Raw genomic sequence first — 288,358 nt, 5'->3', positions numbered from 1 at the left:
GTATGTATTATTGTATGTAATCTCATTCCAGTACAAAAAGATTTAGGTTACAGGTTTTTGGCCAAGCTTAGACCTCTTCCTGAGCAACATAAACCAAACCAATAAGGTGAGTTTTTGCTGTGCCCAGAATAAGCGTGTCCAGATATGGTGTTAGACCAATGTAACTATTTTATTTTAAATTCATGCTTTGGCCTTTATGTAGAGCAGGCATCAGCAGCCACCACAGCCACAATTTACCAGTGTGGACTTGTCAATATGAGCTAATCAGTACAGCATGGAATTGGAGTGGAGAATGGAGAAATCATGTTTCCTCTGTCAAATAGTATACTAGAAGATTCCTCTATTTATAAATGTTTGTTCAGCATGTGTTTCTCAGCAGGATGTGTGCCTTCAGAGAGCTCATCATGGTACCTTCTTGCAGTAAATGTAACTAAAATGAAAACTAGAAAAAATAATCAATTATTGATGCTGGTTTATTTCTACAGTGTCCATCAACGTGTTGTTACAACAATTCTTTCTTCTAGAATATTTTCCACTGTTGAACATTTAGCAAGACAACTCCTCCAATTTTGGGAGTGCAGGGGTGGAGAGTATACTGTTATTATATAGCCTAACCTTAGTCAGGGACGTTTCTATGACATTGGGGTAGAACTTGAGGCTACATGCTGCTGACAGACTCTGCTAATAATGGATAGCAGGATGAGGAGCATTTTATCCAAAAGAGTCAGCTGTACAGAAGGCTTTTTAGAGTAGGAAAACTTGATTCTGGTAGAGACAAAAATGAAAAAATATATTCTATTGTAGTATTATCCCTTTCCTTTGGTTAGTGCCTTTTTATCTTGAAGAATGACAAAGAAAATTGTAAACTTAACCACAAAATGCACAGAGAGATTACTTCACACATCACTGAAGTATATCCTGTCTCTGGGGCAAAAACTAGCAGTGGTTTAAGAGCATACAATGATGCTGCACAGGAGTTTCTTTTTGATACAGTTCCAGCTTCTAGATGTAATTTCCCACTATCAACTTCAGTGATGGTGATGAAGCTAAAGTTACTATTCTTATTTTAAATGTGTCAGAAAGATCTTTGGTAATCCAAAATATTCTGGGGATCTTGACTGTATCCTGAAAATGTCTCTTCATGGAGAGTCATTTGTGTGGGAGTCAATGGAGCTAGATGGATTTAGATAAACTGAGGGCCTTCCCATGACATCTATGCCAATACTGCAGGCGATTACTTTGCCTCTCTATAGTTATCCAGGAGAAATTTTTCCAGTAATAATTCAAAGGGGTGAAGGCTTAATTGCTGATGGGTTGTTTTGCAGCAAGAGGGTGTTCCTAATATGGCCCCTTTCTAAGTATTGATTCACTTGAGTGGTGAGATAAAGAAATCAGCACAAAGTAATATAGCTATTCTTTTGGTGGCGTTACGGATTTTGAACTGGAGAAGGATGTGCTGTTTGATGGGTTGTGTGTTAGAATGATGGGTTGGAATTCTCCAGTACCCAGGCTGCATGTGGTGTACAGGGTTATGGGTAGTAAAAGACAAAAAGCTGTAAGAGAGAAACTAAGAAAACTGCCATGGCCTATAATAAAAAATGAATCCCACAAGAATTTTGGAATATTTATTTAATACATTCCATATGTTTTAACTGTCACAGAACTTTTTGAGCCATAAGCTAGCATTCCAAAGTAATTCCCCAAATTGGTCTAACTGGCAGGGATAATTTTTTTTAAGTCAACATAACTATATTTATTATGTTTGACAGACTAACTGTAGTTTACTTCAAGCTGTTGTATCTGGTTTCTTATGGTATGTTTCACCAGTTCACTTGATAGCTCTTTTGCACAGACCTAGCCAAATCTAATTTACATACTGGGGGCTCTGTGGTCAACTGGAATTATGTCTTTGCCTTGTAATTCTGTGAACCTGGATTCACATGTGATGGGAGTTCAATAGAATAATGTATTTGGTGGTCTCAATTACCAGCATGTCACCAGAAGAAATTTGTCCATATTAGACAAACTACTTTGATTTGATGAAGTCCAGGCCAATTTGCATCCTCTGATCCAGAGAAGTCAAGTAGTGGAAGAAAATGGCACGAGTCCAAACTAGATTAGCTCTGCTTTAGGTATCTGGTGTTCACAACTGGTACTTGTATAGTGGACACTGCAAGCTTCATTGACCTTGACAACACTGAGGGTAATAGTTTCATAAGAATGGACAGTTGTTGAAATGGTTTAAAATACATATCACATGGATTCTTTTTTCATCTTCTACATTTACTGAATGTCAATCTGTGTTGCTGCATTTCCTTGAGTTTTCTAACATATTTACAGAGCAATATCCTGTCCCAGGCCAATGTAGATTTTTCTGAGTTTTGCATCAAGACATGATTGCTGTACCCCAGATGGTAGAAATAATTTGCTTTCTTGAAGGTCTGTCATTTGGCCTTTTTGACTGATTTTCTTCAATTTGCTTAGACAATAGAGCTTGTACCATGTTGTATATTCCTCTGAGAGCATATAGACATAGAATCACAAAATCGTAGAAAAATTTAGATTGGAAGAAACCTGTGTAAGTCATCTGGTCCTGTTTCCTGCTCAAGGTTGATCGGGTTGCCCAGTTCAAAGCTGGATAAGGATATTCAGGCACTTACCTAGGTAAATTTTGAAAATTCCTGATGATGGGGATTCCTCAGTCTCTCTAGTACCTGTTCCAGTGCTCAACTCTGCTTACTGTGAGGAATTTTTTCTTATGTCCAATTGCAATTTCCCCTGTTGCAACTTGTAACTCTTGCTTTTTGTCCTTTCACTGTGTACCTCTGAAGGAATTTGCTTTTGTCTTCTCTACAACTTCCCCGTAGGTAGTGGAGGACTGCAATTACATCCCCATTTAGCCTTCTCCTTTCCAGGCTAAACAAACTGAGTTCATTCAGCTTCTCCTTATATGTCATGTGCTCCAGCCACAGACCATCTTAGAGACTTTAAGTTGGCTGATACCCCTCTTGCAGTATGGTGACTTAAAACTGGGCATAACACTCCAGATATAGCCTCAAAAATGCAGATTAGAACAGGATAATTGCTTCCCTTGACCTGCTGCCTGCACTCTTGCTAATGCAGCCCAGCATGTGGCTAATCTGCATAGCTGCAAGGGTGCTCTTCTGACTTATGTAGCAGAACTTAGACACACAAGACAGCATGAAAATATGACATGACATTTTGGAAGAGTCACTCAGGACTCCTCTGAAAAGTCACAACTGACCTGCCTCTGCTCCTTCTCTTTTCCTCCCTGCTCCTCCATTCTTTTGGGAACAGGGATGTTTAGCAGTCTTTTAGGTTTGCCCTGAGATTTCCCTATTATCAATTTTTCTTCTGCACAAACATGGTCTTTATGGAAGGAAAAATAGCAGACTCAAAATTGTCTTGATCTTTCACACTCATCAGTGGATTTCTTTAGCTAAAGGAAGCAAAATTCCCTATTTTGTGCCTGTCCCTCATCAAATTTATTCACAAGATTGAGGAGTGGGTTATACAAGTGCTTTTAGGAAATCTGGGAAAGTAAAATTGAGTCATACCTCATCTGCTGGGCAGCTCAAGGTAAAGAAGAAAGCTACATAGTATTTGGGGTGAGAGGGAATCTGGAGCTAGTATCTCTTGGGTACATTTGCAAATCTTTTGCTAAAGACTCTGAAAGTCCTCCACCTAAGAAAATTTGTCAAAGCAACACAAAGACTGAAAGGACATTCTTTTGTATGTTCAGGGTACATCTTAGTTTGTAATGCACTTAAAATACTTTTTGTTATTTAAGTGTAGTCATAACAAAACTGTAGAAAGTGAAGAGATATATTTTTTAATACTCCTATGTAAGCTGAAAGAGAGTCTTTTCATCTGCATGACTGCTTATATGATCGAACACACAATCATATTATGAGATCAGCAGCAGATTGTCATGTGAAGAGTTTCCATGAAATAGTCTGGAAGGAGTGCTCTCTTCTGCCACAGTGTTGCAATTTAAGACCAAATGACAGTGTGGAGGCTAAATGGATTTGAATACCAAAATACTTTAATCATAGATATATGCAGTTTTATGACTTGGATGACCTCCCTGTTTTTTGGGGAGAGACAATGCAGTCCAGGAGAGAAGCTGGGGTGGTTCAGCATTGTGGTTCTTTACATGACCTTCTGTCCTGCGGGGAAGAGGCTGTGGTTTGGGAGGAAGGTGGGGAGCGTCAGCATAGAGATGCCAGCCAGGCTGCATGCAGTCCTGGTGCATGGTTGTGGGGACCTCTGGGTTCATCTCTGCTCCTTGAGCTCCCTGGAGGTTGGAGAAGTGGTCCTGGATCCTGGTGCAGGGTTGTAGGGTTCCTTCTGTGAAGTCATTCTCTGGGTTGCCCCAATATTCTTAAGTGTCCTTAGTGATAGGATTGGGTAGAGACTACCTAGTTGATGGTTAGTCCATTCAAATTTCATTTTCTGTTCTGCTGTCATGATTGTTGGTGCTCACAATCTGCTTGTACTGAACATATCTGGACACTTTTGCACTTCTTCATGATCAAGAGGTTGTTTGCGTAGTTTGGCTATCTGTTGCCTTGAGCACACCAAAACCATTCTGTTGTTTGGAACAGGTGGTTGATCATATTTGGTCCACTTCTACTACACCAAAAAGTTGGTTAAAATTCACAGACTTAGCTTTATGCTAACTTGGCACAACTCATGCTAACTGCTAAACAAAGTCACCATAGTCATTAGCCGAAACAATCTGTGCAGTCTGAGAACTCTGACATGGTTGATCTTTTTTTATAGAAGGATGAGGCTACTTGTCATTGTAGTATTTCTCATATTAGTATTTCTAGATGCAATCCAGTGCAGTTGGCAAATATTTCTGACTCATATTATGCAAAACTGATTCCTATTCTTTGAGGAGTGGACCACACCTGTTCACAAACAAAAGGCATGTTGTCCAGACCAGCTGTCATCTTAAAAAAATACCAAGAGGGAAAGAATGCAAATAATAACTGAAGTTGTATGAAAAATAATATAGTTTAAAAAGCAAAGAAAAAAACCCAGCAAACAACCCAAAAAACCAAAGCCATTCCCAGGCCCAACTGGGAACATTAAAAATTGCAGAAGAGTCCCAAAACAGAAACTGGAGCCCTGCAGTAGTGGCCTCACTATGGTAAACTAAATCATCTGTACAAGCTGGTTCCAATAAGCCATTCAACGTGATAAAGGGGTGCTGTTATATTACAAAGCGCAGAAGGCTCTGGCCCTTCCACTATCATGAAGTGAATAGGTTAAAAGTATTTTAATGCAACTGGCATAGCTTTCTACAGTGAAAACAGAGCTACAGGCAGAAAATATCCCTTTATTAACGTGTACAGTAGGTCATTAGGACAAATTAGAAGGAAGTAATCTGGTTTGTTCTGATCATTCAATACTGTGAAAAGAGTTTAAGAAACTATGTAAAAGCAGCTGGCAAGCAAATAAGTTTTATGAGAAGTCTTGTTATAAAAAGTTGCTGTTGAAAAATGAGCTGCATGTTGTTGTTGAAGGGAGCCTCTGAAGATCCAGTCATGTTTTCTACTCTCCCTCTTCATACCAGAGGGTAAGTTAACCCAGAATTAGCCTCTGAAGGGGAGACTCCTTGCCACCTTGCACGTCATAGTTTTATTCTTTCTTTCCTGGCTTGAGTACTAGCGGTGTGACAGAAGAGAGAGACAGTTGCATGTGAATAATCCATTTTGAAACAGCCGCTGTTCTTGGAGTTTTGTATTGCCTCTGTGGTCATTTGACATTCAGTAAAATAGGATAAAGACAAAACGGTCTATGAGCCACGTGTCAGAATCCTTACTCACATTCCATTCCCTGCCTGTTGTTGAAAAACATGTGAGAACAGGCTGAAAGGAGAGGAAATCACTGTGAATTTCATCTTCTCACAGTTTCCTCTGAATTCTCTGGTCAGGATGGTTTTTGAATCCCAGGAGCTTCAGGCCTCAAAATTTTCAGTGAATATTTTAGGGGATCTGAAGGCATCAAACAGTCAAATATTCATGATAATAGCATATGATATCTCTGTGGCAACATAGTTTTACGGAACTTGCCTGATAGTTTTTGTGTATGGTGTACTTCTTAGGACTTACTGCTGGGTAGGGCAGGTTTCTTCCAAGTGTCAGTGCAGCTCTATATATAGGGTAACAGGTTCTCTGAGTAAGGATCAGCAGGGCATGATTTGATCCTCAGTCTACTTAGGCAAAAATCACAGTGGACCAAAAACCTTGAATCCTTCCATTATTTTCTCTTGACATTTATTTATGGTTTGGGCGCATCCCCAGAAGGACTGGGAGAAAGATGGGGTTTCATAGACAGAGGGTCTTAGCCACATTATGTGATGTGGGGAGACATGCTCCCCTGGCCAGTAAAGCCTTATGAATTTTCTGTGTCAGCTGTTGAAGCCACTGGATGCTTAATCTAAGGGAAGATTATGAGCAAAATTGATGGAGAACCTCTTCTGAATCAGTCCTTTCTGTGCAAGGTGGGGGGGCCCTGTGTTTTTGCAACTCTGCTGCTTGTGCAGTCTTCTTAGCTTGACGTCTAGATTCTCAGCAGGTGTAAACAGACACAGCTCCTACAAAAGTCAGCTTTGTCTGGCTATCTCAATTGAGGATGTAGCTAGTAGGTACCATGAGGTTTGAAGGAGTACCTGTGATTTGGATCAGGTCCTCAAGAGGTTAAAATCATTATGGATCAACCCATCTCTTGAGGACTTGCTCCAGCAGACATAGGCTTTGCATTTACCGCTGATTTCACTCTGATTCATGGTACCAGAGCTCAGAGCCTCAAATTAGCGAGAGCCGCAAAGAGAGCCCTAAGTGCACCAGTGTCAGTTGTGTATGCCCACATTCTGATATCACCTGCCTCCATTACAGATCTCCCATCATTGTCATGGCAATTAGTTATTCCATGATTAACATGAGCAAATCTGACCCGTTGAGAACTATCTCCCCCATCCCTCCTTCCTCACAAACCCTTGATCCTGCAGTATTTGAGAAAGAAAAATGAATTCAAATATTAAGTAAAACTTCTTGTCACAACAAATACGGGATAAAAAAATGATTTGAAATACTCAGTATCATTTATGATGTAATCTCCTGGCAATAGAAAGCTGGCAATGTGCTACAGTCATGCTTTCAATTACATTACTTAGTAATCACACATTAAAGTCTAATGGCAAATGATTCTTTATTCCCAGGGTGCCCTGTCCAATTGTTTTCTAAATTGGTTTCAGGAATAAGGATGCAAGCATGACTGCAAAAATATTATTTATGGTTTGGAAGTCATCTTTTGTATCCTTTTTTTTGTATGTGCTTTCTGGCAGATATTTCAAAATGTAGTTTATTATTTCTAGGTTCATGTTTTAGTTTGACAGTTAAGAAATGCTTAGACCTCATGATAAACTTGCTTGGATTGATGGATAGAGTTGTCAAATTTCCATTGCCACCAAATACATTGCTTGTCCTGTAGGAAATTAATAATCTCTGAGGAAAGACCTCTGCTGGAATTCAGTATTTTTGCCTTTCTATGTGCACTTGCATCTCCCCTTCTCAGTGCCTGCAGCAACTGGTATATAGTGAAAAGAATATACAGGCTTTGTGTCTTGACAATATTGGATTCTTCAAATGTGACAAAATGTAGGACTTACAGTCCTTCCCTTTTTAAAACAAAAAAGAATATAAAGAAAATAAACTCCCTGAAGAATGGAGAACCTCAAAATTCAGGATAATTCTTGAAGCTTTAGGAAGGTAAGAATTCAAATTGTGGGGGAAAATTGATGCTAAATGTCTAAAGTTTGCTTTTATATTGCACTTTGCATGTTGAAAAACTGTATTTTTAAAGTTGAATTTTCCTTTTTTCAGCGTCACTGCTTTTAAACATCTTTGATGCCTTTTACTCTCATACAAGTGCTTAGTGAGGAGGGTTTATACATTCAACTTCATTCTCACATAATGCAGAGAAATAAAACACTTCAAGCCAATAAAGTCTAATTTAATTGATCCACTGCATTTTAAGTTCATCAAAGGGTTACTATGCCTCTTGAGTGTCTTGGGTGCTATTCAGGGACAAAGAAGGAAGAGATGCAAAACAGACTTGTGTGGAGAGTATATGCTATGAAAAAATCATGAAAAAAATGAGGGTATAGTTGTATGGATCTGCTCCAGACCTAGCTGAAACATCCAAAACCATAAGCAGCAGCCATCTGACTTCTTTTGTGCTAAGCATGGAACTCAGTTCCTGAAAAATGTGGGTAATCTGGATGGGCCAAAGCTAAGCCTCTGTGGTCCCCTACTGCTGCCTTTTCTAGTTATGGGAAACTTTTCCATGTTCTCTAGTGTCTTCAGAGAAACACAGCTTTATTATTATTATGATTATCATCATCATTATTATTATCATTATTGTATCTGCATATGTGTATATATATAGAAAGATAGAGTCAGAACTTATTTGTTTTAGACAGATAGATATTTTTAAAAGACACAATTGTCGTTGAGTTAGAATTTGTGGACCAAATGTACAAGTGACAGGTACAATTCTGCTGCCTTCTATCCCTCCTAGGATTTCTGCCTCCTGTCGTCCGCGTGCTCCCCATGCTGCAAGGTGTCGTGTGTGATATGGAGATACTGTGAAACTGATCTTTTCAGTTTCATTCTTCCTTTCCTTTCACACCAAGTGTGTCATCTGGTGGAATAACACTGCTACGGGATACATAGACCCAGTGGGAGCCCAGTGTGAACACTGCCAAGCTGCCCCAGAGCCCAGTATGAGCCCTGCAAGGTTTGATGAATTCTGAATGTTAATTAAGTCAGATGGCTAGTTTTAGTTAAGACCATAAGTGGGTCTGATCCCTGAGAGATTTTGATATAGTGAAAATGCAGGTACTAGAAATTACATTATTGTAATGACTTTTACATGGATCTATATGCTGAGACTGGTAACAGCTAGTAAAAGGGTTTGCTTGCTGTGTAGGAAATGTATCATGGAAACAGCATTAGACTGTAGTAAAGGGAATATTTAATATAGAAGTGGACTTCAAATTAGCGGTATTGGCCTAGATGGAGCAGGACCTGGTTATCTGATTTGATAACCTCTGCCAGAGTTCTATTGCAGCACTTTATATTGTGGATGTCAGTAAAGAACCACCTCTGATTTTTTATGGTAGGAAGCTGTTACAAGTTATTCTGGGAGGGGCAGGCATAAAGAAAGATATGGCTCTGGCACTTTCATTTCCCATCTTTTCTGGAATTTCAAGACATACAGCCAGGTCCCTGTATTTGTTTATGCTGACCCATCTGAAAAGAGCAGCAGAGGAAGATGAGGAGTTTATTTTGGTGGTGTTTTTCTTAATGATGTTACCTGAAGATTTGATGAGGACATTTTTCAGAGGTGGCCCCGCACTGCCTCTTAGGTCCCATGTGTGTGAAAAGAATGAATCATTTGAGAAAACTGTCATGCCTGGGACCCACACCAGGACAACATTAGCCCTACTCCTTGCAGCCCTGTGTTGCTGTGATGAGATGTCTTGCTTCTCCGCTGTGGGCTGCACAACGTGGGCTTCGGATGAGGCTCTTACTCAGACCTCTGACCTCAATCCTTGATTACTGGCAAACCTCACTAGGCTTTTGTTGTGATTCAGCATGAGTAAATGTTCTGAAATAGTCCTACATTAATTATTTGATTGGTTGGTTTTTGATATAAAATTTATAGGCACTATGGATTTTTTTATGTGATGAAGTGCTCAGAATTTTAAGGGTGATGCTGTAATTACTAAAGTAAAGAAGTATATGAATTATTTCTTTAAGTGTTCCCCTCTCCCTAGCTCGTAAGTGCTCTTGAGAGAATTTAACATTAAAACATGTTGTATTCAACCATAATTTGGAAGAAATTCCAGACTATGTTTCTTGTGTTTATCAGGTCACTTCTCGAGCTGAAACAAGAACTAAGGACAAGCCCTAAGCATAAAAGAATCAAGTTAATAAAAATGACAATTGTTACAAATGATTTTTAAAGAAATATTTGTGTTGTAAGATTTTAACTGTATCTGCCTCTTCTAGTAAAAGGTGAGGGAGCCAGAGAAGAAAATGAGGTTGGAAGAGTTCCAAATACTCTGAGCATAATTTGCTGATGTTTGGTTTGTGCTACAAATGTTCAGAAATTAATTAGAAAACTGTCCAAATTCCCTGAGAGTACACTGACATGTTGCCTTTTACCAAAGGTTGTTGCTAACAGTCAGAAAGGCTTCTGATATAGAAGGTATATCATATGTGCTAAGTAGTTGTTATTATTTCACTTTATTATAAGGCCTGAAGACCTTTGAATACTCTAGCCTTTTTGTGCTAGGTGATGTACAAGGAAAGTGGGGGAAAAGAGTATGAAGAAGACTCCTTGCTCCTAAATTTAGACAATCTAAAGACAAAAAGGCATACACAGGATGCCTTTACTCCCATTTTGTCTTGTAGGAATGGAGACATAGAGTAAGATTTGCCTTGACTGAGTAAGGTGCTTTAAGCATCTTCTTAAGTTAAACATGTAACTCATCTCTTACAGATATGTATGTTAGTACCTAACTGAACCAGGATCTTAATGGGTCATCTAAAATCACATTTCGTGTCTATGACACAGGCAGCAATTAATCCCAAATCTCCTCAATCCCAATCCTGTGTTCAAACAACACTGTCAGTTTAACTTTAAATATGAAGCCAGTACCATTTATTGAACATTATAGAGCTCTTACTTTTTTTTGCTTTTTTTATTTTCTTTTTTAATTAAGTTCTGTACAACAAGTTTTAAAGAACTTACAGTTAGTATGAGATTTTTTTAGACCTTTCTATTTTCAATTATTGTCTGAAGTGTTGTGAGCAAGGTGTGATCCAGTTTCCATCCGAAAGCTGTGTGTCTGCATGAGGATCACTCTGCCCAGCTGACTGTATCTTGCAACTCAGTTCAAGTTACTAATTTAACTTCTTTGCTCTGGGAATGCTTTTGGTCACAGAGCTTTGGGTCAGTTTGGAATACAGGAATTTTTTCATGTATTTTTTGGAGTTACGAGTTTAGGGATTACAGATTAAAATACCGACCAATATTTTAGTCAATGTTTGTGTTTACAGCTAAAGCAAAGCCGAATTCCTCCTGTTAATATTTTTTGAAGCATCCAGATTTCATTCTTTGGACTGCATTCAGAAAATTTAAGACTTTAATTTGGCTTCATTATCTGTAGTTTTATTTTATCAAGTTTTGCTCTATTATGGCTTCTGATGAATGATGAGAGGGTCAAGAGCTTATGGGTAAGGATTAAAGGGTGGACTAACATGGGTGACACTGTTGTAGAGGATGTAGACGAGGCTTTCTACAGACAGCTGGAAGTAGCCTCACAATCACAGGTCCTGGTTCTCGTGGGAGACTTTGACCACCCCAATATCTGCTGGAGGAACAACACAGCAAGGCACAATCAATTCAGGAGGTTCCTGGAGAGCGTTGATGATAACTTCCTGACACAGGGGATGGAGGGGCCAACGAGGAGGGGTGCAGTGCTGGACCTTGTACTAACATACAAAGAAGGGCTAATTGGAGATGTGAAGGCTGGGGGCAGCCTTGGCTGCAGTGACCATGAGATGGTGGAGTTCAGGATCCTATGAGGAGGAAGCAGGGCAAAAAGTATGATCACAACACTGGACTTCAGGAGAGCAAACTTTGACCTCTTCAGGGACCTTCTTGGAAGAATCCCATGGGATAGGTCCTAGAAGGAGGAGGAGTGCAAGAGAGCTGGTTAGTATTCAAGGATCGCTTCCTCCAAGTTCAACAGCAGTGCATCCCAATGAACTCAAAAACAGTCTGTCCCAACCAGCAGGAAATTGAGCAAAGGGGGCAGGAGACCTGCATGGATGAACAAGGAGCTCCTGGCAAAACAGAAGAAGGAAGTGTACGGAAGGTGGAAAAAAGGACAGGCCGCTTGGGAAGAATATAGGGACATCATCCAAGTATGCAGGGATGAGACTAGGAAGACCAAGGCCCATTTGGAATTGAATCTGGCAAGAGATGTCAAGGACAGCAAGCAGGGCTTTTTTAAATACATCAGTAACAAAAGGAAGATGGGAGAGGATGTGGGGCAGGGGCCCTGATGATGAATGGTGCAGAGAAGGCAGAGATATTGAATGCCTTCTTTGCTTCAGTCTTTACTCTTAAGACCAGCCCTCAGGAATTCCAGACCCTAGAGACCACAGAGAAAGTGTGGAGAAAGGAAGACTTTCCCTTGGTTAGGACAACTGTGTTAGAGATCATTTAGGCAAACTGGACATCCACAAGTCCATGTGCCCTGATGGGATGCACTCACGAGTGAGGGAGCTGGCAGATGTCATTGCTAGGCCACTCTCAATCATCTTTGAAAGGACAGGGAGAACAGGAGAATAGTCATGAGGACTGGAAGAAGGCTAAGGTCACTCCAGTCTTCAAAAAGGGCAAGGAGGAGCAGCCAGGGAACTACAGGCCAGTCAGCCTCACCTTGATCCCTGGAAAAATGATGGAACAGTTCATCCTGGATGCCATCTCTAAGCATGTGAAGGATAAGCAGGTGATCAGGAGTAGTCAGCATGGATTCACAAAGGGAAAATCATGCTTAGCGAACCTGATAGCCTTCTATGATGGGATAACTGGCTGGGTAGATGAGGGGAGGGCAATGGATGTTGTCTGCCTTGACTTCAGGAAGGCTTTTGACACTGTCTCCCAGAACATCCTCATAGGCAAGCTCAGGAAGTGCGGGACAGATGAGCAGACAGTGAAGTGAATTGAGAACTGGCTGAAAGGCAGAGCTCAGAGCGTTATGCTCAGTGGTGCAAAGTCTAATTGGAGGCCTGTAGCTAGCAGTGTTCCCCAGGGGTCAGTCCTGGGTCCAGTATTGTTATTGTTCAGCCTCTTCATCAATGACCTGGATGAAGGGACAGAGTGCACCCTCAGCAAGTTTGCTGATGATCCAAAACTGGGAGGAGTGGCTCATATACCAGAGGACTGTGCTGCCATTCAGAGGGACCTTGACAGGCTGGAGAGATGGGCAGAGAGGAACCTTTTGAAGTTCAACAAAGGGAAGTGCAAAGTCCTTCACCTAGGGAGAATAACCCCATGCACCAGGACAGGCTGGGGGCTGACCTGCTGGAAAGCAGCTCTGCAGAGAAAGACCTGGGGGTCCTGGTGGACACCAAGTTGAACATAAGCCATCAATGTGCCCTTGTGGCTAAGAAGGCCAATGATATCCTGGGCTGAATTAGGAAGAGCGTTGCCAGCAGGTTGAGAGAGGTGATCCTCCCCCTCTACTCAGCCCTGGTGAGGCCACATCTGGAGTGCTGTGTCCAGTTCTGGGCTCACCAGTACAAGAGAGACATGGAGCTACTGGAGTGAGTCCAGTGGAGGGCTACTAAGATGATTAAGGGACTGGAGCATCTCTCTTATGAGGAAAGGCTGAGAGAGCTGTGTCTGTTCAGCCTGGAGAAGAGAAGGCTGAGGGGAGATCTTGTCAATGCATGTAAGTATCTGAAAGGAGGGTATAGAGAGGATGGGACCAGACTCTTTTCAGTGCTGCCCAGCAATTGGACGAGAGGCAACAGGCACAAACTGAAATACAAGAAGTTCCATCTGAACATGAGAAAAAACTTCTTTACTGTGAGGGTAAGAGAGCAGTGTAACAGGTTACCCAGAGAGGTTGTGGAGTCTCCTTCGTTGGAGATATTCAAAAGCCATCTGGACAAAATCCTTGGAAATGTGCTCTAGGTGACCCTGCCTGAGCAGAGGGGTTGGACTAGATAATCTCCAGAGAACCCTTTGAAGCTCAACCCTTCTGTGATTCTGTGATTCTGAAGTCATTTAATGAAATATCAGTACAACACATTAGGATGGGAACATGTTTGAGATCTAAAATGCTTTATATTATTTTCCTGTTATGTTTTGCTGTTATTTTTCTTTCCAAGAAGGAGTTTTAGAGGAAAGTCATGGCAAGTGATTGAATTTGTGATTGTAGAATAATATAACTTTATGATGTGCCTTGACTTCAGTAGACTATAGACTAATCCCTGTATCTCTTATATTTTGGATTGTAGGCTTCTTATAATTATTGTTTACTGCACTTGAGGTAAGTGAGATACTGTATGTTCAGTAATTTTGGATTTCAGCTCCATAAAGATTAACATCTATGACACTGAGAAATGGCAAAAGCCTCCAGGGATATTTCAGATACAAGAAAGTGCAGTGAGCCCGTCTGTATAACTGATCACACCTTGACTTAGCAGCTTATTCTGAAATCAATGCCACACAACTACACACACATCAGGGGAAGTTTTCAGATGAAAATGTAAAGTCTAAGCAATGTTCAAAATCATAAATGCATGATCCTTTCTTCAACTGAAAACCCAATGATGGAATAATAAATTTTTTTTCATTTAATTTATAGAACATGGCCAAAGATAGCTAAAAATTGATTCAGTTTAATTGTTTCCAAGGAATCAAATAACTTAGTTCCATGGAATTGCAACTTAAGTCGAAGGATGGGGGAGCTAGCTGGTAAACATACGCTTTCACCTAATGCCTAAGCTAGTATCAAACTTAGGATTTTTGTGGACTCAGAATTCCTGAGGACAACTTTTGCTCTTTTCTAAATTTCAGTTCTGTTTATCTTCTTCTATATTTCATTTTTTCCAGTTTGTAAGTTGAAGCATAAAAAGATTAGAGAAGAAAAGAAAAAGACTATTTAGTCCTGTTTTGAATACAGGAAACTGAAGTCTTGAAAGGAGACTGGTGTTTATAGATGTCCATTCAAGTCTGAGAGTTCAGAGACTGAGGATATGCATTCAAACTTTTGAACTGAACTAAACTATCTTGAAGTCTACCTTTTACAACTGTAGACAACAATACATTTATTTATATAACATGCATGTATGTATGTACAAACATTCCGATGAAGCTGTAACTCAGAATTTTGTACTGAAAGTGTGAAGGATAGCAGGGAGAGTAATAAATGAAATAGTTCTTCAGAGGATCTGAAAGTGCTTTCCTAATAGCAGTTAAGCTAATTATTTCTGAAATGCCCTTTATGATAAGGCTTTTCATTAAAAAGTGTATTAAAGCTGAAGAGTGTTTCTGACCATTTTAACTTATTCCTAAATGCAGCAGAATTTGTTTCTTATTCCCAAATGCATTCAAGCTAATGGTTAGCGGTAAACATATACTAAAGTTATATGGGCATGAGTACATAGTTAATTTTTAAGGGCCCTTGCTGAATAGGTTTGCTTTTCTGATTCACGCTCTGACTTTGGAAACCCATGATGCATTTTTATTCCACAATGAATATCAAACTCTCTTTAAGTTCACCAGAAACATTCCCTTTGTTTTCTTTAACGTAGAAAGCTCTTTTATTTAGGTCCTGATTCTTCTCTGTGCTTAAATACTGCTCTAAATCTGGAGTAACTTGAGCGAGTTATAGCATTAGATCATTCATGAAAATATAAAAAAGGATTATGCTGACTTCATCATATATGTGGTATCTTTCCCTTCTTTTTCTTGATGTATGTGAGCTACATTATTTGATTAATTAATGTGTATTTTTACCTAGGGATTGAAGTAGTTATTATGCTTTTGTACTAATCAGTTCCTCTGCTTGTTGATTTTTTTTACTCTATACACTAAAAGAAATTCAAAGTAAAATCCAATGACTGTATATCCTGTGCATTAAAGTTGTCATTTGGTGCTCTAATTAAAAAATCCTGCCAATTAGTAACATAATTTCAACCAAAGTTTGCATGGAGACCGCTAAAAAGGCATTGTCTTAAAGCCTGAAGGCAGAGATCATGTTCAGAAACAATTTCTTTTGTCTGTGAATGAGTATTTTGTTTGTTCTTTGGAAAGCTGACAAAGATGCTTGTTGCTGATGTTTACATTTCTTTTGAGCTGTATGAAAATATTCAGCATAACTGTATGCAACACGGGCAGAGCTCTCAATGTCCGAGAGTCCCAATGCGCACAATGGCCTGTCTTGGATCACATGAAGGGAGGAAAGTGGGTGCAGCGACTCATCACGCAGGGACCACGTACTTGCGTGATGGTATCACAGGAGGGGGGCCCTCATCTTGGACATAGCAGGTGATCTGACACAGAGTAGGAGCTGAGCTGGCGCTGGTGCCGGCTGGAAATCTCCCAGGGGTTCAAGGATATTCTTGAGGGCAGGGCTCTGCTATAAGGAATAGGCGACATAGCTGCATGGCCCTTCCTTGTCTCTTGCACCCAGGACTCCAAACAGCCATCGAAGGTGATTGACAGATGTCAGATCATCAGTGACTGGCACATGGTGTCTGGGGAGAAACTGGAATGCTGCTTGGCCAGCATATGAAGTACTGTCATCAGGGTGAGGCCAGATGAGTGAGAGTATCTAAGACGTGATACTTTATGCACAGTGTTTTAAGTTGGGAGCACTCTTCACTCATTTAAGTGTTTCTTCAAAAGCATGATGTTCTGCTCTTCTGTAAAAATATCCCAGGACCTATTTGTACTGTGTCAGGATCCTGAGTGCACCAATAGGCTTTAATGGTCCTGACCAGCCTCACCTGAGGTCTGCGTGCACGCACACACACACACACGCACCCCGCCCATGGGCCCAGGAGCTCCATTTAAGCTCAGCGCTGGGCCTTCAGTTCCTGCTTGAGGTATGTTGTAGGTGTGCCTGTCTCCAGCTCAGCCTCAGCTTTGCCTATGCCTGACTATGGATCATGTTGATCTGGACCCTGACCAGTGGACTGACTTCCTGACTTGACTTGGACCTGCCTTGTCACTGTGGACCTGACTGGCAATCACTGGGCTGTGTCAGACTGTGATTATCATCACTGGACCTGATCCTGACCTGTGGATTGTCTTCCTGGCTCAACCTCAGGCCTGCCTCATCACCACAACTTGCCTGATGATCTGTGCTCTTGGTTGAACCTGGCTGCCCTCTGTGGGCCTGCCTTATTCAGGGGTGACAGGAGGGGACCTTGGCTGGTGAGACGTCTGCCCTGCCAGGCATGTTACTGCCCTTGTCTCCTGGCTCTTCATCCATTACGGATCAGCTCATCCTTGCTGCTCTCTGACATACTGATTGCTTCTGCTGTTCATCAGCTCTCCTTCCAGTTCATCAGGTCTCTTCTATGTAGATGAGAACATCTGAAAAGATGGTGTATAACACTAAGCTGAAGCTTACTTGCTTTCTTGTTGAGTTTTTGTCAGGCTGTAGGCTTTGAAGCAAAAATAGAAAAAGCAGTACTATCAGGAGGAAAAAAAAAGTGAAGGAGCAGACATTCTGACTGGTGCAGTCATACTCCTTCTTGAAGTAAAATTGCCTCTCTACTTGGGTATGGAATATGTAGCTATTATTCACTTCTATCACAGCTAGAGTGTCTGCCATTTTTTTTTTCATATGCAGTCCCTAAATCGGCATGTGAAGGTGCATGCGTTTCTTCAATGACCATTGAGGAAGTGGTGGTGCCTCACTTAAGTGCCTCAAGTTAAGCAAGCTGAGTTGGAGGTTTGAGCACTTTGTTCCATCACCCAATGTTAGTTTGAAACATCACATAAAATGGATAGGCAGATTTTGAAAATCTGTTTCTTAATCATTTCATTTGTGCCCATATGTTTTTGGGCACAAAAAAAAAAAAAAAAAAAAAGCTGTATTTAAGAGGTTGCTGAAAACCTTGCATAAATGGCTTGGCTTACAGTGACTGCTGCTCCCGTTTTGTATTTCAGGAGGGTGTTTGGAACACAGGAAAATCAGGCTACAGATGTCTGAGTTCCTGTGAATGCCCAGAACAATGAAACTAGATGCTTAACGTGTTTCCAGTAGAATGAAATGTCACTGCAAGATGTAGACATAAAAGGTTTTTTAACAGTGGTTTTTAACCACTTGCCTAGAGTTATCTGTAGTTGTGGAATAGTGACTATTAGAGCCTTTTGTCTATGCATTGTGTAAAATACTGTAATACCATTTTATGTAATTGAACTTGAAGGTTATTTAAAATCCAGCTACACAATGTTGCCACTAAACTATTAAAATTAGTTGCTGGGATGAGAAAACTTATGTATCTTCAGAGTGTTCAGATTGCATGGGATTTAGAATTTTTTTCCTCCATCATATATATTTTTTCCTCTGTATGTTGTAACTTATCTGCAAATTCCTTTTAAAAAACAAAAGTCTATCAAAGTCATACCTTTAGATATTCAGTCATTAGTGAAACTTTGTGTTAGATCCTAAAAGTGCAATATGAAAAATAACCATGCTCTTTGTAGTGGCTGTTTTATTAGATGTCTGCAGAAAAGAAGTAGAACAATGTATTGGACACTGCATTTAACAGAGTTAATTAGTGTACAATGGTTATTTAATATGTTAATCAAGTTTTAATCATGATAAAATGGACTAATCTCACCACTATTCTGCCATTATAAAAGTGTAATTGAAATAGATTAGAAAAAAATACAGTATGTTCTTGTCAGTGCCTTAAAATCTCTGAGCTCAGGAGCACTGCGGTGGCCAGACATACATTTCAAATTAAGTTGTATTTTTGTCAAAGTAGATTTAACTTTGTTGGTGTTTTGTGTTAAAACCAAGAGCAACCCACTTTACAAAAACAAACTCAGGACAAAGTTCTGCAAACACATGCTGTCTCTTTCAGCCTGATTTCCTAGGGAAGAGACACTAATGCAGTCATGGTGTCTGTGTATGCACCTTTGTCTTTCTGGACATCCTAATGAGTCCAAACTCTTGGACAATTTCAGGTGAATTGGTCAGAAGAGTAGCAGTTCCAAAGGTCTGAAGTGTCCACAAACTTCATAAAAGTAAGGTAGAGGAGAGAGTTGTTACTAGTAGACCTGCTGACAAAGTGGCTGCAAGCTGAACTCATTCCTCATTGGACTTTAGGGAATCGACGAGAGAGAGAGAGACATCTTGAATGCCTTATGGCTTTCTTTTGGGTTTTCTTAGACATTAGAGAATCACCATGAGACATATGTTCATAGGAATCCTGGCTCTATTATTTTTACTCAGTTACTTGGAGAAGTGGTTGTCTAAAATTTGTGGCAGAGACAGTAAGTGATGTGGCTTTAGTCCTCATCCCTTGATTATCTGTTACCTTTTAATGAAAATCTGCACAAAGACACCTCAGACCTGAGGCCCAGTTGGTGTACAGCATGGATGCATACCTGGAAATGAAGGCCACTGGGAACACAGGGAGGCTACCTGCAGTTTAAGTACAGCTGCAGGGTGTCATATTTCAAAAGGGAGGGAGAGGGCACCTTCTAACAGGTGAGTGGTAGCCCAATTGCACCAGCAGCCACAGTCAATGAGTAAGACTAACAATTATAAATTTGTGATTAAAATCAATTATTTTCATTTCCCTATAGGCTTTGGAGTAGTCTTCAGAATTCATGATATCAGTCTAGCTTCTGCAGCCAAGGGGTCATCAAGAATTTTACTTTCTTTTGAAAAATAATTAAGTCTGCTGCATTCATGACTCTCTGAGGAGTCTTTAAGAAAAGTACCTGGTCTTGTGATGCTCCAGATAACATTGTTACATTTGGAAGTGTAACACAACTGTACTGATTTCAGATCTTTTGCTCATATAGATAAGAAAATAATATAGAATACAACTATTTAGAGGCTGACTTCATATTTTGTGCATAAGCTAAATTCTTGTTGATTTCAGAAGTGTGCCACACTTTCATTTGTCTGTGAATGTTGTTAGTATACAAGTATCTGTGAAGTCAGTGTCTATTATGTCTGTGGAAATACTGTTCTTCCAAGATCATGAAACTAACTCTTTTTTCCCCATTAGCTGTTTTTCTATAAGATATGGGTTTGATTTTATGAACGACTGCTAAAAATAGCAGTGTAGATAAAATTATATCCTTTAAAATTTTAGTACTGTCAAATAATTTCACAAACAGGTATGTATTACCAAGTTCTCAGAAGGAGTACTTTGTAGGAAAGTTTACAGTGTCATATCTCTTGGCAAAGAAATGCGAGGTTTAGGGAGGCAGTATACACTGTCTGCCTTTGTTTTGTACCTGACTTTTAATATGAGCTGTGGTTTGGATTATTTTTATATTCTGTTTTGGTAAGAATCAGTTAAACAAGTTCTTATTCTACCAGAGCCTTTTTTAATAGGATGATCAGCAAAGAGCAAATGAGCATTTCAAAAGCGGGGTCCAATTTGATCTAATAGTGACCAAAGCAAGCACCTGAGCCACATTAAGTACTGTCACAAGTAATGGTGCAAATGATATGAACACCTTTCTTTTAGTAGTCAAGATGCTTTTCTCAAAAGACTTTTAGTGATAATACTCAAGAACCCCGTATTCTGATTCTTGTTTCCTTCATCTCTACAGTTCTGGCAGTCAGGGAAGGTAAACTGAAGAGCAGAGAAATCTCCAGGTGATCTCCCTTCCCCTGTCATGGTGCTGAGGAGCCAGTAGGAGTTCTGCTCCAAATGGATTGGATCATCCACTGATTAGGCTTGCATTGCGGTGGTGTTTTCTGGGTAAGTTATGGCAGGGTTTGTCCTTAAAAAATAGCTGAGATGAAATGTTCCTGTTATACCAGTCATTTTGAACCTGTTTTCAGCAGTCCATAGAGACTAAGGATTGCTTCTGATGATCACCATTTCCTATACAGGAATTAGTGCTGCCAATGGAATACTTTAGAATTCTGCAACTTGAAAATGTTTAAGACTACTGATTTGTAGAGTACAAAGAACTTGATGAAATGTTAGGTGAAGAGCGTAGAAATAGAACATATTGCCCAAACATTTTCTGGTACTTCAAGTACAAAGGTTTTGTCCGAAGAACAGAAATATGGGGATGTTCTAGATGCCTAGAAAAATTAACAAAATATTGGAATATCCAGTTAAATTGACGGCACAATAATATTCACTTTTTCTGATGTGTAACTTTGCCTCTGCTGAAGCTGTCAGAAGAAAAAAAACCTAATTGGTACTTGTAGCTGATAAGCTCATTCTTCTCTTTTTTGGCAGTTATTTTTTTTCTGCAGGTTTCAAAAATGACCCATATTCTTTTTTTCATTAAAATGTTCACTGATGATTTTCACTTAAAATTTAATTAAAAATGGATGTAAATCAGTTTGTAAATGTTCCATTTTCTAAAACATTACATGCTTGAAAGGGACGGTAAGCTTTGGTAAATTTAAAATGTTGATAACCTTTTTTCCTAAAAACATATAGCATGGAAGTGATTTTTTTTGTTTAAAATACCCTAGGCAGCTTTGTAGAAAGAGGGGGAAAAAATCCAATGCTAAGAACAGCTTGTGAAAATCTTATCTGGATGAAAAGAAAAAAATTCTTCCATGTAGTTGTTGGTTGGCCAGCTGCAGAGGAAGGTAGTAAGTTGTAATATTATGTAACTGAAATTGTTTTGACAATCAGAGCATGCACATGACTGAGTGCAAAGTATTTATGTACTTTTTATTAGGGGATGTCTTACATTATGCTCTTCCTAAGTCCTCTGTATTTATTACATTCCATTTGCACACCCACCCATTCAAGTTGGTGAAACTCTCAGAACGTTGCTATTGGAAGAAACAACTTACCTTTTCATATTTATTTCTTTTCCTATCAGTGGTTCAAAATCATGGGCAATAGCCCCTGAAATTGAAGAGTAGCATGTTAAAGGCTAGTAAGAAATATTGATTACACCATAGGGATTTAACCGGTGGAACTCACTGCAGTATTTCTGAAGTGAGAATTTAGGATCGGACATTTATGTGGGTGGTGATAACTTTGAGTCATATTTTAGCATTTTTGACTGACTTTGAGTGGTTATAAGTTCACATGATGACAGCATGGGCCAATAGGCTGTTGCTGGGTGGAACCCAGTGAATGAGATACTTTTATGTTGCCTGCCCACTTGGCTTTGGAAGATGTGGAACCACTGTGGGGTTCTCTTGGACTTGTCAGAATAATTTGGTGTTACCTTTTTACCAGAAACATAGTATTATGCTATGGGATTCACCCCAAAAGGAAGGTAAAATCTTAAACCTTCCCTTTCCCTGCAAAGAGAATTTAGTTCACTGTGAAATACGTTTCTGTTTCATGATCAGCCAGATAGAGTAGTGGGCCCCCAATTTTTTTCCTGTGAACTTTCATATGCAGGAAACTTTCCTCACACAAACGTTCATGAAAAGCAGGGTCCGTTAACACATTTAAAGCAAAATTCTGTTCAGAAGTTATGGCTAGTTCTTCAGTGCTAATTCAAATGCTCTAAGTTACAGTTCTTCAAATCTATGCAAAAGTCTTGAAAGTGATCATGGCACTGGCAGGATGAAAGAGATTCTGATTTTCATTATGCCTAATGGCTTGATTCATGTATTCTTTTGTTGAGATTGAGAGCTAAGTTACCTTTGCCTCTGAACTTCTGGTGTCTGAGAACACATCGGTGACTTGAGAGGAGTGTTGGGATCAAGCAGATTTTGGAGGAATGTCAGTACATCATGGTGAGGGGAGGGCAATGTGGCAGCGGACAAGTAAAGTAACTCACATGGAATTGGCAGTTGTCCAAATGATCTAATTCCACTAAACCAGGCACTTGTGACAATGTTCTTAGGGGCATAGGGAATAAATTAAAGGGATGACCACTGTGCAGCAGCAGATCAATAATTGTCTTTAAAAAGTAATTAAGGTCTCCAACTATGTTCGACAATAACTGTAAATGATTCTTTGGCAACCACCTATTTACTAAACCCAATGTGAACAGGCAGAGCATATTAGGGTTAAATATAAGGCAGGCTGTTATGCTATCACAATTAGATACAGTCAGCAAGCTTTTGCTATAGTTTCTATGATTAACACCATCCTGCAAAAACTCATGGCCAGCTGTGCAGAGATAATTGTCTCTTTTCTGGATACTGTTATGAGACTTCACTCATTTCAAAACAACAATGGTAACTTTGTTTTCATTTTTTTTTACATGAGGTCAAACAACATGATTTAGTTCTTTATGAGTTGCATATGAAGTTGTAGAGAAAGTATATTCAGCTTGGCTTTGATAAAGCATGCAGCCATCAGTCCTTATTAATAAGAGTGGAGAAAAGCACGAATTTCTTGACCAAAATGTGTCAGCCCAAGTGTCCTGTTTGTCAAAGCTGGCTGAGCTTAGTGTTCTTCCCTTTGTGGAGCTGAAGATGGCTGATTAGCCAGTAGATGGCGGTGTGAGAGTACGGATTAAAACCTCGGACCCACTTTGCATGAAACGAGCCAAATAAAAATGGCTTTTTGACTTAGAAGCATTTATTAAGTGAGCCCAGAGCCATAGAATTGTCAGGCAGCCAGGTTCCAGCTCTTGAAAGATCCAGCAAACCACAGGTGCTGCTCTGCAAGTGCATTCTCTGAAACAAGACTGAAACCCTTTCTGAGAAAAAAAGAACATATGTGTGCTCTTCATTTATTCAGAGCCATGCAATCTGCCAATCATCCTTTACATCACTCGGTGCCTCGGGTAAAGCTGCTCAGAAACAATCTTTGTTACTCAAGAGAACCAGGCTTGTGCTTTTGTGCCACTTGGAGAAAGCATGAAACCTTTTTTCCTCTTACGAAACTCAGCATGCATAAATCAATTAGGAGAAGATGGGAAACCTCTGACCCTTGCAGATTCAGACCAATCCCAGCTAAGCCCTCCCCTTGCATCCCCACGCTTCCCCTCATAAATAGTTTTAAATAAAATAAAATCAAGAAGAGGGAAAGGAAAGAACTTCGAAGTGACAGACCAGCCACTGGAGAAGGGTTTGCCTCTGCTGAATAGTTATGCTGTTTGGCTGTAGAGACACTGTGTGTGTAACATGCCTTGAACAGAATCAGAACAGGAGAAACAAACGTCTGATTCCCCCCCCCCCCTTTTTTTTTTCTAACTAACACCTGAAAATAACAGAAGCTTGGCTTTAGCAGAACTTACATTGTCAGCAGTGACAATAGACAGAGATACAATATCTTCCTTCCCACCTTCCTAGAAGAGATCTACAGCTCTGTATCCTGGGAAGCCAGTGGGAACTTTCATTTGCAAGGAGATCTGCACGCACCCTCTGAGAATTGGACGGTGCACTGAAAGCCACTTCTGCATAGTGAATCATGAACACCAATGAATTCAGACTTCTTTGTAGTAGGGGAGCCGGGTGAGGCCTGTTACAGGGTGATGTAGAGACCCATACAAAGGAAGCTATTTACAACACCACTGTAAGAAGGAGTTATACTGATCCAACAAAATCCAAGAGCTATGCTATGTATTGTTGATTATCATGTATTGACATCTTATATATTAGTTTATTTAAAAACTGCTGTTGCTTATAACTAGGGTGGGGTATATTTTCATCCAATTACTCAAGTAATTAAATTCATAGCTACTCTTATTCTATGCCTTTCATGCTTCAGTGATCTTTATTCTCCAGTTCAATACATATTGAGCTGGGACAGCCTTTCAACTTGGTTTGCCTAAAAGCCACACTAGATTATCTTATCTGGAGAAAAATGTAGGTCTTATTTAATTAGTTGTGATATAGGGTCTTGTCTTTGTGTATTTCTGAGAGCCCAAATCTTATACCTTCGCTAACAGCCTACCGTGTGACACTTTGCACTCCTGTATACCTGAACTGCTCACAGCACGAAACAGTGTTTCTGTTTCTGTGGGCTTCTTGCCACTCTTTGATCAGCCCCCACCCAGAGGTAAAGAATTTGCCCCTTGAGGGAGAATTCTCCTTCATGTTGTGGGGTTGTTATTCGTGCAGCCCTTGATACCTGTCAGTGAGCACATGATAAGGATGGGCAAGGATTTATCCTGTGGTGCTTTGCAGATAGGTCTGTGATAAACTTTTTCTCTCTCTCCCCCTTTTTTTCCTTTTAACAAATCTTTTATAAGTCTTTCCAGAATGTTGTTTTCCAAATTTCATATTTTCATTGAGCAGCTGTTGCAGAAATTGTGAGAATTTAAAAATTCTTTGGCTGGATTCAGAGTCACATGCAGGACCTGGGAAACTTTGAAAATAGCCAGAAAGTCTAGTGGATTGTGGAAAAGTAATCCTGAGCTTGAATCTCAGTATCGCATTCTCCATTTTAAAATGGAAAAGCATATCTGGTGGAGACCATAGAGGAAATTACTTTTAAATGCTGTATAGCCTTAAAATCATTAGTGTTCACTCTCCACATGTACTTAGAGAATCAGAGTCAGAGTTAATAAGTTTTCCATATATGCTTCTTTCTTTTTTTTTTGCCTGAGGTATCTTACTTCTGCCCCTGACAGGAAAAGATTGCACAGGAGGTTCTTAACCAGCAGCCAAAATATGGGTTCATGTTTTTGTAAGGTTAGTTATACATCTATTTTGGGTAAAATTGTTGTAGGAATGGAATTTGACCTGTCATATTAAGCTCTTTATGTGATTTGTTTAGGCTGCACTTATAAATTGTTTGGTTTTGTTTATTTTCATCTGTGTAAATTCTAAAAGGAAAACTCACCTGAATCATATGGTGTACTTGCCTACTTTTCTGTTTACTGGATGAAATCTGAAAATGAGAGAAACAAACAAACAAAAAAGTTATTTGATCATAGATATGAAGGAGACAAAAGCCCTCTGATTCTGGGTATGGAAATTTTTTTTTAATTCCTTCTAGGGATGGGCTAGTCTCCAAAAACGTGTGAAGTGTTCGGTTTGAATAAACAAAGATCTGGATGTTTATCTGAGGCTTTTCTCTACCCCTTTGGGGTGGAAATGAGTTTGGGAGGTTTGAGAGAATGAGCTCTTTGTACTTTTTGCGTTTGGTGTGGTCAGGAGTACTATAAACTAGCCTTTCTTCCAGTCGTTTGGTGTTTTGCCTTCCTGTTGTGGTACCACATCAAGGTATATGATACTGAAACAAAAGAAAGGGTCTTAAAGGGACACTGGGAGAAGAAAAACTCTATTCCCCTCCCCTGCAAAAATCTGTTTCGAAGTTCCTTAAATCACAAAACCTATCCTTGAAATCATGTCTCTGAAGGGGCTTTCTATGCACAAGTAGATTTTCCCTCTGTTGAAATAAGTGGGCAGTCACTGTAGCAAAGAGGACCAGCTAGCCAGGTCAGGACTTCAGTGGTCGAAGCCTCCATGATGCTAATCTTGTTTTCGTTTCTGTTAGTGCAATGTGCTTATGTTTCAGCTCTTACTCAGTCCCATCTTTACTGATGATATCTTTATCATTAAAGGTAAGAGAGTTTTTGAATCTTTAAAAAGCCATTGGGGTGTACGTTTCAAGCTGGATAGGATATATGGGAAGATTCTGCTTTAATCTCAGGTGGTTTGTTGACTTCTGTCTTTTTTTTTTTAGCTTGTTTTAATGTAAAATAAGCATTCTGTGCAAAAAAAAAAAAAAAAAAAAAAATTGTATAAATCCCTCCACCCTGGGTTAGATCGTCCAAGCTGCAGAACATTATAGAGGATCTTTACACCACCTGACTTTAGGTTTAACTATTCAAAATTAGGCCCTTGCTCAGAGCTCTAGCTCTGAGCCAAGAGGTACTCGGTTCAGAGAACTTGTCTGAGTAGCTGTCAAAAGTTGGGTGATGTAGATACCTTCTTCCCTTATAGGTGGGAAACACCTTCCAGGTGTAGTGCAAGGACTCTTGCCTAAGGCACTACTGAAGGATTCTTGAGCTTACTTAGGCAGGGTGAGCACCTTACAGGTCTGGTCAGAACTCCCTAATTGCAGAAAGCTTTAGAAGTAGCAGTGAAGTTCTGTGGACCTCCCCTGTGCATACAAGCCTCTCTGAATTCCTTCTCATTAAATCAGTCCATAGATATTTTTTTTTCGTGAAGGGCAGCTTGTAGGAATTAGTGGATGGTCCATAATTTTAATTTACAGCAGTGAACACCAGTATACACTACTGGCCAGAGTACAGCCAGCCTGTTTCAAATCAGTTTGGAATATCAGTGAAAATCTATTTGGCACTTGTTCATTATCTTTTCCAAGCCAAAGCATATTATTCATTGTTTCCTTTAATGTAGTCCGTTTGCTTTATGAGAAATGACTCAAGGAAGTTTTTCTCTTAATTCAAAACAAACAGTCTGCTTACATACTGGTTGTCCAAGTTTCAGCTGTCCTAAGGAGTCTGCACATGTCAGGTGTTGCAAGAGTGGAAATGATTTTCTGGGTCAAGCAGAAGAAGAAAAAGAAAGAAACATCCTCTGGCAAGGCATGGCTGTTGGTAGCTTTTCACCTGTAACCTGTTGTAAAGGTCCTATAAGAGGATGATTTCTCTCTGCTAAGGACTGATGAAGCCTGGGACACTAGCAAGCTAACCTAGCTGACTAAGGGTACTGCCTAAAGTCAAACAGTGTGAATACTCCCATCATTTCTCCCTGTTGTATACAGTCAACAACAGTCCAGGCATGTTTGTACCGAATTGAGTCTTCACTTCATCACACATTTCAGCTGTAGCTAGACTAAGCTTATAAAATATAACATGTGAATTTTCTGTTTTCTACTGATTTTTTCTGATTTTTACTGTTATTCAAAAATTACAAATAAATGGATAATTAATAAGAAAATGTGTAACTTAAGGATAAGGAGGGTAGGAACAGCCATGATAATAATGATGCCAACCAGTTCAAATTCAGTCTGGCTCAATCATGCCTGGAAGGTGCTTTCTCCCAGGCTGTGTTCATTTGCTTTCATGAAGGGAGTTTATCATAACTGGTAAAGATTGTTTGTTAAGCAGTGATATTACAGTTGATTCTCTATGAGATATAAAATGTACATAATCTTGGTAGACTTCATAAAGGCAGGCACAATGTTCTAGTGGATCCAGAAAAGGAAATAAGTAGGTTACAGAATATTAAAAATACAGTTATTGACAAACCTCAAGTATTTTGAGAAGCACAGAACACCTAACTTCACTGTAATAAACTCCCATAGGACCTAGATAAATATTTGTTTTATCAGGGTGCTTGTTAAAATAAGAGGTCTTAGCAACCTGGGAATAATGAGGACAAATCCATTTGGGAATGAAGATCTGTAGGTAATATTCTTAAGGAGATTACCTCACATGGATCAATATTTAAAGCATATTTTAAAAATAAACTAGGCCAATGAACAATGAAGAAGTGCATACTTACATGCTAAATACAGTGTGGATTGGAAATACCAAGAAAAACATGATCAAATCAAAGGCAAGCTACAATATGGGCTTGCACTGGATAGGTTGGGGAGAGGGCAAGGTTCCTTTTGTGACAAAGTTATCCTGGCAATGTGTTATCCTGATGATGTGATAGTAGGAGCAACAAATACTGTGAATTCTGTCACAGTGTGTAATTAATAATAACCAAATATGAAATTAATAATAACCAAATATAAAAATAACCAAAGAGTTCAAGACACTCTGGCAAGAAGACAAGTCTCAGTACTAAACAGTGCTACAATAGCAGCAAATTCTTGAGATGGTGTTTCAGTCACTTAGGGCAGAGAGGACAAAATTACTCAATTTCTTTAACACATTGACTGTGCCTACATGACAAAATGAATAATGCTGTTATAGTCTGGAAGCTGATGGACAGGTTTAGAACTGTTGAAATATTTTTTAAACTGTTGATCAATGTGTGCCCTTGTCCATGGTCTACAAGAGATCTGCGACACCACTAGTGTTGATGGAGCGATTTGTTGCAGTGTGCGATGTCGTCTTGTGCATCTGCATTCAGATTTAGAGAATTTTCTTTGATTGTCTTTTCTCCATTCCTCTGTCACATCATTCCTCCATGTTTTCTGAAAGAAAAACGTTACCAAGCAGTTGTGACCTCTGTGTTAACTAATACTCCAACTAAAACTCATGAATTATTCTGCTATCATGTTATAACTTGTACCAGTGGAGTTATTCTAGGGTTTGGCAGCTGTAATTGTAATTAGATCACTAAAATACCTGTATAGTTACATTTATCGATGGTACTGGAGTGAAGGATATATGAGGAAAATATCATTGCTGAAGGCACCATAAAAGGTACTTGTTGGGAACCATTGTCTGACCCTCTTAATATTAAAAATGTTTGCCTTTGTATCAGCTCTGTAGTATTAGGATACTGTGATACACCTGTTCCACTACTCAGAGATGAAAGGCTTCCTCACAGGAGTGTTATTTAGTGGAATCAGTGAGAAGGTCACTTCGAGACTTCCGAATTGTGTCTTTTTAGAGGTGGTCAAAAATGTAGAAAAGTAAATTAGTGAAATCCAAACTGTTTTCATTCTGTGTTGAAGTTTTCATATGATATTTTTAAATGTAAAATATAATGCCAGTGATGACTGTAGAAAGTAGTTCATACATGTTTTATAGAAAAGTGGAAAATAAGGCTGCGAAGGACATCAACAAGTCGGATCAACTATATCTGTATTGTTCCTGACAGATATTTTTCCAACATCCCAATGAAAACCTCTAACTAGAGATTCTGCAGTCTCTCTAGGCAATTTGTTTCAAAGCTTAGCTGTTCCTACTGTTAGAAAGTTTTTACTGTTTTCTGAATCTCACTTGCTGAAATTTAAGACTCTTACTACTTATCCTGCCGAAGTGCATGAGTGAAATAATTATTCCCATCCTTTTTGCAAAATCTTTATTTCTTTCTCCCTTAAAAGTAAAAAATGCAATTTTTTAGTAAATTCTAGGCACTTAATATGCATGTTCCTGTTGGATAAAAGCTTGCTACAAGAACTGCAGGGTTCTTGTATCTCAATTTATCTCAACTACTTTATCCCAAATGCTCATAGTATAGTTATGTCTCCTTTATATTTCTTGTTCATTGTTCGTTTTTTCACTCTGTGTGCAGACCACTCCACTGTCAGTTTCTGCAGTGATTTTGCTCATAGTTCTACTGTAAACAACCATAACACCATATTCCCGGGACATCAATAAATCTGATATATTTTGACCATTTAACTTTCAGGCAATAAATATCTGTTTGCAAAGTGTGTTTCATGAATTCACTCAAATTACATTTGGGCTGCTACAGTTCTGGAAAAAGAGGTGCTAAAGGTTTGATGCAGGAGAACATTGTATTTAACTTCAGGGGAAAACTAAACTTGTGATTTTGTCATCAAAGGTGAAACAGCAAAGTCCTACTTCTTGCTAACCATTAAACCATTTATTCTTATTTAGCTGTCATTTTTATTACAGGCATTCAGTCTGATGCTCATGACAAAAAAGTTCAGGCAAGCTTCACAATGAATTGGTTGGATACCTAGTATAGAAAACTGTGCTTTATGGATGATAGCTGGAGTAGTTTATCATTGATTATGAATTATTAAAAGTATATATATATGTATAAGTATATCAATGATATTCAGAGCTGATAGTTTTTATTGGAACATGCTCTTGTCTCTTTGTTTTATCTGTGGTTTAGGCAAACAAAACAGTGCATATGGCACTGTTGGTGGGCTGAACAGCTCTTCACCTACACTTGATCCATCAAACTGTTACTTATACAAGTATTTTTAGAAAAAAATATACTCTTGTAGTTGGAAGTATACTTTTGTGAAAATAGCATAATGAAGAAGTTGTTATTGTCTGTTAATGTAGTAATTCCTCTAAGCAAAAAAGGTAGTTCCTGAAACTGTTCATGTAATTAGGACTTACTCATGTGAATGACACAGATACGTAAAAAGCCAAATTGCTGAACTTGTCTGAAGTCTCTGCATAAATTCCACTCAATCTTGCATTCATCTAAGGTAGGAAAGATCACTGCTACTCACAGGTTTTCCTAAACCTAACCTACTTAAATCCCTTTGAAGTTTTATCTTAGATTCTTTTGACAACTACCAAGCTCAGCTTTTTTTTACCACAGTCCTTCCATTTCCTCAGCTGAGCAACTTACCATCATGTACTTTGTCAAAGCTGTGAAAAGAAAAGATAGTTTTTACCACTTGGGCTTGAGCTTTGGTCCTTATTCACATTATGGAAGGCCACTACAGAAAGTTCCCCCTTACTGTTTCCCCTTGGATTCTGTGGTCATGGCAAGAGAGATTTTTTTTTCCCCCCATTGTACAGATTACAAGGCCAGCTTGTTTCATGACAAATGTTAGATGTCTAACTTCCCTTAGACTTCATGGCAATAAGTGAATGAAATAAAAGCAAGTAATTTTACTCCACAGCAACAAAATGAGTGTCCAGTGGGCTTTCAAACACTATACTCCTACAGAGCTCTCCCAACCAACAGGACTGTGATGTTCAGCTACTTAGCTCAGATGATTTTTAAACTGTAGACTTACACTTTGAGCACCCAGTGGCATTTTATTATTTTAAACTTTGAATTTATAGGCAAAATACATCAGGATCAAAATGGGAAGACGTGCTTTTGCCAAAGTTCAAAATGCTTATGTTAGCTAACAAATATGAGAACAGAGTTGATGTTTGCAGCCTGTAAAAGTTTTTGTGTTTAAAAGTTAAAGCCAATGGTGTTCCATCAAAGACTGTATCACGTTATGAGTGTGGAAATGTTTGTTTAGTTTACAAGTCATCATTCCTTCTGTCTAAATATGAGATCTGAACTTCATGCAGAAATTGAAACAAAACTGGAGAGGTGCTGAATAGTTCATGAAATGTGGTGCATGGTCCAGCTTGTGGACTTCTCTTCTGAGGAGCTAGGAATGGCTATTTGGACAGCAGATGACAACAGACTAGCCAAATACTTCTTCCTCTGCTTGGTGTTTAGGGGCTCTGCTTCCCATGAGTCTGCATGAGAAGACAAAGGAGACAGGAGAGGAAGTGCAGAGGAGGAGAGCTGTGTGAGGAGGGACCTTTCCCTTTTGTTTTTGCCTCACATAATGGTTTTCTTTCTGTCCAAGTTTCCTGTCAGAGTGTCAGGAAGTGCAGCTGAGAAAGGACCTTGTTTGAGGCCCGCTGGAGCAAGTGAGAGGTTTACTGGTGATTTCATGAACCATTCATAACAGTTTATTACTCATTTGCAATGGCAGAGTGGTGGGCATCAACTGAATGTGGGACTCTCATCTGGATACACATGGAAGGTGACTGATCCTTTCAGGTAGTGGCTTGCTACCTGAGTGGATGACACAGACACAGATGAAATTGTGAAGCAGAAATACCAAGAAGTGAAATGAAACACCTTAGGTTGCACAGCAGAATGATAGGGCTGAGAACAGTAGGATCCCCAACACCAACTCGTATATCGTATCATGGATAGCATACTTATGACTGGTCATTGCTCTCTTGTTGCTGCCACAAAATAAACATAAAACATTTTACCTAGGAACCTGATTTATTTAGGTTTCTGGTCAATGTACTAAGCCAAAAAAAAAAACCCAACAAAAAAAAAGTATTGTGGTTTATCCAGTCCCCTTGCTTACACTGCTGATTTTAAGTGCTTTGGTTTTTGGTACACAAAATATTGTGACACACTTATAAATCATGTGGGGTTTTTTATAAGCTGATTATCAGAGTCACTGAAAGTGATTTTCATGAAGAACTAAGTGTTACTAGTCGCTATGGAAAGTTTTGTGAACATATGTACAAAACAGGGATCTAGACATATCAGTTCAGAACAAATTATTTGCAATATCTTAATCTGTGTAAGTATTTGGTCTGAATTAGCAACTGCTTGGTTGGGACTGCAGTTCTGGTGCTGACTTAGGGATATAAACGTAGGATGTAATATAGGATACGTAATATAAATGTAGGGTATAAATTAGTCAACTTTGGTATTTTCCTGGATCCAGCATAATAATGAGAGCCTAATACTCCAGGAATTCTAATGGAATAATGGTAAAAAGTTATCTATACCATAAGGATAATTGCTACCTGAATAAAATATAGAACATCTTTGAATATCTAGATAACCTTTTCGTATGAAGAATTTGGCTACATATTTACTCAAAAAGTAATTATATCTGTTAGAGAAAATATTTGCTTAGAGCTGTTCTGAGTACTGTAATGAGTTAGGTTCAAAACAAGGCCAGAGAACCATGGTACTTCCCAGTACTCAGCACAGTCACATTCTGATATGGCCACATGATGTCTTCTTAGGCATATTTTGTTAGAAGTGTAAATGGGCCCTGGTTAATCATTGCTAACCACCTTCTTGTCAAAATCCCAAGCATTCAGAAATGAGTTTTTAACCCCTTTTCACCAGTTTCAGTCCTTCATACTTTGTCAGGACTAGGTGTATTTGCATGAGATGCAGATGTGATCAGGTAGAGATTCTCGCTCATACGTAATGGATCATACCCTACCCAGACTGAATGACATGTTAGTGTTGCTGAGAATGCTGTGATATGTCATGGCCAGATGTGCGTGTGGTAATGGCAGTGATAACAGCTGGTAGCAGGATCAGTCTCATTTATCACTGTATGTGTGAAAATCTGACAATCAATCAAAACAGTGCCAATATTGCTGTGCCTCATAGTATGTTTTTGTTTTATTTTATTTTTGGATCAAGAGGAAGAAGAGTGAAAGTAATATAAAATTTGAACAGTCTCATGTTATTCGGGTGAAGGAGAAATAAGACAGTGTCAGAGGGTCTCTGTGAGCTGCCTCTGTTTTGGGTCCTTTCACTGAGGGCATATTCAGGAAAAACTGCCTCATAAAACTCTTAGGCAAATCATAGCTATAAATCATAGGCAGCAAAACAATTTTCCCCAAGCCAATGGCAAATCGTTGCCATATCTTGAGTATAAATTACTAACAATCAGCAACACACCTAGGAAATGGAGCCAGTCTACAGTATATTTACAATTTATCAGAGGTGAATACACTTTTGACAGAATTTAAGATCTCCAGAAAAACATAAAGAAATAGGTTAGTTCCTCAGGTCGTACTTACCTTCCTTTCTTGGGGACCTTACAGCTGGTGCAGAAGCTGATCTGCACTACCTTTTTTATTGCCTGTTCCCAAGTCTGAGGTTATCCGGAGGTAGGTTTGTTCCTTCATCAAGGGACATACTCTGTTAGACAAGATAATTAAATGCATATGGGCTAGATTCTGATCTTATTTACAAAGTCTGTGGTAAATCTGAACTCACTCCAGTGACTGCAAGGGAGTCGGTCTAGATTTATGTTATTATAAATGGGATCAGAATTTGACATGTATAAATGAATACTAAAGAGGGAAAAGAATCATGTTCACACTCCTAGCCCCTGGCAAAGGCTAAGTAATTTAACTTCCTTAGCCTTTTTCTTTGAGCATGGAGAGGTTCAGTCACCATTGATCTTTGGGAAGGATTGAACCTGGTTTTAAAGTTTTCAGAGAAGCTAATCATAATTATTAGTTAATAGTAATATTAATTATAAATGCTGGACAAGTTACTGCCAAGGAAGCCCGAGGTCATTCTGATTACACGTCTGTTTGTTTCCAGGTCTGATCACCTTTGGTAAGTCTAAGGACCACTTCTATGCTTCAAATACATTTTTCTCCTTCTTAAATCATACTTTCTTTTCCTGAAGGTGTTCTTGTGAGAGACACACCAACGACCATGTGATGCATGTACACCTCATCATGTAAGAAGACAGTATTTTTTGACAGTAGTGATGAGACGAATATGCTGCTCAAGGTTTCATGCCACTCTGTTGCCTTGGTGTCTCCAAAAAAATTGTCACTTGACTCTTAAATGTAAAGCTTCCAAGTGGGATTGGCCAGTAGCTGGTATACAGCATAGAGGGGAGCTGAATTGTTTCATACATAATGTTACTTCTTTCCCATAGAGAGAGATATTTTTGTTTTCTTTCTTTTAGTATGGTGGAGAGCCAGAAGAGAGATTTTAAGATGCATTTTTGGTAAACATTTTTCTGAAAAGTAATTTTCTTTTAGACTGTGGTAAGTAAGTCTCCACAACTACTCAAGTGTGACCTGAAAATGATTCATCTTGAAGACTGGGGACTGTGGCTGAAGACTTTTTTCCCCATCCTGTAATTGCAGGATCTTAAATCAAAACCATTTTTTTTCCAGAAAACAAAGCCTAGCTGTTAGAAAGCAGAGAAACCAGATTTATCTCAGCTAACATTGAGTTTTGGAGAAAGATGACTGTTTTAAGAGAAGAAGTCAGATCTAAGTGATTTTATCATTTCTGAAGACAATTATTTTTCTTCCCTGACAAAGGAAGGATCCTGAGGTAGCACTATAGGTGGTCCCTCAGTTGTTATGTGGAATATCTCCAAGATTAATTATTCCGTACCTTTCTGATTTGTACATGTAAAATAAAAATTCCAGAACAAGTAGAAAATATTGGGTTTTTTTTGTTTTTGTTTTTTTTTTACTATTTCCCATGCATTTCTGAGAAGACTTCAGTATGGCTCTTCTGTGATGCTGTGAGAAGATATAAAATAGGTGCTTGCTAAGTACTATTTCTCTATTCTAAACAGTGAATTGTTAGCTGGTGGACTCTTCTGTTCAGAGAAATATCTGAGTTGCTGCACTGGCATGGAGAATGCTCTGGTGTTTGATTCTGGCATTGTCTCAGGTAGGGAAGGGTAAGGACTTCACTTCATAAGTGGTACTTTCTCTTCTAGGTCTTCATCCTGTGGTCATACTGTGTGATTTAATCTAATTATGATCCTTTTCTAGCACCTGCCCACTTCCAGGCTTTCTTTTTTTAGCTATAGACTTTTACTATTACAAAACTGTGAACAACCTAAAAATGAAATACTTTATCGGAACTCCCACAAACTTCATCTGCTTTTGAACAAAATGGACTTGGATCTGTAGAAAGCCCTTTTGTTTTGTTTTGTTTTGTTTTAACAAACAATGGACATTTTTCGCCCTTCCTTTTTCTCTCTTGAAAGAGTTTGATTAGTACATTGACAGTATGGAAGATGCTGACTATGGCACAAAACACAATCCAAGCCATGAATAAACTATAGAAAGACAAAAGATCTTATTTTTGTAGAAAACAAATTCTGGTTAACTGCAAGCAGTCTCTAAATTTCCCCTTCCATTTCTGATATGGCATCTTCAGTCCATTCCCATACCAGAAGCACAATTACCTCACATACATCTCTGTGACTGTTTGAAGGGCCCTTCTTCAACAGCCTCTAGAATTTTTATCCTGGATTCTTAAGCGATCTGAGACATGATAAACTATTAAAGAAAATTACACAATTGAAAGTATTAGTGTGGAAAAATGTCCCTAACACTTTGATGATGTCCTTAGTTACAGTCAAACAGATATTCTTTCATATTCCTGCCATGAGAATAAGAACAAGAAATCAATTTTTAAATTAAACCTGTAACAGAAAGAGTAGCACTTTGTTCAGATCTATTAAGTCATTTAGAATATAAATTCACCAATCAAAAAAAACTTTTTAGAGCGCAAATTCTAACATCCATTCTAGTTGTCGCTATTCCTTAGAGTATTTCTATACAGAGGCAGGACAATCAACCTCTGATGTCATGTATGGCAGTAGAATGGCCAATAGCTGTTCTGTAGCTTTAATGTACTTTATGAACATTGGAAGAGGTTTTGTCTATTTCTTTTTCAAATCACTGAATCATCTTCTAGACAAGTGAAAAATATGTTAAGTTTTTACACCAACTAATAAACTAAATAATTAGGAGGATAAAATCAACTGTCAGGTCCAATTTATTTCTAAAATGTAACTTCTAATTTAATTTTAAGTCTTATATTTCTTGGGTTCTTCAAACTCTCCTTGGTATTAGTGTGACTTGTGAGTAACTGGGACTGAAAGTTCATTTTCAGTATGTCAGTGTATGTAATAAGATATTATTAGGTATATAACTTTAGTTCTGAGCATTGTGGTTTGAGTCCATCCTGTGCTGTATTCATGTAATTTTAGGGGGGTTTTTTTGTTTGTTTTTTGTTTTTTGTTGGTCATGCCTTCAAATTGATAAACTTTTTTTTTGTTTTTGAAAAACTTTATGAGGTCTTGTAGCTATGATTCTCTGTCTTCTTAGAGACCATGAAATCAGTGTATCTTGTGTCGGTGATTTTAATCTAGGGTATTTCTCATACTTAATGCTTATGGAAATCTTGTTCCCATAAATGCGGCATATCAGCAAATCTAAGTGCATTTACTAAGCATTTATACTACAGCTTATATTAGATGATGGGAGACGATGTTTAAAGTAATAAATATTTAAGTCTTATACTGCTCCTCAGAAGCCCATGAAGTCCATTTTAAAGAGGGGCATGCTGAATTGGTGAAATTGTTCTATGTTACATACTCGGATGTAGTGTGAAGTAAGCCCGTGTGTCTTATTATCTGAACTCCCACCAAAGCTTTTGGAAGGCCTGGGCTGTTTTTTTCTTTCACAAAATTGCATCTGGAGCTATCATCTGTGAACATCACATACTGTAGAACTATGACTACAAACAAAGCTACCCAGCCTTCTTGGATGTATGGTAGACCTGGATGTTGCAAAAAACATTACATATCCATCTGGGTGTTACTACACTTGCTAAGGAGAATATATAGTGTTAAGGTGTTTCTTGGAATTCATTTGTAGCTAATTTTGGTGTGTTAGCATCTGATTTCTTCCATTACCACTTCTTCTCTCAGGGAATAAGGCTGATGTCCTTGAAGATGGCAGATCATAGGAGACAAGACTTGCCTGTTACAATTTCAGTTCAAGAGGCATTCCAATCAGGTGAGGACAGACTCTGAACAGAATAGCATCTGTGGTAGTTGCTTTCACTATGCAAACTGTTCATCTGTGAAAAGGCAGGCCCAGGTTGCAAAATCAAGCAGCTACACAGTCTCTCAGAAGTTCCCCAAAATCTAGATTGTGAATATCTGTTGCTGAAAATGGCAAGTTGGTCACTCTGCTGGACAACTGGGGCAACACGTGTTAATTTTTAAAGCCAAGATTGGTTGGGAAAACTGTTGGAAAGGATACACAATGTTCTCTAACATAGATTTTGCTATCAAAAGTTCTTATGTCTCTTCTCTTGGATGACCAGATGAGGAGGGAAGGAATGTATGCTGAATTGAATGATTCGCATTATCCATCAACTTTAATGTATTTACTTCAAGGCTATGCAGTTAGCAGGATCTTGTACATGGACTTTGCAAACATTTTTCTACCTTCTTTTATACCAGGTATTGGTAATCAAGGATGAAAGGTGACGATCCCAGATGACAGTTTGAATTGCCAACTTTCAGAAAGAAATCAAATCCAGGACAAAAAATTCCTTACAAAATTTAATTACCTTATTTTTTCCTTGGCATTTTTTTGGGGGTGAGTCTTACTGGGAGTTGCTAGTGGGGTTAATTCCTTGGCTGTTCTGTCAAATGCTAGATTCTAGTACAGATATTTGTATATATATGAACAACTGTTTTTTAATAACCTGCCAAGAAGCTATAATCTTCCATTGCAATCCCCTGGGATTTAATTAGAATGGTTTTCCACAGCCTGACATGTTTATGGGGCATAGGTAAAGAGACAGTTCATAAAGCTGTCAATTTTCTGAGAAATTAAAGAAAAATTGGGCTGCTTAGTGCCTTGGCAATACTATGCTGCTGCTACTAGCATTGCAAACAATGAAATGAAAGGCAATGTAACAAGATACTGATCCATTAGAGATGGGGAGGGTTTAAAATTATATACAAAGGCATTTGTCAATTTGAATTTGAATGCATAACAAGAGAAATACGGAAAACAAAATATGAACTCCAGTAGCTGAACATTAAACTGCTCAGGTTTAAACAGTGCAAAGTTGAACAATAGTCTCTTCATTGCTTTAACAGTAGCTGTAACTTTCTCTCCTAGGGCAAATGGAAAGGTATGAAGACTGTGATGTGAAAGGAAATAAGGCTGGAATATGAAACTAGATGCTAGTGATTTCTGTCTTCCTTGTTGACTAGTATCTCAGGATGCTCATGCATATAACAAATGAAGTAATTGTTTGAGGTGTAGTTCACAGTATTAGAGCTGATACATCCCAGGTCTCTCTGATGTTTTGGCAGTGGCAGGGTACCTTTTTTTTTTTTTTTTTTTTTTGAAACTTTTCAGTCAGACTATATAGGTATATCTGAGTTTGGTTAGCTTCATTAATACAAAATAGCAGCTATTTGATCTTCTTTATGATTCTTACATATGATTTTTTTACAGAGGAATTACAGCTACCACCTCTGACCCCTGTCCAAATCAGCTGTAATTTCACAGAAGAGTTAAATTGATACTAAGGTCAGTGAGAACTGAGAGTTTGGGACTCTGTTTCAATAGCAGGGGGAACCATAGCTGAAGAAACTCTGTAGTGGATTAGACATTCTAATTAGAATTTAGTAGGGCTGGTTCATGCCTGTATTTGGTATCAAACATATATTTATATAACATCTTTTACATGAATATTGCCAAATATAAAATCAAAGGCCTGTATGAATCATGTTATTCAGTTAGACTAACTTTTGTGCAATTCTGGGAATTACAATTTAGGAATAAATATAGACAGGCTGGGGAGAACCTGTGAAAAGATAACACAAATAGAAGAGATCCATGAGGTAGAGTTCACAAGGGAAACCTGACAAAAATTGGGTTTCTCTAGTCTTTAGAAAAAAGAATTTTGCAGAGCTACAAAACAGTATTCTGATATGTCAAAGGCTGATCTCTAGATCAGTAAAGTTTTGCCAGAAAGCAGTTGTCTTAATTATCAACACAAGGGACTGAGATAAGATTTTAGGAAGATCTTTCCTGGAAAGGTAAGAATCGCTGGCAGTGGAGGCTTTTAAGAACAGGTTAGACAAATATTCTGCTCTGACTCAGAGCAGAGGGATGTCGTAGATGACCTCTAGAGGTCATCTTCTAGTTCTACTGTTTTGCACTCTGTTAGGCTGACAGTAGGCGAAATAAAAGGACGTATCCTCAACTTACAAATTGTCATAACTTCAGTTAGTAAAAGGAAAGCCGTATCATGGTGTATATTGCATAACAACAGTGACTATGTATGCTCTGCTACCACAAATGAGGCAGTCGAAAACACAAGTACTATAGGAGTGTGTTTAGGAACAGATTTGGGAAATGTATGTGCTTTATCTGATCTTAGGCTGCATGTTAAGCTGTTCAGATGTAAAGAGTGCAAAGGTGAGCAATAAAAAGTCTGTTTCTGCAAAGGGCTGTCCATGGCTTATGAAGAAGACTCCATATTTCTCCTCAAAGTAAATAAAATAGTTTGACATTTCAAGGCTGATGGTGTCATAGCCTACTGATAGGCCTATCTTTTCTGTTACCTTGTCCTCTCTCTCTCTGCCCCTCTCTCTCTCTGCCCCTCTCTCTCTGCCCCTCTCTCTCTCTGCCTGTCTGTATTCACCTATTACATATTGTCAGAACCTTTGAATGTCTTCCGTGTCTGGTATTTGTCCATACATTGTTTAATGCAATGAGACCCCTCAATTGGAGTGCCTAGGCACTGCTCCAATAGCAATTATAATTAATACTGTCAGCAGTTACTATGGATGTTTTTGTTTATCTTCACTATGCTATTTCTTCCTCTATGTCATTTCCTTTTCCTTTTGCCTTACTCTGTGGCTGTATCTTCACTTGCCTCAGACTCATTTATCTTCATTAAAATTTCTATTCTTTTTTCTTTTGCTGCTCAAGCTTCCTCTCTGCCCAGCTTTTTAACTGATAGTCATTACTGTTATAAAATATACTGTAATAGCCATCAGATAGAGCGTTGTGTGATGTGTCTTTTATAAGCCATAAAACACCTGAGGAAGAATATTTTCTCAGCTCAAAATATCATATTTTTGTTTCTTGCAAGGTTATTTAACTTCCTGTCTTTTTCTCATTTTTTTAAGTTCCTAGCACACTTACTAGTTTTTTTTTTCTTTTTTTTTTTTCATGCAACTGTAAAATAAGACTCAACAAACCATTGGATCTAGATTTTTTTTATATTCCAACACATACATGATATAAAGGGAAAATAAAAGTTTATGGGCAGAGAGACTGAAAAAGAAAGGAGTGGAAGTCAAGAAGAGTCTGTGCTATAGGTCAGCAAAAAACAGAGAGATTGAGGACAGATCAAAGAAAGTTAAAAATTACTTGACAGCTTTTGATTTAGCCATGCTGAGAACTCTCCTGTAATAATTTATCCTACCTTTCACTCATAGATTGCTGAGCTGTCTTGAAAGAATTCAAAGACTGTGGAATGCAGCCACTCTTTCCATTTATGATTTTTAGAAGATGGGATGTGATGTAATGTGTCAATGTGTGATCAAGATGTCATTCTCTATCAGGACTGCTCTAGATGTTCTTTTTTTTCCATGAACCACTGTTATCTCAATATTCATGAAAAAGAAACAGTTTCTTCTATGCTTTATGAGGCTGATGGAAAAACCATAGAGTAGAACTGTGCTTGTAGAACTGTGCTTCCTCCTGAGATTATCTCTTTTTGAAGACAGTGTCTTCCATTATGACCGCTTCTGCTCTGGTAGGGAGGACTTACAAAAACAGAATGCAATAGATTCAGGTTAGTATAATTCAAAATCTGGTGTATCCTGTATCTTAGAGGTTTGTTTCTGATCTCAAGTGTATGTTAGAACAGTGATATTCCATTGAATGCAGTCAGGTTCTTCTGAATTGAACACTGTGATTCATTGAAGAGGTAAAGAATATAAACCGTTAATTAAGTAATGCATAGAATAATATAAGCTAAGATGGCACTTATCAAGATTGATCCGCACTATGTCAACTACAAAAATGTTTTAGGAGAATTTTTTAAGTTTCTAAAAATATCTTACATGGACTTCTCCCTATATTAGTTAGTAAGGACTGGCTTCACACATGTAGCGTGTAATGCAGTTCAACATTCCTGCTAACACTACACATTCTGAATTCACATGTCAACCTGTATCTCCTCCAACAGCATGCAATTGGCCTGTATATGTAATACATACTGAGTAAAGATCATAAACAGTTATTTTGGCACTACTGTGTGCTGGATGCTTATTTTTTACTGTATTGTGTAAGGAGCAGAAATTACAGCAAGCACCATTACAAGATGGGTTTTTCTAAAATTGTGTTACTTCTAGCCAGATGCCCACTGGCTGTAAGAATATCTTTAAATGATGAGCTCAGATGTACTGATCTACATCATCCACATCTACATTTAGTCAGATGAATCTGATCCTTAATCTCTGATTTGTCTTTAGGCCGTCATATGACTTCTTTAGCAAGTCCTTTACATTCCTACTCCATTTCATTTAGAGATCATACATGACTTTATTAATACTATACATTGCTGCCAAATCTGCCTTGCTTTTTATTAGTGTTTTGTCTATTTCCCTCCTCTCCACATCCTGTGTCTGTTACTTTTGGGGCTTCCTGTGCCATAGGTGCCCATCTGTCTATGGTGGTTTTGATGACCTTCCACTACAAAGCTTTAGTAAATTTTGTGGAGCTGAAGTAAAAAAATAAGTCTGAGCTGCTCACTGTTTTACTATTCATATGATCCAGTCTCTTTTATTCTAACTAGGTGTCTACTTCACAAGGGGGATTTGTCTCTTACTTTAGCTAGGTATCTGAAATTATTGGCTAGCCTAATCATCTAGTTTCTCACTAAGGCCAATAACATGGAAAGAACTTTCAAACGGTAGCTGACTGCATGCTAAGGTAAGTGTCTAAAACATGCAGTATGAGTCATTCTTTGAAGGGACTAGCAATCTTCAATGACTTCAGGCCACTAAAACTGAGATTCATGTCAGGAAAATGTAGAATCTAAAACTTAGCTTTTGGTCTAATCCCTGCTGATTTCAATGGGACTTGTCAAAGTGCATTAGTTTAAGCAGATATGTAAGCTTTTAAGTGGCCTTGTGTAAGTCTGTCTGACCAGTTCTCACATTTGCTGCTCTGAATTAAAACTACTTTGATTAAAATGTCCGTATAAGGATCAGCATCCCATTTCTCTGGAATTTTTCCTAGCTTTGTGGAAAAGTCTTGTGGCTTTTAAAATCGGATGTTACTACTATTTCTAATTGAAATCAGAGTATATGCAAAGCATATACTTCCAAGATTATTGAATATTATTACACTACAGCACGAGATCAAAGGATTTACCAGTTACCATGCAGATTTTGCAGTACTTGCTTTAAATGTGACTTCAAATGCAGTATCCATTGGTAAATTTTTTTTCTAAATTGCAGTCTTAAAAGATCTACTTACCGTTTGATATACCAATTATTTGTGTAAAGGTTTGTAACACAGAAACAGAGCCTACCTCTTGGCCTTGCTTTAGCCTGTTAATGCAGAGTTTATTTCAGTTCACTGACTTCTATACGCTTGGTGTTACTTGATGAAAGTTCCTTTGCCCACATTTTGTTTTACTGTGAAGGAGCTTGATACATCTTCCCAGTCTTCAAAGTAACATTGGAGCAGGACTTTAGGAAAGATGCTCTAGTTGCTTGTTGATATGTGTGAGCAAGATTTGTGAGTGAATATTTTGATATGGGGTTGGGCTGTGCATTAAAGACGGAATCCCATGGTTCCCTGTATTTAGTGCAGGTTTTTCAAACATTGCATTTTGATGTGTGATTTATAATCCTTTGTATATGTATTTTTTGCACAGGCTTACTGTCTGTTTCATGCACAAAGTAAAGTGGGAACTCCAGTTTCCCAAATGACCAGAAATCCTACTAAGATTTGTCTATACCCATCTTTATCTATATCTGTATTTAGACACCTGCGTCTAAAATCAAAGTAAGTTTATCCTCTTGGTTGATAGGTATGATTTAACTTGCTACTTATAATCCATATTCTTCAGCCTTCTAGAGCAGCTGATGCTCACAAGTGGATCTCCATATATAAGTAGATGGGATTATCTGAGCTGAGATCTGCTGTGCTTACTACAGAGTATATTCCTAACTGAAAGATTTTGATTTGGTCATGTTATGCTATTTTTTTCACCCAAAATACGGTTTCCTTGACTTCCCTTGGCACTGTTTCTCTATAATGTTGCCTTTCCCCAAACTTCTGTGATGATCAACTGACTGAAGTAACTTGCAAGCCAGTGTTGTTCAGACAGCCAAGTACAAACCACCTGTGTGTTTTCCTGTGTCAGAGGTTGTGTGCAAAGCCCAGTAGACGCCAGATTCAGAACTCAGCTGCAGCCATAAGCACTGTGATGTATTGTGTTGCACATTGACCAGTTCCCATAAATCCCTGTGAGGAGAAGCTGAAGGAGAAGTCACAGTCACCACTACAGTTACCAAAGCACTATGAGTGAGGCCTCTGTCTTGATAGTAAGCCAGCATTATCTGTCATCCTTCTCTTCTATTGCCATCTGTTTCAATTTCGGACTTCTACTATGATGTTCCACAGCACAGGTCTTCACCTTTGCTGTGCACCTTCTAATTCTGGAATTGTATGTTTGAATCATTTTAGCCATAAACTCTTTCTAATAATGCGATTGCTTCAAGCAAGCTACAAATCACCTTAAGCTTATAGGTCATGTTTTGGCTTACATAGTCACTGTGGAGCCTTGGGAGCCTCTAATTATGACCCCATGAGTACTCCTCAGAATGGTTTTTTGATAGATTTAGATCAATACATCTGGCAGTCTTTAATGCAGAAATGCAGACACGTTCCATATCCTTTTTACCTACAGCTTTAGGAATCTTTTCCCATGGTCCCCTGTGCAACACCTTCCTTACATATTCAGCACTTTAGGAAAAGTCAGTGGCTAACTGAATGAAGAAATGAGAGTGTGTCCGTTTTCCTAAAAATTGCATCGTATTTACTGATTTCTATGCAGCAAGATGTGCATGCAGCATCTGGTGCAAGCAGTCACTGTATCTTAGATTAAAGGAAAGGTATTGAGATAATTGTGTGATTTTTAAATGTATCGTTCTGGTAGATGCCGAAGGAAAGTGTGTTTTTTCATCTGCTGTACATGAATGTAGCTATTACTGGCTCAAATGAGATCAAATATGTGCTTAACACTTGACTGTGGCTGGAATAGTAGTGGCATGTCAATGACTACAACAGGTCATGTGACTCTCAGATCAGGAAAGGATTTTAAGATCTAAAGCTGAAGATTAGGTGTATTTGTGAGGTGGAATGCAATAAAAGAATACATTTTTTTCAGTGCATCAGAAGAAGGTGTGCTAAACACCCTCTCTTGAGGAATTCAACTGCATATCAGTGAAGGTAAAGTGGATATAAGAAAAATGCCATGTGTATGGAGAGCATTAGGAAAGGTCATATATTTCAAGAAAGAATATTGTTTACAAGGACTGTTAATAGGTTTCAAGGGAAATGTTAATTTTTTTTTCCTGGCTGATATGGCTACTGTAAGTTTTTAATGGTTAATCATTCATTCTTGAATTTTTATATTAAGCATTTCATATTACTTTATTGACTTAACTTTTATGCTCTTCTTCATTTTGACAGTAAAGAATGACCAGGCAATACTCTTTGAAAATTGGAGACCATTTGCAGCTGCTCTCTGCTGAGGAAAGTGAATAATAGGGTGCCCTCAAGGAATTTCAAAGGTATCACTCAACAGAAACTTTTGTGTCTGAAGAAAACTAGATCATTTTATCATGGTAGGCATACTGATATGTTTGCTTTAATAAAATGCCATATTTCTGCCTTTAATCTCTTGTCAAGCAGCTATTAAAAGCCCAAAGTGTATGCGTGCAGCACATGTAAACACTTGTGGTTTCAAGTTTGCCACGGAACATACAAATAAAGCATGTAATTTTTGTTTTGTGAATCGTGTGTAATACATTTATTGAGTAATGGCAAGAAGTTCCTTTTTCTCCCCCCCCCACCAAGCTAGCAAATCAATTTGATTTAATGCAATAATCTGTGCAATTTTTTTAAGCATTAAAATCCTAAAATCTGAATCTAAGTCCTACAGAGTTCTCTGCAGTGGCCAGATGAGGAAATAACAATGACTGTTTTCTGTGTAAATAGTGATGATCACCTGGAATAATAGCAGTGTTAGAAGACAGTAACTTATAAGAATTGACTTTATGTGCCTCAAGCTCCCAGATTTTTGTACCTGCACTGAAGAGTTCCCCTTGCCTGTCAGCATGGCAATTCTGCACCCTGAACTCACTCATCATTTCTTGCCTGTTAAGTCTAGGCTTGAACTGGTGCCCACTTGCTTTGGAAGTAGTAGTAGTATCATGTTACCCAGCTCTTGTGGTCCTTGCATCATACTCAGAAATTCCTGAAGTATTGGGTGAATAAGGACACCATAATGACTTTGGGAGTTGGCTCAAATAATAATAGAAGACTAGATAATAAATATACTATAAACAACAGTTACACTGATTATGAAATAAATAATAAAATGATGATGTTAACAGATAACTTAATTTTTTCCTATCTATCCCCTTGTGCTCAGGGATTTTACAAGATTTTATAAATGAAAGAAGTCTGTGTGTAAATTGTTGTCCAAAAATTGCAATACTAAATAGGAAAAACTATACATTTAAGATATTCAGGAGTCATAATAGCACATGAATGAACTAGGAATATTTGGCAATGTCTGTGTTTAAGAGGGAAGAACAAAGCTGCACACATTATGGCCTGTTGCAGAGTAGACACAACCACTTTCTGTATGTGAATAAGTTAGGAGCAAAGATTTTCCCTGCAGCCAAAGAAATGGGAAGGGTAAGCTAATAGCTGCACTGTTAATTGCCCATCTGCACCCATTTGTTTCCCTATTATATTAACTCTTTTCATTTTTTCTCTAAATGGGATAAAGGTAAACTTTCTCATTCCTATCTCTGTGGAAATTTTTCAGTACCGCTAATGATTTCTGTGCCCTTCCTGTACCTGCTACGTTCTCCTTCAGATGGAATGTCTTAAAATGAAGTTAGTGTTAGAGGTAAAGAAGCACAATCCCTTTAAATAATTATTATTTCATTGTCAATATTATTACCTAGAGGTGTCAGTTGCATGTGTGCAGCTGGTCAGTAATAAGATGTTTTCACAGAGCTGTCCAGATCGTTTTCCTTATGTGGTTGCAGTGTCCTAAGTTTTATTTTCTTTTCCACTGAATTGGAATAGCTACTTATACATGTATGGCACTAACTCATATTTTTTCCTTTCAGAGAAAGGTAATGTTCATTTTCTGTGTTGAATTTCAAATACATGATGCCATAGGTTTGCTGGGTCTTTTTAAATCTCCTATTAATCTTCTTTAGTTTTGGCTAGCTCACATAATTTAGCACTATCCTCACATTTTTTCCACCCCACTGTTACCTTACTTCCCTCTGTCATATATTTTTTAAAATTAATTGTTGGACCCTCATTCTATTTCTTCCCAAACTGAAGACTGAGGCTAACAAATTTCTAAATCATAGGAAGACATTTCTATAATCTATTACTTTATTTACCTCTTGAGTTTTAGCAGAACTTTTTCTATAAATGTGTTGTATCTCCAAATGTCTTTTCCTTTTTTTAATGAATGTTTGACTCTATTGAGTAATCACAATGCATTGGGAATTCATAAATTTACCTCACAGAATTTATGTTCTACTGCCTGTTTTATAGATCTTCCTTGGATTTTTGTGTCAGATTGTTAACTGAGTTATTCTCATATCCAGGATTGCCAGTAGCACCTTTTCATTCACATTTCATATAAAGGTATATTTATAAAATGATTAGTATAATTTAATCATTGCCCAATAAGGACTAATAAATTATTGAACAGATCAGTACTGTTCAATATACTGCCTATGATCATACCTTGTTACCGTGTGAATACATTTAACTGATTTCCTTATTATTTTCTATAAATGCGCTGCTCATTTTTAGCCATACTTACCTACTAATCATTTGTTAATCTTTTCTCAACTGTTTGTGTCCTCTGACCATATTTTTATTAAAACTCAGGATATCATGGTAAATTTTTCAACATCTTGTCAGTCAGTTAGGAGCCTTTGCTTTGAGTTAGAGCTGGACATGTCGACCCCGGGTGCTTTTAATCCTTCAGATGAAACATCTCTCTAAACTTTTGGTTAAACAATGTTGGATACCTCTAACTTCTGATTTAAATAATTTTTTTTTTTAGTGTTTCATGTTGTGACACCTTTATCTTTGACCGCTTGTCCATATTGCTAAATCATGGATCACCCACTGTTACTATCCTGTGATATATCTGCAAGGGACATGGGTCTGGAAGCCTAACAGGTCTCTTCAATCCCTGATTACTGTGGTCTCCAATGTTAAACATTCTGACTTGAGGCTGCAGCCCTTACTTGGGGAGAACTCCTATGGAAATTTTCCCTACACCATGATTGTAAGTTTTCCATGTTCTTTTTTCCTTTCCACTAATATGGTTGCTGGAAAAGGCTTGTTTACAGTAATTGCATTACTGTAATTGCATACAGTACTTGCATTCTCACAATGAAGAAATGCTTCTAATCATCTATTGGAATAAGATGGGTCAGTGGCCTCTTGTTTTCCTGTGTGTTCCTGTGTGATCTTGTGGTTAGTCTTTATGGCTACATATAACCCTGTAGACCTGGAGGCATTTCTGGGTCCTGAGTCAAGATGTGTGTCTCAGGCAAGCTCTAACTTCGTATGTTTCCAAGGTCTGGCACACAACAGCTTCCTTCCTGTACCCCTGCTCAGCCTGCTCATTTTCATGATAAGTAAACGAAGGCATGTGGGCCAAAAGGAATCCCCATTGTACAGTCCTGCCAGATCTTTGTTCTGGATGACTGAAGGACCAGGATCATGGCTGTGCCATGAAGTGTGCCCACTGCTAAAGGTGGCATTTGTTCATGTTCACTCACATTAAATATGATGCAGCATGTCATTATTAGGATTCTTTTACTGAAGCACAATGTGTATGGATTTACCATAGCGTATATAGAGTTATTGCTTTACATCAAAAAGTGAAAATGGAAAACTGGTATTAAATTATGAATTAATTAGAAATTATTATTTTATTATAACCTTTTAGCACAAGTATTATCTATTACAGCCATTATGTGTTTCTGTTGAATTTATTGATGACAAACTGCTTTGTGTAGTCTCGATTTATTAGTTACAAAGTGTGATTGTGGGAAGAAACTGCTTTTCTTTGCTGGAGTTTGTAATGGGATTTTTTTGTCAATTCATTTTTATTGAGATCTCATTTGAATACAACAGGAGGTCTGACAGACAACTGATGAACCATAAAAGTTCTCAGAAAAAAGTGCAGGATTCTTCCTTTGAAAATTGGCTTTGTGACACCTGGACACCATTTCTCAAATTTCTCAAAACATGCATCAAACATTCCTTGAATTAGGTATACCTTGCTGCTTACAGTCAGACAACAAGTAGGCACACAGTATTTAGGGTGGAGCTGCAACAAACGCTGACCCAGGAGGACAGTCTTGTTTCATTGCTATTCTTAGAGATTAGACATTTTATTACTGGTAAAGAAAATTAAACTGTTTAAGGCATTCATGTGTGTGCATGTCTGCTTTAGAGTAGAGTAGCTCATCCCAGCTCAGGCAAAACAGAAAACTGAAAAATGACTCTGATAAGAGTTTTGGCTACAATAACAGTGCACATTTTGAAAAATATTCTGAGCAGCTCCTCTCACCTTGTGGCATTTCACCCATGCTGTTTTACATCCAGTGCAGTTCTGTGCAGAGGGGCTGCCTCAGGCCAGGGCTGCTCTGCCACTCCCTGACTATTGGCTTCTGTTCTTGAGGTGGCTTCATTAGCAGTACCTTGAGTCTTGATCTTCTCCATGCTCCACGACAATATGCAGGGATACTGTATATCATCTTCCTGACTGTCTCACATGGGTTGTCTTTGGGAAATGGAATAAACACAGGTATCATACACATCTGCTTTCTGTGACATGTGGATGACTGAACTCCTATTTCTGGACAAGAAAGTGCTTACTAAAAAGGAGATTCTGACATAAATGCAGGGTAGTACTTCCAGTACAAGAATTTTATGTGAGTTTTTTTTTTATTTCTCTTCTGTGGTCATCTTTGGCTGGGCAGCTGTTGACGTTTTCTCAAGAGATGCTGTTTCACTGAAAAGAGCAAATTTCCTAGTCTTTGCTCATGTGAGGATTTTGAGTTACCTCAAGGGGACTACTTGACGCAGGAGGAATATTCATCCAAATAAATAGGTATTAAAGATTCTATGCTAATCTATGTGGAGCAGTGGCAGAACAGGATTAGCTCCTGACTTTGCCATCACCTTTTTGCATTATTTTAGGCATATTAGGTGTCTGCTTCCTCTGTGTAGCCTATAAACACTTTAGAACAAAGGGCATCTCTAGCAATCTTTGTCTTCAGGACAGAAGGCAGTTAAGTTCAGGTTTCAGCTTTGTCCTCTGGAAAGTATTTTAAAAATGACTTTGTGGCATCTTTTCAGACCCGCATTTCAGTGCCAAGAGTCACAGATAAAAATAAATGTCGTGGTCTCCTTTCAGTCCTGTTTCTGTCCAGACTTTGCTAAACTAGGCCTGTATTTGGAAAGCAGGGCTTTCTGTGGTCAGGGTAGAACTGGAATGTTTTTGGGAGGTACGTACAGAATTATGAAAGCTGAAATTATTATCTTCCTCTTGCTCAAACTTATAATGTTAAGAATAGATACAAATAAATACAATAAAACTCAAACATAAAACTCAAACTACTCATGAGTCATCATGGATATGCTTTTTGATGGAGAGTAAGAGATACCCTCTTTCTTTTTGATTAGACAAGATAGTCTTGTCTAATTCCTTCTTGCTGAAACTGTAGTGGGATGAGGTGTCCAGGGTGGGACCTGGGTGTCAGGGTGGTAAGTGGTGCACCAGTGTGGAATTAAGACAGAGTTTGTGCCTCTCAGGTGCCTACAATCCTCATATGTGGGCCTAAGTGAGAATAGTGAACAAGGTGTAACGATGACCCTGTGCTGTTTAGCAGCGAAAGCAGTGATCATGGCAAATCAGCTATATAAGCATTGTTTCACCCAATGGTATGATTTCTGTCTTCCTTAGATAGAAGATGAAATAGTTCAGAGGCCTCCTTCTGTCGATATCCTTGAAGTATTCCTCCAGGGCAGAGATTTAACATGCAGAAAGATAAAGCTGTGTGCCATTAGCACACTGAAACTCCGCCCTGCGTGTATCTAGACTCAGCCCCAGGAGTTTTTCATTGATACCATGGTCATCTTACGCTGATGAGCACTATTTTTGCAGGACGTGCTGGGGGCTACCATCAAAGAGTAGGTTTGTTTTCTATGATATTGACAATTTGCATTTCATGTAAACAACTGTAAAATCTCATGTAGGAGGAAGCATTTGTTTTAGACAGAACATGGCTTTGGAAATCTCAGAAGGAAAAATCAAGGCCTAGGTAAAAGGGAGCCTTCCATCTTATGTGAAGTATTGCTGAATATTTTGATATTAGGTCTTGTCTCAGGGCTTTCATAGATTTAAGAAATCAACAGCAACAAAGAAACTACCCTCAGAATGCAAAATTGCAAGCATGATACATGCAAGGTGGCATTGATAGGCTCAGTTCTTCATTTCTTGTTTCACTTGGCTTTTTCTTTTTGTATGCAGAGAATGGTAGGATGAGATGACAGCTTCTTCTGATGACTCTGTTAATAGGGGAAGGGAATAGTTCTCTGCAATAACATTAACTTCATATATGATCTTGAATAAGTCGCTGGACTATTGTGTGCTCAGCTTCCTCAAGAAGAGAACAATATTATATCTGCGCCTTGCACAGGTGTTATGACTGTTGGTGTGAATAAAGGAGTTTTGTTTTTCATGGGCTGAACCAGCACAGAATGTTTTTAGTTCTATTAAAAAAAAAGTCTCCGATCAACCGGTGTGCTTTGCCTAGCATATACTGAGTTATTCCATTTTGCTTTATAAGTTATCTAATTAAAAAAAAATCTTTTTATTTTTAGGCCAATTTTTAAATGAAAACTGCCCTTCTGGGAAGAATAATTTTCATTAGCAAATGTTGAAGCAAATGTTTTGGCCTTTCAGACAGTGAAACTCTTGGCATTTCTGAAATTGCTGCATTAAAAACATCAAACTACTGTTTTGACATTTTCAATTACCTTCTGCTCCACCCCCGTATTTTTTTTCAGCTGAACCTCTGTATAAATTTATTATTATACACAGTAAAATTCTGTGAAAGATATAGTGTCAAACTTACAGGACAAGGTGCGTAAAAGAAGGCTGAGGTGGCTTTAAGTACCTTTAGAGTCTTTAGACTCCAGTCTGATTTATAGGTATTTGTATCCATTTGTCCCCTTTCCTGGAGCTCCTTGAAGAGCTGCAGGAGTGGCCAGATTTCTTCCACATTACATGCCAGAGCTGAGACTTTATTTTCCAGAGTCCTGCCCTTAGTGCATGTTATTATGTCCATGTATAACTAGGGCTTCTCAGAAGGCAAGTGTTGAGCCCTTTACTTTAGTGTTCAGCTCTGGCCTTGCAGACTCTCTGTGCTGTCGCTTAGTGTAGATCTAAACTTGCCACAGCCCCATCCCCCAGTATCACCTGCACCGCAGGCTTTTCTGAAGGCATGTGGATGCCCCGAGCTATGGTTAGGCTGCTACGGTTAGGCTGCAGTCACCTATTCGGACAGAAATACCTATCCTCTTGATAGGGGAATGAAGGCTCAGGTCTACCTGATAAGAATTACTCAATGTTTGCATGATTTTCTGAATGTCTTGAAAACAATGTTTTTCCAAATTCCAAAAACAAATTTTTATGGAGGAACAAGCACACTTACATTGTCAAGTCTTTGAGAAAACTAAACCCAAAATCTCATTCAGAGATTCATCACTTGTGCCTACCCTTTTTCTTCCTGAGAGAGACTGAAAAAATATTTTTTATGTTAATCAGCTACCTGCGGAAACTTGTCATAACAGGACAGAAAGCAAACTTCACTTTTGGTGAGCAGTTCTGTGATTGCACATCTAATACTGAAGTACAGTTTATACCTATGAAGAAAAACAGACACTGCTTAAGACATAATTATTAACTTAACAAAGCAAGGCAAGAACAGCATCCAAAGAATTCATGTTTGAAGTAACAGATAATCCTGTAATTGCTACTTCTTGGTAAAATTCTGAGTGTGCGAGAGGGTGCCTTTATTTAAAAATGGCACACACACATCAAAGATGCTTTCCTTGTCTGTCATACAGTAGCTTTCTTTCAAGTAAAGAAACACCCACACTGAGAAGGAAATTGTACTCCAAAGTCAGTTAATTTCTGTTCAAAAGTAAATGCGGGTTTTTGGCAGTCTACAGATGGAAATAAGTGTAACATTGTGAAGGTGAATTGCTGCTGCAGCAAGGACTGGAAGTGGATGTCAGCACGAGGGAATTACTGTCTTTCCTTTGTGAATGGTTTTTTGCTAAAGGATTTTGGACTAACCATTGCCAGAGCTTAGAGCAACGTTTGTTTCTTTCAGTTGCTGATCTTCATAAAAGCATCATGCAAAGAAAATTAGCCTTGGTGTGGATGTATGCATAGTGCATATACAGGCTTTAGTATTCAAACTGGAATCCTGACTCCTACGTGTATGGAGACTATAGGTGGAACAGTCTGCTTAGCTTTCCCAAGAATGACTTCACTATTTTGGGCTAATCAGAGAGATAGGAGATGTCAAGAAGGAGAAACTGCTATGAGGATTTCCCCACACACACTGTGATATGGCACAGGACTTGAGCATCATCTGTATTGCAACTGCATTGCTTCCTGGGGAAAAGTTCTACAAAATGTCCTAGAAATTAAGCAAGCATGTTTCAATAGAAATCAATCTATCAACACACATAGTGTAACAGAAGATAGCCTATCTATATGTGTTTGAGTTCTCTTCAGCTCTTCAAAATTTTATAAAATGTATATAAGTGCTTTCTTTCTCTGAATGTCCACAGGACTTTTCTATAAGTGATCAGCATGAGCTGGTGAAGATTTGCTGAAGCCCTGATTCAGAACTATGGTTAAGCAACTGCTTGACTTTTAGCATATGCTTAATTGCTGTCTCTGCTAAGGAGCCTTTTTTGAATTCCTGGCAGAGCTGTAACAGTGACCTCCCTTCTTGCAGCTGATGTTAAATCATAAATCTCATGTGCACCAGTGTGTTTCTTTTCTTCCACTGCCCACTTTCTTTTTGTCTTGCACTTTAAGATTGTCAAGGCATGGATGGTGTGTTGTTTAATATTTATCACTACACACTGGGTTGATGCCTCTGCCTGCTACTACAGTATAGATAGTAGTAAATGACATGTTTTATTCTCAATTGTAGGGCCCAATTTACTTTTAAAGGCAGCTGGTTTTCTTGTGCTGGGCATGGATCCCATCACTCCATGGCCTTGATGGAGTTATTTTCTTGTTTTCAAACAGATGCTAAAATGCTAAAAATGATGACACTGGTGTGGAGCACTGGCTTGTGAGGGAAGTATTTGGTCTGACGTCTCTCTGCACTTCACTGACTTGCCAAAAAATATTCCCAGATGATATCATTTCATTAAGCATTTCCAGGAAAGAGGCAACAATGAGCCCCCCTTCTCCTGACGATGAGTGGCACTTCTGCTTTTCTTGTAGCACCAGCAAGTGATTGGAAGGAGATGCTCAGAGGTAGTGGAGTAGAGGGAGCTGAATTCAAGACCTCTTCAAGCAAATCACAGACCACGGTAAGCTGCAAAACCTTGAAGGGCAGTAAGTAACTGAATAAATCGAGTTGACTGTGTATATCTGATCTGTATATAAGTACACTCTGGGAGGAGATTTTTAAAAGCAATCAGTGTAACTGGCATAACTCATCCTGTTAAAATCAAGAGTGAGTTTTATCATGGGTTTATAATGGCAGTGGAGCTCAGCCAGGGCTGGGGGCTATGGAACAGAATCCTGCTAAACAGTGAATCACAAGACCAGTATTTCTTAGTGATGGTTTTCTTGTGGTTATAAACCATGTTACCAACAAGTGTGGCGTTTTCCAAACCAGGATATGTTCTCTGAGCCAGATTTCTGAGACTTTTTTCCCAAGCTGTTCATTCTGCAACCTGTGTTATCAGAGTGCTTCCTTTTGCTTTCTCAAGCAAAAACCTTTCCAAGGAAAGTGTGACCCCATGCTTCAAATGCACAGTCCTGTTCTCGTAGATTTCAGCATGAGGGAAACACAGGGATTTAGAAAGGGAACAGAGAGAAATATTTATTTCACTGTAAAAAGTGACCTTGGAAATGTGCATATCAATTAACCAGCATCTGCCAAGAAGCTATTCTACAAACAGAAAACTAAAGAGCTTGCAGAAATATACTTTTTTCTTTCTGAAAGGGATGGCTGGATGCCCATATGAATACTATATCTCTACGAAAAATGTGTATTTTTTAAAATCTCTTATCAGATTTACGAAGATGAAATTAGTCTTGAGTAAAAATGCTACTGAGAGCCAAGGAGAATTAGGGATAAAAGAAATCCACAGTTGTAAATCCTAGTTTAGTTCATTTCATGTGAATGTGAGACTGCTGAGAAAGAGCAAAACACTTGTCCCCATGAAATGTTTTCATAACCCTTCCTATATCAAGCTCTGACTGAGACAGGAATGGTGACATTCACTACATATCTAGTGAGAGAGAGACGAAAGGTCTGAAGGATCAGAGCTCATCCCAGTACAGCGAGTAACACAGAGCTCTGAGTGATAATAGCACTGCTCCTGTGTGGAATGAGCCTATATGCACTCAATATTTAGGTACGCTTATCCTTGAGATTGGTTCTGCATGTCTTTTCATTACAGCTCCATTGAGCTTTCTGATAGAAGTAAATTTCAGGGATTTGGCACACCAGGGAAAAAAGGACAGGGGAGGGGACAGTCCTCAGAGTGATGGCTGCCCTCAGGAAGCAGAAAAAGGAGAGACATTAAAGTGAATCATGATCTTTCAGTCGGCTTACGTTGATTTTAGTCTATCCATTTTAAGCAAAGCCAACAAATCCTAAAGGCCAAACTATACTGACACTTACTGACACTAAACTATACATGACTGAAAGAACTTAGCTTATTTACATAGCTTATTTTTCCCCTTCAAACATTATACATTGTCCTTAATCTGTTTCTCAGGAAAGGGAGGAGGAAATCTCCAGCATTTATTAAATCACTTAAATAGGATAACGTTGTCTCCATTCTGAGGGATGCTAACTACTTATCCTTGTTTGCAGAGCACAGGTTGATGGCTTATGACCACAGGACAAACTTTAATAGATTGAGCTGTGTCAGTCACCACAGTAACTAGGCCAAGCAGAACTACCACCTTATTTTCACACAGAGTTCTACCTTCATTTCTTTTTATGTGAAGGATCCACAAAACCTGGAAAATATTTTGGACTCTGTCAATTTTATTTGTGTTTCTGATGCAGCCTTAGTGTCCTGCAAAACAGCTATATTTCACCAATTCCAATCCATTCACATTTTTAACTCTGAAGCATCCTTTGTGAAGGGAAATTGCTCAAAGCTGGCTTGGACCAGTTGTTGATAAGTAACTGTGTGTCACGTTCTCCAAATGAATATTAAATCTTTAACCTGATCAGGTTAAAGATTTGGCAAAAAATATTTGTCTGATCAGTTCAAAGGCAAAAACAAATAACATTCTTTATATGAACTGAAGTTCAGCTTGAATCTTCAGCATGAAAAATATGTAAATACATGCTTGGTACAAATCACAATATGTACATGTTTATATATTTGAGGGCTTTGTGTAAAATAGGCTGAGTTGAAAATGTGAAGGTTAATCGTTTTATGGAAACTGCAGCAGAAAATGGTAGGTAGTAGAAACTGTTGTCATAGACATGACATTTTACATGGGACATTTCATCATTTCAGACCAAACCTTACAGCAACTTGCTATCTTTAATGTCTTTTATTTACACAAACCCACTGCTAGACATACAAAATTGTTAGCTGTAATCTTCTGGCAAGGAATCTGAGGCATAGGGAGATGCAGGAAGTCTTCAGCAAAGCCAGGAACTGAGCTTTCAAGGGGTAGGATGGTACCTTCTTTGCTAGACTTTTCTTCTTGTGAAAGCGGCAAAATTTAAAGTTTTTTCTGTAGCCTTGTCTTTATTTTACCCATAATGAGGGTGACTATAATGGCTCGGGTCCCCACACCTCAATGAAGAGCTATTTCATTTGTATGGTGGATGATTATCTTAGGATCAGAGTGTAGCTAGCACTGATAAACTTACTTATGTTGGTTAGTACTTCACACACCATCTTACAGAATTTAGAGGAAGAGCCTAGAAAATATCTGTCAGACTGCCAGACTTTCATCTGTACTGTTTCCTAGCCTGTAATCACTTGGGGAAATTTATACTTCTATTTCAGATATAAATGTGATCAGAGAAAGCGATTTATAGATCACTTACATATAGATTCTGCTTTAGGTCCATCCAGAAAGGCTAACAGCATCACCTTAGAGCCATGGACTTGCATTATTGATATGGTGAATGCCAGTTTTGATTCTCTTTGGGAGTCCACCATTACAGCTATAAGGAATTCCTAGATTCTCTATAATGCAGTTTGCTTTTGCACACTCTGGTCTCTATTTTGCTACAGTCTATGGGACTCTTTGCTGGTATAACTGAACTCAGTGTTTGTAGGACACTCTGTGGGAGCTGGCAGCAATATGGTAGCATTATAAAGTGATGAGCAGCAAAGAAAACCTTTATTTGCCTCCTTTCCCAAAAGGGAAAACCACAGTAAAAGGCTAAAATCCTGCAGTTCCTTTATGACGCCAACATCTGCATCATTTTACAAAGAAATTATTACAGATGGAACAATTATATCTTTGCCATAAAAGAAAAGGAGTGGAATGTGATGGAGATTTCTTTGAAGGCTTCTGAGCCATGGAAGTTAGAGCCGTTGTGCAGGAATGGCTTACACCAAAAGTGCTGTGCTGTTGCTGAGATTAATGCTATTTGGCTTTGCCCGCCACAGTCAGTAACTTCCTGGCCTGCAAATCACACCTGTTGAATTGCTACATTTTCTTTTCTCCTTGCTTAAGTCTTCAAGTGAAACTTTGGACTTACAAACAAACAAAAAACCTTTGCTTTTTTGCACCTTTTTCATGTTTGACAACTTCCTGTCCAGTGTGCTAGCAGGGTGACAAGAAAGGCAGTAAGAATATTATGCATTTAGCTGTTTGCTAGCTAGGCAAAAGAAAGCATGTAGAAAGAGTTTTAGCTGCCTTTTGCATACAATACACAGTTAAATATGGAAGTCATCTTCTCAAAACCAAAGAAAACAATTCAGACCAAGATATTTCTGGCCTTGAATGCCAGTCAGTAGGACATAACTCAGCTTAGCTCAGAACACTAAAATAAGTAGAAAAATTCAGAAGTCATGGAGACTTTTGATGGAAGTCAGTATTCTTTGTAAGGAGTGGGAAGGCTCTCTGGGACCCTGTCCTTTCTCCCTAACTCATATACCTTGTTAGGATTAGAGAAACTATATGTACTCAAGTTATTTAATTGTGGAATTGTTAGTGGTATTCACAGATATGGCCTAAACTTGATTTTCAGAGCCTAAAGTCACTGCAAGGCTGGCAACAAGAATTACTTTTCCTACCCCATTCCTGTTCCCTCAATTTTTTAACCAATTCTGTGCATGTAACTAATTAATTTAGAAAAATGAAATGAAACTAGGAAGACCCTGGATCCTGGTCCTGTGAATAGTCTCATAGAACTCAAAGTTTGTGCTGTACTTTATATTTGGCACAACTATTCCTTTTTTTCAAAATTATGGTTCTTACAAGTTTTAATTCCTCACTATTCAGTTTAGAATTGGATGGAAGTGTCTGCATAGGTAACACTGTAGAGAGTTGTGCCAGAAAACCTGATTGCTAAATCCTTGGCCATTTTGTCTGTTCATCTTCCAGGATGGTGATTTCTTACCTCAAAACACTACTGTATCTTGCTTGTCAGAAAATGACCCATATTGTAATAGGGATAGCCTCATTTTTCTGTATTCTTCCCCCAAAGTCATTCTGGATAGCAGAAATATCTCCAGTCTAGCTCAGCTGAGCTAGTTTAGGTACTAATAAAAATATGGTTGTGTCAACACAAACCACGTGGTCTAAGCAATATATATTTATCCCACTTCCCTGGGATATTTTGCAGCCTGTGCTATCATACCAAGGTCCCTGCTCAGCTGGCTCATTTGAAGCCAATTAGGTGTGTTTCCAACACATTGCTGCAGCCAAAACAGTAACCACAGCATAGACCTGTCCTTGAATCTGTCAGTCTTTCTCGTCTCTCTATTTCCATTTGTTTTAATATGTGAAGTTGAAATAAAAATCTTTCCAGAATAGATGGCAAATAATTGGCTTCAGCTTCTTTCCTCTATTCTTTCCCCACTCAACCCACCTGGGCCTATGTTTATTGAACTCCATACTTTGTCAAGACAGTATTTGTAAATGGAATTTAACTGTAGGTGAGTGGTACAAATGTAATAATATTACACAACTCTTGTTTAATTTTGAAGGCTCCATCCTCAGCAACAGCGCTTATAATGGACGGTTCAAGCCAAATTATCCATTATTGCTCCCAAAGTTTACAATTAAACTATCGATCAAAGCTGGCAGAAAATTCTCAAGCAGGCTGGGTGTGCACTAGGCTTGTTTTAGATGCAGACCAAGGGAGAGAAACCCAGAAGCAGCCTTGAGCTAATCCTCTTAGTGCTAACTGTCCTGGATGCAGCAGTGATTATGTATCATGCTTATACAGTTTTAATAGCTCAGGTCCTATGCAATTTGCGACCTCTATTTCTGCCCAGAAAGATTGGAGCTTAACAGGTTTGGATCCACAGGGAACCAGCTTCGGCTTTTAGGCTTCTTCAGACACTGCAGAATGCATCTTTTCTGGGGAATTCCACAATAAAATGACTGTTATTTATCATTACAAACCTCTTTATCATTTAGTCAATAAAAGGCCTCTCTCTCTCACTTTTTTTTTCCATGGTGTGCTCAGAGTCAGAAATCTGTATTAGTCTCCCCTGGCCTGAAGGCAAGAGATGTCAAATGCTAAATCATGATCTGCCCTGGCTTTCTGGCTAAATTGTGTATGAAGGCCTGAGGCAAAAAGGTGCACATGCTCATTATTTGAAACAGAATGATTTTTTCCCCTTTCTTTCCTTTTTTTAAAAAAATACATATTGAGACATATATGGTAACACACATACAGTAAACCTCTGAAAAGTATCGAACCTGAAACAAACCAGCCAGAGCTAAATATGTCAAATACATATGCTTGCAGATTGGGAAACAGAAAAGCAATTGTCAAGGAAAATCAGATGATCTTCCCCTTTTGAACTTTTTCTTAGCAGTGGGGAAAAAAGTGTTAGGAGCTGACAGCAAGGTGACAGATGTGGTAAATAATGCATCTGGTGAATTCCCCCCAGTTTTTTTGGAGGGGGGAGGAGAGGTTTGAAATGAATCTTAGTTTGAAATTGGTCAGAAAACCCACATAGGAACATATATTAAAGCCTATGGTTGTTTTGCAAACTGTTTTGAGTGTGGCTTCATCTACTTATTTGTTCGCAGTTTGTGATAGATCACCTTGCTCACAGGGCATTGTTGCTTCCTCCAGATTGGCTAAGAGATTTGCAAATGGGTTATAGGACAGTCATCCCTTGGGCAAATTTTTGTGTGAACGTATTTGCATATATATGTCCAAGTCTTTCACTTTTGTGAGTGTTCTTGTGAAGAAGGTGTCACACATACAAAAATATTGATGGGAATCTTATTTAAGGAGTTGTGCTTGCCTTTGAAGGAAATTTACATTCTTTTTATTTATTTTGTCACTAGGGAAATGTTCAAGAATGTTGTTTTATAGTATTTGTACAGCAGAAAGTGACAAGGAGCTTCTATAAAAGCATATTAAACTTCAGTATTTCCACACTGTGGACCAGCGTTTCAAAAGCTGCTGTGAAACCTGGAGAGCTGTTCTGGAGAATCTAAACACTGTTTGCATAATTTTCAGTGCACAGTATTTTCTGTATTCAGCAACAAAACATTCTACATGTATATGCTGAATGTCTGCTCTCTCAGTGTAAGCAAGAAAGGGATCACAGCTAGTAGAAGAAAAAGGGCTCATGTAACTGGAGCTTTATGTTGAGCGGGCCAAGTTTTTGACGTTGCAACTTTGATGACAATTCCATAAAACTGGATTTATTCAAGTGCTTCGTGCTGTTTACAAATGCTTGGAATGAGGTGAGGCTGCCTGAAGTTGGATCTCTGAACTTTTCAGGGAAATAATTTGATCGGGTCAAGCTTTTTAGGAAAGATTCCTTAATGGGATCACATGTCTTTGGCTGATACCTTCAACTAAAAATCAAATTTGACGAACTCGGTGTCCTTTGAGCAGTTAAATTTTTGAGCAGTTCATAATGGAGGACTTTACTTTTAGATTGATGTTAAATCAAAATTTGTTTGATTTAAAATGTCACTGATTCATTGGAGATGCGCAAATATATAATTTTTAGTTACGATTGAAATGCTCTGCATTGTCAGTATGATTTTTCCAAATTTAAAATAATGCACTTCAAGAACCCTTATATCCTGCTCTTTGTAGTCAGATAAAAAATGAGGCTGCTCTGTACACATCACTGGGTCTGTATTTCTTCCACAGAAAATGATGTCCTGTTGAAATTACTTGAGCTTTTTCTCCAGCTGTCACAAATATGAGAGTGAAATTTAGAAAAGAGCTACAGATTTTACAATCTAACTTGGTCCCTACTTGTTTCTAGATTTCATTAAAAAAGTCTTTTGTAATTTAACCTGTAGAAATGGTGCATCAGTTTAATCAGAACACAAGTGAGTGAAATAAGTTGGTGTTTTCATGCTCCTCATATAAATAACAGAATAATATAAAACAAAAATGTCACACATGAACTTTTCTGCAATTTTACTTTTCACATTAGGGTAGAGCTTACTAGAAAAACCAAGTCTTTAGCAGTCTTTCTACTGCTTATGGTTAAATAAATTCTCCTCAGCAAGGAAACTGAATTTACAGGAACACAACTTGATGTATTGCAGTGCTACGGTTTCTTCATAAATGCAGAAGTTGGTGCTATATCCAGATTCACTTGTCTGTGGGTTTCTTTTTGAGTTCAGGTATGTGTGAATGCCCAGCCGTTCCCAAATAAATGCATAAATGGAGTGATGGCCCCTGCCCTGCTCTGTATCGTCCTACTCCCTTTTGATATATGCAGGCAAAACCCTCTGACATGGCTGATGGTAACAGTAGCTTTATTCTCTGAAGCTTCAAGTTAAGTATTCCCACGTTTTTCTTTACTACTTGCTGTCATTCAGGGCTGGAAAACACTTAGGTTCTGGAAGAGAGAAGGGTCACATGTATCACGTGTGGAGCACCACACTATTTGGTTAGGTTTTTGACATCCTACTACTGACAATGAATTTGGAGAACTGAAATCCCAAGGCTAGTATGCTTTTCTCAGTCAAGCCCAGCAGACCATGGTGTGGTGTGAATCTAGAACTGTAAAGGAGTTGCACAAGTGTAACCTGGAACAAGTACAGCCTGTATTGAGTAAAGACTTGTACATATGCCTTCTTACCTTGAAAAGCAAATAAATATTCCACTGAGCTTAAGCACTAAAAAATAAGTCTAGTAAGCCTGTATTATAATATACATTCTTCTGAGACTTGTGCAAAATCAGTTCATAGTATAACAGAACACTGTCAACATAAAGACCATTGCAATTCATAAGTAGTTTAATGTTATTATTACTCCTGCTAAGGAAAAGGAGTGTTATAAAACTTTTTCTAATAAACACAAAACTTCAAAAGTGTTAACTGTAATCATATAAGATGTAACAGAGTCTGCTGAATTCTGTTGTTTTAGCAAGACACGTTGCTATGCTGTTTCTTTCATTCTATATAGAATCTTCCATATTTTGCGAAGTTTGACTTCTCTGCTGCTGTTATGCCTCTAGGATATCACACAGCCCAGCTCATGTATACTCTGAGTTGTTCAGTGGAATCTTTGATGAATATCAAGGAAATGCAGAATTTCAAAGTAACATTTGTTTGCTAAATGTTATTGCAGAACTATCATGCCTGCTCAGTTTTCCTCTTTTTTATTTTGTTTTATTTTTCTTTTTAAGCTGAATCCAGTGTCTATTGTATATTAAGCTTATTTAGTGCAATAGGTCCTTATTCTCCTTTCGCTCTGGCTGTAACTCAAAAGAACTCCACTGAAATCACTGCAGTTTCACTAACATAACGCTGAGAATCAGATCCATAAATTCTTTTCGTTACACAAGAGCAGAAAGCACTTGGGACTGATAAACTTTTAATCATTGCCTCCTTTCCACTTACTCATGGCCTATCTTTCTTTAAAAGTATTTAAAATTTAGAAACACAACAAAAATTATTAGTGTACCTCCAAGATGAGACCTTGTATTGTCAATTTCTATCTATAGTATTGAGAAATTTTATGCTTAGTTAGAAATCATAAAACTAAGAATAAGATTGGTAATGGAAAAGCTAACCAACATGTAACTGTAGCTATAAGAAGTGAGAGTCACATTCATGCACCCTGCATTCCCTAACATGATTCATCAAAAGCTACAATTACAGTCTTTTTCCCCTCTTTTTTTCCTTCTGCATAGCAAAGTGCAGGGGGCTAATACCAATGTCTTTGTCTTCCAAACTCAAGCTGCCTTTCAGCAAAAAAGTGGTACTTTAGCAAAACAGTCATATTGTTTTCATACTTTTAATGCCATGTTTGTTTTAATTTAGTTGTAAGTTCATGCTTCTTTAAGATTCATCTGAATCTTATCCCTCAGCTATGCATGTAATTCAGACTTCCTGTTTTGAGGTTAGTCCTAACTTAGAAAATTGTCGTTATATTGGATATAAATATAAGGAAGGATTTAAAAATGCTCATGAGCTTCTTATTTTAAAAGCCAACTTCTACATAATATCCTTGTGGAATCTCTGAATAAAAATTTGCCTTTTAAATGTGACCCCTGTTGCTGACATTTTATAGATAACTATTTTCTGAATGCTCTCAGCAGCTCTCATTTTGATCATTCTGGAATTTAAGTTGGCAGAGCTAAAAACCCTATTTGTGCATATAGTGTTGATATCTTTATACAACTCATAGTGATAGCCTGAGTCAAACACAATATGCCACCATTCTTTTTATTTATTTCTCATGGATTTGCTTTGTTCATCTGCGTAATATATTTATTTTAACTTCCTAATTTGTAATTCCTGTAGTGTGTTCACATGAAAATGCGGTATATAAGGCTAAAACAGAAACTGCACCCTATAGCTCAGCAAAACCCCACTGATTGCGAGCAAAGGTGGGATTTGGATGGGAGTGTTTTGAGATTTTATTATTTAACTGTAGCGTCTGTGGGATTTGAAACCTCCCAGTAAATTCCACAAGTGGGCTCCTCAGGACCTCAATGTGTCAGGTGCTGAATGTCATTCATTGCTGTTGTGTAACACAACAGCTACATTTACACGGCTAATCACACTCCAGACACATCTACCATCCCCATTCTTGACATGTAGGAGCATGTTGGGGTTTGGACTTATGCTGAGCTTTAGAGCAGTGAGGATGGAAAATACGTGGGCCACAAGGCTTGTTTTGCTTTTGCAGCCTGTTCTTTACTCTGCAGTACAGACATTCAGCGTGCTGAACAAATGACATGCACAGGTGACAGCCTGAGACTATATACCTCAGGTGACATAATGTCTGTAGTCATCTATGGTTAGTTTTTTAGTCATAACTACCATTGAAAGCCACTTTGCTTTCATGTGCTTCTGCTTGCCTTCAGTTGTGCCACATGCTCTGAAATGGAAATCAGCAACGATGAAGGTGTAGCTTGTTGTAAGGATGTCAGCTGACTCTGAGGGTAAGTGTTCAGCTCAGCATCCTCATAAAGGGTGGTGGGGACTTCTTGGTCTCAGCCTGAGAGGAAGAGGAGAGGGCAGCCAGGCAGGGAGAAAGGGTGAGCATAGCTGGCCTTGGCACCAAGACAAAAGTAGCAGGAAGGCAGGTTTTGAAAGCTGATTCCACTGGCACTGTCCAAACCATCTCTGGCAAAGTTTTTCTTTCAGTGAGGGAGCAGTTCGTCCTGTTAATACTTAGCCCTCTGTTTTTACCTTCCGTAATCCTAGGTTACAGATTGTCTGAGACTAGGCCTCTATCTTTCCTTTATTTGTAAAGTGCGTTGTTGATGTGTTACAAATAGACAAGACCAGAAAGAAGAAGAATGGACATTCATTGACACTGTGCTTATAGGGCCACTGGCAGACTTGCTTCCTGGCATTTGTGTAATGAAATCATGATTTCAAAGTCAAATATTATTTTCTTTAAGGAAAAACTTCTTTTCAGAAACCTCAACACAGAGTGGCCTAAATACTGCAGTCTTTATTCTGGCAAAACTCCAACAGACATCAAAGTTATTTTTTATTTGATTCAGGTCTGCAGGTTTTTGCTTTTAAGTACAAACATGTCGTATATATGTGGCCTAATTCCCAAAGGTTGCCAACAGTAGGAGTGGAGAGAACTAGACAGCTTGAAATATGGTAGTTAATGAAATTATTTGTGTTGCTTTCATAATTACATTTATAACTGCATCATCATGATGTGATGTGTTGATTAGTATCCAGAGCAGTTCATATAATTAAACAGAGCATGAGGAATTAGCAGAATTACAGCAATACCACTGTCTACTGTTTTTGGCACATTTCTGTTCGCATCTTTTTGACTGGAAGGTGACCACAGCGTGAGAACTGATGAAGAGGTAGCAGCCTCCTTCCTTTGCATGCTGGAGAGATCCTGTGTCTTTAAAGAGAAGCTGCCACCACTGCATCAGTGGGGTGCCTGGGCCCGGCACTCACTGCAGATCATTGTCAACAGGGTGCGTGATTTTCTTGGTATAATAGCACCCATATGTCTGTTTTTTGTTGCTGTAGATGTCGGCAAAGTTAGCAACAAGTCATTGCCACATATTTGTAGGCAGCAGCAGACCACATCATGGATGCAGTGTAACTCTTGGTCTGTCAAAGTACTAAATGTGAGCAAATGCCCCACATCACTCAGAACTGGGGGATGGTGCCTTTTTTTTCTGAGGCAGACATCAGCTGTCTGGCCACAAGCAAATTGCTCACCTTCTCTAACTGCTTTTGCTACATGCAGAATTATAATGTTAGTATGAAATGTTGGTAGGACTATCTAGCATATGCGAAGTGCTTTGAATGTGGAGCTTAAATATTGCCGTTATTAGAGAGTATTGACAAAGGATGTCTTGTTTTCTTTGGGCAGCACCTGTTTTTAGTGAAGTTCTGTGACAAAGAAAGCCTGAAGAGGCCGGGCATTTTTAGCAACAGTTGTGTAAGTCCTCATTACTTCAGCTAAAAGTCAGAGTTTCTGCTTGGGAAAAGGAATGGCAGCACATTTTTGGCTGAAGATCAGAAGAAGAAATCAGGTTATGGAGATGTCTGGCATGTAAGAACATGGCAGTCTCTTGAGTAGGTCAGACCTTAAGACCATCTACTTACTGTCTGTACTGGTGGCTAGTACCAGATGATTCAGAGGTGTAAGAACTCTAATCCAATAGAATGTAGCTTAGCAAACAAACACACGCAAAAATAAATAGCACAATCCAAAGGCTGACTTTTACCTTTGTGATACTTTCCATTTTACCTTATTATTTATAATCTCCTTTCAGCTGTGTCATAAAATGCATGCCATCTACAAGATGTTCTTAGGGTTTTGGAGAGAGTTCAAAGAATTGTGGCAAACTAATCAAATGTCCAATCTGCATTTTATGTGAGCGCTTAACAAAGGGCTCACAAATACAATAGCTGTCTTGTAGTAATCCTTGCACATTTTGATAAAAACATCTGTTTAAAGCACTTCATATGTGCATATTGTATGTTTTCTGGCTGTATTTTTCTGAACCACATAGAAATATAAAGTTTTGACACTTCTCTGATTTAGGTTCTAGTTTTTAAACTCACAGATATTTGAACTCATATAGCTATTCCAATTTTCTGATATTTTACTTCATGTTAAATTTGCATTCCTTTTCTGGAATATTCTTTACATTCTCACTTATGAAATGTCTGCTATGTAATATTTCTAACACAAACACAGACACTTGTGCTAGTCTCCCAGCTTTATTGAGCTGGCTTGACCCTCTCATTGCTAGGTGTCAGTGTAAAAGTACACTTTTTATTAGACTTTATTGCACCAACAAAGACAAAGGTAATAAATTAATATTTTAGAGTGAATTGTCTCTACCTTTATATGAAGCTCTGCTATGCACTCTGTATACTGCACCTCAAAAACTGCATATATATTAATCTGTGGTAATGGTACAGAGAATGAAATTTATTCTCTGATTTTGAGAAATTATAGTTTAATTAAGACAATCTAGTGAATTCTTGAAGTTACCTTGTATGACATTTTTATACAGAATACATTGTAGGATTCAGTTGTCATCATTAAAAGAATATTCTTGCATTGAGTAAACATGATCCATTTATTTCCTTGATTTCTTCTAGCATCACTAGTTTGAGGGAACCCTTCCCACTGCTTAGCAGATTAATGATGTCTTTCATTTATGACAAGATCAGTTCCACGTGCAATAGATAACATTTGTATAGATTCCTGTGCTAATACTGTTCATCATTGGTGACTGGCAGTGCAATTCATCCACTTAATTTTTTGCAGCCTGATTCACAGATATCATAGCTGACAACATTCTAATTCCTAAGTGCTCATTTTTCATCGAAAGTAGTTTTTTCACACTGTTCTTTGCAAAAGAATGCCAGCAACACAATTCCTTCTACTTACAGGATATGATCGCTGGTATTTTTACTGCTTTTTCCCCGGACTACTTATGACTGGGGCAGTTTGTCACAGTTTGCTGAGATAGATTAACAGAGGATGGTATACAGCTAAGAAAAAACACCATGCTAATCCAAACTTTTGTGACAAGACTGAGGGAAGGTTTTTTGTTTGCTTGTTCTTTTAGGATTTTTTTATTTGATTGGTTTTTTGGGGGGGGGATGAGAGGGGCTTGGAAGCTGGAGCAGCAGTTTCTTAAAAGCTTAAAATTAAGTTGCAATGTAAGGGCTTGTTAGCCTCATTCATTATAGCTTTTTTAAAAAGAAATAAGGTTTAGTGTCACATAAGGCACACAGTGCTCTGCATGATGTGTTATAGCATCTTAAACTGATGTTACGAAATAAAATGCTGTTGAACTTGTGCGAGAGACCTTCAGAGCAAGCCCACATCCTGCACTGAATGCTCCCAGTTGTTGAAGATCTGTCCCTCTTCCTTCAGATGGGTAAAATGGTAGGTCTGTACTAGCCCAGCTCATTGAAATATTTGGGGAGTTTATTTCAGAACCTTCCAGATCCTCAGAAGATTCTTCCTCTTGGATTATTCCAGTTTTTGATGAGGGTGAGAACAGTAAATCCCATCTGGGACCACAGTGTAACAGAGTGGAGTGTGCCTCTTTCTTCATAGTGGATACTGAAACAGTTGTAAAAACACTGTGTTGAGATGAATCAAACAGGCCGTATTCCAAGTAATTAGTTATTAGAAAACATTAAGAAGATTCTGGGGGCTGAATCAATTAACTTGGTTTCTGGCTATTTTCTACAACTTGGAATCATAAAAAAGAATTTATAGTTTGTTTTATTGTGTGTCAGGATGACCCCTGAAGAGAAGGGCAGGGTCTACTTGTCATCTGGCTTCTGCTTCTTCTCTGTGATACTGTCTCTGCATATCCAGATTTCCTCCAACCACGCTTTTAATTTTTGTCCCTAGCATCCCCTCATCATTCACTTCACTAGCATGCTGAATCTCTGCATGTTTTTAAAGTCTTGCTTCCTTTGTAAGCCCACCTATTTGTTCCTGTGCCTTCTAGAGTTATTTCCGTCCTCTTGTCCCCAGTCAGTCCCTTTTTACTTTGCAGTTGCCTGAAGTCTTGATTCTTTGTTTCAGTCTTCCAGCCTCAGTTTAGCTTCCATTTTTTTCTTCAATGTGTCGTTGTTTTGCATGTGTAAAAGTTGGCATGTATTCCAGAATGCGTTGCTAATAAATTCTTAGATATCTTTCTCTTCTCTGACTCAAATCATAAGATCAGTCAGCTTTTACTACTTAAGTCCTGTTTTCCTACATGACTTGCTCATGAGTGCTTCTTACAGAGATTTTTCTTATGTTTTGTCTGCATATCTACTTTGTCTACAGGGTTGACTTTTCTTTTTCCTCAGTTTAAGTAGGCTATTTGAGATAAACGTTGTACCTTATAGTCACAAATGAAGGGGGGTGCGGGGGAGGGAGATACTCCTTATACTCCTTTTCTAGTACCAGAGGTAAATGGAGTCCAATTTTAACTCCTAAGGCTTGTCCTATTTGGCCTGCAGTTTTGTGCATACTGTTAGCATCCACATGCATTCTACATTTTTTCCGTGCCATTTCTCTAATTTATCCAGTGTCCAATAGGCAGTTCCATACTGCACTGCTTGCTAAGTGCTATACTGCACAGGTTTCTTCATGAGTACTATTACAGAATTTGAATTTTGATCCTGTAACTATGGAGATGGTTTGTGACTTTGCCATGGGCTTTTCTTTTCATAGGCAGTGAATCCAAAGTGCCACTTACCTTTTTAACTCTGTGATGTAAAAGATGTGTGATTTGGTGTTGTAAGGGTTCCAGTGTTAAATACATTCAGCTTCAGAGTCATCTTGAACAACTTCACGGAGGTAAAGATTGGGATTATGAGTCATAAAAATGCCATTCTGTTTTCTGTATATATTGTGGTCAAGGAAGAGCCAAAGTAATGTTTATAAAAGAACACCTAGGGAAAAGTCATATTGATTTTATCTAGCCTGTCCCCACTGTTTTCATTTTTAATCTTGGTACTTTTTCTACTAGACATGAATTATCCCTTTTTCAGTGTTTCAGTAGCTTGAATTTACTCACCTTTGGCCACATCGAAGATGGCTGCCACAAATTCCCCTTGAGGTTCTTAAACCTCCATGAAGGTGCTCACTGTCATTTCTGCAAGGGGAAGAATAGAAAAATCAATTTTACTTTGATGGCAAGTGGAAAAAATACATTCTATTTTCAGAATGTTTTATTCAGCTTGCTTTTTTAGACATAGTGCTGTCTGGCCTCTGAGTTTTGTGATTCTCTTTAGAACTTACTTCCTGCTGGTGGTGCTCTCATTTTCTTTTCCTCATGTTTTTGGTCAGATTTTCTTAGAAGAGATTTGAAACCAGTGGTGGGTGTGTGCTATGGCACTAAATGTTCACTTAGGCATGGGTAACGCTCATATTCATTTCAAGAGCTTAATTAGAAAGTTCATTTCAACTTTTACATGATTAAGTCAGATCTGGATCCTGGTGATCCTGAATTTTAATGGCTTGATGTTTTAGGGTTGTTCCAGAATGAAGTGTGAAATGGAGTTAATCCATTCCTTCTTTTTCTCTCCCGTCACCAAACTGGTGCGTTTATAGAACATACATTCAGGAAAAGTAAAGGTGATGATAATGAGTATGTGGACAAAACATATAAAATTAGTCCATCAGTATCTCTAGTATTATCAGTGAGGGCCTTCCCCTGGCCTCAGAGAGCACCTATAGCTGGAAAACAGAATGTGATTCTCCCAGATTTTTTTCTTATACACTCTTCTCTTTACTTATGTGTAATGTGTGAATGAAAGAAAGAGGAAAGGGGAAGAAAATTATTTCTAAATCTCAATTATGAGGAAAGGAAACAAGACCAAAGAAAGTCTCCTATGTGTTTTGGCGGGGAGGAGGGAGGGAGAAAGAATACTGAATATAATAGCAGGTGGTGGTTTCTGCACAGACATACAAGGCAACAGTCTGTGAAAACAGATACAAATGTGGTGACAAATATGGTGATACGAATATGTCTGTGGTAGATAAGCATTTTTTGTGCTCTTGTGAGAAATAGCTGAACTCTTAAAAAGTGAGTTGTTAATGGTAATCAGTGCATACATACAAAACAATTTTTTTAAATGTAAAATCAGTTAGGGTTGAAATTATTGTGCTGCATTTTCTACAGACATAGGTGTTAGCATGGATAAAAAAAATCCGGAATCTGGAGAATTTGATCTTTTTAGAATAAACTCCCAAAATTCCAAGTTATTTTAATTTTTGCCACAACTTTTTAAAATTCTTTTTTCTAGTTTTCGGGAAGGAATGTCTAAGGAAAGCATGTTTCTTATAAACTTTAAAAATGAATCTCAAGCACACTTTTTCAATAGTGGATGGGAATTTTTCAACTACCTTCCTCTTGCAAAGTGAGTGCTAATCTAGTGCACAGGGATTCAGGTTATAGCAGCTCTCCACTTTCAAGTTCCAGCTGCTGGGTTCTCCAGATGTGTACATGTAGCAATGTGTATGGGAGAAGGGGCCAGGGTCTTATCGTTCTAGGTGAACTTTCTGTATAAAGTCACTGCTCTGCTGTAGTATTCAAACATTCTGGTCCACCAGCAGCTTAGGAGTATTTGGTTGTAGCTTAGGTCTGTAATCACTAGAAAGTCACTGTGGCATGAGACATTTTGTAACTTAAATGTGGACTCTCAAGCTTTTCTGGGTGTTACAAGATTCCAGCCCATCAGCACTGTATGACATTACCATGGAACATAAAACATCTTAGCTGGAGCTAACGTGGCTCCTCAGTCTATTGTTGATGTTGTTTTGCTGTTTATACAGAATACCAGGTCTCTGGATAATGAGGATGATGGAGAGATGATAACTTGATTATCCCGCTGCTGTGCTTTTGCTGGCAACTGGTGAATCCTTCACACTTTTTACTATCTCAGGCCAGTGCTGGGGAGGATGAGGAAAAGTCGTAAAGATGACATGTTTGTTGTCCTGTTCCCTGATGGGGCTCCAATGTATTACCTGGATCTAATTACCTCATCTCTAGTTGACAGAGAGGCTTCCATGGCATGCTTTCCATCACTGGGAGCCTCCGCCAAGCTTCCAGTGGGCTGTCTAATAGCTTGATATATTTTTGGACCTCCTGTTCATTGGATGAACAAGCTGAAGTAAATCATGTGTTGACCTCAAAGCATTTATAAACTGTAGAACATTATATTCTCATCAGAGCCATAGGGGCAGTAAACTATAGTTTCTCTGCTGTGAAACATGGTTTTGGTTATGCACTGTGTTACTAGGGTTATACTTAAACAATAATATATCATTTGTGGCACATGTCGCCTTCTTTATTGAAAGGCAAAACAAAGAGTTGAGGACAAAAATCATTACTACTTTAGCAATTTTTCACAAAATGCTTTTGTTTTGTACTTGACACACAGATGGGACATTGTACTGCAGTGCAAATGATGTATAGCAACACGACAAATTTCATTTCCTTTATAACACAAGAATCAGAATAGTGGACGAATTTGGGGAAATGGTGTTAACTTTTCTGTTCATGTTAAAAAAATAAATAGCAGAATAAATACAAAATAAAGGAAAAAAGAGATTGACTCTGAAGGAAAAATTCCTCTGGGAAACTATTTGAGCCCTTTAATTGTCTTGGCAGATATTGATTAAAGTGCTTAAATGAAAATATTGGAAACAATAAACTTGCTTGTGTTACAGCTTTTGTATCACCTTGATAGTGATATTCCATGGCCAAGGAAGAAATTAACCCAAGGTGATACATAGAAGCTGGACTGAGCAAACAATAAAAGATCAATTCTGAGGAGAGTGAATGTATTCTTAGGGCTTCTTTCTATCACACGCTATTCAGTGTTTTAACCATGTTAAAGAAATATAAATGTTACTTCTCAGGCTTTTTGTTTCAGTTTGAGTCTGTTTGTCATTTTAGTATATTACTGTCTGTTACATTGCACTGTGAAAGATGACCAGTTTTGGGGGCATTCAATAGAAATGTTTTGGAGTTAGTTTTGTTTGCATGGCATTACTTAGCTTTTTCCTTTCATGTGGATTTGAAGGAAAGTTACCCAAAGTCTTTACTCTGTATCCAACCACTGAATTTTACATAACTTTATCCTGTTATTAATCTTTGATAGGACAATATGAACTGTATAGCTGTAACATGACAGAGTCCCAGCCCATGCACAAGGATCCCATTATGCAAGGGGCTGAACACACATGGAACAGAACAAAAATCAACCTAAAATTTCATCTCTTTTTCCAATGCCTTGTGTGAACACTTTTCATCTCAGTCCTGTTCCAGGTGCAGCTGATATTCAGTCCTATGGTCCCACAGGACATAAAAATTATTTTTCTTTTTATTTAAGCAGGGGCTGAGTTTTGCATTTTTCACAATAACAAAAGCTAAGAAACTATTTAGCTATTTGGCTTTGCTACTGCAAAGATCCTCAGTCTGGACTACTGCATCTAGATTTTGAGCAATTAAAAATTTGAGGTTGTTCATACCTACTAGTCTGGGGATGGTGCATTAGAAAGATAAGGTCTCTCTGCAAAGTGTAAGTCTGAACATGAGCTGGGCTTTGAAGTACCCTTTTCTCTCTGCCACCAAAATGTTGAAATATTACTAATTTCTGTGAAGCAGGTGAGGAAAAGATATCCATGCTAGATAAGAGGAAAAAAACCTAGGAACTTGTTCTATGAGCAGTGAACTTGTGAAGTCTGTGGTTAGTTCCTGTGTGGATTTTCTGGTATCTAATAATACAATTGGTCAAGGCATTCAGCTGGTCTCCCTCCTCTACCTATTTACCTGTTTCCATGAAATTTGTGTAAAGTTATTACCTTTGGTCCTCTAATACTTTCAAGCTTCTATTCTTTCTGTCAAATTTGGTTGGAATTAGTCAACAGTGTCCAAAGTTTTAGGGGCACAGGCACACACAAACTAAGCAATTGCATATGTATAATTTCCTTAGAAAATCAGGCTGGAAGTATGTGTTTGTACAACTAGAACCAAGGGTTGCGGAGAAGTGTGTTGCAATAGCTAAAAAGCAACTTGTGAAGAAATATTCATTACATGAACTGTGGGTTCCATCAGTGTCCTGCTCCATCTTTTCCCCAGTTTTTTTGTGTTATAAACTGTGGTTAAAAAGCTGGTGTAAAATGATGGGGCTCACTTTCCCTGCAAATTCACAGTATGTTTTTTCAGTTATCCAGTATGATATCATTTAACTTGTCTACAAGCTTAGATATCAACTGTAACAATTTGTAGTATTTTTATTGTTTTGTACTTAAAGGTATTTCCTTCTTTTATCCCCTCCTGTCTGTCTTTGCTTATGTCATAGAGGGCTTGTATCTTACCTTCAGCTGGTATAAGTTGGCATAGCTTTGACATCAACACAGCTACGGTTATTTACACAAACTAAGGATATGGCCATGTATATGCAAATGTGGTGAGTCCAGGAAGTCAAAGTCTACTTGCAAGGAAATATGCCAACTGGTGAACTTACTTAGAAGTTAATCATTTCTGCTTGGCTCTATAACTACAATAAAGAACTTGTTTCTCCAGATGGCTTCCCCCTGTATAGAGCTGCTCAATTCATATTTACCAAGTTCTGTTGAGTAATTTTACCCTCGTATCCTTGTTAGCAGGCTGCATGCTGTCTCCAGGCTCTCACTGGGCAACAAGGCACAGCCTCTCTTTGCGGCTGGGCCTTACACTCTGTTTGCTCTCTGAAAGTCTAGAGAAAGGTGAGATATCTGAAAGAGGAATGTAGGAGTCATCACACATCTGGGATGTTGGCATAGTCTGGGCAAAAATTATTCAACAGTCCAGATCTGAACTGGATCTGACGTTAAAATAGCCCTTGTATTGGATATACATTTGTAAATCCTTCCATATATACTTGGCAATAATAGACTGGATATAGAAGATCTATTCCCTTGGATTGTGGGAAACTATTTTTCAGCTTTTATCCAACTGAACACTATTTAACTTTTCCTATATCAAAACCAACTTCCTGGATGTCTTCTGTGTCTGTCTGAACCATCTTCTCCTCTAGCAAGATGTAAAGTGTCTGACAAAAAGAAACTCTGGGCTGAGAACCCTGGTCCCTATATTGTTACAGGCAGGTGTTATGAAAATACTGTGCCATTAGGACATTCTAAAAATCTGGAGAGACTCCTGGGTTATTGCTTCTTCTATCTTTTGCTAATTTTCTGTGGGTAGCTGCTTTTGTCCTCTGTATACAGACAGCTAAGCTAAATGAGATCAGTCCTTTCATGGACTGGGCTGCAAGATTTGCCCCCCAAACTGTTATTGTCTCCTTGATTTTAAATGTTCACTTTCTTACATATTTGGGGTTTTTTTTGGTATTTTAGTATTTGTAATGAGGTAAACTCTGACTATTACACTGAAGTACCTTGGTGCCATGCTGTGTGTTTTTGGTTTTGGTCATGCTCATTTGTTCCTGTCAGGGGACTTCAGATAACTGAAACCTCAGACAAAGAAAAATTAGATTTCCTATAATTGTATAGTTGACAGCATTTGGAGAGGTTGTAATCACATACATTAGCTGCTAAAATGCCTATCGGGGGTTTCAATTAGAGGAAGAATTCTGACAATAGTGTTGAGGAGGTAAGATTCCAAGGAGCCCAAAGGATACAGAAGAAGCTAGTAGTAATTATATTTTGGATCTGGAAAAAGAGAAGGTGTCAGGCAAACAAATACGCATCACAGAAGCTATATCTGCTTTCTGTAGGAAGACTGAACAAGTCAGAACCAAGCCCCATGATAACCATAAACTGCCAGCTGTGACAAGAAACATATGAATTATAACTTGTTATGGCTCGTTGTACATTGATGCATGGATAATAATTTAATGAGAACCAGTCTTCATTTGTTTTCCTTTTGATATACAGCTGCAAGTCTAAGCCAGACTTGACTGCATAGAATGTGTTAATATCCAGCTATGCTCTAGGAACAACTACAGAGCATCGAACCCCAGGTTGGCTTAGCTTCAAAATGAGCAGCATGTCAACAGTGAGATACATCTTTCCTTTCAGTGACAGGAAAATGTGACTGGAAATTTCATTCTCTGGGCATCTATGCCATGTCCTCCCCCTCTCCCTCACCAGTTAGTCAAAATAAATGTTTATTTGTGTGATGCTGAAACAATGTGAAAGCAGACAACTTGAAAACATGCTTAACACATCAGATAGGGTCAGACTCCTGAAAGTCTTCGAGTTGCTCTCACCCATCTGTATTGGTTCTTGTATTACACTTGGAGTCAGTACATGAAGGATGCATTGTAAAATGTTGCAGAAAGAAGGTTGTAGAGAGCTGTTAAGACTTTAGATGTGTTGACTGCCTTGCACACACTGTAGTCAGGTGTTCAGTGTGTTGTACTTAGTAGTGATGAGTGAATCCTTAGCACGACACTGTCATTGTTTTCACAGATCCTAATGTGTGTGTGATACATGTCTGAATTGACATGCTGTCCCTGCCAAATCTCTGCCTATCTGCCCTGAAGCACTATGACTGCTGTCCCACTAGGGAAGGTCTTTGAGGAAGATCAGTGACACCTGCAGTTACTGTGCTGGAGAGATTTGAAGGCTAGAGCTCTGTGGGAACAGCGTGGCGAAGGAGAATCTTGAAGGTTGATGAAGAGACAAGTTTCTTTGAGCTGTTAGGGTCATCTCCTTTCTGGATAAGGGATGCTGGTGTCAGATACTCTGCTGTTCTTCCTAAAGGCTGCAGTGTGTATGCTGACTGCTTGGGTTTTGCCTTAAAGAAAAAGGAACACTGCAATAGGAAATTACAGCTTTCCTCACAAGTGTGAAGTGAGGTTTATAAACCTGATCCAAATGATTTTTCTCTCTACAACAAGCCTGAAGTTAGCTCTTCCTGTGAACTTCTACCTTCCAGCCCTTGTGGGCATTCTGAGTAAGGTATGGCCCATCAGATCATTCTCTGAAATTGGTTCTCTACCCCAACACAAGTTTCTTGCTACTACTTGAGGTTTTCTGTGTCTTCCTTTTAGGAATGAGTTGGCCCAGAATATGCTATGGAAGGCAGGGTAAGAGGGAAGGGAAAACTTGGCCTCTTGGCTTGTTCGTTGAAGTCAGGTAACAATAACTTTCTACAAATGTACTCTACCAGGCTGTGAATTCTCAAGCCAATTACCTAATATGCTAGCCCAGTATTAATTTCTAGCCAACAGTTATTTACTGTATACCCAGTGGGAAAGTACCTTGCACAGTATTTCACCAAAACAGTTCCGTTCCCTACAGTCAGCCTTCTTCAGTGACATCCTGATGTAGCATGCAATGATGAAGATCAGGTATGAGCAAAAATTCTGTGCAAAGAAAAGACAGTTTAACTGGAGAAATAATTTAGAGGTCAGGTGAAGTGAAATTTGGATTTTACAGGTCATAGGGGTTTTGAATGTTCTTTTATTTTTCTGTATAGTGTTGTAAATGCTCTTGATTTGATGTGCAAATAATATTTAAGGTTGTGGTTGTACTTTCTGTTTTTCAAACAAAAGCAATGGGTACACCTAGAAATTCAGTAACACCCTCTGAATTACTTCATCTGTCTTAGCACATTGCTTTGTGAATGCAGATGTTGTTAAAGATATGGTACTAAGAAAAGAACCCTTTGTCACTACTTGCTGTATGTAGTACAATTTAAATGATATAGTAGGAAAGGTATATCAAGTTTCAGTATAGAACTGTTTGGACAGTGTCACTCCTTCTCAGGTGGGAGGATCAGATCATGGTCATCTCAAATTCAGCAGTAGTTTTACTGAGTTAAATCATTCCAGGATTGGGCCGGAAGTGACCTGTTTCAGTAGTTCCTTTGAAGTTTGTAACAATCAACAGTCTGCCCAACATTGTGCTATATGAGAGCTTATTCCAAAAATTAAGACATAATGAAATATACCCTAATGTCTTCCACCTACACCTCAGGTAATATTAACTGTCTCTTGGCCAAACTACAGAGTGAATTTTAAGCCAAAATAAACAGACATGTTTCACAGTGTCATAAAAATCGTCATATTTTAACATATTTTTTTTACTACTGTATATTTTATCTCATATGTAAGTTCTAAGTTCCTTGACTTTAATTTGTGACATCTGTTCAGGCTACCTGCATTTGGGGCAATGTGTCTCCCATACATATAAAAGATATAAAAGGATTTACAGGCACATGGTAAGCACAGTAGTGTCTATAAATTCCTGCTGAGGTGATGTTTCAAGAATAGAAATTGGAATTAGGGTTCATTTATATGAAAGAGTATAATATATAATATATAAAAAGGTATAATTAGGGTTCATTTATATAAGCCTCTGCCCTATGGAGCTTGTAATAAAGGATTTTGATGAAACTGGGAGAGAAGGATGGGGAGAGGATTCAGAGAACAGAAGAGCAGTATCAGGGAGAGTGTTGCCAAGTAGTAGCAAGCAAAGCAGTTGCTCTAGTCTAGCCATGGTGGTACATGGGAGTGAACGGCCATGTGTGCCCACACCTTATATTTCAGCCCTCAGGGTAGACAGCAGGAATATTCTGGTTGGTTGTAACTGCCTAGTCACAGTCCATCAAGTTAGCTGTAAAAACTTCTGGTTCAATTAAATATAAGCTCATTGTATTTTCACACAACAGTTAATAAATAGAACTCATTAGGAATACAGCGTTTAGACTAGAGCGAGTGATATTTTTTTAAATGTCACACTGAAAACCACATTTTCTTTAATCGGCATCTGCTCTGTGTTAGACTGCCTATAAAATCCTGTGCACTGTTGACAATAGGGGACGATGAACAAACAACCAGGAAAACTACAAAAGACATGGTATTAACATCAAAGCACAATAATCCTGCTCTTTCTTTGGCATTTGAAAAATGTCTGTATTTTGACCCTGAACAGTTTAACTTTCCTTCCACCAATTTTGAATTTGGACAACAGGGGAGGAAAAAGAAAGTAGGGCACCGCATATGAATTGAAACATGAGATTAAGAGACAAAAAAATAGAGGATAATAAACTGGTTTGACAAAATTAAAGAGATTGATGAAGGCAAATCAGCCCCATCTTTTTGGAACACTGGTTGCTGAGAAAAGCTTACAGGGATAGAAGGATTAATGACATCTTCATTCAGTTTGTACTTGTGCAGGTAACATCAGTGTTTCTTTAGGTATTTATAAATAAAGAGAAGTAGTTAATGTATGATAAAATTGTGAGAATACAGTTTGCTTAGAAGTGAAAGAATAAGTCCTACCTGATTTTTCATATTTAAATATATAACATTAGTTTAGTTGGGTAAATATTAAATATTGGGATAAACTTATGTGGTAAGTGAGTGTTACAATGGGCTAAATGCAATGACCTATACAATAGAGTGCTATTGTATTTAGGCAGTAAACTGCTAAATACCTGGGGTGAAAGAGGAGAGGGGACTTGCTTAGTCATTAAATTAGTCCTAGAATACAGAGGATAGTCACATTATCTCTAATCCCATTCATAAACACCTCACAGTCCAGAGTTAAAATCATTGTGGTTTTGTCCCCGCTGTTCCTAGTAGGAAATACTTCACTGCTGTGATTGTTAGAAATCTTCTTTTTCATTTCCAGCGTAATTGTGGCTAGTTTATACCTATTTGTTTTTGTTTCAGTGCTGTCCTTCAATGTGAATAGCTTTTTTCCTCCCTGCTGTTTACCCCCTGATATATTTATAGACAGTAATCATGGCACCTCCTAGCCTTTGTTCTGCTCTGTTAAACATGCAGTGCTCTGTTAGTCTCCTCTAATAAAATAGGTGCTCCTTTTCCAATGTTATTTCTTTTCAGTACCTACTCTTTAAACTAATCTATCTTAAACATGTTTGACCAAAATGGTGCTTGTTGGTCCATATAAGCTCTCACAAATGCTTAAACAAGGGCTGTGTCTTTCTGCTTGTAGCAATACTGAAGCTGATCCACCCTGGGATAACATATACCATTTTCAAGGACTCCTGGTGACTGGTAGTCATCCTCTAATTGGCTACTGCAACCATTTTTTTCTCCTTCTCCATCTCCTCCAACTGATGATCCCATAGTTTGTAGTAAGAATTCTCATCAGTATTTCCTAAGGGATAGCATGAACAGTTCCTCTGATGTAAGTTTAGCATCTAAATTTTATGCACCAAGTCCAGGCCAATTGTCCAGGCCCTGTCTTAGGTTGGGATGACTTGTCCTCTGGGGATGTCCATTCCTCTCTTGGTTGACAGAGATGCTTAACTTTTAGATGTCCATAGGTTAGGTAAGGTGGGATGAATCCTGTGAAGGTGCAAACCACTGTTGCTTGAACTGTTATCACATTTACTCTGGTCATCAGGCTCAAACGGTTGTTTGACAACCACTTGACAACTATTTCTATGACAAACACTACCTCCTGACTATGTCATCACCAAATTTCATTAACATTCCCTATCTTCTGACTTCTTACTGGTGACTAGTGTAATTCTAGCTGGTGAAGGAAGACCTAGAGTGAAATCCAGGCCCTACATAATGAGATGTACACTTTCAACCCTGCGGAAAATGAGAAAAAGCTCCCAGTGGCAAAATACACCAATCCTGGTTTTCCAGGCAGCACTGCAAAACACTAGATTTAATCAAAATGAGGCTTCCTATTGTTAGAGGTTTTCCTTGTGAGGATGTGCCTGTTAATGTTTTAACAAGAAATTCCCACAAAAAACTCATATGTACCATAGGTGAAAAGCCTCTTAGAGAGGAAAAATTAAGAACTAGTGCAGCTATGCATTCATTTTCCATTTTAAACCCAAATGAACTATATCTACTTTTCAGATTATGCCTATTGGGACAGCAAAGGCCACATGACTTAGCAAACAATTATCTTTATTAAGTGCATTTGCTGGAAACGCTTGTGCCAGTTGTCTGTAGAGTAAATGTTGTATATCAATAGTATGATGTTCAAATTGTATAAGCTGAAGTAGGAGACAAGAAGAAGATCTTTCAAATAGAACACAGGAGCAAAAATTTCATTATTTTCCTAATGTTTGACTCTACTGGATTTATTACAAAACCATTAAAATGCTGTTCCTTGGGGAGAAGTCATTGCTAGCGAGTATATATTTACAGTGGATACAAATCAGAGGTGTGGGGATTTTATCAATGACCTCAAAGAAAGCCCGATAAATCCTTCCAAGATGTCATTGCTTTTCTGATGACCAATTATGGCAGTGTATACCAGAGCATTGCGGCTGTGTTAGTAACTTGCTAATACCCACTAAACTGGTCTTCATGTGGTAACACTTTGATCAAACATTTTATGTTATTTACTATACAGAAGATAGAAAAGCGCTTGAGAGCTCTTAAGAGAGCAGTCTTAGAAGCAGCAAATACTGCATGAATCCTCACCTGTATGTTTCGCACTCACATGAGTGCCTTGTGTGTATGAGGAGTGTGGACGTGTGCAGGCCTCCACAAACTATCTGTCTTGGTGCACTTGGTGGCATGCTAAACCATGCACTGGAATACCGGGACATGTAAGGACTTCTGTCCTTCATGATATCTGAGGCCCTGCCTGCATGTTCTCTGTATGGTGAATATGACCTCAGAAAAAGATGCTGTTTTGATGCTGATGATTTTGATGCTGTTTGGGCCAGATGACTTCCAGAAGTTCCTTCCAACTTAATCATTCTATGATTCTATACACCTAATTATTGCTGGATTTGTTTTACCTTCCTTTGAAGCACCTTGATGCTGTTCACGATGGCAGAATATTTGAAATATCATCCATCCTGGCAAGTCCTGCATTTCCATATGAAACAGAATTTATTAGAAACTTAATACATATTGAATGGAGGTCTTTATGGATCTCTTATTTACTTTGGGCAGCTAAATATTGAGTTGTCATGAAAAGTAGTTGACTTAATTTTGGAACATAAAACAGAGAAGGCTATTAGGACAGGGAGAGGAAATCAACACCGGTGGTAAATGGCAACACACATCACTGTTTCACTTCTACCTTTACAAGTGGTCCATGTTTCACATAGTTATGCAAAGAAATTTTTATTGTATCATAAACCTCAAAGGGATGAAGAGGGGTTGGGAGGATGCTTTTGTAATCTTGTCAAACTTGCTTGTGAGTTCTTTCTCATGACAGTTATTCCAGTTAGTTTTCTTTTCTTTATAGGAAAGTTTGCTAGTTTGGTCTCACTTTTTTTCTCAGTTGTGCTCCATGGGTGAAATCTTGGCTGTTGAAAGTAAAAAGACCTTTCATTGCCAATGGCAATAGAATATCACTGGGAAGCTGATGCATTCTTCAGACTTTCCCACAGTACACTCCAAGTAAAGTAATAGGAGGAACAGGACTATAAGGGATGTCATAGAGTACACCCACCCCGTAGCATGGCCGGAGCCAATGGCACCAAGATTTCACCCTGGTGCTGTGGTGTGTCATTTTTGTCCCCCATTAGACACACATTAAGGACATGGAAATACCAATGTTTGCATATGTAAGTGATTGGCTGAAGCAGCATCAGTAGTAAAGCTGGTTTCAAAATGAGATGAGTTCTTGATATCATTTTTACTAAAACCTTATCCCTGGGTTCTGGGTTTTTTTGAGAAAAAAGGAGGTGGATTTTTTTCCCTCAAAGTTTTAGTAAGCATCCCAGTATCCTTTGCCATATAGATCTCTTTCTAAGAATACCCATGCTTGTTGGCAGTCTTTTTAAGGAACTAGAATAAGGCTCACGATCTTTTTTCAATGAATACTCTCATTTTATTTCAAGTTAATGCATGGTGCCATTGCTGAAGGTTTGATTTTTTTATTGCATCTGAAGTGGATAAAGAGAATATGGACATTTTTGGTTACAGTGAGAATTGGTGTAGGGAAAATTCTAGCTCATGCTTTTCTTTCAGGCATTTGAGATTTGCAAGCAGGTTTATACAGTTAGTACTATCTCATATATGTATGACTGCTTTTTAAGGTATATGCTAATGGTGCTATTGCTGGCAAGAGATAAGTAACATCCCATATAGTGCTTATCGGTTGTCCTACAATCTTTGTTTTTTATCTAAACCATTTTTTTATTTTGCTCTTTTTTTAACACTGTTCATTTAAAAATATATATACAGGAAGGAAATAATTGTTTTTACCGATTAAAATTGTAAGCATATCTCTAGCCTCCCTGACACTGTCATTCTTTGCTCTCTCACCACAGCACAAACACTGTTATTTACCCTGGGAAACAGGTGACTGAACTTATAAAAATCACTACAGGACAAGATGTATTGAGGCCTGGCACAGAATGACAAATTCTGGCGGAGTTTGCCAAGAAGAGACATATTGATTTTTAAATGATTAATAAGGAGAATATAATTGTATTTCATTAAGATGGATGGGATTTCATTTAGTCTGTCTTCTCCTTTTCCACTTCAGATGCGAAAGGAAATCAAGTCATCATCAATGGCACCTTGTGTTAGCTTGCCATGGAAACGAGGTCTTTGATTGAGTAAAAGAAGTTTCTGAGAGGCTAGCCTAGTCTTTAATGGAGTAGCTAGATAACATGGCAAGGATAACAGCACTAAATTTCTCTTACTATTTTGAGAACAACCAGGAATAGGAAAATATTGAGGCCATCTTTCTGCTGGACCTTTTTGATGTCTTTCAAGTTGCATATTATCCCAAGTAAATTGAGCTGGACGTATAAATACATATGATAACTCATTTGTTTTTATGAAGCTATTTGAAGCACTCCATTTTCTAAGCCTGAGGGACAGATAGGCTGAAATAAAGAGGAGCTCAAAATCCTATAATCCAGATGTGTTCTTGATATCCTTATCAAGAAAATCACCCCGGTGTATTCTCAATCATAAGCATATAATTAACATTTCTGTGGATTTCCATGGGATTTAGCGATGTAGTTAAATTAAACCTGTACTTCCACAACCTCCTGAAACTGAGGACTTTGTGAAGGAAGATGTTCCATTTTAGATCATCATTTTAAGCACTTCAAGCAACAGCTTAATAAATACAATAAGTAAAGCAAATGACTTTCCTCTCATTTTCCAGCATGTGCTCAGGGTGCTAACTCACATTACTTCTGATGACTCAGCTGCTCACATGGCAGTGGCTAAGCTGCTCAAGTGTGGTGTGTTAAGTAAACTGATTTTCATATGCCAGCTTCTAATTTTCCAGCATTTCAGTAGCTTTTGTGGGATTAATTGCATCGTTCCTGCAGGTGGGGAGTTTTCAGTCAGAGCCTTCAGATAAAGTATTGAAATGATTTCACTGATGGGTGAGACCAAATCAGAGGTATTGGGTATTAATTAGCAAAAGGTGAAAGAATATAGCTGTTAATGAATTAATGGGGAGCAGAAGGAAGATAGGAGGAAGGATGAAGAACTATTAAATAAAGCTGATATTCATGTAAGGCATCCATCATTCTACTTAGTTAACAAATATATTACAGTAGAACCCTAGAATTTTCATATTAATTGGAGTTCAGTTAAAGATGTGAAACTCATCACTCTAACTCTGCAGACAGGGAAAGTTGGGTTTTTCAGTTCAACCAGCGTGGTGATGGACAAAGCTGGAGGGCTACAGCTGTGGGTCATTAATTAAAAATTGATAAAGCAATAAATTGGTTTTGGATTGAACAGAGGGAAAACAGATTTTCAGGTATTACAGGTGAGTGAATTATATTATCTCAGGTCTATGTGATTAGTTATGTGATCCCTACCTAGGGATTACTCATGCATTCAGGCATTGTAAACTGTACTGAGGTCTATGGCTGGAAACATGCAACATGTTATTAAGTCCATTTTTCAGGGAAGGAAACTCAGACAATGAGGCAGAGTGTTTTAAGGCAGGTCAGAAGGGATCTATGAGCATATTTCTTGGACTGGACATTTATTTACTGTAGGACTTTGAACAAATCACTTAGGAGTAATGCTAGAATGGAGATTTGGGTATTCATTTACACACCTCCTGTGAGAATTAAGCAAGTTTGTTTGAATAGTTTCCTGTAAGAATCAGAGTTACTATATCCTCCCTGCAATGTGAAGGCACCAAAATTTGTAATATATGTAGCTGATAATGGAAAGTGAGGAGAAACTCTGTATTGTATACGCTAGGCTTCTTGTATCCACAACACCTCAGGAGAACAAGAGATTCTCAGGACGTGCAAATAGGATGAAGGAAGGGGAAGAATTTGGGGTGCAAAATGCAGGCCACAAGCATTTTCTGTAAGTAAGAACTAATTGGTCTTGAAAGAAAATGAGAACAGTATTAATGAAGCTCTCAGCCTCTTCCGGGGGAGATTGCATAGTGGTCTCATCTTCCTGTTTGAAATATTTACTCTCCCTGAAGCTACTATTTCAAAGGTAGACAAAGTTGCTTTATCTCTCCCTCCTTGTGATGAACTTGGATCCCTTCAGTTTGCCTGGTGGCACTGGCAGGCCAGGCCTTTACAACTGAAACTATCTTCACTGTATGTAGCTGCAAAATGACTCCTGTTGCCTTTTTTAACGCAAAAGGATTCAGTCTCATGCCCCTGCACCATTATATCCATCTGCTTATGTTAAGTGTCCAGGCGATTATTTTGCTGGTACTATCTACCCTACAATCTAGTACAATTCTCTGATGGGGGCATTTCATAACTCATCTTCTATTGGATAAGAGGTGATATATACATTTAAAACATTATTACAGAATATCCTCATTTGTTGAGACATGACTTATCCTGACAGGTGTTTTAATGAAACATCAGAAAAGAAACTAATGATACCAGCTAGAGAAAAGGAATGATAATGTGGTTTTGATCCTGGAGTAAGACACTGGTGACTACAGTAGATTGGAAATTTTCTAATAAAAATGTTTCTCAAAAGAAAAAACGCAGCTTAACAAAAAGCCTAAATTTGGGGGGGAAATATGTTGTTTTGGATGTAACTGTCTCATTTTAAGCAGAAATTCCATTATCAAAAAGAGACATTCATTCTAAGATAATGCATAACCTGTCTATTAAAAGCAGTCTAGGATATGATGAGGTTTGTGTCTCTTCTCTGAATCAAACAGAGAAGAGACTGGAATCTGGGTCTCCTGTCTTCCAGATTAGTAGCTGTGTTGGGGCAGTGAAGGTGATTTCTCACTTGTCTTGCCTGGATTTTTCGTAGACTCCTAGTTTTGTTCCAAAGAAGGATGGAATTGTTTTTGAGATTGGGAAAACTTTTGCTGGATGGGAAAACCATTTGAGAACTCTCTCTACTACAAGCTTGAGTATAATCTCTGATTTTGCCTCAGATTCTTCATGATGTTCAGCAAGTTAACTCTCACTGTCTTCATTCTTTTTCTAATAAAGCTCTAGTAATATTTTCCTACATCACCTTATCTGTACAGCTGCTATTCCTATAATAACTCGTGACTGAAAGTTGAATCCAGACCAGTGTTAAAGGTGATCATCACCTGATATTTGTGTTTGGTTAAAGCATTTATGCTTGCTATTTCCCCTTTTCCTTTCTTTCTGTATGAAGCTTACAAATAAGTATTCTGGTCATCTTTATTTTGTTTAGAGATGTGGGAATGTCTGAGATGATTTCTCATGGGCTCTAAAATCAAAACTGAAGGGATGTAGAAATTAGATATTTAACAAAGGCTTCATTTGTTTTGTAAAGTTAATTAGTCACTCTTGACTGTCAGATTAGATTAAAATTAAATATGGGTCAATTAACACTTGTTACTTTTGTTAGCTCCATTTCTGACCAGTTACACTGAAATTATCACTGAAACTCGCAAGTTTGTTTAAATAGAAATTTAGATGAAGAATTAACTTTCTCATTTTTTTCTAAAATCAGAACAAATTTTCAAAGCTTCAGTCTGTTAACCCTTTCTTATTTTGATAGGGTAACATGGCTAAATAGGATGCTGAAATTTAGTATCACATAAGAATCAAACCTGATCAACTTGATAAATTTGTTTTCCAGGCATTTCTCAACCTAATATTGGTTAATACACTACACTGACCAAACCCTACTGGCTGCTCAAAACACGTAAATCGGCGTTTAGTGTTGTATTATGGATGCTATGATTATGGAATTTTTGCAACTAAATCTTGCACTTGGGTATTAATCAAAAGCAATTCTTGCAAGTAACTCAAATCCTGTATCTTAACAAAAAATACCTTATCTTTGTTTTTTGCTTATAGCCAACAAGTAAGATCCTTACCTTCTTTCTAGGTGACTGGATGCCTTCTATTTATCAGACCATTCACGGTAAAGTTCCTTTACACCAAGCAAATTTCTCAAGCCTAAAATTTTCCTTGCTTATATTTTTGCCAAGCTAAAAATCAGGTTAATGTCTCGTATCACTTTATTAGAAAAACACAGTGCAACATCTAACATTTGCCAACTTGATTGTCAGCTCTGTTTTCACTTTCTGAGCTCATGGGATGTTACCATTATTGCACTGGTTATCATGGAGCCTCTTAACTAAGACATGCCTTCAATTCTGAATGTAGAAACAAACAAACTGACAAACAAACAAAAAAAGACAAATGAAACAAATCCACTGTTTCAGGTTAGAAATTATTTTTAATGTTTATGTTACATTTTTTTCTTTGAATGCTGCTTTGGTTTCCCCATCATTTTTTCCATCCTCTCTTTCAGTCCATAATTTATTTTTATTGGTTACAGTAAGACTGCAGGCTTTTCTACAGCTGAGCACAGCTGCTAATGTTTTGCTATTGATTCCACATGTTAGCTCAAAAGTGTATAATAATCTGTTTTAATCGTTGCCTTTGGCTTTTCCTCTTCCCACTCTGAGAAGTGCCCTCTGCCTCTGGTCTGGCATGGCCATAACCAGAAACTGATCCTAATTACATCAAACCACTCTCTGCCAAAATGCCCGAATATCCGTAACATGTTTGAATAACAACTGCTGGGAGGCAGAACTCCACACAGCTCCCTGGAAAATGATTCAAATTATCAACTGTAGATGTGCTGACAGGAAGAAAATCTTGTGGGCATGGTAGGAGGCTAAGCTACCTCTGGCCCGAAAGGGAATACCTCAGCAATACAAATGTAATGCTATTTAAGTCCCCCCTTCAAATCCCTGCAGCTCTGAGGAAGCTCCAAATTATAACAGGACTCCTAAGGGAATGGCACACAATCAGCCCTGCTGAAAACATGTTGAATAGCGCTACATAAATCCCAGTTCTAATTATGTTACTGAGACTGCACGGGGACTGCACATCTGGAAGTCTCCCCAAAACGTCCTGTGGTAGTGCAGCAAGGAACAGTCAACTGCTCAGAAGTCCTTGGTAGCTCAACAGCCATCTGCAGTCCCCTCACAGCATAGGAGTAGCCCACATTAGATCACAGTTTACTTAATCTGACAAACTCCTCTTCAGTCCAGGGGATACCTGCCTGGGCTGGCATTAGAGCAAAAGCTCTTGAATTGAAGAGGGATGGTTCACCCACTGCTGCTGGGGCAGAGCCTTCAACCACTCTCACAAACAAACTCAATCCTTTCCCAAGCATTGATTATATATAAATGATACAAGCAACTTGGGGTTTTGTCTTTAAATAGAGAGGGTGATGTTTTGACATTGTAAAAGTAAATGAGAGCTTTGCCACTGGCTACCCTGAAGCTGTGTTTCAACTGCAGCACCTCATGACTCATGACCTCATGCAGCAAGCATTGAGAGAATTTACAGAAAATGCTCAGCATCCTGCACAATGTCATCTACAGAAAATTACTGTGTTTACCCTAAGGAAGTGTAGTTCCTTATCCTGACACAAGCGGCACCTTTCTGAGCGGCCCTTTCTGCTACTGTGATGATTTTTAAGGGCTGGTTCTGCAAACACGTACTACCTGGAATAGACCTCGCTATTATGAGCTGTCCCACTGACTCAGACTATTTGGCAGCTCTGAAAAGGAAACTTCTTGTTTAGGTTCCTGAGCTTGTTTATGTTTTTGTGGTTTTCATCAGTGATGCTGAAGAAAAATACCAGTAGAAGCGTATCACCAATAGCTAGAAAAAAGCTATTTAAAACTATTTGAATTCTGCTTTAGTTTTATTATTTTCTGCTTCTGTTATTTGATTAGTTGGCTGTCAGAAAAGAAGATGACATACTAATTACTTTTGTAATCGTTATACCAGTATACTGCTGATAGTCAATATTGCTGTGGTCTACAGTCAGATTTTTGTACTATTATATATTACCATGCATCACCAATTCTTGATGATATATGAAATGAATATTACCGTTTTTTTTTTTTTTTTTTTTTTTTTTAGCATCCCAAAGCAGCCTGGAAGTTTCCAGAGAATGTAAATGCTAATTATGCAGATCACAGAGACACATTCTTTCCTTTTTCCTGAAATGTATCCAGTAGAAAACAGAAACTTTTGGATGGTCCATAGTAACTTTGTTTAGGGTTTAGAACAGCTTATAGAGAGTACTATGTATTGCTGAAGCTTTTGGAGAAAAGACATTTAAATTTCTCTGTTCTGTGGGATACACATAGCTATTCCTGGATAAAACGCTCCTTTAATGTTGTGACTAAGAAATCAGGTCTTTGCATTGAAGTAGTATTAAAAAAAAAAAAAAAAAAAAAAAAGGAATTAAATTTTATGTTATCTGATTCCCCCCATATTTTAGATAACGTATCTTAAAGTTTATTAACAAGAAAATTTTATTTTTAGAGTCTCACACTTTCTTTTTCCATGTCCTTTTTTTTCATGGCTTCTTAAATCTAAATATATTTCTGTTCCCTTTCCCTAGTATCGCATTCTAATCCTGATATTAAGATTGTTTTAACTTTTGTTTTAAAACATCACAACTTAGTAAGACTATGAAAAATAACCTGGAAGTCTTCCCTACTTCTCCTGTTACCACTTTAACTGAATGTTATATTAGTAAACATTTGACAACAAAGAAGTGGAAATTCTGTTTGTTGAACTATGCTGAGAAAACATCCAAATATGATCAATGCCCTTCATTAATTTTGTCTAACTGCATGTTCCATAGCATTAGTAAAAACCACAAGTCTCATGAATGACCAAAAGCTGGTTCATTTATATTATGTATTCTCCAAAAAAAATTGCATTGCACAAAATCTATCTTTTCTTTCATCTATTGCATGCTGATACCCCATGATGATCTTCTCATTCTTGCAGCAATTCCTGGACAGCAAGAGGCAAAGGCAAGTTAGATGGCCTGAGTCCCATCTTCCCCAAACATTACTCCAGTCTAGTGAGTCCTGGTACATTTTTGCCATTGATATTTTATGTAGTTCTGTTTGAATTGTGTCTGATTAAACTTGAAAACTGCTGAGTGCCTCTCAAAACTGGTTTCCAAGTAGAAACCTGAGGCCTTCTGATGTTCCCTTGTGACTGGTTTTACTGATAAAAGCTGTGATTATAACTGTGGTACAGTAATATAGCGAGGCCCCAGCTGAGTTCAGAGTCATGCTGTACTAGTTATTGCTCAAATACACAGTGTGAGAGAGGGCCCAAAATGGATGAAACTGGTGGTGCACAGTGATATGCAAATCTTTGACAGTGCTGCTAACAAAAAAAAGCATTACAGTATGACCACGAGTTGCAATGATGTTAAACCTATTCAGTGAGGGATCAGCAGGGTTTGGGGGTTGTAATTGTAGGCCTTTCTTTATTCTCCCTTGTTGATGCTCTGTTTCACAGCTGAGCTGAACTGATGGAAAGCTGAGGCCCTGCCCTTGCAGGTCAACCCCTTGGAGGGGCAGACAAGGACTCTGTCCCCCTCCTTCAGCTTGCCAGGGCATGGGTTTCTTTCTGCCCTAGATTCCTGCAGAGATCCCACTTGCCCTGAGGCAGAGGGAGAACCAGGTGCGGGGAGCTGGCATCAAGGGGCACGGTGCCTCCTGAGCCACTCCCCCTCTCCTGCCACAAGAGCCTTGCAGGGTGGCTCCTGCAGGAGCTGTGGCAAGAGCAGTGCCGTGTTGAACATCAGGGCACCATGGGGTGCTAGTGTTGAGACTGTGTGGTGGTGAGACTGAGAGTGACAGGCTGCCCCAGCACCTCCCTGGAATGCCAAAGCAGGTTGGCAGTCACTTCTTTGGTCTCAGGGCCAGCACAGAGCCCTCTGTACACAGCCTCTAGTTTCATTCAGGTTTGTTTTGCAGTTAACTACCTGTAAATGTCAGTAATGAGCTGACCATTACCATTCAGGAGCAAGACCTCGGTCATATGTCACATAGTTATACCAGTTTGACACTAAATGGCATTAAAAAAACAAACTGAGTGGTTGAAAATGCTAGAAAATGAATAGAAACTAACAAGCGACCATCACACAGAGAATACTTTTTTGCTTCTGTGCAAATTCCTGCTGAACCTTTGTGCACCGTTCTTGTCCCAGCATCTTGGAAAACTGGAAAAAAATTAGAGAAAGGTGATAGGGACCTTAGAGGTATGGAACAGCTTCTGTCTGAGAAATGCGTAAGTAAACTAGGTCACCTCAGCCTAGAAAAGAGAGAGTAGAGGGGAGAGGTGCTCCCTAGAGTGGATGAACATGGATCTACCATTCACTATAGAAGAATTAGGGATATCAGTGGAAGATGGCATGGTAGGTTCAAAACAAAAGAAAGGTGGTGGTTCTTCACCAAACAGGCAGCAAAGCACTGAAACTTTCTGTCACAGGATGTTGTGAATACTAAAAGGTTGCCTGGGTTCAAGAATTGGGAAAGTTTGTAGATGAAATCCATGATGATTTTGAAAGACACACAAATCTCTTGAACTGCGGATTCATAGAGGCTGGGAGAGAATTTGGAGGAAGCATCTCTATATACAGCTTTTCCTGTTAGACACCTCAGAATCCATTTTTGGCCATTGTCAGACATAAGATGCTGGGCTAAATTGACCTTTGGTCTGACACAGTCAGACTGCTCTTAGACCCTTACGTTGCTATGGTTTCATATAAATGTCGTAAATCATAGAAGGTCTACAGGATATTTGTGGAGTTGCTCAGAGAAGAAACCAACAGCATTTCTTTTCAATGCTACTCTGCTCACCAGTGTGCCTTGTGCTATAAACCAGACACTTTCTTATACTGACAGCTTCTCACTGTTTGCACCATTCTTACCAGGGTCCAGGCAATCAGAAAGGGCTTCATGCTGTTACCCACTTTGTTAAATAGAAGTTGATTTTATATTTAGGAGTGCATGGAGTGTACAGATGAAACAAATCACTCCTATAAACTCGGAAAGATGAATAGTTCCTGCTGAAAACTAGCAAGGAAGGCTGAATGCAAGATTAATATGCAGTCTCAAATTACACCTCCCACAACTTTCATTGATTATTTGGAAAGTAAAGAAAAAAGCTCTGATTCTTCATGTAAGTCAGACTGAAATTCTTGTGTAACCATGCTACAGACAATTTCTGAACAGAAGAAAATAATTTGTCTGGGAGGAGAGCTCTTTGACTAGTTTCTGTCTGAGATGGAAGAGGTTATAAGCTTCCCCTCATCAGTTCAATGTTGTTTCCTGAAGAATTCTCAAAATAAGCACAGAATTGATTAATTAACAGAACAGTTGTGCTGCTCAGAGGTTTCTCCATGCTAAAAGATCATCTTGGGCAATAGGAAAGGACTAGAGATCTGGTTTCTTCTGGCTTTGGTTCTGAGACTGACTTGTAGCTTTGAATAGGTGACTCTCCATATGCTTATTGTAAATGTGGGGCAGTAAATGTTTGATGTCCATGTCCTGGTTATTCTTTGTTTTGATAGAGAATTGACATCAAGAAGTGCTTCAAAGTTAAGTGGCTGAGTGAGGGGTAGTCTGTTAGCATAAGTGAGCATGGTGTGTACAGTGCCTTGCTGTTTGAAGATCATCCCGGTGAAGGGTTAGAACTTACCAGTTCCTGTTTCCCCTCTTTTGTACTTAGAGGTAAAGTGACAATTTATCCTACATCATCTCCTCAATCTCCTCCCAGACAAATTATTTTCTTCCTTTCAGAAATTGTGTGTAACATGGTTACACAAGAATTTAAGTCTGACTTAAATGAGGAATCAGGGTTTTTTTTCCCTTACTTTCCACATAATTAATAAAAATTGTGCGAATTGTAACTCGGGACTACATATTAATCATGCTTCTGGAACTAACCCTGTTGAAGACATTTGCTTTCTGAGTTTTGGGAGCTTATTCACCCAAAATCTTGCAACAGAATGTCAATTGTCTCATTTTAAACAGAACAGAGAATGACAATTTCTTCTCTCCATCCCCAACCAAAGAGAAGTACAGTTATCATTCATTTGCTAGTCTTAGTTACGATTTTATTTTATTACTATGAATGCTTTCAACATCATTACTGCCTGGATGCAAAGGGAAAGCTCTGACCAAAATATGAATCTATAGCATGTCATCTAAAGGGTGTGAAAAATTATATCCTATAAGGTCCAATGCTTTGTATTGATCTTATAGAAGAGACAAATCTCATGGGTCAAAGTTGAAGTGATATGGACAAGCAAAATCAATAATAATTTTAAAAATAGACATTTTTTCTTTTCTTTTATTAATTCATGAAAAATAAGAGCATTGTAAGACTTGCACATTGTTAATGTTTCCCAGATTGCTACTGCATTTTTAATTAATTACATTTTGAAAAATATTTTTTGCCAACATCTAATTAGGAAAATCCAGTTCAAAATGTATTTTCAAAGCTGAATTCTTGCATTTTTGTCAGAATAGATCTGGTTTCTGTTGTGGCAGGGCTGTGCAAGGCTTTTTGCTGCCCGAACACACAAAAAGTTACAGCCTTCCTCCTTCAGTAACAGTTATGATTGCCTATGACAGGATACAGAGACCTCTGGTATCCTGCGATGAACCTCACTGGATGGTTACTGCCTTCGTCTGTTTTTGTCTCCTCCCTATCCTTGTGCCCTGTGAAGGAGAGTGCAGAAGGGAACAACTGGCTGTGCCTTAGCTGTCCCATTCTCAGTTTAGTGTAATACCACACTCCCATCTTCATCGTATTAAGTAAAGTTATTTGAGCAAGATGGGCAAATTCATTCTTTTCTGCCAGTGCTCCTGGAACGGTAAGTCCTATTGCAGAAGTCAGGCAGATGTCTGGAGGTGGTAACCCTTTAAGCAGCAACCCCCAGAAGTTTCCTGAGCGAATGCCTACCAGAAAAGACTTTTGCTGCCACAGACCTGCCCATATTGTCTGGACACTTGAGCTGACTCTTATTTGCTAACCCTTAGTCCATTTGGACGTGGAAAGATATAGGTCTTTCTTTGTTCTACTGAAATAGAAATAGGTCTTCTATGCTGGAGTTGCACAGCTTTCCACTATTGAATTAATGGAAGCAGATTTAGAGTAAAGCTGATTGCTTAGAAAACCCTGAAGTTATGAGGCTCTTAATCAGGTGCCTGGCCACTGGGTAGAGGATAGGAGGCATACTGTCATATCTGCCCTTAAACAGAGTCAATATCTAGGGGAAATCTCACTGCTTGAAAACAGTCCAGAACTGCTGTTCTGGATTTGATCTAGCATTGTTTCAGGTTTCAGTATGAAAATTTCATGCAGCTTTACCATTACCCACTTTTCTGCCAGCGCACAGAAATTTAGTTGAGAGCTGCTTAGCTTTTTGTTTTCTCTGTGGAAAAATTAGACTATTGTGGATTTCTGCCATGTACAAATAAACCTCCTCTACAAATTAAAGAAGTCCCTCAGCAGTGATTTCCATGACACCCACTCGTCAGTGTCCACCTTCTTGAATACCTGCATGCTAACATGATCACATTAGTGTCTTTGGTGATGATTAAAATGGAGGGTATCGTTGTATAACATATGCCAGAAATAAATTTCTATTGGCAGGCATCCTGGAGACGGAGATCATTCATTCTGAAAAAAATAATTATATACCAGATTTGCATTATTTTGTTAAACAGTTCAGGAAAATGCTTCATTTCTGTCTTCACTCTTTCAGTAAATACTCCTAATGTTTTGTTTCTTCCTATGTTGTGTGTTGTGGCCTCTCGCTTTAAGAGCAAAAAGAAAAAAAGGGTGTCGACCAAGACGACTGTATTTTCATTGGCAAGATTTTGGCTTTCTGTTAAGTGTTTTAATTTAAAGTGCCAACAATGTGCTCTGTATTGAATAGACCACTGAGGAAAATGTCACCCCTAAGAGTGCTTTTGACTTCTTGTAAGAGGACTGTTGCAAAGAGAATGCCTTGAGCTATATATAGGATAACTTGATAACCAGAGACCGTATGTGTGTGGCTGTCGGTATGGGAGGAGAATCCCACAACCATAAATAGAGCCTTTAGTATTACACAGCATTTAGCAACCATTAAACGAACAATTGTTTTATTTCAAACCTCTTCTAATTAAACATTAGTCACACACTCTCCCTTGCCCTTTATTTGCTGTTAAAAACCACAGCGTTAAAAGAGCTTACTTTAAAGATTCCATAATTAAGCAGCCAGTTGGTCCAGGAATGTGAAAAATCATTCTTTCACAGGGACAGTGGAGGTGACTTCAGGTGAAGGGTTACACCAGTGTAGCCAGAGGCAGAATCAAACCCAAAGTATGTATAAACCTCTGTCTACAAGCATTTAAAAAGTGTGATGGGAAGTGGATGGAAAGAGTGTAACAGAGCAGATTGAAGTAGAGAAAGAAAAACAATAGGTACAAATTTCTACCAGTTTCCTCAGGCATCCATAGCAGCTGCTTAATGATACATGTATCATTATATCTTGGAGTAGTTGGAGGGCAGAAGCAGACTTGATTACACTACAGACAATTGTTTCACAATAATTCTGGACCATTTTTCATTAGCTGTCTCCCCTCACAGCAAAACGAGGGATAATTTTTTAGAAAAAAAATCTTATACCTCTAGAAGGTTGTCTAACAGTTAAAGATTTTTAATAATTCATCATGCGAAACATCTTGAGCTAAATACTGAATTTCCCAGCAATAACAACAAAAGATGAATGGAAGGAGCTGAGGTTAACTTGCTCTGATAGAAACAAAAGGGTAAATAAAAGGAGTGATGCTATCACTTTTCCATGATTTATCAGTACATTTTTATTACACCCTCTGCTTTGACATGTTTTGTCACTCAGTCTGTTGAGCCAAACCAGTTCACTGCAAGCAAGCTGATTAAGTAACTGATTGAAACAAAGCAGCAGATTTGTCTGCCTATAATCATTTACTATCACAGAAGCAATAGGTGGCAGGCTGTATTGGTAAGCGTGGCTGCTGACATTACCTTTAGGAAAGACGGACTTTTGGTTTGACCACTTGGCCTAGCTAATCAAGGTCAAAAGGTGTTACAACTGTGGTGGTGTAAGCAGTGACTTTTATGGCAATTGCTGTATTTTCTTGCTTTTGAACCACCTTTAAAAAGAGATAACTTATTCATGGCAATGCTTAAATGTGGGACTTCTGGCTTCATTAGGTGTTAACATAATGTGTTACGTCCTACTAGCAAGGAACTCTTGGTAGGAGAAGAAGCCTCGTTACTTATTTTAGGTCTCCTTCCCAAGCCACGTTGGGACTGCTCTGAAGGGCAAGTAAAGGTCTGTCTAAGCCTTGGCTCTTAAGCTGCCTGAAATTATAGGGCCTAAAATTACAAGACCGGTTTAAAGACATCTTGTTTAGGGAACTTTTTCATGAAAAAAACAGGAGGTGCAGGAAGATGAAGTGCAAGGAGCCATTTCAGCATGGTAACAACAGTTGCCTGCCACCCCATGGATGGGCAGCACCTTCCACAGTAGTCAAGGCTGGGGTATAAGATCAAGGCGAAAGGCCTACCACTCCAGTCTTGCTGTTCATGCTGCGGAGCGGGAGAAAGTCACTGGTTTGGTGACTGCAGCTTCCCCCTAGAAATAGCTTCTCTGTTGTTCTTTCTGATCCCCCTTTGATCCCAGGTTGGCTCTCCAGCATGGGCAAAGCCTGTGATAGTGGTGGTGGTGGGTCTGCATCCTTTGGCAGGTGTTCCTGAAGCCTAATTTGAGTGCCTGAAGATGCAACTGGATTCCTAGGATTTACCAAAGCAGATTAGAGAGGTGAGATGAATGGTAGTGGGTGTGAGGCACTTCTTAAACCAACATCTGTGGTTTTGAATACTCCATTAGGGATCTACCTGCCTGCCTGCTGTTCTGTGTGCTTAGACCCAACAGGCTCTCCCTGTGAGATGTTTTGAACACTGCTGTGATGAATTAAGGCACTAGCTGTCTGCCTTTTTGAAATGCAGAAAACTCAGAAGCCAAAACAAGAAGCCACAGTTGTTCAGGATCCCAGTGCAGGACATCCTCGTAGACAGTGATGGAACCCAGGAGCTCTATTGTGAAGACCCTAGTCTTATGAGCAGAACGTTCTTCTTGGCTGAATGAAGTAGATATAGCAAACGGCATAAATGCTGAATGCTGATTCTTTATCTGCATGCAGAAAGTGCATTTTTTTTTCTTTCTTGAGAGGTCACAAGTTTTCAGATTACACAAATAGCTTGTAACCCTTAAGTGTTGAATCCTTAAAATGTTGAAATTAAATGATATCCACTAAGTGCAGCCACATTCCCTACTTCAACTACGTTGTTTTTTATTGGTAGAACTAAAAAGTGGCTTCCAAAAATTAGGCCACTGAAAGGTAGGCATGTCTCTTAAAACAGCTGTTTTAGCCAGTGATTCTGCAGTCAAATATGTTTTGAAATACTGGGTCCTGCACTGTTCATTGCATTGCAATCCGGACAGTTCTTTAATCGTACTCAATTCATTATTGTCTTTTTCGAAGATTGTAATTTCAGTAGATTTTCAGAGAAAAGGAATATAGCTGCTAACTGTGGAACACAGCAAACTGTAAAACGTCTTGCCATGTTCACTTTTCCATTGCCCTGGCAATTGATTCTGTTGCTTCTCTTGCCCTGTGTGTTATAGCTTTAGTAGAGCACTGCCAGATTCAAGTAAGCAGGCCTCTGCTGGCGCTGCAGAATGACAATTCTTATCTGTTTTCTGTAGCCTGACATTTTCAGTAAGGCCTGGAAGGTTTGGTTAATAGGTTTGTCAAAAGGGAGCTACAATATAAAACACTGAAATATGGAATGAGAGCAGAGCAGAGAACCTGTGTCACATTAAATGTTACCAAAGCAATTTCTAGGAGACTAATTATTCACAATAGATAACTAAATTGTAAATCTCTATTACAAGTGGGGGATTGAATGTGAAAGTTTCCTTGGAAAGCATTTCTGAAAGTCTGCTACGTTAATAGCTAGTGCATGAGGAAAATAGTAGATATGCCAGAGGCTGTGGAATATGAGAGGTCAAAGGATGAAGGGACAATAACTCCTAGATTCATTCACTCTACAAGTCCCGAAAAGACATATTTGCATTATTAAATGCCTGATTTTTTTTTTTAAGTCTAACATTGAAAGCATTTTGGTAAAATAATTCTTTATGATTTGCTAACTGGAGAGAGGAAGGGACAGACTTCAAAAGACAAGTATCTAGACATGCATAGGAGTGCTTAGCTGGATTTTCGAAGAACAGTGAGAATTAGGCTCTTCCTAAAATTCCATAAGCTACCTTTTGGGTACAATGTCCCTTCTATGCCAATAACACCTTCTACACCAGTACTTGTACCATTGTGAAATCCTGCCTCCTTTTCTTACCTGAAAGAGCACACAGTGGGCAGGCTATGACCTGATGAGGTATTTGGTCCTGTCCTTTCTATTTTGAGGCATTTTGTGAGAGAAGAGGAAAAGTAGTACTGCCTATGAGAAGAGGGTCTCCAAAGTGTCCTTTTGGGATACTTCACACACCATTCCTTGCTCCTGTTTCCTAAATAGGTTCCTGCTCACCATCGTGGATGCCTTTGGATGTTGTTATTATTTATTAGTAGTAGTACTCTGTATTGGATTAAGTTTGCAAATTCCTTTATTCTTTGCCATAACCATTAAAATGCTTTTTTGCTTTTTCTATCAATGGCCACAGAGATCTGTACAAATGGCAAAGAGGAAAAACAGTGTCTTTGGTTAATTAGTAACCATGATGATACTCTAAGGCTTCTGTTTGTAATGGCAGAGCATCCTGATAGCCACAAATACATTTGTATAGTTGATGAGTCACATGGGCTTTAAGCAATAATTGACCGTAGATTCCTGTTGCCTTGGTTTGGGAATAATCTGAACCTCGGTGGGAGAAGCTGATGGTCTGAGCAGATTTTCAGGACTTCACAGGTTTGATGAATTTTCAAGTAATCTGCTGGCTCTAACAGACTGGTTGATTCTGCCTGCACTGCTGTTTATCTTGGATGTGACTATAGCAGGTTAATTAGAGCTAATGTGCATGGGCTCTGTGCAGAATAGCCTATGCAGTAAGTCGCAGGAAGCATTGGACTAACTGCATGTGTCACGCAGTCACTGTGCTTGCGCAACAGAGTTGACATTTTCTGGAGCTCACTGTTGCTTATGTACGCCTCACTAAGACTGATGAATCCTAACACATCAGATTTATTTTGCTGTGCAACCTATGCAGAAATATTTATGTCTACAAGGTCATGAACAGAAATATACCAATTTTTGTTTCAGTAAGGAAGTATTTCTTGTCTGTCCTTTATCTATATCTAGAGCATAACCAGTGGATTGTTATATCAAGGAATGAATTACTGGGAAAATACAGAGAAGAAATGTGGACTCCTTTACTAGTGAAATTTTCTGTATGCTGAACTGTTCAAATTATTAATTTGTTGCACTATCATACTGCTGAGGATTGTTGAGCTTTTCTAGGTAATCACAGTTTCTGAGGGTCTTTAGATCAGTAAGGTGAATATGATAATTCTCTCCTCACAATTTTTGTACGTATTTTCAGAACACTTGCTTCGATTTTATCTGCAGTAAAAGCTACTGTTAGTAAGGCTGATATCTGTCATATATGAGCAGTCCTTACTGGTAACTACACATTTAATTCTTTCTGTATACTCGATTTTCATTCATTTTCATTCAAGACATTGGCAACAAAATAGCAAAGGACAGTACAGTACAAAATAGTGCAGTAAAATGAGTACAAAAGGAGAAACAACTCTCAGGTTATCTGGGTTTGTATATCGCATGATTTCCAATAGAACGCAGCAGTTCTGCCATTTCATAGTCCATCAGATTTGCAGGACCAAACAGTGCTTCATTAATAGTCTATTATAGGTGGTTTTTGCAGTAATAAAATAAGAAGAGATGCATGTGACCAGGAAAGGAAGGGCATGGAGTCTGGCCCTGGGGGAAAAGGGGAGATTAAAGGTCTGATATTCTTGAAACAGCCTCCAGTGCTTTCATCTGAAAGTGTACAGAGATTTCTCTGATACCTATTCCTAGACAAATTCAGATTTGGGGCAAAAGCCTACTTTCCCCTTTTTTTTCTTTTTTTAAATGCACTTCTTGGTGACTGTGAAAACAGCAGAAGCCAAATAATGGCCAGGCTGGGTCAGCCCAGAGATCCAACTAGCCCAGGACCCTTTGTTTGGCTGGGCTGGCAGCCTGTGCTTAGGGAGAAGTACAAGAACAGGCCATGCTTCTTGTGATAGTTCCCTGCAGTAATCTCTCCTCATGGCTCAGGAGTTTTCTGAACTAGAAGAGATGCCACTGAAGTTATTAGCTCTGCCTGGAGTTTCTTCCACAGATTTTTTTATTCCAGTGCCTGGGAGACAAAGTCTTTGTACCAATGTTAACCCATCTTAGGAGACAGGACATCCTAAGGTGTAACTGTCAGCAGAAGTCTTTGGAGGGAAATCAAGCACCTGTTTAAATCTTGAGTTACTAGTTCTTCCTGAGTTACCAGACAGTCCCATTGCATATAAATTTGCTTAAATATATCACAGCTTTAATAAGGTTATGCTCCTATCTTGTGCAAACATCTGATATGCCTAGTACATTTGTAATAAAATCTCTTGTTGTGTCCAGCTACCCTGAGATTCATGGAGCAACCCTTCTCGTTACGGAGTATACTCTCATAAGGAATTAACTACTGAATATGGTGCAGAGATTTTCCTCCATCCTGTTGCGGCTGGTATTTCTAAAGTTGCCAGTGATTCTGGACTCCTGTCATTCTGTACTTTTGTCATTCCTAAAGCATGTGTCAGAATGGTGTATTAGCGAAGGCCTCAATTGTAAGAACTGTCTTTCCAGCAAAACACACAGAGGAGAGGCTCATCACTGACCAGCTGGGAAATCTGTCTGACGCTCTTGCTCAGCCAGCCCTTCATATTGTGAATTGTTTTAGTTTGCATATCTGGGTTGCTCCATTTGGGATTTTAATTCAATTTAATAGATAAAGGATCCAGATATATTATTATATAGTGAGGAACTTGTATTTGGTGGGGAGGACGAAAGTAGGGGTTCTTAGCTAACCCCTTTTGTAGCTATTTTAGAGATAATGAGGCCAGACAAAAGAGAAGTCAAAGTGGTTTGGATGTCCTAATATACAGTGGGTTTCAGCCCATGGAGATGAGTGCTGTAAGCATGCAGTTTGATATCTGTGACAACTAAAAAAAAGAAAAATAATTTTGTAAGTCTGAAAGCTAAACTTTTCCTGGAGTTTGGGGGAGCAGGGGCTTTTTGCTTTTTGTGTGCTTTGTTCTTTTGGTGTTTTTTTCACAATTTTGATATGAATTTATAATTGGGTTTAAATATAGCACTCTTGCAGACATGATAGAGAATTTTTTAGTGAAAGCTGTTCTGTTTGAGATCTTTGGACTGGCTCAGTTTTTATTCTTTGGTATAGAGCTGGTTTCTTTTTATTCACTTACACAACTAGATTCTTTAAGAGCTGCTGCAGTTTGACTGTCATGTAACTGTTCTCAAATTTTAAGAAATAGGTGCACCTTTTGTTTAATGAAGTGTATTTTTTGGAAGATCTTGCAAAAACAAAGGTGCCCAATAGTGTCACTTTATTTTATTTTATTTTTCTGGGTTATTGTGCCAATCTCTGCATTGACTGATGCTTGTCTGAAGCCTACCTCTACTATCCTTATTTCAGGTGAGGAGCCTTTGAGGAACAGAAAGTCCCAGCAGTGAGATGGTGTAAAGTGGGCTGTGAACCAAAATAACATTTCCAGCCACTCTTCTTCCCTTCCTTCTAGGCACTCATTCAAGATCCTGTTAGTAATTTGCTTAACAGTCCACACATATGTGATGATAGAAAAATGAAAGCTTTTCAGCGCTCTTTGCATTAACAATCATTTACTTCGCTGTAGAAAGCGTCATAAAGCAGTGAAATAAGCTTTCTGAGAAAGATGTCCTCTAGTCATACAGGAGTTGTGGGATTGACTCACTCCATAAACATGATGGACTGTGCATTGGGGAGGTGGAGCCACCGGAGTTCTGCTGCGTGACTTCCTTCCGATATTAAATATTGAAATTCATAGAAGCTTTTCCTAAATAGGGGCTGCCAGAACAGGTTGTAAGCGATGGTGATGTCTTTTAAGACTGGCACGTAATAACATGTTCTGGTCATGTCCTTATATTATATGAGGTTGATAAAATCTAGGATTATAAATTGTTCAGCTTGCCATCATTATCCAAACTAAATGATTTTTTGATACTTCAGAAAAGAGAACTAATGTGCAATTAAGAAAATGCCATTGCTATCTCTTGCACAAACCACCTTTTAATACCATCAACTATAGCAAATAAGTCTATTTTACTACAGAATTACATATTTTAATTGATGGTTAAAGTTCAGTCATTTTAATATATTTATTATAAACCTGCAGGATTGGCTGAAATAGAATGAAGAACATACTGAGTTATTTTGTATGTGCCTTTTTCATTGTTTATGTTCATACTCTATTTTTGAATATATTTAGTTGCAGAAACAGTAAAATACCATTTAAATAATTTTTGCCTGGCATTACGAGAAAAGGGGAGAAGGGTTTGAAGAGGCATTCACATTTTTACAAGAAATGACTCAGCAATTTGCATTTGCGAGGAAGCAATCAGTTTTTTGAAATAAACCATCATGTTCAAAGTTGATTTGTTCCAAGGAAAGAGCTGAAATTAGTTACTGACATGCAATAATTCATTTCTTATTTTACCAACAGTAATTAAATTGCCCAGAACTGTTGTCATTTAACAGCCTATTAATTGACTAATGTGCATTACTTGCATTCAGGCTATAGGTAAAATCCAGGGATTAAGGAAGGAGAGGAAAAACCTCACTGAGTCTCATAACCACCATAGAAAAACATTAATTTATTTCAAAATGGAATGTAGTTTGTACAAACACTAATAGTTTAGATTTTATATATGCAATTTCATTAACAGTAGCCCTAAAGAAAGAAATGGTAGTCATCTCTGGAATTTTTAGGAGGGGACAAAATGGCTAATCGATTGTGCTTTCTTTCAACAGTGTGATTATATGATTCTTCCATCCTTAAAATGAGTGATTTCTGTCTGGATCAGTATTTGCATTATAAAATTCCATATTTTAATCATATCATTGGCCAAACATTCTGATATTTTCCTTTTTTTCTTCCCTTGATATCTAATGAAACTTTGTCATGTGCATTGGATAGTCCCAATCTAAACAGCACTACACACAAAAATGGACATAGGCAAGTTTACCAGCTTTGATTTTGTCCAGTCAAATATGATACATTCCTGTGGTGCAGTAGTGGCCTATGTGGGGAAAAAATCAATGAGGTCAACATCTAGATCCCAGCTGAGAATAATCCACTTCATAAAAATAAACCAAAAAAATCTCCATCCTCACAGTAGACTCTGATTTATAGCATTGCAGGCTCTGAATAGAGTCTGCTACTATATGAATAGACAAGGAAAGAAAGGCCAGGGTTTTAAAAGGACAAATGTGAGATGGGATTTTCTAACTCACCTAACCATCAAGGGACTGATAACATGAATTTCTCCAATGAACTGGGAATCATCAGTTAGAAGAAATGAGGAGAGAAATGAATTAGATATATTTAAAGTTGCTAAATGTGATAGCAGCATGGAAAAAGGACATTCAGTCCAATGGATTAGCATTTAAGACATTGATGAAAAGAAGAAAATACTTCAGTCATTATATAAGGCTTCTAGGAGAGTCAAGGGGAGTGCAATACCTCTAGGGCAAGAACTGGAAGGGACTATCCATATTACCCAGTTACACCAAAGCAGGAGGTTGTAGGGCCAAACACAGGTATCAGCAGTGTCAGTGTCCCTGTCTGAGTTAGTTACCTTGGCTTTCTTTTCAAGCAAGTGAAGAAAAGCAGGCGCTTCTTTGGACTGGTTTTCCTCATTTAAAACAGAACAGATGAACTGCACTCTACAAGTGCTTATTTTTTCCACTGACTACAAAAGGAGCCTGCATCAGGAGGGCAGGTGTAGATGCCTACTCTGCAAACCTATAAAGTTAGAGAAGGTGAATTCCATCGCTGAAATGGTGGCCTGTCATCACAAGGGACTGGGTCCAGGCACTTCCTTCAAGTACTCTGTTCTCAAGTGTCACTGAACCTGCACCAGGCCCTAAATATGGCTGAACATTTTGGGTCACCATCATTTTTGTTATTCAAAAGCAGACCATAGGTAAGGTGAGGTCTTATTCCTGGTGCAGTAACATTTCTGTGGTCACAGTGAAGGAAGAGTGTCGAGCGTGCAGTCAGGCTTCCTGGCGTTCACTAGGCTTTCTCGCAAAGTGCAACTTCACATAAGCCCATAACATGCTTGTTTTTATTTTAATAAAACAGTAATTCAAACTATAACTAAGTATGTCTGGAAGAATATATGGGAAGGCTATGAAACTATTAATAACATTTGGACACCTCCTGCACTGTTTTAATGCCTCACAAGTTAGCACAGTATTGATTCAGTATCAAAGTTCTAAGAAACAAGCCTCTTACCAATATCTAGGATCCGATGTTGTAATTGAACTAGAAAATGTTAGATTTCCAGCATAACTGTTGAGAATTCTTCCCAATAAATGTGTGTTTTCCACTGGGGCTAAAATCACTGCAACTGCTAGTTTTAATTTTTTTGCTTTTGCTATTATTCCTATCATACAGGTTCATCTTCTCCCCTCTGTGTAAAATAAACGTAATGGGGCCAACTGTTGCATTTTAGTATCTGGACTTGTGGGAAGATTTGAGACACTTGGTTTAGAGGAGAAAAGATTGATTTTGTGAAAGGATTAAACTTTTGAGGAGGGAAAATGTGTGGACTTGGAAAATACCATGCAGAAAAATAGACCCAGTAGGAACTATGGACAGTAGAAGCCTTTGTCAATGGATGAGGAGAAAGGAGAAAGAATAGAACAGAAAAGGGAGCCAAGGTTATGAAAGTGAAGGACAGGAAAGGGTTCATATTTGAAAGAGAAAGGATAGTGTGAAGGAAGGAAAAGAAGTGGCAAGAAGAAACGTTCTGTTTTTGGCCTCTTAATTTTGAGTTGATGGTGGTATATCCAAGAACACATGACAGCTGTTTCACTTAAACATGTTCCTTTTATTTCAGGGCCTTCCTCAGATTTCCACATTCCTTTTGTGCAGCATCTTCCATCTGTGGCTATTAACCTCTGGAGTACGTCAGTAAACACTGAAGAAATGCAGAATATGCCTAATTTTTTTCCAAAGTTTATTTCATTTTTACTTCTTAGGTCTAGGATCACATAAGCTTTGTTTCCTTCAGAAAGCAAGATTATAAAGGGAAGTCAGATTTTTTTCAATTTCTTTGGCTTTGTTAGATGTTAGTGGTTGTTAATTTGTGCAGTGCATCTGCCTTGTTTCCTGAGAATACTATTCTTTCTCATAGCAACACAACCTCATAAGCGTCAGGCAGTCGGCCTCAGTCACAACATCCTGCCTTGTAAAAGCTCACTGACTTTTCAAAACTCTGTTGTTGGCCCGATTGAGTTCCATGAGAGAAAGAAATTTCAGTGGTCCAATATGGTTTGTCCATAATGACCAATAATGGTTTGTTCTGGACAAAATGTAGTGAGAGGATACAGAAATTGTGAATTGTCTGGATCAGAAGTAATTCCAAAATCTATCTGACATACTGTCAGGCTCTATGGTTCTTCATAAAGTTGTAGAGTTCATCTGCTGTCTCATTTGACTAGCTGAGTCTGACTAACCTCATCCTACAGATCTGCACACCTCTGAGATGTAGGAGCACCATGGCAGGTACACATAAATCTTTCAGGAAGAAACCTTAGAAATTATGCCAATTTTATGAGAAAAATATTAAAATAGGATTTATGTTTTGTTGGCTATGGCTAATGTAACAATACATTAAATTTTAAAAGTAATCTTTCATACTGGTATATGTACTTTTGTACTGTCTGGCCAGTGGGACTGACAGTCTGTTCATTCCCATTCCTGGCGGAAGCAGGAGATTCTAGATAAATGACGAAACATGACCTGAAAAATTCTGCTGATAGATTGGAATGTTTGGCACTTGAAATTGTATAAAAGCTGCTCTAAAATAGTTTTGGAGTTTTAAACTGCATTTGGCCAAATAGCAGCAATTGATCAGCACTCCCAAAGTTTACAATTGGTTTCTTCTCTATTTATAAGGTGTAGCACCATTACGTTTTTTCTGGTGGAAGTACTTCTGCATGAGAATTTACACTTGTAGCTATTGTACTTGTGATGAAACAGTCCCTTGAGTCCACATCAATCCTTCTTTGCTAATTACCATCATCCTGGACCACCACAGATACCTGCATATGCATGTGCCATTGGTTCTAGGACAGGCTCCCTGGCACTGCAGGCACCGTTAGAGGTGTTCCCATTCCCCTCCAAACTGAGGGTTCATGTCTGCTGTGCGGTTATTTAGAAGACAAGTTTCTAGTTGCCAGTTTCTGAAACTCACACGGTCATAAACCAACAAAGGGAAAAAAGAGAACACATAACATGGGATTCAGAAATAATTCATGATGATTTAGTTTAATTTGAGTTACTATAACCCTAAAGCTCCATTAAAACCTAAAATGAATGCTATTTCCTCCTGAGAGCAGAGAACAATCTGCTAACTTTTGCCAAGATGAGAGCTATTATGGTGTACAACATGAAGATATATAAATTACAAGGTTTATATTTGCTGTTTTCCCTAATGTTAACTTTGACTGGCATGTCAAATTAAAAGCAAGAGGGAAAAGAAGAAAAACCTGCATCAGATTAAGAAACAAGCAAGGAAGTATAATTTCTAACTACAAAACACAAGACCTTCACACTTCAAACAATCCAAACAGGTTTTCTTTTAATGATTACGTTTCACTTTTTTTCCCCATTTATACTAGAGATGCATAGAAAACTACCGTAGTATTTGAAAACAATTCAGTAAGCCGAGTATCTCCTTTTTTCACAACGCCAGTAGCACTGGGGATGTTTTAGGTTTCCTACTGTTAATGTTTGGTGCAAGGAATACAGAAAAATGAAAGTAGGTTGAAAATTCCTGATTGAAACCAATGTAGAAAATCAAAGGAATTTTTATTTCTCAGGACATGACACTGAAATTGGCCCGAGCACACTTGTAATGGCACTTGCAGCCTAGTGCAGGTAAACAAATAGGAAGTGGCTTTCCATTAAAGAAGACAGATGCTTCAGAGAGCCTGGGTCTCCCCAGAGCAGCTGCTCTAACTAAGATCCAAATAGGTCATTTAAGCCCTGATCCTACAATGAGAACTATTGGGCCAGAATGTCCCTATCCAGGGATTAAGTCATGACCTGATAAAAGTGAAAAACCCAGATTTATATATATATACCTAAAACATGTTTTCAGAACATAAATATTTCAGAGGGTATTTTTCCTGCCTCGCTTTTTATATTTGATACAAAGAGCTTCAAATTTTGCTCATTTCAATTCAGCTGATTTTTTGCTCCCATTGTTCAGCTCTTTTTTCATTCAGATAGTTTAATTTACCTACTTGTTTATATATACAGCTACTGTGTTTATGGATACTGAAATGTTTTTCTATATGTCAAATGAGCTTTTTAAAAGTATTCTACTCTGCAGGAACGCAGGGGATGATGTTTAAACATAGCTTTTTCCTGCCTAGGCTTGCAGTCAATTGAATTTTGAATCTCCTATGAGCTAAAAAAAGTTGATTATGGAACATTTCGGATAGAGTTTGGGACATAACTGTATAGCTATCTATTGCTGTGTGTTACCAGAAGCATCACAAAGTAACTGGGTCCACGTTGTTCTTTGAAGAAGATTATTAGATAGGAAATGGCTAAACATTTCTAGCTTCCTGTTGAATATTTTGACTGTCAGAGAGTATTGCTCTGGAAGACTATATTAGTTGGAATATGATCTTTTCTCAGTTGTTGAAGCTGAAAAACTCGTTGACTCGTAGTTGGAAAGGCAGCAACTATCCTACAACCAAGGAGAAGTTGAGGAGAGATATGCAGAGAGTGACTCAAGGCTCACCTTTGGTCTTGGCAGGGATGATGCTGGTGGGAGGGAAGGTGCGGTGATGGCTGTGGGAGCTGGCCTTCCACAACCCCCTGCCTCACCTTACCCTACATGCCCTCTCTTTTGGTAGCAGGAGAAGCTAGCTCTGCTTCTCAAGGCTTTTGTATGGTCTGTGGGGTCAGTGCTGATTTTTGCCATCCCCAGCTGCCTGCTGCCTTAGGAAGGATCTACAGTTCCCTTCACTATAGCCTTTCGCTGCGATGGCTCAACCACAATTAAGAACTGCGATGCCAACAGGAGTGTAAATATATTTTATCTGTGCAGCGAGCTTTATAAGATGTCTCAGATTTGTTTAGTGTTGGGGTTAAGAAAAGGCTGGATCAAAGTCATAATTTTGCCTGTTTTCCTTCTCCTGCTCCTTCACTAATACCTTCACCTTTTCCTACTGAAGGAAATAAGAATTTGTATTTCTTGCAGCTTTAGTCCTTTCCTTTTCATAGTTAGAAGGAGAACTAACTTTTAATATTTTTGGTGAGACTCTAAAATATTTTCTAAGTCTTTTAATTTCACAACTGTACTATTTCCAATTGCAAAGTCGTCAATCTCAATTCTGTGACGGCTTTTGGCTCTCTCGTTTTTTCTTTTTTCTTTTGTAGCTTCAAGTTCACTCTTTTATTGCTGAAAAACTCTGGTATTTTTATTCCTGTTCTAAATCTGGCTGCTTCCAAATCCCCAGGGTTCCAAGTCAATATGTTTGGTAATGACTTCATATGCAGGAAAAGCAAAAGAAACCAATCTGTGTTTTCCATTGCTGTGACAAATGCATATCTGAACTTTCAGCTGGTCTTGGCTTCAAAAAATAATCAGCTTTGTTGGGTGACACGGTGGTCTGAGGAGGAAGCCATGTCATGAGGAATACTGTGTCACCCCATTTTGGGGGGTTAATTTTCCGTGCTTAGGTGACTTATCCTCCAGATCTGAAAGCAAAGGTCAGAGATCCAGGCATAAAACTGAAACAGTGGATTGCTTTAAATCTGGAATTAGGATAAGGCCCAGGCACATCGAACCATTAATGCCATCTTATTGGAGGTACTGCATAAAAACCCACAGAGGAAGGCCATATTCCTAAAGTGAGAACACAAGTAGACATGCTGAAAAGCATTTAAAATTAATGAGCAGAAATAATGAAATTGACATTTTCCTTTGGAAAAGACCAGATTTTATCAGGATTTTCTGTCATGAGAATTGTTGTTCATATACAGTTTGTTGCACACCTTCAGTCAGAGCTATTGGTGTCTGAATTTTGCTGTGATGCTCTTGTTTTTGCTTGTTTCTTGATGTGGCTCTTTTCTCCAGGAGGCAAGTGATTATAAAGAGAACAGCCTTTCTCATCTTCCCCTTTACTCTTATCTTCCCTTTTAGTTTAAAAAAATAGGACCAATTTCTGCTTTCTTAGGAGTTTTTGTGGATTTATACCTGTGCAAATGAGAATTAAACAGACCACATGCATGTCCATGAAACTGAAAAAAAACAAGCAAAACTCCTAGCCTTCATCACGACTGCCCTTCCAGAAACTGTCAGCAGCTAAGTTTTCTGTATCAAGATCCTCCTTTCGCTTATGTGTAAAACTGCATAGTTGGACACACTGGTTTTGGGGCAAAGCCCCCAGTGACCTTTCTCAATTCAGTGCAAATTTTGCATTCAGTGCTTGCTGCAGCAGCCAGATCACTAGTGGTTTGACCTGAGCTGGCTGGCATGCAGCAAGCTCATGTATCTCTGCACCGCGATGCAGTCACACAAAAGTGACATTAATGTAGATGTACTTAAGTAATAATATAATTCCAAGTAGTGTCCTCAGAGGATGAATTGTACTGAGAGCCAGTACACTGATGCTAAATTGAGCACTAAATTGAAGGCTTAGAAATGAGGAAGCTAGTAAAAAAGATGTTAAGGTGAAAAGTGAGGAAATTAAAGTGTTGCAGCTCAGCATGGGGGCTACTTAAACATCCCATAAAAAGAGTAATAAATGACTACCCCTAGGAAAAAAAAAAAAAAAAAAGAGCAACTCAAGGAGCAGGACTGCAAATTAATAGGTATAGGTAAAGGCAAAATTCTGGAAAAGCTGAACATGTCTCTTTCAGGAAGGGAAGAAATCACTCTATGATTATAATTAATGCTGGTAAATATAAGATAGAAATGCAGGGATACTAGAAGACATTTTGCAAAACAAATAGCCAAAAGCATATAAATAAATAACAAAGCATTGTTTAAATCTACCAAAAGCAGGAAGCCTGCTAAAGCAGACAGAGCCAGAGTCAGCTAAAGGACAAAACACTACAAGAGGGGACAGGATAGAAAACAGCTGTGTGGTAGCTCTCCTGGCTGCTTCTTCTGACTGTGCTCTTTCCTGGCCTGGTGTCCCCTGCTCTGAATGTTTCTCTTTCTTGCCACAGGCCTTCTCACGATTTTTTTTTTAATCCTATTTTTGATTGGTCTGCAGACTTCCCTCCCTCACAGGACTCAGTCTATGGCTTGTGCTTCCAACTGCCCCCTGGAGAAAGAGGTATTTCCCCAGGATTATTTAAGTCTAACAACATTTTGAAAATGGAATGCCTGTAAAATCCCAGATCCAAAAGATCCTTAGGGAATTTAATCTCTATAAATGTTTTGTCAACATTTTCTTTTACCTCTTTTGTGACTTATATTGCAATGATTGAAATGTGGGAGCATATGGTATAACATAAGATATTAAAATGATAAAGAATACACAAAGCATCCTTGCAACAGCTTTGTGCATCTGCTTCAGCATCTTGGCTAAATTCCAACATGGGTTATTAGATTCCTAAATTCCCTACTCTTTTAATTGTCTCTGTGATAGGGTCGAATTACATCTGTTCTAGTGTCCTGTGCATCTGTGCCTCAGTTTCCCAGCTGTAGCATCCTCTGATTAAAGAGCTGATTTAAGATTAACCCTTGAGCCAAACTGATAAATCTTGCTGTACCAGAATGGTTCTTGAGAACAAATTAGTCTTTTAAGCCCCACTTCTGGGTTGCTGGTATCTCCTGGTGTCTTTGGAGGGCTGAAGTGGGTATTTCTTTCACCTTTTCCAAGTAACCCAAGCCATAAACAGTGGGAGCCCTGCAAAGTTAGAGCCTAGACACTTGAAGAGTAAGGTGCACTGAGACAGTTTGCTGTCTTAAATGATGTGTTCCTAGCAGCTCATTCCTCTCTAAACATGGCTACATCGAAGTAGAAAAGTCCCTGCTGCATGTGTGTAACACTTCACAAAGGGCATGAGTGCTATATATCATCAGGAAAAATACAATGCTATACTGACTAAATGGTGTTCTTGTTTATATTCTCTTTAGCATTGAAGCTGTACTGTAGGGCTGTGGAAATTTCTTATAAAATTAGCAACACCCATGTGGAATTATCCCAGCTGTGCCACCCTATATAGTTCAGGTCTGATAATTTGGAAAGGAAAGGGAAAAGAGGACTGGTTGCTGTTTTAGATGGTTTAGATTTTATATGATGAATGTTCACCAAAATTTTATTATTGCAAAAATATTTGTCAAATTTGGAGGGGAACTGTAAAACAATGTAAGTTTATGGTGTGTAGCCTCATATTTTTCTAGTTTGTTCATTGATAAATTCAGAAGTGTTTGGTATTTAATAATTAGAATGCTGCCTTTAAGTATCTTCTCCTTTGCCTTATGTTTTAAGATATAATTTCGGGCACTGAAAGTAGTGAAGTATCATTAGTTAACAAAGAAAACTGATTTTGTAGGTGAGGTAACTACTCTATTATATAGGTATATGTTCTGTGTTGCATTATATTTAACAGAGATGAATTTGGGGATGAATGAACATAAGTAGTCAGTAAAAATGATGATACATCTCATGTAGATGTGAAAATGACATACAGAATCTTTTCCCTTGTACAAAAGGAAAAATAAGCTGTGGCTTTGAAGTGTAGCTTAAGGGAATGGCTGGTAACAAAACTGCTGAAAAAAGTTAAGGGTGTGTGCCAACAGTAACTGGCTGTGTCTGTTTGGTTTTCTGTTAAAAGTCATTTTAAATTTGAAAAGTAAAAATTAATTTAATGGGGGATTTCGATAGCATATGAAGCTAAACCTTTAGAATTTCCAGAGCCCTTGAGAAAAGTGGAGATTTTTATTACAAAGCATGTGTTTTAATAGCTTGAAATAATAACAAGTCTAACAGTGTGTGTGTATGCATGTGAGAGAGACAGATTCAGGGAAAGCAAGGGTAGGAGGAAGAGAACTTCCAATAACTCAGCAGTCATATAAAAACAAACAATAATCAGAGTAAGTTAAAATTTCACAACAGGAAATGTAGAGAGCCAAATCATAGTCCCTGTGCACCACTCGAGTAACCACACTGTGCTCTGGGGAGTCCTGGGGGCAAAGACTCTTCCCACCCAGATGTTCCACAGCTGTGGCAGTGTAGGCAGAATATGTTGCTTCATTGAAGAAAACGTGGTTATGTGGGGAAGGTGCTCAGGTGAGATTTGCAAAGCCACAGAAGGGAAATGCTCAGGTCCATTAACTGACATTCAAACCAAGGTGACCTGGAAAGGCCCAGGCTTATCTGATATTTTTTGCTCTTCCGTGTGGAAAGAAAATCAAATCTGTATCATGACTGAGGGTGGTCAGGGGGTAATGTGCCAAGCCTGTCTTTCAGCCTGCTTCCTGTCCAGAGTGGTGATAAAATCCCACACATTGAATTTTCCTAAATAAATACAGCTTAATATAAAGCTAGAGGCCAGACACCACATTTTATTTGCATCTGACCTTCTCCTGAATCAGGAGTGTTTGAAAATAGGTTGCTGTTGCAGCTTCATTGGTAAGAAGAAAATATTTAGTTGTGCATGTAGTATGTACACTTAATGGAAATATTTATCTAATGTGTATTATGCTGTAGGACAGTTATGCCTTCCCTCTTCCTTCTACTATTTCCTGTGCTATTGCTAATGTAGACTGGACAGCTCTAAACACCTATGATGGAAGTACATCTTTTCAGTTTATACAAACCACTTTAGTGTGGCATAGCTAAAATAACTGCTATTAAAAAAAAAAAAAAAAAAGGATTTTTAGGAAGCACTTCTGTTTCCTCAGCTCCTTTGTCTCATGCATTGGTGATTATAGCTGTTAACAAATCACTAGAGTATTTCCTCTGTGTATATAGTTTATAGACTTGAAATTCCTCATAGAATTGATCAGTTCTGAGCTCTAGCAAATCTTGAGGGAGGGGAGAGAAAGTGATAGTGCAAATAAAGATCACAAAGGAAATAGGTGGCAGAAGGGTATCCTAGAGAAGAAGGCACAGCGTCAAGAGGCAGGCTACATGAGTTATGTCTATAGCTTGGGCACAGATCTTCTGTTTCATCTTCTGTGCATCTTCTTGGCATGTTTGTCTTATTCACACAGATGCAAATTTGCCGTCTCCTACTCTGTGTGGACCATGTGCTTAGCCTGATGGGAGCATCTCAGCCTGTGGCACTTGGTTCTACTGCAGTAGAAATTATCAAGTTATGCCTGTATGTTTGCAGCCTGGAGACTGCTTACCCTCAGCGATGCCAACCGTGAGCGGTGGAAAAATAGTTCTGTAGTTCTATAACTTGTACCTGAAAGCCTACAAGTCTGTAATGAGTCAGTGCTTGTTTCTCACGCTGAACTTGTAACAGAGCAGTTTGCAGAATTTTTAAACCCTAGTGTGTAAAAGCGAGGCTCCTGAAGCCCTCTGGCATTTAAATGATGAGCTGGGCTCTCCAAGATGCAAAGCATCTGCAGGTTGTGTGCCAGTGAGTGCTTTTCCTTCTCACTTCTAAGGAGCCAGAGGTCATCGGTGTCTCAGTAACTCATGCTACTTCTACTCAAGTAAAAAATGTTGGCTGCAAAGCAAATGAAACACTTCTAAGCACTTCGCATTCTTTGTGTCACATTCTCACTCTCTTCACTAGCTCTTTCACAGGATCAGAGCCAATGAACTTGAGATTTTTGTACCTGCCCCCCCTCCTTCACCATCCCCTTACTTTTACCATGAGATACTGTGGCTAAGAGCAGCCAGACCTTTGAGAGGATGAAGAGCATGGATCAGCCCCTGTAGAATGAGATCTGACAGACTACACACAACATGAGAAACAGAGATGGCTTTTCATGACTTTCTGACTGAGGAGGTGATCCATCTGGAACCCATTGTAAAGTGAATGTTGGTGAGAATTGGCTGCTGTTTGCCTTCCTGGGTGTTTCCTAACTTAGAAGCTATGGGCACTGTAGCTGCAAACATGAGGATACTTGTGGAATCCCAGAGTCATATGGTCAAATGTTCAAAAATAAATGCATTTTTTCAATGCTGCTAATACTTTTCTGCAGATTTCAAAACCATTTTTCAGCCTTATACTGCAAAAAAGTTCTGATAATTTATGTTACCCAGATGTTTTAAAATTCAACAGCTTTCACTACCCATAAATTTAATAGCATTAAACACCTGCTGGCTCAGAGTAGCAGTTCTTGCCAAAAAGAAAAGCAGGAGCAGAGAGATACACTACTAATGTGCTCTCTTCCTTACAGTCAGAGTTAGGGCTCTGAGCTGAAGCCCAGTACAGGATTACCCCATACAGAGCAAATTTTTCTGCCTCTGTGGTTCAGAGTAGGGGACTCGCGACAACTTTCGCCTGCCAAAAAAAAAAAAAAAAAGTCATTTTGGAAAGTGAAGAAGGAGACTTTTCTTAGGCCCTTACTGAAACTCAAAAAGGCAATTACTGAAAACTGTGGAGACATCTATGATGAAACATCAAAGTCTGTGGGCTAGCTCTTGGCTGGGGTGAAGGGGCATTTACACCACTGAGGGCTGGTCCTGGTGTGCCAGAGGAACATGAAGGTTCTGACTGCAACAGATGGGCACCACAGAGGTGATGAGCTTCAAAAGGACAGATCGCAAAAATCTGTGGAGAAACCAGTGAAGAACAGGCTGAAAGGAAAAGTAAAATGCTTGAACAGTTGACTGAGATTGGAAGTCATTTGAGAGTAGTTTTGAAAGTGATACCTATAAACTAAAAAGAGAGCAAATAATAAATAGTAGAAAATAGGCTTGGCTGAATATAGCAAATAAAAGTATTCACTAATGTCCTTGCAAGGAGAATCTTCAGCTTGGCGTCACCAGTTTTACAAGCCCTTTATGTTCTTTTTAATGAGCGTTTGAGTGGATTTTTATTTGTAACAAAGTTGTTGGAAAGAAAGAGCATAAACAGTGATTCAGAAAGAGGTGAGTGCCACCAGATTGTTGTGGGTGAGTTGCTGATGAAGAAATCGAGGATCTTAGGGAGACACACAAATGGAAAGGAGGAGTCTGTGATTGATGGTCCTGTAAACGTGTGTGAGAAAAGACAGCAGCTGCTCTGTGCTTGCTGGTGAACTTTGGACACTGGCAGCCGGGGAGCAGAGCAGGCTTTTGGAGCAATATTTGTAGGCATTGCTGTGCTATTTTGGAGGAATGACATTAGACCTAGCTCTCAGGCTGTGTTTGCAAGATGGCATTAATAAATAAAATGAATAGAAATGTTTAGAACTAAAGCTCTGACAGAACAAGCAGTCTTCTCTGTTCGATGGCTGTGAGCCTCTAACAATCAACAAACTGTAAGGTTCGGTCACTGCAAACAGCTTAGAGCATGGCTTGTGGTCACTTCCTTCTCCCAACAGGGTGTAATATATAGAGCCAGGCGGTTGCACTTTCCTGCTTCTCTCCCTGAAGAAGGACTGAACTGGAACAGTACCACTTGTAGGAACAGCTGACTGACAAATCAGTGGGAACCACACACCTCAAACCAAGCAATTTATGTGAATGATTTTTTTTCAGTATAGCTTATGCTGGTCTTGTGCTTGTATGTCTATAAATATTGTATCTTAGTTTAATTCGCGTACAGGAATAGTTTTGAGGTTTCTGTTTCAAGAAAAATCTCCAGATAGAAGCTATAATAATAATGTTTCACAAAAAAAAGGCAGTTTACTTGGGGTTTCTACTCCAGGAACAAACCAATAATGTACCTCAGACTCCAAAGGGAAATGTATTGTTAATGGAAAAATTGTCTTCATCCTCTCTTTCTATTTAAGGCAACCTTTGCTGCCAGTTTATCATGAACTCATAAAGGCCTAATGCAATATGAATTAGAAATTATAAAAGTAAAACAGCAGCAAGAACTCCAGATGTTCATTAGTGGAGTGGCTATCGTAAAAGGCCACTGAGGAACTTCATCTGTTCTGTTCCTGCAAAGGTTTCCAGTCATTAAATAATTTTCAAGGGACTCATATCAGCAGAATCTATTGCGTTTTGTAAAACCTTTCCTTTTGAACATTGTGGGCTAAGTTTGCCACTGGCATCAGATGAACAGTTCCGCTGCAGTTGTACCCACTTACGCTAGTGGCAAATTTAGCCTTCTGCCGTTGCACACACATACTGCAAAGGCTAGTCAGGTGCCATGACAGACTGGGGCCTTAAAACTTTATTGCCCTATCTCTAGAAAGGTATGTAATAGTCAATTTTGCATTGCTGTAACATTGTTAAAAGTAAATCAGGTTTTTTGGAGTGTATTTCATTCTTACAGTTTTAATAAAGTGTAACAAGTACCAGCCTTAAAGCCACATTTACAGGATTAGATTTTCCACTTTATATAAAGAAAGACAATTTTTTCTCTGAACAAGATGCATTTATGCTTGCATTTGCTGTGAGCTGTAGCCCCAAACCTTCACTTGTTTTCTGTTGTGCCGTATGCTGTGGAGAAGCACCATATCTACAGAGAGAGAAATCCAAGGCTGATTTTGTTCAGAATATCAGGATAGCTTTAGTCACAGTTAAATAGGAGGCGGAACACTTATTTATCTTGTTTGTTGATTTTGTCCATTTGCTTGTGTGTACGTGTGAATATGACTGCGTGGGAGGTTTGGAGGGATTTTCTGCGACCTTACATAGAGGAATGAATGCTCCTCTGGGTCACCTGAAGATACTCATTTGCTTCCTTTCTCCAAGTCTGCTTCTCTTTTTCTCCTCCTGCCCTCACCATCTGTTCTTTAGTTTAGAGTACTAATCTCGTCCTTATTATTCACATAATTTCTTATGCTGTAGGTGTACAAAAAAGAGGGCCTATTTTCTATGTGCAGTTTTTCTTACAGGGAGCCAATATGTGTTTTGTAGTCTTGATTCATCAAAGCAGTTAACTTTAAGGATGTAAGTAGTAGCATAGCCCTTGGTAAGCATACAAAGGAAGACTAGGTACTGTGAAAATTCAGTTACTTTGCTTGTCATTTCCTTTCCATTTCTGAAACTGTCCTGTTCTGTTTAAGGTCAGTGAAGCTATTTCTTGTAAAGCCACATAGACAAAAATGTTTTGGTTGCTACTCCAGTGTATAGTTTTCAAATACAGACTCTTCCAGAAATAGGAAGAATTTGGTAATTATCCTTTTTTCTTAATAGTAGCAAGTTCTAAAAGTAATCTTAAAATATATTCTATGGATATGACTCTCTCTCTCTATGTATATTATATACATATATGTACATATATATAAAATTTTATTCTAGGGACATGTCATTGTATAAGCATTTTCAGTAAGGCATAAGTCCAAATAACATAATGCTAAATATTATTAGAGTTTTTAATGACGAAATGACAAAAATTCTTGGATACTTTTTTTCTAAAGCAAATAATCAGTCACATGAAGATAGAAGAGAAAACTGTCTTTGACTCATAAGCCTTCTTGCTGGCTTACTGTTCACTGAAATAACACAAAACCACCAAGCTTCTCCATTTTAATTATAAGGTACACAGTTTCTTATGGTATCAGCTTTTAAGAACTGTATGTTGAACTCTCTAGCCTTTGCTTCAGATAGGTTTTTAACTCAATTTAAAACATGATCTTCTGTTACAAACAACCCAACTGCTAATTTTTTCTTAATTGTGTTGAAATATGCAGTACAGAAGGCACAATCTTCCCTCAGTCTTTGCTGTCACAGATGACACCACCATTGTTTGAAGCCAAACTCAGTCTTTGATTACGATGACAGGTGGAGGTATATGCCTTTGGGGGAAAAGGCATTTTGGATCGCTCAAAACTTTTTGAATAGGCTTCTCTTCCACTATGTGTATGTATTAAAAAGAGAGACTGTTCAACTAAGAGAGGAAGCTAGAAAAAATACATTGAGTCCTATCCCTAGGTGCTTTCACTCAAAAGAGTTGTACTAGAGCATATTTATGTCAGTAGAAGATCTCAGCCAGAAAGTGTGGTTCCTACCTAGCTCAGTTAGGGTGGATCAGTTCCACACTCCTCTTTGTACTGTAATGAAGTTACAGTCCTAACAAGAAAGCATATACCTTTGAAGGTACAGACATGAAACTTAATCAATAAGTGCATTACTGTAAATTATTTCCTAATTAGGTATATATGTTTATGCTGATAAATAGAATGGGGCTGCATGGAGCAGGCCTCTAGTTTCAAGACTCTTGGCACCCTCACTAATTTAGTCCGAAGTAGAATTCTCAAATTAGTTGTCACTTAATGACTTTTGCTTCACTTATTTTAAAACCTTTAAGACATCAATTATCTGTGCAGAATCCAGTGCTAGGTCCAATTCAGCTGGTAGACTTTTGGGCAGCTGCTGCTCTGTGTGCAGTCTAAATTCCAGGACTATACCTTTGGTCCCTATATAGTTCCTGGGGATGAATGGGTTTCTCAGAAGGGCAGTGCATGAAAGCGGAGGGAGGGAGATGCCTGTGGCTAGCCAGGATAAAATTCTCAATGGAGGCTCATGTTTTAACTCCCATTGCCTTGCTGAGCTGAGCTATCAGTATCACCCCTATGAGACCCCAACACTGAAACCTTTTCCTGAGGGTAGGAACCTAGAAATGTTTCTTTCAAAGGGCTGAGCTGGAATAACTCTCTTCTTAAGACAGAGCCAGCAGGGAAAATGAACCTTTTGTAAATGAGCCTCATGATTAATGTATTCAACCAAATGCCAAGCCTCTGTATCTACCTCTTCCACAAGGAGGTGCATAAGTGTGTCTCCCACATGAATGCTTTAAATCCCATGCTGTGAGGGAAAAGTAGCTCGACCTTTCAGCTGGAGTAGTGGCACTGGGCAGTGAACAGAAGCCGGGCAAAATTCAGGATTTTGCTCCACAGGAAGCAAGTTATGAAAGGGTATGCCTAATTTATCTTGTATGCTTTGGTTACTTAACTGCAGGTGAGTGTCCTGTGTTCTTGATTCCCATTCCCAGAGCTGTTCACATGCATTATATTAAAGTATCTCAAACTAAAAAGCAAAAATAATTCTGAGCGCAACACGTGCTTTGTTTCAATGTCCCCTCTGTCCTGGGACTCAAGAGGCAGGTCTGAGTTTCGGGATGCTTATAATCCTCACTGACTTCACAGGGAACTGTGAGTGCATTGCACTTTCAGAAACAGAAAAAACAGAACTTTTCAAAAACAGAAAATCATCCATTTCATGTTGTGTGTGCCATTGTAAAGGTACAAAACTGGGATATTTGTGAAAACTTGAACTAGGGAGCTGCTGGTACTTGGCGCTTCTTGGTAGATTTGCAATGTCTCCCATTAAAAGGACTTAGAATTGCAGGAGAAAGTCAGAGTGTTTCCAAGACTCACAGGTCTGGTATCCCTAAATAAGGATCTTTGCCATCTGAGCTAAAGCCAACACTCTAATGGAAGAAATCTGGAGAGAACATCGTCACTCTTGTGTAGTACATAGGCTTTGTGAAGCTAAGTGAACATTTAGAAAGGATTATTTTTCCTTTTTTGATCATCTTGTTTGTCTGGTTGATTTATTCCCCTGCCCTCCTTATGCAGTCTACACTTTAATCTCTTTCTGGTTTATGGGAACTATAAAAAGTCTTCTACATTGAGAGATTTACTTTATTTGAATGCAAATTAAAACTATTATCTTTCACTTACAGGCCAAAGATTGCAAAATAATACTTGTTTATAACTTGAAAAACTAATCTTTTTTTCTCCCACAATGCCATGTAAATTGTTCAGCTGAAGTAGAAAAGTACAGTTCACTTTTGCCATGTATTTTACATATTAATTTGCTGAAGAAGATAACAAAATGAAGGGAGAGTTAGATTTGAATGATATGAAACTATAATATCCTTTGCTGATGGTGACTGTATATAAAAATACAATCTTGGGCTCAGCCTCCTTGTGGTAGTTCCATTGAAATCAAAGAATCTAGGTCAGTATGTGTCAACTGGTAGTCTGGCTCATATTTTTAAAGTCAGTGATTATAAGGAGACGAAAACAGTATGAAAACCTCAGAATACATGAAAAATCTACAGAGAGAGGGAGAAAAGGAAGAACATGTTACCTTTACATATATATGATAATATAGATTATATTTTGAAGGGAGAAAAAGAAACAGAGGGCTTCTTCCAGACTGTTGACACTGATCTTACTTGGGTATTCTAGCTATGAGAAATCACTGATGCCGGAATCAGATCCTTTTGTGGGGCTGAAAAATCTAATGACCCAGCAAATGGATATGTGGAATGCTTGTGTGCAGTTATTGAGAAGCATGCAGTAAATTACTCTATGACACACAATATCTACCCCAGAATAACATGACTCAAGTTTTCTTGTGAGGGAAAGGCTTTTTTAGGTTTCCCAAGCTGTATATGGAGTTTTTGGGACTGGGGCTGTAGGAAACGGGAATGGGAAAATGTGCTCAATCTGAAACCAAAAAAAAAAAAAAAAGAAAAAACCCCTCTTCTGTACCTGACTTGTAAATCTTAATGTGGACCCATACTAAACTGTCTTGATGTTCTGAACACCAGCAGGTTTTACTTTTCTTTTCACTTTTGCACTTCTAGTGGGAGGACTCAGATGCAGGAAGAAAGACTTACTACACTAAATAGCAATGTATAAACAGTAACATTACATCTGTTTAGCATTTTTTGATTGTCTTTTATGACGACCAAATTTTTTCTGAATAGTCCCTGGAAGACCTGCCAACATCCATGGAACAGGTCACGATATAACACATAAGGGATTTTGAGAGGACGGGGGACTAGGGCAGAAAAGGGGATCATAGGCATCATAGTCCATTAGAAGGACTCAGGAGTTCTCTAAAAACAGCAATTGCTGCTAGGTGTGTCACTCCCTGAGACTGAAGTTCAACAGCATGTCCTCCGGCTTCTCCGGAGGGTCTGAGCAGCTCTCAGCTCAGCACACTGCTCGTGGTGCATCTGTCCCTGGGCATCTCCGTCTCTGTTCCTGCCGCAAGTGGCCTGCAATCCTACAACAGGATGGTAGGTCCACCAAGGTGGGGCTTGACCTAAGCAAGGAGCCCTAAACCAATGCTGTCACATTTCCCTTCACTGTTCAGTGTCTCTCAGGAAAAAAGCTGACTGTGCTTGTGGCATGAACTCATTGTGCATGTTTATGGATCTGGCCTAAGTGATTTCACAAGTGTCTTATAGCATGTGAGTGGCAGAGCCAACAGTAAAAATTCAACTGCAGAGTCTCATGTCCTGTCTTATTCCTGACAGGACTTGTTCCTTTCTTACACTTGCCATGCCTTTTTGAAAAAAATACATCATTCTCTAAAGTAATTTTCCTCTAGTGCATGCAGCAGGTCACTAAATAGACTGCAAGAGGCCTGTCTTCCAGAGTGGAACCACACTCCCCTTCTGCTGGATATGAAACCATCTCTGTGCTTCAATCTGACTGTGTGGGCTCTTCTCTGTGAGTGCAGTGCTCTTGTGTCTTGTTTTTTCATTACAACATGTACCTGGAATTGCATCCATGGAGAGGTAGCCCCCACACACAGAGTTTGCCTAAATTGGATTAATTTCTACTATTGACTGTCAGAGTTGAGATAGACATCTTATGTCCAAGTGAAGCAAAGCCTGGAATATCTATAAATTCCCAGGCTGACTTGGGAATAAATAAAGAAATTATTGCTACATGACTGGATATGCATGTCGGAAGAGGAAAAGGGAGAAGAAAACATCAATCATCTTTTAATTTCCCTTGGTAAGGTCTTTTAGACTGGTCACACCTTGCGCAGATGCAACAGCACAAAGAAAAAGGCACTAGGATTTCATGTCACCTGAATGGGGGAGCTGTAAGGAGAGTGTCTGTTCACTCACACATTGACAAATTAATGTGTAGTCAAGGCCATACTGATAACTGTGACTTGACCTAATTTTTCAGGGCTGACTGGACCAATCTGTGACAGAAGAGAAGACATTTGTAAAGGTCAGACACCTCCAAATCACATCCTTTTCTTTATTTCCAGTGTTGTAATTAGCTGACATTGAACAATTTTGGAACTGGATATAGAGGGGCTGGAGGGCAAGAGCATCTCTTTCTAATCGATGACAAGTTCCCTTGTTCCAGTGTTCTGGTAGTCAGTTTGGTATTGTCTGCATGTCATGCCAGCAGATAGGTTGGCTAAGGAGAAAAGGTTGTCAGACTGATGACAGACAACCAAAGTCTTACGTCTGAGACGTTTTACTTCATCTGAAAACAATTTTTTTTAATTAAAGACTTAACATATGAAATACTATAATCCTGAATTCCCTCCAGAACTTGGACAAAAAGCACTATATATATATATATATATATATATTTTTAAAGCTCTTAGTGGATTTGCACAATATGAGGCCAGACCCTCAGTTAGCACAGAACATTCCAATTTTTGCTAGGTGAAAACTTGTTGCATGTTATTTGACTGCATTTGGTAACTTCCTTCATGGGTCATTAAGGTCATTGCTGAAGAACACAAATCAGAAACTTCAGAACTAGATAGTGAATACACTGGCTGTTTTCTTGTTGTCCTGGGCCTGTTCTGTCTTCCTTAAGTCAATCAAAAATAATATTTAAACTGAAAGTATGTGGAGTTTTTATTTGCAGAAAAATGTAGTGAAAGCATAATGATGCTGTAGTTTCTCAATGCTTCTTGGAAGACAAAGAAGTCTATTCTAGGAGATTACTTTTTCTTGTGGAAAATTATCTTGCTAAAAAATAAGTTTGCATAACCAAAATTCACAAGAAAAGAAAGGTCAATTTCACTGACAATTTTAAGGTATTCTAACATGAAATTTAGAAGAAAATATGTTGATTCGCCCTTTCACTTGGCAATGAATAAGTCTGGGTAGATTTAAAGTGTCACTTAATGATGTTATTTTAAGTTTAAAATACCTGAAATTGTGTTCAGTGGAAATGTTGATTCAGTGTTAACAGCAAATGTTTCAATTTGTAGGAATCTTCTGTGCACGAGCTGAACTTTTTTCTGAAAAATATCTAAGATTTTTCACATAAAATCTCGTTGAAAGAACTGTGGTTTGCAAATCATTTCTGCAGGAACTTTTCTTGATCACTTATAGAGACTCATGTAGTTCTTAAATAACTTGAGGGGACAGGAGGGGGACTGGGGAACAGAGATACAATCTTAAAATATTGTTCTGCTAGTGCCATAAGAAGTAGCTTGGTTCATTTTGACTAATGCACTTTTATGCTCTGTTTTGAAATACTTTAATTTGGAGCTTGAACTGTGAAATAACAGGACTAAAGGAATTTCCCTTCTGTTTTTTACTGCTTCCTAAATTAAGTCATATGGCTAAAGATCTTAAAATCCGGTGCCAGTGTGTGGCTTTACTAATAGTATCTATGTGATCATGTCATTCCCAAGAATAGCATGTTTCAAATAAAAAGGAAATATCAACCTTGAGTATTTCTTATTAAATCTCTTTTCTTCTTGTCTTCAAGTTCAGCTTTGCTGACCACTTCCTCTGTCTGGTTTATTTTTATTAGAAATGAGCAGATTCATTAACTGTGCAACTTGGTGGTCAGGCAGTGACTGGATATGTCCAATAATGGGTAATAGTTGTACTTTTCATTGGGAGACCAATGTTTGCTTTGGAGATGGCCTGGGGAACAGATGTAATCTGAGACAGCTCTGTGTTTACTTCTTGTTTCACTGATAGGCTGAGCATGTTTGAAACCAGTGAGAAAGAAAAATAAATATTTCAGAAGAAAGTACCTGCATGCACTCACTGTTTCCCCAGACTGCTTCCCTGCACTCCAGCCAGAAACTCCACAAACATGACTCCACACGCACATGCACACACACACGCACACGCACATGCACACACATACATATATATTCCATGATTTACACAGGCTCCCAGCCCGCCTGATTACAAGAATACTTTCCAGCTGATCCTGTGTTTACATAAACCACCTGATGAACCACTTGTTAATTACTGCAACTCAGTGTCAAGGCTATTGATCAATGATTGTCTACTCATCTGAAAGCCTTTTTGATGTACATAGTTTCATGCATTCTTTCTCTTTTCTCTTTGTGCTGTGTGTGCTGTTTCTTCTCTTTCCAGCAGTTGTCACTTCCCACATGGATATTCCTTGGTAGTCAAGGTCATTTGAAGTACTTGCCACATAGGTGACTCAGGTCAAATAAAACAATCATCTGAGGAACAAGAACAGAAGTATTCCAATAGTACACACAATATTTAAATAATATGATTCCTGTCTCCTTGTGTTTCTCTTGGCATTATTTTCCATGTTAAAATGACTGAATTTCAGATTGCAGTTTGCATGGAGGCAATAAGAAGCACTAATCTTTGGTAGAGAAGGAAGAAGTGGGTGTGGAACTGACAGCAATTCATATTGCCAGTTTCCCAAAGCTATTTCATTACTTTTTAATTGTTTCTTTTGCCAAGCCCTCTTACTGTGGCAACAGCATAAAACATTGATCCAAGCTTTGCAGTGTTGCCAGCATATATACTTTAGTTCAATCTTACTTGTTAGAAATTGGTATGAACTTACACTCTAGGAGTCCTTGCCCACTTCTGTTGGCTACTCTATGGCCCTTGATGGCTATTCAGTAAAGCAGTCAGTGTGTTTCTTTTGTGTGGTCATAGCAGGTACTTGTCTTATTATTTAATATGTCATATATGCAAAGGAAAGTAGTGACTTGTCATTAGGGCTGTTCAAAGTCTACAGGGTTAGTTTGTGTAATGGCTTTTGAAATGAAACGCTCAAATGAGTTTGCAGTGGTTGGTAACAAACTACATTTTGCAGGAGGAGAATTCTTCCCAGGAGTATTGTTTTCTACTACTGCAAGGTAGAGTGAGAGGAAAGGAGAAAAGCCAGCTCCAAGGACAGAGTGAATCATCCTCAATTACAGCCAGGTAAATAAAACTGTGAAAGGCCAACCTGTCACCAGATCCCTCTGTGGCACTCCTGAGTTGATTTCAGATCCCAGATTGCAAAGGAGAGGGTTAAGGGGTTTAGTGCAGAAAGAGGCAAAAGATGTTGCTGAGTTTGACCTTGTCATTATAGTTAGCAAACTTTGAGATTACTCTGACATGAAACTAGTGTATACTGTGTTCTGGGCATGACTGCTGGAGAGTAGGTTGCAGACCTGCTCATCTTTGAATCCAGCATTCACTTCAAGTGGGATACATTAGAGAGGGCCTTCTGTGGGGCCAAGTTATGTCAGCTTGAGGTGAAAAGAGTGCATAGCACTGTGATATTGGTTGCTCGTCTTCTTCACTTTTTTCACTCTTCAGGAAGCTCACATGTCTCAGACTCGCAGCACATTGGCACAGGGAGCGTGCTTTTGGCACAATGTGTTGTTTTGGCACAATATAAGTGCTTTTGTGATGAGCTAGTTGTTAAAGGTGCCTTGCTGGAGATGCTGTATGTGTTTGCAATATCAGTATCAAGTTCAATGTGGTGTGCACTGACCATGCAAGCTAAGCACTGTAGAGGTACTTCAGTGCATGGCGTTCCAGCCTGGAGTGTCTTCAGTAGCCTGAGAAGCAAATTAACAGAGTAGATACTATCACTGCCGATGATGTGGAAGAGTGGAGGAGTTTGGAAGCATGTCTGCTAGACTGCCAGTCTACCAGCAAGCAATTCTTAGCCAATGACACATTACACAAATTCTTGTCTTTTCATCCTCTTCTATTGTTGAAATTATCTATGTTTTACAAGAAAAGCACATCTAATTGATCACTTTCATGTGTTACAGTCTCACATATTCAGTTTGGGTGACTGCTGTTTTGTTATGTTAAAATGACTGACAGTGATCTTTGCAAAATAGTAGTGCTTCCAATGGACACAGATTTACTTTTGGAAATAAGCTGACTCTTGAGTAAGAAACTCCTCTTCCCATTTCCTTAAGGTGAAAAATGAACATAAGAATGGGTGACTGCTGTTTTGTTATGTTAAAATGACTGACAGTGATCTTTGCAAAATAGTAGTGCTTCCAATGGACACAGATTTACTTTTGGAAATAAGCTGACTCTTGAGTAAGAAACTCCTCTTCCCATTTCCTTAAGGTGAAAAATGAACATAAGAATGGGTGACTGCTGTTTTGTTATGTTAAAATGACTGACAGTGATCTTTGCAAAATAGTAGTGCTTCCAATGGACACAGATTTACTTTTGGAAATAAGCTGACTCTTGAGTAAGAAACTCCTCTTCCCATTTCCTTAAGGTGAAAAATGAACATAAGAATGGGTGACTGCTGTTTTGTTATGTTAAAATGACTGACAGTGATCTTTGCAAAATAGTAGTGCTTCCAATGGACACAGATTTACTTTTGGAAATAAGCTGACTCTTGAGTAAGAAACTCCTCTTCCCATTTCCTTAAGGTGAAAAATGAACATAAGAAATGATGTTCAGATAAAGGTTTTATTCGGAAGCCACCTGAACGCTTGATTCTTTCTGTCAACTCTGTTGCACTTCAGATTTCATATGGAGCAAAGAGTCATTTCTGGAGGCTTGCTGGTGTTTGGATAATGTTTGATAATTTTATGGCCTGCCTTTCTTTCTAAGGAGACTTCCTAGGCAAAGAATTGCCTCATGTTGAATATGAAATCATTGTCATATTTAGAGTGGGAAACAACAAATGAAACAACTTCAGCAAAAACAAAAAGACTAGGATGAAACAAATTCCAGGTGAAAATTATAATAATTACAATAATTAGATAAATGCACAGTATTAAATAGCACTGTATTAAATAGCAGCTGTACTTCTTTACAGCTAAATTTTTGTCAGTTTCAATTTAAAACCAAGGTCACATTTCTGCACTGACTTACATCCCATGTGATTTCGTTAAATCCAGAATGGTTCCATGGCATGTAACTTGGCACTGAAGTTAGTTTTCAGTACCTGTTTTTATGGTTCAGGTGCAAAACACTGCACTGGCCTGCATGTATGTAAAAGTTACTACATCTTGGACTATACTTCCTTTCTTTGTTTCAAAATTTAGGAGATCAGCTGTTAATTTTCTTAATTCCCCTCTGCTCCTTCCCCTTAAGTCCTCCTTTATTGAAAACAGGTTCATTAAAAAAATACTGATTGTTAGCTTAGAATGAGGACTAAGGTCAGCTGGCAATTTTAGCAAATTAAATCAGACAAATGAATCATATTTGCAAATTGGCTACTTGAGCATTCATGGATATTTGACAACCTTTTTTTTAACGTGCAAGTCAGTAATAACAATGTGATAGCTTCCATTCATGCAATGACAGTAGGAAGGGAAAGGAAATTCTTTTTTTTTTTTCTTTCTCTCTGCAAAATATAGTGGCAAAAATATTTAAAGTAAAACTGATAAATGTTCTGGCTCTGTAGGTCCTTCAATTAAGAACTGTTATCTTCTCAATACATTTCTTAGGTGCCTAACAATGCAACATTAAGTACTCACATATGAGAACATTTTGTCCATGGAGCATCACCCCTGTAGTTCATACACACACAGAATCAAATAATGCCAGACCTGTGATGCACATCAACATAACAGGTTGTTTTATGTGGTTATGTTTTTCAGTACTAATTAAGGTTGTCCTTACCTCTGTTGCTTGAAGTTAAAGGAACTTTTAAAGACTCTTATTATGCTAACAATGATTCTGTATTTGTTCTTTTCTTTTATTTCTCCACAAGGTTGCTGATATATTATTAAAAAAGGTGTACACCTAAATAATTTCTCATGGTGCTTGGATGCTTAGCTGTCAGTTTTGAAATGTGCAGTTAATAGTAATAAAATTGTTTTCTGTTTTCATTTAGTTCTTTAAACATCAAATGACCTCAACCAACATTCTGGTCTAACAACCTGCCAAATATCATTTTAAACTTGTCTAAACATTTGTCTGAAGAAATTTTTATAAGGGCTACATGCAGTATTAATGCCTAATGGGTCATAAAATTCCTTGGACTATAATTCTGTCCAAGGGAAAAAGCTGGACAGTTGAACATGGCCGGACAGATTGCCACCCTGCTGTTGCACTGGCTCCTCAAGAGCAGTACAGCAACACAGAAAAGACACCTGCTAAAAATTTTTAGCCACTTTTCCAAGTAATTATTTCAACACTGCTTCCCAGGGATTGGTCCCTCTCCAGTTGAAGTCATTGGGAATATTGTTCTGTTTTCACTGGGAGCAGAGCTGGATGATGAAGTGGAGCTTTTAGTTAAGCAGCCTTCTGAGGCCTCTTGACTGTCCACTAAGTGTGTGTGATATGGAAAATGAAAGAAAGTTTGGAGGCCCAAGTAGGTCGTTACATAGGCAGACTCATCGAGACCACCTCAAGTTGCAAAACTAAGGTGCAAATACCAAAAATTCCCTTCCTTTGGGGATTTCCAGTGCTTTGTGCTTCTAGTTAAATGAAAAATGTTGAGTACCTGCCCTGCTCTGTGCCTGCCTTTTATTTTCCTTCTGGAACTAAGGAGAGATGGGTTATTTAAAAGGAAGGAAGAAAACCATAAATAGTACATATGAGGCCTGGTTTGCAGTAGCTTTGATGTTTGGTTTATCCTGGCCCTAATAAGGTATAGCCCTGGACTCTTTTTCCACAGCTGAGATGTTCATGACACCTTTCCTCTGTGTGGATGCTTTTTAATATTGTGCACATGCTACAACTGTTTCCTCTCCTTTTTTCATCTCCCTCTTTAACTTATCTCTTGATGTTCATGATATGTGAAGGAAGTAGTTATCTTCACACCTTTAGCCTTCTGCTAACTTTTGGATGAAATTGACCAATGTGTTGAGAAAAGACTGACAGAAGAGTAGGTACAAAGAAAGTGTGATCCCATGAGCTTCATTCCTTAGGAAGCCAGGATAAACTTGTATAACTATTTTAATAACTATAATTAATATAGATATTATTTTTCAGCTGAATTAGTTTATTGTAAGTTGCCATAAGACAAAGCAGTAAGTGAGTCCAACCTCACAGCTGATCCTGTTTTGAGCAGAAGGTTGGACCTTCCAACCTGAACTGACCTATGATCCTAAGGTCTAATGGTTGATTTCTCTCTCTAATCCCTACTGGTCTTCTTCCCATGCACAGGGATATGAACTGGTGAAACAGCAGAATATTTAACAGCATGAACTAAAATGCCTCTCTGACATGTAAAAATGTCTCTATCTCATGTATTTGGAAGTAATTCTCACTATAATGGTAATGCTCCCTTGTCACTTAATTGTATCTGTCTGTCTGCCAGAACTACCTGCTGTGGATGACACCTATCACCCAGCTGCCATCAGCTCATTTCTTATATGACTTGTATTATGAAAATTGCATTTCTGATTGTATTAATGACAACGAACCTGAACTTTGAGATATGATGAGTAATACAGTTGAGGGAACAGCTAAGCAGGAAAAGTAGAAAATTCAGTCACTAGAGATTTTTTTTCTTTTGGCTGAGTTCATTCTGAAGTCCATGTGTTTGTGTTAGCCCTGTTGGGACTGTAGTTCAGCACATTATTTATTCAAAATTACTTCAGTGGCTGATTGTTATTAATTACCATCCTGAATTCTTTGCAAGTCAAGCTGGACTCCAAATGAAGTTTGGTTTCCAAGGTAATTAGCAGTTCATGTTGCAATGTGTGTTGCCCATTGTATTTTGCTCTTGCAATAACACTGAAAAACTCGTTCATTTGTTTGAAAAATCCCGAACCTTTCTGTAAATGATGGGAAATATTTAACAATGTACTAGAAAGAAGAAAGGCCTTCCTCAATCCTATTCATTCTTGACTAGATGAAAAGAACATCGAAGAATAAAAATGGCATTTTCTTTATTCTGCTACTATATTTGCGTAAGAGTCCTAACCAAAAATAGGATGCAATTTTGAACAGAACTTATATTGTATTAGGTAATTTAGACCAGAAAAACACAGTCTACACACCTGCAGCATAGCTTCCTTTCAGAGTGTCTTAAAGAGATGTTATTTAGCTCACCACTGATCTGAAATTTGGTTTTAGGTTCTCAATATGTGACTGCTTAATTACTTTTCTAGCCAGCATCTTTCAATCCTGTTTCTATGTGCAAGAAAAATTGATGAATTGATGAAAGGTGATGTCTTTTTTGGCTATCCAAATGATTACAGCAGGAATAGCTGATAACAGATTTTCATGTTTTTTCTGAAGCTTTATGTTTTTACAGAATTTACTGTTTTTTTAAACTGAAAAATTGTAGCCTTGTGCTCACGTTTGTGGACTACGTATTTGGGTAAAGCATTTTGATGGGAAGGACAAGAATGGAGACAGGGAAACTCTCAAAAGTACTACCATCACTAAAGTCTGGCTATTAGCTTTCTGTGCCTAGTCCATTTTAATCAAGATATCACTTTTTCCAAAGTTGTTCTGTTGTTACACTTTTGCATGCACTCAGGTGCAAGGCTATCATCTGAATATTTTCTATGCAGGTTTTCAGATTAATTAAACTGTTTTCTTCCCACTAAAAGGTACAAAAATTTCTCCTCTAGTCTTTGTTGTGTTTTTATAAATGCTGCTAAAAATTATAACCGGCAGGAGAATTTCAGTGTTCATAACTTATGCTTCCAGCTGGTACTGTTTCTTAAAATGCTGAGCTGTGACTGTGCAATTGAGTGCTGTGTCAAAGGTTGCAGAAAAAAATGCAGTGACCTTCTGGCCTTTCCTTATTCATTTCCTGTAAGAGAGCAACCTTTCAATAAGCCATGAGTCTCTTCAGAAATGTTGTTGTGATACGGTGTCTAAAGCTCCAGTAGGATCTTTCGATGAGAAAATTCTGAGGAGGGAAGTCTGCTTACCCTGTAAGGGTATCACTTGAGATCACAAGATTAAGATCCTACTTTTGCTAAACATTAACTATTTATCAAGTATGACAGTTTTTAGTTTCCCAAGATGTAAGACAACACACACACATTTCTTAGAAAATATAATGGCTATTTTAATAGTTGAAAATGTAGACTTTCTCAGAAATACAAGTTACACGTGGTTATACATTATGGTAAAAACATACAGTGAGCGAATGTGACAACTTCACACACACATTTTAATATCATTAGCTTCACAGGAAGCATTGGTTGAAAAAGGTGCTACAAAATCTTTAAGAAGTGAAATCTGATTTCTTCATTGTTTTCTTTCACTCTGAGAGCTTTGGTGACTACCTGAAGCCAACATCTCTCTCCAGGTTCTGTTCCAAACTGGTTGCCCTGTAACCATCGCTAATAATGTGATGGCTCTTGAGGTTAGCTAGATTAGTGGTACAAGCAGTGCAATGAAGCCCCTGACAGCCATTTAACATGTAATCTATTCCTTACATTATAGGGCTCTGAGCTATGCACACCGGGAGAGCTTATTCCTGGTGTCCCTGTTGTGTTATTTACCTCTGCTCTGAGCAGTTAAGTCCACCACAGCCATTTAGTAAATTATCAGTTTTCTTATTGGCCCTAAATTGTGCCTAATTAAAAATCTGACCTCCGCAAAATAGTCCTCTTCCTAAAGAGACAGAACATAAACAGGAAAAATCAGCTAATTGCTGCAAAAACTGCTTTTGTGGCACTGTAATTGGACCTCAGTGAAATGAATGAACCCACTGGGGATTCCCTAATGAATGTTTAACTGCAAACAGTAGTCGGGCACTTAAGCAGCTAGTCTGATGGTCCCTAATGAAATCAAATAAAATCAAATAAAAGAATCTGGCATTTTACTAACCAGATTTCTTGGCATTGAGATGTAAAATAATATAATTCTGGGTAAATAAAAAGTAAAGAAAAGTTATTATTAAATGCAATGAAAACTTAACCAGTCTTGTCTGGATTCTTCTTTCTTTTTATACTGAAGAAAAACCCTCAGAAAACTCAACATACTGTGTTGAATCTTTTTGCAAAAAGATTTCTCTCATTTCCTTCTTCTCCTAAAAGCACTTAAATAAAACTAAGACCTTTTCTGTTTTCTGTTAATCACATTCTCTGGCTTTATTTTGCAAAAATGTTTTCAAAGGCTAGCCATAGAACTGCATGATGTAGGCAATTAAGATCCTTTTTGTCTTCCAAACTGTATCAAAGAGCCAAATTGTGATGACCTCAGTATTTTGAGCTGTGCTTTGCCTCCAATTGTCCATTCAACTCAATGGCTAAAATTCTGGTCTTACTGGTATCAGATGTGTGACTTGAATTCAAAAAGCATGTCATTACATACACTGGTGTAGGACTTCAAAATTGTACTAATGCATAAAGTAATCATGAAACTGAAAGAACCAGAGACATGACATCATCAGATACCTTTGTTTATTATTTATATGTTAATATTCAGTTGCACAGTGATGGGACCTTATACATGATTTTGAATGTGCATTAGGTAGCTTACTAAATTTCAAAAAAAGTGTTTTTGTTTTAGTTAAATGGCTATTAAAAACACTTCATAATATTCCACTGAACAGCCTATAGCACTGATGACATGAAAACATGACAAACTGCATTTTATTTTTTATCTCACCCTTTTTAAGTCTTTGGTGAAACGTAGTGAGGTTATTGGGTATTTTGTGAGTGCTGCAACTTAACCAAGTAGGAATTAGAGAAATTGAATTTAATCATGCACTTATAATTGTATTTAAGTAGAGAAAAGTATAAATTATCACTGCATTCCTATGCATAGAGTTTATTTAGATACTGGAAATAAAGAGGCCATTGCAATAATTTTTCATGATTATGACTTAGAATATCTGCTGGTTGTTTCTGGATGTATGTGACAAATGGATGTTCAAACTTTTTATTAACAACAGGTGGTGTTATCATTACTTACCATTGCCAGTGAAAATATTTTTCATGAGCAATTAATATGAATAAAATGAAGTTTACAATAAGATTTGATTTCTAAACTTCACAGTCAGAGCATAATAAACCTCCATTCTTGTGTGTTAGATGTAATCTATTAGAGCTATACTGCTGAAAAACTGTGAAATACGAAGACATGAATATGTATATTTGTATATATGTGGCAGAGGGGGAGGTTTGAATAACAGCATTGCAAGCTGAATGATGCATCATAATACAGAAGGGAACCAACAAACGGTAACCATTGCTAAGTAGCTGTCAGTTAACAGTTAACAATAAATTTAGTAAACTGATTATCTACTTTTAGGAACAATCATTGAAACTGAATAGTGAAAATAAAGGAGATTGCAGCTAGAGAGGGACCTGGGCTACTTTGGCTTGAACATAACAGTGTTGTGGATGGGCAAAGCAGTTTGGAATATAAACATCTGAAGGTGTTCATTTTAACGTTCCTCTGTTCCTGCCAGGCATAGAGTATGAGAGTGCAAGAGTTGCTGTAAACATGATCAAATAAGGTTGGGTGGAGAGTTAGTTAACAATTGTTTCATACTCTGGTAAGTAAGGAAAAATAAGATGAATATTGATAGCATCATTTATTACCATCTTCTGGTTGTTACCCATTAGTACAGTAAGCAAATAGTACAGCCCCATCCAAGTTTGTCCTACAGATCCAAAAAAGCTGCTGTATGGACATACCACTTGCAATGGTGAACCTGGAAAAAAAAGATTGTCTCTTAAAAGATCTGTGACTAAAATAGAGTTGTTGATACCAGTTGCAAAAGCATCAAGAACTCACGTTTTCAGAAAGCAGTCAAGAAGATGTTTTAAAATAAACCAAAGATCATCAGCCATTACCCATTTAGGATTTAGTGAAATATAAAAATGAGTTGTTAAGGTAGCCTAAAGGAGGAGTATTCTTAAGAAATTAAGACAGAAGACCATAGGGACATTTATTTCATGATGGAATAAATCACAGCTATGAAACAAATCTCTCATTCTTCAAGGAGAAGGTCTCTTTCGAAGACTATAAAAGCTGAAAAGTGCTATGCTGGAGCCTGCAATGAAGAAAAACAATAGTTCTCATAGATGAAATGTACCCACAGCATTGGCTAATTTGCAATGTAAATACTTTTGAGCATTTGGAAGGAATGTTGGGGAACAAGAATACGTCTGTATCTGCATCTTTGACATTCTTGTTAGTATACTGGTGCTAACCACACAAGACACCATACTTTGGCTTCACACACTGGGACAAGTGTTTGGTCCATTATGGAGATACACAGCTTGACTATATTGGAACTGAGTATAGAAAAACATAAGAACGTTCAATATAGATAATCACCTCTAAAATTGTAGCCATTTGCCACCATTGCAAGAACAAATGTCATTGTCTCTCTATATTTAGCTTTTAGTTTCCAGACCATATATATGCCTTCAAGATGCACTATTTAGTAGTAGTATTGTTGTCAGCATCTACAACATTCCGTGGTACCACATCTGATTTCCCCCAATAGCCCCTTACACATTTGTGTCTTAAGTGAAATAACTTTAAAAATGTTCTCATATTTTTTGAAAGATACTGGGGAGCACTTACTAGCTTTACATGTTTCTTCTAGTTTCTGTATCATGAGTACACAGATACTAGTGAAATATCTAACTCATTGCTTTTTGTTATGCTTTGAGATCTCATGAATAGAGCTCGTTGAGCACTTTTTCATTGGAAGTTAAGCATTTTTCAGCTCCTTTTTCTGGAGCACACCTTTCTAGAAGGAAAGTAATATTGTTATTAGAGAAAACTTGGGGGATATTAGCTGACAAAACTTGCTTCATTTCCTTTGAGGCTAGACGGTAAAGTTGAATAAGACGTAATAAAAACAGTGGTATTATGCGATGAAAGGCCATTTCAGGTCACTTACTGTAGTAATCAATCAATGGTATAGAATAATGACAGTTTAAATATGCACATTCAAATGGTCTCACTGTGTCAAAGACCAATTCAGCATGGAGGTCCATCAGGTAATTGTGCAGAGCAGTCAGTCTTCATAGTAGGGCTGTGTTTAGTCCACATGCCATTGCAGGAGCTAACTTGACCTATGAATCAGAAACTTCAATGGTGAAAACTGAGTGTTTCCAATATCCCAAGGTAAAAAAGTAAAAAATAAATACTGAAAACACTTTAAGAACATTTTGTAAATGAAGAAAACTTTAAATGATTATTAAAGTTCCCTTAGCCAGATTCATCTATTTATTCAATGAGCGTTGTGAAAATAAACAAGTTTTTATGGATAAATGCAAAATTAATTACTTGGTTCAGAGGACAAAATGAAAAATTTGTGCATGTCTCCTCAGTGTACTACACTAATTCTAGATACTTCTCTACACCTCTAAAATTTTCCCATACATTGCAGTTTGCCCAAGTTTTCAGTCCCATTCTCTCATAAGTAGCAGGTCCTTCTTCATATGCAAATTATTTTTTTTTTGGAGAAGACATTGCAATAAGAACTTGTTGCCTCCCCAAGAGTAATTTTATTAATCTGATCTTGTGTCAAAAATGGGCCTGCCCACATTTGCTGTCTAGTGCAGCACCAAAGGGCTGCTGAGGCAGTGGATAGGGTCTTGTACAGAGCAGCCAATGACGCTGGCACAGCTGAGACCTTTGACACTCACAACGCAAGTGGCAGCTTTACAGGACTCAGCCTTCTCAAGAATATTGTATTTCTCGTGAGCAAAGTGGAGGCATTCTCTTTCTATAAAGCAAGTTTAATTTAGTTTAGACTGGCAGCTGCTATTTTTGTAGCTATTTATAATTGATACAGGGTAAATTTCATCATTTTCTACAAACACAGGCAGTGACAAAGGTGAAATTCATTCTTGTGAGCAAATTAATGAATTGGATATGAATGTGCACATAACTGGAAATTTCCATTTTTGTGTATAAGAATGCAGAAACTGCTTATCTAGGAGAAAAAAAAATAGCCATTTCATAATCCTTTTTTCCTTTATCCTCTCCCCCTCCACCTTCTTCCATACTTCAAGCCTTTTGCCAGTTTGATGGCTGATAAGATTTTTTTCCATGTATTTTTTAAAAAGAAACTGCTTTGCATTACTTGCAAAAGAACTGTCTAGGAAATTCAGGAATCCTGGTGAAGCACATTGTGTACAGAATGCTCATGACAAAATTCAAGGCTCTTCATTTGTCTCTGATTTCCACAATAATTAAGACTCCCATGATAAATCACATGCCATTTCATGCCCAACAAATACTTCATGTGTCACCATAAACCACTTTGTATGCTCTTTATTTTTTACTCTGTTCATCATGAATTAGGAATTTTTTTTGAAGATTAACTGGTAAAGCTCAGTGTTCCCTCTTCATAATTATGTCTGCATATGACATAATTAAAAAATAATTGTTTTAAAAAACATGACCTGTTACTACTCTGATCCTGTGCCTGCACCCAAGAAAGTCAAAAGCAAAACTATTGTTTTCACCAGTGGAGCAGGATCAGGTGTTATATGGGCAGTAACTTATGTAAGCACAAATAAGAAAGAGAATTATATGTTATTGGAAAACAGGAGAAACATACAGTAATAGTATTCTGTCTCCTTCTGTCTCACATGTACAACTGTAGTCCTCATTTTTTAACCTCAAGTTCTTCTGCATTTGTAGCCAAGAAAACCAAAATATTTCATTATCTACATCTCCGGTTAAGGAGAAAAAAAAAGATTTTTTTTTTCTTTAAATGTCCTTAATGTCTATAAAGACGTATGTTAAAAATGAAATTTTTTAAAATCATGCCACATCAATAGAAGTAATTTAGCCATCTTGTATTCAACATTATGTATATATCACTATATAAAACATATGTATATATATATATATCTCTGTACTGTGAACTAGCTGCTGGTCTGAGAGCTAGTATGTGGATACCTTTTGGCTTGACTGTGCCCCTCTGAGGTGGGTGAGGCTTGCAGAAACCCATGTGTGATCCGCTTACCATGAAAGCTGATCATTAGGCTCCTCAGCATGTAAGAAGTGAAAGATCTTTGGAAGAATATGTAATTCAGGGGTCTTAGATGCATGAAAGTAGAGCTTGTGGATTTAGTGGGAAGGGAATCTCAAACCGATGCCTTTTATGGGACTGGATGGAGGAGAGTGTGTGTGGGGTTACACCAAGACCAGGGTGTTTAATATGGGCTGTGGGGTAAGTCATGAAATGCGCTCTGCAGTTCAGGCACCTTGCAGTGTTTGTCACCACCTTCTCCCACCTTCAGGGTTGGCGGCGTTCAACCTCAGTGGCTCAAGCATGGCTGTGCCACTTGCATGTCTGCTCTTCTCATCCCTGATCATGAGCAGAGGAGAAAACACAGTTTCACCAAAGGTATGTTACACATTTCATTGACTGAAAAGATGCATTTCTGAGGCAGTCCTTTATTATAATCCCAGCAGTGAATCACTGCTCTAGATTTCCCCCAGCGCAACTGAGATGAGTCCCTTCCATTTGCTGTGTCACTAGCAGAATGCTGAAAAGCAATCAATGTTTACAATTTGTGACTATTTGCATATTTACAGGAGTAACATGTATTGGTTCCCAATCTCTACATTGCCCTTTATTCTGGCAGCCATATTATGAAGAAAAATAATAAGCAAAAAAAAGGAAATAAAATAAAACAACTCCTGTATGGTCTGTGTTGCTCTAACTGAATGCAAACAGCAGTGAGTGTGTAATGAACTCCAGCCTTGCCAATAGTATATTAATTTTATTTAGTGTCAAAAAAGAGAAATAAAGATAAAATATAAAATAATTATGCATCAGTATACCACCTGGAAATAAAAAAAGGAAGTGTCTTGGTCTGATGCCATAATAAATGCAGTGCCAGTGACTTATGCACAGAAAAAAGGAAGCTTACCTACAATTTGGGGAGACTACACTAAGGAACTGCATAGCAAATACACATAAACCACAAAGGAGGAAAATATGTATTTTTCTTCTTCTTCATTTTAAGCTTCTGAGATTAATAAGCAAACGGGAACTTGAGAGCTAATTTTTTTTATGTTAAAAGGCTCATTTGCAAAAAGACAAAGTAAATGGAAGGAAAATAATTTATGCAGTGAACTGCTAATCCAGCTGTTTTGCTTCTGGGCTTAATTGGATTTACCTAGAATTGATATTTGGTGTCAGCATGTGTTATATCATCAGCACAAGCAATAGTTACCAAACGTAAAGAATCCTATCTAAGGCAAAATATTAATTTATTTGACTCATACTTATTGTAATCACTTTTTATTCATGTATGTTACTACTTCATATTTCCACTTGATGCTATCTAATATAAATTATCTAGACTTAGTTATTCTATCTTAATATCTGAAGCAGCTCAGCAACGTGGAAGACTCACAGCCCAATAAAATGGGCTAGGAAATGGTTATTCATCTCTTGTTCTGCCTTCGAGGCAGCTGCGCTGACTATAAAAAGGTGTGCATTGTGCCTAATGGCAAGGGGGTGACATCTGAATTCTCGAGTAAGACATATACTGTAGCTTACAGTACCTTTAGCAATGCGAACTTTACTGGTTCAGTATGGAAATGAAGAGTTATCCTCAGCAACTAAGCAAGATTTGTCAGCTGAGAAACCCCACTTGCATATAAATGCGAAACCAAATCTGTCCAGCAAAACAGGGAAATAGTACTCTTTTTGCAGCACAGGCTGCAAATAGGGTGTACAAAATAATACATTTCATTAGGGGCATGTGTCAAAGGTTCATCAGGATGGCAAGCCAAATGTTCTCACTGAATTAGCTGATATAGTGTTTGTCCCCTTTGCAAGATAACAGTGATTCATTATATGTAGGTATTCAATACATATTTAGATGCTCTCTCCTGGCCTATAGGTTTCTGCTGATGTGTTCACTTTGCCTTATTTGTCGTGATTGGTTTCCTCAGTAACAGTTTGTTCTGGCTGTCTGCTGTGGTGACAGAAAATTTTCAAAAAGCAGCATAATTAATGTATCAAGTGATAAATAGTGCAACGTGAATAGTGTGTGTTCCTGTTCACAACAGGATATCCCTATTTGCCTGCAAGGACCCCCATTCCTCCCCCCGCCACCCCAAATACTTATTTAAACAACTTATTACAGGTGGCGCTGCATTTTGGTGCGGAGGGCTGGGGCAAGGCCTCCACACCTCCACAGCTGCCTCCCTGACCTGTGGAGTGTGTAGGGTCTGTGCCCCTCAGCACGGGGATTACGTTCTTTTAGAAGAGAATAACGAAGGATGCGAGCGTGGCTCAGCATTTGCAAGCACTGCTTCAGCTGCGTTTGGCCAGCTGTGCTTATGAACCTGACTGTGAATTTGAACTGATATTGCATCCCAAAAAAAGAGACTATTGTGTTATTCTCCATCCTCTTCCAGTGTTTCTGGCTCATGCTGTCAGCCTATCTGCTGTCATTTCAGCGTATACAGTAGATCGGAGGGTGATTGGAGAGCGTTCAAATCCCCTAGTGTGGCACGGCCTGAGGTCCGATGGCTGTGAAGCTTCAGGGCCCCCAGCGCTTCCTGGGAACAGGCACAGAAAGCCGGCGCGCTCCCTCTGCTCCTCGTGGCTCAGCTGACACAACACCATCATGCGCGACGGTCGCAGCCTCACACACGAGCATTACCTCAACGTGGGGATACGATGAGAAAGCTGTTCTTTAGCGACGTGCAACAAACTGGGCCTCTTCCAAGCTTTCCGATGAAACATTTACTGCAACGCGGGCAGTATTATCGGAGCCGACGTTGTTGAGATGAGTTTGAATTAAATGCAAACAAGATCATTCCGAAAGCAATAAGGGATTATTGTGCGTGATTATGTTGTGAGCTGGCAAATAGGAAAACCCAGAAGGCCCATCTTTTAAAATTTCTACCACCAAAAGCCAAACAAGTAGAGCTGCCACTCCTTATTAAGCTCTATAGGTAAATCTGGCTGCCTCACCAGCTGTGTAATGAAGGAAGCATTTAGACCCTTGCTGCTGCTGCTGCTAATAGGCCTTTGGCCACTTTCTCCCCCCTAAAGAAAAGGGGGCAGGGTACGTATTTGGGAGATGGAAGTCAAACAGGGGAGGCTGAATATTTAGAAACAACCCTTGCCTCTGGGCGTTCTCCAGAAGTGTTGCAATCTTTGGCCTTCTGTAGAGTTATCTCTAGGAGGTAAATTTGGACTTCATTTAGAGTCTTATTTTGTTTATAATGCAATTGATTTGTAAATGGAGCTCCACTGATGCGAACATCTTCCTGTAGAATGGCCTGCAGAGGGGAGAAATGTTCAGCAACTTGGTCCATTGATGCTCACGCTCACAGGGTGATTTTTTTCTGTCACGGTAAGTGCCACTCTCCATTGTCAATATGGTGCATAGAGATGAGAAACATTGACAAAAGTAAGTGACTGGAGGGAGTCAAAGTGGGAGAGAGCAACCTTTTCCTGTAGGCGGCTTTGCTCGTTGTTAGGATAATAACAGTTTGATAGCATTGAATTCTTTGGATAGAAGAAGAGAGAGTGAAAGCTTTTTTGCGAGGTACCTTGTTGCAGTTTATCAGTGAGGGTGGCACTATGGGGCTGATTTTATTTTGGATTCAACTCATGCACTTCCTTTTGCTATGGCTGAGCCCTGTGTACGAGAGCCAAATTAGCTGCATGTTTCAGAGTAGGCACAAGTGAGGGTTATTTCTACAGTATCTTTCCTGCCGTGGAAAGTACCTCTGCAGATGACATTTCAGTATTGGGAGCTGGTGGCTAAAGGAACTTGTGGTAAGGGAGGGAGAGTTTCTGAAAACAGACCTGAGTAGCTCTCCTCCTTTACTAAAAAAGGCATGTTTCAGAATTTCTACATGCTATTTTTCTCCTGTCTTCACATGCCAGCCTCCAGATACAAGATAGCTTTTGGGATCCAGATTTGTTATTTAGCCCTGGAATCACTGCTGCTTATGTTTATGCTTGTCTTAATAATAAAATATGTCACTTCTTAATTGCAATTTAAATAAGCAGAATGTACCCCCACTTTTCATTTGCATCTAGTCTTCTAATCAACATTATAAAGAGATTTCTGGAACTTTGGGAGGTTGAATGAGGACCATTTCTGAATGGAGGAGTAGAACAACTTCCAAATTAGAATTTTTGAAATAATTGTTATCAAAAATTTTTGCAGGGAGTGACTTCCTGTTTTTGTCACAGATGACAAATATTTTAATACTTCAAATTCTTCAAATTTACCATCTCTTCGTCTGTTTATATGCCCCACTGGTGTAGCTCCTGCCTTTTTGTTAGTCAGAATGTTAAGGAAGAAGCAGTCAGATGTGTGTGTATGCATGTATAATATTTTAAAGTTTGAAACACCTTTTTTTAAGGATAATAGAGCTAAATGAGATAATTGTTATCAGTTACTTATTTATTTGGTTATTTTGATAATACAGACAGTAGTATGTTTGGGGATATGTACATGGGAAATTGCAGGAGAAATTTGTGCTTGTGTGCCCTGAATTCAAGGAGACAGTGCAGATGAAAAAGGGCAATGCCCCCTTCCCCTCTCCCCCCCAAATACCCCCTGACAAAACTAAGCACAAGAAAGTCTGGATCATGTGTTGCAGTAGATAACTGCCAATGCTGCTCATACATCCAAGAAATAGCTGTGGTAGAAACTAGTGCCAACTTCATGTTATAGCTAAAGCTGTAATTTATATTCCTGTTTATTGCCCAAGAACTGCTTCATTTACTGAACTAACCACGTTGTGAGGTAATCAGTCCTTTGGTTTTCCTTGACATCCCCACAGAAAGCAATATCCACCAAACCTCCGTAGATGGCAGCATTTCACAAAGAACTCAATGACTCCATCCCACCTTCCTTCCTTTTGCTTCCTTTTTCTTCATTTCTTTTCCTTTCTCTTTTATCTTCTTTTTCTTCTTTTATCTTCTGTGTCTGTCTCGCTTTCTCTTTCGCTCTCTTTCTTCTCTCTCTCTCTCTGTCCCGTCCCTTCCCTTCCCGTCCCGTCCCGTCCCGTCCCGTCCCTTCCCTTCCCTTCCCTTCCCGTCCCTTCCCTTCCCGTCCCTTCCCTTCCCTTCCCTTCCCTTCCCTTCCCTTCCCTTCCCTTCCCTTCCCTTCCCTTCCCTTCCCTTCCCTTCCCTTCCCTCCCCTTCAAAACAATTCCATAATCTGTTGACAGGATTAAGAATTCCTGTTGTTTTACAGGAAGTAAATAAATCCTTTTCATATTCTGGAAACCTCTGAAGTGTATCAGAGTGGTTAGAAAATGTTTATACTATGGCAGAGGTATCAAATGAATATTTATATCATTTAAAACATTACCTCAGATTGATATGGACTGGCCTCTGAGACCAGACTGTTTGCATTATCCGCTTTCAAAGTATTTTGTTAGATTCTTGTGTGGTGGGGCTAGACTTTAAGAGAGCACTTTGCTCCTCCTGTAGGTTTATTTTCTTGAAGATACAGCAAGTGCCAGAGCTGAGAGTATCTCAAAAATAGATTAGAAAAATATCAAAGGGACAAAGCCTCCACTGAACTGATCCAAGAGAAATATTCAGTTATGCAGTATTTCTGCATAATTAACATATCATACATGACCTTCATTGTTTCATGACACAAATCTTATAATTTTGGTTACATATGAGGACGTACTTTCATTCTGCAAATATTTCTTCTGAGGGTGTTGTAAATTTTCCCCAAAATTAACTTTTAGACTGAAGTGTGTCTTCTTATTCTCAGTATTTTTGCCATTTCTTTAAATTTAAAAAGAGAACAATGGACCTATTTTTGAGTTATCCAAGCATCAAGAAGATGATATGCAAAAAATAAAAATATTGTCAAGTCATAATTGAATATTGGAATTCTAAACTGAACCGTTTTAGCACATAATTAGTTCTCTGAAAGGACAATGTGTTTTGATCAGATGGAAAAAATAGCTGAGAAACAAATTGTAGAAGTGAAGAAAATGGAATATATGCTGCTGGTATCAGATATCTAATTCCTTAGTGACATAAGCATTTGACAAATGCAATTATTCAGTTGTTTTTACAGAGACTTTCAGCTTATGTGAGCAAATGTAGCTGGATATCTGCCCAAGATCCAGTTGGGATTGGAGTCTGGACAGTTACATTTACACTTATCCCTGTGGATTCTGCTGAATTGTTCAAACCATAGGAATTCAATCTAAGGATGTCAGGCAAATATGACCATCTTTCCATTGGGTCTTGGTTTCTCAGTGTAAGATTTTGTGTGCTCTGTTGGCACAAAACCTGAGAAATTTGAGTGGAATATTAAACATATGTGAAGTAGTTCCCTCTGAAGTACTTGGATATTTCTAAGCTTGTTTAATGTGAAAAGGCAGCATATAACTGGGAATATATATATATATATATATATTTTGATCAGGAAGAAGTCAATCCATGTTCAATGTATTTCCTCATGAAAAATTGCTTATCACTGTATTTTCAAGTGTTGACATAGCTATAGAGTCTGTCTCACTCTTTCTATCTTGACAAATGGTCAATTATTCAAACAATATTGCAGTATTCTCAGAAGAGTCTTTGAACTACCTGAGAATAGTTGTGGTTAGGACACTCACTGGGAAGATGGCAGACCACTGGTAAAATCCCCTATTGCCTGTTCTGGATATTTAAACTTGATTTCCCATATACTCAGGTAAGTGGGAGACTGGTGACTAATCTCCAATTTATTAGACCTTTTGGTGTTTGTGCATGCGTCTTGTCCAGTAGCCTATTCGGGACATGCAAAACTTCCCTAATAAAAGTGCTAGATTTGACTAAATCTTTCCCTACTAGCTATATACAGAACGCATGGGTTCAAATCCTAGCTCTGATGCAAATTTCTCATGTAACCTCAGGCAAGACAATTTAGCTGCCTAAAAATTAGGCATCTAATCTCAGCTAGTCATCTAGACTCCCTCTATAGTCAATGGTGAGAGACAGGCACCTCCAGAAGGCAGTTCATCCTTCCTACTTTAGACCCCTGTCTCTGAAGAAGATGAATCACCCCCTGCAGGTGCCTAGCTCTGCAGCCATTGATACTGAGGGAGCCTAGATGTCTGGTCTAAACTAGTTGCTTCATTTTTAAATACTTAAAGATAGGTAAAATGCATTTCATTATGAGTATTTTTTGCCTCATTTTCCTGTGTGCGCTGAGGAGAATTCAGTCATATTTGAAGGTGTGTAATACAGATTCATATGGGTGAGATGGCTGTTTTGGTGGTTTGCAAAACTCGATGATCTGTTAACATCACAAGCTTTTCCTTCCCAATACATAGGAAGCTACTGGATAATTTGGCCTTTAGGTATCGAAGTATATCTCATATTTGTAAGGAGAAGCACTTTCACTTACTGTTAGTCCTATGGGTAAAGATGTAGAGGAGAATGAAACATAGACATTCAGATGTATTTAATCTGAAATATTCTTTCTGGCTTTGAACGAGTTTAAAGAAATTGGTGATCTATGTAGACTTAGTATATTTGGATTGGATGTTAAGTTACCCTAAATGCGAGCACTGACATTTGCGTTCAGCTCTTATGCAAATTCTGAATCTTTTCATTCTTCTTTTGCAAGAAAAAAGTATAAAAAGTATATATATAAAAGGGAATAGTATAAAAAAGGGAATCCTTAGTCTGTGAAGATGTAAAGCTTTTCCTTCATCCTGTAGGTTTATACTTACTGTGAGCGATCTATTACTTGGCACCTTTAAGCTCTTTTATGTCAGCCAGTAGGTACAGTGACAATCTTCTACCTGCCCAACAGCAGCTATAATATGATTATAAACCAAATATTTTCTGTTTAAGTCCTTAACCCTCATTAAGGGAAAAAAAGACATCTATTTGGCAGTGAAGTGAATATGTGAAGACCTCCCTGATGTTCTGAATTAGATCTGATCTCACAGCCCAGTCCTGACTAGACCCACAATAGGCTGAATTGCGGTTTGGAGAGTCCTGCATTTTTAGGCAAAGTATGTGGAGTAAGCATAGAAGATTGCCTGCCGATGGCTCTGAGGGAGTTACATTCAGTGGGAAGGGATATGTTTCTCAATGCAAGAAAGAGAATAAATTATCTAGTCTTGCACTATAGTCTAGTAGCATAAACTGAGGCTGAAGCATATAATGGGCAGAAAGGCAACATTACCCTTAGCTTAGAAGATGATTGCGGGGAGACATAGAGACATTTCTTCTCCGTGTCTGTATGGCTTACACAAGCAGAGTGCCTTGGAAGGGAACTTGGGGAGCAAAACAGAACAACCAAGGGGAACACTTTTCTCTTTTCCACTGCAATCAAATATGTCTCTTATTGTCTAGTTTGGAGGATGGGAAAGTGGGTACTTTTACATGCATATGAAAATACATGCATGTATGCAAAAACAAGAATATATAAATCAAATTGGGATTATGCATGTTTGAAAATTATCCTTTTCATAAACATGGTACCACTTGTATGTATAGTATGATTTTGGAGTATAGTATATAGAGGTATGGAGAACTTTTCCATATCCATCCATCGCACTAATCTGTGAAATGGACAGTTATAAAGGGCATGCAGCAGACTGCAGCAACAGTTCCCTTTTAGATAGGGAACTTTGATCACATGCTTGACAATGAAGATTGTTTTGTGGAAGTAAAGAACAATCTGCTGACTTAAGCGTACTTGCTTTTCTCATGCCATTAAATGAAAGCTTATGTTCATGAAGAGTCGATTTTTAGGTGTCCTTTGTCTGTCTCTGTCTTTCTTTTTCATCTGTGGTAAAATAACATAACAAAATGGAAAAGAAAAAGAAAAGGTGGTGTACAGAAGGAAGTAAAGAAAAACAATTTCTTTATTTCATTAGAAAGCAAGGCTGCTGTTTCAGATGACATTTTTGGTTTTGAAAAAATTGTCAAAAGAGATTTAACTCCTCTTTTTCCAGATCATAAGATTTATATGTAAAAGCAACAGTGCCCAGCAAAGAAATTCCTCTGACTATTATTAAAGGCAGATCTGATTTTGAAAACTCTGTGTTGTTTTGAGATAAGAAAATTGCACAGAAATAAACAACTTGACATTTTACTTCCTCTTTACACTCTGCCTAAGATGGAAACCACATGAGTATAGGCATATTGGTTTGGAAATATGAAACATGACAAATCATTGTTTTGCTTTGTTTTCAAACTTGAAACCAAAGAAATTGCACGCTTCTCAGTGAATTACAGAGTCAGGTTTCCCTGAGAAACCTATAGTTCTTCAGAACCTATTTTAGTGTTTTAGAAAACTGTTAAGCTAGGATATTAATTGTTTATTAGTCCTCAGTGTACAGTTCAAGCCAAATAATTAGAAACATAACTATTCTTATATCATTTTAAAATTACCGATCCTGAATGGAAACTGTTTCCTCTAAGAGAAGAAGACACATATTCTTACTGAACTGGACGGTGAGTGATAGAAAGGGTGGGCCTATTGAAGTCCGTGGAAGTATTGCTCTTGACTTGTTTTACCCTTGATTTGGGGCACAGTTCCAGTCCCCTGGCATGTTATATCCATTTCTCTATAGTGTGCCTGCACCGCAGTCTTTACTAGAAGCAGGACATCAGAGTTAAGCCTACAGGGTGCACTATTTTCGCTTTCAAAGATTAATTTTGAAAGATGAGAAGAAGGAAATTTTGATGGAAAGTTTCAAGGCAACCTAGAGTTGAGGCTCTCATGTTTTCATGAGTTAGCCTTCCAACTTTGGTCTTTACTCTCCATCAACTAATTTTTGTATAATTGAATCAAACTCCTTGTTATTCCATTGGCAGGATTTTCTGCTAGGCTAAAACATTTTTGGAAAGGAAGATATACATTAGATATTATGCTGTTATGAACTGTGTATCCATAAAAAATCATAGGTTATTTCTGGGGAAGGTTCCTAACCTTTTTCAATTTGTTACTGCTTGGTATGTTGCTCTGTGATTAGAAGAAGTAATGAAAGATTTCCTATGCTTGGATTATGAAGGGCTCTGCTTATTTTTGAGAGGAGCTAGGTGATTTCTGAGAAGTGAGGAGATGAGTGTGAATGAGTTAGACTTCAGAACTGCAAATGCAGCAAATCACCCAGCTTTAGGTTGTACTTCCACTGATGGTAAAACTCAAGGACTTGTACTGCAGATCATCTCAGAGTCTGGGCTTTAGAATCACCCCAAAATTGACAGAACGCATACACCATTCCTAATTCACTATGCCAGGTCCCTATGAATTTCATCTATGTTCACCATTTCTGATCATTTTAGGTTTTTTTCCCACATATGAAAAACTGAGATAAGAGAAGTTAATTCACACCCAGAGGACGGATTAGTTAATATTCAGATTGTATTCTGCAAACAGTAAATATCATATCGTGGAAAACAAAGGTGAAATATCACTTAAGATTCTGAAAAACATCTGCATGATACAGAGAACTACTTTACCAGTCCTCTTTAAAAACAGGCATGCTGATATTGAAGAGGCACACTGATGGAAGCTGTATTAATAACAAAGTATATAGCAACAAAACCTACCTAAAACTACTCTATTCTGTATAATGTATAGTTTAAATTTCTGAATAATATAGGACAATAGTTCCAATGTCAGAATTATTAAAGTATTGGTTGAAGAGGAAAGGGCTTATGTTTTTGGAACTAGTGTTTGTAGAGGATGTTACCAGCCATGGTAATATTGGCTGAGTGAGTGTGGTATGTCAAATCACAGAGGTATCTGTGGAAAAAGTTTTCACGTAATCCATGGAGTCATTTTGAGAAATGTGAAAATGCAATTATTTTGACTTTTTGAAATATTTAAAATATATTTATTGTTTTTATCAGTTTTATTATCTATTTCACAATTAATCATCATCTTTTGTAGTAGCCAATCATTATGTTATAAGGGAAGAGAACAGAATATGTCTAACATTTAAAACCTGTCTGGATATTTTCCAGCAATATGATTTTCTGATGGAAAATCCAGTGTCTTGCAAAATTGAAATTTCTTTTAGGAAACCTTCAGGAAATTTTTTCTGATGCCAGAAATAGATATATTTTTCATCCAGACATTTTCATTTTACTTGTATTATTTGACTAGAGTTAACTGAAGAATTAGGCTACAATCTTCTTGTTAGGAATCACAACTTAGGTCTGCAGTCTGTCCTGTAGACTAGTTCTTGGAGATTCCCTTAGTCTTCCTGTAATTCAATGAAGATTCTCTTTGGACTTAATTCAGGCTTATGTCATGTGTCACAACCCTCTGAATGCCATACAGGCCACATAGTCTGGTCAGGAGGCCAGGCTTATAGGAGAGAATGAATATGTTGTACATTTAACTCTGGCTGCCGTGAGCTAGTCCACCAGAATGGTACCCACAGTTTACTAACAGAGGGGACTACCAGTGAAGCACTTCATATCAATTAATTAAACTAAAATGAAACATTTTGGTAGAAAAAGTGCTGAAATATTTGCTTTAAATTAAATATTGAAATAAAAGGTATTGCTATTTCCAAAACTTTTTTTCTTAATTTACATTCTCTAAAAATATTTGCTGTTCTCAGCTTCTGAAAAGTTGCCACTTCCATCTAAAATGAGAAGGAGGAGGATGCAGAAATGTCAGAGTTTCATAATGGTGAAAATTCTGTATTTTGCTCACCTCTCCTAATAAAATACATGTAGTCCTCTGCATATTGCTTTACTTAATGCAAACAATCCTTACTGATCTCTGTGGCAATTGACTCAGTGATGAATACACTGTCTGCAGTACAGCCAGGCCCCAGATGAAGGCCCCAGATATAAATGTCTCTAGTGAGAAGCAGACCAGTACATTGTGCAGTATTTAGATTATTTGGACAGATTCCTGGGGGTGGACAAGAGACAGAGAAGAAGGGGAACTGCTCTCCATCTGACCCTGTGCAAATCACTTCAGCTTTTATGCCACCTATCCTCTCATTTGGAAAATATGCTGAAACTTCCCTCCTCTGTGAAGCGTTTTGAGAGCTACAAGTTAAAATGTGATCTCCAAGGGGGTCTAAAGAGTGATATTGTTCAACTTTTAGACATCCACATAAATTGCTAAAAGTGGGCTAGAGGCTTAGCTTCGTATGACTGGAGGGGGTTCTTTTCATCCCTGACTCACTGAATACTTCACTATTTTATATTAGCTTGTCACTGGAGCAGGGACTGGAATGGAGAGCTCCCCTCTCCCAAGTGAATGCCTTCATCACTAAAATATAATCCTTTGTAGATCTAGCCCAATATCCTCCATTTCTTTCTTCGTCCGCAAAATTGGATATGTGTAATAATGCTTTCCTTTTCATGAAATGGGTCTGAAGATACATTTATAATGTTAGTACATAGTGGCATAAGATTACAATCTATAGTATGAAATTAAAAAAAATCTATTTTATAATCAACATATCTCATGTTTGTAATGGTGTAATGGAGAGTGTGTTGGCACACACAGATATCTGAACATGCATGAACTATCTGCTGCAATATGCACTGCAGACTCAGGACCAGAACCTGTTTTCCCGTAAAACAAGGAGAATTTTGCCATTGTCTTTAATGGGCTCGGGATATTTCTTCCTGACGCTGTGAAGGGTAGAAGAGGGTTTTTCAGTGGTAATGGACCAAGACACGATGAATTAATTACGGAAAGAAATCACTGCTGGGCCTAGTTAGTATCTCTTGCATCTTAACCATGTGCTTTAGAGAGAAAAAGAGAGACAAACTTGCATGTTAATCATTTATTGTGTCTGATGGCAAGAGCAAAATGGAAAGTAATGGCGGTATTGCATTTTGTTTCTTCCAGATTTACATTCTTTTTCTGTTGCTGTAACATTTCTATGTATACTGATAAGCCATATTTTCCTCATTTTCTGCTATCATTTGCTAAATCAAGAGACAAAATCCACCTTTTTTTAACCACTGTGTGAAGCTGACCAATTTTTGAAAAAATACATAGTGTAACTTATCATATTATTCTGAAATTCTGGCTTTTCCCATGCATTCCAATGGTGATCTCCATTTCCTCTGCTCTAATCAACACCATCAGCACAGGAAAAAAAAATCTGCTTCCTATTTGATTTTAAAGTCTCCTACATTTTTATATATCTAAGACCCTTTGAAAAAGTTTTTTAATGCCAAGCCATCTAACAAACCTTTACTCCTGCGAATGATCCCTTTCCACAGGAATAGTTCCATTGCCTTGAATTTTGCTCTTGGACTGGAATAAATATGATGGGAGAAAATTGTTCCATCAACCTGAGTGAGATTGGACCCCAGAGTAAAGACTGCTCATCTGGTGCAGTGTGTCCGGATTAAAGCCTCACAGTGCGTTTCAAAAAGATTTTAGAGTATCTTTACATTTTTTTCCTAATAAATAGCTTTCTCAGCATTCATCCTCTTGAGGCTTGATGTCTGCACTCTGCTGTCCTGAATGTGAGTACTTTTTGTTTGGGGAGGTGGCCTGGGAAGGTGCTTAATCCACAGGACTTCCTAGATGGCTAAGACTGACAACTCTTATGGGCAATGGCTATTTACAGGCTCAGTTCCATAGGCCAAAATTAGAGGAATATTCCACTAGAAAACAAGCATAAATAGAGACTACTTATAAGTAAGTTTTGCATGAGCTGGCCCTTCCTTATTTTTTTGTCACGAAGTGCACTTGATCTTATTCAATTGCCTTGTATACTGTGGTAGAATTGAAATAGAATAGAGTGTCATATTGCAGAACCATAGCGAGTTATTATGGTCACGGTCTCTCCTCTGACTATTTGCAAATTAGCATTTTACTAACAGGAGAAGCATATGCTAGATTAAAAACAGGGAGAGTTTTTTTTTTTTTTTTTTTAAGAAAGACAGAAATGGCAAAAATTATGCTCTTCAATTCTGTTGTGAAATATCTCTCCTTTTCAGGGAAATATGTTTTCTGGATGGATTGCCACCTGCAGAGTATACTGTACATCTTTGTTAAATTATTTTCTGTCTCTGCAGAAATAGCAGTTTAGTTTTGTAGTATTTTTTAAACAAAATGACTGAACATTTAGCACAATTATGTTCAGCACTATAATCTTTTTTTTTCTTCTTTTGTCAAGCCATCCTTTAACAGGGAATAAAAAATGAGACACACTGTAAGCTATTTTGCATAAATGAATAATTGTGATTACCACATATTGCCAATTGTAATTAGAGGTAATAATACTAGGTTTTGGAGCTTTTACTCATGCACTGCTTTTCCAAGCAAAACAGAACTTTTGTAACGTTCATCCAGTAAAGTGAACAGATTCTTTCCTCTCACCAAGGACACATACATGTGCTTTTTTTTCCTGCATTTTTTTAAAAGCTCTAATTAGTTGTAAGTAAATAAGTAAATAAAAGACACTATAAATAGCAGGCTCTTAGTAAAATTAGAGGCACATTAAAGATAACACACTTTTGGGACTTGCAGATCAGTTCGCAAGTTGTCTGAGCATTAGGGGAAAATTGGCAGCTGCTTACAGTTAGCAATCAAAAATGCTGTAGGTAGCGTATGCATGTGCAGATCATTTAAAGGCTCAGTTTACCTTATTTACATTCCGGCACCTTTGGGATATGAAGAAGGGTTGTTTTTTGTGGGGGGGATGGGAGACTGATTCATGAAAACTGCTGAACTGAAAACCAGTTTTGGGCACACCTTCTCGCAAAGCAAGTTGCTTATTGCTGCGGTGGTAAAACCTGCCGTTTATAGTGTTCTGTGATACTGCGTATCGCCTTTGACATGAGAACTTGGCATGGTGCTAGACTGCAAAACAATGCTGTTTAATCAGGTGTGGAGTGCTGGCTTATTACTTTTGCCAGCAGCTTTGTTTTACTTGGACTGTGTAGCCTTGTAAGAATTCAAAGCCATTGCAATATTGCTGAAGAAGCTTTCTGAGATGTGTAACTAACCATAATGCTGTATCTCCAGGGTACTGAATGAATGCAGCAAACAAACTGTACTTTGCAACTGTCTCATTTTCCTAGGAAAAATGGACCAGCTTCTGGAATTGTTGTTCAGCTCCCAGTCTCAGTGGGAGTTCTGTCTGAGACAAAAGCTGAAACAATGGGTATTAAATCTGGCCCCTTCATCTCAGGATCTCACAGTTCTTTTAGAAATGTTAACAAATTAAGGTTCACAGCCCCCACCCTGCAAAATAATACTGTTCCTTTTCTACTGATGGACAAACAAGATCATGAATCAGTAACAAGAGCTACAGATGAGCAGTCTGTCTCTAGAGCAGGCTGCTCCATTGTCTTTATTGATTACTTTTCATAGATCTGTTAGATCTCTATTTTCTCACTAGATTTCTCAAGAGTTTTCATAACTGAAGTTGAGGATGTTTTGACATTATTTTCTGCATGGATTATTCGATGCATTTTCTTCATTCTGCATATTCCGACTTGACTTTGTCACTCAAACCCCATTTGGAAGGGTTGCAACCACTACAGGTTACAAATCTTGCTGTTTTGCCTACCACAGAATGATTTAAATGTGAACATAAACTTTGTTCCTTGCCCTGCAGAAGCTTTCATGTGGCAGCACATCTCACAATTAGGCCACACCTAGCTGAAATCTCCCAAAGGAGTGCTGTAGAAACTATTATCCTGTTTACAGATTGGTAACCTGGCACAGATAAAAGTAGGGAAAAAGAGGCCCAGTACTGACTTAAAAAGTGCACTGGATTTTTTATGAGATTTGAAAATGATTGGACTGTGGTAGCTGTTTCCTTTCCTGGTATTACCAGACAGGGGATGTATCAAAATGCTTTCCAAATAGTTTGTCCTTTTAAAATGTGTAGCTTAATCTTTCATAGAGCAGAAGCTCTAGGGTACTTTCACATACTAGACAGTACCTTAACAGAGATTCTACAAGCATGTGCATGCATTATCACTTTCCCCCCATTCAAGATCTCTCAGCCAGGCTATGGCAACAGCAGCCACAGCTTTTAAAGAAAGTAGTTTTAGAAAAATACTTTGCACACTTTATTTACTTTAATGTGGTGTATTTATTACACAAACTCCTAATTCACTTTTCTATTTCCATCGTATATGTTGTTCTCCACTCTCTACTCCCCTATTTTCTTCTTATTATTTCCCTGGCACACACTTCCCTGAAACCTAGTTCCTTTCTTTTTGTCTTACCTGAATATTCTGCATCATTCCTTTGTATTGCTTACTCCTTTGTAAATAGATCCACAACAAGGCCATCTTCTTTCACTTGATCCTCTCTCTTGAGGGGCCTGATTCAGGTTATACCTAAATTTGCTGACTGTTTTTCTGTGTGACAAAGTCATGGGCTTACCCTCTTCATTTGCAAAGCTGCAGCTGTTGTCCAGGCTCTTACCACATGATGATTTAATATCTTTTTCTCTTTCTTTTTCTGGAAAAATACACTGCTGTGCTACTATGTCCTTTCAGAGAATGCCACAATTATTAATTTTCTAGCTCTTTAACTGAACTATGGCACTTCTTCTATTTGCATTGCTTGAACAGGTATGACTTCACTTTCAAGGTTTGATAGTCTATCTTTCACTGCTTTTATGTTAATTTTTAAACACTACTCCTGTACTCTGTCTTGTTCTGCCCTTCATTCTTAGGAGGAATTCCACAAAGACACTGCAGGCATGCCAGAGCCCACCTTCCAAAGCCTCCTTTAAAATTCGCCTTGCCTTTCTGGACTTCCCCAAATCTGATCACCTTTTGGCTATTGACCACTGCATATCTTTCTGAGTGATATTTTCTCCTTGTTTCCTCTTACTCGCTGGCTCTCCACTTCTTACGCATTTATATCATGCTTTATATTGCAATCGTAAGCTCTTGCAGCTCTAACCATCTTTTAAATCTTTCTTTGTACAGTGCCGATCGCCATGGAGATCTCAGTCTAGGACTGGATCTCTTAAGCACTGTGGTAACGCAAGCAAACAGCAATACCACTGCAGTCTGTTGTCCTGTGCTCTGCTTCTCATAGTTGTTAGTCGGATACACTACCAAACATCTGGGTATTTATCTATTCCCAAACCTCAAATTTACAGAGTTTGTTCAACCCCTCTTCGCTTCTCATATGCAGTGTGACAAAATCACATGAACTTGTCTGAATGAATTCCAGCCTTAATTAGTCAAGCTAACACTTTGTTTTTCTTGTAACACCACATGCAAAGATTCCTGGCAAAATAATTCCTGGTGGGCTTGAGGACTGCAGGTAGCATGAGGAGCAGGGCCGTCACACTCACCTCAGGTTCCTTTTGTTCGTTTTAGGCCACTCTGTGCCACCCAGCTCACTGCTGAGTATATAAGCTCAGCTGAATTAATTGCTTTGGATATGTATGCATGGATGAGGACATGGAAGTACAGGGAGAAAAGGGGAGAATAGGTCAAATAAGGGATCAACTTGTGCTGATTATTTTAGGGGCTCTGTCAATGGAAAAGTGAATCAGGAATGATATCAGATTACAATTATGTTGAGATTGGGGCAGTTAGACTTTTCAATATGTTGGATGATTGGAGGAAAGAGGGAAAAATAATTTAGGTCAACACAGAGGAAAAATATTTCACTTTCCTCACCCAGAGAAAAGAGAATTCATTTTAGGTTAAGTGACATGTTTCGTGCATTGAAAAGTGTAATTTGTTTTGGTTTCAATATTTAATTTTTTAATTTAAAAAATCTTGTAACCATTTATCTTAATCTCCAAAAGAAGCATCTTTGTGAAAAATCAAAATACCACTATTAACTATTTTCCCTTTAAAAAAATGTATTTTCAAATGAAACAGTGGCACAAATATGTGTATAGCTTTTATCAACCCAAATAATTTTCCAAAGAACAAAGATTCGACCTATTACATCTGTTTTGGGGTTTTTTTTACAGGCTGCAGATTTCACAGTCTTTCTCTGCTATGCTGGTATGGTCCATAGATAACTTTAATAACTTAATACAATTACTCTTGGTTTACAAGGGTGCAACCTTATTTATTGAGATTTTTTAAATGGATTGTAATATCATGTAAATAGACTAGTTTTTTCCTTATCTAGAATTGTATTTAAGCTTTCATATTCATTTATCATTCTGGGTATTATTCATGAGTTTGAGGCTTCCAGTATTCATAACAGTAACAATTATTATTAATTATTGTCATTGTTCGGCGAAAAGGTATTATGATTTTTGCAAAGCATGGAAAACACAAATAAGCACCATAGTGAGAAAAAGAGAAACTTTTGCCTGTTAATGTTAGTACATCCTTTAATTAAAATTTATATTTCATCTTTACTTTCTGGCTGTCTCGATAAACATATGAGTAAGAGATAGTGTTTGAGGAAACGCTCATGTTTGCCTTTACTGTTGTCATCTTAAATTAAATAAAAATATCTCTCCATAAAATATGAATTCATTATCCTTCTTTTCTTTTTTTCTGGTTAGCTATATTTTTTGCCTGCTATAACAAAGGCATGAAAAAAGACAGCAATCCCCTTGCTCATGTGATATAATTCCACACTCTGAGTGTGAATACTGGCAGATCAGCAGAATGAGCCATCTGCAAGCTATAAGCTGTGTCTTTGCATGAGTAGATTTAGGATAAAAAAACCCTGTCTGACCTGGAAGCCAAATGTTACTTGGCATCTTTACTAGAGATCCCTGTGAGGCCAGCCACCACTTGAACTGAATTAGTGTCCTTTCTAAAATATATGTCCCTCCCTCTTGCCATCATGTTTTATAGTACGTGTACATAGGCACACACACACAGGCTGCATGACGGGCCGCCTCGGAGATGCTGTACTGCAGTAATAATGAATATCAGACTTCATAGTTAGTCTCCATTGGATCACTGTGCTGGTGAATAATGAATATCATACTGCAGGCTTAATCCCAAGTGGCTAGTTTTCTGGTTTTAATGGGCTGGGTGTTAGTCCTGAAATGCTCGTAAATGTCTACAGTTCATGCATTGTACTGTGTAGGAACATGCACCTCTAAATCCTCACCTTATTCAGGCTAGTAACTCCCACTGAAGTCAGTGGGGATAGTCAAGTGAGTAGGACAAGGAGGATTTGTTCCTATAGTCTTCCTCTACTCCAGGTTATTATTTCCCAAAGTGCTAAAGTCTCACCTCAAATGGAAGAGTTATGCATGCTGCCAGTTTTTACTTTTCATGAGTTGCTGTCTCTCTTCTAAGCTTGGTCTGCTGGCTCTGAATTACAGCTTGCGCCTTCAGCTAATGAAGTCATTGGCAAAATTCCCATTGACTTCATTCAGAGAATGATCCAGCTCAATAATGCTGACTCCTGAGAGCTTCTGAGCCCTTGTGGAATAAATGCGAGTTGCAGATCCATAGGTTTTATAAAGATTTGGCCCTACTTTATAAAATACTTGAGGCAGATGGAGTCTATCTTTTCAAATGGCTTGTGAAGTGCCGTTTTCACTAGAAGTACTCTAGAAATGATTAAGTGACAGTAGCACTTGTCAGAGGACACAAAAACTGATACGTGTGGTGGGAGCAGGGAGGTTAGAGTAGCCATTTGCTTTCACTGTACTTGTGGAGATGCATGTAGGAATGAATTAATGCAGTACCTTCAGAAATAAATCCTTTCTTTTCTTTTTTTTCTCTTTCTTTCCTTTGTATATTTCTCCCCCTCTGGGTGAATTAGAATCTGATAAATCCCAGTTGTTCTAGATAAAGCTAATGCGTGGTTAGACTACATTTTCTATATATTTATGCCTTCTTTAAACAAGAGCTGCTTTGCGTTGTGTTAAATTTTTCTTCCCATTAACTTCAGTGGTGGCAAAACCAGATTGAAACAAAAACAAATGAAAAAAACTTCTCCAGCCTTGAAAGACAAACAGGCTTATTTAACATGAAATACTTTCTACAAGTGTGGCGTTTAGGGAGTAACGGGTTCAACACCATTGCAGTGAGGCTTTACGGTGACTATCTCAAAACATAACTTGAGGGGGGAAATTGGCCAGGGAATGTGTTTTGCCAAGGAGCGACAGGGCAGTGTAAGGGACGCTGAGGATCCTAAGTAAGGTAAACCAAAGGATTCCTATGGGCTGCATATTGCTAGCTAAGTCCACTAACCGACAATCCTTCATAGCTGCTTTCCAATGGGAGATGTAGATGAAAATCAAGCCACCTTTGTTCACTTACTTGAGCTTCAGATGATAACCGTAATTGTGTTGCCTTCAACCCAGATAACCAGGCTCCGAGAAGCATGGGAAGAGTGGTAGTAGGAGTGGGAGTAAGAGCTGTTTTGGGGGGGGGGGGGGGAGGGAGGTTGATGGTTTGCTTATGGAGGAGGCCTCCATTTTCTAACTGGGGAGAGATGATAGGAAGGAAAAGAACCAGCTTCAGAAATAGGCCCCTTCCCCTCCTCTGTCCCACAAAAGCCACAGTGGGTGTTGGGAGGAGAATATTAGGCACCTAAGTGTATGAGCATGTTGGCTATGGAGAAAAGACTACAAAAAGAGGTTTAATGATGTCACATTAGGCAATAACTGTGAATCTAAGATGGAAAAAGGGTAGTGTTTTGAAGGCTGCTAGCAGGGGGGTTGGTACCTTCTAGTGTGTATCTGGGAAATCAATGAGTGTGAGAAAGGACTCATAGAAACTTCTGAATAGAGAAGGTTGATCACATGGATTCAATTGATATAAACTGAAGCTGTGTGGATTTAGGCAAGGAGTAACATGCAATATTTAAGCGGGTTGGTCATAGACTGCTGGAGTGGAAACTGTAAGGAGGCAATGTGTTTTCCATTCCTTGCAGTCTTTACAGGAAGACTAGATATCTATCTAAAATGTATACTGTCATTAAAGAGAAGTCATGGACTTGATGAAGAAACTGTTGGTGCAAGAGGTCAAACTAGATTATCTTTCTCTGACCTTAAAAACTGGCATGTCTGAGAGGACAAAATTGCCATCTTTCCTGTCAAAATCCCACTTTATTTCCAGTGGGCTGCACTTCCCTGTCAGACACTATTTTCTGTTTGATGTGTTTGTGTATGCTTTTGGGAGAGGTGCTACTTCTCTAATCTTCTGGCTGTTTCCAGAAACATGAAGTTTTTTCTTTAATGAGAATAAGGAAAAGTATTCAAGGATTTTTCAATATTTGAACTTGGCTATCAGTCATGAAAGGTTTTGGGCCAAACTATACAGATTGTTAGTATTGTAAAAGAGTGACTCTGAGAGTCCCTGATCCTGAAGTTTGAGGGCACTCATTGTATTTCAGTGCTTGGGATCAGGTAGGACTGGGACTTACAAAGTTTGGAAAATGTTGAAGAGGCAAGTAGCTACTGATCATTTCTGTATGTAGTCGGTCTGCCCCGCATTGTATTTCCCTTCTTCATCCTTTTCCCCTTTCCACATTTTATAATGACTTCAAGCATTTCCCTTTCAAGCTGTGTGCACTATTGACCATTTATAGAACGGGGACTCTACTCTGCCCATGCTGGTACTTATACGACATCCATCTTTGTGTTTCATGTCATTTAAATGACTGAGTGCTGGACTGTGGCCCGTTATAATAACACAGTCTCTATTCTACCTGCCCTCTAGAATTTGGGGCCATGTTTTGAGCAAACTTGCCAATTATTTTATTTAGGGAGTGTTAGTAGAAATGTTACAACAGGGGCAGTGACAACATTAAAAAGCATGTGCCAGTCCCAAAACAGCTCTAGGTGTCTAATGCTAAGCAAGCTAAGGGCTCTGTGTGGGCACCTTGCTTCCATTCTGAGTAGTACCTCACTCACTTTTTCACTCACTTTTTCCCTCCCACAAAGAGTTAAGGATGCAGATACTGAATGCTAATAATAATGGAGTCCCATAGTGCCTTGCAGCAAAGGGCTTTGAAAACAGCTGGCACAATGTTTTTGAAAACAGACACCAGAAATCAGATATCTAAGTAGGTGTTTGACTATATAGTTACTGTGCTGATTTCCTAAAGAGTTTAATTCTAGCCCTCAAATTTGAGGTCCGGCACTCAAGCAGGAGAGGTAGCTACTTCCAGGGTCAAGAGCCTCGGGAGTCAGTCACTCCTGCCCATTCCTTGACTCAGGTGTTTCAGGCACTGCTTACCAAGAGTTGAGAAAGCTCATTAAGAAGGGGAGCTACAGGAGAGATGTTGGCTTTAGAGCAAGAAGAGCTGCAGAGCAGGAAAATTGCCCCTGAAGCTCATGTTTTGTGAGAGGCTTTTCTTTCGTATGTGGGGGTTTTTTTTTGTTTTTTTTTTTGAATTAAACCGAGCTTGAGGGAAGCGCCTTAAAAAGAGTTTGGTATGATGTTATTCCTTCCTTGGTTGGGGAAACATGCCAGCAGCCTTACAGGCAGCTGACTCTTAATCACATATTTGGTATCTAGGAGAAAAGTATTCCTAGGTGTCTAAGTGACCTTAAGAACCTAAATCCCATTTCAAAAGTTACTTAGAGATTTAGGAATGAAGGGAACCTAAAAAGCTATGAACTTAACTGCTCTGAGGGCTCAGAATTTTAAAGGTGTCTAGGTGCCTAAATTCATTTTAAATTCCTGGTTCTATGCCATTTTGGAACTAAGACTTTGGCTTCTGCATGACGTTGTCCTGTTTGAAAATGTTAACTTTGATTTTCAGTGGTGCTGGTGTGCCCAGAACTATAACTGAGCTCAGTGGATTTCACAGGCATTCAGGCCCTTCAAAGACTTTTTAAAGTATGTGACTGTGAATTTACATATTTGAATGTAGGCTTCCCTCTCAAGATTTAGGTCAAAATATGAACACAGTGAAAGAAAACAAGATATGTAATTTCTCTGTTCAGTGACTCTCTTGAAGCACAAATCTGGACCTGATCCACAGAAAATATTATGTTCCCCTCTGCAGCTGATGGTCCTATTCCTCCCTTACTGAGAAAGTCTATCCAACCTACAGGGACTCCTTGGTGGTCTGCAAACCTCTGAAAACACTTTAAAGGACTTTCAGGAACATGAGCTGTGTGATGATCAGAAAAACAGGAAAAGTTGAAGGAGGAAAACTGAGAGACTGAATACACTTAATAGTGTGCTATAGTTCCTAGGTTGATATCCCTCCTACCTGTTCTTCCTTACAAATCATTTTTTCACAAGAAAATGAGAATTTACTGAATGCACTTAACAACCAACTTACCCCAAACTGAAGTTTGATCCCAAAAGAGAAAGTTGGTTGAGTCTCTAGTTTCCATGAACTCCACTAAGAAGTTTATTCTTCCGCCAGCTCTGGGAGCAGGGCTTGTTTCGAGGGTGTGGAGTGGTGGCAGCAGTTTAGGATTTGTTTAATTTGATGAAAGATGGCCACATTTCAACTTTTCTCTTTGCTCAGCTGAATTTAAGAATCTGAAATATTGCAAAAGGAAAGAGTTTACATGCATATAGACAGGCCTTAAAATGGTGATGCCAATACCTCCATATTAAATAACACAATAGTTAGGTTAAACTTATGTATGTCCCAAAATATGTAAAGGGCCTTGTGTGCAAAATCCAGCTAAGGTACTGGAAATGTAAAAGGAAAGTTTTAGTATTCTCTTTAAACCTGGAGCTCAGTAGTTTAAGTTCTGACCTACAGGAAAAATACAACTCACTCATATATAGTTTTTGGTTCCCAATTTAAAACTTTTCCTAATTACCGGGAAGTGCTAGAAATGAAATCACTTTTTTAATAAAAACATTGGAAAAAGTAGAAAATGAGGTGAAATCCCCAGTCGTAAGCCTTATTAGAGGATTTCTTTTCAGTAAAGGTAATAAACTAATCTGCTAGAGAAATTCTCTGATGAGACAAAAGGAAACTGAAATGAGAAAGCATGCAGTGGCACCACAGAAATTTGGAGCACGCTTTTGAAAAAGAGAACTTCTCTGGATCTCTTTTATGACTTTAAAACGAGGGACACATTTAATCACAGGAGCAGAAAATCTAATGCATTAGTAGCTGTCTGTTTCTAAAAATTTATTGAATTTGCATTTACATTTGAAATTGTTTGAAAGCATAAAAGAGCAAATTACATTGCAAAGCCCATGCTTCTAGTGACTAGTACCTGTAAGATAGTCAGACATGTTCTGACCACAGCTCCAAACTGTTAACGTGTGTGGCAGAGGAGAGGGGAGAAGGAATCAGACAGGCAGCTACTGATTCAGACAGAGCATAAAATTCCAACACAATTAAGAAAGAACAGGAGTGGTGGCAGAGAAGAAAGCAAACTGCGCTGGGTGTATTGAGATGGGGCAATATTAGGTTATCATATCGTAGTTAAGCCAGGGGCAGCTGCTGCCAACAAAACCAAACCTAGCTTGCTCCTTGGCTGAAAACTTAAATATCAACACCCTTTAATTATGCATAAAAAGATATACAAAGCTAGCAGCTTTAAAGTAATGTTATTAATTGCACCAAATGTTAGTGAAAGATTTAATTATTCATATAGTTCTCAGGGGTTTCTTGATTAAGGAAAATAAGGAGAATTCAATGTGAGTATCTCATTTCATATAGCCTTCTCAGTTTGCCTAATCCAAGAAAGAGGGAGATATTTTATGTGTCAGATCTGCAGAAAATGCATGTATCTGCTAGTTCCTTAGCAACCTTCTGGGATATGCCTGCATCTACTCCCATAAACCCTGCTTATCAGAAATCATCTCCAGTGGGTTTCCAGGGATCAGTGGATTTTGCCACACTAATAATGCCTTTCATGTTCACAGTTTTAGTAAATCACTTTACTTACAGGATCATTGCTGTTTTTGTGGGTTTTTTTAATGCATCACCAGAAAAATAATATGTAAACAGATTTCACTGAGATCTCTCTATATGAATGAAGAGGGCTATCAGTAGTAGCCATACATTTATTTTTAATAACTGGGAACAAAATAATGCTCATTCAAAAGTGCAGTTGTACTCATCATAATCCTGGTCCTCCTTCCACTCTGTTTTTTAGCTAGCAGTAGTAGCTAAAATTAGCACAAATTTCAGGAAGGGAAGATTTGAAAATAACATTCTTCCTTTATAGTTTGTGCACTTTCCTCTTCAAAAAGACAGAATATTCCTTTTTCAGTTATCCTTATTGCCTTTGTGCCTTTGGTTTTCACTATGATATAATTTATAGGCAATCTGAACCTTCTTAAACAATGCTGTACTTTGTTATACTGCATATGGTAACAGACAATAGGCAAGGGACAGATCATCTGGGTAGTTTTTACTCATGTGAACAGTCGATACTAAATGGAGCAGGGAGTAAGAATTCCTTGCTCGAGACACAATTTTTAGGACTGGAACTGGGCTCAAAATTTTCACTGCACTCAGGAAAGTATGGGTCTGATCCAGTGGCTCATGTAATTCATATGAAAATCTTAACTGAATCTAGCTGAAGTGTTTGTGTTCAACTCACCCCTGCTTTTATGCTTTCTCAGTGGTGTTTTGACATTGAATACAGTCTGGTATTTCTTTTTAGTGTATGCTGTACACTTTCAAGAGTAGGACCTCCCTGACTGTGGACTGGCTTACTTCTACTAAAGTTCGTGCAGTTATGCCTATTTATGGCAAGCGAAGACCTCACAAATTAGTGGTAATAAACAACTGGAAAAAATCCTGTCCTTTGAAGTCACTGAAGGCTTTATTGTTGCCTTCATGGAGCCAAATTCGCACCAAATATTTTTTGTTTGTTTGTTAAGGATGAGAAGAAATTCATACTTATGTTCAATTTTACCTTACAAGCTTATGGTGTAGTATAAGTCCCATTTGAGTGTGTTAAGATCTTGCAAAGTTGTGCAAAAATCAGATAGGTCTGATGTGTAAATCCATGTATAAATAAATATACAGATTGTCTACAGAGATAGATATAATGTGCATATTAAAATATATACATAAAGTGGATATAATATATATACAGGTATGTGTATAAATTTATATAGTTATAAAACCCACATTTTTATAGAAATACATATAATTCATCTAATTTTTGATGTGATGAATATTCTAGCTGTCCTCTCACACTTCTGGGTGGGCACACTTTCCTTCTTGCAAATTGAAAATAGCAGGTAAATAGGCCCATACCTTGCAAGTGTTAGTTCCTGTACAAAAATAGTAGAAGATTTAGTCCAAGAGTTGCCTACTTTCTTGACCCTTTAAATGGTATTTCAAAGTTCTGTGTGACTAGAATCACAAGACATGTGCCTGAGAGGAGAACGATCTCCTGGTGTAGTTTGTAAGCACGAGATGACAAGAATTTCCAAGAGAGTTACCATTTCCTTATATGATGGTGCTGGGCTGGGCTTGGAGGTGGGTCTCCAGGCAACCTAATCATTGCAAAACCTGATAGCTTATTTCAATCAGAGCTGTAATCCTATCGATCTTATTGACTACACTGACCTGCTGCTTGATCACCTTTAGTCTAGCAATTGCTCCAGGGGATGAATCTTCTTAAAAGAAGTGAAACTGCAAATAATTGAAATAGGCTTAGGCAGAAAAGGACAAATATGAGGTGTGCAAGAGTTCCATGTGCTTTGATAAGCAGTTTGGTTGTGCTCATGGGGCCCCCCGTCCTCCGTGGTGTCCTTTATCTTTTCACTGCCCCTTAGGGTTTCTCTTTCAGGTAAGGAGCTCTTTCCAGTTCAGTGTTGTGCCAGCCTGCTCCACGTGGACTTCTTTGGCATTTCTGCACTATGCAATGATGTGGTGCAGAGGTGCTGGAATTAATCCTGCCCTGAGCTTTTACATCCACACTGTGCATTGCAGCGTCATGCAAAGATAGCATCTTGAGTTCCAGAAACAGTATATTGCATCATGACCAAGCAGTCTGCAGTTCCCCATCAGCTCTGATATCTCTTCCCTGTATTGCCTATGACAGATTTGGTCTTCATTATTCACCTCTGGGCCCTGGAAATGGGGCCCCTCCACATATCTGTAAAGGTGTGGAGGTGAAAAAAGCAGACTGAGTTTCAGTGGGGTTCAAGTCTGATGATGCATCTGTGGTATTCAGAATGTTTTGCTCGTTTGTTTTGTGATGAACAATATTTCTGATTTCTGATCATTTCACCAGGTAATTTCCATTTTAGTAGTGGCACCATTAGATCTTGATGGGACATGTTAAATGTCTCCAAAAAATTAAGAAAGGTCCTGATACGGAACAAGAAGAACCTGTAGAAATATACCTGCAGAAAAGGAGGGTGGCTGTAAGCTTTTAGGTGTAAGAACGCATTGTCATATCTGGCTCCTGGCCCATGAGTCTCTCTTCTGAAGTCCTACTGTAGTGCAGACAACAGCAACAATAAAAACAATAACTTATTACTACACATGGGTTTACTGATGTTCTGAAATATAATGGGATCAATATACAACTCTTTTCCCAAAGGCAAATTCAGGCCAGCTGATATTCTTCTGCCAGTGTCAGGGTACCAAAGGAAATAGTGATTGAGACAATCTTTAGCAAAACCCAAGATACACACCAGTACTCAGAAAAGCATAGAAGTTAGCCAGAAATGTGGTTGGCAATACTAATACTGTAGCTTGTTTGAATTAGAGTTTCTCCTGATTGTATTTTTGCATTTTTTGCATTGTTGCATTCAGACCAAAAAAAGAATCCTATTATGGAATTACTGTTTCTAGCTGGATCACTGGAACTCATTGCCTCCAAGGATCATGTGGTTTCAGGACAGATACCCTCAGAAGGGTTTTCAGCTAAGTGGAGACATCCCATGTGCTCCCACAGATATCAACCACAGTTGTGTGCTGCTGCATCAGGGAACTGATACGGGATTGATTGACCAGCATTGCCCTGAACAGGGATAATCATTTGCTTCTTAAACTTCTATCTAATGCTTTGGCAAGCAGAAAGCCAGCAGTGGTGCCAAATATGTAATTACTTTACTAACAGTGTTGACATGTATGCCTGTTCTGCCCGATCCCATTTTGCTGCTTCTGTTGTTGGCTACAAATGACTCAATACTGCCGATAATAGAAGCCTCATCCCTGCATCTGTCTCTCAGCAGGGTGAGCTTTAACCTAGGCTTTGAGCAGGTTTTAAAGAGAAGGGGGAAAATACATCAAAGCAACAGAGAGGAAAAATATATGAACAGACACTGACTTTGTAGATCCTGCAGAAAAAAGAACAGCGCGTGCATTCCAAGGATAATAAAGGCCACATTGCTGTAGTGGGCTCTGCGCATGCATGGGATCCATTGCAAGGTGGAGGCCATCTTTGCTATGAAAACCTGCCACAATGTCTCACTAAGCTGTTAATAAATATGGATTGTGCCACATGGCATAGTGATCATCCATCCGTGTCTGACTTCCGTCATCATGTTCTTGGCTCGTTCGATTTGGTTGGATTCTTCACCACCAGAGTAGTGAAGAAATAGATGAAATGACTAAAACTTAAGTATAAATCATTCTTTTTTTGCTCTCTCTTAGGAATAGAATCATTTATGTAGAGTGGTATTTTATTTTAGGAGCCATTCATTTATTTTTTTCACTTTTGCTTCCTGATTTTTAAAAATATTCATAGAATGTATTTATGATCTCCAGACACAGAATCCAAAAATGAGGACTCCTACCTTTTTTCTATGTTTGATTATAATTTTATTACAATTAAAAGAACTCATTGATAATCCAATCAAGCTCACTGCTTTATTCTATTTTCTTGATAGCTTTGCTCCAGTGTTTGTGCATTCGTGTGTACATCTGTACAGACAGACAAATACACACACATGTAATGGATCAAGTTAGCTAAGATATTCATTCTCATGTGTGAAAAGGATCAGTGACCTATAGGTGCCATGCGTAAGTTATTTAAAATTCACTCTGTGTTTATCTAAGATATTTTCTCACCTGCTTTATATGCTAAAATTCACAATTTTAGATGACCAAGCAGGGAATATATATGTCTTTTTTTCCTAAAACTTTTTTTCCTTCTGTGCAGCAGCAGCTGCCTGCCATGTTATTGTTTTTTGTTGCTAGCAGGCTTTTTGGGTGAATGCCAGTGATTTGGGTGCATGCCAGCGGGGAGCGGGTCGATTTGCGTCTGAATGGTGAATGGCAGGGCTGGGCGTGGGTACGTTCATCCACACGAGGTGAGGTAGAACAGCTGCTTCCAGCTCACCTGGAGTAATTCAATAAAAAGTTAATTACAATGAAAGGAAAAAACAAACTTCCATATAACAGATGGCATGTTTTTAGCGGGATGGGAAGTAAAAGGACTTTTTAAAAATAACACTATGGTGTGCCCTAAATGGTATACACAAGTCTTTCTTCTTGGTATATACTTAAGCAATTGTATATGTGGTTTCTATATACTGGCTCTGCTGTGTTTTTTGATACATATTTTCTCCAGTTTCAGATACTTGCAAATTTTTAAACAAAACTTTTTGTTAGCACATAGTTTGCCTGGCAGATTATGTTTGTAGCTTGGTTCCCTAAGGAGTTGCAAGTCCTCTGTGTGCATCAGTCCCTCCTCTTCCAGAAACTCTCAAACCTCAGAGTCAGGATGTCAGCCAAATTGCACAGAGGAGCAGGGGCCTTGTGAAAACTAGTGCTGGGTAGCAGAGGGTAACCCTGTCAGTTCCTTTACCCAGAAAAAGGCATGGCAAGTTTAGCCCTTTTCCAAAGTGTTTGGCTGGGCCATAGCCAAGAAGCAGAGACCAGCTGGCCAGTCAGGGTGCAAATAGGTAATGACCAGTTTACAGACAGAACTGGTCACATGCATCTGCCTCTGCTTAGCTGATAAGGTTGAGTGAAGGTAGGGAAAAGAGAGAGAAAAATATCCTGAAGCTAGGCATAAAAGGCAGGGAGTTGATTTAGGCATGCATGGTGATGGTAGGGTCATAAAAGGTTAGGGGCAGAGCTAGGGGGTTAGCCAGCAGGAGTGCAAGGGAGGTAGGACGTGACTTGAGAAACCAGGTTTCATTTGTTTCAGTGCTTGTAGATTAAATTCTTTCTTCCTAAAGAGAAATTTGGGGTACGACATAGAATTGAATGGTAGCAAAATCATTTTAAAAAGATTGAATTCAAAATTCCTTGCTATTGTGTAAGCTATCAACATATTTTCAATAATGATTAGCTGTTCAAACTTTCAGAAATGCGTACGAATACTTGGTATGGCCTATGTTAGAGGGATCCTGATTTTTCTAAAATCTTATGTACCTACTGTGAGAAAACTGAGGCATTGACCTCTGTTGTTTCTAAAGTAGTGCTTCTGTGCTCAGTATCAACTGTTACAATTGATCCATGACTTAAAGTATTTAAAAATGAGAATGCTGTGCAAACTGAAAAAAATTTCCATTTCTAGAAAAAAAAAAGTCTCCAGTCATTCCTAGTGCATTTTTCTATTACTCTCCTTTCACTGACTTGAGTAGGAGGTGAGTTTTTTTAGTCTGCTGGTATCAGACTAAACAAAAATATGTCTTTGAGTGGGCAGAAGAGAAAACACTGCTGCTCTTAGTGATGGACCTGAACCTAAATCAGTTTAATGCTTGCCATTTGGCCAATAAATACAGAACATATGTTCAAACTTTTAAAAGTATGTTTTAGATGGCTGTTACTTGTGAGTGTGGGCTTGTTCAAAATTGAAGATTTCCTGATCTATTCAAAATATTGACAAAATTCTCATCATTTTCAGGACTGGACCCTTAGTAGGAGGCTTAGGAAATCATGGACCGATTGTCATCAGTGTCTGGGCTTAGTCACCTCTAGTGTATAAGGGCAAAAGAAAGGGAGAGGATGATTCATTCTACGAGATAACAACTTCCACACATACTCCCACCTCTTCTGCAGGTAATTAAATGTTGCCAGTGCAGTTTCTCATGCTGATAGCAAAGACAGACTTACTGATTGACGTGTGTGCAGAGCTGTAGCAAGACACTGTGGTGCCAGGCCACCACAGCCTTGGGTGGCAGCAGCCCAGGTGTATCTGACACCCTCCTGGGAATCCCCCTTCCTCCTGCCTCGCTGTGGCTGCAAGCACCTCTGACAGCCTGGGGACACTGAAGCTTAAGACTGTACTGATTATCAGAGAGGGTGCTCTGCTGTCTAAGAAATACCAGATATAGACGCATTTCATAGCAAAAGTACATGTTGTGGTTTCTCTGCAAACTGCATGTGAGATTATTCTGATGTGAATATGTTGCTGCTGAATACAATGAGAAAACTGGTGACATGCTGCATTCTGCTCTCTCCCATACAAGCCTTCTGTTCGCTACAGAAGATGGTGCTCAGGGAAAACTCACACAATGACTATTCCTTTTGTACGTGCCATAGCCGGTCTTTCTCATTGCCACTATTCTGCATTAAATTTACTGAACATTGTTTGTTTTTTCTGCTGAAGCAAATAAATCTGTCAGTATTTTAACTTGAGCTTGTTTCAAATGCCTCAGTTAACATTCCTCAAGCCTCTGTTTTTGGCCTTATATTTGGAAGCTCACTGCATAATTATAGGTGGGGCTGGGAGGGCTCCTTATTATTTGGTTTACTCAGTGCATGGCATGGGCCTATTCTGGGCCTGAATCAGGGTTGTGAAATGGAGGAGAGTGTTGTCCAAAGGATCCTTGCTTGGCAGCTTGTCTGATAGGTCTGAAGGATGTAGGTGCATGGGGAAGGGGATTGCAGGAAGAAGAGATTACGCTCATAGTAAAGGCAGTTAAACATTGCCTCGATTGGTTGAATTCCTTCTTTACCCTTACCATGACATTCTCATATGACTTTAGACAAGCCATTTTCACAGATGATTTCTGATTAGGTTTTCTTCCTTCTTTTGTCTGCCCAAGATAAGAAGTTAGGAACAGGTCAGAAAAAATATTGTGTGCATAGAGATGTAAGCAGAAGTGCTCTGCGCTTGAAAAGATCCATAAAAGCATGTGGCATCTCAGATTGGGCATCCAGAGTGAGCTTGCACTTTTGGTCCCAATATTTCTGTGCCCCACTTCCTTGTTTGGAAAATGGTGATAATTGATTGCTATTTCACTGTGATATTGTGAAAATAAATGCACTGATAGTTGTAAAGCACTAGGGCACATTAATGATGAAGGTACAGGAAAGATTGTGAAGAAATTATTTGAAGATCTGAATAGGGAGCCAATGATAGAGTTGGGGACCACACACTGAATAATAAGGAGAACTAATAAGAAAAAAGTATTGCAAAGTCACTCATTAAATGAGCACCATCCAGTCTGCTCTGGATAAGATGAAATTCACTTGACAATAATAATCTTTAATTACTCACATACTGTCGTAACACATACAAACAGTGTGGCTGAATTAGATCTGCAAAGACAATCTGAACTTCCTAATTTGTGAATGCTTGATTTTGCAACCCAAATAATGCTATTTTGGCACAGAGAGAGAGAGGGAGTTAGGGGTTTTTGTAATAAAATGTAGGTTCATATAATCATATGTATGGCTTCTATTCTCTATTTGTTCCCCCACACTCCTAGGATTATAAGTGGATGGAACAAGGAGAAAATAGCCTCTTGGTCGTTTAGTTTAAAATACTGTAAAAGGGAATGAAATTATACCCAGATTCTGCATTTTTATTATGATAGGAACACATTTTAGAAACACCCCCAGGATCCCTTGAACAGTATCATTAGACATTTGATGTGAGCCATTATATTTATTTTATTATGAATAATCATTTGTGTTACAGAACTACCTGGAGACACTGACCAAACAGTCTCTATTTAGCAGGGCACCATGCAGATATATAACAGAGGACAATCCTTGCTCCAAAGGACCTTTGAACTAAATAATACATATTCTGGGCTGGTAGAAAGGCAGTTGCTCAAAAGGCTGTCATATCCCTCTGCTCTGTGGACAATGAGATGACTAATTCAGTGCACATATCTACATAGCACGGCATGGCCTTGTTGGGCTAGCTTGAACCTCAAAGCAACCATGCCAGCATGTCTGGTGCTCAGCCACACTTAATAGCTGCAGCTTCCTAAGTCCAGCTCAGGCATGTGGGCTAGGCTGAGAAGGGGCTACCCTGATGCGACAGGAACGAGGAAGGGAAAGTAGCAGAGCCGGGATGGAGGTCCCTAGTAAACATAGCTTGCTGCTGTATCATCCAAAGAGACATGGGATGTGTTGGGAAGAGAGAAGGAAATGACAATTGCTGCTGGGATGGAGGAGCTGATGTCCTGGAAATGCCATGCAACTTGACTCTGCCTTCACTGGCTATGGAAGCAGCAGCAGCCTGCATTTCCAGAGTTTGAGAAAATAGGCTAAATAGTCATTGCCCTGGCTGCTGCAACCTGCTGCTTTAGACAACTACATACTTTGCTTTTGCAGCAGCACCAGGAGGAATCGGTCTGAGCAGAGCTGGTTTTTGATCCCTGAGCTAGTTTGTCCAGTGCTAATCCAAGTACTTCTGCACAGCACTGCCTTGTGCCGCTGCTGCGATACCCACAGAACCTCAGCAGCCCTAGCCTGACTCCTTTCACCTGTACAGCTCAAATACCTCCTCAGAAAAACCTGCCTTGTGGCCCTGTTCATTCGAAGGAGAGAGTGCTCATGTAAGTATCCCCCCGCAGTGGGAATTTTGCAGGCTGAAGCTGCCTCCCACAGCCCTAACTGAGGTAAATTGTCCTTTGTTTCTGTTTTGGTTTTATTAAGCTGCTTTACCGAGCAATCTTATCAGCGTTCATGAAACTTTAACTGTAATGCATTTTTTTCTGCTTAAATGCTTTTTTGCAAAATGCAATTTTGTTTCTGCTGCTCAAAATTATATTTAAGAGTACCCAAGCTAAATTTATGCACACACATTTAAAGAAGGAGACCTAGATATAATGTATTTTTAACCATGTGAAATATATTAGTAATGGTACTTACAGAAAGAAAAGAAAAATGATTTTGGCTTGCATTAGTTCCATCTTTGCAGTATGCAGATAAGTACCATACCTTTGACAGTATAACTACATTAGGTTTGCCTCAAAGCTAACAGTCAGCAAGCCTAGTGCACAACAGCCCTAACAGGTGTCTTGTGTAAGAGATGCTATTCTAGCAGGAGTTTCACATATTCTTCAGTATATTATCTCCCGTGGCTCATAATGGTCCATATGAAAATAGGAGAGGCAGAGCATGCTGAATATCACACTGACTGTGACACTTGAGGAATGGGTTATAGTTACTATTAACAGCACTCGTGAAGGGAGAGGGGAATATTAAAACAGAGACTTGACCTTTCCCAGTCCCACACACAGGATTGTCTGAGAAAGGGAGTGAGTATTAATTTTTTTTCCTTCTCACATGTTTTCTGTGTTATAATGTAAGCAGCTGAAGACAGAACTGCATCCAAGGGTGGTTGAGAAAAATGTTAAGGAAACATAGACTTCTTAGAGTGTCATAACAGTGATGGTAATGAGAAAGGATGTGGTAACCTCTCAAACAGACAACTGTTATTAAATGCAAACCAACCAGAAATCAGGTGTGGGGCTGGTAGACTTAGCTAAAAATAAACAAACAGTTGTTTTTTTGTTTTTCCTACCAGGTTGAAACAATTCTGTAACATGGATTGAAAAATGAAGCATTGTACCGGCAAACTAGATGACTCTTTGCAAGGTGCTGCTGTGCCGGGCATCGGGGGCCAAGTTAGCCCGTCTGTCAGTGCTGTCTGCCTTGGGAGGAGCCGGCCAAGCAGGGTGCCTACCAACTGCTATGGGGAGCACACGCAGAGCAGGATCCCACTCGTGCTTTTGGGAATTGCTGGTGTAGTGCCCCTTATATTCAGCTGGATCTTGCTGTCCAGGAGACACCAGGGGCTTTGGGGGCTGTGTGTGAGGAAGGGGCCTGTGTGCCATTTTCTGCGTCATTGTGGGGCCTCCGGCAAGTTGCTTTAGACCAGTCTGAAGTCCAAGCTGTCTGTTCACATAATCTCTAAACTCCAAGGATGCTTTACTTTGTATCTTAACCATCTCCAGATGCTAACAGATCAGGATTTGCTCACTGTTAGGAGTGCCTCAGACTTCCCAGGCTCCTACACCTAACTCCACTGGGAAGTCAGGAATTAAATGTTTTGCTAGTTAAGTCCCCTCAGGGGTCAGTCCAGCAGTTGTACATGAAGCAGTTATAGGATAAGGTCCTGGAAGCAGGGGCTGGAGTTCAGAACTATCCTTCCACAACCGGTGCCCCAATGGCAGGCTACAAAGCCATGTTGTCTTTGGCCTAGGGGTCCTTGAGTTTGTTTCTGTGGAGCAGTGCATGTTTAACAGGAGGGACACGAGTTCCTCACTCCCCTTCGCCTGCCAGCATAACCATTAGGCTGTTTGCTTAGGCTACGAGGAGGCAGCATGTGTGAGCTCGAGTCCCCTCAGGCAATGGAAGAACTGAAGCAAGGTCTCCCACATACTGGACAAGTGGTTCAACAACTGCATGAACGCATAAATCCTGGCAGCAAAACCTCCATGATGACAACTCTGTGTCATAAAAAAGGAAAGCCTGAGCTCTGCTCGATTTTTGAGTAAAATGTGAGCTGTGTACGTTCAGCAGAAAGATCTGTGTGCTGCAGGGTGGGAGCCAGAGCAAAGGAGACTGCCATGGAAAGCTGGAGGAGGGGGAGAGAGATTTAACTCTCACTTCTGTCCCTGGCCTTTCCTACTGGGCTGAGTTTCTGGAGTGTAGATAGCTCCCCTTCAGTGTGCTCGGTGTTTTCAATGCCATTTTGAGGTACCTGGAATAAAGAAAAGGATGGAGGGACACCTTAAACTGCCTAACTGTAGGCATGTAACTTAGCTCTGAATTGCATCTTAGTGAGATATCTGTTAGTGAGATAGCACATCTGAGATACATGAACTTGCCTGAGGACACTCTTCTGAGTGTTATCAAGCACAATACAGGGAGCTTGGGTGACTCCCAAGAATTGGACCAGACCATGGGGCCAGGCTTCTACAGGTTAGCTGCTGCAGGACTGCAGTCTTAGGCATCTTTGCTCCTTCTTTTGGGTCTAATGCTTATTTTACTTATTTCAGACTGCCATTTATATAATGTGGGTAAGCGTGTGTGTCCCTGTCCGAGGGGAGTCTTATGAGAATAAGTACAATTAGGATCATGAGGCACGTGGGTACTGTAGAGAGAGGAGGCAGAGCACAGAGATGCTGCGGACCGAGCTACACATTTCTGGACTTTCCTGTCAGAAATTACTACTTCCACTTAACATCAGACAATATAGTTCTCCAAGCAGATACTTTCCCCTTGAGAAAATGTAAAGCTATAAAAATGGCCATCAAAAATATAAGGTCCAGATTGTGCCAAAACTCTTGCCAATGACAGACAGGAGCAACTTTACATGCCTGAGTAGAGTAAGCTGAGATTCAGACCTTACTTTGAAAGATTTCTTTTGTAGGAGAGTGTTTTTAAAATCCACTGAGTCCAATTTGTCACTGTTTCAAAGAGAAGAAGCTGGATTCCAGCACATTTTATCAATAAAAGATCATATGTAGTCAGCAGTATGATTTTTTTTTTTTTTATTGCTTTACATCATCTCTGGGGAAAGTATTTACCTCAAGAACTATTTTGCCAGATGATGAGTAGTACTTGCACTTATTTTGGTTGTGTCCAAGCCATAACTTTGCCTCATTTGCATCTACCCACTAAATGGTTTAATTAATTTTGCATTGTGCTTACTGACTAGTTTTAATTAGCAGTTAAATCAGTTCAGTTAACGAAAAAATGTAGGTGTTTACATGAATGCAAATCATGATGGGTTCTCAGGGCTCAATTGGAAAAACAGTTCCACACCATTGGTGCTGAATTTCTGCAGGCTCTCTTCAGGAATTGCACACTTTCCCTCCCCAACAACAATGGGTATGGGTTTATGATTCATTAACTGGCCCATGCTTTCTTTTTCTCCTTTCCTAACTGATGTGAAGAAGGAGGAATGGGGGCAGATAAAATGGGGCTTCCATGCTTCATTCTTAGTACATGCACTCAATACACATGCAAGAAGGGACTGGAAAGAGTGCCTTTGGCTTAGTGTGTGCGACTGTGTCTCCCTCCAGTGTCCGATTCCAGCCATTATTACAGCTTGCACTATTTTTAGCCAAAGCAGCTTTCTGTCGGCTGGGTGTTTATTTACATTCGGGCAGGCTGGAAGTGATGGAAAACGAATTTTACGAGAAACAACTCCTACATCCCACTGTTACCCCAGCTCTGGTAATATAGGCACAATACTGTGAAAGTGATATACATTTGTATTTCCTCTGTCATTGGTCTTGTGTACTCCGTATGGAATTTGTTTTGGAGAAGTGCTACTTCTAGAGACCTGGTAACATATACCAATAGCTACTTTATTGACTCCTGAATGAGAGGTGGGGAACAAAGCAAGAGCAACATGACCTTATCTCCATACAAAATTCATGCACAAATCAAAAGAAAATCTCCTGATCATTGATATAAAAGCTGTCATTTGCCTGTGCTTTAACATCTATGTCTGGCTTATCTTCTGTGGGTCGTTACGTTGAGCTCTTCCCCACTGGGAGTCATAAAGTCTCTGTGCTGCATCCAGATTTAAACGCAAGCTACAATAGACAAGGAAAAATTTGTCCTGAAACTGCAGTTACCTTACTCAGCTTTCCCAATAACCTTACCCAAAAGGGAAGATCAGAGACAAGAAGATAATTGGTGAGATCATCAAGAAATGACTTCATAAGCTGAAGCCTTTCATATGAAGGAAGCTGGCACCCTGCCCTCCTAGAAGAAGGTGTTATTCCACTGGTAACTACAGATCAAAGTTAACAGGGGTAATTATTTAAGGAGTTAGGTAGGTAATCAGTTTGGGAAACAAAACCCCCTCCCTCACTCCTTGGAGCCTAAAGAAATATTAGCTGGAATGTATGCCATCTGTAGTTTTGTTCTAAAATTAAATTAAATTTCATAAATGTAATTGCATAAGCTATTCATCAAATGTCTTGTTGAGCAACCCTGTGCCAAGCGCATGTGACACAACTCTCTTCCCAAGCCTTGGAAGGGGAATAGTATTGGTCCCTGTGCTTTACCTATCGCATCGAGATGGAGCCCAGTCTTATCCTCATTCATGAGCACTCTGCCTGCAGATCCAAACAGAACAAGATTAGACTGTCTTGTTGGAGATTCCAGTCTCCAGTGCCACCCATCCAACATTCTTTTGTAGTGCCTAAACTGCCAAAAGTCGTGAAGAGAAAATGAGGTCATAACAAAAGAAAACCTGTTTCTCTGCAATTTTGACAAAATACATATTGCTCATCACATAAACCCAACAATGTAACTGTGTTTGGAATGCAGGAGCTAGTGGGCTCAACTTCTGATGTTCTCCCAATGCTGACTGCTTTTTCCTTTAATACTGTCCTGTTATGTGTTCCCCTAACTCAGGCATGGATGTTAATCAAAATGTGTCATGAAGTGTCAATGCCTACCCAGTGCAGAATCTACTGTTATCACAACCCCCTTCATGCTAGGCTTGAAATATAAGGAGGGCCAAGTCATTAAAAAAAAAAAAAAAAAAAAAAAAAAAAAAAGTGCTTCAGCTAAAAGTGAAAAGCCAGGAAGTAAGGGGCCTAATTCTGGTCTCAGTTGATTTCAGTGGGGTTGTTTGGCTGAAAGAGGAAATGTAGTCCACTAACTTTTAGGTTTTTAATGATTTTCTATTTGTCAGTTTAATAGTTGGTTTAAGTGTCCAGTGGATGCATAAGAGAAATGTGGTCTGTTTATCTCTTCAAAATGTAAATAGATACCTTTTGGAACTGTTGCTTTTTTCAAACCTAATTTCTTACAGGGATTTGCAAACAGCCTTATACTGCATAGCTGCTAACTGGTAATGAATCTCAGAGCAGAAATGTATCACCTGGTTCTTGGATTTTTTTTTTTTTTTTGGTGCTACAATGCAAGCTTGTTGTCTAGGCTGTATCACATGAGGGCACTGCATAGCATCATTTACAGCAATGCAGGAAGTTGAAAAGAAAGGCGCAATCAACTTCCAAAGCTAGCAGAACTTTAATAGGCCAGCCTTTCATTAAGTGAATTCCTAAATGTTGACCAAATTCTTTCAGATGTAGGCAGCTAATGGTTCAGGATGCATGTGATGCACTTGTCATTACACAGACATTGATAAAAATCCTTGAAGCGCTTTTTTTTTCCCCCAGAAAGTTCACATGAGTAGAAGGGGGGGAAAAAAAGAGACTTCTCTTCAGCGGTTTCTTTCATGTCACAAAAAGGAGGGTCATGTGTTTTAGTTTAACTGATACATTCCAATAAAATGATTTTCAAAGGGACAGGACAAATAATGGGTATTTTACATATGGTGGCTGGTGCACATCAGATGGAGCTAATTTTCTCACACACAATATATTTGTTATTTTGCAAGCTCGTTATAATTCATTTAAAGTCTCCTTTTTATTTAATTTTACCTAATAAACTAATGTAATGCCCCAGTGAAGCTTTTATGGTTGGTGAAATTTTGGTGAATGATTTTAGTCACCATTTCCATCAGGATGTCAAAAATGCGGGTTATTTTCCCATGCAATTTTTATTCAAATAAAAGAAAAGATATCTGAAAACTATATCCTCCAATCTGAGCCACATTATATTTTTGTAAAGCTATATATAAAGATGACAACTAGAGAAGACTGATATTTCACTCATTTTATGCATGATATTTTAATTGGTTTGCATAGGGTTACTTGCAAATAATTCTGTATAATGCATATACTTCTGTTCCTAGCATAAAAATATGCTGCCCCATTAACCCAGTGTACTTTAGACCTGACATTTGCAGGTCTGCTGATAAAGTTGTCTGTCCTTTACAGAGTTTCTTAAAATGAGATCCTCCTTGCTGTCTAGTCAGTAGAGATTTTCATTAGTGTCCAGACACTTTGTCTCTCAAGTTAGTGCATTTATCACCTTCCTTGTCTTCTGAAAGGTGATATGACATCTTTGCCTCTGAACAATGTGACAAAATGACAAACGAAGCATCCAGCTGGCCTTTCTATAGCAGGGGATTGGGAAGGAGGAGGGAAGATGAAGCAAAACCCCCAAAACTAGCAGCTGCAAAGAAAAGTTTGGCATTCTGCTGCTTAATTATCAGCCAGAGTAGAGAAGCTTAATAGTACAGCAATGGGTGGAAGGAGCTTCTCAGCATCACAGTAAACAGTATGCAATTAGTCAGGGTCAGAATGGCCAGGATCAGATCTTCTAAGGCTAAAGAGACACAGAGCAAGGCTACAGCAGTGTCACAGTCTGCAGCCTGGTTGTCTCCCTGAGGCAGGATGCCTTTCACTGCAGTTCCTAATTAAACAGCCAGGCAACCAAGCATGTCCACTCCTGGCTTACTTGTGTACGACTTGTTTTCCATACAAAGACCTGGAGTGTTTGGGAGGGTATTTACTAAAGCAGAGGATTAAGCTACAAATATCATTATTAAAAGCAGTGGATGTAATGAATAGCTGACATAATGGTAGGAAAGCCTGAGCTGATCTCCTAAAAAATATCCAGCCAGTTTCACTGGCTTAGAACCGTTATGAGTTCCTCAGAGCTGTATAAATCTGGACAAGACTTTCTTCTGTAGTGCAATACAAGTGCAACTGTCCCTGACTGTGGTCAGTAGCAGAAGCTGGGGGAACAAGTGTGACAACGAGGCGAGTGCAGAGCAATACTGCCTCTGGTGCAGCCTTCCAGGTCTGAAAATCTGCCCTTCAGGGACTTCCTGGGCTGAGTATTGTATTTCTGTCTTTGTGTTTAAGACATCCCAATGGACCTTTCCTTCATGAATACGTCTAACATTTTCCTTCATGAATATGTTTTGAACTCATTTATACTTTTGACATGCCACACATCCCATTGATCTGACTACGCCTCTTGTGAACAGGCACTTTCTTTCATTTGTTCTAAACCTGCTGCCTGTTGCTTTCAGTTGTGGCCCCTACTTCTTAAGTTACAGAAAATAATGCACACACATATATTATACATATGACTTACATAAAATGAAAATAATCCCTGTTCATTTTTTCATGACATCCATGATTTTATGAACTTCGATCATATCCTGTGTCTCTTTCACAGGCAAAGTGTCCTAGACTATTTAATCTCTCCTTGTAAAGGAAGTACTTCCATACTTTTGATCATCTTTGCTGCCCTGGTTCATATCTTTCTCTGTCCCCTATATCCTTTCTGAAATGTGCGGGTCTAGAAGCAGATGCAATACTGGACACAGCACAGATACCTGCCATGACATGGTTTTTCCATATGCAATATTTTGGACTTATCACCAAGGCATTCCATCTGCCATAGTTTTACCCAGTCACTCAGTACCATGATATCCCTCTACAGCTGTTCACAGTCAGTTTGATGACCACAGATCATTTTGTATCAACACCAAACTTAGTCACCTCATTGTTCAGTCTGTCTTCTAAATCATTTGTAACTAGGTTGAACAGCAAAGGTCCCTCAATAGGTTCAATGGGATCCTGATCTGTCCCACTCCTGTGTGTCCCACACAATGTGCTCCTGCAAATACTACTGAAATCCAACACATTTTCTCTATGGATAAAACAAAATTAAATAATTCAATATATAAGATGGGAACTGCCCATCATTGTTGTAATGATCTAAATGTACAAGTTGCTACCCTTTGAACTGTTCTTTTAAAGCTTTGCTATTTACTGTTCATTCTGTGCTGGCTCCTTGTCCCCTGTGTCCTTTTGATTGGTGGTGACTGCTCTCTTACCAGCATGTTTGATGTCTCCTATCCACCTGGTTCTTCTTGAGCAACACTCCACAATTCTGAGAGGGGGATGGGGTACAATGCCTCTTGGTAAATTTTCCTAATCCAGTAATATCAGGCCATATTCCTGCTGGCGAGATTCTTCAGTGCCAAGCCCCATTGTGCATCTACCATAAATTCCTTGTTTGCTATTTTATTCTCACAGAAAAATTCAATGACAAGATTTTGGGCTACGGACAAAACCAAGACAATTTCCACCTACGTATGGCACTATGCAAAATTCCCTGGAGACTGGCTGATTTAGGGGAGAGGGTGATGGAGATTTTGGAAAGGGACTCAGCAAAAGACCTCCCCATTTGATAGGAAAGGAAATAACAGCATTCTAGAGTATCTGATGTCTCTGTAAGTAAAAAGATTGTGTCATGTGGATATTTCCTGGAGAGCAGCTTGTGGCACAGATGCTCAGAGTTACTGCCTTCCATCAGACCTATGAATCTCAAAATAGGTAGAATGTGCAAAACTGTATTTCTCAAGCACAAACAGAAGAGACAAAATAGTTTTAGGCAATAGTAGCCACTACTGTTTCTCAGCCTCAGGGCTGCTTCTGTTCATTCCTGATCCTTTCCACTGGTCTTTAGTACATATTTGGTTATCTGGTAATATTTTCCCCTGTACAAGAGTAGTGATCATATTCCTAATGGGATCATAATGGGGAGCATCATAATTTGAAGCATATTTATGTTTGTACTAAAAGACCACAGTCTCAAAGTATGATCCAAAAGATGGTTACATGATAGATTATACCAGACAGAATTTTAAAAAATTTCTCATATCAGAAATATAGGCCAGCGGTATGTAATGGGACTGCTCCCTCTGGCAACTTAATATGAGAAAATTTTTATCATGTGTATTTCAGGGCTTTAAGAGGCTTGCACAAGTTCTTTTACAGCTTTGAAGACTCTTTACCAAACCAAAATGAAAAGGACGATTGGTTGTATTCTATATTTGTGGAACTTTGTGTACAAAAAATCCTAAAGCTGGTGGCAATGGCTCTTTTATTCTTCAGAGATTACCGGGCAGATATAACAGAATTGTTTCTGATATGATGCTTTCAAGGATTTAACAAATTAGGTGTCATTGTATTCCTCCCCTTATTCTTTTCCGTTTCTATTAACATACTGTTTTGTGACCACACTGAATTTGTGCTCCTATTGTTTTTTTCTTCTTGTCTTCATAACCCATTGGCAGAAAATATAGTCCTTTGGCTGGAGATTTGATTGTACTCCCTCCTAGGTATTGCTGGAGAAAACAAATATATGAGAAAAGCTTCCCCAATTAAAACTGATGATTCATGCTGCCATTTCTTCTCATTTTCTTTGTTTTGTCTCTTGGTGCCAAACATATACCACACACCAGAAGGAAGGGGGGGAATGAAAGAAAGATGAGAAAGCCCATTCCACATAGAAGGTTTGTGCATTACAATCACCTTCTAAAGAGAATGATACACTTCAACATCTCCTTGTTCTGCCAGCCTTGCAAATGCTTCCAAAACCGTACCAGCAGTGGTAACTTTTTCTTTCTTTCTTTCTTTCTTTCTTTCTTTCTTTCTTTCTTTCTTTCTTTCTTTTTTAATGCAAACTTTGGAGACAAGCTCAAAGGTTGCAGAATTGTTTGTAAGCTCTTAGGGCTTGGCTTGTGAGCAATCTCTTTGCCCAAACTTGCTAGTAAGGTTAATGGCTTAAGTCAGCGCTCATAGAAAAAGTTACAAGCCATCATAGGAGCACATAATGTGATTATTTATTAGAAAACCTTTAGCCTGGATTCCTTCCATTTCATGGCTCTCTGATGTGCTCTATATGGGCCTGGTCCTGTTCTTGTGGAAAATAGAGGCCAAACTTCCTCTGTGCTCACTGGCATGTGCTGCTTGTGTTAGTGAAAGCAGTATCTGTGATTTTCTGAGTCTGAAGCTTGGAGCACAGGATCCACCAGCTCAAGCTGCTGGTTGACCATGGTCATTATTGCATTTCTGGCAGTAACTGCTAGCAGATGCTTCAGAAACAGCAAAGACAAACAACATAATGCATCTGGCCAAATGGGAAGTAGCACAAAATAGGAAGGGAAATTATTTTCTGATGTTTGTTTTGATCAACGTTTGCCTAGAGACAAACAATGTGATTGTCTTGTGTCTACGAATAGTTACGTATGTGGTTTTTGTGGAAGAGGTTGACAATATTTTCATAGAAAATAAAAATCATCAGATAATCAGAAAATGAAACATTTCAGAAATGGAGCATGAAATATGGTGAGTTCTTTAAAATCCACTTCAGTGATTGATGAGGAATCAGTGGGGGGAAAAGTATTTTTTGAATTAAAAAATTAATGTTGATTTTAAAAAAACAGGAAAAATCAAAGACATTTTTCATTTTGTCACTGTAATTTGTAATCAGGGGCTGAGTTTTGTCATATGTTGCCATGTGATGTTTTGTGAATGTAGCTATAAGTACCAGGCAAGCATGTGATTAGTTCTATTGACCCGCATGTCATAGCGCATGAATGGCTGCTCTGTTTGCAGTGGGTCTTCAGATCAGGCATTACCTAATTGACTGTCTGCTTGTGCCATTCTCTTTAGGCCTGCTGTACTTCTTGTGCTCTCTCTCCCCCCAGCCCATACCACTTCCTCAGATCTTTGTTGGGAGGGAATGAATACGAAGCTTCTCTTTGTCTTATTAACAAAACTGTCTGGGTTTCTTGGCTGGCTTCTTGTTTTATGGCAGTTTTGATTAGACCATATGTACTTGGGGACTAAAATGTACTAGGTCCCCTGCAGGGCAACTGGGCAACATTTTTGCTTGCAGATTTATTTGGTAGGTCCAAGGAACTGGGGTTGGTGTTTTATTTTATTGAACTGCCTTAGAAAGTACTTGAGTCTGGTTCTATTCACAGAATAGGTTTCACATGCTCAAAAGTACAGGCTTCAACATCTTCACCACTCATGCACCTCAGTGAGGAAGGACCACTTGGAAGGCCACAGGTTATAATTCATCCTGCATGTTCAGTCCTCTTTGCTGAATCTGCTTCTTTAGTATTTTTCTTACTATTGTACCTCCCGTCTACCTGCTGCAGTTTGTCCACCACGTCCTTTTCTGGAGGCCTGTGAACAGCAAGAATGTGGTAAAAACTTTCAGCCCTACTATAAGGCTACTACTTGACTGGAGAGAATGACCTGGGGCAGACAGTCCCTACAGCTTTTCACTGTGCAGGGAGTCATGATCACAGAGGTCAAATATGTCTTCGGGGCAGAACACTAAAACAGATGTAAAGGTTTTTGTAACCTCTGATGGAAGAAAGCCTTCACATTTCCTTCACTGGTAGAATTAAATGCCCTTTTTTATGCATAAATGAAGGTTCCAATTGAAAGGTAATGCTTTTTATTTGATCAATATCTTCTGAAGTATTGGACCTTCTCATGTTGTTCTAATAAGAAATATTGTCTCTCCATACAAACTTGATGCTGCTCTGTTCTTAAGTTTTACAGCTACAATAGCACTGCTACCTGTATTTAATACAACGCAAAGATATACCTTTTTTTACATCAAATGCAGTAGTCCAGTACAACTGAAATAACAGTTGGCTGCTGGAAAAGAGGAGGCTTCAGTAGCTCCTTAGGATTCTTTGCACTGTGTAGCAATCCCTGTCTCCTACAAAAGGAGTGTAGACACCTGCTATGTCAACATCCCTTACAGTCCTCTGCCCCCCAAGAGCACATGGAAGTTGTTCTTCCCTGTGAAAAAGGCACTAAATTATACAAGCTGTTTTGTAACTCAAGCTGTTTTTAGGCAGAATTGAGAAATTGATTATGGATAATATGGCCCAATTTTGGCACTTTTTCATTAACAAATTATATATCTGAAATTGTTGTCAGTATTCTGCCAGCCCTATGTAGAGTGGATGCTGCATCCACACAAAGAACACTGTATACTGTTACAGTAAGACTCAGCAAGCAGAAACATGGTTTAGTGAGCACAGTTCATCCATGGAGTCAAGATGCCTTCCTTCTTGAAAAAATAAAGATTTACTTAAAAAAAAAAGGAAGCTGTACTAGGCAGATTTTTTTTCTTTTGCCTCAAGAATTTAAAAGAAAAGGAACTCTTCCAGGATATGGGAACATTTGAAATGGTCCAGCTTCTCCCCTCACCTTTTCCACACTAGCCTGATTAGGAAGCTATACACACATATTCTTTGAGGGAACACTGCATTATCAGTCTTTTGTCACTATAGTAATGCAGGTCATATAAAATGAAAACAAAAATTGGAAAGCATGGCTTTGCTCAGGCTAGACTCCTGGATCCCATGAAGTCAGTGACACAACTTTCAGTAACATTGAATGCCTCAGGATTTTTGCTCTGAGTTTTTACTCAAGCAGAATTGTCATTGAAACTGAAGATTTGCCAGAGGATAAACTTAGTATGATTCAGAGATTGTCCCTGGACTAGGAAGGTTGTTACCCCAAGCGTGTACTTCTCTGAAGCTCTCCTATGACAATTTTGCACATATGGATGAAATATAACTCTTAGAATACATGTCTCTGCTTTTCTTACTTACCTATGAACCCTGTGGGTCAAGCGTTAAATGCCATACAAACTGTAGCTATAAATAGAGTAAAATGTGTCCTTAAGAGAAACACTCTCTCTCCTCCCTTATTCCCAGCTGAGTGCTTGTAGGCTTTGGGTTTTTTTTTTTTTTTCCCCCCTTCCTGAATAGCTGATAGTTTTCTTGATCGGAGTGGAAGGGAACAGCCATATATGCTCCCTCGACCTTGTTCTGTGCTGATTTCCACTTTGTGTGCTCACACTGCTTTCACTGAAATGGTAAAGACAGTTCAGAGCCCAGCCTCCATTTAGAGGGAGACTTTTCTGTGGAACGACCCCAATGTAACATGATGTTGGTAGGACAGTGAGTTCAGGACATAAACACACATCTGTTTTCCTGTGATCTTCCCCACCCCCAGCCCTCTGCTTGCTCTGTTCATAAAAGCATGGCTTATGAATTTGTCTGTTAAAAATATGGTCTGCTTTTCCAATGCACCAGTTTTGCTTTCTGATTCATATAGAAAATAGGTTGTGACAGTGCAATATGTACTCAAGGTTATTCTTACTGGTAGTAAAAAGCAGATTATCTCTGAAAACATATGGAGTGCTGCACATATGCACATCTCCTGCAGAACTGGAGGAGGCAAGTAGAAAAAATGCAAGCTGCACTTCAGGAAAAGGGTAGCTACAAGTTGTTCCTAAACCAGGTCCTTTTAGAACAGCAAGAAAGAAGAGAGCTAGGTCAAAGCAGAGAAAAGTTGGAAGGAAAAGCAAAAAAACCCCAAACCTATTACAATGTGCATTGGCTTGTACTTGGTATCCTGTCTCAGTTACAACTGCATTATGTGCTACAAGATTCAAGAACATGTGACATATAGGAGCCTGTGTCGCACCCAGTAATGAAATAGTGAGCATGAGGAAATGATGAGAAAATACAAAGCATCAAGTCCAGTTCAGTGAATACATGTGTAAATTAAAATTCCAGTCTAGCAAAGAGAGTGAGGTTGGCAAACAATAACAGATCTTTTTCTCCCATGCAACTTGCCCCTAGTTTGATTGGATGTAGCAGGAAGATGCTTTGTATGGAAAGATATTGCACAGGCTCTTATAGCTCTTAGTCATTTTTCTGGGATGAGTGTCATTTAGGGCCCTTTCTGGTATGTAAATAGAAGGTGAGGAGACAAACAACCTTATAAGGCAATGGAGAAGGGCTGTCAGTTACACTGAAAATGTGATTATTTTGACAATCTTAGGGAATGAAAATTAAAATAATGGTGTTAAGAGTCCAGGGGCTGGGGGGACCCCCAAAGGAACAGGAATTTGGTGAGTGACCTCTCTTCTTCCAGCAAAGGTAATAAGGTCCCTTTTCAGAAGTGCTCTGTAGAAGGAACATCCTGTAGCTCGAATGGTACCAAATGAACAGAAGAAATGAATGTGCTGTACAAGAGAGGGACTGTATGAAGTGAGAGTTTGGGATTCTCTCCTCATGTTTTGGACACTTTTAGAAACTGCCAGACAAGCTGGCAGAAGCCAGCAATGTTTCTATTTCCTTTGTTATCTTTGCTATTTTAAGTGAGATCAAGCAAGACTGGGTGTATCCAAAGTTATTTGCAAGGCTGAGCCACAATATATCTAATGACTGCAGGGCAGCTCTTCTCATCTACTGCAACAGATCAGAGAACTGGGAGTCAGGGTATCGGTACCTGGTATTCCTGCAGATTTATCAGGTGACATTGGCAGGACTTCTTCATGTCTGAGCCAAAGTCCACAGAAGCAAATTTCTGTATTCTTTTCAATGGCTTTGAGTCAGAATAGAGCCTTTTCAGTCTGAAAACCCTCTCCAAGAGTGCACCAAGATGCCAGAAAAGCCATGGCTATTCCTGGGACTGTAAATTCCATGTGCTTGAAGGTTTTGTAATGGAACTTGAGGGAAACCTCTCAAGACAGCAGCCCCAAGGCAAATCACCCTACTAAGCCTTGATTTGAAACAGGGCCAGTGCTACTCTGCTATCCTCTGGGACATGGGGATATATCCATTAAAGTGTGTGTGATGCTCTGCTTCTGAGACACTGGGAACAACAGAAAAGTTAATAAATAAACACAATTAAAAAACAAATCAGGTCTCTCATGAATGCGTTGTCTTCTCTCTTTGCTCAAATTCTTTACATTCCAAAATCATATTGGAAAATGGGAGGCAAATGGACAATAAATGCTGTGAGCTGCTTTTTGGGCCATGTTGTTTCCATTTCTATGGCTGTTTGAAAAGTGCATGAATGCAAAGCACTTTTAAACACTCTAAAAATCAATACAGAAGAAACAATAGAAGCACATTTATTCTTGTTTTATTCAGTGTCAGTATTGCTGAGTTTTGCTTGACCAGATGTTGCAGAGTTTCAAATCTGCTCAACCATAGCTGTTAACAAAACCGCCTTTCTTTCACCAAAATTTAAAAAATGTACACATTTATTTTACGAGAAGTCTTTGGTTTCTTTTTTTTAATGAAATAAAGATGCAATCTATCCATTACTAATACTCATACTCATTGTGATCTCTGAGGGTAAGGCTTCTTGTGTGTGCTGTTTGCACAGTATTTGCACAATTATTTAGAATTTTGAATGCCCAATTTTAACGTACAGATACTGCTCCTGCAATTTCAGGTTTTTCTAAAAAAACACGTTGAGATAAGTAACGATTTTTCAGATTGAGGCTGGAAAAGCTTAAGTCTTTCCTCTCTGTGTGGTAGTTTCCCTTCTCTTTCTTTTCCCCGGACAGAACTGACAAGCACGCATTGTCCCTCCAGTGAGCTCTGCAGTATTACTTTGACCCTAACCCATCAATCTGCCTCAATTGGATAATGATCTGTAATCACTTTCTTTCAGGGGAGTCTATAAATTCGCCAAGGCCCCATTCTTCTCTGAAGGCCTCCTTATGTTCACTCCCATTTGTGCAAATGCTCTCTCTTTTACAGCACTAAATAGCCATGCACATGGCCCTTTCTGTTCAGAGGCACCAGGCTGTTCACTGTTGATTTTCCATGGCTCTGCTCTCTAAAAGGAGGCAAAGCTCTACATGCCAGGACTCGGCAGGGTGCAGGCCCAAGCCACACCACTTCAAGAGCAGCCGCTTTTCTCATTAAGACTGACCCATCATTAGGTTGCTTTGTGCTAGCCCTTGTAATCGATGAGTGTACTGTGTAGCGTGAAAAAGCTGATAAAGATGAGCATGAGGTGGTAGAGAAAGGGGCAGGAAGAGCAAAGACACTAACCCCTGTTAACAGAGCAGCCCTCCTCCCCCAAAGCTTAGAAACTTGAGTTAGAGGCAAAGCTCAGGATAGCTGGCAGGGTGCAAACCCCTTTGGGTCATTTCTTTGATTACCTTACACTTAATTCCCTGAGCATCCTTGTGCTGTCCTCTTTATTGGACCTAAGAAATAGACTAAGCATGAAAGAAAGCTCATATCCTCCTTCCTCAGCTGACTTCCATCTTCTGATTAAAGAAGATCAAAGGCTGAAGTTCATCTAACTGAACCTGTGTACAGTGCAAGGGAAAGTCCAGGTGTCTGCATGGAACATGGGAGTATTTTTTTTCTTCTCCTCCAGAGAATTTCTAAGGTGCAGAGAAAGCTCAAAAAAGGTGGGGGAAGGTGAGGGATACTAAAGCCACAAATGCATTTGGAAAAACAAGAATATGCATGGTCTGCATTATGTTGGATGCATCTCACAAGCACTGTATGGAAAAGAGAACAAATGAGAAAGTAAGCGAGCATTAACAAATGTGCACTGTTGAGGGAACTTTGGCCATGGGACGGGGCAAGGATGATACTGTCTCTGGCTGTACTGCCAAGAAAGCCACGCATCTCCTCCAGAAGTGCTGTGCCTATTGAAATCACACACAAAACAAGCAGCAGGAATCTGCGGATATGACAATGAGCCTTAAAGAAATGAAAGGACCATTTTGCTTGTGGGGAGGAGAAAGGATGCCCATAACGTTCTGTGTGCTGGTAGGAAAACGTGTAGAGTGAGGTTGCAAAGTGTCAGATGTTGTACAAATGTGGGAGAGCTCAAGGGACATTTTCTCCCTGCTGAACAGGTGGCCTGCAGAACTTGTACCATCCCTCAAAGTAATGCTGTCCAGTCCTTCCTGCATAGTCCATCTGCTTTGCATGCCTCCATGGACGGAAAACACAGTCAGCACCTCATCTTCGCTCCTTCCCCCGCCTTCTCTCAAGGGCAAAGAAGCACAGAGAAGACAAAATACACCCCTCATCCCAAAGCCCTGAGAGTGCATTTGTGACTGGCTTTTGTGTGAGAAGTTTAAAGAGCAGGTGACCGCTTGCACTCCGCCCTCATACCTGTTGCTTAAATGAGTCTTTGGTGAAGTGCTCAGAAGTTTTTAGCATTAAGCTTGGCTTTTCCCTTCTTGAGCATATGCAAAATTATACAGACAAGACCGTAAGCTTGTAAATTAATGTTTGCACTTCAATATAGGTTCTAGGTGCTGGTCCATAGTCTAGGTTCTGGTCTGTAGTCTTAAATTACCAGTCATCCACAATAGCTCTGTGTCATTCTCTGGTGACTACAGAAAGGCTCAGAAAGTCTCAAAAAAGAAGGGGGTTGTTAAAGCTGCAAGTGTGCATAATCAGCCCACTGCTGGTATTAATGAATTCCATTGCTATTTTTTGGCTTTTGTCATCATTCTCCCTTAATGAGTGAATCCCTCTCTCTTTCACTAAATACCTTTATGCCACCCATCATACCCTATTTAGTCCTTTACTCCAGATGGATGAATCAAATATAGTCTCTGTGCCAGTGCCAGAATTTTAAAATTGTTATCAATAGACTGTGCCCAAGTATGGAAATATCACAAGTGTGATATCACAGGATCCCAAGTGTGGAAATACTCTCCAAGCTGAGAAATGTATGGGAGTTGGGAATTTTGTTTGTTGTTGTTTTTTTCTTTTCATTCTTTGAAAGAAGTGTATTCTAAAAAAACATAACAGAGGTACAACTTTCTAAACAAAAGCTGCTTGATGCAGTATCTTCTGCTTGCATTCTGCTTCAGCTGTGTCATTCAATGTGTTTCACATGGGATTTGTGCTGCTGTCAAATAGAAACCATTATCTGATTTGAAACAGGGATGCCTGGAAAGGCATTTTGGGCAATCTGGATGAATATGTGTTGGCTTTTGCCTTATTTTCATTCTATTCAAGATTCCAGATTATAACCATCTCACAGGTAATGTGTTTCCACTGTGCTAAAAATGCCATTGGAAAGTTACTTTCTATTGTAATTTATTAAATACTTAATTGATATCATGTAATAAAAAGGAGCAAAAACCCCTCTGGTCCCTCTCAAGTTAGCTCCGGTGGAGCCAGCTCTGTTGCCATTTCCAAGTTCTGTAGTGTTCTAGCAATTCATCAGTGTCAATGACACATGGGAACTCTCATGTTTGCAAAAAGCCTGCAAGGGATCCATGTCCTACATTTCAGCAAAAATCACAAAATCACATTTCAAGGTGGTCAAAGTTAGGGAAACATCAGGCAAATAATTGCTAGCCCTTTTCTGAAGTGGATAGTAAAATATGGAGAAGGGTGGAGAAGTAAGAGGTTTAACGGCTGCAACAGAAAGGTGAATATTCCTCTGAGGTACCTAGAAAATTGGTAATGAAGCATATTGTCAGGGTCCCAGAAGTATTTGCTGGCTGCAGTAGGAGGAGTGATATGAAAAACTAAACAGACAAATATGCTGATACATACATGTCACAGAGATCACAGACGAGCAGTCATGGAGAGACTAATGAAGGTCTTACTTCTGTAATTCACTGCTTTATCTTCATTGGCCTACATCATGGCAGAGGAGACTTTTCTCCACCCTTTCTCTGCATGTTCCCACCTGATTGTTTATGTTCCTGTCAGAAGTTGCAACAAAGACAAAAGGGTATAAGCTTGAGTCTGTCTCATGCCTTACCATGCATGTGTAAGAAGAGATATAATCTAGCCTGTAAATAACAGCATCATAGAGTATGTAATTTCTTGCTACTGTGCATTAAGCTTTATGGTTAATTGTCTTGGTCTCCCACCAACCAAGATGGGGCAGCATGAAAGCAAACAGGAATATTCAGTGTACTCAGTATTTTACTTTCACTTTCAAAGCTGTCTGGACTTTAGAATACTACAGTGGAATCCCTGATACCTATACCTGTCATAGCTGTAGCCTCTAAGATGGTTCATACAATTTTTGTCGCTCTTCATTTTACAGGAGATAGTCTGCATTGTCTCAGGCTGATCAAATAGTTCAGTTTTGGGTATAAAGTTCAGACTTATATTGGTCTGTTGTTTTTTGACTTATTGATAAAGTTAGTTCTCCAGAGGATGACACTGAAAGGATGTGGAGTGCTTCCAGTTTAGAGAAGACTGGGGACATCATCTATATGCATGAAGTTATACTCTTTATTTTCATGTTATTAATACTTAGAAGTATTAAAAACCTTTTAATTTTTACAACTTACTGATCAAAAATGCCATTCGGATGCACGGTTATACACATTTTCTTTCAGGATACAAAATAAACAACTTAAATGACATCTATTGACATTCATAATGAGGAAAGTAAAGGGGAAATTCTTCCCTCTGTTTCATTAGTGTGATCTATGCAGTGAGATTGTGCCAATTCATAGACTGGAATTTTAGTTGGCAATTTGCTGATGATCTCACTGGAATACTGAATCTTTCTGAATTATCCTTTGCTTCTTTGGTACTGCAACAGTAAAAATACTGAAAAAGTCACTCAAGATATATAAGATATATTCTTATATGTGATAGGATATATATTTTAAATGCCCTGCAATTGATTATGTTGAATAATTGCTACTGTATTCTGATTAAATCAATGTCATAGAACTAGAATATCTGACAGTGGTTTGGATTGTGGAAAACAATGTTCAGAATAACTTCATAAGCAGCTGCTGTGTGTGATCCTGGGTGTCCACTAATATTAATAGCAATATTCCTAATATTTTGAATTCCTAATATTGTATTGCAAACCTGATTTCTGTTTGTAGCAGTTCTCGTTTCTGCTTATTTCCTGTTCTTGAAGTTCTTGAAGTTCTTGAAGCCCAGGTAATGAACTCTTACTTGAGGGATTTTCAGTCATTCTGGTTCCTGCAGACAAACCTCACCCTAAAGAAATGTCAGGCCTTATATATATGTTTATAGAAATGTATTTGCCTCTTCAGACTATGTAAATGCTATCTGGCAGTCATTGCTTCTTCTTCATACTTCTTGTTATTTTTATACAGACCTAATACTAATACAAATTCTCATGCTTATGCTGATATGTCTATTAATAGCAAAGTCTGAGAAAACCTGTTAGTGGCAAATATATCTGAATCTGGCGTCATCAGTTACGATGGGTCAAAGATGTCCAAAGTCTAGGGATACTACCCTATACTCCCATCTCAGAATAAATTATCAGATGTGGCTGGTTTTTCTCCCAAAGTTGTCTTTTCTTAGCCTAATAATCTTTTCAGTTAATAAAATGCTGTGTTCTGAAATCTACCTAATTCCCACCAGGAACTGCATGATGCTGTTTTCTTTTTAACTGACTAATTATTATTATTGTAGACATTTTATTTACTCCAAAGTGGTTTGGAGACAATTGATTAGGTTGCACCATGTCATGAAAGAACAGATGGTAGGCTAGTCTGTCAGCTCATCCACAGAGTATGAGAACTCTGGGAAAATTAAGTGGGGGGTAAATGAATAAAAGAAGAAAAGAAAAAAGAAGGTGAATAGGATGGGGAGAGGAATGAGCTAAGCTGTGCTTGCAACACAAAAACTTCTTGTAGTGGGTGGTCCTTTGGGAAGGTAATCAGAGATCTGCAATATGTCCACTACAATCAACAAAAGGGTACAATACTCTGCAGGGAATTGGGTAGGGAAGAACTTGTTTAAATAAAATTGCAGGGTTGTCAGAATGTTAAACTAATTCTCTAATGTTCTGTGCATTGTCTGGGGAATTTTGGCTTTGCATCAAATGCTGTACTGAAGTACTGAAAAAAATATTTTAATAGAAGTGTTTTAGAGTGTGTTAACATGTATTTTAGCTTTGGAAACTCTGACTGTGTTTAATGACAACTAAAAATGCTATTAGAAAAGCTACACTCTCCTATATTCTCTCCCTGTGTCCCCTCCCAGATTTTGCATTCCTTTTCACTTAATAAAATTGTTTATCTCAATGCAAAGGGAGTTTAATTTGCTGTTATTCTGATTGGTTGGTACTTTTTTGGGGGGGGGGGGTTAATTTATCAGTAGTGAATTGCCATGGAGAAAACTGCGTGTGGGTTACTTGCATGGAGAGGAATGTAAAGTCTTGGGCTGTCTTCCTGATCTTCCTGTAGTGTGTGTGTGTGTGTGTGTGTGTGTGTTTCTGTGTGTGAAATAGGGGGAAACAGTAGGAAATGGCAAGTAGAAGAATATGCATCGTCTATCCCAGCGTTCGTTGAAAATATTAATTATTTATTAATATTTATAATATTAATCCCCAGGAATCCAAAGGTCCCAAAAGAGAAGAGATCCAAAAGAAAGAAAGTGATTTTCATGTAAAGATTAATCTTTCTAGACCCAATTTTCCATTGCACTTGAGCAGGTATTTACGCCTTTGCAAAGCAGTGTTAAACAGCTAATCAAAAGGGCAAAACTTCTGGACCATCTCCCCTGTGAGCTGCAAAGCAGACAGCATCGCATGCCCAGCCAGCAGTCCCTTTGGTGAGTTCACTCCAACAGCCAGAGGGCTGAAACCAGCAGGACTCTCCTTTTCCCCAGTTTAACCCATTTTCTTTTCCTCAGCACCCCATTAGTCACCAATGGGTCTGCTATGGAGCTCCTGCAGACCAGCAGTGAGGAAAAGCCTTCTCAGTGTCTTTTTTCCCTTGTCTCTAAGTAATTGTGCACAAGGACAGGAGAGAATATCACTATTAAGTGAATCTCTGGTTAGACGGTACTACAGTGCTTAAATTTATGAAAAATTATTCTTCTGTAAAATGACCCCATTGTTTTAGGCACTGTAGAAATAAAAGTTTCTTGGCCCTAAAAGCTTACAATCTTGCAGGGAGAGGAAGTCAGGGCAGATACAGAATATATGTATATAGAAATACATAAATACATATAATACAGAAATACAAAATACAGAAAGGTTATGATTAGACTTTTGCAGTCTAAGAGTTTTGGCTTGTCTCTCACTGTACTGTCTCTCAGGCCAGTAACCTTCCCTCCTCCAAGTATATAATTGTGCTTTCATTCAAGTAATTCCAGTAGAAACTAATCATTATATTTTGCTTCAGCAAGGCAATCTTCTTCCACCAGTAACTGTGAACTGGCAATGTCATGCTACTAATTTTTCTGGATGTGCTGAGTTTTCCCCACATCTGGAACAACAGTTATCCTGGTGAATGGCTTTTCTGTTGTCTGCATGCTTTCCCCAGCACAGAACAGCTCCAAATAGAAGATGATGTACCCCCACTGCCTTTAGAAATGTTTTCTATACAAAGGAAAAAATGGCCAGAGTCTGATCACAGCACTAGATTTAAGGCTTCTTTATCAAAAATTGTCAATGAAAATTAGTTCTTACTGGATTGAGGATGAAGGATTAATTACACTGACCACAGATGGGCATGGTGCAAAGAATGTCGGTAAACTCCCCACACGGCTCTGTAAAAGTACTTTAATTATGGCCTGCATAAATTTCTATTCCAGTTTTCAGACTCCCTTAAGCAGAGACTACCAACTGTCCTAAATTGCTTGGTGGTTTGTTGAGGTGGAAATGTATCCTCTGTGGACTAAACTCATTACTGGGAGGTTTATTAGCAAGAAGGTAGTGTAAGTCCATTAATAAATGAGGAGTGAGGCAAAATCAATTATGATTTTAATATGACTGAACCACTAAGCTGCTTTTTTCAGTCTATCATTTAAAGGGAAATAAAAGAGTATGGGCAGTTAAGAAGCAATGAAGATCTTAGGTGATATGGTTATTGGCAAATGCAGATAAGGAAATACTTGAGAAGATTAAATGCACAAAGCAGCAGAACACAATAATGTGAGTTCCCTCATCTTAAGGAAAATTGTTTGTGAACATGCTGAATCAGTACATACAGTACCTACTGTAATAGGTGCTTTTGAAAGCTAAACCACTGGCCAGTGGAATAAAACAGAGTATGTACAGTATAGAGTGAAGGGGAAGCAAACAGGGAGAAAGAGAAATCCTGTCATTTAGCATCAAATAAATGTTTATTTGACTATCCAGTAAAATGATGGAGCCATTAGGACTGAAAATCTGAAAACTGGAAGCAAGAAAAGTAACAAAGAAATAGCAATTATCTATCCAAACTGTGCAACAGGAGCTGTTTTCAGATGAATGACAGAAAAGGGTAAGTGAAGGGAAGAGAGTTGCGGTGATATTTCTGGACTTTAAGAAAATATGTGCTCCTGTGCTTCACAAAATCACCTTTGGAAAGCAACGCTAATTGGCAGGGATATGAACATTGGCTGAAAATGACTACATGTTTCTAATGGAAAAGTTGGGATGAATGACAACAGGTTTCTGATGTGGGAATTTTGAAAGTGAGTATTTGCAGGACCTGACATACGACGTAGTTTTCTACAGCATCCTTTCTAACAATCCAGAAGAAGGAATAGATACAAGTGAATACAGTTTGCAAATGACAGTAGGTGGAGAAGACCCAACTATGGTAAAATTTCAACTATAGACTATGATGAAGGACAGGAGAGATTAACAGTGTAAAGGGAAATTGAAAGGGAGCTACAGCACTGAAAGAGGCAAGTTGCCTCTTGGCAGCTTGTATGTGGCACAGCACATTACTTCTTCTGGAATAAAACCAAAAGAAAATGAAACAAAGCCCAGATGGGAACTAACAGCTGAAGTGCGAGTAGAGTGTGGCTACAAATAGTCTGAGCAGTGAGGGCACACGATGGGGCTATCTAGCTGTGCTTACTGAAGGCTTGGCTAGAGATCCAGTCTGCTCAGACATTGAAAAAACAAGTCCTGTGGGTGAGATGGAGGCGGGGAGTGGAGGAAAAGGGTTTAAACACCACCTCAGAAACCCATCTTGCCTGTTTCAGCCAGAGTCTGCTCCGTTATCATATGCATATAGTGATTTCTTCCTGCCTAGAATCTTTAAAAGTTCATATCTGTGATTCCCAGTTGTTACTGAGTGAGGCTTCCTTGCTACATTTTTGTTCCTTCAAAATGTGATACTTTGAAGCACACATCAGTTACCTCTTTACCTGTTTTTTTTTCTTTTGTTTCAAGGCCATTTGTGGTTTTATAAAACCAAGAACTTTTATTTTTTGATGAACCTTGAATATTTTCTACACACTCTTTTTCAAACACATATACACACAGACACACATGCACATGTATGCTCTTATTCCCACATAGTTTAGGACTGCCAGCATGCATTAATGGAAGCATGTATTCCCAATATCAAGCAAATAACTATCATTTAATTTCTTCTATCTAAGCCATTATTGGATTCCTGGTCTAGTTCAGAGAACAGACTTTATTAAGTGAGGATTTGATCCACTGCTCACTTATATCATGAAAAAGGCTCGCATTGTTTTCAGTCAATAGGGGTCAGGCTTGGAAACTTCTGCTTGACTAGAAGGTAGTCATCTGGGGAAAATTTTTGTCAATTTCATGAAGATAATTGTGAATAATTCTGTAAAAGGCAATATGTCTTTTGTTTTTCATCAGTTCTTGTTGTTTTATTAGAAGGTCTTCTTGAACTTCAGGGTAAGATTTTGCTTTTTAGATCTATACTTTGAAATGATAAAATGTGGATTGTTGACATTCATGATGGCTTGAGAAGGAAATACGAACAGTTTTGATTAATGGGATGACATGTTATATTAATTTTTTCTCCCATAAATATTAGGAGTGCGTTTTCTTTATCCTCCTTGAATGATTTAGTTACATTGCTTGAGATGTTTGTGTCCTTACTGTACTATTTTGATAAATATTTAATTGTAAAGATTACCTCCTGGGACCGTTTCTACTAAAAATAATTGGTAGCATGAAGAGCTGCTAAAAGTATGTGTAAAAAGAAATGACTATAGGGCTAAAAAGAAACCGTTAAAAGTTCTGTTATTGTTTCGGCAATAAAGGGGGCAAATTCTGGTCTGCATTTTGTAATGTCAGTCTTTTCATATGACAGAGCTTGTGACAGTAATCCGCTCATTTTTCTTCATGTCCATGTACTTAATCTCCACAGAAGGACCAAAAGGTCTGGAAGTGCTATACTGAATTTTGTCCTTAACCAACTGGATTCTGAAGAATGTAAAACTGATTAAACTCCAAATGTAAGGGGCTAGTCTCTGCATACCATGTTAAATCCAGTAGGGATCTGTCCCTAAAAGTGTGGAAATGAACTAATAATAAATCAAAACTCATACAAACCCAAACTGGGAAATTTAATTGATTTTTTAAAAAGTATTTTTGTGTCAACAGTCTTGGAAACAATGACTGAAAAGAGGCATTTTAATTAAGCAGGTCTGAATGAGTCAAAGCTCTTGAAAGCCTGCCAGTTTGAAATATGATACATGTCTTTTTGTGATCTCGATACATGCTTCCATTCCAGCAGAAGATCAAACATTGAGTGATTGTCACCCAAATTACATAGCAAAACACAGTGGTGTCACATCTCATTTTCTGACAAAACATCATGAATATGGTTCCTCAACACAGCCCCAGAGCTTCGAGGCCAGGGAATACTGTGTTGTACACAATCAGCATGTTATTAATGAGTACAATGAGCTACATGGTGTTAGGTCTATTCAGACTCCCCATTTGTCGCGGCCCGAAAGGAGTCGTTCAGGACGACCTCCCTCCCCTTGGGGCCAAACGACCAAGTTCGTGATGCCCTTGGACTGAATTAAGGTGAAACGACACCAGCCAACCGGTTTTAAGATTTATTAACACAAAGATAAGGCATGTGGTCAAATAGGATAATTCAATGGCGAATACTGCAACTAGCTAGACAAAACAGATCTTACCAACATTCAACAAAAGAGAGGGGGAAAGAGAGAGAGAGAGAGAGAGAAAGATATCACCACCCGTGGATCCAGCGGCGTCCTGCTGGTCCTCTTCCTTTGGGAGTCTCGGCAGTGGGGGGGCTCCCGTCTGGTGGTAGGTGGGTCCTCTTCACCCTGGGTGTAAGTTTCGGTGGTGCGCGTGCAGTAATTACAACTCGAGTTGGGTCCGACCCTAGGTTAGCTCGGAATGACACGCGTGCAGTGGTTACAGCTCGAGTTGGGTACCTCCAAAGAGGGACCCTGAACAAAGAGATCCCTGGGCAATTATAGCTTTTCAAATTAAGTTTCCCACCCCCCCACGTGGTAGTTCAGACCAATAGTAATTTTTGAGTCTGGGGTCTCCTGCTCCTTATTGGATCTCATCGTTGTTCCTAGGCAGGCTGTTTCTTTTCTCCCTTATCTTTTCTGTTGCAGTTTCTGCAGACAGGTGTGCCTTCCTTCCTATAGGTGTGTCTTCCTTCCTCGGGTCCCACCATCATCTCTCAAGGTCTTGACAAAGAGGTGGTAACTCCAGCAATTAGCACCGTTTCAGCAGTGCACAGGAATGCAAATTGCTGGTAAGGCCCTTATCATTCCCGCCTGCAGCAGCTCTGGGCCCTTTCTCACTGTACTAGGGAGTGCGGCCTAAGGCTTCAGCAAATTTAGCCACTCATGCCAAGCAGGTTTTATAGAAGTTGTGCTAAAAACGGACAATAATTTACAGTCCAGATCCCAAAGTCTCTGCCCGATTGCGGTCTCGTTCAGTGCAGGCTCGGTGTGTTCTGGGTGGTCGCAGGGAGACCATCTCGGGGGTCGCAGCAGCCCAGTCCTGTTTCCGCCAGGGACAGATGGCTTGTTCGGGGTTATGGCCTGCCTGCACCCCATGCACCAAGAAATGTTTAAGGCAAAAAATTCATTCATCTGTCCGCCACACCACCCCGTGACTTAAACATTGATTGGTATGTCTCCTTCCTGAAGTCTTCATCCACAGTGGTGATATGAGATAGAGAGAGAGAGATATCAGAAAGAAGTATAGAAAGGGTAGAACAAGTCATGGGAAGAGTAAAAGGAACGATACAGGTTCAGGTAAAAGGTGCTTAACAGTGGTTACACAGAGGTGTTGCCCAATGCAAGCTCATGCTTTAACAATTTTAGCAACTTTTAACTTCACAGAACACACATCAAAATTGAGTTAACGAAGGTAAGTGATTGTTACAACAGGTATAACAGCTGGCAAATGCGGTATGGATGTCAATATGCAATTTCCTCCTTCAGGGTAAACTGGGAATGGGTTTAAATGATGGGTACTGTGGTTGGCTGTGGCCAATAGATGGCACAGATTTTCTTTATGCCGTCGGGTGAGGTGGTAGGAACAAATTGCATGTCGGATTAATTGAACAAAGCAAGGAATTGTACAAGGTAAAAACATTAAAGCGGCAACTGCACCTAACAAATACAATATTAACTGTTTCACCCACGGTGCCCCCGGTAACCAGGACCACAAATTGCCACTCCAGCCGTTCCAGGTTTGGACGGGGACATGGGCTATTTTTCTGATATCTTTGGTTAACTGGAGAACTACCTCCCCTACATCATCTGTTTCTAAACAACAGTTGGAAATATTTAATTTCCCACACACCTCTCCCTCTTCAGCTAACAGATAGTCTAAAACCATGCGGTGCTGAAGGATTGCCATGCGCATCTGTTGGGACTGCAGAGTTAAAAGATCTTTTGCATCAGCGGTTTTGTTGGTAATAATTTCTAGAGCCACTTTTAGGTTGTAAATTGGTTCTCTTGCCCCCGATATTAGTTCATTAGGATTCCAGGTTGCAGGCCCGTAATGTTGAACTATTCGTTCAGGAGGCCACTCATTATTTCCCCATTTTTGCATCTCACCCAAATCTACCTTAATGGATCGCGTCTTACGGGCAACCCTTCTGTCTCCGAGGTTATCATATACTTTTATGCCTAACCAAGGTCCGCCTGTTTCTGGTAAAAGGAAAAACAAAGGTCTGATAATCCCTGTATAACAAATTCCCGACCACCCCGCGGGTAAAAATTTATATGCCGTGTGTCCACAGATCCAATAATGCCCCTTCTTAGCTCCGATGCCCTGAGCAAATGGCCTGTTTATCCCTGGTGGGAATTGAAAGTAAGTTGTGTCTCTGTCACCCAGAGGGCTGAAAAATGTGGTTGCCCCATCACCTATTTGGCCGGTATAATACCAAGCCCCAGAAGTGTCTTTCCATTCGCAGGCTCGCTTGTAAGGGGGATAATTGGGTCGTTGGTGAGTTACAGTTTCATTTTTGTTTGACCAGTATCCCCCAAGTCCCCAATTGTGCCCTGTTTCATTGAGCCACATCCATAGCTGGAGATTCCTGTCTTTATCGAGTAGCTTACAAGTGAGTGTCCATTGACTTTCCCCCACTTCAATCCCTCCCTCCTGGGTACAATTTAAACAATATTGTCCCATGGCTGGGAACTGAATTGGCCAGGTCCCACCGTCGTTCCACGTGTCATCCGCGGTTTCGCTGTAATTGCTTACGATCTGGTCTGGGGTGAGGGATGTGGACATCCACGGCCAGCTTGATAACCCTATCGGTCCTCTGCAAACCCAGCAGTGGCTTAAATTGAAAGTTTGGCTTACTGCTTTCACCAGCAACACGAACTCGTTGTTCTCGAAGAGATTAAATGAGTTGGGGGAAGGTAGAGGGAGTGGTCGTTCGTTGCCCTCGTGGATGCATCCTTGAATCAGGATGGTCCAGAGTAGTAGGTGCATCTTGGTCAGACCACCACCCTTGAAAACATAAATAAGAACAAACTCGCTCCTCAGGTCAGAAGGAGGGAATAATCCATTTTGTGTGAATCTTGTGGGTTTTCCCACTAGCATCTTTTGCTCTCCAAGTATATTTATTATTCTATTAACCTCCCAGCAGTTTTGCTCCCAAAAAGGAAGCCATTCCGGGCAGCCTTTGAACACCATATATGAGTCCAAGTAGATGTGTACAGGGGAGGTAGCCTGGCCTTTGCATTGGGATACGCTCCACACTGCAGCCAGCTCTCCCACCTGCGCACTGCCCTCTCCCTCTGTAATGATCTGCTCCTTAGTCCCCACTTGCAGCGCCACAGCCTGGTATCTCCAGGTTTTCCCTTTCTGCTTTGAGGAAGCATTTAGGATCTGATTGGAAAATGGGGGAGCTACTAGAATTACAGAGGGGAGTTGGGGGGTTTCTTTATTCAAGTCTGCCTCATCTTGTATATTTAAAACTTTAGCAGCTCCCTCTGTTACGGAGAAGACTTTGCAATAGTGCTGTATTTGTGTGTACCATTTTCGTACAGAGGCTCTCTGAGCCACCCCGTCAGGGGGCGGGGTCCCTGCCAGGACCGCTTTGGTCACCTTGAACGGACCTTGGAGAACTATGGGTTGCTTTCGAATAGTTCGTTCAGCCTCCCTTAGGGTGAGGCTGACTACAAACATCCCCTTCTCCCACGTAGTGTACTGTTTTTCAGCGTCATATAATGGTCTGGCAATAATTGAAAAATCAGGAATGTGCTTCCTCCAAAATACGAGCAGCCCTAGAGCATGTTGCAGGTCCTTTTTGGACTCCAGCATTTTAATTGAGTCTAATGAGGACAGGGTATCCGGGGGAATGCAGGTCATCCCCCCCCTCCACCAGATTCCCCAAAATTTTACTTCACTGGAGGGAGTTTGGATCTTTTCAGACGGAATTGTCAGCCCTGTCTGCTCTAGGTGAGCAATAATGTTGCACTGTGTTCTCTCAACGTCCTCTACCTGGCTCCCTCCCATGAGCACGCCATCTATGTATTGATAAATTTTGACTCCCACCTGTATGGGGACAGTTTCGAGCTCTTGTGCTACCGTAGGGGGATGCTTGTACCCCTGAGGTAGTTGAGTGAACTTGTATTGCTGTCTCTCCCACGTGAAGGCAAAATGCTCTTGGTCCTCAGGCTGCAAAGGGACCATAAAAAACATGTATTTGACATCGATTGTTGCCATCACGGGGTGGGACTTCTCCTGGATAGTCGCTATTAATTCAGCAATATTTGGCACAGCAGCCGTCAGTGGGCCTGTATTGTTATTCAGATGCCGATAATCAATTGTCAATCTCCACTTTCTGTTTGGTTTACAGACTGGCCACACAGGGGAGTTACAGGGTGAGTGAGTGGGAATAATTATCTCCTGTTCTCGTAATTCAGTTATTACAGGGGCAATTCCCTCCCTTGCTCCTAATGGCAGAGCATAGGGTTTGACATTGATTATTTTTGAAGGAGGAAGTGCGGGTGCTGACTGAAGCAGCCTCATCGAGGCTACAGGGAGCCCAAACGTCCATTCTTTTCCTCCCGAGTCTACCCAGGCACGGCCTTTTAGTAGGTCAAGTCCCATAATATTTGTTGGCAAATCTCCTAGTATCATTGTGGTTTCAACTGGAGATTCATCACCTGGCAGCCAGCATTTAATTCGGGCTGTCGGTTGTGGCTTAGAATTGCCAAAAACATCAGTGACCCAGATCGGTTTCTTATCAGCCACTATCCCATTGTTATCAGCAATATCCTTCCGAAGAGCTGATATCTGGGCCCCAGTGTCTACTAAGAAAGTAACTGGAGTTTTAAAGGGCCCTAGTGGGAAAGTTATCAACAAGTCTCCTCTGCTGTTTTCTGTGAGCCTCCTTAAGTGGACCCACTGGCCATCCCCCGGCTCACTTAAAAGGGACAGCTTGGGGGGTTTTCCCGACTCCGGGCTTTTAAAATCAATCAGATCAATTTCCTGGGGTGCAGACGGGGTTACTACTCTAGGTTCTTGGGATAAGGGAGCAGGATCTTTGGGATTTGAGGAAGATGGGGTTCCCCTTATCCTGTCCCAACTTCTTACCAAACTTTCCAGGTTGGGAGTTGGTAACCTATCCATGACTTCTCTGGGAATTCCCTTTGAAATGCCTTCTGCCCACAATAATTGTCTCCTGCTACCCGACACCCGTACCGGTTTCCCAGGATGTGGGGGTCGCGGCGATTTATGTTGCCTCCCACTTTCCTCAACTCTTCTTATTTCTGCTTTATGCTTTGTTTCCCCCTGGCCAGTGAACCCCATACGCCTTCCGTAATTAATTAATTCCTGTGCCACTTCCCCCCAAGTCATGTCAGGGGAGCCTCCCCTTCCCCTCGGTCGGAGAGCTCGTAATCGGTCTTGCAGCTGAACAGCATATAGCTTTAAAGCATCAGGAAGTCCCCTGATCAGAGGATGTAACCTCTCGGGGTCTGCCACACACTGCATGGGGGAGGGCTGCTGCGGAAGCAGCAAACGGTCATGCATCAATTGGAGGCAAGCAGTTTTCTGCACGCTTTCCAAAATGTGGCCCGCTGTGGGTGTTTTAATAGAAAAAGGGTCTCCTCTTTCCATTGGGTCTAATCCTCCTGCCCAGTAGGCTACCCTCTGGGTCAAGGACCATGGTTCCCTATTATCATTTGTGGTTAGGAAGACTCCGGGTCCCCAATATCCTCTAGCCTCATCTTCGCTCAGCAGAATGCGATCCCCCCCAGTGAGGGAGACTCTCCACACATACTCAGTTTCAGTTTCCCGGGAGCCCCGGGAGTATTTTTCCTGTATTTTAGCCAAGTCCTGAGGGGAATAGGGGATAATACGCGTGGTATGTTGTTGAATACCCCCTTGACCATTATCAATGGTTTCAGTTTTAATCAAGGGTCTCATTACTACGTTCCCATCTCCAGGATAAAAGAGGTTCCTGCTCTCTTCTAATTCTTTAATTGGATATATGGATTTTAGATCAGATGCCTGTTTTCCGTCTAGTTTTGCCAAATTCGAGAATCCCAGTTCACTATCATCACACCCCCGCCTGTTTTCTTCCAGTTCAGACCGCAGGATTCTCTCTCGGTCTAATGAGTCCGATAAGATTGTTTGAAGTCGCTGAGTATGGTTGCGCTCAGCAGCGAGTTGACTTTGCAAGTTTCTCACCTGTTCTTGCAAAGACTCAATTGTCTCTTTGTCTCGACTCTGCGAGTTTCTTATCTGTTCTTGCAAGGACTCAATTGTCTCTTTATCACCTTGCCTTTCCCTCTGGGCAGCAATTAGTGCCGCCCCTAAAACAGCACAAACTGTTGCTTTTCCTTTCCCGGTTTGTAGTTTTCGTTCCTTTGCCAAAAGAGTGATCCTATCTGCCACTGCCTTTGAGTCATGCCAATTGTTTTGGGCCCAAGCCATGCCAGGAAGAGAGGGCAGGGCTTTATAGCCCTTCAATTTTTCAAAGAGAGGATTATCCTCCATTGTCGGATCCTCAAATCGATCCCAACAACAACTATCACACAACACAAAAGGAGACTACTCCAAATTATTCAGCCTACTGTGGGTTCACGTACCCAGTGTGGATCTTTACAACAAGATCCTCTGTACTCCAAATTATTCAGCCTACTGTGGGTTCACGTACCCAGTGTGGATCTTTACAAGATCCTCTGTACTCCAAACTGTTCAGCCTACTGTGGGTTCACGTACCCAGTGTGGATCTTTACAACAAGATCCTCTGTACTCCAAATTATTCAGCCTACTGTGGGTTCACGTACCCAGTGTGGATCTTTACAACAAGATCCTCTGTCCCCGCTCCTGGCAGGCACTTCCCAAGGAAGGGGCCACGCTAAGGGCCCTGGTCCCTTCTGGTAGGTTCAGTATCTCAAGGGCATCCTGCCGACTACGCCAATTATGTCGCGGCCCGAAAGGAGTCGTTCAGGACGACCTCCCTCCCCTTGGGGCCAAACGACCAAGTTCGTGATGCCCTTGGACTGAATTAAGGTGAAACGACACCAGCCAACCGGTTTTAAGATTTATTAACACAAAGATAAGGCATGTGGTCAAATAGGATAATTCAATGGCGAATACTGCAACTAGCTAGACAAAACAGATCTTACCAACATTCAACAAAAGAGAGGGGGAAAGAGAGAGAGAGAGAGAGAGAAAGATATCACCACCCGTGGATCCAGCGGCGTCCTGCTGGTCCTCTTCCTTTGGGAGTCTCGGCAGTGGGGGGGCTCCCGTCTGGTGGTAGGTGGGTCCTCTTCACCCTGGGTGTAAGTTTCGGTGGTGCGCGTGCAGTAATTACAACTCGAGTTGGGTCCGACCCTAGGTTAGCTCGGAATGACACGCGTGCAGTGGTTACAGCTCGAGTTGGGTACCTCCAAAGAGGGACCCTGAACAAAGAGATCCCTGGGCAATTATAGCTTTTCAAATTAAGTTTCCCACCCCCCCACGTGGTAGTTCAGACCAATAGTAATTTTTGAGTCTGGGGTCTCCTGCTCCTTATTGGATCTCATCGTTGTTCCTAGGCAGGCTGTTTCTTTTCTCCCTTATCTTTTCTGTTGCAGTTTCTGCAGACAGGTGTGCCTTCCTTCCTATAGGTGTGTCTTCCTTCCTCGGGTCCCACCATCATCTCTCAAGGTCTTGACAAAGAGGTGGTAACTCCAGCAATTAGCACCGTTTCAGCAGTGCACAGGAATGCAAATTGCTGGTAAGGCCCTTATCATTCCCGCCTGCAGCAGCTCTGGGCCCTTTCTCACTGTACTAGGGAGTGCGGCCTAAGGCTTCAGCAAATTTAGCCACTCATGCCAAGCAGGTTTTATAGAAGTTGTGCTAAAAACGGACAATAATTTACAGTCCAGATCCCAAAGTCTCTGCCCGATTGCGGTCTCGTTCAGTGCAGGCTCGGTGTGTTCTGGGTGGTCGCAGGGAGACCATCTCGGGGGTCGCAGCAGCCCAGTCCTGTTTCCGCCAGGGACAGATGGCTTGTTCGGGGTTATGGCCTGCCTGCACCCCATGCACCAAGAAATGTTTAAGGCAAAAAATTCATTCATCTGTCCGCCACACCATTGACTCGCAGTTCACCTGATGTTGGCACCAATACCTGCCTCACAGCCAGATGCTAAATGTTCTTGGCCTGTTTCCTCTATGCTGTTGTGTTAGCTATGCGGAAAAGATCCATCTATGGGCCATTTTGAAAGGATTCTCCCACTTTTCTCTGATATAAACACGGAAGGACCTCTTCTTTTGCTTTTTATGTTTTTGAATTGAACTTGCTGTTTTCGGACATGCTTTGGTGTAGCATCTACTTTTTTCATGAATGTATGGCTATTTGTGATGTAGCCATTCCCGAGCTGAAAACACTTCCCTCTTTTTACTTATTTCTGTTTGAGATGTTTTTCACAGTTTTATAGATGTCACATGACACCTTTCAAGCTTGACCATTCTCAGGGTTGTGCACTATTTGGTTGATATAAACACCTGAAGACAATCAAGGTATCAATTATCACTAAGTTATCCCAACTGATCATACACGTGAGCTTGGATGGCCAAACCACAACACAGAGAGAGGCACAGAGAGAAGCTTAATCTAATTAACTGTGCCTGGCATGTGCTACAAGTATACCCATGGCCAGTTAAATATGCTAACCAGCTAGGTGGTAACTTACCATAAACCTAAAATACCTTTGCACTACGAGGTAATGTGTCTAAGGTGCGGATATCTGTGGGATAGGAAATGTGCGCTGCTCTGCTTGCTTGGTGGTTCTCAGGGAACCTACAGTGCAGCCAGGCAGTGTCCAGGTGTCCTAAGCCACCGTCTAGTGCCTTAACTACAAACCATGCTCCCCCTTTTTCATTGCAACCTCTCAGGAATATTCAGATCTTTCCTTCAGTTCCTTTAGTCCAAGAGTAGGGCTAGACAGCATCTAGAAAAACTATATCTCCCTTTCATTTCTAAACGTCTATAAACCACAGGAAGCATTGACAGGAAGTCAGATGCATGACATTTTCATGTGAGATTCTGCTGCTGGTTACTGGTGTCCTGAGCTGCACTCTCCAGGGCCGTGACCCACCCAAACCCTTTGATTAAATACAATTGTGTATTCATTTATGACAACACGCCTAGTCTTGGTGTGATTTTTCCCAGCTACACTTCCTGCTTGGGAAATAACTTCTTATTGTGCTTGTTCTCCTTATCAGTCCGATATCTGCCTGTTGACACAGAGAAAGAAGACTGTGGTGTGATCAATGTACATGCAGTTATTCAGTTGGGAACCTGAAGACACAAGTGTCCCGGTCCAATATCGGGAGGGTTTCGTTACGATCCCAAGGACGAGATTAAGACGCTAAAACCGGTCAAATATCGTACAACCTTTTACCTTTATTTTCCACGAATTGGGGAGAAAAGGCGTGTGTGTGTGTGTGGGGGGGAAGGCGAAGGGGAGGCGAAGGGAAAAAGGGAACAAGGGTAAGGGGAAAAGATAGAGAAAAGTTGGAAAAGGAGAGAGGAAGCTAGCTACCACCACTCCGAGGCCGATGATGTTCCGCTGACTCCGCTCGAATCACAGCTCAAGCTGGGGGGCCTCCAACGAGGAGCGAGGGCCGAGAGAGGGAGCAAGGGGGGGGGGGGGCCAAACAAAGAAATCCCTCGGCAATTATAGCTTTTTCTAATTAAGTTTTCCCACCCCTCACGTGGTAGTTCAGACCAATAGTAATATTTGGGTCTGGGGTCTCCTGCTCCTTATTGGGTCTCATCACTGTCCCTGGGTAGGCCGTTTACTGTTGCTGTTTCTGCTGACAGGTGTGTCTCCATTCTTAGGTCCAGCCATTAGCTCTCAAGGTCCTGACAAAGAAGGTGATAACTCCAGCAATTAGCACTGTTTCAGCAGTGCACGGGAATGCAAATTGCTGGTAACGCCCTTATCATTCCCGCCTGCAGCAGCTCTGGGCCCTTTCTCACTGTACTAGGGAGTGCGGCCTAAGGCTTCAGCAAATTTAGCCACTCATGCCAAGCAAGTTTTATAGAAGTTGTGCTAAAAACGGACAATAATTTACAGTCCAGATCCCAAAGTCTCTGCCCGATTGTGGTCTCGTTCAGTGCAGGCTCGGTGTGTCCCGGGTGGTCGCAGGGAGACCATCTCAGGGGTCACAGCAGCCCAGTCCTGTTTCCGCCAGGGACAGATGGCTTGTTCGGGGTTGTGGCCTGCCTGCACCCCATGCACCAAGAAATGTTTAAGGCAAAAAATTCATTCATCAGTCCACCACAACAAGATACCCTTCATGAGGTGATTATCACTGGACTGGCAGCAGACCTATTAATTTGGACTCATTTTCAGCCTAACACCTTGGCCTGCTCTCCAGTGAAATAACGGATCCTTTCATTGTAAGGGAAAGGATGAAACTGAGGAAAGCCCTGAAATATCTGTTTAATTTTAAACAATTGCTTGAGTGAGCTCCATACAACTTAATCACAGGTTTGAATGAAACACATGTAGGATTACTATCAGAAACAGGGATGAAAACTGAAGGCAGCATTTTGCTGGCTATAAATCAGCACTGACCTATTCACACATAGTGAGGGCTCTGATTCATGTTCATCGAACAGACAGTCGCTTACTGAGGCTGTCACCCACTTCAGGTGATTGTTTCATTCGCAGCCTGAGGTTACCGTCCCCCAGTAGAGGCTTTCCCAGGCCTCCGCATCAGTTCACAGTCCAACATTTTTGCACAAGCCCACCGCTATTGCCAGTTTAAACTGATATACTGCACTATGAGCTAACACATGGCTTGCTGTTTCTTTTGTTCTTCCAAGGTGTTTCCACATTGTTTTCACAGAGATGTGGCATTGCACCGGGGTAGAGAGCTGGGGATAGGAATCCTGCTAAGGTAGGACTGAAGAAACCTCTCCATATCCAAAGATGCTCGTATTTCTTTTTTCAAAAGGTGTGTAGAAATAACTGTGTGACTAAACCAGATCATTAAACAAACAAACAAAACAAATGGAAAAACTATTTTTCTTGTGTTGCCAACTAAGTAAAAGCCACAATTCACAGCTGGAGGACTAAACCATCCACTTTCTCCCCTAAAATGCAGGTATATTGAGAGTCTGGGAAACCGCGAACCCCACTTCCATCTAAAACTTGATACTTGCTATTTTTGCTGAAAAAAAATGTTTGAGGGCTTGTTTATATTCTTATTGTATTTGTTTGTTGACTGTCAACTACAGTATATATCTCATGGGTAATCGATGATGCCACTTCTGATGAGGTAGTACAAGGTACACACTCTTTCTAAGGCCTAGAAGGAAGAGCTGACAATGACGATAGAAGTCAAAGCAGAAAGCTAGAAGGGAGAAGAAAAGGTGTTACTAGGTCAGGCCTGCATTTCTGTCTTGCATTTTTCTCGGAAATCCTATGTATATTAGCAGGTGAGCAGAGAGACCTTTTTATCTTTTCTACAAGTCAAGAAGAATCTAAACATACTGTTTAGACTTTCTGCATAGAGTTTAGTGAGGAGGATTTGTGATACGACATCAGCCACAGGACATTAAGAATACATTCTTGCTTGAATTAGAGCCCATATGAGTGGGGAAAAGGAATATTAATTTTAAATGTTGGAGTAATAGAAAATGGAGAGTTTGATTTTTAAGAAAATTGCCCATTAACAGAAATGAGTGTTTTATCTTTAACGGCATGTATAAAAAGCTTGAAAATATTAAATGAAACTGTTATTTTTATTCTGATCACCATTATGATTCAGTGATGCTACTGCACTCTGATTGTAACAATTTGCCCTGAAAGGAGATATTGTTCAGTGCATTCTGCTAAAGGCAGAGCAGAAGCTCTGATCCCAGAGGACAGAAGCTGTTACAGCTTCCTAGTTTATGCATAAGATGTTTAGCTCTTTACTGATTGGTTATTCCTCTTAGACCTTCATTTAATTTTTCCCTCTTTATTTTTTAGCTGCCCACAGAGGTTTGTGATGTCATAAAAGTGTGCCACAAATGTTTACTCTAGTTTCAAAATGTACACACTCTGATGGTGCCCATGTTTGCTTCCTGTGCGTACTGGAATGACTGAGTTTTGTTGGTACAGATGCTTGTAGAAAGCGAAACTTAAACTGAGATGGTGGGTGAAATCCCTGCAGCGCTGCAGTTAGGAGTTATGTCATATTCTGGAGAGAGGATTTCACTTACTGAATATCAGGTGAGAAAATCCAGCAGTGTCCATTGAGTGTCCATTGAGCTAATTCTTTCTCACTGCTGTGTAGCCTATCCTGAAACCAGCGGCCACTGTCATCTAGACCATCAGAGTCCTCTTTAGGACCCTGACATGGAGATCATTGAAATCCATGGAAAAGTTCCCAGTGATTTCACAGAGTTTGGCTCAAAGCCTGTTTCTGAAAAGATTCTGAGACTCTGGGCTTGACTGTCCTCCTGTCGTAAAATAGCAGAATCACTGTTGTCATCAAGGAAATTGCACTGGTGTAAATGGAAGGTGGATTAGGTCAGAGACTTCTTTTTTTATTCTCAGGATGTGACCCAGGGAAAAAGCATTATGTTAGGCTTATAGAAAAGCCAGTTTCATAGACAATGATTTGGGGGAGAAGCAACCTGGAAGCCACAAAAGGAAGAAAGACAGTATGTTTGTTTGAAGGTGCAACATCTGGAAGACCATAATATATTAAGACATTAGTTACATATCCCATGTGTAGACTGTTTGTTGCCTGTTTTGTGGTAGCAGAAATTTCACTTGCTTGTCAGGCCATGAAGTACCATGGGAAGTGCAAGAAGAATTAAGATTATTTTTCTGAAGACAAAATTATCTGGTGTCTTCAGAATTTTGCAATCACACATCTTTTTTTAGGTTTGGACCAACACATGGATTCTGAGGGAAATCCTGCCTGAAAAATGAACTTAATGAATTGGGCAGTAGTTTGAGTAGTTCTAAAGTATAAAAACCAGATCAAAACAAAGGATCAACTTCAATTCGAAGTGCAAAATAGGGTCCATGTCTATCCTTTTTTAATCCAGATCAGTTTGTTTCAGAATACCTAATGGGCTGGAAACAATAACATGAAATGTGCTTGTGTATGAAGTAGAATATAGTGATGGAGATTTTCTCTCAGTGGGACACATTTGCTTCGCCTCCATCACCATCATGGAAGAATAATTCTTCTTGAGAAAGAAGCACAACTGTTACTGTAAGGAACATGACCTTTCAAAAATTACTGAAATCTCTTTTACATTGACTTAGACACCAGTCACTGAATTAACCTGTGTGGTAACTAAGTTGTGGTCAACGGAATTGTTATCTCGAGGATGAATTTCCATATTCACTTTTCCAGGTATTGACAAAGCACTCAAATTTCTAAAGGAGGACATGATAAATGAATTAGCAAAAATTTGCTTGTACTGAAAAAGAAAGAAAAAATGTACCAGAAAATTTATGTTAAGTATTATTTTTTTCTGTCCATAAATGTCACATATATCATACAACTGTGTATATATGTATACATATATATATATATACTTTAAATAATAACTAAAATGAACTTCCATATATTTTCCCTGCCAGAGAAGTCAGTATGTTTGATGGAAGATCAGACCAGATATCTGACAAAAACAAATACAGCAAGACTAGAAATTACAGCAAGTCATAAGATGGATAAAGAAGGAGTAGCAACATGACAAGTGTTTTAGGCAATTTGCAAAAGTGTATGCCCAGCTCAAGTGTGTAATCAGTACATCAGAAACCTGAGATGGTGTACATGGCATATTTTGCATTCACTTTGCTAGTAGTGGCATGTGCAGTCACTTTAGTGCTCAGATTTCTATTTTGCCCATGTAAATCAGATGACAGAGATTTCCGCATCTTGTGCTGTCTAGACATCTTCTGAAATGTAACCTTAAATTGTTTGGTAAATCTTTTTTCAGAATTTAGGAACAGATTCAGATGACTTCTGTGTTTATTTTTATATAGATGATAATCTCTTTGCTGTATTTTTTATAGTTGTTCAAGGAAATGCATTCTAGAAACTTTGCATAGGTAAACTATTAATTATTATTAGTCAAGTTGGCAGGTCATATCATCCAGTTTTATCATATAATTGGAGCTGTGTGGATCTGATCTGGAGTGTCAAAATATCCTCCACAATCACCAGTTTGATGATATGTGATCTCTATGCCCTTTAGACACAGTGTAACACAGGGGTGGACTGAAGGTTTAAATTTAAGTGGGGCATTGTTAATCTTGGGATAACTCGTCTCTTTATTTATATTTTTTTACAGAGCTTTTTCTGCTGGTGATTAAAGCATCAGAATCTGCTCTGAGGCTAGCTCCCTTTCACGGCTCTAAAGAAACTCGACATCAAATGAAAATCATTTCAGGAACAATTAGACAAAAGGTCAGCATAAATTCTCCTGTATCTCCAACATTATCATCACCCAAGTGTCTCTTGCTTACTGTACGTTGTGACAAAGTAAAAGTTATTTCAGCTGTTATATTGCGATGGCTGTTATTTATGAAACATAAAAGGATAGTGAAATACAAAAGGGTTTGAAAAGACCAGGGTAAGATCAGATAAAAAAAATGAGAGAGAAACAGGCATCTTGGGATGGTAACTACCCTGCCATGTACTGACAGGGAGGTTGTATATTTTTAGAATATACTGAAAGGAATGGTGCTTTTACTTAGTTTTTTATGGTTTACCATGAGATGCAATTTTCTGGCCTTATATGCAGTTGTAACAAAAGTCAGAGAGATTTTATGATAGCTGCCAGAGTTCATAAATGATGGCATACACTAAAATATTTATAGAACTGTAAAATCTTGATTTCTCTCTGGTTTAGCAGATGGGGTCCTAAAACTGGTTCCCAGATTGTCACATTTCTTTACCCCTTGATGACAAAGAAGCCTGTTATCATGTTTTTTTCCCTCTGGAAAGCAAGTTCACTAGTGTAATCAAGTTCATGCTTCTATCCAATTATACACACCAGGATCTCATGAATTAAGATATGTCAGCCATATAAGATTTGTAATTATTCAAGGTAAAGGGCCTATCATTACACGTCAGGATCCAAGCAGCCTCGCCATCTCCCTGACCAATGTCCATTGACTCATGTCAGTGTAATGGCTCACCTGTATATTGGGGAAAGTCTGCTTCCCAGTCAATGTGCTGCACCCATAGTACAGACAAATGCTACGTACACACCAGAAGTGGTGAACTTAGGCGCCTGCCTGGTACAAAACAGTGATAAAGCACGGCTGTTTGTTTCTATTGAGGGTGTTTTGTTGTCCTCAAAGAAAATGATGAATCCCTGTAGCACTGCTAAACTCAGCTATACTTCAGAATTCAAATTGATGGCTGGGGGTAGCGGAAGTGAGATAAGTCATTTGCAAAGCAGCAGTTTTCAATTGCTGACCAGGATTTACCCCACATTAAAAGACTTCTAATTAAAATTAAGATGCTGAAGGAATAGAAAGTATTAAGTCTGAGTCATAAAGCTGTCCTTTATTATTGCATTTCCGCATGAAAGTTTCTACATTTTAGTTGATAACCAGCAAATGAATATGCAGTATACACGCAGCTCTAACACATTTTCAGCATTTTGCTGAAGCATTCACTAAGTTATGTCATATATCCATACATTGTTACAATAATTAATGTCTAAATATTTATACATTAGAAAAGCAAACCAGGGCCTGGGGTCCCAATTTTCTAGGGACTGTCCAGACAAACAATAAAAGCCTCCACTGCAGAGACTTAGTGTGTCAGGCCAGATATCATAAATGGACCAAACAAAGAATCAGGATAAGGGTCAATAGAAGGACGAAGTAAAAAATGGGTTTAGTAAAATGTTTTTAAAAAGCCTTAAGTGCTTTCAATTTCTTTGTAATTTAAATTTCAGTTTATTTAAAATACAAAAGTTTGAACATCAAAATACGGATGAACTTACATGCACTTTGATTTTGATACAGTGGAACAGTTTATTGCTAATAAGCAACATCTACTGCATTATGCCTATAGAGATGGAAGTGCTGACAAACAGGAATATATATCAGAATGCCATGGAAAAATTGCAGCAAATCTGAGTATCAAATATTAGAGTTAGGTTCTCTACTGAGATATCCCAGCATGGCTTCACCAATAGAGCCAAACCCATTTATATCAGTTGAGAATGTGGTTCAGGTAATGGAAGGGCTGGTTGTGGGATTTCTTCAGAATTTTTTTTTATATATGGAAAAAGAGGAATGCCATAAGGCATTTCTTTTCCTTAGCCTACAATTCTTAGTTGCCTAACTACTATCTTTCTTTTTTTCTTCCCCTAACAGGAGACTAGAAGAATAAATGAATGATAAAACAAAAGAAGAGAAGAGCAAGGGAAACAGAAGTTAGAGAAGTATCTCTCATTCAGAGTCTGTAGGCAGATCTTTTATGTAAACTGAAGTGGTTACCATTTTACCTTATATAGTAAATCTTTATTTCTTCAATAAAGTGACTCTCATTTCCAAAAAGGCGGTATTTTATTTTTGCATTCTCTCTCTCTTCCCCTCTCTCTTTATCTGGCCCCTAGCACCTTTTTGTCTAAGCATATCCCAAGATTTTTTAAATAGATAGGACAACAACAATAAATAGTAATCTCTCTTTCATTTTTTAATGGAGTTTGGGAGAAGTGTCTTAATTAGTATTTATAAGGTTTGGTTTTTTTGTGTGGATATGAGAATTGCTTTAACCAGGTGGCCTTCATCTAGGTATTGTTTTGCTTTGGCATTAAGTGAAAGCTGGAAGATGATCTTATTTGCATCAGAAACACAGAGAGTGTTTTGCTAGAACTTCAGCATGTTACCTCACCAGCTCATTTCATGATTTGAAGTCAGACATGAAATAGTAATAGGGTACTGAGGAAAGGCTGAGCTAAAAATTTGCTCATGACTGCCTTGGAGATGGACACCTATCTGACTTCAGTATCCTGGTGAATTTGATCTGGTGGGAAAGACTTGAGGCGGTTATTTTATTTCTGTTCACCTCTGTATTTTTTGGAGATAGAAGAAGAATATTAGATGATAGGCAACATTAAACATTGCACAAAATGTGTAGAGCTGTATCTCTCTTATTAAAGAGCCATGTGTCCACTTGAGAGCCCTAAATCCCTGAGCTCTGGCCCTAAATCTACTTGCTGAAGCTTTGAGACATCAGTCAAACAGCATTATCATTTTTGTTTTCTTCTTCTTTTTTCTTATTAGAAAACAAATGTTGAAGCTTGGATAATAGCTGTGAAGCTATTAGCACTGAATGTCTTTCTATCCAGTCGTGGATAGTATTGGTGGGCATACTTGCCTGGTTATCATCAGCAGGAGTACTTCAGGAAAATAGGAAATATATGTTCCTTTAGGAAAAAGATGGGTCAAGACTGGTGCTAGTCAGTCAAGTTTCTGTGATGTAGTGAACACTGAAACCCATACATGTAGCTTCGATTCTTCTAACTAGCTAACTTAACCCTTGGGTATGGACACTTAGACTGCACCTGACAGACATTTTTATAAAATTATATTTAATTTGGGAATATGAATCTGCAAGCCCCAAGGAGAAGAGCATTTGTCACCATGAGTAGACCTTCTTAAAACAACTTTTGTCATGTTTGGCTGAGTCTACAGAAAACGGCAATGTTAATTCTATAGAAACCTTCATTTATGTCCCCAAATGCATTCTTCCTGCACCCTGACTGCTTTTCTGGAGAAAATTGGGTTGTACTAATTTCTTGGCTAAAGAAGTTGCTCAGTTCTCCTGAAAAGAAAGGTGGCACCTCCAGAAGATGACTCATCCCATCCTAAAATGCATCCTGGATAATTTGCTTAGCTTAGTTGATGGGCATTCAAATAATTAATGTTAGGTAAGAAGAATATTTTAGGTCTGAGATGTGTTGCAGAGTCTAAGGTTTAATTTCTTGAAATATTAGGTGATCTCTGCATCATGCCAGACACAGTGATTGCTATGTTTGCTGTGTGATAAAGTTCACTTGAGGCATTAAAAAAGGATGCTATACATTGAAGTTACTTTTGCATTTTTTTCCATCTAAAAAATAGATCCTGAAATTTGTCTTTGTCTGCTTTTTGCTTAGCTTGATCTGTTCCTTAGTGGTCTTCTTCAAAATAAAGTGCTGTCTGATGATAGTAATAAAATGCACATTGCATATAATTCTGGAAATTTTGCTACCAAAAATTATACCTGCTATCACACATTTTGTTTGACAAGGTTTGACAAAGCTCCTGTTGACTTCTCTATAATTTGGATTTTTGGTCTGGAATGTTATAACCTTCAGCTGCATACATGCCTAAATATAATGAAGTATCTGGGTCTTTCAAAATAAAAGGGTTATGTGAATGGAAAAAAAAATACAGTGACAAAAAAAAAGTCCTTAAAAATATCTGGCATATGCATATAAGTAAAAACAGAAAAAATGCTTTAAAAGTATTCACACTATTGTTTTGAAATACAACATGCTATTTCACAGGTGGTACTTCTACACATTTTTAAACTGCTGTCTAGATGCCCTAGAACAAAACTTTTGTATCATATATTTTTTTCCAATAGCTATGCATATGCTAGGAAATGTACAGACTCTGAATTCAATCCCTGGTGTATGGTGAGTCATGTGAGGCTTTCAATTTCAGCATTAGAACTAGAACAAATAGCACAATGAAAGCTACTAAATTCTGTGTTTGAATGCTCATGTGTTCATACACTATGAGTACGGAATGAAGACAGAAAATGCTGAGATAATATTACTATTCTGAAATACATTTCTTGATTATAATTGTCAGCTTGACATAGCTATCATATAAGAATTGCTGTCTGGTAATCTCCTACAAAAGCTGGAGCCATTTGTAAAATCTTTTTGCAAATTTTATTCTGGTCAATATGTCATGGAAAAAATAAATAGCCAGTGTTATCACTGGAAGATAATGAAGAAGCATGAAATAGCTGGTATGCATTTCATTCCATAGCTGTGGTTTTAGGTATGTGCTCTTATTTTATGCCAGGATAATTGTGTTCTTTTGGTAAAAAAATTGTAGGTGGTGAGAGATTAAATGTGATAGTGAGTGTGTTTTAAATAAAAAATTGAGAGAAGAAAATGTACAAAACCCTGAAAAATGGGTCATAAGCTTCACAGTTGTAGTGACAGAGTGACATTCTATTTGTTGGGTGAAATCCTGGTCCCAATGAGAATTTTATCATTGACCTCAATTGAGATAAATTTCCTGTTAGAGTTTCAAGGCAAGAAAGGTAAGGAAGCTGTGATTCATTCAGTTTGGTGAATTCCTTTTTGGGGAGAATGGTTTTGGACAAGAATGTTCATTTTTATTTTGGAATATTCACATATTTTGTTCAGTACCACAAAATGTCTCAGTTCTGCCCAGGAGTCCATGCAGCCAGTGCCTTCAGAGGTATCCACAACCCCTTATAGAAGGGAAAAAATTGTCCTTATATGCTCCCCATGTTACTGTCTCAGTAACGTCCCTGTGTGCTTTTATTTTGGACATGACCAGAGGTCAAGTAATTACATTTCAACCTGCAATGAGGTGAAGTCCTCATGCTCAGTCTAACAGGAAGCAGATTTCATAGACAGAAGCCTCTCTGATTATTCCAAACCCTTTTGTGCAGTTCAGGAAATCCGTTCTTTTGCTGGAAGTAAGACCTTTCCTTGCCAATGCTTTCCACCCATCCCTGGGAACAGAGCATGGCTGGTAAATCAACACAATTATTATTCTATTCCAGAGGAGATACAACGATTTACATTTATGTGCCAACATTTTCTTCCTTGTTGCCCCAGCAAGAGATGGGAAATGATTTATAAGGATGCAGAAGTGCTGGCACAGATGTTATACAGCCGCAGCATGTTTGCGTTGCACAGCGTGGCAGCTGATTCTGAAAGCGTCAATGCGCAGGTAGAGCAAGAGGCAGCGCATGTGCCAGCAGTGCCCTTTCAGTGCCAACGCGGGGCAAACCCTGGCCCTGCTGCTAGTAAATGTATTTGGCATCCATCTTCCTAACAGGTCATTTCTGCGTGCTGCACTTTGGGGAGGGGATTGCTTGGTTCTTCTAATTAGTTGCCTCTGTTGAATTCCTAATGGATTTGTGGATCATAAAAACCTTTCCATTATGGAACAGTTGGCAGCTTCATTTTATGTATGAATTTATTTTTCTTCTCCACCCCCCCACTTTCCGCCCCCATAAAGGAGGTTTGGAGGCTGAACAGATGCACAGAATAAAAGCCTACTTTGCATTGGGAATCTGCTTTCTCCTTCTTCAGGAAGGTTGGCATTACTGAGGAGATTGCCTTTTTTTTTTTTAATATGACCAGAGAACGTGATGTCCAAATCATTTAAAAACACATTTCAAAATCTTAGCATTTGGGAAGAATAAGCCAGTGGATGGACAGATTGTGCGTATTGTATTCTACAGAAGTAGCTCACTTCCTGAACTTAAAGGCATTTCATTTTCATGGTGTGGTGAAGGAGGGGAGTCTATCTGGTCTAATTGGTGCAGTACCAATCCAAGTGTCTCATTATGCTAGATGCTGCCATTTTATAAACCTTGAGTATCTGAAGATAAAACAGGTTAGGTGCTGGGGACAGGTATGAATTTTCCTCAGTTCACCTGGTTTGTATACAAAAGTCTGACATACTATTTAGTATTCCTTTCAAGTATTTGCCCAAGCAGTGAAACCTAAATCAGAGCTCTAGTTCGTGGTTCAGCTTGAACATGTACAAAATTATTCTGGTCTCTGTCTCTTCAGGAGGTGTCTTTCATGGGAAGGGAACTTTGATTTTACAGTGGCTGGTCCCTAGGAGATACTCTGCATCTTCATATCTCCTAGCCCATCTGTCCTGCTGCCTGTGGTGCTGGACTTGCCCATATGGGAGCCTGAACTCCACAGCTCTAGGCCTTATGGCAGAATGGGTTTTGTGGGTGGTGAGTAGCAACCTATTTTGTCAAAATTACAAGATAAAAACAAGGAAAGAGAAACAAAGTTCACGTCGTACTTGCACTGGTTGAAATGTGCATAGTTAAAAAGATGAACCTGCTCTTTGCCTGTGCTAAAGGAAATAATGGACAAGAAGATGAAGAACATTCTTCATAGGATGTAAGTCAAGGCAGAAGGCTATGTTTCTCCCATTAAGACAGTAAATAAATAAACAGAATCATAGCACAATAGAAAAGTCCTGTAACCTTTTGCTTTCAAGCACATTGGTATTAACTTGAGGAAATTAGTTGGCTGTGGGTTGTAAAAAAACACAGGCTGAGATTTTGGGGGTATGCATTTTTGGAGAAATTGCTGGTTTAAGAAACTGGCTCCATCCCAGGCTAGACACTGTGGATTACAAGTGTGCACATACATGGCTCTCAGGTTAAGTCATCTGGGAGAAGAATGATGAGGTTGAGGAAGAAAAGAGGGGAAAAGGAATTACACCTCAGTCATTGAAATTGTGCTCTGCTCGATCCAGAGTCAAACTTCTGCCATGTGAGGTTTCATGGCCTTAACTGAGGATCAAATTTGGCCATATATATAGGTGAAATTAAATAATGCAACAAAGCTGGGCTGATATTTGGGGAAAATCCTCTCCCTTTCAACTGTGGGCAATCCTATAGCAGGTGGTAGATTGTGTTCACTTATATCAAGACTAATGTTTTCATTTTAATGGCTGGATATACTGAGCAAAATAGGCTCGAGTAGTAGTAAACAATCTCCCTGTGGGTCCTCTAAAAAGTCCCAACTCCTTCATTCAGCACTGAGAGATCTCCAAACACTTAGTTCATAAACAACCCAAACATTTTAACACACTTTCCTTCTTCTCCCAGGGGGTGTTCTTGGCTTGTGTTTGCTCCCTTTATTACAGCTTTAATCTTATGATGTGAACTGGTACTTGTTTACATTTTTATTTTTAAAGGCTTTTTTTGTGTATGTGTGTGTGTGAGTGCGTGCACTAAAGTTCTAAATTGACAGATGCCTTTTTGTAGAACTGAAATGACATATCTAAGTTTTACTGCTCTCTTCCCTGTATTTGCATTTTTAATTACTTGCATCATATTTTATTAGTGTGTTACCTGATGAAGAATTCCAGCTAATTAATTTCACCTGGAATTATATGCTGGTATATGAAAAATTATACTTGGCCATTTGTGGAGACCAGCTGTGTATTAGGAATATCTGATCCTCATCTGAAGGATTAAAAAAAAAAAAGAGCAAACAGCTGATTGTAAAAACTAGTCCCTTTTTCTCAAGCCTTAGAGATATTATTATTGGCAGATATCCTTTATTACTCACCCTATATACTACACATTAACTCAGAAGTTTGTTCTAACTGAGTATCAGTCAGATGACTTTTTCTTCAATCGTTTCAGCTTTAATTTGTAGTAAAGCTAATGTTGTTGCATTCTGCCTGTATGCAAATGCTCGTTTGCTTCCATTCCAGCATGACTCACAGAGATACAACTTCGTTTTGACCACAAATTTTTTTGCAATTTCATTTTATTTTCTAGGTGGAATTAAGAGAGGGGAGATATCAATTAAGGAGGTAGTTGTTATATTAAAAGCTACCTGTAAGGGAAGAGGAAGGAAGAAAAGAGAATATGTTCTTTCAGAAACATGACCTGATCCTGTAACATGGCTGAACATACACACACATTCTCTCTCTCTCTCTCTTTCTCTCTCTCTTTCTCTCTCTCCGTGAATATTTCTGGTTTGATTCTTTGTCTGCACTGACAACAGATGGTGTTTTAATAAAGTCCAGTAGGAATATTACTGTGAGTAAACAATCCAATGCATGCCAATTTCATAATTGCTGGGTACTGATACAGCCTCTTACCTGATGAATCCAAATTGGGAGGAAACCAACTGTGCACACACCTACTGGCAGAAGCCAAATTCGCAGCTGTGGTATGCTCCAGCACTGAGCTTCACCATGGAAGGTAAATTGCAGCTCCAATCATCTTTCTTGGCACAAGGCTTGGGGAACAGCTGCCATCTGGCTTGTCATCAAAGTATGGTCACCGAGTTTCTGGGAGATGAAATAGCTTGCTTTTTTACCTTGACATGCAGGAAGATTGCAATCTTCATCTTTACAGGTATCTCTTAAAATAATATTCTTGGCTTTCTGAGCCAGAGATTTACCAAGTGGGATTTTCTTCTTTAAGTGATTCCCACGCCTATGGGGACTTGAAGTCTAAACCTGTTATATGCTAATTAAAGATTCACACCCACATGACTTGTCAAAGAGATAAATCTTACTCATTTGTTTTCATCATTAGCAGGGAAAAAATTGTAAGGAATACCATGCCTTACATTAGCAGATTTATGTGAAAACATTTGTTTTTAATAGAAGTGGAGATGCAGTTAGAATAGCTATTCCCACCACTGTTAATACAACCCAGTATGGAAATTGCAACTCGGAAGAGAAGAAAGGGGTGAAAGGCAAGAGGGGGAATTTGAATACTCAGGACCGGCATCCCAGCTAGAAGTGAATATATAGACTGCACCCAGTAGGTGATTAACTGTTCAGTGCATTACATGGTCACATATAATGACCATGTACATGTACATATATCCAATTTTCAAAGACCTTTAAGGATAATGGCAGATTGAAGCACAGGAGAAGCAGGTGAGCTTCCCCTTCTAAAGAGACTATAAGCTATGTCCATGCTGAACACTGGTATTTAGGTGCTTCATTCTGTTTCTTTGTACTGTGGAACTCGGGCCCCAGTGCTGCACAGCTGCACATAGGAATAATTTTATTCCCATCAACAATTCTTAGTATCAAGAATTTAGTCTGCAAATTCCATGCAAGAGTTTAATCTTTTGAATTTTTTTTTCAGACCGGGTTAAGGTATTGATTGAAATCCCAGGTAAATCTCAGATAAATTAAAATCCCAGATTGAAATCTCCAGTAAGTGCCATTTTGGAAGTTTATTTGACATTATCAAGAGTCTTTATGTTGACGAGAACCGAGTGTATTGGTTTGCGTTATTGTGTTGGTATATTATATCATAGTTTTACAAGGTAATTTTACACCTGTGAATCTGTGTTTTCAGATGGGAAATAATAATATTGGAAATATTTCAACCACTGTTCTATTCATAGGCCTTTGAGGGATCAAGATTTTTTTTTTTTTGTATTAAAGATTACCAGGATCTTAGCCTGAGAGCAGAACTACTTTGCTCTGGATTTGGAAATTCTATTGAATTCAGAACTAAAGATTGCAGTGCACTTTGCCCACAGTGATTGTTTTGTGCAAGGAATTAAGAGAGGCAGAGAAGACTACTCCTCCTACTTAAAGGCATGCTTTGGAGTTGCAAAGTGTTACTTGAAAAGGTTCTTTTTCTGTCTGAGGGTTCATGCAGTAACATTTACCCCATTCCACTGTATAACAGAGTGCTTCTTTGAGGAGAGGTCACTGGATTCTCATATGCAGACACCAAGTGTCCTGCTGCCCCATCCAAGTATTTTCTTATCAGGCCAGAGAGGGTCAACATGGACATATCTTCTGTGATACACATGGTTAAAAAAGTGTGCCTAGCTGTTCTGTCGACCTATCTAGTAAAAGACTTACATGCTCAATAAGCTTTATGATGATTAGTCCAGATGTCAGTGCTGGGCTGGATTACTTTTGCATATGCTTTCTGCTGGATGCTGTTCTATCAGCAGCTAGTCTAGACAAATCTTTAGTCATTTTAATTCACAATTGACAATACACTTCCAGAAATGGCAATTTTTGAATAGGTATAGATAAATGCTAAAGGAATAGCCATTTTATGCATTGCTAAATAAATGTACAGGGAAATGTTCCGGCAAGAGCTGCTGTGATGTTCACTACCTTCAGCAGAACTGAACAGTCTCTCTACAGGAAAAAGCCTTGGTGAAAGTCCAAGAAATGCTTTCGTGATAGCTGCCTGACACAGCACTGACTTCACGGTGCCACTGACGGACAGAAGATGAAGTTATATGGAAATGTTTAACAAACTGTTGTTGGAAAAAATGCATTTTTTAAAAAAAAGGCGGATGATGCAGAACAGCAAAATCTCTCCCTGCAGGTCTGTCTAGCTCTGAGACTGGAATATCTGGAGCTTTTTGGAAGTGCTGACCTCTTTGTAGTTGGGTGGCATTTCAACACAGCATCTGTCTACTGACTCAGATTCTCTGCATCCTATGAAATTTTAGGTTTTTTTGTGGAAGGAAAACACTGGAACACTTTCAAAATGGGACTGTTATGTTATGGGGGCTGTGGGGTGTGGTGGTCTTAAATGTGGAGCATAATAGTGTCCCTGTGACAGAATCACTCTGCTCCTCTCTTTCTCATAGTTCTGTCATCACAAGCTTGGTTCAACATTAGGCATCAGGTCATGTCAGCTCCAGAAAATATTCCAGTCAGGATTCTATGTTACAAGTGATCTGTTGTTTGACAGCCATGAAAACAAGGGTTAGACATGTGAAGCCTGTACATGCTATACACTGACAACCATTTAATTCACTAAATTAGTGTTTTGTTTTAATTGAGAGTAGAGGTTGTGAAATCACTATCTACTCCACAACCTGGGGCTCTAAACATTGACTTATAGTAAGAGAACTTAATTTGGCCCTGAGCCAAAGCAGAAACAATGAGATTCTGAAAATGGATGGGAGCAGCAGTCATAAATCTACCACTTAACTAAGGATTGATCCAGCATAGTGCTGAGAGGTGTTAATCTCATCCATCAGCTAACCTTGAGACTGCCTAAGCTGAAATCACCTCAGTCTTGTACACTAGGAGCTGGCTGAGGCTTTACAATGTCTAAGAGCAATTTGAAGCTCCTGCATAGGATTTACTATTCAAAGCAAGGTTTGCTGTTATTTTCTGAAACAACTACCTATCATGTAGGCAGTTATATATCTCTAACTCCCCTCCATTTTTTTCCATAGACTTCTCTTCATGGCAACTTGTAGCAGTTTCCTGGCACCAGCAGCTCCTAAAAAAGGGTTAACATTTTTAACACCAGCATGTCAGCATTAGTTTTCCATAAGTCAATGCGATGCTGTCAGATCTGATGACTTTTTTTGTTGGAATGCCATTTACAAGCATGACTAAATTATTCTCTGGAGTAGAATTGATACCTAAAGTAGATATATATTCCTCTAAAAGTAGTAGAAGATATACTACCTTACCCTTCAATGCTCTTACCAACACTTTGGAAAGGAAGAAGGCTGCCCATTTCAGTGTTCATTAGAACAACTCTCTGAAAAGACTTCACAGCCTGAATAATAATTTTCTCAGATATGGGTATCCTGTTTTTTTTGGTATAGATCCATTTGGAGTGGGGAGAGAGAGGGAGAGTGGTGTAGTAACGTGACAAGGGAAAACACTTGGACAAATATTGGGCTTCAGTTTCTCTTAATCAGAACTGACATGCAGACAAGGAGCCTGTCCATTCCTGTGACTTTAATGGAGCTGGGGAAGGGGAGTGCCTACTTTGAAAAGTGTGCATACAGGAATGGATCCAAGTTCGACCGTTCCCACAAGCTGGAGGCATTTGGATTCACTCTGGTAGAGCATCCCAGGACAGACATCTACAGCTGGATTGAAACAGAAACCTTCTTGAAGCCCTGACTTGGGCCCATCATGGGTATTAACTGGCCTCCACAGATTAAACAAAAAGAATGTCTGTAACTTGCAGCACAATATATTCAATTTTAAATATTTTATGATTGCTTTCAGAGAAATATATTAAAGGATTAGGTAAAAGCAGTGTGATGTACATCCTCTGGAGCCCCTCTTTGTATATAATGAAGAGGTGCCTACGTTCTCCTGTGGGTAGAATTTTCTGTATCTGTAGAAGACCAAATCATCAGGATATATGTGTTTATCACATATGGTCACTGAAAGGATTACATTCATCTCCATAGCTTTAATAGGGGTTTAGTATATATTATGCTGTACTCTAATACTCTCTCACCCCGATAGTCTCTGAAGCAGTGCTGTGCTACAGATGTGTATATTGCTTCCTCAGATTGTGAGAAATACTATACTTTTCAGACAAGTGATCATAGTCAGAGCCACAAACATATTTCAAGGAGGCCCAAGGCAAAATGCTGATTTTATTTTGGGATGAAACAATTTGGAGGCCTTCTCTAAGCCCCCAAATAGAGGAGGTGGGGCAAGTAGCCTAAGTTGCCACCCCAAACTCTTATCTCAGGTAACGCTGAGCCTAGTACAGAAAATCATAGAGCTGACTGGAGTCTTTGTCCACCCCCACCTCCATCAGATGCTTCCTAAAGGTTTGGAAAATAATCAGTTTGGTGAATTTGAATTTTCATTGCTGGTCTTCGTCATAGTTGTTAGTCAGGGCAAGCCCAGAAAAAGTGTTGTCAGTACATTATGGAAAGAGTTTTCTTGTGCTATTTCTCATGCTATCTCGACTACAACACCTAAAAATTATCAGGAGCTCTTGTGAGGACGTTGTCAGAGTTATATTGCAGGACTTTAGAGGTGTAGCTACAGTCATTTAGATAAGCTTTGTTTACAGTGATTTCCCCCCCTCCCCCATTTGATCACATCTTCTTCAAGTGTGTTCTGTTGATAAAACACTATACATTTCATGGCTAAACTGGGTGGGATTTCAAATGGTAAATTCAGTCCCCAGCCCAGCAAAGCACATGCTTCATTTTAAGAACATCGATACTGCTTAAACACAACTGGACTATTTGGATGGCAAAATTGAAATATGTGCTTAGAAGTGAAAAGCTCCACAAAACTATAAAACAACTTAATGACAATAAGGGTCAATTTTCCTTAAAAAACAACAACAACAACAACAACAACAAACTTGAACAACTGCATGGAAACAACCTCAGACCCAGACTTTTTTTTCAAGCCAGCTCAACACACAGCATGGGGGATAGATTTTCCAAAGAGCTCAGCTCCCATTTATGCTCTTAAATACAGGCCAGATTTTTATAAATGATCAAAATCTAATGTTTAGAGCTCATTGGACATCTGGCCACTTATTTCTGTGTCAGAGATGAAGCCTTCTAGAAGTCTGGTCCTAATTGTGCATGCTTGGCTCTTTTGAAAATTTTACCCCATGGAAAATACTTTTATAACAGCAATTTTTTTTCTCTAAAGGAAGAGCCATGAAATGCAATTATTTTATGTACAATGTCCACACTTTAAATATAATTGCTTACACTTTTTATTTTGCCTATTAGAAGTCCCAGACGAAAAATATTTTCCCTTCCTCCCCAAAGCATTCAGGGTCTGTATGCACATACAAAGAGTAAAGAAAGTAAATATTGTTCTATTATAACATGATATTGCTTTGGAATTGAAACTAGTGGAGCAGTCTCATAGATGAAGAAAAAGTGAAAAGATATTCAGAATCAGTGTGTACCATAGTAAGATTATAAGTTGTTCCATCGCTTGAAACAAAGAGTCAAGTGTCTTAGAAATAACAATAAAAAAGGAAAAATCATTTTGTCTGAGAGGGCCTTGAAACCAATCAGGCTATGGCATTTTTTTTTCCTTGCAAAAATGTAAGTGACCTGTTATATTTTATATTTGCCCCTCTAATGTTATGGTTATAATTGCTATCCTGCTGTGAACAAAGACCAGTCAAGCTACACAGAGAGAAAATCTTTACTGCTCCCTGCAGTACAGCCTATCACACTGAGGCTACTGATCCTTCGACATAAACAGAATGCAATTGCCTAACTGCTAGATATAAACATAATAGCACCGTTTAACTGTCACTTGCACAAAGTGTGAGGAAGTATGCTTAAGTGTCTAAACAACATCATTTTTACTGAACCCACAATGGCTGTTCTAATGGGGAGCTTGCATGGGGATGGTTAAAAGGCCTCGTTTTCCAGCTTAAGAGCCATGTAATGAAAATTAAGTAGCATCCTAATCCATCAACTGCTGTCTCTTCCTCTACCTCATTCCTTACCAATAATCAGGGAGTCATAAATACTGGAGGTGGTAGACACCTATTAGATCATGCAATTCATCTCCTTGCCAAGACATGGCTGTTCCCCGCAGTGATCCTCCTTCTAGACATCTTCCAAAGCTATTTCAGCGGTCTCAGGTGATGGTGATTTCATTGCACCCTATCAGGGACCATGTCCAAGGCAGGAATATTTCCTCGTTCTGCAGAGCCGGTCTGACGACACGGTGACTCCCGCGCTGTGCACTACTTACAGGATTACAGTCTGTGTTTTCAAAGCTAGAGCACAGGCACAAACAGCTGCGGTGCCTGTGCCTCTTGGCCCCAGCTCCCAGATGCCCCGCAGAGCCATGCTGGCAGTTACATCCCTTTCCCAGAAATCGTTGCCTGCAAGCTGGTCTTTGTCCAGGAACCAATGCAGGAAAGTGGCTGGGACACAGCCTTTCTTTCTCTCTCTTTTTCTCTTCTGGTGCATGACGGTTCCCCCCTCACATCTTCCCACATGCCTTAGGGCAGGGGTACCGCATCAGCCTGTGCTTTTTGAAGGGGAAGAAGAAAATACGTGGATGTCTGTAGCCCTTTCAACCACCTCCCCTCACCCATGTAAATCAGCACCTGTCTCTACTCAAGCCTCAAAAGAGAGAATCTCACCTATACCTTGTAAATCCTGAGTTGTAAATCATCAGCCACTGTCAGCTGTTGTCTAGCACTGAAGAACTCACCTTCTCCCGAATTTCGAGACTCAGTTTTATGCTTAAGCACTTAGCCAGAATACAGAATAGCAGTTTGGCAACTAAAATGCACCCTAGGGAGCATATATAGGCAACTCAATCAAAGAGAATGAATGAAAAACAAATAACAATTACCTTGCCTAACTACTAAGGGTAGGAGAGGCTACCAGGTACCTGTATTTACACCACAAAGCTTATTTATAGCCTTAAAGTGGTGCTACCACATTTGTGAAGAGTTGCTCTCATCTTGGTTGAAGTAGGCACGGTGGAGCCTAAGCCCACTAGGGATTCACAGATTTATACCAAGTCTGAAGCTCGTAATGGGTCCTCAGTGGTGGGTGTGCACCCAGCAGCACTGTCGTTACCACAGTGCACAGTCACTGTCCTTCAGAAACATGGTCTGGAGGCCTGAGGGGAGAGGGGGTGAGTGGAGAAGAAAAGGAAAGTCTGACTTTTGAGAGATAGGCTTTGATTAGTAGGTTTGAGTTCTTGCACATACCTGGGAAACCTGGGCCCTCCCCTCAGTTTGAAAGTGTTTGAACTTACTTCCCAGGAGGAATGCCACTCCTGCTGGCTCATCTTCCCAGAAGAAGGCAGAACAGTCATCTGTATTCAAAATATCAATTTATGGTCCTAAGTACAAGAAGCTGTTTCTTGGCTCCAGGTAAGAGTTTTTAAAAGCTGCTTAATTCAAGGCTGCAGGTTGGCAGCTAAATACGGCACAGAAGGAGGGTTTCATACATGTGCTCTATTCATAGATATAGAACGTATGCATGAATATGATATATTTCAACGTTTGTTATTAGCTCATTTTTGACAACCCCTCTGCCACTCAGCTCAATGTCCTGACTGCTGCGACTGCTTTTCCTGGACACATAACCTTTCCCATTTGTTGTGTGTGGAACTTGACTCGCCTTTGTGGAATTTGCTAATGTAAATTTTTTTAAATATAGTCATGGAGCATACTGTACCTATGAGACTTCAAGCACTGCGCAGGAGCATAAATTGATTGTTTAGCTACATAAAAATTGATGGGTTTTTTGAAAATGAGCCTTTTTATAATAGCAGTAAGCCTGCCATGTCCCTGAGTAATTATGTCAGGAGACATTTGCCACCTTGCTTATACATTTATGTGGATTCTGAGACAAGATGTTTCACCCATATCTACATGTAACCCAAAGAGGTTTCCCTGTTCCAGCAATGTTGCTGCACATTATTTACTGAGGTACTCCATTCTGAGAATAATAAAGTGATGCATTTTACCATAACCAATACGTAAAGAAATTGTTTTTTTAAAGAGTAAAAAGCTAATTAGCAATTTCAGTATGATTTAGGTGCCCCATGCAAGCAAAGCTGCTGTTAAAATTGTCATAAAATTAATGTTATCTTTAACTTAAATAGCTATGTAATGCCAGAGCAACTCTTTAACATTGCTACTGTGAAACTAGTGATAATGCTGGGGTGAGATGGTCAATACTTCATAGTGTGGCTCTCCTAGCCAAAGGACATAAATAGTACTCACTTGAGCTATCACCAGGAGTTGGCTTGAGAAAGAGATCATTTACTCTCATTATCTATCCAGTTTCCCCTGGGAGCTGCACTACTTTCAGGTTATGGGAACAGGACTGACTTGCTTTCTTCTTTTGGCTTCACCAGCTCTTGTGGCTACGTCATAAGCCAGGATTACGGTTGCAGTGAGATACAGCGCTCTTGAGACTGGCCTTGCCAAGAGAGTAGAGTAAGCTGTGCCCTTAAAAGCCAGCCTCTCTACTAAGTTTGGTGGGCAATTGCTAAGTTTATTTCCTCAGAAGTCCTCTGAAACCATTCCTAGGGTCCCAGTCAACTTTATGGTGCTTTTACATAGCCCAGTTTGCCCTCTGAAAGGGACTACTGCTAGGACAAGTTACCTCAAGATGTTCCATTGCTGAGGTTTGGGGATATATATGATGGGTTCGGGCTGAAAGGCTGCCAGCAAAAGGAACGGCTGTTGGCTCTGTACGTGAAGGGACTGTAGGAGGCGACCTTTGAATTTGTACTGTGACATCCACCAGAGAGCAGTGTATCAGCCTTCCAGAAACAGCATTTGTCCCAAGGGGAATATTTCCAAATGGCAGCACTTCAGTCTCCTTCTCAGATAGATCCTAAGCAGGGTTTAATGGGACAGACAGACACCTCCCACAAAATCTATGACCGGATTTCATCCAAGTGCCATTGTAAACAAACAGAAAAGTAAAATAAAACCAAAATGCTACCTATCCATGCATATGCTGCAAACACCCATTTGCATTTTCATTTACAGAGTAGTTTAGCTCTACTTGCCGTGAAAAGCCTGGTTTCCTTCACTGCATTTCTTCTCAGAGAAACCAGCCCCTGAATGCCACAGCGACACAGCACACATTTGGCGGGGCATTGGTCACATCACATTAGGCTCCATCACATCACATCAGTTGATGTGACTGACAGGACCCGACGTCTCATGTCACAGCAGGGCACGTTGCCCAGCACCGAGACACACTTTCTAGCAAAGTAAAATAAAAATGAACTGAAATGATGTTGGGTGGGGGAACATTCTTAAGGTCTTCCTGGTCAGAGTGATCTCACAGCAAGCTGTATGCTGGCTCATCAACTTAGAATAAGATGGGTCAGGCTTATTAGTAGGTTCAATGTTATTTGTTACTTGAATAAGAAAAGGCTGGTTTTATTAAAATGTGAAAGGAGACGAAGAGGCAACAGCTCCCTCAATAAATACTTTGCATATTTGTGTGTATTTAAGCTTGGCAGGTATTAAGCTAGTTGTATATGTTTGGATGCTGTCTGTGGCTATATCCACATACACAGGTAGGCAATCGGATAAAACACCCACAGACGCATTGAAAATGGTTACCTACTCACACTGCATTTTTCCGTTTTGGAGCCTGCAGACAACTCACATTCCTGTGTATGAAAAAGCCAGTAGTGCTTTATTCAGGTGTACTGGGGGAAAAATGAATGCATTGCCCCTGGGCTGGGCAGATTTTTTAGGCTGCAGGCATCTTCTGCCTTTTACTGTTGGCCTGCAAGCTCCTCAGTGGGTCTTGGAAGAGCCCTCAAATTTGAGAGGAGATCCATCCTTCCCATTTGGCTTAGATACAGAAGTCTATTTTCATAACCCCACTGTTGCTTCTTTTTGTTGCTCTGGCAGTTAAATGGAGGGCAGAGCTTTCTTTTTTGTTTGTTTGTTCAGGGGGTGGTAGAGAAAGAGTGGATCAGCTCTATTGCCCTAAAACCTTGTACCGAGCCCCTAAAAATCGTGAACTGTGAATATATACAAGCAAGGGGTTATGTCTTGTGTGTATGTGCATTATAGCAGTGATAAGTATAGTTTACGAAGAAAACCTACCCATAGCTGTACATATTAGCAGTTAATATACATTAACATATAACGATCTTCAGAGGCTTAGCAGTGCAATTAGTTATCAATCTACACATTGCCTTCCACATTCTGCTTGGACACTTCAGACTCTCTTCTACCGTTCATTTTCATGCATATTGTCTGTTTTCTGACACCCTTCCCCTATGCCTCATGTCCATGCACACTCTTCTCACAGTCCCTTCAGACTCTTGTCTTCAGCCCTCTTCAATCACTCTCAAAGTATGCCCCTTGGCTCTTTAGGATGTCTTCTGCTTTCCCCATTAATTTCATTTGTTGCATAGCTTCCTGCTGCAAGTCAGTTTATTTATTTATGGAATTTACAAATGTAAAATTTACAAATTTACAATTTATCTATGGAAATCAGGAGAGGGCTTCCTACCCTGAGTCAAGCTAGGTTTCCTCACTGCAAGCAGTGGAGGTGGCAGCTGTCCTGATTAGGGTCAGCCTATCTTTCATTTGAAAAGCCTTTTAGAGAGGACAGCCAGCTTGGAAGAGAAGGGTTTGACACCTGCCTCAGCAAAAATAGTGGTCAATGATTGCTCTTCTGAAAAAAAGGGAAACAGTTCAAACTCTGAAACTGATCATTTGTGCTCAGCCTTTTAAAACAACAACCACACTAAGCTCAGGAGGCTCCTGGTGAAATAACGAGAGTTAGCAGTTTGGCTAAAGCACAGCAAAGAGAATATTTATAGCTAGGCACGCTGTCTTGTACCACTGACTTTAGATTATCAGCTTCAGGAATAGGAAAGATAACACAAAGCCACTTTTGCTCCCCTCTTGTAGGTGTTGAGAGCAGCTTGGCTTACTGGCCTTGAGAACTGGTAGCTTGCAAAAATCACCATGCACCTTGCTCTCTGGCTCCTTAGAAATAGTGTTTCATGAATTTCCTTCCTTTATTTTCTATTTTGATGGCATGCAGGACTTTGTGTTATGTTTCCATCATTAAGCACTAATTTGCAGTACATTAGCCGGGCAAACATTCACATAAAAATAAACACAAACTTGGCTCTATTTGACAGCTTTTAACTAAACACTCATTTATTCCCAGAGGAAATCCTGGTGTTTGGTTAGAGCTTTGCCATGGGAGCACTGACCTGCCTGAATGTGACTAAAATATGTATACTGTCTGGAAAAACCTTGAGAGGCTCTGAATGTCTGTTATCACTAGGAACAAAAAAAGCCTTTCATATTATCTGAATACCTTTCTCCTGTTTTTACTTTCCTGTGGCTCCTGAAGAAACAACTCTGTCCCAAATATTAGGAAGGTAAAGTTAGTTTCTGTGGCCAGATTCATACTGTTGAATTAAACAGTGCCAGTGAATTTTCCCTAGCCCTGGACCTTGATCTGAATTGAATTGTTAGCAGGGGCTGGGATGCAGTTTGGCCCATGCCGGCTCCTGCTGTCCCAACCGATTCCCAGCCTGTTTCAGGAGTTCATTTGGGCGCAGGGCTGCTTCCAGTGGGCTCAGGTATGGGCGTGCGGTATTTTGTGCCAGCTGCTGTCATCGCCAGAAGATGGTCCTGCATTTGCCCAAATCACCTTCAGAGAGGCAGTCCACGTAGGTACCGGGACTGGCTCAAAAGTGTCAGTGATGATTCAGGTGCTGTCACAGGCAGTAGTGGGAGCTGACAGGCACTTTGTGCTGTTGAAATCAGGCCGGACAGGTACAACTGTTTTTAGGACTCTATTTGGGAAATCTTGATCTATGCGTACCAGGTTCTGTAAAGGTATGTACACATGCATACAGAAGACCATATTGAGACACAGCAGTAGAAAGCACTAAAAAGTAGTTTCTGAAGCCCTGTAGAGCTGCATACTAAGACCAGGAAATAAGCAGCTCAGTCACCCCAGTTCGCTAAATAGACAACGCAGGTAGGCAGCACTGATTACAGCAGGTATTGGTTTGTAGTGCAATGGATAAAAGAGTAGTTGGTTTAATTTATATTGATCATGTACGCTGGGATTTTCCAGGACAATCTAAGGGAATACATAGCCCAATTCAATAAACATGGAGATTGTATCTCCCTTATGGTTCTTTTAAATCCACTTTTAGAATATTATTTGATTTAGGATATAAATACTCCATGCAATATTTATTCTTAAAAGTTGTCTGACTGTCTTTTTAATGCTGCCCTATTAACATCTCAAGACAAAACTTCATGAAGTTGAAATTGCTCTATACCTTCATGCATATGCATTATTATTCAGATTATTCAGTCATCAATGATATGCATCTACTATATTTCAAATAACCAAATGTTAGATCTTTTTTTCTAAATAGGCACTAATATGTGAAATTGTGGAATAGTTAGCTTTTTTATGAAACATTCACCCAATTTTCATGACGATATCATGATTATAAGCTCTATCATGTTTTTTTAATTCAACATTTTAATGCATGTCTTTTTGTTTCTAGAATGTATATTCTAATATTAATGTCAAAATTACAGTTATATTTTCTGCATTTTCTTTTGTATGAACATAACTTGGTTTAATCTGTTTTATTATAACTTTCTTAGATACTATTTTTACATTTTAGACATTTACATTTTATTTTGGACACATAACTTTTCAGACATATTACACAGTAAAAGACAGTTGAAACGTACTTACAGAGAGTCTGTTATAGAAGTAACACTTGTATTGCAATGCCTAAGCATATATTTTCTGAAGAGTTACTAAAAATATTAATTTATGCGTGATAACTGTTTTAAAATGGATATTTGCAAAATGTAGCTCTTTCTAGAAAGCTGCTTTTTTCCTTGAATGATTTCACTGTCAGAAAAATGTATATTAACTGTCATCTAAATTGGATTCTCTGCAATCTGATAATTTCTGCTACATATCAGGGTGTTTTAAAGATTTGGTGGCATTTTTGTCATCAGTTATTAGAAGCAAATATTCTTCTTTTGTTATACATTGGTGAATACTTCTCTCTGTTGTGGAATTCGTTTAGAAGACACCTTCTTTCAAAACACCTTCCATCTCTGGTGATTAGCAAAATGCCTTCTTTTCTCAAATTAACTACCATTAGTCCCACTGGTCCCAGAGAAGATGAGAAAAACCTACATGCTTATTTGGTTGTTGCTGTTGATATTTTTTTTAAGGTACCATGAACATCAGCATCACATTAACTGAATTAGGATGCCTAGTTTCTAAGCTGAACTTCACCAACACAGATTTAATATTCCTTGTGTTTCTACCACTTAAATCAATGTAAAAAAATCCAAGATTTGACTTTTCAAAGAAAGATCAAATCTAAAGAGGTCTTCAAGTGACAAAGGAAAGATTAAAATGTATTAAAGGATAGTTTTTTAAGAGCAATGCCCTAACATGGGAGTTAGATGTACAGGAACTTTTAAAGTCCCACAAAGCTCTGTCTGTCTGTGTGCCAATCTGTCTTTCTATCTATCTATCTGAAATAAACATTATTAAACAGCTGTCCTTAAGTCCTTTTGTGCTAGTGGAAGACAAAGAAATATTAGGCAGAAAGCAAACGTTTAAAAACATCTTATGATTTGCAACACAAAAACAGTGGGATTAGGTTTGTTCTTGCTGTTCTAGCTGGGACGCTCTCCTTACTTTTGTAATTAATTTGGCAAATGATCAGGTTAAACTAATTTTCTCATGCACAGTTACAGGTGAAGCACAAAAGGATTCTACGGTCCTGCAAGATGGAGAGAGACTGGTGTTTCTTCAGTATATTTTATAAATGCACATCACTTATATAAAAATGATGATGTGGTAAAAGATTTTGTCAGTATGATTTTGGGCTGAATGTATTATTTCTGAGTGAATTATGCAAGTCATTCCAAATATGTACTGATGAAATCTTTATATCATGAGAGCACTGATATTGCCAATGTCAGGCTTCAAAACTCTTGAGTCAGGGCACAAAATACTGAAAGTGGATTAAAAAACAAGAAGCTTACAAAACTTAAAGATGCTTAGCGTTGGTTTGTCTTTTGGACTGTGTACTGTTAAGAGTTATGTTCTTGAACTTTACTCTGCGGATGTATGGTAGAGAAAAGCACTGTTTTAAAATGAAAGTAGAGATTATCTTTTAACCACTTGAGTGTAAGACTCTGTCCTTAGGAAAAAAAAAAAACCTGACACACCACTCTTGATAACATTGGTAATAATGCAAGAGCTGGGAATGCTGCAGAGCAAATGGCAACGATTTCCAAGTGAAGATGCTGCATCTAAGTTTTAACTATTTTATTAATACAACTGATTTTCTCTCTCCAGTTTTAAAGCCGTAATTGCTGTGAACCTGTTCCATGAATTCTACAGTACAAAATTCAGTGGGGTCCAAAAGCATCCCTGAAAGTGATATAAACAGACCTAACAGCGCCTTTTTGCCCTGCTGGAGATGCTACAACAGATTTCTGCAGATTTTGCAGCATGTGTATGTGCATTCCCTCTGTGTGGGTTTGTGGGAGAAGTGCTGATGGGGCTGTGGTCATCTGCATCTCCAGTGTGTCAGGCCAGTGTGGTTTTGGTCAGGGCAGAAATCATTGCTGACGGAGAAAACATTTTCCAGAAGGTTAATTTAAACATGCCAAACAGGATGGCACAGTGTGATCTCTCTGCAGCTGGTTGTGTTTCACCCGTTCCTGGTTAGGAAACTGCCTTGCACAGCCAACATCAGGCCAAAGAGTTTGCAGAGCCAGCCTGTGCTGGCTCCTGGGGGTCTGATCTGCAGCACAGCCTCATACCAAGAAGCATCTCACTTGCTGGTGTAGCCTCCCGCATCCTGAGACCTCCCTCTGCAATGGGCAGCGGGACCACGCTGCCTCTGATCCCGTTTTTATGCCAGCGCTCTCTGGCTCCCATCCCGTTCTGCACGTGCCAGCCTGATGCTGAGGGCTTTGCTCACCGCCTGCCTGACCACATGAAACAGAGTACCCCCTGCTAAGGAAAGATGTGCATTTTACAAGCGAAAGAGGTAGTTTTACTTTAAAAAAGACTGAATCTCTTCCCCTGGATGTGGTGAGCCAGGATGGGAAACTGATGTCTGCAGAGGTGACACGGCAGGGTAAGACACTCATGAATTATGAGGGCAGATGTCAGTTCCAAGTGACATGTTTTCCATAACCTACTGCTTCTCTTTGTTTATCCATCAAATACAATCTATAAAGCAACTGCTCATCTATTTAGTCTTGGGTAGGGCATAGAAATGCAAGTCAGACCTCAAATTTAGTTTGTCATTTGCCTTCTCAAAAGGAGATGTGATTTATGTTTATAATAAAGTATTTGAAATGTCATTTAATGGGAAAACAAATGGCAGTTGGATTCCCATGAGCAAGGAAAGGGGATTGTGAAACTTTGAATTAAACGGTTTTATCTTATCACACTTTAAGTTGCATATTTTTATTCTAATTGTAAAAATTATCTGCCTTGACATATCTTTTCCATTATATTTGTTAAAGGGTATTCATCAATGGTGTTAATGATGACACAAAATTTTAATATATGCATTAAACATTTAAGTTTTAATATGTTAACATGACACAGGATGTGAATAATAACAATGTTTTATATATGAAGTGAAAACATATTTTATGTTGGAAATAGTTAGAATGCCTGGCAAGTGACTTATATCCATAACAATTTCATTTAAATATTGCTTTTGCACCCCATCTATCTTAGATGCAATTTTATAGTCCTTTTTAAAAATTCATTTCAGCATGACCTCTTTGAGGCTGCAACTTAGTGCCTCTAGCCTACATATTCAATTGCACTTGTACTTGTTCTTATTCAATTACCTTTCAAAGTGCAGAAACCAGCAAGTGCCCAGACCTGAACTGCATTTACCATTCTGGGACTCTTCAGGAATTACAACTTCTGTGTGGTTACACAGTAATAAGGGTAAAAGGCAAGAGGAAATCCATCAAATTGCTAAAATACGATGGTCTACCAGATTTGATTTAGGTCTTTGTAATTTGGGAAGCAGACCTTTTGGAACAGCCAGGTAGTTCCTAATATCAGGTTATATTCCCTTGAATTTTGGAAGATTACGATTCATATATGCAACAGCTTTCCTTCTACTTCCTCACATCGTGCCTGCTATTTTGTGGCTTAACACTCAGCATCTCAAAAGCATTAGAGAAAGAGATACATTTGAAAGGATATGTCTTAAGGAACAGGAAATGTTTCTGTGTTTTAATGTACCTAAATGGGAAAACAATTTACAAACCCCCATGCAAAATTTCCATCTTGTACTGGTTTGTTATCATGAGTTATGCTGACACAGCCAAGACTCTCCTCTCTGAGCCTGGGCACAGCATAAATTTAAGCCTAGGTTTTTTTCATGGCAGTGAATACACTTCTTAAACAAACCCTCCCTTACCCCAAAGGTGCACACTTTAAACTGGTACAGCTATAATGCATGTTTAAAAAAATCAGAAAACAGGCATTGCTACATATTGATACCAAGCATCCTTTGGAGCAGCAAATAGTCTCCCCTGTATTGAGCACTTATACATTATTTGAATGTAAATGAATATGAAAATGTATGGCTCATCACAGAATACATTTCTCGCAGTCTGACCAAAGCAATACAATGGCAGGCAATGCTGTCCAGCAGCAGGCTGGCTCCATCCCAGCACCTCGGGCGGATCCCAGAAGACAAGGAAGTGGTCAGGAAAAATATCAGGGAAGAGCATCAGACACCCATGCATCACACATGGAAAAATTCTTCTTGGGACAGGCTGAGATTTTTTTCGCCTATGCTGAATTGCAGTAGAATTTGGTGGTTTGATACAACAGGCAATGGGGATATACCAGAAAAATCATCCTCTCAGAAATGCAGCTTAAGAACTAGTAGTAAATATGCAAATATTAACATGCAGATGGCATATAGTTTTTTTCTTTAGAAATACAAGCTATAATTTGTTTCTGTGTTTATTTGTGTCTGGTATGTAATGTCAAGCACTTAAAATATTTATGGTCATGTTGGTTCTAGTCCAGCCTTTTGATCTTTCCTATTTAAATGAAATTCCATGTTCGTAAGCTACAGCAAAACTATTTAAAAAGGAATTTTTTTTTTTTTTTTTGTTATAGAACTGTAGAGGTTTAACATTTTTTAAGAGCAGAAATGGATAGGTCAAAATTTATTTTGAAGAAAAGGTTTATTCCACTTACCATTTACTAATTTTTTTGGTTACTTCATTTTTAAAAAGTGTGTGAATAAGTTTACAAGAGTCAAAAAGATTGTTCCACCTCTACAGACAATTCATCTACAGAGGCTCAGTCACTGATGGAAAATTGCAAAATGGAGCTTCTTTTTTCCCTGTGGTGAATAATTTATGCTTTGGAATGGTTTCATCATTGAGCACTCTTCAAGTCATTAAACCGAACTGAAGAAAATGGGGTGAAGTCATCAACAGAGAAGGTCAATTTATGGAAATACTGTTATCTCTTTTACAGTATTATTAATACCTACTGACACCTCCATGTTCAGAAGGGCAAAGCCAATCATTAGCCTATAAGGTGTAAGTAAGGTCTCAAACACATGCTCACACTGAGAACATCATTATTGTAAAAGTGATCTGAATGAAGCAGCTATGGAAAGAAGGAGACAGAGAGAAAGGAGGAGGGAGGGACAGCTCTTGATCTGAAAAGGCCATAGACAGAAAAACCAATTTTTAGCAGGCTGCTGTATCTCTTGCCAGGAATCTGCATGGTGCTATTGTTGCCCATTTGTAACTGCCTATTGGTATCTACAGTGCAGATCATTTTGATGTCTGAAGAATGGCCAGAAGATTTGTCTTTAATTTTAGAAAGAAGTAACTTGGCTGAATGTTAAACAAAAATGTATTTGCCTCCTTTTGAAACCTGTGTAACTGTAACATTTATAACGTGTTACCTATTAATGTCTATTTAAAGCACATTGTCACCTGGGAAAAGTTTTCTTCTGTAAATCTTACTGTTTTCAAACTGAATCACTTGCATGTAGATTACAGATATGTTAATCTTTACAAAGTGCCTGTCGTGACATGAAGGTTCAGATAAAGCCACTTCTCTAGCAGGATTTTTGGCACTGGCAATCACCACCAGTAGATGTTAAAGAATTTCCTTAGCTCAAAATACTATTCCACTGCATGTGTTTAAGATGATATTATGCTTCAGTGGCCAGTTTATATACAGTCCCTTTAGAAATACATCTGCAAATTCTATACACGAACAAATTAATTCCATATCACTCCACTTGTGTATCATAATATTTAAAATGAACATAGTGGCTTAACTACATAACTATGGTTTTAGGATAATTTAAGGATCTTATTTTTAAATGATTTAGCAATAGCATCACAGAAACACAGGACTGAAAGGTGTGTTTAGGAGACAGCTAGTCAATCTCCCTCCTTTGAGAGAAGGTCAGACATACTCAGATCATCTATGTGATCGTTGTCTAATCTATTCACAGAAAGCTTCGATTACAAGGTTAAAAAACCTCCCTAGGCAGACTGTTCCACTCCTTAACAATTTTTATGGAAAGTTTCCCTTTATCTAATCTAATCTAATCTAATCTAATCTAATCTAATCTCTTTCTTCCTTTCTATAAATTAAACCAGTGTTTTGCTGCCCATGCCGGGTGAACATGGAGAACAGCTGACCACCACTCTCTTTATAACACCTTTTTGCATATTAGGAAATAGTTATTGAATTGTTCCTCAGTCTTCTCTTTTCCAGACTAAGCAACCCAATTCTTCCAACCTTCTTCATGTTTTTAAACCTCTAAGCAGTGTTTTTGCTCTTGGCTAGACTGTCTCCAATTTGTTGGCATCTTTTTTAAATTGCCATGCTCAAAACGAGGCTGAGTAGTTTAGCTGCAGCCCTACTACTGTTGCATAGGACAGAATAAAGACCTTCATGTCTTACTTGCGACAGTCCTGTTAATGCATTCCAGAATGACATTGGCCTTTTTACTCCACATAGTGTTGGATCATATTAATTTTTTTAATTCACCATTAGCGACAGATATTTTTCTGCTTAGCATTTTATATTTTTGAGTCAGTTTTCTTTCTTCCCAAGCACAGACCACCTTTGAATTTCATTTTGTTGATTCTGGATTATTTCACTAACGTTTTAGGATCACTGTGAGTGCTAATCTTGTCCTCCCAAGTGCTTGGAATCCCTCCTAGAAAGATGCCATCTGCCAGTTTTATGTGGACTCTTTAATTCGTTGTCCAAGTCAGCAATGTGACTATTCAATAGGACTGGACCCAGCACAAACTTGTTGTGTGGGTTTTACAGCAAGCCACTAAAAACGACAAAGTTTAGGGTCTATTTTGATGGAATTTCCTGCTTTTTCATAATCCTACTTCATTCATTCATAATTACCAACTTACTTCAACATATGAAGGCTTACCTCTTTAAGATTAAATCCCTTCACAAGTATCAGCATCTATAAGTAGCTGTGTGAAAAACAACATGTCTTTCATAAACTGCATGTAGGAACAATTATGTCATTGCTTTTTCTTTTTACTTTTTCTTCAGCCCCTTCCAGGAGAAAAATGCTAACTACAAAAGTCCTTTGTCATGCACTTTTTGCCCTGATTTATGACACACTTTTGCAGAGATGCTTGGAAATAACTTTTGATTTTACGACTGAAATTGTAGCTCATGATCCATAGTGTCCTATAGCATTTCAATAAGAACACGTAAAACTGTTACTGCTAGAGATTCCATACACTGTACAGAATGTTCTTTCCTTACATACTGCACACAATAATTTTATGAAGCGGGAGTACTGGTGTATGCATATATGACACTCGTTTTGCACTTGTGATTTGCTTTCAGAGAATCTTATAGGATTGCTAAACCACACAGTAGATTACTGTGGAGTGCCACTGCTTACTGATTTCACCCGTTAATTCACTCACACTGTCAACAGTAAAACTTAACAGGCATTATGCACCTAATTCATTTAGGTGTTTTTGTAAATATTGCTCACTCACTTACTGTCTCTCGGGGTGCTTAAATGACTTTTAAATCTGGCCTTTAATAAATAATGAAATGTAGATGCTGCCCTCAGCTTGCCGGCTTTGCTTTAGCATTGCCTGCATCTTGCCTGTCAACTGGATTTAGCATATTTGCATAATTATGTTTCATTCATTCACTATTAGATTTCTGAAACAAAAAAAGGGAAAAAACAAACCAAACAAGGAAACAGGGAAGAGCCTATCTGCATGAAGCATTTAAATGCATCCTGCTACGCATGTTTGAGCAGATCCTATTTATGCATTTAGTTTGAAAAAAAGTAAAACATTTAAGGTAATTAAAATAATTCTGAATTCAGTTTTAAATCCTGCTGGCATTATTTAGTATTCTATGAGAAATGTCGTGCAAAAAAAAAAAAAAAAAAGTGAGTAAATAATCTTTCCCAGCACAATGAGTTCAAGTCCTACTGCTATTGAAATGCATAACAAAAATGGGTTTTCTTGGGGAAGCAGCATATAACTTCAAGTTTTGGCAAATGTCTTGATTTTTAAAAGAATCCACAGTAGCATTAAGAGTGAATCTTCTTCAATTGCCAAGCTGATGATGACTAAAGCTGCATAGAATAAAAGTTTTGCTTTTGCTAACTTGGAGATTGGAAGCTCAGAAGAAATCTTGACATCTTTTCTGCAGGAACGGAAACATTTCCATCATTGCAGACTGAATAATTTGAATGTATGGTTAAGTAAGGATTCAATATGAGTGTGCAGGGACACACTGAAAACACACAGGAGAAGGAAAGCTTTGCACAGATTCCAGAGAGAGGTTATGGAGAGTTGAGCTAGGGGTGAAACACAGAGAATTCCCTGTTCAAGAGATCCAAAAGGAAAGAATGGGGGTGGAGGGTGAGAAAAAGAAAAAAGAAGGGAAAACAATATGAAAAAATGTAAAATTTTTTTTTTCAAAATCCTGAGGTCTAATATTGATTAACTAACTCCCAGACCAGAATACCAGTGGCTATTACAGAAGCATAGAAAATAGGCTGGACCTCAGGATCCTGTGTCTCTGGAGAATACCTAGTCTGTCCTTCTACCTTCCTGACAACAATTATATCTATGTTATTACTGAAGGGTATTTGTCCAATGTCTTCTTAAAATTCTCCACTGAAGGGGGAGAATTCAAGAGCTTCCTTTGGCAATCTCTTCCAGTGCTTCATTACCTTATCATTAGAATTGTTTTCCAAAATCTAACCCTAAATCTTCCTTGCTTGAAATTATTTCTTCCTTTATCCTCAGTGGACACGAAGAATAGTTTTCCTTTCCTTCCTGCAGTACCTTTTTTGTGCCTGACAAGACCGTTATCACATTCCCCCTTAGTTTTCTCTAGCTGTTGCTTTTGACCACCATAAGAACTTCAGTCTTTCCTTACAGCTCATGTGCTCTGGGTTTCTTGTCATTCTTGTTGCTTTCTCCTGGACTCTCTCCAGCTGATCTGAATCTTTTCCTATCTGTGAGGTGTGAGTAGGTTCCCATACCCTGTGGTACCTAGATGCAAAAAGGGAAGATACGTCCTTTAACACATCTGAGATTTAATCCTGAAAAATTCACGTGATTTCTTTAAGGCTGATAAGCACAGTCCTTACAGCGAGATGATGTTACTTATTGTTTCATCTGTGTAAGGAATGCTTTTCTTTGATTGTTTGCTTGTTGTATATTTGTCATTTCTTGGCTAAAGATTTCTATGACTATTTGAAGAAGTGGCACTGACATTTTCATCAATTACAAATTGGTTCAAAATTCAGCTGCTCAACACTCTCCATATTAAACATGGCAATAAAACAATACTTTTATCTGCACCAAAGAAACCAGTGAGAAATAATGTTCGACATGAAATGAAGACAAAATCCCTTCAGTGAAATTCAGATTTGTTTTTTTTAGAATTTCTAGGGCTATCAGGTCTGATTTTGAGCTATTTCTAACATTAAGTATTAAAGAAAAATTCTTTTCTGAAATGTGATTCAGGAAAAATTGTCTTGTAAGGTTGCATGGACATTGTGTTAATCAGCATGAAATATGCTGCATGTACAAGTAAAAAAAAAATAAATTAATTAATGCATATTCCTTTTTAAATTGCCACTCTTGGAAGCTCAGTGTGTTTGTGGAAGTCAAGAGCAGTTTGTTCTGGCTCACACATCACTGCCTGTTACCCAGAGCAAGCTGGGGCCTGGAATAGGTGCAAAATAGGTTCAAATGAGGTTCATCGCCACATACTGGAGGTAAAAATTCTCCTACTATAATTTACTTAGTAACTTAATTGACAATACAGAGAGCTAAACAAATGTCTCCTGTCTAACAAACAGCTGTATTTGCACTCCTACAGATAATCAGTGAGCACTCAGCCACAATGAATGGATTGAATAAGGCTGATAGTTCCTTACCTTAAGACTAAGTCAGAGCATATTAATGTAACACACCGTAATACATGTGCCCCCAGAATGTGGGACACGTGCCAACCATCCAGCCATGCTGATCTTTGGCACCCTGTCACCTTGCTCACAGTGGATTGCTGCTGACAAGTTGTAAATCCAGCTTGGCTGGATTGAGCTAGGGTATTTGATCCTTTGTGATGCTGAATACTTCTCTGACTGCCCACTGTAAGTCAGCATTTCATGGAAAAGGCTTAGGAAATTGCAGAAGTAAGTTCAAGGGCTGCCAGTCCCTGCCAGGAGACAGGGAAAGCAAGAAGTGACTCAGAATGGTCCCCAGCTCTGTTTTCTGATTTCCTCCAGTTGCTCCTGTCATCAAAATGTACCGCCAAAAGGATGTAAAAATCATAATTAATGGCCAGTCTATGTGTGAGCCTTTTCCTGCAGTTCTAGGCATGAGATTGATGTGGCAAATTTAAGAAGAGGGCCTTTTGGGGGGTTCTCTTTTGTTTTTTTTGTTTTCTCTTTGTACAAACTGGACCCAATCTCTGCAGGCGCCAGGGTTCTATTGTTCAGTTTATTAGCCTTTCCCAAGAAATGTAGTTTTAACCATTGAGGCAAAAGAGGCAAACTGCTCTGTTTCTCTACAGAAACCAATTATGTTATGATTATCAAAAAAAAAAAAAAAAAAAAAAAAAAGTTAGGCCTGAAACACTTTTCTTATTTGACTATTTTCCTTTTTACTGGCTCTGTCTGCAGCTCTCAGGTTCATGTTCTGTAGGCAGGCATGCACCCACACCATACAGCTGACTGTGCATTAAGCTCATGTGCACAGTTGGCAGACTAGTTTATTTCCATCAGCTTGGCTTCTGGGACTCACTTTTCCATGAATGCAGAACAGTTAAGAGTCTCCAGTGCAAGACTGGAGTCCCAGTTGTTTTTAATATCTATGTGGCAATATACAGAATGCCAGGCTTCTGGGCTTGAGCCCAATTTTCCCAGAAGACCAAAGTTTAAGCTCAAGAATTCAAATATGAAGCAACTAGAATCTTTTACATGTGGATGCAGGATGTATTAAAATGTTTTGGGGAGTTCAAGAGCAGGTTAAATTGTCTGTTTAGACAGCAGATATACTTCATCAGTATATAAGTAGCTGTATTTTCTCTTCCAACCTACTGACAAACCAGTCTTTCTTTTGGTCTTTCATTTTTTCACTGTGTTTTGTGAACTGCATATAATTTATATGTATTTTTTCATGTCCAGGTAAGGTGAGAAAATGGCCCTTTAGGTCATAAAAATCTAGGAAAAAATCAGCAAGCAATTTTAGCTGGAATTACTTTATTGACCCGTGAACCAGCAGAGTTATGGATGGACAGGAAGGAGAAGATGAACTTACTTGCCATGATTCAGATCAAAAAACAGTAGGTATCAAATGGGGCAGTGGTTGCTGAAGTACGGTGTGACTTAGAGCCAGGGAAGTTGGTCATGACAAGTATTGTCACAGGTAATACATTTGGCTGGCTCTTCCGAAAAGTACTTTTTTGCACATGCAGGCTGAAGTTATAGTATGGATCAAGTCAGAGAGTCCACCTCTGATGCATTTATAGATGGTGTGCGCCTTGACCTGATACAGCAGGCTATTTTCTAAATAACTGGCTAATCTGGCAACCTTTATGGAAGCAAAGTGTTTCATAACTTGAGGCACTTCTGTGGGCATGTGGACTCTGTGCTCTCTTAAAGTCGGTGTCCTTTGGTTACCTTTGTTTCTTGCTCCCAATGGAAGGGAGGAGGAGGAGAGATGCATTCCCAGTGAAATGATTCAGCCTTGTGCAGCAAGAAAACAAATACTCTGTGGAAACAAATACTTACTAGCAGTCAGCTGTGCTTTCTGAAACTCACTAGTCTTCATTTATTGCATTTTTTTTATATGGGCTGTATGAGAAAACAACAGACCCAGACAACTGCTAGAAGAACAATTGTCAGTATTGTGATTTTGCATTACCTGTGTATAAACAAAGCAGCCAGAGTGAATTAGAAATGGACTGGACAGTAATACAGAAAATAATGTAATCTCATTACATAAATCACCAGGGATGCCTGATCCGAGATGCTGTACTTTGCATGGTCATATAATCCAAAAGGATATTCAGAATTAAGAATATTCAAAGAAAGAGGATCATGATGGATGGTCTCAGGTAACTCTCAAGTGTAATGAGGAAATAATCCTTTCCCTTTAAAAACGAGAATAGAGAACATAGTGTATATTTTGGAAGAGTTAGATTGAGCGTCTCATAATGCAAGGACAAGGGAGCTGCCAGTTGAACTGCAAGATAACAAATACACGTCAGATTGAAATGGTGCCTAAACAATGAGGCCCAGAAGCCTTGGAATTTGAAGAGGAAATTTCTCTGAACAGTAATAGGAATATCCCAAACCATTGCATTTTTCTTCTGAAAGACAAATTAAACCACACAAATCTGGGTATAAGCATTCTTTTAACTTAGAGACCCAAATGAGAGCTACTTCCATGCCAGAGTGGTAGAGACCAGGTGCTAGAGTAGTTGAACCACTACTCTGATGCTGTCTGGCATTTCATCTGTTTCCCAAAAACATTATCACTTAGGAAAGAGAATACGGGTGGGGAAATGAAGTGAAAATATTACTGTCTCGTTAGATCTGATTTAGTCTTACATCAGAATTTGATTGCCAGCCACAAGAAATGGAAAGGAAACTAGCTGGTAGGGAAGTCAGTGATTGAAGAGGGCACTATACAGGCAACAGTGGCACCAGTTCAGACTCTGGAACCATAAGCAACAGAAATCTCAAAAAAAAAAAAAAAGGCTAAATTCCATTTTTTCCAAAACCTGGAGAGTCTAGTGGCCTTTCAAGTTGAGGCCCTGATTCTTGAAAGGATTGTATGATGTAGCTGCCTGTGACAGCAGAAACGTAATGATTTCCAGACTTATGGATGTACCCATTTCCACTTGTTCCTGCATTCACGTGTACAAACATAATAGCTTGACTGTTCCAGCTCCAGACAAAGCTCAATTTAAATATACAGCATGATGTTAAAGCTGCCCAGCTCCTCTGAAGTGAAGAGGCAGCCACTGAAAGGTTACTGTTATTTCAATACTAATAGAGCACAAGGATTGAAGCACAAGCCATTGTTTTGGGTGTGGTAAAAATATGTAGTAAGAGGTCATAAAACGCCAAGCTTTAGTTTAAGTAGAACAGACAGGCTAGGATAGGAAGGAAAAGTGATGCAAAGGGACCACAACTACATAGGTGGGCTGTGGCTGAGCCAAAAATACACCTGTCTCAACATTCAGTCCAACCCCCCTGCACTGGGCTGCTTACCAGTTATTCATAGCAAGTCCAAATGTAGACAGAAAAAAAAGCTGTGAAAGGACATAACTCTCTTCTATGTGTGTTAGTGGAATATTACTACAAAGAGATTTTTAAAAAATGAGAAAATGTGTTTTGAGCTATTGTGATTGATTTTTCAGGGTGAGAAAAAAAAAAAACTCCCCATAAGAACTGCTAAATAGGAGGGCATATATCCCCTATTATCTCTAAATCTTATTTCTTGGGAAAAGGAGCTCTTACTATTTTTGTTTCTAATCTAGGCCAAGTTCTGAAATGCTTATAAAAACCAAGGGCTTTATAATGAATCAAAAAAAAGTCCTTTACTTTTATATCAAAAGGAGATAAGGATTGAAAATACTAATGTGTCCAGCAGAATATTTTCCATTTTGCCTCTCTACGGGAATTGGAAGCTTGTAAAGATTATGATCCAGACTTCACTGCTTGCCATGTGAAGACCTATGACCTTGACCATGGTCATCTCCTTTTGGCTGAGCTCCAGCTGTCCTCAGAGGGTGTCTGGCTTCAGCAGAACATGCAGGATGCGACCAGCCATTGACACAATTTAACCAGTCACTCCTTATTAGCAATTGCTTTTCATTAGAATCATATTAAAAAATGTGCAGAGAAGCTTTCATCACCCTGTCCTGAACTAACACGCAACCTATATGTCTGTTTTCTTCCCATGTTATTTCTCACACTGCTATCACTTTTACACTGAGGGAGAAACATCAACTATGTCCCAAATTTTCCAGGTTTCATCTTTTTTTCCTTTTTTTTTTTTTTTTTTTCTTTTTTCCAAAAGTAGGCTTTCAGTTCTGCATGCAGCTTTGGTAAGTTACTGACCACCCTGCAGGCAAGAGTCTTTGCATTTTGAAAACTGTTGGTGGTTCCCAATAAGATGTAGTGTGGAGTCATGAAGAATTGCATGTGGAAACTTCTGGTTGCTTATGCCTCCTGAGAAAGCAGAAATTCACTCAGGTATTTCACTGTTCATTATTAGCTCACAGTCGATAGGAACCTGGCATCTATATCAATAATGAATCTTCCTTCCTGACTTCCCTTGTATCTTTGCGTTAAAGCATTCCTTTTCCTTAAGCTGGTTGCTGATTCTTAGATGTTGGAGCAGATGCAGCCTCATTTAAATGCATGGCTCTGTGCTACCATGTATCACACTAGCTGATATCAGTGTGTGAAGGGCTAAAGATCTTTCAGCTGCCCAATAAATCTGCACAGTCCTGAAACTGCCCACTTGGCTCAAGCTGCAGTCCATGGAAAGTCCATATCTCCATAACCATATTTTCATCTCTAAGCTGGCAAAGGCTGGCTTTTGGGATGGGAGAGAGAAGATGGAGGATGAAGAGAAAAGCAGAAGGGGATGGGGAGAATCCTAGGTCCATCTATCCAACTTCTCTAACCATTAATGTCAAGCAAGTTGGGTGATGTTAGCTGCCAAATATCATTTAAGATGTACCTTTATTTGCTCTGACAAAGCCACGTTGCTTACAAAATTCTTCCAGATTTCTATAAATTAACTGCAGAAACTGTTAAACTACAACATCTCAAGGCAGCTCTTTGTTATACCCTGATCTTTCTGCAAAGTACGCAAATTAAATGATTATATTAGGAAATTGTAAAGAAAGCATAATAAAAGGCAACATCAGCTTTAAAGCATTTTTAAAAGCTTTTAATCTATATTTGTGGTGATCACTTGGTGTTTTGGGGTTAATATCATACTTGATTCTTCTATGATCCTGGAAAGCCCATTCAGTAAGTCCTATTTTAAGGGATATTTATAGATCCCTTATGCAAATGTATACACACACACACATCTCATTGCTACACTTCATTCAAAACAAGGATGGTGGCTCTTTAATAATGTTAACAATGTATGTTAACCTTCCTTGCATCCCTTAGACTTCTTCTCCACCACTAGAAGGTGTGAGATGATAAAATGGACTAGCAAATCTGCCATTTCTCTTCAGTATCACAACCTTACTGCCTGTTATCAGTTACAGAAGCAGAGCTAGCTGAAGAAAAGGAAGGCATTTTCTACAGGTTGAGGGCCCAGTTGAAAGAAAACTTTGAAGACCATCTAGATCCTGTCTAGACCATGACACTTCCCAGTCTTTCTACCTTTTCCGGACTTGAACCGAATTACACCATCACTGCTTGTATAGTTAGTTTGCTATGGCTCACTTGTTGTTACTTGCACCTCAGATGTTGATAACTATTTCTGAGCGCCTTCCTTCTGCTCATCTGTCTTCTAAGGGAAGATGCTACATGTATCATGTATTGATGATATATTGGTTAGTCTCAGGTGTGCACCCATTTGGACTTCAGTGAACACTGTCTTTACATGCTTGCCACATAGATGGGTTCTGTCATCTACCCTCTCTGGCACAACGTGCGTCTTTGTCTGCTCTTCTCTACCAGGAGGATTATTTACCAGACAGATGTTTTTCACCTAACAGATAAGAACAGACATCAAAATACTTTGTGCAATTGGCCTCTGCTGTCATCAGGCTGTAGCAGTGGTGCCCAAACACACCAGTTGAACAAGCAGCTTGTCCTACATCAGCCATTTGCTCACATGCAGTAGATCCAATTCCTCCTAGAAGCACTGGGGTTTCTCTGCTGCTGCCATCAGGACAATTGGCCCAGCCTTCTGCGACCTTCCCAAGTGCAGCTGGAAAAGAGGGATGCTGGAAGCAATCCCTCTTCCACTGTGTGGCTTATGGGGAGAGCTTGTGGATACTGGGAGAGTGGAAGGTGGAGTTGGCAAACCTTTTAAGAATGGGTTTCCAAGCTCTGCTCATTTGAAAGCCATTTTCACAAGTATATCCACCAGTGCTGAGTCATAAGAAACATTCCTGACATGCCCGTAATTCCAAATATTTTTGTGCACACTCCTTTATTCATTCAGATGATGGAAAGGAAAAGATATAGGATGTGTTAATTAATCTCATTTCTGAAATGGCCTTCGGATATGGCTGGACGACACCATGCAGCAGAGCAAATGCAGGCCTTCTGTGGTAGTGCATTAATCTTGGTGGATTAAGATTTCTAGTAGAAACAGAAAAAATCTGGCCATCTGCATTCACTCTGGTTTGCCTGATCAATGGCTTATTTTAATTTAGTTTTATTGAGCTTTGCATAGAACGTTATACAATACAGATATTTACGATGCAATAAACTACAAGACGGAGACACAAAAACATTACTGAAACCAGTCTCCATTGCTTAAAGATTCCTTCCACGTCAAGACACAGTGCCTCAGGATGATAACTTTGAAAGAATCAGCAATACATATTGCAAAAGTCAGGTATGGCTCAGACTCATCCAAGCCAATTATTACTTCAAGTTTTGTTTCATTTGTTGCAGAAACAACCTAATATTTATTTCTGAGGTGGCATTAGGAAAAGTTTCTATTATTTAGTGGGAAACGTTTAGGTCTGAACATCACAATGAAGTTTAGAAAAGTATGATATAACTTAAAACAAATGTACTTTCTTGTGATTTACCATCTCATCTCATTGTTCCATAGCAGTACTTTTTCAAATCTGCTGTGCCTTTGCTATATACATACATAATATAAATACATATTAAGATGATTAAAAAACAACCACGCTATAACTTATTACCTGCTTTATCAGCTTGTTTGTATACCTACTTAATGTGGCTAGTTATTTATCTGCTTTAAAAAACAGCAAACAAAACAATTATTTGCTCAAGAAATTACAATATAAATTAGGAATCCCTTTATTACCTGTTATACTGAAGTTGATTCTTGTTGTTCCCTGCTCTTCCCCCTGGGAAGACATGACTTTGTCTCCTCTCAAAGGTAATGGCAAAAACTCCTCTAGGATGATCACGATTTAGATTAAGTTCTAAATGCAGAGTGAGGCTCCTTGATCCATCTTGCAAAATTTTGGTCAGACCTGCCAGGTGCTAGCAGTCCTGGCCATGGAATTCTGATAAGATTTTCAGGTTCATACTGCATTTTGCTTTGATTTATGGAAGTTTAATCAAACCAGTCATAGTCTGCTAAAACCTACAAGTTTCTGGTTAAAATATGTATCTCAGGATGTGTGAACGTTTTCTCCTTAGAACGCCTTGATGTATTTCCGTCTGCTGGAGCTTCATCAACAGGTTGGCAAACTCAGCTAAGGTTTAAGGAGTGTAATGAAAATTTCATTATAGCACCAAGTGTCACACAAGCTGAGACAGCATTTGGGCCAGCTAATCAAGGAACCCTTAGCACGACCTCCAGCTCTTCTGCTCACACACACATACCTTGTAATCCCTCTTGCTAGGGTGGGAAAGCAAAAGTGGTATCATATGTCAAATGAGAGAAAATTTACATGAAAAACCTCCTCCTAGCTAACGGTCTTTGTACATCAATCTGCTATTATGTAGAGCCTAAATATGCTGAATCCAAACCATACACTGTCTTTTCAGTGGAGGTAGCCCACTTAAAGCCATGGCAGTCGTGCTGTATACAAAATGCTGAGTACTGGATTGTGCTCACTTCTTTTAAGGACAATAGAGCTGTTTTCTTTCTTTTCATTCTACAAACCAGATTCAGCCTGGTTACATTAACTTCTTATGTTAATGTTCTATTAATTAGTTTTCCTTTCTTTATATTTTGTCTTCATTGTTCTGCTTTTACTTTGTTTTACTCCCTGTATAATTGTTTAACATACATTGTTTCTTCCTGTGGTCAGGACACATTCACTTAAAACTATTTCATTCTAAATCAAGACAGAGGACAAATGGAAGCAATTAAAATTAAGAATCTTTCCCCCCACCCCTTTCCCCCCGGTCCATAATGCAGCGACGTCACCTTTGTAAAATAACCCAACCTTTGCCATTTCACACTCGGACGTCTCCTTTCGGCATTTCATCTCCTTAAAGAAAGAGCAAGCGAGAGCAAGCCACGAAAACTCACCGCGGTGCGGTACCGTCCTCACGCTGGGAAATGGCTCAAAGGTCGGTCACATGAGGACTTGGGTTTTTTGACTGAAATATGACTATATTTATTTGTGTGTGCATATACATACGAATGGATGTGTACACATGTAAATATATCAATACGTGTGTGTAGACACACACACACACACACACACACACACACACACACACACACACACACACACACACGAGTGCGCGGTGGTGCCGCCGCCTCCCGCTAGGTGACGCCTCAACACCGCCCACCTGCGCGGGGCGCGCGGCCCATGGCAGCGCGGCGCGGCCGGCGGCGCGGGGGCTCGCTCGGCCGTTGGGGCACGCTGTCTGTGGCGGGTGCGGAGCTGCCGGAGCACCGCTGCGCAGGTCGCGGGCAGCTCCCACCTCTTTAGGCGTTGAGGATCTGTTTGTGCGCGTGCGCGGCCGACGGTTGGGGGCGGTGGCGGGCTCAAAGAACAAAAGCCCGTAACGGCTCTGCCCCGCAATGGTTCAGCCCGTGCGTCGCGCTCTTCTTCCTCGGGTCTTTGGCAGTATACAGCTCTTCTCTTTGCTTACAACAATTTAAGAAAAGGGGATGAGCAAAGAGGCTTGTTCAGTCTTCAGGCTCGTCTCTTCTGGGAAGGAAATTAACAGCCCCCAAGTGAAAGGCCTCACAGGAAGGCGTGTGAAAAGCGGTTGTGGCTCTCGGCTGCCTGCCCTAAGTAACCAGCAGTGGAGGGTCAGCCCTCTGTTTAAGTCATGCTAATGAGTTTCTGCTGTGCAGAAAATTATATAAAAAAAGATAAAACCAACTTTCATCCCATATTTAACTTTCCTTCCTTTTTCAACTTTTCTTCAGCTTTGGTTTCATGTGGTGAGCTCAAATCATCATTCTGTGCCCTTCCCCTGACTAAATTTGTCCCACTGAGCCACAATGTTAGCTGGCATGTGCTCATCGGAGGTGCCTTTACGGCAAGTATGCACTTTTAAATTAACTAGGTCTATGTGACAGGTGCAGATGAACTATCTTGGCATAAAACTGGTTTAACGGAATGGTGAATCAGTCCCTTTCCGAAATAAAAAGTGATCACTTATAATAGCAGCTCATGCATTAAAACAAAAAAAGCAAGCAGCATCCCTCATTATTCTGTCAAGTTTATAGTTCATTCTTCAGTCACAAAAAAGATGCAACACAGCAAAAAGCTCATGCCACAAATCAGTATGACAAATGGATTACCTGCAGGATTTGTGTGTGGCACTCAGGTTTAAAGGAAATGCTGGCCCAGGCCTTTAGAGCCCAGTGATGCACAAGACTGCAAATTCAGTCCTGCTCACTGATGTACACTTTGCCACAGATGATGTGTATGGTTTGGCATTAGATGGCTAAGGAGTATAGCTATAGTGCCAGAAGAGTGGCTGGGCTGTGAATCCCCACCTGATGATGCAGGTGGCTCTGTGCAGCCCCGCGTCAGGAGCCAAGTTTTGCTAGGCTCCTCCTAGCCCCCATCTCGGCTTCCTGGCTGCCTGATCCTGTGTCCTTCAGTACCTAACTTTCACACATGCTATCCATATCTGTGGCTGTGCATGTAACAAAGGTGTCAAAGTAAGGGCTATAGTTTTCACTCAAGGAGCTAAGCCTTCATCTCTCTCTCTGCTTTTGTTCCCTATCTGTAAAAGGGAATTAGTAATATTTCACCTTCCTCCAAAGGCTGTAGTAAAGCTAAACTACTAAGTAGTGTGGGGCAGCCTGCTACCATGGTGATGGGAAAGGTAAGGCAGAAAAATGACAATTATATTAAAAAAAAAAGCTGATTTTCTATTTTGGGTGTGCTTGCTTTTTATTAAACATAGATGTTCATTAAAATATGCTGATGGAATCAAAAGATTTATGTAGGGGTTTCTTTGTTAGCCTGTATCAGTTTACAAAGTATCTACATGGTGAGCTGGTCTACTTTTGCAAAAAGTGTGTGGGGTTTAAATACCAAATATCCATCTTTGGGAAGCAGGCAGTATGACAGTGAAAACAGTCTAGCTGCTTTGCTGGCTTTGGTGTTTCTTCATGTTTTTTTCATTCACATTTGACAGAGTCATTATGGACTTTAAAGAACTCACATTTCTGTGTCAAAAAATACGTTTCAGTTCACTTCTACTCAGAAATCCTGCTAGCAGCATCAATGATGATCCCAAAATGATGGTTTATTTCTGAAAAGAGAAAAAGGTTTCTCTTCTGATACCAATGTTTCTGCTTTTGTATGTTTTTAACATAGGTAAACATAAACATTTAACATAGGTTTAACATAGGGGGAAGGGAGGTAGTGGGATCACATGTTTGTTATTAGAATATATTGACGTCTCTTGCTTCATTGATTTTTTATTACAGTGCTGAGGTTAGAAATAATGATTGCCAGTGACAGCTTCTTTGCTATTTGCTTTAGTTTCAGATGATAATGTCAGGCCTATTTTTTTGCTTCGTTTCTCCCCCTCCACACACACTCCCTACCTTTCTGTCTTTTATTTACCAGGAATAAGCAGTTTGTGAAAAGCCTTCTCTTAAAAGTGTAGGGCTGCGACATGCCAGCATAAAAGACAGCACCAAGTCAAGCTGCCTTTGTCGCTGCTACTGCTGCTGTCTTGGCATCTGTCAGCGAAGAGCACTCCAATCTGGGAATCCCTGCCGGGGTAAGATATGGCCACGTCTCCAACAAAGGGCCAGGCGACACCAGTGCCAGAACACTGCGACCATCTGATGCAAGTCTCTCCTAATGAAAGTCCAGCATGGGGCTAAATGACTTTCTTCCACTGCTGGGTGAGGGGCTAATGATAAAAGCACTCCCTGGGCTCGCCGCTGCTGTTGGTAGCTTTGTCGGGGCATATGGCAGTTGGCTAACTGCAGCTCTTGTGAGGTTGCTCGCGCAGCTTTACCTCTGGAATTGGCTTGCAGGCTCGGCTGAGAATCTCCTGCCCATTTCCTGAGGGGAGTATGTGTGCGTGGGTGCGTGGGTGCTTGCTGGGGAGCGCGGTGAGAGGGCGGAGAGTTCCGGGGCAGTATTATTTTGGCACCTGGTGACTGTTATTATTGCTTCTGGAGAAGCACAGCTCACATAAAATCTTTACAAATTTGCAGTAGAAAAGGCTAAAGATGTGCTAGTTAGCAAGGTTAGCTGCTCTCCCCCACATGCAGACAGACTCCACTGCCCCAAATGTGTGGGCTGAGGCATTCTGCATTTGCAGTCACAGCATTCATATTTTTATTAACATAAAATTAATAATTGTTTTTAATGATTAGGACACTTTTGGCTAGGAAGTCCCTAAGTAGCTCACAAAACATCATTTAAAATAATGAGAGAAAGAAGTCAGATTCTATCTTTCAGGAGTAGACCTTTCTTTAGAGAAACCAGTGAGAAATAGGGTGGAGAGAGATAGACTAAAAAAGCCAAAAGACAAATGTGTGCATGTGCACCCCCCCCCCCCCCCCCCCCCGCATGGAAGTGTACTGTAGAGAAGCTGAGGAAAAAAAAAACAAACCACTGTAGGGATAGGCGCTTGCTTGCTTGCTTTTGTTCTTACAGCAACTTTTTCCACCTCATTTTTTGTAGTTGACATTAAATGTGAGGCCTGTAATTTTTTTTTCAAACATAGCAACAGCAGCATGTTCTCTGCACCTGTTGGTTTTATGATTTGCTTTTCACAACAATTCCTTTGCTGTCGAGACATGATCTGAATGACAGGTGCTGCTGAATCAGCTTGTAAATAAAAATGGAGGTAGGTTCAATGCATTTTCCAAAATAACCTCTTCATGCCTAGTGTGCGACTTGCCCCATTTCAGGTATGCCTTTTCCCTCTTCATATCCTGCCATTCCATTCGTCTCTTCTGTTTTAATATTCTCCTTTTTCTTTCTCACCATTATTTCCACATTCTTGTCTTGCTCTTTCCTCACTTCATTTGCCAAGTTCTCTCCTCAACATGACCTCAGCAACTTAGATAATAGCAGAAGCATTCATAAGTGAAATTTTTGTTAAAACATAGTAATCCTGCACCTGAGATGCATTCAGGGCAGCTGAAAAACAGGTAAGATTTCTCCTACAAACCTTCAACTATAGGACTTGCTTGTGACTGGTCTGGTATAAGTGTGAACAGCCAGAGACTGCTTTAAAGCTGGGGCAGCACAGTCACTGCTCTGGAGTCACCACACTAACTCTGTGGTGGCCTAGGAATGATAATTCCCTAATACTAAGTTAGGCTCGCTTTCTGGCTATAAGGACACAAAGCAGCTTGGCTGAAGGCCATCACCTAGAACACTATCTACAAGAAAATTAAAAAAACAACACAAAGTCTTACCATTGCAGTCTTTGCTTCCCTTTCCCCTATGTTCACTGTCCCCTGGGAGGGTAAGTTACAGTATTTCAAAGATTGGGCAACTTAGGCATTGGGCCCTGATCTTTAAAAAAATGTATTACTGCTAAAGATCCCTTCAAGGATCTGGGCCTAAATGCTTGAGGCACTATTGAGAAAGATGCTTACCTACTTTAGTGGCTTTGCCCTGATTAATAAGTTTCTTGCTGGCATCACTGTCGATCCTGAAAGTCAGCAGAAGGTCTTGATAGGTCAAGGTGGTCACATGAAAGTCTATTTAATATTATCAGATCAAAGCGAAGTACAAATAGAAGCCTGCTGCATTTTTCAGGCACATGCTACAAGTTGTTGCAACTTACCTTTCAAAATCAAACTACATTTATGGATTAAATCAACATATACATTAGCAAGAGCTTCATGTGACCTTCAGGTGATTCCTCTATGCGTACATTGTGTTGGTGATATAATCTACACGAGTCTGCTTTCTAACAGAATTTCCTGTTATTCAAAATACACTGTTGTGAATCACGTGGCAGGGAAGCTCCATCAAGTAGAGAAAGCTTTATGTCCCAGTTGGCTTGATAACATGTTCAGGTAATACACTTTTGAAATGAACTGAAATGAAAAGGAATTTTCTGTGGAACTCAAATATTTTTCCTGGTAAATAATTGCTCTTAATTGTTGATAGCTACATATATTCAGTAAGAACCAAAAAAATGGCCTCTAGTGTGAGTGGCATTCAGTACCTTTTAGGAGCTGTGGGAGAAGCAACTGAGGGGTTACGTTACCTATGAGACATTCTCAGAGAAGTCAGGGCCAGGCAAGTCCCCGGCTGTCTGAGGGAAACCCTGGCCACTACTGAAATGCATGCAAGTTCTGAGGATTGCCAGGATTTCTCGGGGAAGATCTGGGATGACTTCATTTTGCACATGTGATGGTCATTCCCCACCCTCTGCGTATTAGTACGCTGAAAGCTGTGCAAGGAAGAGTTCACCTGGAAATCTGCAGCTATAGTTAAGAACAAAGCAAAGTGATGGCAGTCTTGAAAAGTGTCTATTTTTATGTGCCTGTAATACAGTAGCAGTATCTAGATAATCTTGCAAGGATGTAATCTATCCTTGTTTTCCCTTTGTTTTCTGATTTTTGTCAGGCAGTGATTATTGTTTGGCATGTAAATGAAATAATAATATAGACTGGAGAAACGTTGCCAGAGGTATGGGGTAGCCTAGAAATAGCAGAGTGCTCTCATAGCCTGCTTTCAGTGTCTTGGTGTAGTTTGCATCCAGTTAAGAGGTTGTGGTCTGTCTCCAGCTAGTTCTCAGAAAAGAATTTAGAGGCAGCATTAAAGGTCTAACAAAACACCCTGCTTACGCAAACTGTGTGTTTTAAAGATGCTTGCAGAAAGGGGGGAAGATTTTTCAAATAAGCTTGGCCTGTTAGAGCAAGTTCATATAGACTATGGGACAATTAACTTCTTGACAACTGCTTTTTCTTGATGTGCACCTACATAAACAAACAAAGCTAGTTGAATACAGAAGAATGAAAGTGATCAGAGATGAACATAATGCAAGTGCCCTAAAACCTGTTGTGAAGTTTCTCTCCATTTGTAATCCACTTAATACCTATTCACATAAAATCTCAGGTTTGTCTGTGGAAAAGGCTGCCCAAACTATCCTTTGCCTTCTCCCTTTCAAATATGTTTCAAAGGGAATTTTTAATATAGCAAAAAATAAAGAATATTTGATTCCTTTCAAATTTGCTTGGAAGAGAAATTTTTCTTCTAAGTCATTTTAACTCAACACATTTTTTTGCATTAATGAGATGGCAGCTTTTTGTCTTTCCTCCACCTTTGTCATTTTCCACTATTTTCTCAATGTTTCAGGATATATGGTACCATATTCACACTATTTCACTTTTCCTTTCTGTCTTTCAAAGTCAAGAAAGATTTGAAAAATTGAATGGACACATAAAAGGAAAAAGGGAATGAGATAGCTGAAGATAAGAGTAACAATTATATCCTGGGCTTATCCATTTTATTGTTGTCATGGCAAAGATAAAGAAAGAAAGAGGGGAAAAAGTCTAATTTAAAATATTAATATTGCTGTTCAAAATCCACAGTTAAAAAAATCAATTAGAACAAAGAAATTTCATCTGATTCCAAAATTTCCAATCTAAAAAACTTGTGAAAAATTCTTAAACTAATTTTGTTTCAAAAACTCTTTTGATTGAAATGACATTTTACAATTGAGAAGCCATTTGGTTTGACTTATGACTTCCTCTGCGTTATTCCAAACCTGCCAAGGAAACTGTGGAGCCATCATTAGTGGTCTGTGTTACCGTGGCTCTTGGATGCTTCAGTTCAGCAATAGGCACCTTTTCATATACACTGGCAATTTATATTTGTGAGAGAAACACTAGCTTATCTATAAGATAATTTAGCCTTTTAAACAAGAGAGTAAAAAGTTGTTTTGTCTGAAATAAAATGATGACAGAAACAGAAACCTCAGTGCTTTCTATGGAATAATTCTTTCTTGATAACATTTTCATCTGGGTGGAAAGAAGAAGGAATAAAAAGATAGACTATGGATGCAGAGTATAAAATTTTACAACTTTGTCCTGTATCCTAGTTACCAGCGACATCAGTGGGTTTGAAGGACTCCTTATTCCACTGCTTTACCATTTCCTGTGGCCTCAGTAAATCACTTAACCTTTGTCCCTCAGTTTCCTTATGCAACAAATGGGAATTTTAATACTTAATTTTCTGCCTCAGAGGAGTGTTGTGAAATTTAACTAGCTAGTGTCTGTAAAATGCTTTGAAGCCTCACAAAATAGCCGAATAATTCTTTTTAAGGAGGAATATGACAAATCCAGTGTGGAAATACATAAACAAGTGAAAAAGTTGTAAAACAGTCTTTTTTTTCCTTTTTTTCAGAAGCAAGAGTGAACAAGTTTAATGTGAAATTAGTGCTGCTATAGAGTATAAAGACGCAATGAATGAATAAATCTGCTTTGGAACACACCCTGGTAATTCACAATTCTATCAAACAATCTTCCATCTCCCCATTTTGAATTGCTGGCATCTATGACAACTCCACCATGTGTTCTTCCTTCCTACTTTAACTCTCCTTTTAACAACACAAGTTTGTGTCTGCCCAGACAAGTAGGAACATTCTCAACATGGGCTATACAATGGTGAATTGTTTGGTGTTTTTTTTGTTTTTCTTTTTTTTTTCTGTGAAAAGTTTTGCCATTCCAGTAATATCCTCTATAATTTTCCTCCAGTGTGCTGTCAACCCTACACTTATCAGGTGTCATTTCCTTCTACTCAAGAATTATGTCATTTTCAGTAGTGTTGGAAGAATGCTTCAGAAAGTTGTCTACAAGTGCTCATTCCAGCTTTTAAATAAACTTACTTAAAACTGTGTTCATACATATTTCATGTACACTTTATCTGCTCATTCTAGTGAATGATTTATTGACAGGAATGCTTGCCCAAATGACAGACTTTAAGGAAGTACTTCAGATTATTTGCAAAAAAGTGAATTCTGAGTTTTTAATAATAAGAATCCATACTACAAGTCATCACTAAACTTAAGATCAACCTGCTAAGGTACAGAAACATGGAATATGAGACAAAAGTTCAATCAAACCTGTTCTAATCTAGAATAACCAGTGTTTGCAATGAACTAATCTTGAGCGAATGCCAGACTAAGGATGATTTTTAAAACATCAGAGTGTTTCCAATAGGTAATATATGACAGAAAAAAAAATGCCAGCAGTTGACAATTCACACCCAGAGTTGCAATTCATAAAATAAATTGCCTGCAAATTATTTTGCCATCTATTATGTTTGCCTTGTTTGGTATAGTGAATTTGGTAGAGCAAAATTCATACTACTCATCTCAGTAAAATATTAACACGTTCCACACAGTTCTCCATAACGTAACATTCAAAGAAAAGCTAATTTACCTGCTGGATAGAACATGATTATAAGAACTGGGCTTACCCATAACATATTCCACTTGAACAAGTTATGTTTTTCTCCACATTTAGTTTCCATGTGGTCATACCCAATTAATGCATAACTTCTTTGTTTGGGTGACCTATTATTGATTGAAACGGGTGAAGAGATATGAAGCCTGTACTGATGAGTGCTATCATGTGGTGACATTTAAACTGTCAGCAAGGCTGAGAATGAGCAAAGTGCTTTGATACCTCCTTCTAAGAGTCCCTACAGGCAGAATAATTTGGAGAACTCACAAGTGCAGTCTAATTCCAAATATTTACAAAATCCAGAGAAAGTGTTTTATTATGTTACTTGTAATTTGCAAATTTCAGAGTAGGATGAACAATCTCCAAGGTGAAGAACCAAATTTCTCCTCTTAAAAGACAAAATGTGAGCCCAGTGAACAAGCAGACTGAACAGCACAGTTTTCTGTAAGTTTGTATTCCCTCACGTTAGTTAACATTCAAACTTCTACACAGAAGTACATTTGCAAAGGTATAGCAAACACTGTCCCCTTATAATTTGTCAGCTTTGGTAGGAAATTAACCTGCCATTAACCAGACTGACATGAACTGACTGGACATGAAGCTCATTCTCAGGACCATTCCAAAACAGAACACGTCTCAAATTTTTATTCTGTCTGTCTTGTCTCTCTCTGCTTTTGCGCTTCAGAAAGAAACTCATGGCTGTACTGTGTATGACAGCTCTGTCACGAGGGGATTTGGCCAAACTAAGAAGCCCAGATCTGAGAATCCAAGCAGTCCTGTTGCCATCAGAGGGAAGACATGCTGAAAGTCATATAGTTGCCTTCCAACAAGCAGGGCAAGAGACACTCAATAAGAAACCATCTTAAGTGACTAGTGTGTTGAGGGAGAAGAAGTATTTAATTATGTCACGGAGAGTTAGCCACCTGATGCTGCACAATGACGAGATTCACAGCCATAAACTCTCTCCGGCATTTAATGTTTCCTATTATTGGGAATATTTTATTATAAGACAGAGGAGGAAAAGTGACAATTCCATTTTACTAAAGGGCAACATGATTACTGTGGTCCTCAAGGAAAAAGCAACATGATTACTGTGGTCCTTAAGGATGGGGTGACCAAGTAAATCACTCCATGCAGATTGAAATGATCCCAACTGAAGGAGTAAGGAGGCTAATGTCCTATATCTACTGAGCAGAATTAGTTAACCCCCCCCAATCGTTTTCTTTTGTGTTAATATTTTGTGGAGCATCTGCTAAGTGTACTCTCAGAGTGCCCATTAAATCATACACTGCAGGCAAGATGGGAGATAAATTGCCTGGTTTGTGGATCTCAGCTGGACTTAGGTAGAGGAAAGGCCAAAGACCAGTTGCCTGAACATCCAGAGACCTCTGTTAGACCAGCAGGGTATGTGAACACTTTACAGGCTTATAAGCTTAACCAGAAGCTCTGGTGTCAGGAGCTCTTGGTGACTCTGGAGTCCCTAAACTTGGGCCTTGGTGGCTGCTGCTCTAAGTTCCTACCTGCTTTTATTATCTGTCCTTTTTAAAAGTGAAGGATGTTTTATTCATAAACTGAGAGTTTTCTATGTGGATCAGCAGGATTCATTTCTGCAGCAGTTGAGGGAGAAGAGGGAGTGATAGTTACCAGAGCTAATGTATCAGGGGAAATGCCAGCCATGGAGAGGCACAGGACACCCTAGGATGTGGAATAGACCTCCTAGATTAAGCTTCTGTTCTGAATCACCCTCTGAAAGAAGCTGACTTTTCCCACTGACTGCAGGAGGGAGGGATGCCAAAGGGGGTCAGTCACATTAGGGTCACATTAATCTTTCTTTGTATTCAGTCCTTCAGTATTCTCCTGTAGAACTAGCCTCTTGAGTTGTGTCATCCTAGCAAATGGATACTAAGAGCACTCTGTTTATGGAGTCTATCCTACATTGTGGAACACTTGGCTATTTCATTTCCTCCCAGAAAGAAAGAAACAAACAACATTTACTTCTTTACTAGACCATCATTGCTGATTCCACTTAGCTTCTTTACAATTACTTGCAGCTCGATCCATTAAAAAATACACCCTCTCGCTTTTATGTCATACACAAGACGAGAGCAAACAAATTACTCTAACTACAGTGGGCTGCAGCTACATTAATTTTATCCAATGCTATCTTCATTTCCTTCCTTTCCCACTTAGTTAAGTAACATGAAATTTGCCTTTTTTGGTATTACTATGATGATTTTGAGCATCTCATTCTTCTCGCATAGTGTTGGCTGCCTAAGATGACCTCAGAAACATCTGATAAAAAAAGAAAAGAATTAGTGAAAGGAAATGTTCCTTCATGGTGGCAATATTTCAGGGAAGAGTTCCAGTGTAGCTCCAGCTTTCTGAATGCTTGCTGGGGCTATTCTTAGAACATGGAACACTCCTACTTATTACGATTAACTTCTGGTTAATGTAAAGAATGAAAGGATTCAAAAAAAGAAAAAAAACAAAATCTGAGGTGAGTTCAATTTCCAGTGAATTGTTTTGTGTGTGTGAAGCCAACATATGGTACAGACAGAGACTGAAAAATTCTCTTTGGTATTTACTTCTGAAAAAAGAATAAACAAGGAAAATTGCTATTCAGGCTGTAGCCTGGGTTATATGCCCATCTATTCATAATGGTTTTGAAGTGGTAAGAGCTCAGCTGGTGACAGAGCCAGCTCAAGACTTCTCAGTAGAGTAGGCAGAAAATGAGTTTTATTGGTCCAGAAGGGAGAGTCAGGAACAACCACTCTGTGTATAAGAAAGGAAAATAAACCCAACCCTAAACTTCTCTTAGATCCTATGGAGCCTCAAACCTTGGTATACATTATCCCACACCAAAACCATAACCTTGAATACCTTTCCTACTTTAATGAAAATACTTTTTTAAAAAAAGTTGTTTTTGTTCAAATGCAGTATCACATCCAGATTTCCATCAATGTGTGTGATAACTTTAACCTAAAGGATACCTGGGGAAGGCAGGTATTGGGCAGCAGGAATAGTAAGTACACAATAGAACTCCAATAGAAAATGAACAGTTCTTTCTTCCAATCCGGTCTGTATTTAGTTTCCCATTATTATGAATGACATTATGTGTTTGTATGATGGCAACATGAAATATTCTCAGGGAAACTGGACCTCAGCACTCTGCACAGTGTGCTTTTAGTATCAGTGATACTATTCACATTTTCCCCAAATCTTCAAGTAATCAGATAGCACAGAGAGAATCTCTCCCTATGAGAATAGAGATTCTGCATGAAAAACTGAAGACAAAATACATCCTAGACAGCCCTGTTTGATCAAGAAGTCATTTGGTCCTTGTTCTACTTGGGCAGATCAGGTCTACCTGAACCATTCCTGGCATGTTTGTCTGATCTGTTTCAAAGTGACATTTCCATCTTTTGTCCTGCCTTCACAATAGTAAGAATTGAACTGTTTGAAGAATGAAGTGAAATTAACTGATGAAAAACAAGTAATATGTAGATAACTCAGGGAATGCCACGTATCAGCAGTGTAACACTTAACTCGCACTTTTCCAAGCATGTACTATTCCCTCACTTTGGACTTCAGGTATTCTTTCCACTACTGCCTATATAAGACACTGACAGGCACTATCAACAGTGTTACATACCCCTTGATTTTTTTGTAAAAAGGAACTAAATAATGCTACTACTCTGTAACATATATAAGGAGTAAGGAACTCAGAACATGAACGATGTAAAGTATCAAGTAAGTTGTTCCCTCTTGTCAGAGTCAGTATTCTGGACATTATATTGGCAAATAACACTTATGATGAATTGCACAGCTCAATCTGCAGCTCATACATGTATATTGGAAAACTGAAGAGAATTAATGTGAGCAATTTTTTAATATTAAACTGAAAATGAGATATCTTTTTTGCCAACAGAATATTACGTCAGATTGTTTTCTTTATTGCATTTTTCTTCTGAATATGATTACTATTTTCCATTTTCTTTAAGAATGCACAGTCCTATTGTTTCTCCATACTGTTTGGGCTCTCCTTTGATCTAGAGCAGTTTCGTTTAATTTAACAGAACAGGAGTTGAGTTCTCAAGCATTTTATCATTCCCTTTGTGATGAAATCTGATCCAAAGTCCATGACTTGTGTAGAAAAATGCGTTGTTATTGACATGAATGTGCATTGTGTCAGGCCTTCAAATTTCAGACATTTTTATATGTCCTGACAATAGTTCTTGAACTGTGTAGACAGTACTGATGGATTATCCATTCTTCAGCATTTGCAAATGGAAAATAAAGGTTTGTTAGAGAGAAAATCTTGGTCCCATTATAGTCAAGGGATGTTCTTTGCAAGTATTTCCAAATGCTTTTGTTTTGAATGATAATCTAGACCTCATTATAACATAAAAATCAATTCCTTGCTGACTGGAACTATCAGTGGTTGTCTAAGGACCAGTGATCCTGATTTGATTACTCTGAATTGACCTTAATGAAAAGTATAGTTACATTATAGATGATGAAATGAGATTATTAGATCGGATCAGTATACATTCTGGTACCATAGAAAGTTGGCTGGGAGGAGTGCACAACAGTTTCTTTGGTTGTCACGTACAAAGCAAAGGTTGATGAAGGCCGTTCTGTATAGGGTTCAAAGATAAACAGAACTAGAAACATCAAGCAGACTGGTCAGACCTAGAAGGGGCGGACGACATCAAATAACACATCCAAGATCAGGAGATGTGACAATAGTGCCAATTATGTCTTTGCTTGGTTGATTTTAAAGCATTTGATGTGAAGGAAAGAATGTGTTGACCAGCAGATGGGATGTCCACCATGTTTAGTTGACATGTTACAATAGAAAAAACTATTCTGAAAATGATTTGCACTCAGAAAGCGGATAAGGTAGCAGGTTTGTTATTGCTTTATCTTTATAGTATCCTAATAGATGGCCATGAGGAGGTACTAGAAAGTAAAATTATAACAGACATTAGGCTTATCAATAATTTAAGGGAAAATGCTGATTGCCCCATTCACAGAGGAATTGCAAGCTTTGGGCAGTGGAAGGAAGAATAACACCAAGGATTCTGTGAGGAATGAAATTTTGAATGAAGTGTCTTAGTCAAGATAATTCACATTAATAGGACCTTGAGAAAATGTTAGACATAACCAAGTCAGACATGGGAAATTCATTATGAACCAAGGAGGAACTGAAGGCTCAGCTCAAAAGCAAATAAGGGGGAAAAAAACAAATAAAGCTAACAACTGGTCTTCTGAAGGAAATTTTGTGGAGAACAGCAATATACAAGGGTAAGAGTTGGATCTGGAAGAGAACCTAGAAACCTTCAAAATCCTGTCTTCACAACAGCAACAAGGAAGAGCCACACTGATCCTGAATTCTGTTAATTCCTCTGTGTCCCTTGCCTAGTTCATACACATTCACTCTTTTTCCTTTCATGCATCCTGAAATGATTGTCTTTTGTGGGATTGTCTTTTTAACTACTTGCTCCACATTTTTAGCATCTCTTTTTTAGGATGTCTTGTCAAACCAATTTTTCCAATATTCAATCTATCAGGTAGCAAGATTAATAATGAAGAGACAACTGGAAGAGATTTGGTTTTTCATGCCACTAACTCTCACATTGACAATCATTGATGATAATGATGTACATACGCACGCATATACACTATGATTTAAAGGGATAAAATTCTAAATCTGGAAAAATCATAAACAAAACTTAGAAGGAAACATATGAATGACAATTTGGAATTCTTTGAAAAATTATGTGGCCAGAAATCATGATTCAAATCAAGAGAAGGAGGAAAAATTGTGCTAAGCAAATTCAAGAGTTAGAACTAAAGCAAACAGATATGTCAGATAAAGGACAAGGAGATATCAGCTGATCTAGATTAGAAGTCACAAAGATAGAAAATTGATAAGCTAAAAAACATCAGAAATGCATGTCTTGCAAAGTGAACAATGTTGAGAAGCAACAGAAACAAAGCATAGTTTAGCAACAAAACATAATAGATGTGGAGGGCAGTGTCCTTTATATTGCAAAAAGGACAGAAATATTCAATAAATGTTTCTGTCCTGCATTTGCAAATAAGCAAAATGATGTTCTTGTTTTTGATTAAGACAATGAGGTACATTACCAACCTTCTTGATTGCTAGTGGAACAGAAACAACAGCTCCTATAAAATAAGCATAATTTAAATTCGGGGGAGGAAGAATAATTTCACTGCAGAGTCTTCAGGTTTGATTGACAGGATGTTCTGTAAATGTAATGGACTTTAGCAAGACCTTTGAATCAGTGGTGCATAATATTCTGATTACAAAGTCAATGGTATGCAACATCAATAAGGAACATGTCAAATGGATTAAGAATTGGCCAAATGACAGCTCTCAGAATGCAGTCATCAATGGTCAGTGGTGAGTTGCCATTGAGCAGTTGTGTCCTAGTGGTGGGAGGTTACCATAAGGATCAATATAAGTCCAGTGTTGCTCAGCATTTTCATCACTGATTGCGGAATAATGATTTGCTGCTGTGGAAAGTTCTAGGTGTCAGAGAAATTGTGAAAGTGGGCACACAAAGTGATCTGGATCAGTTGTAGCTAAGTTTATTCAAATGAACTGCTTTGAATACAGCTAATGAGTCTTATCTAAGAGGAAAAATACAGCTCATGACACGACAAGGGTAGGAGTAGGGGAAGCTGATGACCTGAAAAACAATGAAACTAGAGGAGAGGATGTGAGACAAATAGTTCACAGTAAACTGCCGGAGTGGAAGGCTGAAAGAACTACTGTGATCCTTGTATAAACAGGAGCAACAGGGAACGTGAATGGGAAAGTGATTTCACATATAGCATTGGCAAATGCATGTGGAGACACCTACCATTTTCACGGCTGTGCTTTTTTATATTAAAAAAAAGACATTGAAATATTGGAAAGGTGCAAAAAGAACCACAAAAATGATCAGAGAACAAAAGTGAGATAAGAGAACTAATGAGCATAGTCTGTCTAGCTGATAGGAAAGACAGGAAGTGATTTGATCACAGGTGTTGGGAGAAATGTTTGGTACTAAAGAGCTACTTAATCAAGAGGGAAAAAAAGGAAGGTAGAACCATAACGAAAGGCTGAAACTAGACCCATTCAGATAGAAAATATGGTGCACATTTTCAATGCTGGTGGTGGGGTGCTTGAAAAAATCACCATTTGGAGGGGATCTTCAAACCAAGACTTGATGTGTTTTTGAAAGTTGTACTTTAATCAAAAATGAATTGATCTTGATAAAGGATTAGGTATGTGGATTGCAAGGGCCCAGGATATGTAAGAAATCAGACTGAATTTTCTAGTGGCCTGTCTGAATTTATACTCAATAAGTATATGAATTAAGGTCTCCAAAATTTCTGCTCTTACGAACTTCCTATGAATTTTGTTTACTGATTTGATTCCATTCCATTATTTTATGCAAATCAATTTGCTCACACCTTTAAAAAGACAGCTATGATCAGTAAGAGTCCCTTAAAAAGTCAAGAGTCTGGATGAAATCCTGCCTTGTGGAATGATCAGCAGTATGACTATGTACATCTATTCTTTTTTTCCCCCTAATTTCATGTTGCCATTTGTCTCTTCTGCTCCCACTTTTTTCATCCTCTGTATTAAGTTCTCCATGCAAGGCCTGCAGATTTGGAGATCGTAAGAGGCCATTTAATTTGTCATCTTAAAGATTCAAAAAGCAAGAGAAAGAAACAAGACATCCACATTTACTTGTCATATGCACCATTTTTTGCTAGGCATAACCAGATCCCAGGGTCATGAAGAAGAGTTTCCTAATACTGCTAGAATGACCTAGCTTCCTAATACTACTGAGGCATGGAACATTTCAAATGTGTCTGTGGGATGTTGCTGATTTAGTGATATTAAGTACTGTTACTGTAGCGTACAGACTATGATTGCCTGTCTCTACATGCAAATAGTGATAAAGCAGTGAACAAAGGCTTTCTAAGTGAGGGAGGAGTCATGGTACAATCTGAAATTCTTAAGTATACAAAGAGTAGGAGTTCCACAATTAAAAACAGAATATAAGGTTACAATTTGAAAGGAAGATGTGGAAGTATCTACAGTAGTTTAACTTTCTTAAAGAAGTTTCCTAAATTAACCCTATAATCCCATGTGCGAGCATAGGATTACACAGAGGCCTTTTTAAAAAAGCAGTTACAGCTGAAGACAAATGAACTGTTGGACATGAAGAAAGCCTCTGCTTATTTGCATGTAAAAATGTGGAACTGGATCAGATTTGAGGATGAAAAATTTATCTATTGAAAACTGAATTGCTGGTAGCACTGTCACTATTTGCACTATCAGTGGATACAGGTCAAATTTAGCAAATGGATTTTACTGAAAAAAGGAAGTGTTTAAAAAACATTTATCTTCCTCCTTGATTCAGATAATGAATTAAAAAATCCATTATTCCCTCAGCTCTAATTAGAATACCTTCATTTCTTTAAGTGTAGTTTAAACATTCCTTTCTCATATTGTTTTAAATGAAAAAGACTTATTTCTGTGGATAAACTCTGTTTTTTATGGACTCACCTACTGGTATCCCCTCATTGCATCCTTAGGCTAATAGTAAAATGCCACTAAGCAAAGGATTTCTTTATATAGCTGCTTAATATTCCAGTCATAGGATAATTCAAGCTTGATCTCCATTTTGTGCAAATAGTTGGTTATATACAATGTTTAATGGAAGGCAGAAGAGCCAATGATTGGGCAGAGTACATTTTGCCTCTGCAGGAAGAGACCACCGCTGAGATGAATCAATATATCCTCTATCCACCTTATTTACATGATTTCCCTTATTAATACGTCTTTCAGGGTTGCTTTAGTCACCTTTGGAGACAACAGAAGGTTGGATGCCTTGTGGTGCAGGAACTGCTGAGCCAATAGACCTCAAGCTGCTCCAGAGAGTCAAGGTCAGTACCTGGGGGAACAAGTTTAAGCCCTGCATTGGATGTAATGTTCACTGTTTCACACAGTTTATCTCATTTTTTAAATTACGTTTTGATGTCATTAAGGTGTGCCAACAATTACATGAATATAATACACTTTACATAAGCTGACGTGGTGTAATTTTCTCTCTCCAGCTTTGCTAATACAAACTGATGATATACAAAATAACTTATTCCAGCGCTCTAAGAATCCCATTAGAAAAGAAACTGGTAATCATATCCCCTTGAACAGTGCGTCCATGAGGCAAGTCCAGAAATGGAGACATTATGGTAACATTTTTTAAGTTTCCAGAAATGAAGACTCACCTGAATAGTGCAGTCAAAGATAAACAGAGCAAAATTTAATTCAGCTATTTCTAAGGTGGGTAGAAGAGTGATTAATCCCATGTTACCCAGTTTGGAAGAACAAACAGGTGAGTTTTTTCCATTTCCATGTTTGCCACTATCCCAGTAAGTAGCATAGTGGCCAACTATAAATTTTATCCTAAACCAACATCATTTGGAGGGAAAAAAGCCTAGTACAAAAATGAAGCAATATATATTATTTACTTGGCAAAATTATTGTACTCAGATCCTAGAGAAGAATTTAATATAGAAATCCAACATTTTTAGAAGCAATAACTTAAAAACAGATACTCAGTATGGTTAGGGTATGGGAAAGGAAGATAATCCAGAAAATGAAGTCAAGAAAGAATTACAAAAGCCTTTACCCTTAGGTGAGCTCTAGGTAAGTGCTTGTATCCAACAAGAAGCTGCCAACAATGTTAGTACTCAGCAACTTTCCTTCTTCTGAGAATTGCAGTAGATCCCACTGATAACAGAATTTATGCTTGAGCATGCAGCATGGACTTAGGGTTAGCGCTTATGAATATATCAACTTTCCTTTCAAACTGTAAGGAACATGAAGACTTTAAAAATAATTGTGTATTTAAAATCTACTGCTCTTTTTATGTGTTAGCTTATTTTGTTATTTGTGTTTTTCCCTCTGACGGATTTACATTCTAGCACGGTTAATCAGCAGGCTGCACACAAAATGGTTGTTGCATGGAAAAAAAACAGGGTCTGGTGCCCCAGAACCCTCCACATAGTTATAGCCTTTCATTGCAACAGGGTTTTCAATACCCAAAGTTTAAAAACTAGCAGGACCGCTGAACAGAGAAAATAATGAGCTAACCAGTCTATTTTTTTTTAGGTTTCATTTTAAAAAGGAAGATTCAAGCTGATCTCTCTCCTCCATAACATGTGGAAGTTGAATCATAAAGCTCTACCCTGCAGGGCATCCAAATGCTGATGGTTTGAGCCACAAAGTTTAGCTCTAAACCTGCAACTGTGTTTGATATAGAGGGATAATACCTCTCATCTTCCCAGGGAAACAGGTTTATTTTTCTCTTCAAAAAACAAATGTGCATTTTTGAACAGGTAACTTCAGGACATCATTAAACTACAAACATGAAATAAATCTCAGAGCAACTTTAGAAGCCCATATTGTATATGTATTTGATTACTTCTAAGTGCCCTTTTAAGGCTTGCTTGTCATCTTCCAGTACATAGAAACGATTTTGGCATTGGGAGGCTTGGCATTTTTCAGCATTTGTTTCACCAGGACAGGAGGACTGAATATGATTTGCTCACTTAAGTGCTCCTGTGAACAAACAAATCTGTGATTACTGTGTGGAGTAGAGTTGGGAGGCTAAAGCACACATTTCTGTTGCTTCAATGATACATCAGTTATAGGAGGAGAATGATACTCCTTTCGTCCAGTCCTTTTTTTTGCTGCTTTGTATTATGAAGTCTTTGAGGTATGACTATGAATGTATACAGCACAATATGCACTTGATCCCAGTCACAAGCAGCACTTCTAAGAGTTATTCTGGAACAAATAATAAATAGTATTGATGAGGAAATATGAAATACTAAGAAGTGAAGGAAAACATTACCTCTTTTGCTGTGAAGACCAAATTAAAAGAGCTTGTATGCTCTTTGCTTTTCTCCCTATGAGTGTTGTGTATTCTCACAGCCTGCACTAACCATTTCAGAGCAGGACAGCTGACCTTGAAAAGTAAATATGATTAAAGCTGAACAAATCAGGTAATTACAATAAAAACATGACTTGACAAACAGCCTCTGGACAGAATTACAGTTCTATACACAGACCACACATTCAATTAGAATGATTGGAAATGGTAAAAATATTTATTTTACTTTTGTTTGATATTTATGTGACACTGGGTTTCAAAACTACATTAGAGTTCTTTAGAAAAGAAAATAGTTCAAGAAAAGAAAAAAATAGATACAGAGTTCTTACATGCTTCACTATATATAGCAATGTGTTACCAGGTACTTAGACCGCCTTCTCTGTCTAAGTCCCTTGTGACAAAGGATTTCTTACCCTAGCACAGTCCCCTTCCCTGACCCACTCTCTCTGCAACTTGTCAGTTGCTCATATTTGGCACAGATGAGGCACTGTTCAGAGAGAAGGGGAAAATGCTTATTTCCAGCCTCTCCTCTCCCTCTTCTTACTGGGGAGAAACTGCGCAGGTAGCAACCTCCCAGCTCTAGGGCAAGTAATGGAAAGATAATGGGGATGGTTGGGAGCAAATGCAGAAAAACATTAAGGCCAGAAAACACAGAGTGGGGCACAAGACTGATGCCATGAAATCTGATGTACTATTAGAATGGCATAACATTGGTATCACCATTTAGAATCAAGAAAGACACTTCACTGTCACCTGTTTTAACTGCATTGCCCCAGCTGCCAAACATCCCCAAACCAAGGACAAGCATGCTGAGCAGAAAAAAGAGGAGGTCCATGAGGACATGTAACAGCTGTATGCATTGATATCTTGGATTACTTCAGTGGTTTTAAAAATCTGGCCTCTGAGATAACATTCCCTCATATGAAAGCCAGTGTCATTTAAACCTCTGAGTACCCCTATTACTTTGAAAATCTCCCCCATGTTGACAATGTGCAACACCTCTGTCTGTAGAAAGAAGCTGAGATATAGAGCTAAGTAAGACTGAAGAAAGATATGCTGAAAGCCCTATGGGATCTTGCACTACTGCACTGTGTGCAATAGTGCACATGGTGATGTCCCACAAACACAGGTCCCAGCTCCAACAGAAGCAGATCAGTGGGGACAGAGGGGTGGAGGAAGATCCTTGCTCACAGCTCCTTGCACTGCAATCCCACTGCCCAAGGGGTGGTGGGCAGAGTGATACTTCATGGTATTATAATACGTTGCTTTTTAGTGAAATGCTGGAATGGGAGCATCCTCACAACAGAGAGGTAGATGGAAAATCCAGGATGTTTCCACTGCAAATGTGCAGGTCAGCCCTGAAACACATATTCAGGGAGCGGAACCATCACTCCCTGGATCTGTAGGACACCAGCAAATCCTTATAAACACTGCAGATCTCAAAGTACCTAAACAAATTGGGGCAAATTCTTACAGAAACAACCGGTATCTTCTGCTAAACTTGTTCAGACAGGCAATATTAAAGACAGAGCCAGCAGAAGACATCTTAACCCAGACATTCTAAAGACCATTCAATCCCACTGAAACCAGTTTCAGCAATACCCTTTAAAGCACAGAGTGTTCAGGCTTGCTTGCAAAAGAGCACCTGATCCTAGTTATAAGTATATAAGTGAGCTAGCCTGATGAAATCCCTGACACTATTTCCATGCCTGAGAGTTTAGCAGAATCAGGCACATGGTGGTATCAGGTCTCGAACTGGCAGGAGATCTGTGAAGGCTTGCAAGAGTCCGGCAGGAAGAGGACCGACTTCTGCAAACGTCCTTGGAGTCCAAGTCACAGAAAGAGGTGTCTGCAGGACTCTGTTTATTAGCAGTGCTGCAGCGCCATGGAGAGAAGTGCGGCTCTGTACTGGGCTATGAACCACGGTGCAGAGGTGCCTGGGCTAGTGGAGACCTACGTGGCCCAGCTCCATGCCGCACAGCTGCGCAGGTGTGGATCTCAAAGCTGTGCAGCAGCACTGGCACAGCACAGCACCCTAGCTAGCAAGTGGTGCTTGTCAGAGGCACATGAGAAGTTGACACTTTTGTAGTGATACAGGCACAGTGCTACACTGCTATAGCTGGGCTGCCCCTGCTCCCAGCAGGAGCCCACATGCTACTGGCCTGGGCATCTCTGTACAGCGTAAAAACACATCTAGTCACAAACCAGAACCCCACTGTGCGAAGTACTTGACAAACACAGCACAGAAAGATACCTTGCCCCAAGGATTTTAGTCTCTAAATAAAATGGAACTAGTGTAGAGTGCACATTGTTCAGTGTATAAAGCAGTGCTTGTCACTTTTTCTGCCAACTATGTGCCAGAAGTCAAGCTATTAAATTGCAGTTAGCAGATGGGCTAGCTACTCCCATTTCTTTTGCAGAGTACCACGCAGCTACCAGGACTCTTCATCATGCACCTGACTCCATCAAAAATCCATAGTTATATCCTAAAGAGTGATATAATATCTCCAAGCTCGATGAGTTATATCTCCCTCATTAATATACTCTTTATTTTCAGGGAGCTCCCATCTTTTGAAAGGGTGAAGATTACTTGAGGATTTAATAAATGAACCGCTGCAAAGGAACATGTTGCCTTCCTCCTCCTAAAAGACGCTATTTATATCAATAATCCCATTGCGGGTGTTACTCCAAGCCTCAGAACAGAACAGTGACAAGTTAACCAACCACTTTTGTAATAACATTTACTGCCCTTTATGAAGTTAACAAATCTATTTTTCAAATTTCAGTCATTTAAAATACAAAGGGAAAAGCCATTTTTTCATATGATAAAATGTAGCTGCTGCTGGAATCAAAGAGTCAACCACATTTTTTTCATTAATTTGATTATTCTGAGATGATTGATAAGATTAATTAAAATTGGCTTGATTCAGAGATCTTCAGAGGACCCATCTACACAACTCTTGCAATTTCCACTTGAATAAAAATGGAACAGCATCTATAGGGAGACAGATATACCCAGCATGCCGCCTTTCCTCTCTAACTGTATGATACAGTTATTATGCCTATTATTCTCCTTGTGAAGCTTCAGCCCATCCAGAATATTTGTAATTTTTTTTAGTAAAGCATAGAAGAAAAAAAAAGCAAAAAAGAAAGAAAGAAAAAACAACCAGTTGAAGAAGCTCAGCTAGTCTTCACTGAACCTTGTGGGCAACAGATAATACCTCCCTGAATATAATGCGATAAAAACTTTATAAGGGTTTCTTTTAAAGCTGTGAATAAGCACCCCTTTCCCCCTCCCTTTCCTGGGCTGTGATCTACAGGTAAGTGTACCTAATAAAGCTATATATTTACACAGATAAAATCAAGCTTGTGTTACCAGATCAAGGATAGCATCTTCAATATTTTTCCCATAAAAAGCTATGCTTTGAGAGACCTTAACCCACTCATTGGGACCACAGAGCTTCTTCCTGAGTACATCTAGAAAAACCTGTTAACAGGCATTTATTTTCCCATTTTGGGACATGTCTTATCGTTGACTCCTCTTCAGTGTAACTACCATGCTTTTGTATACAAAATAAGCACTGAAAGGGCACTGGTGACACAGACTTCCCACAACAGTCCTCCCATGGAAATTTTTTACAAAATGTGTGTTCCCCAGGATGATTCTTTCTTAACATCTCTGTTGAATCATACTACTCAAACTCTTTGCAGCGATTTTTAAGAAAACATAAAACACATCATTGTGCCCGTATCTTATTACAAATAGTTAAGGCCACAATCCAGCCAAATCCTTAGATATGTGTTATAAACTGTTTTTTCAATTGATTGATATTCAGCAAATGAGCTTCAGGGAGCTTTGTTTGACATTAAACACTCATGTAGGTGTTTTACTAAATAGGGTCTCATATGCCAACAATATATTTAATGGGTGTCACAGGGAAGAGTAACCCTGTTTAAAGAAAAAATTAAAAAGAAACAAACTACCACTTCAGGTGGGTGAAGTAATGCTACTGATTAAATAAAACAGATCTCTGTCTATCAAACAATTGTAGTGCCAGTTGTTAAAGATAATAAGGCAGTGTAAACCTGTTTCTTATCCAAAGTCAGTGGAAAGTTTTGACATTTACTTTACTAGGCCTAGAATTTTTCTCAAGGCTTTTCACAAACATTCACATGACTTTAATGCTGTGGTAACCTAAACTACATCTGCTCTGTGTGTGCACACATAACAGATGTAGCTTAGGTTACTACAGCATTACAGTTTAGTCAGAGTGCATATTAAACTTCTCTTTACAGTACTGGGCAAGGATTTCCATATCTGCCTGAGTCTACTTTTTGTAAGCTCGTGTACAATGTAGGCCGACATTTGCATGTGAAAAGTCATCAAAAATCAAGAGGAAAAGTGCCTACCTCAGTCATTTTTGAATAACTCAGGCCATTAATTGGTAACCTTTGTTTCTCCTACTTGCACAGCCATAAATTAGTTTTATGGATTAAGTATATTTGAACTTTTAAAAATGCTTTCATAGCTTAGAAAGCAAAACCCTGTATTTGCAAGCACACTTCAAAAACAGTGGAGAAAAAGTGTATGTGTGGGAACTGATTAGGACACTGTAATTTCTTGCAACCTGATTACTAATTGTTACTGGAAAAATTAGTCTAGTTAGTAATTGCAGTGCCAGCTCAAAGGTTCATGGAACAAAAGACTAGAATTAGCAGAATCAGTTTTCACAACAACAAAAAATGCAGCATACCATTTGTTTATAAAGGAAAGGTTTAAGAAACCAACAACCATAAGCCAGCTTTATGCACATACCAATTAAAACGCAGAAACCTTTGGTGTTACAATAAGATTGTAACTTCCTCAAGTGCCACTTGAGATCTCATTATCAATTTGATCTCTTTACTTACAGAGATCCAACATGGTGTTTTAAGCATTGGAATAATCATAGGTTGTTTTCCACTGTTCTGACAATATGGTGTTGAGCGATTTAAAATGCTCAGTGTTTGGGACTTTGAACCAGAAAGGCTGGCGCATGTGACAAAGTCAATCTGGTGGTGATGGAGTTGTGTACTGTGTGGCTGAGACTTTTCCAAGAGCAAGCTCCGATTTGCAAGGCCTTGATTTTTGCAGTTCTTCATCTGGTCTCCAGAAGTGACCAGAAGCAAAGTGGTGGATTCTCAGGCAGCAGTTGATCTGCACTTAAACAGTTTAATGTGGTGAAGTTAAATCTGGTGCCACAGGGTTCTATTGGCTTTGGAACATCTCTGAATTTCCTGATCATTCACGCATTATTGATATGAAGCAAAACTATATCACAGTAGAAAGGGAACTATAGCTATAGACATAATCAGAGTCACTGCTAGTGCTTGTTGCAGAAGTCCTCTAGAGGAAGCTGCCACTACTGCTGAAGAGAAACACTCCTGAATCAGCCCCTACTCCTTTACCTAGATCAGGGGGTCGAAAACCAGCAAGCCAACAATTCCAGGATTTTCCATTGTCTTCCTTGTGTTTTACAGCCTTCTGTTCCGATTTCCAACTTGTCTTTTCAACCACGACAAGGTAATGCTTTAAAAAAAATAAACCGTGAAGCCTGAATGCTTTTCACAATCACGTGACCCGAAGAGATGAAGCATTAACAATACAATTTCTGGATGCATCTTTAGAAACTTCTGCCTCTCTCCCTACCATCAATTTGAAACAGGCAGTAACTTTGTTCCTGGACTCTTCTCCCAAGGGAGGCAAAAGGTAGATTTCTTACTGCTGTGAGCTCTCAGAGAGCTTCCCAGACAGAGCAGCACCATGTAGACAGGACTGAAGATATTTTTCCCAGGCATGCCTTGCAGAACAGCTTCAGAGGAATCTTCTCCCCTCCCCAGCATGGATCTTCAGCCCTGAATTAGAGCTCAAGGAATTCCAGAGGACATCTAAGTATCTGCTTCTGCTCCATACGAAAGAGAAACTAGATGGAGAGACCCCTGCGATGGATGTCAACATTAGGAAAAGGGGAGACCTAATAACTGTCCCTTACCAAACACTTTCCAATCTATAGTGTTTTGGGTCTCACCACACTGGACAAGCATGCTCTTATGCTTCTCTTGACCTGAACATGTTCCAGTACTGTTTTTCTTTGGGCCCTTTGGTCTGTCTGTTGGAACATACAACATGAGATGGTGAGTACTACCTGGAAGCGTGGCCAAGTGTGGAAGTGTGAGTAGGTGCTGCTCCCTCACTGTAACCCGGATGCCTAAGCCCATCATTTTTCACCAGCTTTGTAAGGCTCTGGTTTGTAGTTCACCTCTTTGCAGACACTTAGAGCTGAAGCATGTAACACAACAGCCTTTCAAAGACCTTTTATGCCATTAGCCTATACTAAGAGTGAAAGACAAACAGAGATAAAGGAAATACTGAAATAAGTATATGCATTCGTTTAGCTGAGTTTCCTCCCCATTCTCAAGCATTTAATGAATCTTTTAAGGCATTAGGATCTTGCCTTTTCCTCTTGCATATAGAATTGTATGAATTCCTCCATACAAGCTGTCATCCCACCTTACTCCTGCAGCCACTGAGGTAGCTGGGTACTTCTCCCTCTCTATAAATTAGATGACAAGAGACCTTTTCCTTTGTAATTGCCAGATTGCTTTGTCAGGTAATTAGTTAGTTACCAGCTCACGAGGGCAGATGATATTTCTGAGTGCCAGCCAATTCCTTATCTCTGAGTAACTGTGTGTGAATAGAGAATAGTGGCTAAATAAATTTCTGTTGTTATATCTATCTTCATCATATGGAATTCCAGTCCAACAAGGAGATAAAAAGAATCACTGTACAACCCATTTCAAATGGGTAGTTTGATAAAAAATTATCAGTATATCTCAAATACATGTGCAAAAATTCACAACCTCAAAGATGAACTCATCATTTGTATAGTGAGGAATGCTCCCTGTTGTTGCAGGGATCCTATTCATTCACCTTGAGATTAATTATTTTGTGCAGATGAAAATTTTTACCAGATGGGACATGTTTGTATCTTGATGCAGCACAGGGCTGATATAACTTTTCATTAGTCAAACTGAATCAATCCATCAATCAAATATTGGTGCATGACTAACAAATGAAACTAACCTTATTTTATCAGTCTTCCATTCCTCCCTGTCTTCAAAGTTATCCGCTCCTACAGACCAGTTAGTTCAGAGGATGATTGTGGTACTCTTGCTTTGATTTCTTTGTGATAGAATATCCAAAAGTATTTCTTGGCTTGTTCTAGCACTTACTTTCCTTCACTTAATGGTTCAGAAACAAACATGCACACTATTTTAATTAATATGTTTGAAATTCTATCCTGGTCCACAGCACAAAAAAAACAGAAAGAAAGAAAGAAAGAAAAATCTCAGAAGTCTTTGACTGCAGTAGCTATTAATCAGCCCTAAGCCTTTGCATTTGTCCTAATTCAAAGCATTTGTTTCACAACATATTTGCTGCATACCACACCAATGTTGATCAACGTAAGTTTCAAAATTCTTGTTTATTTTATTTTACAGCATGTCAGTCTGGGAAGTTAGACAAAAAAGCAAAAAAAGGAAAATAAAAAGGCTGTTTTTTTGTCTCGTGCTGGGGAATTTCAGACTCCAGCAGTGTTCAATGGAGTGTGTGTCACCATCACAGAGCATGCTAAGGAGGCACACTGAGTGGGAGCTGGTGATGAGAGAGAAGGGGCAGAAGAAGTCTGCATTTGACAGCCAAGAAGACATGAAAGAAAACAAACAATACTCTTTGCAGAGAAGCGGCTTTCATGCTGTACAAAGAATGCATGTTATTAATTGGCCTGGATTGTCCGTTCTGTTGCATAAAGGCAACTACCCTCCTTCCTTAAAACTCTACCCTACCACACGCAGATGATGTCAGCTGCACAGCAGCTCTGCTCTGTGGCCTCTGAAGACCTCAGGGAAGATGCTGCGACTTTCTCTAAACTGCAAGATAGGTTTGGGTAGGAAGAAGAGCAGAGTAACATACATTGTTCTCATTCAGCTCTGCAGTGGCTCCCTGAGAAAAAACGAATAAAACAACCCATTATGCAGATAGGGACATCCCAGGGCTACTGACATGCTAAGGGTGAGTCTAAGCAGCCTCTTTCTAAAATTTTGCAACCAAAGTAGGGGGAAATTTGGGATGTTTTCTTTGCCTCAGCTCTCTCCCACACAGATAGACACTGTGGATAAAGGCTAAAACATTGCTGTGAGCAGCGACTTATCCCTGCCTTTTATAAAATACTCCTCCGTAAGAATAATTTTTGCTCCTGAAAGGAACCAGATTTAGCCAACTGGTAGGTATTTTTAAAGTATGCCAACACACTGACATGTTCTGCAGGGTCTGCTAGCCCTGACTCTTGTTATATAATAATACAGTGATGTTCCTGTCAAAAGAGAGTATATTTTTAAAGAAAAGATATCTACCTATTCCCAGGAAAACACAACTGTGCTGCAGCTGAGCTGGCTCTACTCTTTGAATGAGATGCTTAAAGAAGACAGAGAAAAATGTCCAAATCCAAGAAAAATATCCAAAATATCCAATTTCCAAGTGAAAATAGAAGCTTTTAAAAAAAGAAATGCAAAGATATGTAACAGGCTTTTTTTTAAAAAAAAGGTGGGAAAAGGTTTATATACAACTCCAGCCTTGCCCACTCTGACCTTGCAGACAGATTGTTATTTTCATGTTTGAGTTGCAGTGAGTCAGTATCAGGCAGCAAAACCTGCCTGATCTCCTCTCTCCTGGGAAGGTCTTCCTGTCCTTTCTGGGGCTCAGCTAGCAGCTCTCCGGCCACCCCTGCAACTCTCCAGCCTCCATCTCTGGATCCTCTCCTGCCCTGAGTAGGCTCAGTAGTTTGCTCTGGGAAGAAGCCATTTCCCCTACCCTCACAGCGATCCATCTGACCCATTCTTACAGGAAATATGGGCCCTTTGGATAAATCAAAAAGATATTCTCTCTTGCAGCAACATGGTATTATCAGCTTTCTGAACAGCACTGCCCTGGTGCTTCCACCTCACCTTGGCCGTGTAAAAGTTTTCTAACTTAAATGGCAGAAGAGTTACTTAATTGGCTGATTTCTCCCCCTTCCCTCCTGCAGGAACACTCAAGGACAGACCACTAATCAGAGGATGGGACAAAACAGTCTTATCTGTAGCACATCACTGCTTAGAGCAAATATTGCTTCTAGCTTCTGTTTCCCTTTTTCCCTAAGGTGAGTTTAACTCTCATGTAGTTTAGTCGTTTAGTTTGCGTTTGTTTTTGCTCTTCTCCAAGGGTGCCCAAAAGTGAAAAATAACGCTGCATCCCTACTCCCTTTCAGTGTAGAAAGACCTCTGCATTTTTTATCCAAAAAAGAAAAAAGAAAAAAAAAAGAAAAAAGAAGAAAGAAAAACTGGTTGATTTTTTGAAGGATTTTTGTGACAGGTTTTAGAAATATCAGTTTCTGATTTCTCTTCATTGTGTTGGAAGGCACAAGCCCTGTTTGAGAGGACAGCTAGCAGGGGCATCATAACAACAAAAGCCTGAGCTTCCTGAGGGTCGAGATTCACATGTAATGCAACAGTATCTTTAACCTTCAAAATCACTAGTGCCATTTTCTCCATACAGAAAAAGCCATCTGAAGTTTGAACACAGTTTACAAACCTACTGTAAGAGCTGATTCACTGAGATTTTCTTCTCGAACCTTTCCATGTTCCTTACAAGAGAATTAGGAGGTTTATGCCTCTGCATCTGCTTGCAGTATTTTACAATTCCAGTAAGCCACACTTTGGAAAAGTCTACCAGCCAAATAGGAAATCGGGCCCTCATTTTTAAATGTACAGTACAGGTGTGTGTGGGGGCGGGAGAATGAGAAAGGTGAGGGAGTGAAGTAAGGAAAAAGAAAATATATTTGAGCTTGTGTTTAATGATGATGATGAAGAAAAGTCGGGAGGGAAATTTTTTTAAGCAGATCATTTTGGACAAAGGAGAAGGGGGAGAAGGGGGATCTATATTGTTTTGATTTTTCTGTTTATCTTCCGAAATAGTGTTGCTCAATGCATAGGTGCAATGTATTGACCCACCTCCAGAATTAACACATGAACCTAGTAATGCTCAATATTTAATTCTTGCAGAGAATATTTTGCCCATAGCAGATCACACAACAAATTGCAAAAGTTGGTAAGCAACAGTCTCTTACCTTACCTTAGTTATGGAAAAAGAGATATTATTGATAAAGGCCCAAATATAATCCAGATTTCCTAATTCTCCAGATCAGTGTGTGTACCCCTAGACCATTAAGCACTACAAAATTGAAGAACTACATGATGTAATATGGCAATGCGATGTATATGCAATGGGACTGTCTTACAGCTTGTCCTTGACAGATGTTTGTATTGACAGCAAACAGCCCAAAAGACAAAGCCTGCACCACAACAGTTCCACAAAATCACTTAAAAAACAAAAAGAGTAACAATCCCTAGGGTTCCAAGCCTTCCAAATTAAGGAATTAAAATCCCTATAAAATATCTAACCCCAGAGGCTTTTTACTGTAGAATTATCACTGGTAAATATATAGATTATTTAATTAATCCACTTGGTTTTGAGTCGTCTGCTCTTTCATTTTCCTTCTGTGCCTCGCTTTGGTGGGTTGAACCCCCTGGCACCTTTAGAAATTGCTGAGAGGTGTCTGGTAGTAAGGATCAGAAGTTCACAAGTGCAGGTGGATATGGTATGAGGGACCTCATCCCAATGTCTCAGTCCCATCTGCACTCAAAGCTTACCTGTTGGATTCTGCTTGAAGTTCAAAGGTACACCCAAAGTGGCACCCCAGTGGTACAGTCTTGCCAGCTTTCCTTTTAATGAGATCAGGGTTTCACTAGGCTCTGGAGTCTGTGATTCAAATGCTCTCCTCAGTGTTCAGTTAATGGGATCAGAGCAGCTCCATCTGTAATGTGCGGGTTGTCTCCTGGGTAATCTGCCTCAAGGAGATGGATTGAGACACTTACACCTTTAAATATGATGCAGTCAAGGAGAATTATAATTATTGCATGTATTAACACTGTGTACAAGGCCCAAATTACATGGCATAGAAAATATGAAATAAAAAGGAATATGCAATAGCCAAAGTCATAAAAAAATTCCTCATTGATAGGACATTATCCAAGCTACTGGAAAACTGCTATTGGGAAAAGAAACAGAAGATGCACTCCCCCTGTAACTACTGGAAGTCTTCTAGGGTCATAAGGCAGATCATCATATTTAGCTTATATGTGGCAGTTTGAAAGAACTCTATAAGCCTTATTCTGTCATTTCTTTTTCCTCAGGATCAGTCTCTTTCCTTACTTTAAGATCTGAGAGCAACTTTTGCTTCTTTCTCTGGTCAGTCATGTTCATTTGTTTAAATATGCTTTTTAGTTAAAATGATCATTCTTTCAGAGGTATTGTTTCCAAAAAGTGTCCACTTATTCTCCACACTGGTAGAGCAAGGAAGAAATTGAAGACATTTTGGGAAAAGCTAATATCCTTGAAGTTGGCTAAAGGATCTGGGTGCCCAGTTTACTATTCTGGGAATTATGCATACAAATCCCTAAGCTTTTGAAAATGTTAGCCTAGAGGTTTGACCTATCAGTCTTAGCCTGAAGGAGTGTGGGTATCATCAGTTACAAATACAATTGTTGGCATTTAGCTATCAGGCTACTTGATTTGCATATATAAAGATTATTGTAACATCCAAATATTAGATCTCCTGGTTGTGCCTGAATTGAATATTGAGCACAAAACTGCACATACAAGATTAGGTTCTAATACCTGAAAAAGCCCTGAGGAAACAGAGCCTTTGCCTACACACATAAGCTGAAGACAAAGGCACTAGGCGCTGAACAGAAATATATTTTAAAATACCGTTCTAAAGCCTATTTATTTGGCCCAATAAATGCTGTTATCTGGATATTAAATCCATTAGAAGTGGGCATTGATTATAACTGTTTTCATATTTGCCTCTTCCAACATTAGGATGTCTAAATTCAGCATGACATAGGAGACTGGCCTGAGTCTTTGTCAAAGAGATTTTTTTCCCCATTCTGTGCAGTTTAAAAATCACTGTCATTTCCACAATAACACAAACTCCCACTGTCCATACATTTTTCTAACTAATTCATGTTTCTGTACAGCTTTAAATATAGTTACAGAAACTGGTGTTTCTCTGCTTCAAAAATCTGATCTAAAGAATAGAAACATCATGTTGTATTGCAGGTATGAGAAATAAATTTTCACTACTGAAGGTAAGGAGGCCTCTTCATTCCATATAAAACACAATTATTTTTAAAACTGATTTTCACTTCATAAACTACAAATGACAAAGTCACAATACTAAATAACTGAAATGACCTTTCCAGTTATCACAGTTTCAAATGTTTTAGTGATGACCACAAATGAGCACATTATGGGCTAGCTTCAGCAAAGACTTGTGTTTGTAGTGAACCTGAGCATCCTGTGTAGTTTCGTTAACATCAGTGGGGCAAGAGTAGAATACATTAGGTGTGGATAAAAATCTTAGCAGTAATGAATCTTTCTGAAAGTGAAATACTACAGGTTTCTGAAAGGAGAAAGCAAAAAAGGTCTCACAACTGCAGCTTCCAGAGGCAGATTTGTACAAAGTCTTTGCAGCCTGTGGGAGGTTGTATGCTGACTTAAAAAACTTGATATGGAAGTAATTAGGTAGCAGACAATAAGCAAGATAGAGAAAATAGTGGAATAAGAGATTTTAAGAAAGCTAAATGACTGACCAAAACTCTCCTCCCTGTACCATTCCTGACCTCCCTTAAGTCAAGGCAGGCACGATGAAAGATCTACACACTTTCTTTTTCTAATGATTTCCTCAGTAATCAAGGAGCGGAAGTTGTTAAGTGTAGCATGATCAGTTGGAAGAGATTTGCTCCAGCATTTGGTCCATGTGCCAACAACATAAAACTGTCTAATAGGAAGGTCTCCGTGTATAAGCAGGCAATAGAGCTGAAGCTGCAATCAGCAGCTGATTGAGGCTATCTGACTGCACAAAAGAGCTGTCCAAGCAGAAATTTCGGCAAGTGCTTATTGAAATCTTTTAGACTAGTCCATGGAACTGATTCCATAGGTTACATATGGCAGCTCTGTTCTTTGCACAAAATCTTGCAACTACTTGCAAGGCTGTGCAAGAACCAAATGCAAGTAGGTATGGAGGTGCAATGGACAATAAAGAGAATTCAGAATCCCTACCAAAAAAAAGGTGAAATTTTGCTGAGACTTGTAAACTAGGGAATGGAATAGGAAAGTAACTGTGGGTTGGACGAGCTAAGGAAATGTGATCTGTTCAGCTCATTCTACCTTCTTGTTTCACCTTCTATCATGAGTAAGGAGCATTTGGGTGGATAAATGAATCCTTTGGCTTGGTTTGATGCCAGCAGTGAGAATATTCGTGAAGCAAAGCCAAGCATGCTGGCAAACATCCATTGATCATCCTTTCCTTCATTAAAGTCCTCTCACCTAGTGAAAATAAATTGATTATGCTACCATAGGACACGCTTCCTCCAGCACTTCAAAGCCTGCAGAGGTGGAAGCTGGTTTTGGGCCAGTGCCTGGAGCCTTCAAGAGTTAATTAAACATAATAGTAGCCTATATATTTACAGGTCCATTTTTGATGACAGCAGCAGAATAGAGGTTAACCCCACTTTTCAGGTTCTCCCTCAGGATTTGTTTGAACTTTGCTCGTGTTCCACCACTACATCAGGCATTAACTGAGCTCTGCAATTCAGAGAAGTGTATGATGAATCTCCAGCTACAGGCATGGACTGCAGGGATGGAAAGACTGATTGATTTGCAGGAGGTTATACATGAAAGTTGTGGCACAGACGCAGTTTTATTATTCCATCCTTTTCTTTTCATACACAATCCCTGCCACCTTCCCAGGCTTCAGGGCCTTCGTAATAGAACTGTCCTCCTCATATATCCAGGCTCTTCTATGAGAAATCATGAGAATACCAATAAATAAACAAGTGTAAATGATGTGTGTAGGCATACGCTAAAATTCTGCAGAGCACCTTACTGCTGGCGAGGTAGCAAAGAGTGAAGAATAGAAATCTTTCAAATTTACCATTTCTAATACAAACAGCATTTATTGAAGCTTCCACATACAGATCAACTAAGCAGCTTTAAAGATATCACTAAAACCTTCAAGCTGCATAACATTGATGAAAAATTGACTAGGAATTGACATGCTGCACTGTACTTACTAGCCCTGACAAGGTAGATAAAAATAGCAAGGAAACAATAGCAATGTCAATCAAAGACAGGGTGAGCCTAAGAATTTTGCAAATACGCCCACGTGGAATGAGTCAGAGATGGAGTAGAGAGTCTGAGAAACCCAAGGCAAGCAAAATCTCTTTAAAAGAAGTTTCACTGTGTACTCAGAAGCCTTAGACAAGTTGAATTTAAACCAAAAGAGAAATTTTTAAAAAAGAGAAAGGGGAAAAATGAGTCCTGAAGGTGTTTCAATCTCATTAGCATAGCGATAGGCACCCTTCAATTTTTTCCAGAAGTGCTTTCCAAAAAAAAGGAAAAAACTAGATGCAATGAAGAAGACCAGATCTTTAGGCAGTACAAATTGCCCAGCTAAAGTTTTGGCAATGAGCAATCTGATCCCTATGTCTTAATGTGAGGATGTGATCGGCACCAAATCCAGTATAGAGAACTGACATTTTCTCTCGATAAACAGAGATAAGGATAAATTCAGCAGCTGTTCAACAGAATGTGGTGCACCATTATACATTAGCTAAGGACAGGAAGTAAAGCAGAATATTATAGACAATTGGAACTTTGGAGGGAATTTAGGGAGGCAGAAAGTCATGAAGATATTTGAACATTGTCTAGAAGTACCAGAATGAAAAAAAAAAAAAAAAGTGAGTAGCTTACCTCTCTAAACATGTCAAACAACCAAAAATGTCCTGAGATTTAAAGCAGATAGTATTTCTAGCTGCCGGATTTTGAGGCCTGATACACACATGAATGAAAAGTCCCATAATGTTTGTGTTTCCTTTGGAGAAATATCAAATCATCAAGTTTTGTAAAAAATTTTGAAACTTGACTAGATGTGTTTTGCATCATCTATACAGCTAGTACCTTGTAAAAATACTCACGCAAATAGAGACCTTGAGGATTAAAAATTTCAGGAGATATGTTTTCTTTTCAAGCTCAGAGAATTGCATCTACAAGTTTGATCATCTTGATCCATGGTGCACCACAGGCCTACTGATAAAGTACACAGTAGTCAAAGCAGGTATTTTCTGACTTCGGTAGGCATGGGACCAAGTTCCTTAGCAACATCACACAGATGGCTATTCTTTTTTTAAGCAGGACAGCTGTGCAAATTGGGTGTAAGATGTAGGAGCTCCAAACAGCAGCTCATGTCACAATACGGATCTTTCCCAAAGTGAGGAGAGAGTTTTTTAAAAAAGTTTTTGCTAGCTCTCTGATTTCTTCCACAAGTCAGGCCTTTTCCCTACAGACACTTATTTTAAGAACCTGTTCTGCAGCATTTGAACTGTATACAATGTGGTCAAGTGTCTTGAAAAAATGCCCCCAAAATAGCCAATCTCTTTTTCACTTCAGAGCTGATACTTCCTTATAATGGACTCCCAGTAACTTTTCTGGTTTTTTTCCTTTGTTCCAAACAGTAAGAGTTATGGAAATGTCGGAAATCCAAGGTGCCTGAGAAATTTAGACCTATCAACAAATAACCTTACAGCAGAAGTTCCTTTATTTTAGTACCAAATTTGCATGTTAGCAAATGTTGAAAATTTGAGTTTAAAGTTAGAAAACAGAACACCTGTTAAGGGGATAGTTAAAGGAAGGTCTTTTTCTTTTTTCAGCTAGATGTTCTTCATCTTTTCCTTATATTTCTTTGATGTTTCAGTCTTGTGGAACTGTTGAGTAAGGAAGATGAAAAAGCTGTTTTTTGTTTTTTTTTTTTTTTTTAGATTTAGTGGTCTTTGCCACTCCTTTCCTGTTTTTTAACTAAAAAGCAAGCCACAATCTAGAAATTATCTGTGAGTAGGAAGTATCTGAACTGAAAATGCCATGATCTCCAATGGTTATGCAGAAAAACAAATATTCCAGTATACACGCACCCTAATAATTAGCATTAAAGACAGCAAGTACTCACTTGCACTGGAAGACCCATCCTAATATTATATATGTAGTCACATACTGTAGTCTTGAGACTATAAGACAGAACAATGAGGATTGTAAATTAGGACTGCAAAAGTACTAATATTTTTCCTTTTAAGTTCTGGAATGAATGTTCAGTAATATTTAATTTTCTTTATGCTAAGATTTGGCCATATGAAATGATCATATCCTTCCTCTACCAAAATTATAGATCACTGGGAAAGCAGAATTGTTATTGTACAGTGATTCTGGAGTATGGGTTATGTACCAAACTATATTTTAAGAAAATGTATACAGTCCTTATTAACCGCTATGTCAAAACAGCTTTATTGTATACTAAGTGTCTTAGGCCTTTGGCTTAACTGAAGGTTCTGGCTGAAGGTGAAAGTTTCGGTTAGGCCAAGAGATGACCTCTGAAACATGCAGCAGTCTCACAGCAGAAGGATGAGTTCCCTGCAGTGCTAATATAAATACCGCAAGGCTGTGCAGTGCAAATGTACTACTACTGCAGAGATACTCAGGGAATACTTCTGCCCCACTTAATAAGGTGACGTGTTAGTGGACGGAGCTTTTGCTGGTGGGAAATGTCTGTGTGGCTTATCATGGGAAAAGGCTTACAGTTTGTTTAACTATGAGAGATTAATGTATTGTTTTATTCAATAAAACTGATACCATAATTTTTTTTTAAATAATGACTGTTGAAGGATTGCTGGGTGAAATTTGACCAACATTTAGCATGAAGTTCAATGTAAAGTACCAAATAAAAATAAACACAGATGTTTTAGGCTATAATATGCAGGGATATAGGCAAAATCTGACTGGTTTCTTTCATCGGACTGAGATGAAGTGTTCAGAATAGTAAACAGTAGTAAACTGTTGACAGGATGAAGCCCTGAGGTATTACAAAGCCAATGGCTGTATATAATCTGACTTACATGTATATTTTGTAAGCAATTACTATCATTTGTCCTGTGACAAGGCTTCCTGAAACAGTACAGAGAAATGAAGAATACTTTTAATTTCTACTGTATTAAATTATATTTGTATTAATTATTAAATAAAGATTATTACTAAATGTTAATGAAAGAAATTATCCTTATTGTATCTGTCACAAATAAAAAATCTACCTATAGTAGTGTAGAGATGATGCAATCCATTAATTAGTTTGTAGACCCCAAAACCAAAGGGATTGTCAGAAATTTTCAGGATTTCCCCAAATCCATCTTGCTAAATGCATATGAGATTTCCAATGCAGCCAAAAGATACGTGCAATAAATTAGAATGAATGCTTCTCACTTTATTACACTGGTGTAATCTCTTCTTCTTTAAGACCCGTGGATGTTTAAAAATAATAATAAAAAAACAAGTTATTGGTTAGCCCTTGAAAATTCTACAGGCATGAAAACTTGCCCAATTTTAAATTTTGGAGGATAGCAGCAAACTGGCTGATTATCAATTAAGCTCCAGTGTTGCTTCTTAGTCTGTCATAACGAAAATTTGTCCAATTTCACAGGCACAGAGGAAATCTGTGGGTAAAATTATACCAGAACTGCATATATGTTATGTACATTTCCTTACTTTCCTAAAATAGTATTTTATCCCAGGATAATTTCAAGAGAGTATGTTTGGTTAATATTCAGGATGACTCAAGGCAAAGCAATCTTGGCCATTGTTACTTTGTTACTCTGTGCATGGTTTTGAAACTTGGGCAACTTACAGGAAACCACTGCTTTGTTGCAAATTCGGCTGGGTTCAGGGAAAGAGATCTTTTGAATTTCTCTTTATTTTGAAAGAGATATTGTGTTGTTTGCTGTCTGAGTGTGTTTATGGGGTCTTCCCCCCCCCCGAGCACGCAATATCTGGAATATTCTGTGCTACATAGTAGCTTTACTATCTAGTGCTGAAAAGAACTGGAGAACATTGGGCAGTAGATGCACCAGCTTCCCACTTTCTTCCTCTAGAGGATGGGAGGTTTTCTAATGTGGGCATATCTGCAATGTTATGCATTCACTGGCCACAAAACCATCCTGGCCACAGAATCAGCAAGTGCTGACTAAGGGCCCCCACCAAGCTGGGCTTGAAATCCACTGATCTCATCCTTGCTGATCTTTTTTCCTGCCAACTGCTTCTCCTCATATATTGCCCTGGAGACTTCACCCTTCCTAAAAAGCTTCACAAATGAGCTTATAGAACACACACACAGCTTTACAATTCTGATGCATTCAAAAAGCCATGCAAATACTATATGAGTATGTGAGGTACTAGTCAGGGGACAGTTTCAGCTAAAATAGCTGACATTCATGTCTGGAAATACAGATGAACCCTGCTGTGGTGAAAAGTGTAATTGTACTTTTAATAGTCATGAATGGTATATGGCTATGCAGTTCTTCAGGGATAGGACAATACTGAGAATACCTTCAGAGAA

General features: G+C 39.0%; 2 long non-coding RNA genes across 2 annotated transcripts; both read left to right on the top strand.

Moving 5' to 3' along the window:
* Positions 1-90,132: 90,132 nt before the first annotated feature.
* Positions 90,133-213,163, top strand: LOC135327340 (uncharacterized). Its single transcript, XR_010387453.1, has 3 exons — positions 90,133-90,160; positions 210,890-211,005; positions 212,934-213,163. It is a non-coding gene; the product is annotated as an uncharacterized LOC135327340 (long non-coding RNA).
* A 54,460-nt stretch (positions 213,164-267,623) lies between these two features.
* Positions 267,624-269,234, top strand: LOC135327339 (uncharacterized). Its single transcript, XR_010387452.1, has 2 exons — positions 267,624-267,717; positions 268,946-269,234. It is a non-coding gene; the product is annotated as an uncharacterized LOC135327339 (long non-coding RNA).
* The last annotated feature ends 19,124 nt before the right edge of the window (positions 269,235-288,358 follow it).

The sequence above is a fragment of the Dromaius novaehollandiae genome, chromosome 2 (assembly GCF_036370855.1).
Source record: "Dromaius novaehollandiae isolate bDroNov1 chromosome 2, bDroNov1.hap1, whole genome shotgun sequence".
Taxonomy (NCBI): Eukaryota; Metazoa; Chordata; class Aves; order Casuariiformes; family Dromaiidae; genus Dromaius; species Dromaius novaehollandiae.
Note: the sequence above shows the minus strand (reverse complement) of the source record. Positions and strands in the feature narration are given on the sequence as shown.